General features: G+C 37.7%; 1 protein-coding gene and 1 pseudogene across 2 annotated transcripts; one reads left to right on the top strand and one right to left on the bottom strand.

Moving 5' to 3' along the window:
* Window positions 1-45,225: 45,225 nt before the first annotated feature.
* Window positions 45,226-212,273, bottom strand: DPH6 (diphthamine biosynthesis 6). Of its 2 annotated transcripts, XM_028147439.2 has the most exons (9): window positions 212,226-212,273; window positions 207,386-207,480; window positions 199,383-199,576; window positions 120,229-120,302; window positions 115,408-115,526; window positions 75,539-75,600; window positions 57,076-57,170; window positions 47,478-47,565; window positions 45,226-46,153 (listed from the first exon to the last, which is right to left on the bottom strand). In XM_028147439.2, exons 1-9 carry the CDS (start codon window positions 212,246-212,248, stop codon window positions 46,100-46,102), a joined length of 804 nt encoding a protein of 267 aa, XP_028003240.2. In that variant the 5' UTR covers window positions 212,249-212,273; the 3' UTR covers window positions 45,226-46,099. The 2 variants fall into 2 exon arrangements, with proteins under 2 accessions (XP_028003240.2, XP_008141194.2); XM_008142972.3 differs by lacking the exons at window positions 45,226-46,153; window positions 47,478-47,565; window positions 57,076-57,170; ... (1 more) ...; window positions 115,408-115,526; window positions 120,229-120,302 and adding an exon at window positions 179,057-179,242.
* Window positions 78,200-81,003, top strand: LOC103287290 (oxysterol-binding protein-related protein 8-like; annotated as a pseudogene).
* Window positions 212,274-288,358: the final 76,085 nt, after the last annotated feature.

The following is a 288,358-nucleotide window of genomic DNA, read 5'->3' as shown; positions in this document are numbered from 1 at the left end:
GAAACAATGAGTAAATTAGTATAAGTTACAAAGAGGCATATTTTAGCTCAACATAAGGATTTTTAAAATAGAGTTGTCCAACAGAATGGATTGTTTTAGGAAATGATGAGCTCCTTTGCTAAAGATATCCAAATTGGGACCGGATGAGCATATGCCAAGGATGCTGCAGGAAACATTTCTGCACTGTGTGGGAGGTTAGCCAACAGAAGATGATGTCTTAGGTTCCTTCCAGCACTAAGTTTTATAATCTTATGACGATTCCAAAGATGACTAACTACTTTAATGATACAAATTCTGAGGCCTTGGTAAGAAAATGAAAAAGAAGGAAAACACCAACAACAAACTCATTTTACTTGGTTTCTAGGGAAAGCAGACTATATAAAGACATTTTATTTTGAATGCTAAGATAAGGAAAGTTACAACATTCTAAAAGTATATGCTTTATGATGCATGCAATTATTTTATGAAATTTAGTATAAACAATAAAGTATGAGTTTCTAAAAGATAAATGAACTAGAGAATAAGAAATCATTTTCTGAATTACTAAATTACACAAAATGGAAGGATAAGAAGCTAAGCAGAAAGCTAATAAAGAATTGAGCATGGTTTTCATCAGTCTCACAGCCCTATAGAAACAAAAACTAGAGTTTAGAAACTTCCGAGAGAGAGATAGAAAGAGAGAGAGAGAGAGAGAGAGAGAGAGAGAGAGAGAGAGAGATAAAGCCCCAGGATCATAATTAGGAACCCAGGTGTCCACATTCTAGAAAAGAGGAGAAAGTGAGGTAGATTGAGCATTAACCAATCTGCAAGTGAGTCCCAGAATTAGAATAAAGTAATCTATAAATACTCTGTTGGCCAACAAGAGCCACAGAGAAAGATAACATTATCTAGTCACTACAGTTTAGCAAACATAATATTTGGCATTAATAAAAAAATACACAGGTATGACACAAAACAGGACAAGAGAGAAAACCAAATCAACATGTGACCTATTTATTGAAATTATCAGGTTGGACAAAATGAGCTATAATTAATAGGTTAAAAAAACACGAAATGAAGAATTTATTGGTTCTAGACAGCAAGGATATATAATAAAAAATCAAATAGAAATTCTTGGAGTAAAAAAATAATAATTTAAATTAAGAATGCAATAGGTAGGTTAAATAGAATATTAGAAGCTGAAGAGAGAATAAGTGATCGGGAAGAAATAACAGGAAGTATTTGAGTTGAAATTTGAGAAGTAAAAGAGATGAAAATAATAAAAATTGTAGCTATAATATGAGACTGATTTTTTTTTAAAGTATACTTAGTTGGTATCCAAAAAGCTGGAGAAGAGAAAAAAAATAGGACTGGAAAAAACTTAAAAAAAAAAAGACAATTGAAAAAATAAAGGCAAAAAATTTCCAAAGTGAAAGACATCAAGGTAAAAAACAACAACAAAGTTACATCACTGTAAAGCTGCTGAAAACTAAAGACAAAGGAGAGAAGAAAAGACAACCTTGAAAATAGCCAAAGAGAAAACTATATACCTTATCTCCAAAGGTACAGAAATAAAAACAGTAGTTGATTTCTCAATGGAAATAATGAAAGAAAGATAATGCAGCGATTTTCAACCTTTTTCATCTCATAGCACACATAAACTAATTACTAAAATTCTGTGGTACACCAAAAATATGTTATATTTTTTTATGATTTGACCAAAAAAATAGGTATAATTTTGATTCATTCACATTATGTTGGCTATTATAATTTTTTATTTGACAATTTAAGGGAAAAGCGTAAGTGCCCCTGACTAAATAGTCAGGTATTGCATGTTATAAAAATTCTTGCAGCACACCAGTGTGCCTGCCACAGCACACTGGTTGATAATTGCTGAGATGAATGATAATTGCTGAAAGAAAACTGTCATTCTAGGATTTTATACCTATACAAATTATTCTCTAAAAGTGAAGATGAAATAAAGATATTTGCAGAAAAATAAAGCAAGTGAAATTGTTGCTAGCATATCCTCACTAAAATAAATATACAAGTGAGTTCTGTGGGCAAAAGTAAAATGATTCTAAAAGGAAACAAAAATTCAATAGGAAGAGTAAAAAATGTGAACAAATACAAATAAATACTGACTGTACAGAAGAGTATAATATCTTCTGGGGGAATAAAACATATGTGGTACTAAAATGATAACAATAACAAACAGTGGTGAGATATGGACTTAAATAGTCTAAGGTCCCAGCATTAATTTTCTAAAAAGTTTTAAATGTATAAAATTATATTAAGTTGTAATCAGCCCAGGCTGTATTGTATATTCATAGGGCTATGTACTAAAATGTAGTAAAAGAATGTACAACTAGCAAGTCAATAAAGGGGAGAACAGATTAATGAAAGAAATTTGATTAACATTAAATAATATGAAGAAAAAAGGTACATGAAACGAGATAAGCAGGAAATAGATAAGTAGAATCACAAATACATGAGTAATTACATTAAAAGCAATTGTTCCGAGTAAAAGGTAATATTTTTAAACTGAATTTAAAACACAAACAAACACTATTTATAATTGATACTAGAGGCCTGGTGCACAAATTCGTGCATGGGTGGGTCCAATCAGGCCTGGCCAGGGGGAGGGACCAGGGGAGGTTGGCTGGCCAACCCTGTCCCTGATCGGGTCATTCCAGTTGTTCTGGTTGTTTGGCTTTTATATATATAGGTTCTCTAAGTGCAAGGATACACATAATAATCCCCAAACCAGAACAAATAGCTTAAAAAAAGAGAAAACAAAGAAAAAAGTATGGAATATCCAAACAAAAACAATAGAAACACAAAGGAAAAGAACCAATGGAGGCACAGAGCTACCAGAAAACAACAGATAAAATGGCTATAGGAAATGCTCATACATCAATAATTACCCTAAATGTAAGTGGTCTGAATTCACCAATAAAGAGACCCAGAGTAGCAGAATGGATCAAAAAACAAAACCCAATCATATGCTGCCTACGGAGACACATCTAAGCTGCAAAGACAAAGGCGATTCAAAGAAAAAGGGTGAAAAATGATTCTCCAAGCAAATAAGATCCACAGAAAAGCAGGTGTAGTCACACTTATATCTGACAAAAAGTTTCAAGATAACAAGTGACAAAGATGGACACTTTATAATGATAGAGGGGCCACTACATCAAGAGAACATAACACTTCTTAATATATAGGCACCCAACCAAGGAGCACCGAAATGTATAAAACAACTACTCACAGAACTAAAGGGAGAAACAGACAAAACATAATTGTAGCTGGGGACCTTAACACTCCATTGACAGCTCTAGACAGATCAGCCAAACAGAAAATCAATAAAGAAATATTGGCTTTATGGTTTCCAGTCTTATGTTTAAGTCCTTTATCCATTTTGAGTTTGTTTTTGTGTATAGTGTAAGTTAGTGATCTAGTTTCACTTTGTTGCATGTATCTGTCCAATTTTCCCAACATCATTTATTAAAAAGACTGTCTTGACTCCATTGTATGCTCTTACCTCCTTTGTCAAATATTAATTGAGCATAATGGCTTGGGTTGATTTCTGGGTTGTCTGTTCTGTTCCATTGGTTTATATGTCTGTTCTTGTGCCACTACCAGGCAGTTTTGAGAACAGTGGCTTTGTAATATAGTTTGATATCTGGTATTGTGATCGCTCCAACTTTGTTCTTCTTTCTCAGGGCTAAAATCTTAGAAGAATTCATAGGCAGCAAAATATCAGACATTTGTCATAGCAATATATTTACTGATACAGCTTCTAGGGCAATGGAAACTAAGGAGAAAATAAACAAATGGGACTACATCAAAATAAAAAGCTTCTGCACAGCAAAAGAAACCATCAGCAAAACAACAAGAGAGCCTACTGCATGGGAGAACATATTTGCCAATGAGACATCAAATAAGGGTTTAATCTCCAAAATTTATAGGGAATTCATATAACTTAACAAAAAAAGATAATCCATTCAAAACATGAGCAAAGGACCTAAATAGATACTTTTTGAAAGTGGACATACAGAAGGCCAAGAGACATGAAAAAATGCTCAAAGTCACTAATCATCGGAGAGATGCAAATCAAAACGACAATGAGGTACGATCTCACATCTGTCAGAATGGCTATCATCAACAAATCAAGAAATGACTAGTACTGGCGAGGATGTGGAGAAAAAGGAACCATTGTCCAGTGCTGGTGGGAATGCAGACTGTTGCAGCCACTGTGGAAAACAGTATGGAGTTTCCTCAAAAAATTAAAAATGGAATTCCCATTTGACCCAGTATTCCACTCCTAGGAATATATCCCAAGAAATCAGAAACACCAATCAGAAAAAACATATGCATTCTTATGTTCATAGCAGCACAATTTAAATAGCTACTATTTGGAAACAGCCTAAGTGCCCATCAGCAGATAAGTGGATTAAAAAATGGTGGTTCATCTACACAATGGAATACTATGCTGCTATGAAAAAGAAAGAACTCTTACTGGTTGCAACAGCATGGATGGACCTGGAGAGCATTATGCTAAGCAAAATAAGCCAGTTGGAGAAAGATAAATATGCCATGACTTCACTCATTTGTGGAATATAATGAACAAAAATAGATCCAGAGACCCAGAAGCATCCAACAGACTGTTAAACCTCAAAGGGAAGGCAGGGGAAGGTGGGGGTAAGAGATCGACCAAAGGACTTGTATGCATGCATATAACCAAAACCAATGGACACAGACAGTAGGTGGGAGTGGCCAGGAGAGGTCAATGGGGGAAAAAAGAGACATATGTAATACTTTAAACAATAAAGAATTTAAATTAAAAAATCCTATCTAATAATAGACAAATATGCAAATTGACCATACCTCCGACACACCCACCAGCCACGCCCATAAGCCACGCCCACCATCCAATCAGAGTGAGTATGCAAATTAACCCAAACCAAGATGGCTACAGCCACAGAGAGCAAGATTTTCTAGGTAACAGAGGAAGCCAAGCTTTCCGCCTGCCCTGGCCAGGCCTAAGCCTCCACTCAAGCTACAAAGTTTCAATTATAGAAGGTAAACAAATTCAAACAAATGGCAGCAGAATGGAGCTTGAGAGAGCAGGCCAGGGTTGCCGCCGGCAACAGGGGAAGCAAAGCTTTCTGCATACCCTGGCTGGGCCCACCCGCTTAAGGCAACAAAGTTTCAATTATAACCCCAACACAAATGGCTGCCAGCCTCAGAGGGAGCCCCAGGCTTGGCTCCGCTCCAGGCTACAAAGTTTCAATTGTAGAAGGAAAATAAATCCCAGATACCAGGGCCTCTGCTTGGGTTGCCAGGGGGCGTGGCTGGCCTGCAAACCACCACAGGCCCCTCGCTCAGGCCGCCCCACACCCCAAGGGAACTCCCACCTGATCCGGGACACCCTTCAGGGCAAACCAGCTGGCCCCCACCCCTGTACCAGGCCTCTATCCTATCTAATAAAAGAGTAATATGCAGATTGATCATCACTGCAACACACAATATAGCTGCCCCCATGTGGTCAAAGATCCTGCCCCCATGTGGACACAAGATGGCCACCACAAGATGGCCAGCAGGAGAGGGCAGTTGGGAGACACCCGGCCTGCAAGGGAGGGCAGTTGAGAGGGACCAAGCCTGCAAGGGAGGGCAGTTGGATGTGATCAACCCTGCAGGAGAGGGCAGTTAGGGGTGACCAGGCCGGCAGAGGAGGGAAGTTGGGGGCAAATAGGCTGGCAGCAGAGTGGTTAGGGTGTGATCAGGCTGGCAGGCAGAAGCAGTTAGGGGCAATCAGGAAGGCAGGCAGGCAAGCAGTTGGGAGCCAGCAGTCCTGGATTGTGAGAGGGATGTCTGACTGCCCATTTACGGGCAGTCGGACATTCCTCGAGTGGTCCCAGATTGGAGAGGGTACAGGCTGGGCTGAGGGACAACCCCCCTCCGTGCATGAATTTCATGCACTGGGCCTCTAGTAAAATAAATAAAAAACAAAATATCGCTTTTAAATGAAACACTAGACCAAATGGACATAAATGACACAGAACCTTTAATCCAAAAACATCAGGTTATACATTCTTCTCCAGCACACATGGGACATTCTCAAGGATAGACCATCATATGTTAAGTAACAAAACTAGCATCAACAAATTCAAGAAGATTGACATTATACCAAGCATATTCTCTGACCACGATGCCTTGAAATTAGAAATGAACTGTAAAAAAGAAAGTGAAGAAACACACAAATACGTGGCAGTTAAACAACATACTACTAAAAAATGACGGGGTTAAAGAAGAAATAAAAGATGAGATAAAAAAATATACAGAGACAAATGAGGATGACACTACAACATATCAAAATTTCTGGGATGCAGTGAAAGCAGTAATTAGAGGGAAGTTTATATCATTACAGGACTATCTCAAGAAACAAGAGAAATCCCAAGTAAACAACCTAACATCACATCTTAAAGAACTGAAGAAAGAAGAACAAAAGCAATCAAAGTCGGCAGAAGGAAAATAATAAAAATCAGAACAGAATTGAATGAAATAGAGTACAAAAGACTACACAAAAAATTAATAAAACAAAAAACTGGTTCTTTGAAGAGATTAATAAAATTGACAACCCCCTGGCTAGACTCACTAAGGAAAAAAGGGTAAAGACCCATATAAACAAAATCAGAAATGAGAGAGGAGAAGTTACCACAGACATCACATATATACAAAATGTCATACTAGAATATTATGAAGGACTGTATGCCACCAAATTCAATGCCCCAGAAGGAATGGATAAATTCCTAGAATTATATAACCTTCCTTGACTAAATCATGAAGAATTGGAAAATCTAAATAGACCAATCAGTAGTGAGGAAATTGAAACAAACATCAAAAACCTCCCAAAAGACCTGCCAGTGTGGCTTGGTGGTTGAGGATTGAACTATGAAAAAGGAGGTCACAGTTTGATTCCTGGTCAGGGTACTTGCCTGGGTTGTGGGCTCAATCCCCAGAGTGGGGCATGTGGGAGGCAGCCAATTAATGATTCTCTCTCATCATTGATGTTTCGATCTCTCTCTCCCTCTTCCTTCTTTTCTGAAGTCAATAAAAATCTCTATATATAAAAGCCTAAGCAACAACCTGACGGTAGCTATGACCCGCACTAACCACCAGGGAGCAGATTCTCAACACAGGAGCTGACTCCTGGTCATCAGTGCACTCCCACAGCCAACCTCCTATGGTCCCTCCCCTTGGCCAGCCAGCCCCAATTAGCCCTGATTGCCAGCCAGGCCAAGAAACCCCACCTGTGCATGAATTCGTGCACCGGACCTCTAGTATATATATAAAAAACAAAGAACAGATTACCATAATTTTGAAAAAATAAAAAAAGCTCAGAAAAAAGAAAAGTCCAGGACCAGATGGCTTCACTAGTGAATTCTACCAAACATTCAAAGATTTAAAACCTATCCTTCTCAAACTCTTGTAAGAAATTGAAGACGCAATATTCTATTGTCTAATACATTCTATGAGGCAAATATAACCCTGGTAACAAACCCTGGCAAAGATAACACAAAGAAAGAAAACTATAGACCAATATCTCTGATGAATATAGATGCAAAAATCCTAAACAAAACAATAGCAAATCAAATACAACAGTACATCAAAAAACTAATACATCATAATCAAGTGGGGTTCATTTCAGGGGCACAAGGATGGTTCAACATATTCATATCAATCAATGTAATCCATCACATTAACAAAAGAAAGGATAAAATCATATGACCATATCAATATATGCAGAAAAAGAATTTGATAAGATACAACATCCATTTATGATTAAAACATTCAATAAAATAGGAATAGAAGGAAAGTACCTCAACATAATAAAGGCAATATATGACAAACCCTCAGCTAATATACCCAATGGTGAAAAACTGAAAGTTTTGAGGAAATCCCATACTATTTTCCATAGTGGCTGTACCAGTCTGCCTTCTCACCAACTGAGTACTAGGGTTCCCTTTTCTCCACATCCTTGCCAGCACTTGTCATTTGTTGATTTGTTGATAGCAGTCATTCTGACAGGTGTGAGGTGATACCTTATTGTCATTTTAATTTTCATCTCTGATGATTAGTGACTGCCATTTTTTCATATGCCATCTGTATGTTCTTTTTGGAGAAGTATCTATTTAAGTCCTTTGCCCTTTTTTTAATTGGATTGTTTATCTTCCTTTTGTTAAGTTGTATGAATTCTTTATATATTTTGGAAATTAACCCCTTATCACTTGTATCATTGGCAAATATGTTCTCCCATGCAGTGGGATCCCTTTTCATTTTGTTGATGGTTTCTTTTGCTGTGCAGAAACTTATTTTGATGTAGTACCATTTGTTTATTTCTTCTTTGTTTCCCTTGCCCTGGGAAATGTATTGGTAAGCATATTGCTATGAGAAATGTCTGAGATTTTGCTGCCTATGATTTCCTCTAGGATTTTATGGTTTCATGACTTACATTTAAGTCTTTTATCCATTTTGAGTTTATTCTTGTATATGGTATAAGTTGGTGGTCTAGTTACAGCCCAAGTGCCCATCAGTAGATGTGTGGATAAAAAAGCTATGGTACATATACATAATGGAATACTATGCAGTTGTAAAAAAGAAGAATCTTTTATCCTTTGAGATAGCATGGAGGGAACTGGAGAGTATTATGCTAAGCAAAATAAGCCAGTCAGAGAAAGACAAGTATCACATACTCTCACTCATATGTGGAATCTAATGAACAAAATAAACGGAAATACAAAATAGATCAAGAGATACAGAAGCATGGAACAAACTGATGAATCTCAGAGGGAAGACAGGGGTAGGGGATGGGAAGAGATTAACCAAAGAATTTATATGCATATATGCATAACTCATGGATACAGGCAATAGTGTGGGGAAGGGTTGGAGGGGGTGGGGATGGGTCCAAGAGGGTCAGTGAAGAAAAAAGGGACATCTGTAATATTTTCAACAATAAATTTAAAAAAGGAAACAAAAGAAATACCAAAAAATAAAGTGGTTGTATAATAAAAGAAAATCCATCAGAAAGATAAAATAATTCTGACTTTGCTTTCACATATCTCCCAATGTCTAGAGCAAAATTTGAAAAAACTTAAAGGACAGGACAAATCTATATAACCACCTCTCTGAATTACTGATAAAGAAAAGAAAAAATCAGTAAAGACACAGAAGTTCTAAAGAATACTTTTAACAAACCTTCCTTAATTGCCAGATACACAGCACTGCACTCAACTTGATAAAATACACATTCTTTGTAAGTGTATATGGATCATTTACCCAAAAGGATTATGTGCTCGGCCATGAAGCAAGCCTCAACAAATTGCAAGAAACTAAAATCATCGAAAGTATATTCTTTGACCACTATTTAATTTAGCTAGAAACCAATAACTAAAAGGTAACAAATATCATTATTTTATATCCTAAACTAAGACTACAACAAATAAGAATCATTAGAGGTTTTCACTGAAGAAACCGACTGAGAAATTATTTTTAAACATTTAAAATGTATTATAAAATAAATTTATATTTATTCTCAGTTAATTACCAAAAATCTGCATAGTATGTTTTTTTATTAAGTTTTTAATGTGAAATAATGTATAAAACAAAAAAGCTGAAATCTACTAATCTTGATAGACTGACTATAAAATCCAATGCTAACAGATGTCCAATGAGAAATTCTGGGAACATGCAAAATCTCTTTGGGATGAGAGAATCCATTACCAACCTTTATGTCACTGTGATGGACAAGGCAATCTATGGAAAAAGTGCTTCTTCTGGCAACATAGTCTCTTCACATACAAATAAGCCAATTGAAAGGAACAAGGCAAAACAAACAAACCCTCCCCTCCCCCCCCCCCCCCCCCCACCAAAACAGGGTAATCATTACTATGGTTCAAGATAACTGAGGGAACCTAAACCATCAATCTCCTCCTCCAGGGTGACAGCAGAAATATAAATCTATAATTATATCTGTAGTCATGCTGCAAAGTTAGAGGGGTGCTACCAGCATACAAAAATAAGAATTTCTGAAGGGTATAAAGGAAGATTGAGAAAGAAAAAATGAGAAAGAATTGCAACAAAGTTGAGAATTTACAAGCCCAAAAAGTAAAAGAAAGGACATTGCATGTAAAAAATTTTCATACTTTTCACTTCTTTGCATTTTATATGGTGTTATGTAAAAATTACTCTATTTAACCTTCCAGTTCACAAAACTGATCTTTAGCCTGTTGCTTCTTCTATTCAGCCTGAGCGATTTTTTAAAAAAATCACTAATCTTTCATTTTCACAGCAATTAAAAAAAAAAAAGCTATTATCCACCTGAATGTCACTAAAGATCCTATCTAATAAAGAGGGAATATGCTAATTGACCCTCACATCATCACAAAGATGACAGCACCCACAGCCAATAAGGAGGGAATATGCTAATTGACTGCCATGCCCTCAAAGATGGTGGTGCCCACAGCCACAAGATGGCGGCGCCCAGTCCCCTCAGCCCCACTGAGGCGGCAGGCGCACGGCAAGGCCAGGCCTGCCCCCAGGCAGGCCCAGCCGCTCCACGCACCTGCCTCCAGAGTCCCCCAGTCCCCTCAGCCCCCTAGCTGCCTAGGGTCCACCCAAGGCACAGGCAAGCCTCAGATGGCAGTTGCCCAGCCACCCAGGGCTGCCCAAGGCGCAGGTAACCAGGGATGGCCGAGGCTTACGCTGTCAGCAGTGGCAGCAGCAGAGGTGTGATGGGGGCATCACCTTCCCCTGATTGCTGGGTGGTCCCCATCATGCCTCCCACCTCTGTGGGCTCCCAGACTATGAGAAGGGGCAGGCCAGGCTGAGGGACCTCCCTTCCAGTGCATGAATTTTCATGCACCGGGCCTCTAGTATTAAATAAAATAATTTTTAAGTTTTTTATTTCCCTAGTTAATTTTGTTTCCACAAAAGGTGACATTGTTTCATTTGTTGAGTTTGATGCCTCTTTATACTTGTGTTGGTTATTCTAGAATGTTTGGATCTTGGTTATCTATTTTTATATATAAGCAAGTATCTTGATTACTGAGTATAGTTACTGGAGTGTATTTCAAGTGACAGTGTTCACTTGGCTCTGAGAGGAACGATGATTATATGATTCTGGCCACAGTGTCAGGCTGGCTGTGTACACAGCATGTTTTTCGGGTGGGCACACATCCTTGTCTTTTGACTTATTTATCAGGGATACCATATGTCATCAAAATCTCCTTGAAGATCCTCCCAGATTATATTTGGATTTCCAAATTTGTGGTAGAGTCAGCTACTTGGAGAGCAGGGCACTGGTGTGATTGTTCTACCATACTGTAATTAACTAGCCATCCAGTCATACATAGCCTATTCCTCTCAATTCTCTGCAGCCTTTAATCTTGGGCTTAGCTATAGGTTCCTTTGTGTTGGAGGATCTTTTCTATCTCTGTGGCACTGCAGGCTTGTTTGGGATATGCCATCAATCTTAACCTATTTGCTTTGTAGCTCCCAGAAATTTGCACTTTCGATGGCACTCTTCCCTGCTTTCTAAAGTTGCTATGGATTTATTATTTACTACTGTTTTATAGCTCTTCTGTCATTTCCATGGAATTTTGGTAGGAAGGAAAGATAAAATCTGCCAATATATTCAGTCAGCTCTCTTGAACCAGTATATAAATTTCTATATAATTTCATTGGAATTATCTGAGTAACTAAACAAATGTAACCTGATAGCACCTCCTAGTTTACTGAAATGGGAACCATCCATCTTAATTCCAACTCTCCAGTAATGTTTTATTGAATTCATTCAGGTTCTGCTTTAACTTTGCTTCAGCATAAGAAGTGCCCCTCCCCCACTCTTTCCCTCATTCTTCTCCAATCTTTGTTCTGTGGGCTCTTCTCTTCTCCTACAACAGATAATAAATCATCTCTATCTCTAACATATCTCCTCCATTTCACCTCCTTCCCACCCTTCACAGCCATCTTATTAACTCCTACTCCCAGAGAGCAATTAACATTGCCAAACACTCTCTGCTAAGGAAGGCTTCCTTAGAGTTCCATGATCCTACTGTGTACATCTCTTCCATCTGGAGGTAGCGAGACAGTGGAGTGAGGAATACTAATGCCAAAGATAGAGAAGAGTCATAGAAATCGATCAGAAATGGGAAGAAAGGAATGGAAAACAAATGCTGGGGTCTTCCCAAGTCAAAACTTACACTGAGTGGCCAGATTATTATGATCTCTGAACGCATAATAATCTGGCCACTCAGTGTGTGTGTGTGTGTGTGTGTGTGTGTGTGTGTGTGTGTGTGTGTGTGTATATATATACATCTATCTATCTATCTATCTATCTATCTATCTATCTATCTATCTATCTATATGAATTCATGCATGGGTGGGGTCTGGCCAGCCTGGCCAGGGGGAGGGGACATGGGCAGTTGGCCGGCCTGTCTGCTGGTCGAACTCCTGGTCGAGGGGACAATTTGCATATTAGCCTTTTATTATATAGGATATACATTGAGTGGCCTGATTATTATGTGTTCAGAGATCATAATAATCTGGCCACTCAGTATATGTTCTTTTCTTAGTCTTCATCTGCAGCAATGAACACTACTGAACCTTGATTCACACTCTGAAGGTACCTGCTCTAGAATTCCATGGTCCTGTCTGAACTTTGTCCTTTTCATATGATTTGGCTGATTCCTTCCCTAGTCTGAGGGAGTCATATAGTGGGAGAGAATTCTAAAATGAGAGCATAATGTGTAAGGGTATCAAAGATATATATATAATGTTTTGTTTTAAAACAGAACAACTTTCCTAAACCAACTGGGCAGTATGGTGGGGGTGGGGAGAAGTCCTACAAAAGGGGGCTAAGAACCTCCCCTTGGGAACAAAGAACAGATAGAATTCAAAAAATAACTACCAATGCTCCCAAATGGGGCAGGGGTCTGCAGAGAACAGATTGTCCTCATCCTCAAACTGGCTTTTTATTTGGTCTTTTTTTAATTTCATTCTTTTGTTGTTGTTATTGTTTTAGCACCTGTGCAATAAAACTGTACCATCTCCAACCAGAGCCTGCCACAGCTAGGCGCATACTCCCTACAAGGATTGTTTGGAAACATAGTGATTGGTATTAAAATAAGAATAAGAGTGGGAAAGACAATTCCACACAGGGGGTGGGCACAGGGAAGCAATCCAAGCTCCCCTGGTCTCTCCCGTATCAAAGATTTTTGTAAGAGTTTATTGATATTCACCAGAACTTGGAAGAAAAGATGGAAAACAAGAGAAGGTCTGAGAAAACTGGGTGAAAGCAATACAAAGTGAAAAGTGGAGCTAGCCAGTCGTTGGGGAATAAGGCAGCAACAATGCCGGGTGTGAGAGGCACTGGTCTGTGAGGGAAGTTACAATCTTCGTGTTGCCTACACAGTGGAATGGCTGGCAGAAGTCAGGTGCTTGGACCCTTAAGTGTACAGCACTGGAAGAGCAATTCGGACCTCATCTGCCTAATGGGAAAAGCGCTTCTCATGTGCTGGGTCACTGTCGTCCACTAGTTCTGTAGGCAGAGGGGGCAGGCGGCTTATGGCTGGGTGCTGCTCACTGGCCACCTGGAATAGGGCAAGGCAGAGATCTTGGAGAAAGTACCAATTTCCCTGGTTAGTGCCACAGTATTCTGACTACCCCTTCATCTAATGCCTGTTAAGTATCAAAGCATTTTCTTATTACTAAATCATTTTCTGCTATCTACTTGTGATGGGCATTGGGCAGTTTTATAGAATTATTTTTATATCAAAATGAGTCAAGAAAAATGTATTTTTGTTTTGTTTCTTTTTAAAATTATTATCTCCCTAGTATAGTGTTCTGCATAAAGACTAAATAAATATCTATTTCTAGAAAACTTCCTATAAAATTTTTCTATTCTACTGAAATGTTCTTTAAGCAAATAAAACCGTTTTTCTGTTCTTTCACTCTTTATTTTTTTAAAAATTCTTTATTGTTGAAAGTATTACATATGTCCCTTTTCTCCCCATTGTCCTCTCCCAGCCTGCCCCCACCCCCAAGCCCAGGCCTTCACCCCCCTCCCACCATTGTCTGTGTTCATTGATTATGCTTATATACACACAAGTTCTTTGGTTGATCTCTTATCCCCCTGCCTCCCATCCTCCCCTGGCTTCCCTCTGAGGTTTGATGGTCTGTTTGATGATTCTGTGTCTCTGGCTCTGTTTTTATTGATCAATTTATGCTGTTCATTATATTCCACAAATGAATGAGATCATGTGATATTTATCTTTTTCTGAGTGGCTTATTTTGCTTAACATAATGCTGTTGCAAATGGTAAAAGTTCTTTCTTTTTTACAGCAGTGTAGTATTCCATTGTGTAGATGTACCACAGTTTTTTAACCCATCAGCTGATGGGTCCTTAGGCTGCTTGAAAATCTTAGAAGTTATAAATTGTGCTGCTATGAACATAGGAATGCATATGTTTTTTCTGATTGGTGTTTCTGATTTCTTGGGATATAATCCTTGGAGTGGGATACCGGGTCAAATGGAAGTTCCATTTTTAATTTTTTGAGGAAACTCTATACTGTCTTCCACAGTGGCTGCACCAGTCTGCATTCCCACCAGCAGTGCACGAGGGTTCCCTTTTCTCCACATCCTCTTCAGTACTTGTCCTTTGTTGATTTGTTGATGATAGCCATTCTGATAGTTGTGAGATGGTATCTCATTGTCATTTTGATTTGCATCTCTCAAAGGATTAGTGACTTTGAGCATGTTTTCATATGTCTCTTGGTCTTCTGTATTTCCACTTTCGAAAAGTGTCTATTTAGGTCCTTGAACCATTTTTTGATTGGATTGTTTATCTTCCTTTTGTTAAGTTGTATGAGTTCCCTATAAATTTTGGAAATTAAACCCTTATTTGATGTCTCATTAGCAAATATGTTCTCCCATGCAGTGGGATTTCTTGTTATTTTGTTGATGGTTTCTTTTGCTGTGCAGAAGCTTTTTATTTTGATATTTGTTCATTTTCTCCTTAGTTTCCATTGTCCTAGGAGCTGTGTCAGCAAACACTGCTACAAGCTATACCTGATATTTTGCTGCCTATGTATCCTTCTAAGATTTTTATGGTTTCCTGTCTTATGTTTAAGTCTTTTATCCATTTCGAATTTATTTTTGTGTATGGTGTAAGTTGGTGGTCAAGTTTCATTTTTTTGCTAGTATCTGTCCAATTTTCCCAACACCATTTATTGAAGAGGCTGTCTTGCCTCCATTGTATGCTCTTACCTCCTTTGTCAAATATCAATTGAGCATACTGGTTTGGGTCGATTTCTGGTATTTTCTGTCCTGTTCCATTGGTCTGTGTGTCTGTTTTTGCACCAGTAGCAAGGCAGTTTTGAGAACAGTGGCTTTGTAATACAGCTTGATATCTGGTATTGTGATCCTGTCAACTTTGTTCTTTTTTTCTTAGGATTGCTTTGGCTATTCAGCGTCTTTTTTATTCCATATAAATTTTTGGAGAGTTTGTTCTAGGTCTGTGAAATATGCCATTGGTATTTTAATGGAGACTTCATTGAATCTATAGATTGCTTTGGATAGTATGGACATTTTAATGATGTTATTTCTACCAATCCATGAACACGGTATATTCTTCCACTTGTTTATATCTTCCTCTCTCTCTTTTTTCAATGTCCTGTAGTTTTCTGAGTACAGGTCTTTTACTTCCTTAGTTAAGTTTATTCCTAGGTATCTTAATTTTTTGTTGTTGCAATGGTAATGGGATTTTTTTTAAGTTTCTCTTTCTGTGAGTTCATTATTGGTGTATTAAAATGCCATAGATTTCTGGGCATTAATTTTGTATCCTGCTATGTTGCTGAATTCATTTATTAAATCTTGTAGTTTTTTGATGGAGTCTTCAAGGTTTTCTATGTACAATATCATGTCATCAGCAGTTTTACTTCTTTTCTAATTTGGATGTTTTTTATTTCTTCTTGTTGTTGATTGCTATGGCTAGCACTTTCAGTACTATGTCGAACAGGAGTGGTGAAAGTGAGCATCCCTGTCTCATTCCTGTTCTTAGGAGAAATGGTTTTAGTTTTTTGCCCGTTGAGTATGATGTTGGCTGTAGGTATGTCATATAAGGCTTCTATTATGTTGAGGTGTGATCTCTCTATTCCCACTTTGCTGAGAGTTTTTATCAAAAAAGGGTGTTGGATTTTGTCAAATGCTTTTTCTGCATCAATTGATGTGATCATGTGATTTTTGTCTCTCAGTTTGTATATGTGATATATCACATTTATTGATTTGTGGATATTATACCAGCCTTGCATCTCCGGAATAAATTCCACTTGGTCATGGGATGTACTGTTGGATCTGATTTGCTAGAATTTTGTTGAGGGTTTTAGCATCTATGTTCATCAGGGATACTGGCCTGTAATTCTCTTTCATTGTGTTGTCTTTATCTGGTTTTGGTATTAGGGTAATGCTGGCCTCATAGAGCTTGGAAGTGCTCCTTCCTCTTGAATTTTTTGGAATAGTCTGAGGAGGGTAGGTTTTAGTTTTTCTTTGAATGTTTGGTAAAACTCCCCTCTAAAGCTGTCGACCCAGAGCTTTTGTTTGCTGCAAATTTTTTGATTACTGCTTCAATTTCCTCAGTAGTTATCAGCCTATTAAGATTATTTTATTTTTGCTGATTGAGTTTTGGAAGATCGTATTTTTCTAGGAATACTAGTATGTCCACTTCATCTAGGTTGTCCAGTTTGTTGGAATAGAGTTGTTCATAGTACTTTATTGCAATCCTTTGTAGTTCTGTGGGGTTGGTTGTTACTTCACCTCTTTCATTTCTGAATTTGTTTACTTGGGTCCTCTGTCTTTGCTTCTTGGTGAGCCTGGCTAGAAGCTCATCAATCTTGTTTATCCTTTCAAACAACCAGCTCTTGTTTCTATTGATTTTTGTTGTTGTTTCTGTGTCATTTATTTCCACTCTGATTTTATTATTATCTTCTTTCAGTTTTTAATTTGAAGATTATATATTTCACATTAATTGGAAAAGGATAATTAAATCCTAGCAAGTATTCTTGGTTAGTCTTGTATAAACAAAACAAAATATCTGGTGTTTGGTTAAGTGAGATTATGTGTGAAACGATTAGTTTAAGGACAAGGAAAACAAGGTCAAATTAGACCATGTGAAAACGACCACACACTGGAGGTTCAGAGGTGAGCTGAAGGAGTAAGACAAAGAATGCTCTTGTTCCACGAAGATTCCTTCTTCACCTCACTGCCACAGCCACTCTCCAATATTAATTTTCCCTTTAGATCCCAGAATCCCTTTACTTCTCAGACTTTTGCTTTCTCCAAACTCTAGAAAATAATGAGATAAATCTTCACGAAACCAAGAAACAAAGAGGATATAACATTATAATACTTTCAACAATAAAGATTTTTTAAAAATCATCATCAATATCAAACATGTCATCACAAAAAATTTTATTTAGAAAATGTAGTTGAAATGAAAATAAGAAAAACAAGAAGCCAGAACTGCATCTGACGAGGCTAAATATTAATAATAAAATAAAAAACAAACAAACAAAAAAGGGCAGTAAAGTTCTTGAACTTAATCCTGGGATGATCATTGACTTCATAGATCTTAATTGTTAGGAAACTTGAAATAAAGTATCTCCCTCTAAGGGTGTTCAAAATAGAATTAATAGTTTCAGACAAAGAATGCCTAGAAGATAACTAAGAAGCTAATTATGAATATAGAAGATAAAAGAAATAGAAAAAAATGTATGTACAAATGAGTGGAACAGCAAATCAATGTTTTCCTCTCTCTCTCTCACATCAATAAATAAAATTAATATTATTTTATTCTTACACATTGATATAATAACCGATTTGCCTAGTTCCACCAAAAGCCATTCTTGCGATGCCAGATTCATTTCTTTTGGGGGCCAATGAATTCACTTATTCAACTTTCTTAAAGTACTAAAAAAATGAATTAAAATTATTCTGAAGTGATATAGCTTGACATGCAAGTTAATACTTGAAAGATAACCAAAGATAAAAGGTTAAGGTGAAATCCCTAAGCAAATTTAAAGATTTAGTATTAAAATATTTTAAAAATCCATTTATAAAGAACTTTTTGCTTCAAGAATTATGAAACATTTGGCTATTGGAGAGATTTTGAGTTTCATTTTTGTATATTTCAAAGAAAAATAGACTGTTATTTTTCTGAATTCAAGTAAAATTCTGCTGAAGAGTATAGATTTATCCAGATGAGCTCTTGCCATTCCTTTGTGTTTGGTGATCCTTTGATAAATATGACACACAATAGCATTTACAGTAAGAGATGGAGGTTACTGCTAAGAGGCAAGGTGTTTAAATCTTCCATGTTAAAATCCTCCTAACAATTTCTCTTTGTCTAAAAGTAATAAAAGGAATTAGAATCTTTAATCACACCTATGATTTAAATAGTGTCTGATAGCTTAAGAGAGATCTTGAATTGGAATTCATGTGTTATACAAAATGTACCTACTTTTGGGACTTGGGGTTCTCAACCCAGAGCTACTTACTCCCTGAAGAGAATGGGCAGGTTATAAGGGTGTTCTGTCCCACTTGCAGGCAATGCTTGGCTGGTTTCCCTGCTACTAGCAAACACCTGGAGTAGAGCTGCTTCCACTCCTGATGCTCTGGGGCACTATGTCTTTGCATGCCATACTGGGATACTGCATGTCTTGCTTACCTGCAGCTACTCCCAAACAGTAGTAGATAAGAGATGGGCTGAAAGTTCCACTATCTTATATAATAAAAGCCTAATATGCTAAGTGTCTGGTCGTCTGGTCGGCCATTCAACCAATCAAAGTGTAATATGCTAATGATATGCTAAGGCCGCTCAACTGCTCACCATGATGTGCACTGACCACCAGGAGGCAGACAGTCGACTCTACCAGCCGCTATGACGTGCATTGACCACCAGGGGGCAGACACTCCGATCAGTAGGTTAGCTTGCTGTTGGGCTCTGGCCGACTGGGACTGAGAGAGACAGGCTGGACACTCCCTAGAGCCCTCCCACAGTCCCTCCCTGGCCCCGATCATGCACTGGTGGGGTCCCTTGGCCTGGCCTGCACCCTCTAGCAATCTGGGCTGAGGTACCCCCTCCCCCAAGTGCACAAATTTCATGCACCAGGCCTCTAGTAATCTATAACTTCCCAGAAGTTGAAGGACTTTCAACAATGAATGTTGAAAGAGCGAATTCAGTAGCCACTAAAAGAAATAGATGTGTGGCCAATCTTTTTTTTCCCGAGCAAGCCTATACTGGGTTATTGTGCTCTGGGACCATGAAGATATACTCTATTGCTTTTTCATTCTTTGGAGATTTTCCTTCACATTAATTTATTGGACCATCTAGGTTCATGATACTTTAATGCCAAAAGTTTTAAAGTGAGGGATTTCCACCTAGCAACATAGTTTTCATCCTAGAAATTAATTCATAGGAGAAATGTTATTTACTCGTGCATATGGAAACCTCTCATACCCAAAATGATTCAAGACAACCACTTGTGAACATTTACGGTACCTTGCCAGTAACTTTGTTAGAATCACACTAACTTTATAAACAAGATAATTAATTGACCATGATTCTCAAAGAGTTGAAAAGACTCTATTTCAACCTATACTTAAAAAGAAAAATCTGGGTTCTGGGTATTTGGGTGTGCTTTTTACTATATAATTTTTTTTTCATTTTTTATGTCTTGAATATTTCATAAATTTCAATAATAATAAAAAACTATACCTCACTATGTTGGTAAAAATAAAAAACATTAATAGTAGCCAGTTTGAGCAAAAGTTGGCAAATATATTAGGACGCCAGAATGCTTATACATACTTTAGTAGGTCTATAAATTGGTTCAAGCTTCCAAATTGGAATTTAAAAAGATGTCCATATTTGAAATGTGAAAGATAAAATAATACAGCTTTTGGAAGCTAACATGGTCTTCATGACCTTGAAATGGGGAAGATTTTTCTTAAATGAGACACAGAAAGCATTAATCTTAAAAGACAAGAAAAGGAACGAATTGTTCACCAAAGGACACCATTAAGAGAGTGAAAAGGGAAGCTATAGTATAAAAGATCATATTGCAACACACATATCTGATAAAGTGCTCACATCTTGAATAGCAAAAGAACTCTGACCAATTAGTTAAAAGCTTTGACGGGTAACCCTACAGGAGGACGTACAAGACAAACAGGCACTTTACAAAAGAGGATGTCCAAACGGCTAGAAAACATGCTCAGAGAACTGAAATACAAAGAGATACCACTGTATACTCAGTAGAACGGCAAATATTAAAAATACTGATAACACCGAGTGTTGGTGAGGCTAGGAAGCACTTGGAACTCTAATACACTGCTGGTGCGAGTGCATATTGATTCAACTGCTTTAAAAATACAATTCCACACAATAAAAATGCATACATATTTGAACCAAAGATCCTTATTGTTGCATGAAATGAAGTGAAAGAAATCAGGCAAAACAGAATACATAAGAACAAATTCCAAATATTTTTATAGAGAGAGAGCTAATTGGGTGAAGGGTGGTTGCCTTAGGAAAGCGGGAGGGAAAAGTGGCTGGGCAGGGCACAAAGCCGAGGGAGGACTTCTGCAATCTTCCCAATGTTTTCCGTCTGGACCTGGCCAGCAGTTACACAGGTGGGAACACTCTGTAAAAATTCATCAATCTGTATATTCTATTCGTGCTTTTTCCTATGTGCTAATTCTTCAACATGAAGGTAAGAAAAAGAGAAAGTATCCATGCCAATAGCTTGAAGTTCCTGAAAGAGATTCTCTCAATATGATTGTATTCACCCACAAGTGACACTTCTTCCTGCTTCTCAGTGTGCACTACCATCTAGTAAATTTGGCCATGTCACACCTGTGTTATTTAAGATGTTCTCTCACTACCATTTCTGCATTACTGAACTTCTCTTTTTCCTTCGAGTGGTGGAATATAACTCTGAGAGCATCAAAGCATCATTTTGCATGGGAATTTTAATCTGCATAATTTGTCTTTTTAAACCAAGGATAATTTCTTCTATTTTCAAAAATTATCTCTCTTCCATCACCTACAGTATTTCTGTTCTGTTTATTTGAAAGAGGAACCTATGGAATTTTCTTCCATGTCTTTCAATTTTTTCTCCCATATTTTCCAAACTGTCACATATTCTGGGACATACCCTGGACTGGTAGGAAATGATCATATTATTAACTTGTTCCTTTGTTTTGAACTGTATTATATACCTCTAAACATCATGTTAATCTCAGGTTACATATAGTTGATCAAAGGAATCCAAATAGTCTTCTGAATGAATTTATCAATGTCTTTGGAAACATCTGTATTTTCACTAAATTTTAAATTTTTTTTCACTCAAATAGTATTTAAGCATAGTGAAAGAATAAAGGAAAAATAATTTAGACAATGCTCTAAAGTGAGTCTGAGAAAAACTTTAAACTCTTCTTCAAATCTTACATAGTACACACATAAAGTAATTAAATTGGATTTTTAAAAAGTTAAGATCAAGTTCTGATTATGGCATTTAAAAATATTTTATTTAAGGATGATATTAGGGTTTAACATGCTTTAGATGTGTCATTTTCCTATGAATGCCTTTAAATCAGCTTTCTTAAAGAGGATTTTTTTTTAATGTCTGGCTTTAAACATTTTTTGGGTTTTGTTTCAATGAACATATTTATGGGAAAACAGCCAAGAAAATGTGCCATTTGGGAAGGAGGGGAAAACATTTTGTTTCCTTTTTTTCTTGGGATATTTCTGTTTACGAAGGGAATGTAGGTTGCCATCAAACTTCCAAATCTGAACAGTAGAGGTGACTTTGTCAGCATTACTTTGTTCCTAAAGTCAGTAACTTTCCAAAACAGTGCAATTGCCACATGACCTCTTTAGTTACTAGTACATTTAGACACTTTAACAAAAGCCTTAAGTTGTATCACTTCATTTTAATGTATTATTCGCCCAAGGTGAGTTTATTTATAAGTAAGGATTAATGGTGTAAAGTTAGTCCACTGTCGAGCTGCTTTAACAACACTGAGAAATTATTTTCATAGCCACTAATTAAAAACAAAATGCAGCACCAGAATCCATCTAGTATTTGCTTTGCTTCAGCACTGCAGAACCATAGTTGTGAGAATGTCATTGGAAATAATTTATTTCAATCCTCACCCCTGAGGATATGTTCTTACTGATTTTTTAGAGAGAGAGGTCTAGGGAGGGAGGGAGAGAGAGAGAGAGAGAGAGAGAGAGAGAGAGAGAGAGGGAGAGAGAGAGAGAAACATCAATTGGTCGCCTCCCACATGTGCACCCCCTCCCCCCCGGGCGGGGGGAATAAAACCAGCAATCTAGGTATGTGCCCAGAGCAGGAATCTAACCGGCAACCTGGCAACATTTTGGTGCATGGGGAGATGCTCCAACCAACTGACCCGGCCAGGGCAGAAATGATTTATTTCATAACATGACAAATTTTCACACTTATGCTTCTCACTTAAAATTTCATAGTTAAATAGCTAGAGAAAAGTACGTTTATTTTATCTAATCCTTCAGTAACAGACTTACAATATAGGTGAATCACTGACCTGTAGAGAGGCCATATAGCATAGAGGTTAAAAACAGAAACTTAAGATCCAGTGTGCTTATGGGCACCCCACCAACTGCCTACTCATGTAATCTTGGCCTAGTTCATTTCAAGGAGCCTCAGTTTCATTATGTGCGAAATGAGAATGACAACAGTACCTAACTCACAGGCTTATGGAGATAAATGAGTTAATACAGAGACTGCCATATAGTAAATATTAAATAAAATTTAGATAACTACTTACTCTTAATAGTGAGGAGACAATAGAGAACGTTTGAAGATGTTACATTAGTAGAGCTATAAGTGTATCACATAAAGTTATAAGTCATTTTCCAAAAGAACTATAAGTAGAAATTGCTAATCATAGCAGCAAGGAGAATAAGAGGAAAAAATACATCCCTATTTTTCCTTAAACCCAATAAAAATAGGATAAAGAATATAATAAAGATAGGTGCATACATTAGTTAAATACAGAACCATTCTGTATTCTCATTGCACTCTAGCAGTTCCCTTTATGAATTCGAACATTTCCTATGTCCTGTCTTCCAAAGACTGAACATACACACACCATCACATGAAGCTGAAGAATCTGTAAACCCCAAAAAGAAACATAAAGGGCACCAGATGAAACAAATTCCTATATTTTTCACATTGTTGTAAATTTGCATTGGGTTGTATAAAAATTCCTCAGCTTCAACTTCCAGTTCACTAAGCTGATACTTAGACCTGTTCTTTCTATTATTTATCCCAATACTAAGATTTTGTTTTATTTAACCTGATAATTGAGTCACTTTCCCAGCAGCCCTTCAGCTACATCTTCCCTCATTTATCAAATACTAATGATAATAGATTTCTTTTGCTTCTCATATGAACTCACATTCCCAAAAGGTTAAATCTTTGGGTGTTGAATGTGATGCCTGTCTCCTGAGCCTATGTTGATTTTCCTAAAATTCTTGGTTATCAGTTTGTGTTGGTGGATAAGAATCTAGATTCCTAGTTATTGCTAGCTGTACTATATGTCCTCAGTGCAAGTGACAACCTTTTCCTTCTTGGTTTGAGAAGAAACTCTGATTGAGCTCTGCATGTCCCCAGGCCAGTTCATGTAGGTAACTGATCTTTTGGATGCACTCACTCCTCTTGTAAGGCCACCCAAGCCCACTTCTCTGGCATCAGATCCACCTCTGAGACTCTCTCCATCAGAGTGAGAGCCCCAAACTTGTGGCTTCTGCCTGGGTTTAAACGGCAGATTAGGCTGCTTTGAGAGCAAGGTGCTGATGGCATTTTTCTACCACCTGGAATTAAATAACTGCCCCGCCAGACAGAGTCCATCTTTCCCAGTTTGCCACTGTCCCTAATCTTCAGTTTACAAATGTCATGCTTTATATATTGCTTAAATTCCAAGATAAATTAAATAAGCAAATAGAAACCCTTAATAAGAGGTATACACATTGTTCATGAATTAGATAGAAGTCTTAATATTGCAGAAGTCTTTATATACTTAATGTTTTTCTAATCTAAATTCAAGCATTATTTTTGGTTGGAATTGACATACTGATTCTAAAGTGTTCACAGAAATTGACATACTGATTCTAAAGTGTTCACAGGTCTAAGAAGAGCTGAGACCGTTTTGACCAACAAAGCTGGAGGATTTATTCTACTAGATATCAAGACAATACTTAGAAGCTAATATAATTTAGATAGCGTGGTTCTAGAAAAGAGATGGACAAATCAACCAACAGAAAAGAAAAAAAAAAAGAATTTGGAAACAAGGACACAGTTCCATAAATTCTTAATTTATGAGAAGGCAACACCGCAGAGCACTGAAACAACTGTCATTTCAATCAATGGTGATGGTTCAATGTTATATCCTTATGAAAAACATAAAATCGGAATCTTACATTACTCCATACACAAACATCAATTCTGGGGAGACTGTAGATCTAAATGTGAAAGGCAAACAATAAAGCTTCTAGAACATAACAAAAAATTTCTTTATGGCCTTGGGCTTGAGAATGTTCTCTTAAATAGGACATTGAATGTATTAACCATAAAGGAAAAAATGATAAGTTGAACTACACTAAATTAGCAAATTCTGTTCAAGAAAGACACCATTAAGGGAGTGATAAGGCAAGGTACAGAATGAGAGAAGATACTTGCAGCAGATATATTTGACAAAGGTCTCATGTAAAACAATAAAAAACTCATATAAATCAATAAAAAGAACAGATAGCTCAATACAAAACTAGACAAGACACTTAAACAGGCATTTTATAAAAAAGATTATCAAAATGGCCAATAAAATATAAGAAGACATTCAATCTCATTAGCAATTAGAGAAATGTAAATTAAAACCACCATAAGATACCACAACATACCCACTAGAATAGACAAAATGGAAAAGACGGACAATACCAAGTGTTGGCAATAATGTGGAGAAAAAACAATACATTGCCGGTGGAAGTGGAAACCAACACAGCTGTAGACAACTGTCGGTATCTTCTAAGATTAAACATGTATAAAGTTACTCTACCTTTCACTTTACTTTTTTTTTTTTTAAATATATTTTTTATTGATTTTTCACAGAGAGGAAGGGAGAGGGATAGAGAGCCAGAAACATCGATGAGAGAGAAACATCAACCAGCTGCCTTCTGCACACCCCCCACCAGGGGATGTGCCCGCAACCAAGGCACATGCCCTTGACCGGAATTGAACCAGGGACCCTCCAGTCCGCAGGCCGACGCTCTACCCACTGAGCCAAACCGGTTTCGGCTCACTTTACTTTTTTATTGTGTGTCCTCTGTAAACACTGATTTTTTCATATCTATGCATAAAAATGTAACATTATGTTTTAGGTAGTTAATTCAAATATTTAATAGCTTAAACATTTCATCCTTATTCTTGAAAACAGGCAAAAAACTGATTCCTATTGTCAAATACAAAGTATAACCATCTGTTGCAGCTAACAATAAAGCTTCCAGAAATTATATGCATGGTAATACTAAATTTTACACATAATTTCTAAATCGTGTTTAATTGCTTTTAAATGAGGAAAGTGATCTTATAAAATTTTTTCTGCATTCAATAAATACTTATTAAGTACCTTCAGAGTGCCAGAATCTTTACCACCCCCTCTCTAGCCTACACTCTAGCTGAGGACCATAGAGAGTGAGCAAAGCAAAAGAAGTAAAATATATCCATGTTAGATAGGGATGAGTGTTAACAAGACATTTAAGACAAGGCAGCAGTAGACGAAGTGTTAGAGTGGCTGCGTGGCATTTATAGATGAGTGGCCACGGCAGGCCTCCCTGAGAAGGTGACATGGCCCCAGGTGAAGCATGCCAATATCTGGGAGAAGAATGTTCTACGCAGGCTAAATTCCAAGTTGCAAAGGCCGGGTAAAATGTCCTTAATTTCTGTATAAGGAAGCTGCCTTAATCATTCGAATCTTGTCTTCTGGTTACCCACTTTTTTTTTTTTTTCCCTGTACTGCGATTCCAGATGTTGCAAGTTTTGAAGCATTATACATTTTAGTTCTTACTTAGCAGCTATGATCTAGTTACTTTGTAAAAGCTTTCTTAAACTGACTTACTGAAATCAAATATAATCTACCCCAAAAGTCCTGACTCAAGTCTCTAGAGAAGGCTCTATAAACAGTGCTGAGTCACTGAACTGAAAGTCAGGAGACGTGGGCTCCGGTCCCATCTCTTATGCTCACTTGGTGTGAGACTTTGGTCTCTATCTTTTTCAGACCTTAGTTTCCTCATTCATGAAATGAGACAGGTGCCTCGATTTGGAGATTGTAAGTCCATGTTTTGTTAGGTTAATAAGGTATTTTGAATAACTTTAGATTGAGGTGGATGCACTCTCTAGGTTAACTCTCTATTTTGCCACAGTTAATATCAAAACTTACTACCTTATACCCTTCTTAGTTATCTGCATGACTCCTGACCAAACGACTTTTATGGAGCCTCACAGCAATCAGGGCATGATGCAGAGACTCTGCCCTATTTATTTAAACTCTCTCACAACTTAGAAGATTGCCCTCATTCATTCATCTTCGCTGTAACACGAACCATCAAAATTTCCACTCACTGGGATGAAAATAGGGAAACGTACACGTGAAAAATAATAATGAGCTTCATATTTCCTCCTTGTGAAAAGGTAAAGACTGTCATATCTGGACAGAGATATACCTGGGACAGTTTGCAAGCAGCTGCCTTTTATGTAACTAAGACAGGTAAGGTGTCTGGAAGAGTCTTCATGGAATAAAAGCCTAATTCCTTGAACAGTCTACAGAGCTTATTTTTCCTGCCAAACAACAACAGCAACAACAAAACCCAAACCCTCCATCTTAATTCTTTAATACAAATTGAATACACAGTTGCCAGTAGATTATATGTAAGCTCTTTGAAGGTAGGACCTATTCCTTAGTTGTCTTTGTATCTCAATGACAATACCACACACGTAATACACACTCAACACATGCTTGTAGGTTGACTTACAGTAATAATTTTTTCTGCTACTATTTTTAAGTCCTCTGTGGCATCATACTCTCTCTTGCTTTTAGATCTCAAAGTGGTATTTATTGCCTCCAAAAGGCAGTAATTTTCTCCTTCTTTTTCATATCTCCACCTGGTAACTCCGTAGACACCTGGAATCCAAAAAACAAACAAACAAACAAAAAAAACAAAAAAAAACAACAACCAAAAAACCTAGGTTGGGTGCATTCCTCTCTCTCTTAAATCTATATTGCATAATTATGGTCATTATTTCCACTAGATTCTAAATCTTGTGAGTGCAGAAAATAAGCCTATTCCATCCCTTGCAGTAAACCCAGAATCCAGAACAGCCTTGATACAGAATAGGTACTAGAGTGTGTTTGCTAAATCCATGTTATAGAAAGAAGAAATCCTCGGATGCAGCTGGTCAGAGAGGAAAGCTGGCAAAGAGGTGATAAGAGGTAACAAAGACTCAACAGTATTTATCAAGAAAGATAAAAAAATCTTAAAAAAATCACTTGAAACTAGTTACAAAATAATTACTGAAAAATTAAACTGAAGAATCCACATGGGTCATAATCCTCAGCATTGGTGTTTTTGTTGTTGTTGTTTGTTTTTTTCTATGAATGGTTCCAAATAGGTAGGAACAAAATGCCCTTAGTTCAAGCAAGCATACTTCTTTCAGAGTCAGTAAAAGGCATTAGAAAATATAAATTAATGGTTATCGAGGAGCACTTACATATGGCAAATACAGCATCAGATGATGACAATATACAATGGTTATATTCACGTTCATAATGTATTGATTTCAAAGATTATAATGCACAAATGCTATCTGGTAATATTTGTTACTTTATAAAATATAAAGAAATAGAGTTGTGAAGGATGTCAGGAGGGTCAAATTCCAAAAATTAATACAAGGCATATGCAGTCTCCGTAAATGACTTACTACATTAAGAAGTGACTCAGACTTAATATTATTTAAACTGAGTTGCAAAAGTTTAAATTCCTAAAGTTAGATTTCTAAATTCCTCAGGCAAAATTTATCTTGCTGGGGGGTTATTAAATCAATTAACCTTGCAAAGGGAAGGTTAAAGGACTTCTGTAGGCTGCATTCTCACAGCAGAGAGAGAACAGGCAGCAGCCGAGTGAACTGCTGGGAGGGTTCAGGAAAGGCTCGCGCTAGCAGATGATCAGCTCTGCTCTTGCTAAAATTTGGCAAAGAAATACACTGTGGTTTCTTCAGATGACAGCATCATAATTCATTGAGCTCTCCCCTACCTTTTCACAAAAAGGCCAAAACCCCACAGGAAATGTGAGCACTGACATTTTCTACCCAGGATCACAAACTGACTCTTTTGCCAGAAATTGAAAACAATATAGCTAAAACAGTAAATACGCCGTGATGTGTTGAAAGAAATAGGCTGCTGGACTGGCCAGTGACACAATCCATCATTTCTCTTTTAACTTCTAATGGAGAGAAAGGTAAAAAATAAAATAAAATAAAATATATTTGGATTGGCAGACTTCCATGCAAGTACAATGAAAACCAAATAATGTTAAAGAATTCCTTTGCATTAATTTACAGATTATGCTCCCAAAGATTTACACTGAACCTTGTCCCTTTAATGGCGAGTTTGATTACACATTTCTAGCTGATTTCCAGGCAGTTAAAAGCTAGCTTAAGGGCCATCTAGGAGGCATGATTTCTTTTCTTTTCACAAAATGCTAAAGCTTCTTTATCATTCTGTATTCAGTCATGAACTCAGCTGCACAAGCCAAACGTAAAGATTTTATGGGGCCATCCATCACTGGAATTCGTGAACAGGAATACAAGTCTCCTCATGCAGACACAAAGGCACATTTCCATTTTTATGAATGAAAAGGAGCCTTGCATAAACATTCTTTATTTAAAGTTTTAAATGAAGGAAGCTGCAAAACAAAATGTGGGCATTTTGTTTTATATGTCAATATCTTGTAAGAGTGGCAAAGTAAGGAATCTGGCTCCCACGATTCCCAAGGCAGCAGTATCTCCTTTGCATTAAGTACATAAATGAGATTTATGGCCACTGACCTAATCTTAGATGCCAAAACGTACAGCAGGAACAGCTTTCTGAAAAACTTAATTTAAAATTATGGTGTTAACAAAAGCACTTTAGGAAGCAGATAAGACCCCCAGCGCACAGGCACACACGCATCTGAGAGCCATGGCTGCAGACAGGAGCCATGGCTATTTGCATAAAGCTTAGAAGGCATTTCAGAGATCATTCACATCTACAGGTTTTACTGTTTCTCCCTACCACCTTGAAGTTTATGAATTCCTAAATAAATACCTATTCTCAGAAGTTGATTTCCATCACTAATGGTCATTTAACACCAGATATTCAGAGATTTAGGTTTTGGGGAGGCTTAGAATAAAAACTTAAATAAACATGATAGTTCATTTTATGACATTTAAATCAGTTTCCTTACTAAGTACTAACTACATTAGCACTTCGGAGAGAAAAAAGGGTTGAGGAGCTGCACTTATAACACTTTCTTCTCTGAATGAGAGAAAGGAGCTAGGATGCCACTAATCCACTGGTAACCACTTGGAGAGAGTTTCCTGAGCACACTGAGTTTTGACCTTAAAAAGAAAGGAAGAGGGTGGGGGTGGGGGCAATGGGGGGGATAAGGACACATATGTAATACCTTAATCAATAAAGAAAAAAAATAAAAGTTTGGAAGGCTAAAAAAAAAAAAAAAGAAAAAGGAAGAAAAAAACAGAAAAGAAAGAAAACAGTACATGAAACCTATAATGACAGATGCCAAATCAACACTTTCCTTAAATAGTCCCATAAAACAGAGTTTCTGGAAAGAATAACATCCTGCAGAACAAAATGTCAAGTTAAAGAAACACATTATTTCCTTTCTTATTGGATTTTTAACAAGTGAACTATGCACAGTTAGAGGAGGTCAAGATATAGCAACAAATGTTTTTCAAATGATTTCAAAAGCTTTTGCTCTTAAGTACAGATTTGAAACACTAAAGTGTATATTGCAGGTATACGGAAATATAGAATCCCTGCAATGGGTAAGTCATGCAAATTTGTAACAAGTAACAAGACTAAAAATATTTTGATATTAAAATGCAGGATTAAAAAGAATACTAGGTTCTCTCAGTTATCTGATCATTCAATTCTAAATTCCCATTTTAGTTTAATTTAGGTTGACCCAAAATAAGGGTCTAGAATAAGAACTTGGATGTAGGTCATTTATCTGGAAGGAGAATCTCAGGAAGCAGAGTGAGGAGCCATGGGGAGTGAGACAGGAAGCAAAAGCCAGTTATGCTACTGAGTTGGTTAATGGTCTGGGCAACCAAGGATCAATTCTACTGGGGATTCTCAGAGGAGCTCTGTAGAATGTGCCTCAGAATTGCTCATCTGAAGGATGTCAGGATGGTGCATTTATTCACAGTATCCCGTCTCCTATTAGTTGAGGGTTGCTGCAGGTGGCAGTAACGCCCTCACCCTTGCAGGCTTCCCTGGCACAAGGCTGAGTAAGCTTCCTTGGCTTCAGAGAAAGCCCCGAGGCAGAAGAATGGAGCGATGCACAGCTGAGTTTGTTAGAACTTTGTCAGTGTGCCCAGAACGGTTGGGCAGGCACTGGTGCAGCTGGGATCAGAGGTGGGATGACAGCGGGGGATGAACGCACGGAAACCTCGTGCCTCAGAGGCCAGGCCACTACAAACATTACTGCTACATTACTTGGAATCAGTTCACAGCATGGAAATTACTAGTAGTACTAGTAAGACTCTTCAAAAATCTAAAGTTTTTACATTTTAAAATACATTATTATTCCTAAGTTTAAAAAATAACTGAATACAATCTAATTTATAAAAATAATGTGTTCACATAACCAATACAATTTTCTTTCCAATTAACATTTTTTTTTTGATATGTGAGTATGTGTGTACTTTCAGAAGAAATTAATGTTTAGATTAGGAAAACAAATACATTTAAAGTATAAAGAAAAAAGAGAAGCAGTCAATGATAAGAGAAAGAAAAACTATCATCTAAATAGGTATTCATGACAACTAATTCTCACACTGTTTCTGCACTACATTATACATTACTTAAATAAAAAATAATATAATTTGATCTGTTTTATTATTTTTTTCTGAATAAAGAACAATCTGGTTTGGATTAATTTCACATTTTTCAACTGGTTATTTTGTCATCATGAACAAACACATTGTCTTAATTGTATTTTTAAAAAGGCCATATATCATTGTGGTTACAATTGCTCAGGCCTTGGGGTCAGATGCCTATGTTTGAATTCCCACGCTAAAACTTCTCAGAGGTGCAAAATGGCGAAAATGACAGTACTTACTAACATATTCAGTAATTGATACTTTAGCTCAAATTATATAATATATATGAAGCCCTCAGAGAAGTATCAACCTCACAACTGCTCAGTAACATTAGTGATCATTATTAATGTTGTTAACATCCTGAAAAATTAGGTTAAAAAGTCATAATAGCAAGTTTGTAAATACGTGTGTACTCATATGCAATAATGCAGCAAAGCAATGAAGGAGAAAAAGAGTACATAACTGAGTAAAATAAAAATTCAGTTTTGTACAAGAGATTTCCAGATGGGAGGTGAAGTTTCATTTTGGTGTTGCTCCTCTGTTCCATCAAGGATGTTATCTTCATTACAGTTCACCTCACATGAGCAGCTACCCATAAACAGCTTGTCTGAGGATGCCAAATGCTAAGAAGAAAGATTAGTGAGCAGAATAAAAAATGATGAATCAGGAAGCTACAAAAAAAAAAAAAAAGAAAAGAAAAGAAAAGAAAAATCCCCAGCAGAAATTGGATAATAAGGGCAATTTACACTTACTCAAGATAATACTAAAAGGAAATGCAACAAGTTTATCCATCAATAGGAAAACTCAATATCTGAGAAAGGAAAACAAGATGATACTGGTGACACAATGTGATCAATGACCAAAAGTGTTACACTGTAATAGCAAAGAGTTAGGTCGTGAATTGATCAAAGAAAAGGAAAAAAATATCATGTAGCTATTAAATGCAGAAGAGACAAAGTGAAAAAGCATCAATTAAAATTTTTTTTTAATTAAAAATTCCAATAGGAAAATATACTGGTTATGTAGTAGCATAGAAAGTCATATATTAGCTCCATTAAAAATATAATAATACTTTGATACTAAAACTAATAAAATTATCTAATGAAGGACAATTTTATTATATATATTAGTATATCTATAATAATAAAAGGGTAATATGCTAATTAGACTGGACGTCATTCCGGACGTCCTTCTGGACGAAGCCGGGGCCAGAGGGAAGCCCGGATCCCGGGTGCCAGAGGGAAGCCAGTGCTGGGAGCCAGGGGAAGGAAGGCCTACTCTTGCACAAATTTCGTGTATCAGGCCTCTAGTGAATTAATAAACTTAAAGCACTGGGCATATCTGTAAGAAACCAAATATGTGTTCAATCTGGGTTATATTTGTTATTGCATACTAGAAGCCCGTTGCACGAAGTTTCGTGCAATAGACCTTCCTTCACCTGGCTGCTGGCACCAGTTTTCCGCCAGCAGCAGTTTTCCTCTGGCCACCGGGCAATCAGAGTGCCTTCTGCAAGCGCGATCGGCCACCCCAAGAGGAACTCCGATCGGGAGGCGCTCCGATCGTGGGTGGCCAGAGGAAAACTGCTGCTGGCGGAAAACTGGTGCTGGCAGCCACGCAATCGGCCACCCAGAGTTCCGCCACAGGCGCCTTCCGCCGGCTCCATCGGTCCTCCCGCAGTGCCGGCCGCTCATCCTGTCAGCCCAATTGGCCACCCCAAGTCCCGCCCCCAGCCTGCCGCCGGCCCAATCGTGGGCGTAGCGGAGTGATGGTTATTTGCATACTTCCCTTTTATTAAGTAGGATTAGTATAGTGGATCTAAATTACTGTAGGGATCTAATGAGCATCAAATAGGCCACAGATGCCCTTTTTTAATTTCTTAAAGTTCTCTAATTTTGAACTTAAAAGTGGAATGGAGGATACTTAGTTGAGATGCTATTTTTTAAAAGATGAAAATTGTCTAAGGTTATCATAAAGAACAATTTTCATCTATTAATCCTAATGAACTATTGAATTTGTGGTTTTATTTTAAATTTTTTATTTACTATTTTGTTTTTTATTGTTTTTAAAAAATTTTATTGTTGAAAGTAGTCCTCCTTTTTTCCCCATTAACCTCTTCCAGCCTGCTCCCATCCTTTCCCTCCCCCAGGCCCTCACCACCCCATTGTCAGTGTCCACGGGTCATGCACATATGCATACAAGTTCATTGGTTGATCTCTTCCCACCCACCCTCCTCTGCCTTCCCTCTGAGGTTCAACAGTCTGTTCATGCTTCTATGACTATGGGTCTATTTTTGATAATCAGTTTATTTGGTTCATTAGATTCCACATATGAGTGAGATCATGTGATACTTTCCTTTCTCTGACTGGCTTATTTCGCTCAGCATAATACTCTCCAGGTCCAACCATGCTGTTGCAAATGGTAAGAGTTCTTTCTTTTTTATTGCTGCATAGTATTCCATTGTGTAAATGTACCATCATTTTTTTAATTATTATTATTTTTTATTAAGGTATTATATGTGTATATATCTTACCATTGCCTCCCCCACCCCACTCCCATACATGCCCTCACCCCCCCAGAGTTTTGCGTCCATTGGTTATGTTTATATGCATGCATACAAGTCCTTCGGTTGATCTCTTATCTTCCCCACCTCTCCCTAACCTTCCTGCTGTAATTTGACAGACTGTTTGATGCTTTACTGCCTCTGTATCTATCTTTATGTTCAACAGTTTATAATGTTCTTTATTATCCATACTAGAGGCCCAGTGCACGATATTCGTGCAGGGGGTGTGTCCCTCAGCCCAGCCTGCACCCTCTCCAATCTGGGACCCCCTCGAGGGATGTTCGACTGCCCATTTAGGCCCAATCCCTAAACAGGCAGTCAGACATCCCTCTCACAATCCAGGACTGCTGGCTCCCAACCGCTCACCTGCCTGCCTGCCTGATTGCCCCTAACTGCTTCTGCCTGCCAGCCTGATCACCCCCTAATCACTCCCCTGCTAGCCTGATCGATGCCCACCTGCTCCCCTGCTGGCCTGATTGCCCCTAACTGCGCTCCCCTGCCAGGCTGGTCACCCCTAACTGTCCTCCCTTACAGGCCTGGTCACCCCTAACTGTCCTCCCCTGCTGGCCTGGTCACCCCTAACTGCCCTCCCTTGCCAGCCTGATCGCTCCTAACTGCCCTCCCCTGCTGGCCTGGTCCCTCCCAACTGCCCTCCCCTGCAGGCCTGGTTCTCCCCAAACTGCCCTCCCCTGCAGGCCTGGTTCCCCCCAACTTCCCTCCCCTGTAGGACTGGGTCCCCCCCCAACTGTCCTCCCCTGCAGGCCTGGTGACCCCCAACTGCCCTCCTCTGCCAGCCTGGTCACCCCTAACTGCCCTCTCCTGCCGGCCATCTTGTGGTGGCCATCTTGTGTCCACATGGGGGCAGCCATCTTTGACCACATGGGGCGGCCATCTTGTATGTTGGAGTGATGGTCAATTTGCATATTACTCTTTTATTAAGTAGGAAATGAGTGAGATCATGTGGTATTTTTCTTTCATTGACTGGCTTATTTCACTCAGCATAATGTTCTCCAATTCCATCTAGGTTGCTGCAAATGGTAAGAATTCCTTCTTTTATATGGCAGCATAGTATTCCATTGTGTAGATGTACCATAGTTTTCTGATCCAGACATCAGCTGATGGTCACCTCGGCTGTTTCAGATCTTAGCTATTATAAATTGTGCTGCTATGCACATAGGGGTGCATATATCCTTTCTTATTGGTGTTCCCAGTTTCTTAGGATATATTCCTAGGAGTGTGATTACTGGGTCAAATGGGAGTTCCATTTTCAGTTTTTTGAGGAAACTCCATACTCTTCTCCACAGTGGCTGCACCAGTCTGCATTCCCACCAGCAGTGCACGAGGGTTCCTTTTTCTCCGAATCCTCACCAACACTTGTTGTTTGTTGATTTGTTGATGATAGCCATTCTGACAGGTGTGAGATGGTACCGCATTGTTGTTTTGATTTGCATCTCTCGGATAATTAGTGACGTTGAGCATGTTTTCATGTGTCTCTTGGCCTTCCTTCTGTCTTCTTTTGAAAAGATTATATTTAGGTCCGTTGCCCATTTTTTTATTGGATCATTTATCTTCCTTTTATTAAGTTGTATAAGCTGCCTGTAGATGTTGGAGATTAAACCTTTATCAGTGATACCATTTGCAAATATGTTCTCCCATACAGTGGGCTTTCTTGTTGTTTTGTTGATAGTTTCTTTTGCTGTAAAAAAGCTTTTTATTTTGATGTAGTCCCATTTGTTTATTTTCTCTTTAGCTTCCATTGCCCTAGGGGCAGTATCGGTGAAGAAGTTCTTTTGGCATATGTCTGAGATTTTGCTGCCTGGGGATTCCTCTAGTATTTTTATGGTTTCCTGTCTTATGTTTAAGTCCTGTAACCATTTTGAGTTTATTTTTGTGTATGGTGTAAGTTGGTGATCTAGCTTCATTTTTTTGCATGTATCTGTCCAATTTTCCCAGCACCATTTATTGAAGAGACTGTCTTGACTCCATTGTATGTTCATGCCTCCTTTGTCAAATATTAATTGAGCATAGTGGTTTGGGTCAATATCTGGATTCTCTATTCTATTCCATTGATCTATATGTCTGTTCTTGTGCCAGTACCAGGCTGTTTTGAGAATAGTGGCTTTGTAATACAGCTTGAAATCTGGTATTGAGATCCCTCCTACTTTAGTCTTCTTTCTCAGGATTGCTGTGGCTATACGGGGTCTTTTTTTATTCCAGATGAATTTTTGGAGAGTTCTTTCAAGGTCTGTGAAATATGCCATTGGTATTTTAATGGGGAGTGCATTGAATCTATAGATTGCTTTGGGTAGTATGGACATTTTAATGATGTTGATTCTATCAATCCATGAACATGGTATGTTCTTCCATCTGTTTACGTCCTCCTCTATCTCTTTTTTCAGTGTCCTATAGTTTTCCACGTATAGGTCTTTAACCTCCTTAGTTAGGTTTATTCCTAGGTATCTTAATTTTTTTGGTGTGATGGTAAATGGGATTGCCTTTTTAGTCTCTCTTTCTGTAAGTTCACTATTGGTGTATAGAAAGGCCATAGATTTCTTGGCGTTAATTTTGTATCCTGCTACATTGCCGAATTCATTTATTAAGCCTATTAGTTTTTTGACGGAGTCTTTCGGATTTTTTATGTACAATATCATGTCGTCTGCAAATAAAGACAGCGTTACTTGTTCTTTTCCAATTTGGATGCCTTTTATTTCTTCTTCTTGTCTAATTGCAATGGCTAATACTTCCAGTACTATGTCAAACAGGAGTGGTGAGAGTGGGCATCCCTGTCTTGTTCTGTTCTTAGGGGAAATGTTTTTAGTTTTTGTCCATTGAGTATGATGTTTGCTGTGGGTTTATCATATATTGCTTTTATTATGTTGAGGTATGAGCCTTCTATTCCCACCTTGTTGAGAGTTCTTATCAAAAAAGGGTGTTGGATTTTCTGCATCAATTGATATGACTATGTAATTTTTATCTCTCAATTTGTTTATGTGATATATCATGTTTATTGATTTGCGGATATTGTACCATCGTTGCATTCCTGGGATAAATCCTACTTGGTCATGGTGTATGATCTTTCTGATGTACTGCTGGAGCCGATTTGCTAGAATTTTGTTGAGGATTTTGGCATCTATGTTCATGAGGGATATTGACCTGTAATTCTCTTTTATTGTGTTGTCTTTATCTGGTTTTGGTATTAGGGTGATGCTGGCTTCATAGAAGGAGCTTGGAAGTGTTCCTTCCTCTTGAGTTTTTTGGAATAGTCTGAGGAGGATAGGTTTTAGTTCTTCCTTGAATGTTTGGTAAAACTCTCCTGTGAAGCCGTCAGGCCCCGGGCTTTTGTTTGCCGGAAGCTTTTTGACTGACTGCTTCAATTTCGTCCATAGTTACTGGCCTATTGAGCTGTTTAGATTCTTCCTGATTGATTTTTGGAAGGTTATATTTTTCTAGGAATATGTCCATTTCCTCCAGGTTGTCCAGTTTGTTGGAATAGAGTTGTTTCGTAGTATTTTGTAACAATCCTTTGTATCTCAGTGGGTCTGTTGTTATCTCACCTCTTTCATTTCTGATTTGTTATTTGGGTCCTCTCTCTTTGCTTCTTGGTGAGCCTGGCTAGAGGTTCATCAATCTTGTTTATCTTTTCAAAGAGCCAGCTCTTGGTTTTGTTGATCTTTTGTATTGTTTCTTTGGTCTCTATGTCATTTATCTCCGCTCTGATCTTTGTTATTTCCTTCCTTCTGGTTACACTGGGCTTTTCTTGCTGCTCTTATTCTAACTCTTTGAGTTGTAGGGTTAGGTAATTTATTACCATTGTTTCTTGTTTTTTGCAATAGGCTTGTAGAGCTATGAACTTCCCTCTCAAGACTGCTTTTGCTGTGTCCCATAGATTTTGGATTGTTTTGTTTTCATTGTCATTTGTTGCCATGATGTTTTTTATTTCTTCCTTGATCTCTCTGGTGACCCAGGCCTTGTTTAATAGCATGCTGTTTAGTCTCCATGTGTTTGATTTCTTTGGATTGTATTTACTGTAGCTGATTTCCAGTTTTATGCCACTGTGATCTGAGAAGATGCTTGATATAATTTCTATCTTCTTGAATTTGAAGAGACTTTGCCTGTGACCCAGCATATGGTCTATCTTTGAAAATGACCCATGTGCACTTGAGAAGAATGTATATTCTGTGGCTTTGGGGTGAAATGTTCTGAAGATGTCAATTAATTCCATCTGGTCTAGTGAGTCATTTAGGATTGCTGTTTCTTTGCTGATTTTTTGTTTAGAGGATTTGTCCAATGGTGATAGTGGGGTATTAAAGTCTCCTACTATGATTGTATTGCTATTAATCTCTCCCTTGATATCCTCCAGGAGTTTTTTTATGTAGTTGGGTGCTCCTATATTGGGTGCATATATGTTTACCAGAATTATTTCTTCTTGTTGGATTCCTCCCTTTAGTATTATGAAGTGGCCTTCCTTATCTCTTGTTATGTCCTTCACTTTGAGATCTAACTTGTCAGATATAAGTATTGCTACCCCAGCTTTTTTTTCATTTCCATTTGCCTGAAAGATATTTTTCCATCCTTCAATTTCAATCTGTGTGAGTCTCTTGTTCTGAGGTGGGTCTCTTGTAGACAGCATATATATGGGTCATGTTTTTTTTATCTATTCAGCCACTCGATGTCTTTTGATTGGAGCATTTAGTCCGTTTACATTTAAAGTTATTACTGAAAGGTATTTGCTTGTAGTCATATCTATTTTTTGTGTCTGTATTCCTTCTTACCTGTTTATTTCTTCTTTTTACAGTATTCCCTTTAGTATTTCTTGCATTGCTGGTTTGGTGGTGATAAACTCCCTGAGCCTTTTTTTTGTCTTCGAAGCACCTGATTTCCCCTTCAATTTTGATTGATAGCCTTGCTGGATACAGTATTCTTGGATTCAGTCCTTTGCTTTGCAACACTTTGTATACCTCCTTCCATTCTCTTCTAGCTTGTTGTGTTTCTGTTGAGTAATCATTTGACAATCTGATGGGTGTTCCTTTGTAGGTAACTCTCTGTCTCTCTCTTGCCGCCTTTAAGATTCTCTCTTTATCATTTATATTTGCCATTGAAATTATGACATGTCTTGGTGTGGGTCTTTTGGGGTTGATCCTGCTTGGGACTCTCTGTACTTGTGTAACTTTTGTCTTTCCCATATCCGGGAAGTTTTCTGTCATTATTTCTTCAAATAGATTTTCTAATCCTTGCTGCTCTTCTTGTCCTTCTGGCAGCCCTATTATACCCATGTTACTTCGTTTCATGTTGCCCCGAAGCTCCCTTAGGCTTTCCTCCTGCTTTTTAATTTTTTTCTCCAATTGCTGTTCAGATTGAGCTTGTTTCTGTACCTGATCTTCTAACTCACTAATTCGGACCTCTGCTTCTTCTAGTCTACTGTTGAAACTTTCCATGGTGTTTTTGATTGTAGCTATATCACTTTTCATTTCTTCCTGATTCTTGCATAAGTTGTTGATTTTCTTGTCCATCCAATGTATAAATTCCATGACCATTACTCTGAACTCTTTTTCAGTCATGTTGCAAGCTTCAGTTTCACTAATTTCCTTTCTTGGCGACTCCTCATTTTCTTTCTTCTGTGAATTGTTTCGTCTCCCCATTCTATCACCAGAAAGCTCAAGCTTATGTACCATAATTTTTAATTCACTCATTTGCTGATGGGCACTTAGACTGTTTCCAATTCTTAGCTATTGTAAATTGTGCTGCTATGAACATAGGGGTGCATATATTCAATCTGATGAGTGTTTCAGGTTTCTTAGGATATATTTCTGGAAGTGGGATGATTAGGTCAAATGGGAATTCCATTTTTAATTTCTTGAGGAAAATCCATACTGTTTTCTACAGAGCTGCTCAAGTCTGCATTCCCACCAGCAGTGCACGAGGGTTCCCTTTTCTTCACAACCTCGCCAACAGTTGTCATTTGTTGATGATAGCCATTATGACAGGTGTGAAGTGATAGCTCATTATCATTTAACATCAAATCTTCTAAACTATGAACATGGGCTGTTTTTTCATTTGTGTCTTTAATTTTTTCAGCAATGTTTTGTAGTTCTCAGTGTATAAGTCTTGTATTTCCTTGGTTAAGTTTATTCCTAAATATTTGATTTTTTTCAAGGCTATTGTAAATGGGACTGTTTTCTTAATTTCCTTTTCAGATAGGTTTTTAAGTGTACAGAAATGCAGCTCAATTTTGTGCATTCATTTTGTATCTTGAAACTCTAAATTTGTTCATTAGTTCTAATATTTTGTGTGTGTGTGTGTTGTGTGTGTGTGTGTGTGTGTATAAGCCTTAAAGTTTTGGCATATAAGATCATGTCATGTCCAATAAAAAATTTACGTACTTCTTCCTTACTGATTTGAATGCCTTTTATTTCTTCTTCTTGTCTAATTGCTTTGACTAGGACTTCTAGTACTATGTTAAATAGAAGCAGTGAAATAGGGCCTCTTTCAATTGTTCCTAATCTTAGGGGGAAAGCTGTCAGTTTTTCACCATTGGGTATAATAATAGCTATGGGCTTTCACCTATGGTTTTTATTATGTTAAGTTCATTTCCTTCTATTCTTAGTTTGTTGAGTGTTTTCACCATGCAAGCATGTTGAATTTTGCCAAATACCTTTTCTACATCAATTGAGAAAAATCATGTGGTTTTTGTCCTTCGTTCTGTTATGTAGTGTGCTATGTTAATTTTCATATGCTGAACCATCATTGCATTCCATGAATAAATCTCAGTTGGTCCTAGTGTATAATTCTTTTAATGTATTGTTGAGTTTTGTTTGCTTATATTTTGAGAAGGTCTTTATTTCTCCTTCCTTTACCTTTTGCATGCTTAAAATTTACATAAATAAAATGCTGGTGTAAAAAACGATTTTAAGAAATTTTCAAATACTAAAAAAAAAAAAAAAAAAAAAAAAGAATAGTACTAGCAGACCCACATCAAAAGATAATAAAAGGATATTAAGTCTTAACATGAACACTATTAACTAGAGTTAAATAATTACTTATTTCTTGAGAACAAATATTACAGTGAAATGGACAAGCCAGAAATACACCATCAATGAGATTTGACAAATACATTATTATCATCCTAAAAGTTTCCTCATTTTTACTTTTGAAGGATATTTTTGTTAGGTACAGAATTCTAGGATGACAGTTATTTCCATAAAGCACTACCAAAGATGTGGTTCTGTTGTTCTGGCTTATTTTTTTTCTCTTGAAAAATTAGGTTTCATTCTAATAGTTGCTTCTTTGAAAATAGCCTCTTTCTAACACACTTTGGCTGTTTTGGGTTATCTTTGCCTTTTGTTTCCAGCAGTTTTATCAGCATATGCCTAAATATGGTTATCTTTTTACTTTGTGGTTTATAAGACTTCTTGACTCTGGTATCTTGGTGTGTTTCATCAATTTTGTAAAGTTCTCAGCTAATATCTTTTCAAATATTGCACTAAATATCCCAATATCCCTCTCCTCTCTTTTTGATACTCTAATTACATGTATTTTACTAGTAAGCCTTTTCTACTGTTTTTATTTCCTTTACTTCTAATGTATATTTTCTATCTTTGTTCCTCCCCATGTTTCATTCTGAATACTTTCTTTTGGCCTCTCTTCCAATTTACTGAATACCAATCTACGGGTTTCTGGCAAAAGCCTTACCCCTTCCACACCTTATTCCAAACACCACAGTTCACCACCACTATCTGCCATATGAACAAAAGGACTATTCTTACAACTCTCAATCTGGGTTTCTATCTATCACCACTAAAACCCAGGATTCTCAGTCCATCCTTACTCTATAAAATCCAAACCCATTTCTACGGCCAGGGAGGCAACTTTCCCACCTTCTCCTTTATTTTATATATTTGATTAATTTATCTGTCTCATTCCATAAAATAAAAGCCCTATGAAGGAAATAATTTTGGGATGTTTAATTCACTATTGAATCCCCATTGTGTGAGCAGTGTCAGGCATGTAAGATGTAAGCACTCAACAAATATGTTAAATGAATAAGTAGTATGCCACTTCTCTTTTATAAAAAAATCACCAAAGTAGAAGTTTATAAAAACACCAATCAGAAACTTAAGTTTTTTAAAACAACAATAACAACAACGATAGGCTGCATGGCGGAGCATAACAACCAAAATAAAATAAATATTAAAGAAAAAAAGGTAGATATTAGAGTTTGAAAGCAGTGAAGGAAATCAGTTAACTGGGCCATTTTATTATCCTCTCCCAAACTAATAAGTCTGTCACATATTTTGAGTTCAAAAACACTCTTCCACTATCCGGTTTGATTCCTGACTTGCTGACACAGTGGTACGTTGTTGCTACTACTGAATCCATGCATTTGGGATAGGAATTAGACAAGAAGCTATTTAAATTTAGGTGAATCTGATGCTTGGTTTATTAATCTGCTCCACTGACCATTTGTAGCAGCAGTAATTTAGTGCTACCGAAGGCCAAAATCCACCTGAACCCCAAGGTATATCATTGAGGTTTATGGAATTAGGTTGTAAAGCCTGCTAAATGCTTGCTCCCTCTTACCAAACCAGTGTTCTCTCTTTAGCCTGAGGGCAAACATGGGGAACAGGTGGGTGGGGTTAGGAAATTGTGCTAAACCAAGTGTTGGTAAATAAGTCATCTCTGTAAGAAAATACTGAGGTGGGCACAAGTAGGTTTATAGTTATTCATATGGAAAATAATACAAGTATTAATAAATAATAATACAAGAATAAACTGTGTTTCATGTACGAATGCCTATAAACCTACTTTCGCCCACCCCTGTATTTCTGAGGTGGCATGAAAACAGTGGCAGCGTATCTCCATGGAGGATATCTTCAAATTTAAACATGTTGCTAAGAGCGGTGAGAGAAAATTCCTGTGTACAACATATTTGAGACGTGCCATTCAAATACTTTTAGTCATTATATATATATATATATATATATATATATATATATATATATATATATTTCACTTACTTCTAAAGGTCCCTAGTATGTCTCCTTCTACCTAGACTGCTAAAATGTTGTAGAATAACATTTAAATAGTTATCACTGGAATTCACTACACCACCCCCTCACCTAGTTTTCTTAATCAAATATTTTAAAATTCAAAACTATCTGCCCATTGTATGAAGTCAAAAATTATAAAGACTTAAACTTTTCTGTATTTTCCCCCTTCATGCCCGCTTCCCCCAGAGAAACCAATGTTATCAGTCTGATTATTATATGCCCATCTCTTACTATGATCTTTCAAATATAACTAAATATATAAGCTCCCTGCCTCCACCAGTATTTTTTAGAAAAACAGGATCCTATTATACACATCACTTTTCACCTTGAATCAATATTATGGCCATAACTTCAGTCCAGATTAGCCAAGCCAGTGATATGTGTCACTGTAATCACAATGCTGGGAATAATGATTACCTGCAATAACTTTAATTATAGTTACACTGTTATTTGCCCATATTTATAGTGAATTACATGTAGGCCTAACAGTTCTTTTAAACAGTGTAGGTGCTCACAGGTATTTGTTGACAAGAAAAATAAAAGCACAGACATGGTATAATATTATAAATTCTTTCAGTATATTTGATATTTCTGAAATAAAGCAAAATAAAATGAAAGAGCCAAGAATGGGCTATGAGAATATGGTGCTTTTAAGTTATAACTTCTAAGAATGTGAGCTTTTATAAGTACACTAGCAGCCCATCGCACATGATAACGTGTGCAGTAGGATGCCTGCCACTTCCGCGGGAGCCGGCGGGAACTGCAGCGCGCTGCCGGGAGCCGTGTGGCTTCCACGGGAGCCAGGAGGGAGCCATGCTGATGCTGCAGGAGGTGAGAGGGACCTGTGCTGCTTCCGCGGGAGGCGGCCCGCTGTCTCCTCTCCGGGACTGCGCTTGGCCGCGGAGGCTGTGGGCCGGCCCCTGTCCCTGTCTGTGTCCGCTCCGGCTGGGGGGGGGAGGGGTTGGGGGGTTAGGAGGGCGGCCCGAGTCGCTGGCCCCCCTGTATCTGTCTCCGTCTCCACTCCAGGCCTCACTTGCCACGCAACCTCCTCCTGTCTGGTCGTGACCCGTTTCGGAGTCCTGGCCTAATTTGCATATTTCCTCTTTATATAGATAGATAACATATGTAATTGTCCCATATGATTATTTCAGTTAAAAACAAAATTAAGTGCTAAGTGATAGTAGGATACATTAGTAAAATTGGGGCTAAATTTCTGTGAACCTTGTCTCTTTATAAATGCAATGGCTATGCCAATAATTAATTTGAAATATTGTTTCCCATAAAGCTGTTTGAAAAATCTAAAACAACTACTATATAAAGAAGAAATAGCTTCTGAATAGTTAAAAGTAAGTCTTGATTCTTCTGTAAAGGTTATGCATTTTAATATGATCTTTTGGCTGATTTATGTAAAGCTTTGTATTTTTCATTTTCTCAAGCCTGTCATTGTAGTGATGTATGGTATATTTTAACATCAAGTTTGCCATGAGCAATAAAGTTAGGGCCTCAAAAGAAATTTTAATATATCTCCCCATTTTTAACCTGAAGCTTACCATTTTACAGTTATTTTGTTTGGGATACCATGTTTAGTTGATATTCTTGACACACTCACATAAATAATTTAAGATTTTAAGTTAAGGAAAAATTTAAATAGGTTAAAAATTTAAGAGTTATCATATACAAAGTGAAAATCCTAATTATAACAAATTTACACTAAAAATCCCTCTAAAGGTTGTATTTTACATTTCAGTGTGTTCATGACATTTTTATCCAACCACAAAGATAAAAGAAAAATAAAGAAAAAAATGACTTTCATTAAATGGTATGCAACATGAAATGAAAGCACATGTCCATAAAATTTTGTAGGAAGAAAAAAGGAAGTATGAAAATAATAATCAGTTAAATTCAAAAATTCTTATTGAAGAATGAATAGCTATTACAAAGAGTATGAAGATGAAAAAAGAATAATCCTCAATAAATTTATAACCTAGTAGACACAATAAGTCTTTAAACAACTATAACATAAAGCTGATTAAGCTATCAGTCACAAGCACAGAAGAAACAAAGTGTTAGGGCAGGCCTGCTGGTGTGGCTACATGTATAAGAATATTTGAATTCAATCCTGCATCCTGGGCAGGATGTAAACAGTTTAAAAATGGAAGAAGAAAGGAAGACAAAGAAGAAAGAATATGCTAAGGCAAGGCAGGAGAGAAGCAGAAGGCATTGTAAGAGAGTATCCAGTGGTTCTATATTATTGGAGAAAATGACACATGTAGGCGCGAGTCTTGAGAGCAAGACTGAAAAAAAGATGTTATGGCAACATATCAGATGGTTCTCCATTCATGGCTAAGCATCTTCTTTATTTAGAAAAAACATAACACTTTTATGGATTTTTATGCAGAAAGGAAAATAAATATGGCACTGGACTTTGGGTAATTATGATGTATCAACATAGGTTCATCAACTGTAACAAATGTACCGCTCTTGTGGGGGATGTTGATTATGGGGAGACTATGTTTGTGTGGGGGCAGGGTACATTCTGCTCAATTTTGCTGTGTATTCGAAACTGCTCTAAAAAATGAAGTCTATTTTTTAAAAATCTGCCTAAAATCAGCACAGGTAATACTGAAAAATTGCTTCTTTAAAATCAGTTATAAAATAACCAATAAGAGTTAATGATAGTCTTCCTAATTTTTCCAATAATGTTGAAACAATGAATATACTGAGAGGAAAAATGATACAGCACTCTGGTGACATCCAATAGATTAAATTTGATTGGCTAAGTGATTGCCTTTTCATCCTTTTTCAAATGCTTCTGCACCATGATATTACTGGCAGACATAAGAGCAGGAAAAAGACAAAGAGGAAAACAAACCATTGTGATAAAAGTAAAAAATGTCACAGAAGTGAGGGTGGTATATGAAGCAAAGGTTAAAAAAAAAAAGAAAAAGAAAGGCACATATCCTGTAGAGTATAGAGGACATGAATAGGACGTGTTAACAAAAAGTCAGGGTGAATCCTGAGTAACTTGACAATATAATGAACATGGCATCCATATTTCCCCAATTAATCAATGGTTCCATTAACTTTTTCTGATGATAAAAATGCAATGAGGAAAAGCAGGACATAATAATTGAGAAAATGCTATGTAATTTTTTTTCATATGGAATGGCAGCTTAGTAAACAGTATTCAAAAGTGCTTTTTAAGAATTGTGTATATAATTAGATGTTCTGTAGTTGTCAGGCACTGGGGACACCTAAAAGAAAAAAAGGGAAATGCACTATATTTATTCAGTGTCAGTAAAGATCCCACGTTAAAGAAGTAACATTCTTTTATGCAAGAGGGAAAATGGGACTGGGAAAGCCAATGAAATACCAACACAAGGTGAATAACTAGCTACTTAGGTAGAGCAGAACATGAAACAGCCAACATGTCTAAGCAAAGAATTCAGTGGTTTTGATTTTTCTGTGTGAGCACATGGCAGCCAACTTAACAGAGACCTAAAGTGAGGTGCTTCCTTCAGTGGGTCTGAAGGATGTTTTGATAGTATAGCTTCATTCTCTTGAGGGTTACTGGCTTTTTAGTAAAAGGTCACCAATAGTCATCTTCTGGCCCAATTCAATGATCTATTTCCAAACCTGTTTATCCTAACTTTTCTGGAAAAATGGCACCAATAACTATTCTCTACTTTTGGAAACTCTCTCATGCTGAGATTTCTGGGGTTACCATTTTCCCCGTCTTTTGCCAATTCCCATTACCCCTTTTGATTCTTCATATTCCTTATTATATAGATAATTGTGGGCATGTCTCAAGGCTTGGTGATAGAATGCTGAAGATGCAGAAGGCCTTTTCCAATCCTTTACATCTCAAGAAGCAGAACTTTTACAAAGGGTCTAATCCAGGTCTTTACCTTTTCTACTTCTTTAAATTGACATCCTTCTGTATCTTGACAATGTATTTAAAATAAAACTCCTACCCTGGCTGGTATGGCTCAGTTGGTTGGAGTGTCATCCCGTGTACCAAAAGGTGACGGGTTCAATTCCAGGTCAAGGTACATATCCAGATTGTGGGTTTGATCCAGGTCGGGGCATGTGTGGGAGACAACTCACTTTCCATCTTTTATTTGTACTTCTGTTCCCTTGGATGTTTTTGGAAAGCTTTTATTTCTCCTTTTCTTCTTTATTAAACTTTGCATGATAAAAATCCAATTCATCCTCCAACTTTTCCCCTAAGCATTATGCACAACTACCTAATTCTTCTTTTACTAGAAAATTTAATATTTGGTGATACACTGTCTTGTCTTCTTCTTGATTAATATATATGTGATTCTCTTTTCAAACTCAGAGGTGTAATATCTTACATTTAGGCCTTAATTATGCTTAATATAGAGCTCTTAAAACTATGAACAGTTGCAAAATTCTTAGTTATTGACAGGTCTAAAAAAGTCACTAATGATAAAATCATTTTTTATCTTTTCATCTGTTGTTATAGTATCATATATATATTCAAAAATTCTTATCGAGCCAATGAACATATCGTAATTGTCTCTTGAAATCACTGGGAATCTCAGGTTTACTTGCCTTGTCCTCCAAGTGCAATTCTAAAAAGCGTAGGTAAGCCACAGGTGCAAATGCATCAGCTGAATGTATGACTACTTCTGATGAATCTCTGAAATATAAAATTTTATAATGCATTTATTTACTACATAAATTGTGTCAAATCACTCCTGCTAATGACTAGAAGAGACCAAAAAAATCCTCATTTTGCATTTATTTCCACTAGTATACAATACTTAGTAATTAACATCTATTTTTAATAACCCAGCATTTAATTGAGAAAAGGGTCAAGAATACTAAACTTTGAAGAAAAATAAAAAAGCTTTTTATCTTTATGAGGACACACAGTTCAACTTTCAGGTTCACTCAATGCTCTCTGAACAATTTTGAGACTTAAAACTCTTATTCAATTTTATTTTTAAAAATTTGCTTGGTATGGGCTAACCATCAAATAATAGTGCTTTATATTCATTATTCTTTTCATTATCATGAGGTAATACATTCAGTGTTTCACACAACATCTCAATTATCCTTCACAAAAGCAGCACTGGTGATGATTTTAAGCTCTAGATGAACTCTTCACACTGCAATATCATTGCTATTAAAATTGATTGCCTGACATAGTAATTACCACATTCAGGTAAAATGGTATGAACTGCTTGCTGGCACCATATGGATACATGTAAATTAACTCAACTTTCATCAAAGATACCCTGTGAAGCACATATGAATAACTAAGATTATGCATGAAGTTCTAATAACTAATTATTTTTGTTGTTATTTATTAATAAAGAAATAGTGTTTTGCGTTTTAGCTAAAATTTAAAAATAGAAATTCTTCATATTTCTTAAATGCCTCAGGCACTAGTCCCACTGTTTATATTAATACATTGTTAGCATTTTACCAATTGTAGTAAAGCAAAATAAATTGTTACTTTATTTGACTCTGCAACTAATGTAAGATATTTTTTGAATCAACTTGTGAAAAGCAGTTATTTGGTGGCAATAGAAGAAACCTCAAAATATTTGGCTCCAAAATACTAAATTTTTGTGGGCAAAATCTATTTACTTTCCCCTTGAAAGATCAGAGATAGAGAAAAATAAATGTTTATGAAAATACAAAAGTCAACTACCATTCATAAACCTTTAGTATCAAATATGTATCTTGTTAGTGTTTAAGAAAATAAAAATGAAAAGGACTTCTATGATATTAAAAAGAAACTTCTAATAGAAACAGAATCAGTTAAGAGTCAGAATACTACCAGGACTTCAGGGTCTCCATCAACCAGAACTTGCCTCCAGGTATGATGTGCAGTAGGAGAAGGAGAAAATAAAGAGAAGGCCCTCTTGCTTTCTACCACCTGTTCTTCTGGGCCCACCCCTCTTGGTTTGTTAGCACTACTTGTGCTGTTTTTCCATTTACTCCTGAGTGGCTTGTGCTGGCCCTTCACTTGGCTCATCAATCAGATTTCAGTCCCTCTCTTCCTGATAGCAGCCTTGGAAACTGATCCTGAGCCTTAATTATGCCTAATCTAAGTGGCTTGGTTTTGATATCCTTGCTAACAGGATGCACCAAAACTATAATTAACCCAACCAATGCTGTTAGGAGAAAGAGTTTCAGCCCTTTCCTTCTCATGCAAGTTATCCCCACTGGAAATAGAAGGTTGATAGCAAATAGCTCAATTGATGCAACTACTCCATTCTGAATCAAGATTATCCACAGAAAATATATAACACTGTAATCATTAAACAAAGAGGAATATGATTTTTCTGTATTCCATAAAATCCATAATTTCCAATTGACTGAAATCATTTCACTCACTTATACAAAGCTAGAGTCAACTGGGAAGGAACTAGATCTCAAATGATCAGTTTTTAGTTCCAAACAGAATAATGCCACTATTGCTCTTTTCTCTTTCATAAACTATCATCTGAAACCCAGCTTTCCAGGATCTCTGATCTGCTTAATGGACTTCTCTGAAAAATAGCACAGAATCCGCTGGAATACCCTCAGAGTAACCCAGAAAATTAATACCACTTATGCCACAACAAAAATGTTTCCCAGTTGGCCTCCCACCTCCCCTTTCCCTATTAATAGAATTAAAACAAGTGTGCTCAATATCTTCTCTACAGCTGAAACTTCTCTGTAGCCACGAGCTGGCCATGTTCCCTATTACTGATGTGGGGCAGCAGAATGAGGTCTCAGCCTCTGTCCTCTGATGCCATGCTCCCAAGGTGTGAGGTCAGGCTCTACCCCTCACTTCAAAACAAACAAACAAACAAACAAACAATCAAACAAACACTGATATTATCCCTTGAGACTCAGCGTGGTCTTGATCCCTACCTCTCTTCTAAAAAGACAACTGCACACTGATATTCCCTGAGGACACACACCCTCACAGGCACTCAGTGTCATTTCTGTGTGGCCTGCCCTGGCATCCTCAGAGTGCTGTGTTCTCCTGCCCATCCTTTGCTAATGCATTGATAGCCCTTTCATAATACATCCACTACAATATAATCATGACTTAGTGTATTCGTCTTCCTTTTGTTCATCTTTGTCTGCCTGCCCTCCACCTCATCTCTTCCACTGGCTCAGTATACTGGTACTCATCAGACATTTGTTAAATTAAATGTACAGTTAAACTTTATTAAGTGTCTTCACACTTACATACTATCTATTGAAATTATCACAAACCTACTAGTACACTGGGTTTTCAAGTACTTGTCTTCACAAAAATACATACTTTGTGCTACATGCATACTGCATGTATAACATGTGAAACACATATATATCATAACACCATGTAATATCTCTAGCATAATAAAAATAAAGCTTCACAGATCTAAAAACTTACATACAAGAAAAACAGTTCATAAATTTAAATAAATTCCAGGTGATAAAGAATAGATGTGAGTAGGCAGTAAGGAAAATACTTGATGCATCATCACTGCTAAATGCCACATTATTATGCTCTGTGCTGAGCTGTGTCTTGAACGGGTAGAGAAGAGGAGTAGGTGGAGAGAATTTGGCCCTTCTTTTCTTCCTTCCTTCCTCTCTTCCTTTCTTCCAGTTATTCCATCCATCCGTCCATCCATCCATCCATCCCATATGTAGCATCTTTGTAGCAGTAGTATAGTAATATTGATAACTCAAATGGAAATATGTGGCTGTACGAAATACTGACATTAAAACCATGTGTTCATTAACAAAGGGAAGAAAATGATCATTTTAATTAATATTAGGATTTTAGTTCTGATATTGCTACACGTACATATTTGAAGTAAGAAGTAATAAGAGAGGAGGTTATTTATTTGAGTGCCTACAATTTTCCACTTCTCTTAAAGGCAAGGCTATAATTCTTTACATAAAGGCTCCTTAGAAACTCACATATTAATTGACATAAAAAGTGAATTGTAAAATGTTCTAGTTAGAATTTTTAAGATTGTTATACCAGTCTTTCCTATAAGATTTTAAAAACATTAACTGTAATTTGAAGCAAAATGCATCTGATAATAAACAGCCAGAACCACCTGATTTCTCTAAAATTCTCATTATACAAAAAAGAGTCAACCTGTGTTTAAAAAAAAAATCCCTGATTATAATCAAGTTATTTTTGCATGTAAAATTTTAATTTATCTTCTTATAGGTGATTTTTCCCCATTTTATAAAAAAAATTGAATCAGACATTTGAAATGGGATTAATAATCAATTAGTTGTATGCTAATTACATTACATCAAATATAATAGGAAAATTTGTTAAATTTGTCCCAAAAGTGAATTCTGAGTTACAGGATCAAATATTATTAATGGTCAATTGTTAACAAATAGTTACAGGACTAAACTTAAATCTTTTAATTATGTCATATAGAAAATTATCTCTAAATAAAATAAATTTCATTTACATATGGTTTTAGAGTGTGCAATGCATATTCACTTACAGCATCACATTTACCAGTAGCTATGATAGGACATTTTCTATTTTATAGAGGAGCAAAGGTTTTATATGTAGCAGATGACATTCTTTTTCTTTTGAAACTAGGATATGTCCCAACCTAAAACTCTAGTTATAACCTAAAACTGGAATACATAAAAGTAAATAAAATAGGATATATAAAAATAAACAACAGTAAATGACAATTTAATTCAATGATATTTTGCTAGTGCCAACTATGTGTTGCGAGAGTTCAGGTAGGAGAACAAGTACTGAAGCAATGGCAGCCAAAGTCTCGAAAAATGGAAGGATTAAGCAAAGTGAGGAGAAATGGGAAGGCAATCTAGGAAAAGGAATCAAGTAAGAGATTAAAAATGGTGGCAGAGTGAGTGGATGCTGTACAAACATGCTTCCAGGAACAACTAGAATTGCAACTAGGTAAAATACAGAAAAATTTCCTAAATAATCAACGAAAATTGCAGGAGAGAACCTGAGGACCAAAAGCTGAGAAAGCATAGAGCAGTGATGGGCAACCTTTTGAGTTTGGTGTGTCAAACTTCGCCAAAAAACTGAGCATAACTCAGGTAGTGTGTCACTTTGAGGAAAAAACATTATTTCACAAATGTTTCATCCTCAGGAGCAGCAAATGTTTCATCCTCGGCATGCGGCCGCCTCAGCAGCCGCGTGTCATCAGAAATGGCTACGCGTGTCAGTGCTGACACGCGTGTCATGGGTTCGCCATCACTGGCATAGAGACTGGTAGGAGGGGCAGAGGCATGAAAGGGCTGGCCAGGCACCCACAGACAGCACCTGAAGTCCCAGAGAGATATCTCAGCTGTGGGAGGGTGCCACTGAGAACTCTGGGATCTAATCCTCGAGCTGGGCCCCCAGCAGAAAGCACCAAAACTGAGAAGGGTAACCACATAACATCTAGCTGAGAAAAGCAGTGGGGTGCTGTCTTCCAGGGAGTGGCAGCTGAAAATTCAGGCACCTTCTTAAAGGGCCAATGCACAAATTCCCTGTGGAGCCACCCTCCTTGTGCTCCAGCAGAGGGAGGGTGAAGTAGACTGGTGCTGTGAGAGCAGAACCCAGGACTGGGGACTTGGGGGACAGAGCTCAGAAGGCAGACACCCCAAGTTTCCTGGGCTGAGTCATTCCCTCACACAGCAAAGGACATCTTTCCCATGTAGACATTTGCCTTGCCTGGGGGGAAGACAGTTGACACACATATCGGAAAACACCTTGCCCTGAGGCCACTTAAGAGATTAAAAGTAACTATTAGCCTCCAGGCAGAAGCAACTGTCCCACCCTATTGATAAAAACTTTTGCCACATCTGAGGACAATTGCCTGGGGGGGCAATTCTATCAGTCTGTAGGCAGAGGTGGTCTCTGGTGGTTTTGAGTCTTTGCCTGATGTTAGTCAGAAACAGTCTTTAACACTGTCCTGCACTAGAGATTGAGAGGTGTGGAGGATCTACCTAATACATAGTCACAAACACAGACAGCAAAAATGAGGAGACAAAGAAACAGCCCACAAATGAAAGAACTAGAGAATTCTCCAGAAGAAGAGCTAAATGAAGCAGAGATAAGAAACTTATCTGAAACAGAGTTCAGAGTAATGATGGTAAACATGCTCAACAGCATGAAAAAAGATATAGTAACTATGAATAAAGAACAGTCTGAAATAAAGAATGACATAACACAAATAAAGAACAAAATGGAAGTAATACACTGAAGATTAGGGGAAGCTGAGGATCAAATCAGTCAATTAGAAGACAGAGTTGAAAATATTACTCAATCAGAGAACCAAAAAGAAAAACAAAACAAAACAAACATACAAACAAAACGACAGCTTAAGGGAGCTGTGGGACAATGTGAAATGTAACAATATTAGAATAGCAGGTGTGCCAGAAAAGGGAGAGAGAGAGAAAGGAATAGAAAATGTGTTTGAAGAAATTATGGCAGACAACTCCCCTAAGTTGGTAAAGGAAAAAGTCACACAAGTTCAGGAGGCACAGAGAATCCCAAGCAAGAAGAACCCAAACAAGCCCACACCCAGACACATCATAATTAAAATGCCAAAAATTAAAGACAAAGAGAATCTTAAAGGCAGCAAGAGAAAAGAAAACTCACTTACAAGGAGTTCCCATACGGCTGACACCTGATTTCTCATCAGAAACTCTATATATTGGGTGCTCCTGCATTGGGTGCATATATGTTTACCAGAGTTATATCCTCTTGTATCGATCCCTTTAGTATTATGAAGAGGCCTTCCTTATCTCTTGCTATGGCCTTCACTTGGAGGTCTATTTTGTCAGATATTCATCAGAAACTCTACAGGCCAGAAGGGAATAGCATGAAGTACTCAAAGAAATGGAAAGCAAGGATCTAAGACCAAGATTACTATATCTATCATTCAAAATAGACAGTCAAATAAAGAGCTTTCCAGACAAAAAAAGGCTAAAGGAGTTCATTACCACCAAGCCAGCATTACAAGAAATGCTAAAGGGACTGCTGTAATGAGAAGAAACAGAGAGAGAAACCTAGCCATACAGAATTAAAATGGCAATAAATAAGTACCTATCAATAATAACCCTAAATGTAAAAGGAATCACGTAAGAAAGTGATGAAACTGAGGTGAGGCAGAGCCTATTAAGAGAAAAGCAAAGGAGATGCTTAAGCATTAGAATAAGATGACTAATTTCCTGATAAATAAGTAAGAATAAAAGGACAGCATTTGTGCTTGTGTTAAGGCACACAGCTGTTTGTTAGCTCTTATCAGGTATATCTTATCAGGAAGAACTCCCACAGAGCAACCCCCCCACAGAAGTCGCCTCCGTAACTGATCATTCAGGTGAACTGAATGCTTCATTCTGGCACTAGAGGTTTCTAAGACACCTCCCCTGTCATCTCTCTCTTTAATAGCATGACTAAGTCCCCTCATGCCAGTGTGTCAGCCAGGCTCAGGTTTCCTTGTCTACAAAAGGAGGCTGAGAAAAAGACGCATCTGTCAGGTCTAAAGCACTATGCCAAATGTAACTTCTGCTGATGTAGTACACAGAAGCACATGGCTTATAAGTCTAGGTTGACCATAAAGTCTTCTGGGTGTTATATAGGACCTCAACTTGCCAAGTAAACAGGAAAAGCACTATACTTTGGCATTTTTTCTCCTATCATGTTTTTTTCTTTTTCTTTTCTAATTTGGTTAGGACCATAATAAGTAAATATATTGCAAGTTTCCAATTATACTATATACTATAACTAGAGGCATGGTGCACGAAATTCGTGCACTGGGGGGGGGATTGTCCCTCAGTCCATCCTGCACCCTCTCCAATCTGGGACCCCTCAAGGGATGCCTGACTGCCCGTTTAGGCCCGATCCCAGGATCGGGCCTAAACGGGCAGTCGGACATCCCTCTCACAATCCAGGACTGCTGGCTCCCAACTGCTCGCCTGCCTGCCTTTCTGATTGCCCCTAACAGCTTCTGCCTGCCAGCCTGATCACCCCTAACCACTCCCATGCCAGCCTGATTAATGCCGAACTGCTCCCCTGCCAGCCTGATTGCCCCTACTGCCCTCCCCTTCAGGCCTGTTCACCCCTAACTGCCCTCCCCTCAGGCCTGGTCACCCCTAACTGCCCTCCCCTGCAGGCCTGGTCACCCCCACTGCCCTCCCCTGCAGGCCTGGTCACCCCTTCCCTCCCCTGCAGGCCTGGTCACCCCACTGCCCTCCCCTGAAGGCCTGGGTCCCCCCCCTGCCCTTCCCTGCAGGCCCGGTCGCCCCCAACTTCCCTCCTCTGCCAGCCTGGTCACCCCTAACTGCCCTCCCCTGCAGGCTTGATCGCCCCCAACTACCCTCCCTTGCAGGCCTGGTCCCTCCCAACTGCCCTCCCCTGCTGGCCTGATCGCCCACAACTGCCCTCCCTTGCTGGCCTGATCCCTCCCAACTGCCCTCCCCTGCAGGCCATCTTGTGGTGGCCATCTTGTGTCCACATGGGGGGCCATCTTTGACCACATGGGGGCAGCCATCTTGTGTGTTGGAGTAATGGTCAATTTGCATATTACTCATTTATTAGATAGAATTTCATCCTAGCATGCAAATTCTTTTCTTGAATAACCAAAATATTATTTCATAGAAATAACATCTAATGCACAGTTCATTCATGAATTGTTTTGTGACCATCATAGTCTGAGAAATATCTTCTATTTATGAACTTACTCTCATTACTTGTACCCTTTACCATCTTGTATAATAATATATACAGGCTAAAGGCACAGTGCATGGATTCAGGCACTGGTGGGGTCCCTTAGCCTGGCCTGTGCCCTCTCCCAATCCAGGACCCCTCAGGGGATGTCAGAGAGCTGGTTTCGGCCCAATCACCGAAGGCCAGGCTGAGGGACCCCACCGGTGCACGAATCAGAGCACTGGTCTCTAGTATGCATATAATATATTTGGTTAATCTCTTCCTGCCCTCCCTCTTCCCCCATTCCCTCTGAAATTCATCAGTCTCTTCCATGTTTCCATGCCTGTGCATTGAGCGTCTGGCCCCTGATGGTCAGTACAAGTCATAGCTACTGGTCGAACAGTCTAATGGTCGTTTAGGCTTTTATATATATATAGATGTGTCCTCCTCCCGCCTTTTCAGGCAGGAACTGTTTGAACATTAATGGTGCCCAGAAGAAAGTTTTGGACATAATAGGTACTTGATAAATATTTGCCAAATAAATTATTATGTTGATGATTATTAATGGAAAAAAGTTAGGAGAACATGAAAGCGGCAAGAGTGAGTGACTATTGCATACAGTAATAAAAGTGTCTTGGCCATGTTTCACGAGGTAAGTGTATTTTTTAGAAACTTCACCTAAAGTTGTCATGATTTTCTTAGATCATTCCTTCCCTCATTATTACTATGTACAAAGAAGTCACCTCTTACTGCTGAAAATATTGAAGCTGTCCATTCTATACAGAATTCTAATCTTTCATAAGATGAGGTTTCTGAAATCAAGCATAATTCTCACAATCTTTTCCAAGAAGCAGAGGAGCTTAGGAGAAGCAGATAAAGTGCTCTCTCAGCACATGAGAAGAGCGACATAAATTAGAGTATGGGTAATAATGTAACAAACTGGAGAAAGTTCCTGTTTTTCGTTACACTAATTTTAACAATTTATGGCAAAGAAATCACACTACTCACCATAAACTGAATTCACTTAAAAAACAAAGTTTATTTGTAAAAATAACCCCAAATAATTGAAGAGAGATGTTTAGTGTTACCATTCTATGTTGTTAAAGTCAGAAAAAAGGAGAAAGAGGATGGAGTTAATGGAACCCACAGGCTACTGATGTGGCAGTTTATCAAATGTAGCTGTAATGAAAGATAAATAATACAGGCAATTCACACTTCATGAAAGGATAAAAGTGTCAGTGTGTAGGTACCAGTTTTACTGCAGGCCATAATCAGCAAGTAAACGAAAGTGCGGTGTCTAAAAAGTTTATAGCCTTCTATGAAGGCCTCGTCTTGTCAGTATTGATTTAGGTATTCAGACGACTTCACTGGTATTAAACAAATTGAGTGTTTGTGAACTTAAAGGACATGTTCTATTTCTCCCAACAAAAGTTGCCTCGGGCTTAATGTTAAGTTCTCCCATCACTTAAATTTAAGGAAAGGGAAGAAAATGCTGAAATGATATCTTACACAATTATTTTCTTCTTAAATAGAGGGCAATCCAAAGTGAACGTTTCATACTCTCCACCTTCTCCACAAACATGGACTCCATATTTCTTAGAAAGCTGAAAATAAAAATAAGAAAAAGAAGCAATAAACTTAAAATTAGATAGCAGCAATGCTCACTTAACATATTATTTTATCCTAAAAAATATCCACGTAATAAACTTTAATTCCAAAATAGATTGTAAGCTACAGAAAAAATATTTTATATTTCTGCTTAAAACATGTATTTAAAGCCATTTGAAAAATGTTATCATAAGCATAGGATTTTTAATAATCCCCAAGCCCCTATAAAAGGTGAAAGCAACCTACATTATTATGTATAATGAGAAAACTTAAAGAATCCTATACATTTTAGGGATACACTTGCTTTAGGTTGAAAGGGAGGCTCAGAAAGACAGGCACTACATCATTATGTAGTAAATGAGAATATATGCAGCCAAACTGGTGCTTCCCCCCTGCCCTTTGACCTATACATGGAAGGGGAAAATATATTGTGTTTAGAGCATTTTTAGTGACAGACACAGAGAAGCAATCTAAGGCATTTCCTTGTGAACACAAGAAGTCACAAACATGGTTATTATGCTTAAGGTTGTTGGTAGCAGTAAAGTTCCAAGAGTACTGAGAGCTAAGAAGTTCTCAAGCTGCACACAAACTTTAGGAAGATCCATCTCCAAGAAAGGTTGGGATAGCTTACAATGTCACCTAATTAAACCCAAAATTAAAAACATAAACAAGTAAACAAAGAAAACACACACCTGTGATTTGTATTAAATATAAGCTATATTATTCAAATGATACTGACAGTAAAATAATCTGCTTGGCTGTCCATGGCTGGAATCAGAGCTGGAGCATGCTCACTAGCTGTGTCAGAATCTCCCTGTTCTTGTGTAGAGGCTTCATCACTAAGATTCCATCTCCTTCATTTTGAATTTCAGAGCTCTCCCTGCTTATTGCCTTTCCTAGGCCAAAGGAAGAGTGACAACACAGATGTTCTCTGTGACAGCCAGCATTGGGACCAAGGCCTAGCTTTAGTTTTACCTGCATACTTATGCACTTATTTATTTGGTTATTCTTGTGGTTGTGCTATCATTCTGAATCCATCACATTTCAACTACTGACTATGTGTCTTTAGGGACTTGACACATGAGTCTATGAAAATTCTACTGTTCCCTCCAAGGATCTGTAGCAATGTGAATGACACTGTAAAGCCAAATGCAAGCAAAGAGAGGGAAAGGAAACTTCTGAAGAACTCACAGGAGCAAAGTAGATAGATTTCACCATCGGCCATAAAGCAGAGAATCAGCACACAGAATTATGGAGGGTGGTTCTTATGGGAGCAGATAACAGGAACATTAATTTTCCATGTAACCGCTGTTAAGATAAGCTTTTTAAAAAACATTTTGAACAGATGTGAATGACTTGGGTCACTGCATGGTTTATAAGAATGTTTGGGAGTCTGAGCATGTAAAAAGTAAATTCCTAATAAATGAGAATTACTTATGTGGGTCTATTTTGTTCTGACACACTTATTTATATAGATAAATATTCCTATCTATAATAACTCAATTTGAGTGCTACTGATTATTGAACTGAAAGGTTAAGGGCATCATACTTTCCTTGTTTAATTTTCTATCACTTTAAAAGATTGTAATAATCCTGTGAGAATTTCTAATTACATCATTATTTTTTTTCCTTTTAAACCAGACTGATTTATCTGTTAGTCATTTTAAAATTGGAGAAAAAAAAAAAAGGCAAATGAAATTGTACTTCATCCTCATCCTGTTCCCCCCACCATCTAGAGAAAACTATGAGGTTCATAAAATCCACTACAAATAATATGCTTTACAAAATAATTTCATGCTGCATATATTCATCCTTAGCCCTTATTGAAGAGGCACTTATTGAATATCTCTAGGTTTGTCGTTGTTTTAAGTGCTGGGGATAACAACGGGAGCAGACATAAATTATACATATAACAGTTTACTGTCTGGAGGTATAGAAAGAATGTTAAATAAGCAATTACAATAGAGGGTAGTGGTAGCTTTGATGGATGCATGAGTGCTGTGGAGTGTACAGCAGGAGACCTAACTAGAAGGAACTCAAAGCGTTTTTCAAAGTAAATAAAACTTAAGCTGAAGTATAAGGAACCGGGAAATATTAGAGGGGGTGAGGGAGGGAGAGAGGGAAAAAGAGAGAAGACAGGAGAGAAGGAAAATGATTCCAGAAGGAACAGTGTGTGTTAAGGTCCAAAGCACAAAGTTTGGCAAAGTTGGAGCATAACTAGAAGAGTAATAGTGAGATGAGGCTGAAAAGCTAGAAAGAGGACCGAACTTATGGGGCTTCACAAGCCATGCTGAATCATTATCCTAAGGTCAATGAGAAGCCATGATAGGTTTGCAGCAGAAAACTGACCTGACTGCTGTTGTCTTGAGAAAGATTCTGTTTGCACAATGGAGATGGACTGGCGGGGAGTAAGTCAAGAAGCAGAGAGAAATGAGAAGCTGCTGGAGGAATCATGGCAGGAGGGTAAGATTTCCTGACCCTGGGAAGTAACAGTGAGGATGGAGAGGAGAGGGCAGATATTCTGAAAGACTTTTAGGAGGTCTAAAGAATGATTAATTGAACAGAGGAGTGAAAAAAGCTAAAAATAAATAAGGACAATTCCCAGCTTTCTGCACTGGGAAACTGGATGGATGGTGGCTCTGCTTACTGGTGTCTCAGCATGAGAAGCAGTTTGCTGGAAGAGTCCAATGACCTTACCCTTTCCAAATTTTATGTGGCAAGCGATACCACGGATGTCTCTAATCTCTGCAATTACTCTCCTCAGGCTTCCATGATACCACATTTTCTAAGCCATTGTTATACTTCCCTGATTCCTTTCCCTTCTTCTGCTCCTAACTTATAAATAACCCTCATAATTCTCTCTATAAGATGTTCTTCTCTCTTACTTCAGTCCCTCAGATGGTTTGTGCATTCCATGGCTTCAAGCATCACCTTTACACTACTTTGCTGCTGCTAATACTAACACTATCATTACTAATTAAAGCCTATTTGCTTTATACATTAAAGTTAAGAAAATAATCCTCAAAATTACTTTAAAAAATATTTTTTATTTATTTTTTTAATTTCAGAGAGGAAAGGAGAGGGAGAGAGAGAGACAGAAACATCAATGATGAGAGAATCATTGATCAGCTGCCTCTTGCACTGGGGATCAAGCCCGGAACCCAGGCATGTGCTCTGTCTGGGAATAGAATTGTGACCTCTTGGTTCATAGGTCGACACTCAACCACTGAGCCATGCCGATCAGGCCTCAAAATGACTTGTACCAGTAATAATAGATAAGCATATAGGTTCTGAAATCAGATAGATTTAAAGAATAAATTCAAGTTCTGCTACTTCCCAGCTATGTGACTTTGGAAAAGTAACTTATCCTCTAGTGATTTCTCATCTATAAAATGTAAACATCAATAAATCAACAAATAAGTGCTGGCGAGGATGTGGAGAAAAGGGAACCTTCATGCACTGTTACTGGAAATGCATATTGGTGCAGGCACTGTGGAAAACAGTATGGATTTTCCTGAAAAATTAAAAACAGAACTGCCTTTTGACCCAGCAACCTGAAACACCGAAACACGAATTCTGAAGAATATATGCACCCCTATGTTTATAGCAGCTTTATTTACAGTAGCTAAGATCCAGAAACCGTCAAAGTGCCCATCAGTAGATGAGTGGATAACAAAGCTGTGGTACATTTACACAATGAAATACTGATCAGTCATGAGAAAAAATAAAATCTTACCTTTTTGCTACAGCATGGATGGACTTAGAGATTATTATGCTAAGTGAAATAAGTCAGTCAGAGAAAAGCAACTACCATATGATCCCACTTATATGTGGAATCTAATTAACAAAATAAACTGATGAATACTGACAGCTGTCAGGGGGTTGGAAGGTTGGGACACTAGATGAAAGAATGTGAAGGTATTAAGCAACACACACACACACATATATATATTTATATATTATACATATAAAACACATATACACAGACAACAGTGTGGTGATAGCCAGCGGGAAAGTGGATGGGGGCTAGGTGGAGCTGGGCAAAGTGTGTGTGGCGGGGGGAATGGGGACAGAAAGAGACTTTGCTTGGGATGATGGGTGCACGATGCAGTGTGCAGATGATGTTTTGTTGAGTTGTACAATTGAAACCTGTATGATTTTGTGAACTAATGTTACCCCAATAAATTCAATAAAAAAATTATAGCAACCTCATAGATTTGTTTGGTAATTAAGTAAAAATAATGCATAAAACGCACTTAGCATAGAATATGGCCCTAGGTAAGCACTTCATAAATACACAACTGTAAAAGCAGGTGCGGCACATCTGTGTGAGGCACAGTGAAAGCAGCATTGCATAACTGGGTAAGAGCAGCACCTTTGGAAACAGTCGCTGGTTCAGATCCTAGCTGTCACTTTCTAGCTGTGCAATCTCAGGTCATACAATCTATCTGCGCATCAGATGCTGATCTGTGAAATAGAGATGACACAGGACCTAGCACATAGAAAAGCTTAATGTACTGTGCAGAGCATAAAAAATAACCAAATACCTACTAATTTTATTTTCCCTATTCCAGAGCGGAGAACTACATTGATTTGCAAAGGTTATGTAGCTTAGAACTGAACAAAAGCAGAATCTAAAGTTATGTCCTAACTCTTACAAAATGATGATAAATAACAAACCTTAAGTCTGTAGCCTGATCATCTCAATTGTGCTCCAAGCTGATAGTTTCAAAACATATTTCTTTGGTTTATATTACCATTTAAAACTCAGTATGTTAAAAACCAAGCTTATCATGTTCTTTCTCATCCTCTTCTTCTCTACAAAAATATGTGCTTCTAATCTCCCATCATTATGCGTGGACTAATATTTGATTCTTCATTTCCCAGCTATGGAAATTTGGTGCTAATTTCTTTTTCATTCTTCTGTCAAAATCTTTCTTTCAGTTGTGTTATCCATCCCTACTGTCAGGGACTTCACACTCTAAGCCCTCACACCTGTTTCCTAAATCAGCATCTTACACTCTTTTTCATTTCCAACTTCTTCTTCTTCCAAATCCATAAATACTGCTGCCAGACTAAATTTCCTGAGACATATTTTAATAATATGAATCATTGTTGATAAGCCTTCTAAATCTTGTTATTTCTTATGCCAAATAGGCTGGGCCATCTCTAAAGGCTAGTTATGGTTGGGCCCTAAATCCCCACCTTGTTTCTTATTAATCTACCATCACCAGCTCTTAGTTTCATTTAAACCAAATCCCTCATTGTCCCTGCATGTCTTCTTGCCAAGGTATCTTCATTCATCATATTGATTCACTTTGTTGCCACCATCCATGTGAATTTCACCCAATCCTTCAAACCAGTCTAGGTGCTAACCTTTCCATGACATCACCCTTGGCTACTCCAGGTCATATGGCCACCTTACACCTTCCCCCTACTTGTTAGACTCTATATTCCATAAAAAATTCAAAATAATTGGCTTATTTTTTTACTCCTCATAGCAATTACTGGGCACATAAGAAGCCCTTACAAATACTTATCATTCAATTCAGTTAGTACCACATGACATCGGCAATTAAGGGTTCATCCACAACACACACTAAGGAAAATGGGAGGGACACGTTCAAAGTTATATACTGGAACCGCCACTAACTATGGAGGACCTCCACGTCTTTCACAGCAGCAATCAATGGACACTACTAAAGGTCAAAATCCTTAAAGTACACCCGTACTCCTTTCCTCTAAAACCTTCCCGTTTTTTCATTGTTTAAATAATCAAATCCTCTCTTCATAGTCAAAATCTTTCACCATTCAGCTTTAACTTCCTTTTCAGCTTCCTCTGACAGTTCTCAAAATATCTTACAAACAATCAAGCCAGTTAAAAATCTACGTATCTTTTAAGTCCAGAATGGCTGTTAACTTATCTCTAAAATTACTCAGCATTCTCTCAACAACATGTGAGCTTTTCCTCTGAAATTCTATGGCACATATTTTTTTACTTTCTTAGTGTACCTTCTAATATACCTTGTAATTTATATTTATAATAGTTATTGGATATCTCAACTATAAAGTTTCATATATCCTTCCAACTCAGTTATGTTAAAAATTCAAAATTTCCTGTCAAAGATGTTCTGCCTCTTCTTGACTCTCAAGGTCAGTTAAGAGGATTCCTTTCCATAAATTCAGCACTGTAGAGAACAAGGCTTAAAATGCTTTATCTCTCACCCATAACATCAAATCAACTTTGGTGAAATTCTCTTTTGCTTTTTGTTTAAGTGATAGGTAGCTGGGATTGCAAATTGTGTTTTTGTCAAATCATAAGGAAGATAAGTTGATATATAGAATAGAGCTTGAAACAAAGCTTTACACTTGAAATCTGCATTGCACTTATTCTGGTTTAGCGCTTCTAGCACCCAAAAGAGTGGTATATATTCCTTAAGTAGTCAGTACACATCTGCTTACCAATGACTCAGGCTAGAAGTCAGATTTCCCAATTCTATGGGGATAATCCTGGAAAAGCAACCAAATCTATATATTCATAATTTTTAAATGTAATATGGTTTCACTCTTCATCTAGCAGACAACTTTTAGTTAGATAATCTTAAGAAAGTTCTTGAATAAAGAGCAGCTACTGCCCTAGCTGGTTTGGCTCAGTGGATAGAGCATCAGACAGTGGACTGAGGGGTCCCGGGTTCGATTCCAGTCAAGGGCACATGCTCAGGGCTGTGAGCTTGATCCCCAGTAGGGGGCGTGCAGGAGGCAGCCAATCAATGATTCTCTCTCATCATTGATGTTTCTATCTCTCTCTTCCTCTCCAAAATTAATAAAAATATTTTTAAAAAAGAGCAGCGGCTGCTGGTAAAGATGGTTGACTGAATCCATGTATCTACTCTCCCTACCTTCTAAAATCTTACTGGAACATATGTCTTAAAAAGGCGTAACTCACAAAGATGGAGAACAGAGGAGAGAAAGGATAGAATCAACCAGTTTAGCAGAACAAGGTACACTGAGTCCTAGGCCAACATTGGAGAATGCAGAGGATCAACCCAATTGACACAGCAAAATAATTCCTTCCTCTGAAACAACAGGGCGAGGAACTGTGGACACTGGATACCTGTAGAGGTGAAGGGAAATGAAAAGGGCACCAAAATAAGAAGGGTTGATTGGCAGTCTGTTTAACAAGCAGAGAACCCTAGATCCCTTCCCTCTTGACTGGCAACTGCCTCTCTTCCACCTAGCAGAACACTGGAGGTTTCTTCTCTATAGAGGAATTGGCCTGAGAAAAATGAGACACAGCTGAGGGCAGAGGCACCACATTATACAAAAAATAGAGGAATTCAGTTAATTTATGCACACAAGATTCTGAGAACTCTACCCATTTTCCCTGCTCAACTAATAAAACAAAACAAAACAAAACAAACAAACAAACAAACAAAAAACAAAAACCCACAAAACAAAAACAAGCAACAACATGCCTTCACTTCAAGACCAGAGACTAGAAAACCCTTTTTTGGGAACCTAACCAACATTACTTCCCTATAGTGAAAATCAAGTTACAAAGCCCCATCAACACACTTTGTGCTTGATATAAACATGTTAGGCCCTACTCTTAAATATGAGCAGAACACCAAAGCTTAGCAAAGACATCTCCAAATTGGAATCTAAGGACCAAAATAATGTAAAAAACAGACTATGCAGGGGAGAAGGAAACTAAAAAACAAAACAAAAAACCTCCCAGGAACAAAAAAAGGGGATTTCATTACAGTAAGGATAGAGTATTATAGATTAAAAAAATTTCAGAGAAAACTGAGCTTTTAGAAATTAAAGATATGATTTGAAAAAACTTAATTGAAAAGTTTGAAGGTAAAATTAAGAAATTCTCCCAGAAAGGGCAAAAATAAATTAGATAAAAGTAGGAGAGAAAAAGAGACATCTAACTAATAGGAATAACATGAAGCAAAAACAGAGGGGTGATAAATACCACTGAATCAATTCAAGAAAATTTCCCAGAACTGAAATTTTCAAACTGAAAATTCTACCTATCCAAGCACAATGGCTAAAAACGTAAGCACCCAAGTCACAGTGCATAAGACTTCACAATTCTAGGAGCAAAGAAATAGCTTACACACTCACATAGAGGAGATGGAGAGAGAAATAATTAAGGTCACATATGAACAGTCAGCAATGATAATAACTTTGAGCTTCTCAACAGCCTACCAAATCTGTCATAAGTACAATAATACTATCAAGATCCAGAGGAACATATTCAAAAATGGAATTTTATGACCTGCTAAAGAATAAATCAAATCTGAGAAAAGGACATAGACATTTATATAATTGCACAGTGTTTCAAAAATATATACCTCCTATGGACGCTTTCTTTAAAATTTTCTAGAGAATGTGCTTTACAAAAATAAGAATAAACATAGAAAAGAAATACATTGGATCCAGGAAACAAGAGCTCCAACACAGAAGGAAGGTAAAGGGACCTCCAGAACTATGGCTAGATGCTAGGGTGACAGCCTTGTTACAAGTATAGAAGGAAACCGGTCTAGATCACACCAAGTCAGAAGGCCCTGGAAAGGCTTCTACAAGAGGAGGAAACTGACAAAATACTTAATATGTTTGAACATCTGGATAAGAAATTAGAAAACTGGCAATGAATATAGTGTTGAATTAGTGACAAGTAACATAGAGTACTAAATAAATGAAGAAAACAAGACAATAATTAGTTCAAGGGGAAAAATAAAAAGTTGTATAGGAAAGGTTTATTATTATTATTAGTTTATTACCTTACTCAGCTGTAAATGGGCTTTCATAATTATGGTAATGTAAACACTGACTATTGACCCAACTAGAATTGCAATATAACCATATGGGAAGATGGAAGGAGAGAATAAGTGCACATATGTGATGAGGCAAAGGGAGTTCAGACAGCTAAATCTGCATATTCTAGAGTGGGATGTCAATAAATATGGCTAAAGTTGGGGGGGGAGGGCTGAGGGGAATCATGAAGCATTAATATAAACATGTAATTTAGAGATATGGAGGAAAATATCAAATGATCAACTTTAAGAGATAAAAAAAATCTGAATGGCTTAATGGGAGGAGGGGAAGACTAGGAAGGTTTTCTGCACCAAAATTTGAAGAACTATTTTAGAGTATGAACTTTGACAAACATTGTAAAATCTCACAAAAATAGCAATACTCTTAAACATTTAAAGACACAGTTCTTAACCATTAAAATTTGATGTAAGTTTTAAAATTTTATTTTATTTTTTAGACAGATGAAGAGGAGAAGAGAGAGAGACAGAGAGAAACATCAATGTGAGAGAAACATCAATCTGTTACCTTTTGAATGCGCCCCGACAGTAGATGGAACCCACAATCTGGGTATGTGCCATGACTGGAAATTAAACTTGCCACCTTTTGGTATATGGGATGACACTTCAACCAACTGAGCTGCACTGGCCAGGGTGATACAATCTTTTAAATAAAATTCATCTTTTTTTTTTGAACACGGAGAAAATAATCCAAGTTGGGGGGTGGGGAACACCAAATATAAACAGAATCCACTGTTCACTTATCAGGTGATTATTTTAGCAACCGGCAGAAATTAAAGACGTTTAACCTAGTTAACTTAGATTAATAAATGTACAAGCTTTAAAGTTGTATTTTTTGATATAGAAATTATATTCCTAGGAATTTATCTAAAGAAAATAATAATCAGGAATATACATAAAGGTTTATTAGGGCCCTGGCAAGTGTGGCTCAGTTGATTGGAGCACCATCCCTTATACCAAAAGGTGACAGGTTAGATTTCCAGTCAGGGCATATACCCAGGTTGCAGTTTTAATTCCCAGTTGGGGCATGTGCAGGAGGCAGCAGATCGATGTTTCTCTCTCACCTCAATGTTTCTCTCTCGCTCTAAAAAAAAAAAAAGATTCACTAGGAAAGATAATCATTGAGTCATGAAATTACAATAATTTTTTAATAAATAACATTATTTAAAATAATTTAGAAATAACAAATATTTCCAAGAAACAATTTGTTAAATTTGTGATGATATAGTCATACCAGAGGCCTGGTGCATGAAATTCATGCACAGGTGTGTGTGTGTGTGTGTGTGTGTGTGTGTGTGTGTATGTGTCCCTCAGCCCAGCCTGTACCCTCTCCAATCTGGGACATCCCTCTCACAATCCAGGACTGCTGGCTACCAACTGCTCACCTGCTTGCCTGCCTGACTGCCCCTAACCGCTTCTGCCTGCCAGCCTGATCACCCCTAACCATTCCCCTGTCAGCCTGATCAACACCTAACTGCTCCCATGCTGGCCCAATTGCCCCTAACTGCCCTCTCCTGCAGGCTTGGTCACCCCTAACGGCCCTCCCCCTAACTGCCCTCTTCTGCAGGCCTGGTCCCCCCAACTGCCCTCCCTTGCAGGCCTGATCCCACCCAAATGCCCTCCCCTGCTGGCCATCTTGTGTCCACATGGGGGCATCCATCTTTGACCACATGGGGGCGGCCATCTTGTGTGTTGGAGTGATGGTCAATTTGCATATTACTCTTTTGTTAGATAGGATGTAGAATATGAATATGATGGAATCTACACAGCCATTAATTAATATATTTTCAAAGTAGTTTTAATTATGTGGAAAAATAAGCATTGTTTAACATTAGGGAAAAAAGACAAATTGTATGTATAGTTGAACCTAGTTATATAAATAAAACATGTACAAGTATTTAACTCTGTGAACTAGAAGAACAAGAAGCTCTCAGGAAAGAATCCATTATGGAATATACCAACATGTTAGCAGTTCATCAGGCAAAAGAACTGTTTTTTTTATTTGCTTCCCTACACTTCATCATATCTCAAATTTTCAGCAATAGGCAAGTATTTCTATGTTATTTTTTAAAAACTGCCATTTATCTCTATTCCATATTCCATTTTTCTTTATCATAGGCAAACATTCAAAAATATTTAATGTTATCTTCTATTTATGCCCTTGTAAATGTATTATTATTTTGTGTGTCCATAGTTTTAATTTATTTCAATGTTGATTTTATTCATCCGGCATTTTGCTGTTGTATGCACACTGAATATATTTTCCTAACTGCTGACTTGTCTTTCATAATAGGAACCTACCACATTTTAACTACTGACTCTTCCAGAAATATACATTCATATTGCCTCCAACAATCCCAACACCATCAAAAATAACCCTGCAAAGACTATTCTCATGTATGTCCTCTTATGGACTGACAGAATTACTACTTCCAGGAGGATATGGATATTTAATCTAGGCATTGAAATATTGCCCTTCACAATAGTAATAACAATCTACATTCTTAGAGCGGTTGTATAAATCCCCACCTGCCAACAGCTGGCATTATCTATCTTTTTCATTTGTGCCAAACTAGTACAAAGTAACATCTCACTGTTGCTTTAACTTGTATTTCTCTGAATACTGAATCAGTTTGAGCATCTCTTCATATCCATATTAGGTTATGAGACATTCTTTATCTGTATAGTGGTTCTCCATAGCCTTTGTCACTTTTCTGGTAGAATTGCTATCTTACATCTTGATATATACCAGTTAATAATTCCTTGAGAGTTTTAAATATTACTCTAATTGTAGTGTCTAACATTTTTTTCTATATATTTTACAGAGATGAAATTTTCAGAATTATTCTTTAGTAATGGCAAATTTTACTTATAATAGTAAACATTGCTAACATTTATTGAACACTTAGAATGTGCCAGATACTGAGCTAAGCACCTTACATATCATTCCATTGTTGTTACTTCCATTTTACATGTGGGAAACTAACTAGATCAACATTTCAGGTAAGCAGTAGAATTGGTATTTGCACCTGGGCTCCTGGGTACAGAGGTAATTTACATCTGAACCCATGGGGTCTGAATGAACTATTAAAAGGACTCTTGGCCTAAAGGTATTGCCTTCCATTCACCTGCCACCAACTTCTGTGATTCTCACAATTAAATATTCATTTCTGCCATAGCAGCACAGTTTACAATAGCTAAGATTTGGAAACAGCCTAAATGCCCACCAGCAGATAAGTGGATTCAAAAACTGTGTTACATCTACACAATGGAATACTATGCTGCTGTAAAAAAGAAGGAACTCTTACCATTTGCAGCAGCATGGATGGACCTGGAGAGCATTATGCTAAGCGAAATAAGCAGGTCAGAGAAAGATAAATATCACATGATCTCACTCATTTGTGTAATATAATGAACAACATAAACTAATAAAAAAATAGATCCAGAGACATAGAAGCATTGAATAGACTGACCAACCACAGAGGGAAGGCAGGGGAGTTGGCCTGTATGCATGCATATAAGCATAACCCATGGACACAGACAGTAGGCGGGTGAGGGCACATGCTGGGGTGTGGGAATGGCTGGGAGAGGTGAATGGGAGAAAAAGGAGATATATGTAATACTTTAAACAATAAAGAATTAAAAATATATTCATTTTTGCAAGAAAAATCATTATAATATGCAAAATCCTCTTAACAAAAATATTAACTCTTATTCACACTATAGCAAAGGGGTAATATATTAGCTAACTTGATTTACTATATTAAAAAGTCATGTTGACCCACATTATACAAGAGATACATGAGAAGTGGCTCAGGAGATCTGAGGCAGGTGAACAAAATGGGTCCCTCACTAACCTTTCTCTGCCACACTGTATAAGTCTATAGATTGTCTGTTTTCTCCTGCCCTTCTTTTGGATTCCTTGACCTTTTTAGGAGTGTTGAATCAACAAATTGAAAAATAAATATGGATTTGATCTTTTATGTCACTTAATGAGGTTAATACCATTATTCACAAAGACAAGGAGATATAGGCATTCCTTAAAATCTGATTTATCTTAGGCAATAATACAGAAGACAGAATCTAAGACGATAAGTTAAAAAATACCCTCTATTTGCAGGAAGAAGATAGTGTTTGACTGATGATTCATTTGCTTTTATATTAGAATCATTGTTCTCTTAGTATATCAAGCAATTGATTTTCTTTTCTGAGTATGTGCAAAAATGAAGGGAAAAAAGAAGAGGACAAAAAACTTGGGTAGTCTGAATGAAAATCTTGGTTGAGTAAGATAACTGTTGTGAAAGAGGTGAGAAACAAATTGCTAACTAAAAATGTATTAAGCACTCACTTTATGGCGAGCTCGTGGACACACAGATTAGACTATGGAGAAGCCAGAGAAAAAGACACTTAGATAACTATTTTTGGAATGGGGGATTGGGGGAGAATCCTGTTTAAAATGTAAATTACCCATCAATATTCATTCATCTCTTTAGAGAAATTTTTACCATCCTGAAAAGATATTTGGAAAAATAAGCAAAAATAAGCTCAGCTAAGTTCTATAGTAATTTTTTTTCAAATATTACTTCCACTTTTCCTTCTCTCTTCTCCACTCCTGCAGTTCCAATTATATGTGTGATAAACTTCTCTCCCTTACGTCTGCTATAATCTTTTCTTGATTTTCCATCCTGTATTCTCTGTGCTTCAGTCTGGATACTTTATATCACCAATTCTTTCAGTTCTTAACTGTCTATACAACTGTATTAACTATACTGGTAAACCCATGTATTGTATTCTTAATTTCAGGCATTCTATTTTAAGTTCTAGAATTCAATTAGATTCTTTTATATAAATTCAAAATCTCCCCTAAAATAGTTCATAGGCACTTTAAAGTCTAAATCTGATAATTGGATTAAATAAATAGCCTCTGAGACTCTTTCTACTGAGTGTCTTTCTCTGTTTTGGTTATCTCATCGGGTCTCCTGATATGGTTGGTAATTTAAAAAGAATAAATTTACTGGCTTGGTAATTTTGACTGCCTTTAGAAACTGTATGTGAAATCTTTTAGAGATAATCTGAGGCTTTGAACCACCTTGTCGTTCTCAGGAAAGAAACAGGCAGTAAGAGTAGGATCAGATTTCTTTAATTCAGTCTAGGATTGATACAATTCAAAGTTGGATGTTAGTATTTGCCTTTTCCAGTTTGCCTTAATTTTTAGGGTACAGCCTATTTTAAAGTCCAACTGAAAACGTGCAGAGTTAGCCAGGTCCACTCTGCTTCGGTTTGCCCTGAATTCCGATTTTTGTCTCCACAGCATATTGAGCTAATGAAAGCCCTACTCAGCTTCTCAGCTGAAGTTTTCTGCTCAACTTCTTGGCATCCCTGCATTATTTTTTAATCCGAAAGTGCCTTAATGGGAAAGGAGACCATAGTCCGAGCTTTCATCCTCTCTGGAACTTTGATAATTCAAATTATCTCAGTTTTTATCATTCCTTAATGCCTTCCAATATTACTTGTGTTTTAATTTCATACAACTTTTCTAGTTGTTCGTATTGAGTTTGTCTGATGCAAGTTATCCCATCAAAGCTGAAAATATCTATTAAATATCTATTAAAACATATATACCCTCTGACCCAGGATTTCCATTCTAGGATCTTATTCTACAGAAAAACTCATACATGCCCCCAAAACATACGTATAATAATGTTCATCTAGCATTATTTGTAATAGCAAAAGACATAAAAGATACCAGTAAAGAATAAAGACCATCAATAAAAAACAGGTTCAATATATTATCCACGTAATAAAACACAATGATGTTGTGGAAACAAATGACCTGGATTTTTAATGTGTTAAAATGGAAGATGAAAAATAATGTGCATTTTATATTCCAATTTAGGTAAAAATGGATAAACACATGCATATATATTTACATATGCAAAAATGTTTTTGAAGAGATATATTAGAATACAAAAGAGTGATTGATCTGGAAAAGAACAGAAAACTGGGGTCTTTGATTAAGTGGAAGATTTTTCATTATTTTAGAGTGGTTGAATTCATTTTTTATATATTACATGCCTGAATTTTATAATAAACATGATTTAAGAGAAAAATAAAATACAAGGGAAGTGCTACACACTAGCAAAGAAAAAATGGCAGTTCAAAGGAGGCTTACTTAAGCAAAAAAAACCTCACAGTATTAATTGCTGGATTTAGTGAAGTGAAGGAGAGATAAAGCATGCAGAAAAGGGAAGTGGACCATGGAAGTAGATGGGGATACACACTCTAGGGAAACCATCAACAGCTCTAAATTGATGAAGGATAGGGTGGATGTAGGAGACTGGTTGTCTTACAAGTTTCATTTTCCCGAAAGACAGAATGTGCCATGTTAAGGAGTTTACATTTTGTTTTGAGGCAATGGGGAATGACTCACAGTTTATAAGGAAAGTAATATGATCAGATTTGTATTTCATATATATTATGATAGCAGTACTGTAAACAATGGGTTGACAAGGGGTAAGGCAGGTGGGAGATAGACTTAAGCTATAAGATTGCTGCAATATAGTACTTGTCTTTCTCTAAGTGGCTTATTTTACTTAGCATAATGCTCTCCAGGTCCATCCAGGCTGTGGCAAAGGGTAAGATATCCTTCCTTTTAAAGGCTGAGTAGTATTCCATTACATAAATGTACAACAGCTTTTTTATCCACTCATTTATACTGATGGACACTTGGGCTGCTTCCAAATTTTGGCTATCATAAATAACACTGCAAGTACCATATAATTTGACTCATATGTGGAATCTAATGAACAAAATAAACTAACAAAATAGCAACAGACTCATAAACAGAGAACAGACTGATAGTTTTCAGAGGGAAGAGGGGTTGTGGGCTGAGTGTAAAAGGTAAAGGGATTAATTAAAGAAAAAAAATCCATAGATACAACAGTAGGGTGATTACCCAAGGGAAAGGGGAGTACAGGGAGGTCCAAGAGGGAATAGGGGGGATAAGTGATGATAGAAAGAGACTTGACTTGAGGTGGTGAACACACAATACAATATACAGATTATGTATTGTAGAATTGTATACCTAAAATCTATATAATTTTATTAACCAATGTCACCTCAATACATTTGAAAAAAAAGCAAAAGAAAAAAGATTATTGCAATAACCTAGGGCAGACCCTAATGCAGTGACAATAAGGATTAAAAGAGACAGATAATAAGATAGTAAGATGATAGAATTAAAAGAATGTGGAGCCTTATCTATATATATAAAAGCCTAAGCAACCATTACGACTAGTCTCTATGACAATACACTGACCAGCAGGGGGTAGACACTCAATGCAGGAGCTGGCCCCTGGTGGTCAGTGCGCTCCCACAGCCAACCTCCCACTGCCAGCCAACCTCCTGTGGTCCCTTCCCCCGGCTATCCGACCTCGATCACCCCGATCGGTACTGGGAGAGATAGCCCTGATCAGCCCCAATCACCGGCCAGGCTGAGGGAACCCCACCAGTGCATGAATTCATGCACCAGGCCTTTAGTTCATAAATAATGGAATATGTGAAATCATTTATTACAATTCACTTTTTTTGGCTTAGACAACTGAGTAGACAATGGGACCCCTCACTGTTAGGAAAGAAATGTTCAGTTCTGCAGTCAATGTTGAGGTGCTTGAGGACATCTAAGATAGGAAGGTGCTAACATAAGCCTGGAGCATATGAAGAAATGGAAGAACAGACTTAATTGGCATAAGAATAAAATTGGCAGTTGAAGTCCAGGGGATATTTAATGTCACCACAGGAGGAAGGCTATAGATAGAACCACAACATATAAGAAGTGAAATATATACGGTAAGGCCCCAAAATAAGCTAAGGAAGTACTCAGAAAGTTTTAGGAGTGAATGGCATCATAGAAGCCAATGGATGACAGTTTCAAGAAGGCATACTCTCTTTCAGAGAAGTCTAGAAAGACAAGGCCTCAAGTGTGTTGTTGATATTGAGGAACCAGAAGGTGATATACTTGATCACTGTTTTAGAATTTCCTAGTGCTTGTTTAGAGATGTGAACATAGATACAATGCTGACCATAAAGCAAATCGCCTTAGGAAGAGTCTAATCAGAGGGGCATGGAAAGTAACCATGCCCATTAGGTAGACTTAAATAAATGAACACCAACTTGTTTAGAAATCAAATATAATATATCATAATTATATAATCATTTCATTTTTATTTTAATCTTTACTATTTGCCTAGAAGTGTGGTCGGCAAACGGTGGCTCACAAGCCACATGCGGCTCTTTGGCCCCTTGAGTGTGGCACTTCCACAAAATACCATGGCCTGGGCGAGTCTATTTTGAAGAAGTGGCGTTGAAGAAGTATAAGTTTAAAAATTTGGCTCTCAAAAGAAATTTCAATCGTTGTACTATTGATATTTGGCTCTGTTGACTAATGAGTTTGCCGACCACTGGCCTAGAACATATTAGGTCCTTAATAATGCTTAATGAAAGAAAGAATAAATTAACATCTTAGGAATTTCTAAGGATTTGGTACATATTGATAAACTACAAAATAATAAAATATAAATAACTAAAGAAAATGGGAAAGCCATAAAGTTAATGAAGAGTGTAACTGCCGACAGTTCACATCACAGCAATGGTATTAACAATGCTGATGAATTAAGAGTATGGGAGGGAAAATGATAACATTAAAGGGGATCATAAAAGTTCTTTCATAAAAATAGGGTGATTTTCTTTTTTTCCATCATGATTGCGAAATAAAAAACTCTAATAATTATACTATTCCAGTTCATGAAACACTACCATACTATTCATAACATTTGCCCCAAAACTCTAGTAAAATACAGGGTGAGGAAAAGTAGTTTTATAGTTGTAGCACAAATAAATAATACAATAATTAATAAATAATAATACAAAAATAAATTCTGTGTTTTGCATACTCACAACTAAAAACCTACTTTTACCCACCTCTGTATAACACAGTTAATAGAAAAGAGTGAAAATAACTGAATCTTTCTTTAATGTTTAGAACACATTTAGGATTTGACAACAACAAGGGCTAAGCAATTGTAACTTGAAATCTTGGGAAACTTCTTTACCACTCTGTAAATTAATTTTCTAATTGGTAAAAGAGGTTAAGTTAGGAAGTTTCTACTCACATTTCTGATGAAAAAACATCTAATCACAAAGATTATCAGATACTTTAGAAGTGTAGGACTTTTTGTATAGCCTAATGTCCATTTCAATAAAAGTAAACTTTCCAATAGAACAATTTCTTTTTCTATACAGCTTACTTTTTTTACTTAGGCCAGCAAGCTGGTAATAATTTCTACAATTTTAGACATTTTCATACCCATTAGAACTTTAAGGTTTTAATAAAAATGTATCATGAATATATCTGAGTTTTTCTAGATTAAATTTGATTTCATAATTATAACAGCACTATTTTTCCACCCTTTAGATGCCTACAGATGCCTACATTTTGAGAAACACGTAGTATAAATTCTTACCTCTAAGAGATGAGGCTCCATTTGATCCAGGGTTTTTCCAAGATGCTTATCTGGACTTAAACCTGCCAAGAAAGTTTTAATTTTTAAAATAAATGTCTGAGTAAAAGTTTAAAGACACATCCCCTTCCCTCAACCCCTCCTCACTTAGAAACCAGTATGTGTATATTTTAAATTGACCCTAAAATAAAATGTACTTTGCTAATATTTACTTTCTTATTCCCTTTTGATAACTGTTTTTCTTGTTCCTGAAAAATGTTTTATTTCAATTGCATTGTGTCAACTACCAGATGCAGTTTCAATTTTTTTTTCATTTTTTTTAGGAATTGTATGTAATTAGGACAGACAAAAACAAGTATCATTTCAAAGATATAAAATTTAAATCCTTGATATTTTAATTTTTATTCCTCTTCTTTACTATTATTTATATTTTAAATTGTATTTATTACATTGAGGTGACATTGGTCAACATGAACATATAAGTTTCACGTGTGGATTTCTGTTACAAGATCTGTATATTGCACCATGTGCCCACCACTCAGAGTCAAATCTTCTCTTGTCACCTCATATTAGGACCCCCTACTCTCCCCACCCCCTTCCCTCTGACAACCACCACTCTGCTGTTTGTGTTCATAAGTTTCAGTTTTATATCCCACATGAATGAAAACATGGTTCTTAGCTTTTTCTATCTGACTTATTTCACTTAGCATAATGTTCTCAAGGTCCATGAATATTGTTGCAAATGATGCTAATTCATCCTTTCTTATGACTGAGTAGTATTCTATTGTGTATATGTACCACATCCTTTTTATCCAGTCCTCTATCACAGGACACTTTGGTTGTTTCCACGTTTTGACCACCGTGAATAATGCTACAATGAATATAGGGGTGCATATAGCTTTGCAAATTCGTGATTTTGAGTTTTTCGGGTATCTACCCAGGAGAGGGATTGCTGAGTCACATGGTAGCTCTATTCTTAATTTTTTGAGGAATTGCCAGACTGCTTTCCATAGTGGTTGTACCAGTCTGCATTTTCCTTTTTTCCACAACTTCTCCAACACTTGTTATTGCTTGTTTTGTTGATAATAGCAACTCTAACAGGTGTAAGATGGTATCTCATTGTAACTTTGACTTGCATTTCCCTAATTGCCAGTGAGGTTGAATATTTTTTCATATATCTATTGGCTGTTTGTATATATTTTTGGGAGAGGTGTATATTCAGGTCCTTTGTCCACTTTTTGATTGGATTGTTTGTTTGGTGTTAAGTTTTACAAGTTGTCTACATATTTTTAATTTTATTTTTTAACTCATGGACAACTGAGAATTTTCTGATTCATACCTATTTTATCTGAACTGCAAACACCTTACTTAGAGGATAAATAGAAAATAGAAGAGTGGTAGACTGGTTGGCTTATCTAGTTAATTCACTTAATAATCTATATATATTTACTAAAAGGCTAAGTGACTGACCGTACGTCTGCCTGACCGGCTGGTACATATGACGCACACTGGCAATTTAAAAATAAATATTGACTCGCACATGCACGATACATATAAAACTCTTGCTGGCACCAATGGCATGCGTGTTTCTCGAAACTGAAGTATTAACAGGATCTGTGCAAGGTGAGGTAGTTCTGATTCCAAGAATTGATTTGTCCCCATCTGACACTGGCCTCCCATTTAAGTTAATTCAAAGACAGTTTCCTGTGATGCCAGCATTTGCGATGACTATTAATAAATCACAAGGACAAACTCTAGACAGAGTAGGAATATGTATTCCTACCCGAACCCGTTTTGGACATGGTCAGTTATATGTTGCTTTCTCCAGAGTTTGAAGAGCATACGATATTAAAGCTGTAAATACTTCATCACAAGGGAAATTAGTCAAGCACTCTGTGTTTTTACTCTTAATGTGGTATACAGGGAGATATTAGAATAAGTTTAATCAATTTATCAGTCATTGTTTTTATCACTGTTGTTTTTAAATCATGTTTTTGTTGCCTTCATATCATGTTTTTGTTATTTTTATATCATGTCTTTGTTATATCATGTTATTGTTTATATATTAATCAATTTATATATTATTTGCATATACATTTTACTAATTTTCTTCCATCTCTGACACTTCTATTATATAGAAAGGGTGAATAGCGATATCAAAATATTTCTTCTAATTTAATTTCCTTTCAATGTGCACGAATCCATGCACCAGGCCACTAGTAGCATATAAACACAAATAGTTGTACCATCAAATTAATATTTCACTTTGATGACCACTTCTGTAACAATGTATTTTACAAGTAAAGACAGAGACAACTCTGAAAAATCATTATGTAGCAATAGCACGTGCATAGTCTCTTAAAAATGTTGAACCAGTGGCTTTTGCAGCAGTAGCAGCCACCACTAATACAGGACAAACAGAGGGGAGGTGAAGGCTGGAATTCCCGCCCCGCCCCGCCCCGCCCCCCACTGGAGGTTGGAGCCTGCAGTCACTCTACAGTGGTGATACTGAGCCCTGGACCTGGGCTCTGACCAGACGCATGCAGGGCACCAGAAGAATAGACTCCCAAAGCCCAGCCAATCCCAGGGCTCCACACCGGATTTCCAGATTCACAGGATAGCTAACATTATGGAAAGAGAAGTATAATCTTATCTTCTTTCACTATGGGGGTAGGTTTGGCAGATGGAGAAGCTGACCAAACTTCGATCTTGCCACATTCATAAGTTGCTGAAAGAGATGCTTCTTGGTGATAGGAAAGATGTCGTTGGGCCACAACTGTGGTAGCAAACAGTGGAGAATCTTAACTTCTGACACCAGGAAAGATGAGTCAGTGCCAGGGGAAAGAAATTTATCCAACCCAACCAAAGATTTGTATGAGTAATTTTTTAAGTCCATCAAGTCCTCATAGCCAGGATTTTGAAAGAGGAAAGGAAGACATTTCTCAAAATAAAAATGCTTCTTCTCTTTCTATGTCAAAAGCAAGTCTGAATCTAAACTTCAAAATGACTTGGAGAAGGGCAGTTCAGCTTCAAGCAAGCTCACTGAACAAGAATATCTCAAGGTGGAAAAAAAAGTTCCCGAGAAGAAAAGATCTGTGAAGAAGTCACTCAGTACAATCACAGACCCTTCTGTTACTATTATGGCTGATTGGCTGAAGATTCGTGGTCCTTTAAAGAGCTGGACCAAGGTTGGTGTGTGTTGAAACCAGGGTGCTACTGATTTATAAAGCCCCCCAAAATGGTCAATAGGTAGGAATAGTCCTTCTGAATGTCTGTGAAGTCGTTGAGCACCCATCAAAAAGGGATGGCTTTTGTTTCAAATTTTTTCATCCTTTGGAGCAGTCTATTTGGGCGGTAAAGGGTCCAAAAGGTGAAGGAGTTGGATCCATAACTCAGCCCTTACCTAGCAGGATCATCTGAGCTACTTTGGAGTCAGATGGAAGGTGCTGAATGGATTTTTTTTTTTTTTCTTTTGAACGGATGTTTTGGAGTTGGCTTTGAAATGTCCTAGTCTTCTTAAACATCCAATGATCAGGGAAGGAAAGGAACATGAATTGAGCATTTCATCAGAGAGAGCACACATGTGACTTTGTATTGCTTATTACATACTAACAACTTCCACAGGGGCGACAACTTCTAGTTAAATGATAATGAAATTGAACAACAGCATTATTTTAAAATATATTTTATTGATATTTTACAGAGAGGAAGGGAGAGGGATAGAGAGTTAGAAACAACAATGAGAGAGAAACATCGATCAGCTGCCTGCTGTACACCCCTTACTGGGGATGTGCCTGCAACCAAGGTACATGCCCTTGACCGGAATCGAACCTGGGACCTTTCAGTCTGCAGGCCAATGCTTTATCCAATGAGCCAAACTGATTAGGGCTGAACAGCAGCATTTTGAGGACCAAGATATGTATTCTGATAAATCCAATAAAGAAAATGACCAAGAGCATGATGAGCCTGACAATGAGGCGATGGGGAAAAGCGAAGAAAGTGACACATACATCAGAAGGCAAGATGACACAAATATCGAACTTGAGCCTCTTGAGCCTTTAAAGGAGAGCACTGAGTAGAGCCATGAGAGACTGGGAGGGGAGGTGAGGTCTCTCAAATAGCAACTGTGTCTGAAGAAAACCAAAGCCTTATCTGGGCACTGCTGAGACAAGTCCGTCCTGGCATGAACCTGTCCTACATTTATTTTGTCCTACATTCTTTTCTGAATAAACTTTCATATGATTACTGTCATGCAGATTTCCTACTGAGGCTGCTCTGGAAGAAAATCCTTATTTCTGTTTGAAGAAGGTAGAGAAATGGTATTTGTCAGGATTCTATAAAAGGCCAAAGGGACTGAAGAAACCTTATAATCATATACTTGGTGAGATTTTCAGTCATTTGTGGATTCATTCAGAACAAACAGCAAAACATTTTATACTGCTGAACAGGTGTCCAACCTGCCTTTTATGTTAGTACTGCACTATTAGATGCAGAAGCACAATTAACTTTCTTGAATAGAGGTGAAGATTATGAAATAATAATGCCATCTGCTCACTGTAAAGGAATTATTTATGCACAGTGACACAGGAGCTTGGTGGAACAGTCAATATTACATGTCAAAAAACTAGATACTGTGCAATACTTGAATTTAAACTAAAGCCATTTCTAGTAGTAGTGGGTGCCTTTGCTAATCAGATATTAGGGAAACTTAAACTGGGAAAGGAAGTCTTAACTACCCTGGAAGGCAATTGTGATAGTGAAGTTTTTATGAATGACAAAAAGATTGATAATTCAGAGGTTTTCTGGCACCTAACACTAGATCTTAAGCAATGGAGATTAATAAGGCACATTGTAAAATTGGAAGAGCAGGGAGATTGAAGTAGTGAAACTCTGGCAGCAAGTCACTAGAGCCATAAATGCAAAAGACCAAACCGCAGCTACTCTACAGAAGTAAGTTTCAGAGGAAACTCAAAGACAATCTGCCAGAGATTGGAAAACAAAAATAAAGAGTGGATCTACAAGTTACTTGAACTTGATCAGCACATGGGAGAATGGCATTACAAGTTTTCAGATACTCGACCATGGGACTCACTTAATGGTATGATACAGCTAGAAAAAGATGGTACTAACCAGACCAAAGTTAAACATTGCACTCCAAAAATGAAAGATAAGCCAACCAGGCAACAGAAGAAAGTGGCAAAAGGCTATTCGTCCCTAGACCCTGATATACAGGATTCATCTAGAAGTAAAGCCCAATCAGTAAAACCAACTACAGGAAAGAAAGGGATTGAATTGGGAGATAGTAAAAATTCCACTAAATCTATAAACACAGGAAGAAATTATGGCTCTTCGAAATAATTTAGTTTCAAACACACCTGCCCATGGATTATTTTCTGCAACAAAAAGACTACTTCATCATTTTCCTCCCCATTTTGCTTCAAGTCATAATAAACTTCATGTTTAAATAGTTCTTTACAGTCAAATCAATTAATTTGAATAATCAGATTCATCCTGGGATCAATGTTCAAGTTGGCTTAATCTTTATTAAAACATCACATAGAGATGTTATCCTTTCCCTGCCTAAGTTCATAATGTTAGTCTTTTACATTTCCTTTTCAGTTTTAAAATGTTGCTATACACATTTCAATCTTTAATCCAAGTAGAATTTACTTTTAGCTATCATATATGGAGTATTATAACTGTCTCTCTTGTTTATGGATAATAACTACTGTTTATGGAATCCCTTCCCTACTGAGGTACTGATGTACATGCCGCCTCTGCCAAACAGAGTTGACATTCATATGTAAGTCTATGTCATGTCACCTACAATTTACTTTACACGATTTCAGTATTACCAGTGCAATATACAAGTGTCTGTTTAATCTACTAGATATGGTTAATTGGCCAGTAACAGACTTTTTTAACAACCCATAATTCTGGAGGCTACAACTTCTAGTTATCTTTATCTTAGACTAGAGGCCCAGTGCATGAAATTCATGCACGGGTACGGTCCCTAGGCCTGGCCTGCAATCAGGACCATCTTCCCCGGCTGCTGACAGCCAGCCCCACCCCTCACTGTCACCCACGCCTGGTTCCCCATTTGCCATGGGGCGATCAGAGCCTGCCGGTTGGGGGGCGGGGGGAGGAACTGAGAGATCAGCTGTTCCTGCCTGCTCGCCGGCCCCGTCCCTGCCACAGGTTGCCCTCTAGTGTGGGGCAGCCAGCGGGATGGGGGCCTTGGCCTGGTGCCACCCGCATCCCCCACCACCCAGCCCCGGTTCCCTGTTCACCATTGGGCAATGGGAGCCTGCCGGCCAGGGAAAGGGACCGAGAGGTGGTCAGTGCGCATCATAGTGACTGGCCGAGTGGTCGTTCTGGTCATTCTGCTGTTAGGGTCAATTTGCATATTATCCTTTTATTATATAGAAAAGGCAACATAAAAGTTTGCCAATTAACCTAAAGCCTGTTAGAAATTACTTTTCCTTGTGAAATTTATTTATTTAAGAAAACAAATTATATAGTACTTACTATGTACAAGGCACTGTTTTAAGTGCTCTATAAATATTAACTAATTGAATTCTCAAAACAACCCAATAAGTAGGTACTATTATGGTCTTCATTTAACATAGGAGAAAACTGAGGAATGGAGAATTTCAGTGACTCTCTGAAGTCATCCACTACCAAGAAATAAAATCAGGATTCAAACCCAGGCAGTCTGGCTGTGGAGTCCAAGCTTTTAATACCATACTATGCTGTTTTCCTATGCTGGGTTAAGGATATTTCCATCTGTACATCACTTGTTAAGATTTATTGTTTTTATGTTAAATATGCTTATTAGAGCATGAAAAAATTTTATAAATACTTTGTCCATATCTACTGAGATGCATTCCACAACATTTTTATCAATACCAAATCTTATTAAATTTAAAACTTTTGCCATTCTGATAAAAATATTGGTGTTTATCTCCATTAGTATTTTTATTTGTATATCTTTACTTTTGTATGATTGAGGTTGAACATGTTTTTCAGACATTTATGGCCAGATTTATAATCTTTTTTTACTGTAAATTTATTGTTCATATTCTTTGACCATTTTTCTAATTGACTATCCATTCTTTTTTAATAATATTGAAACACTTCTAAACCAAGGCCATTAGTCATGTGCTTATCAACAGTGTTTTTTTCTTCCTAGGGTTTGTCATTTGTTTTATGAATTTTCTTATTGCAGAATACTTTATTGGTGATTGCTCTTTTATTGATAGATCTTGTCAGGTATTTAACAGTTTCAGGGTCTCATCAAAGTGCCAGCTATTTGTATTGTTTGCAATGTTTACTCCCATTTTAATTTTAAAAATTGTATTCTTGCCGAAACCGGTTTGGCTCAGTGGATAGAGCGTCGGCCTGTGGACTGAAAGGTCCCAGGTTCGATTCCGGTCGAGGGCATGTACCTTGGTTGCGGGCACATCCCCAGTAGGGTTTGTGCAAGAGGCAACTGATGGATGTTTCTCTATCATCGATGTTTCTAACTCTCTATCCCTCTCTCTTCCTCTCTGTGAAAAATCAATAAAATATATTTAAAAAAAAATTGTATTCTTACTTTTATCATTTCCTTTCCTGTTTTGTGTTCACTCAATAGCTCCTTTATTTCTGGTTTCTTGAGTCATTTATATTTACACATTTCTTATTTTTAAATAGAAGAATTTAAATCCCAATTTAGCTGCAGCCCAGAAGATGTGAAAAGTGGCACATTTATTATCATTCAGTTTTCAATATTTTGTCATTATTACTGAGTCATGTAGGATTACTCTTGTGACAAAATATGTTTGTTTATTTTCACTATTTTGTGTTGTTTCCTAATTTGACTGCATTGTGATCAAGACTGTAGTCTTTATTGTGACAATTTTAAAAATTCAGTTAAGTTCCTTTGTGATTCAGAACATAGTAGAATTTTATGAATGTTCCATTTGTGCTTGAAAAAATGTGTTCTTTATCTGTTGAAAGCAAGATTCTGTACCCAAGCATACAAAACCATAATCACAATTTTTAATTCTGCATTTCAAACCTTCTATGGCCTTATTATAATTTGGTTTCCATAAGTCATCAGTTTCAAATAAAAGGTGGTAAAATCTTCCATTATGATTTTGGTTTTAATACTCTCTTGTAATTCTGTCAGTTTGGCTTTATTTAATTGACAGCTATATTGATATGTGTATACAAATTCATAATTTCTAATACTCTTGTTGGGACTATTCCTTTTATCAAGAAGGAGTGACTGACCTTTCATATGTGATTTTTATCTTATACTAGAGGCTCGGAGCACAGATTCGTGCACTGGTGGGGTCCCTCGGCCTGGCGTGTTCCCTCTCGCAATCTGGGACCCCTTAGGGGATGTTGTACTGACAGTTTTGGCCTGATCCCTGAAGGCCAGGCCAAGGGACCCACTGGTGCACGAATCCAGGCACCAGGCCTCTAGTATGCATATAAGATCTTTGGTTAATCTCTTCCTGTCCCCACCTCCCCTCTTCCCTCTGAGATTCATCAGTCTGTTCCATGCCTGTGTCTGTTCCCTGGTGGTCAGTGCACATCATAGCTACCGGTCGAATGGTCTAATAGTCGAGCGGTAGCTTAGGCTTTTATATATATAGATTCTATTTGTCAACATTACAACACCAGCTTTCCTTTGCTAATATTTTCCCATTATTTATTCTCAAATTTGTATTTGTTTTAGATTCTTATAAACTACATATAATTGGATTTTTTAAAATGTATCCTATTATAAACACTACTCTAAGGAACTGAGATGAATTATTTTACATTATATGTCTGGACCTGTTTCTATCATCTTATTGTAGATTTTCTGTTACATTAAGTTTTATATTTTTTTCTTTGCTAATTTTTGCCTCATATTGGATTAAAAAGGATTTTTGTCTATTTTCTCTGATTAGGAAGCATAGATTATATTTCTACTCTTTCAGTAAGCACTTGTAATTTTTAACATACATTCAAAGCTACAGTATTTTAGTCTAGATGTACTATCTAAAAATTTATGGTTCTTAGAATATAAATCTAAGAATTTATGTTTAGCATCCCTTTGACCAAGAGAAATGATTATGTTTTGACTAGACACTAAATAAGCTCCTCAATTTTAATTGTTATTATGTTAAATTTTAGTTCCATCATTTTGTGCAAGAAAAATTAAGGTTATCAACATATTTTACAATGTCTATGCTCTCCATTTTTATTAATTTCTCCTGGAATTGAGTCTATTTCTCATCTGAAGTCTATTCTTTAGTTTTCACTGAAAATCTGTGAGTGATAAACTCTCCTAGTTTTGTCATGTCTGATAATGTCCTATTTCACCCTCACCATTGTATAATAGTTTAGTTGTAAAATAATACACCTTCAAGCATTAGTTGTTCCTAATGAGATTTATGCTATTTTTATTGCACAGCACCTGATATGCACTTTCAATCACAAAACTTCTTTCTTTAAGCCTAGAATATTTTCAACTATTATATCTGCAAATACTATTTTTTTGCCCTTTCTTCTGATGCTGGAAGCTATCCATTGTCTACACCAGTGGTCGGCAAACTGCGGCTCGCGAGCCACATGCGGCTCTTTGGCCCCTTGAGTGTGGCTCTTCCACAAAATACCACGGCCCAGGCGAGTCTATTTTGAAGAAGTGGTGTTAGAAGAAGTTTAAGTTTAAAAATGTTGGCTCTCAAAAGAAATTTCAATCGTTGTACTGTTGATATTTGGCTCTGTTGACTAATGAGTTTGCCGACCACTGGTCTACACTATCATGAAAGTGCAAACAGGGAATCCAGAAGGCTGATGGATCTTGAGCTTTGGCAAGGGCTAAAGCTATGCACCGATTGTTCTGTCGAGACAATGGTGGCTCAAGCAATTTCCTGACCTAATAGTCTCAAAGTAAATCTTTACTAATATTTACTGACCTTTAAGGTAGTCTGTCTGCTACTGGATTGCCTGCCTATAGGCAAGATGTGTATCTAAAATTGAATAAAAAGCTAACAGGGCCTGGGCACCAGAGAGACCCTTCCACTAGAGAGAGGTTCTCCGCCTGGCCCCCCATGATTTCCAAATTCACATTTCTTGTCTCTTCTCTTCATTTGTGTACGGCTCTTCTCCAGGTCCTGAACCCTAGCTGTGCAGGTTGCGGCTTTCACATTCTTCAATTATTTTTTTCTGAAAAATCTAATATACAAATAATGTAATTTCCCAATATCCTCCATATTCTTAAACTGCTCTTTCATTTTGTCCCCCTCTGTCCCTCTTCCTTCTGGGTGAATTACTTTTTTCTGCTTCACTCATTCCCTCTGACTTAGCTCCTCTAGTTTATTCTTCCCACTGAGGTTTTTAAATGTTTCATTCCCCCAAATTTCTAGTTAGTTATTTGAACATCACACGGTTGCTGTTTCTTTCTGGGTGATTTATTTTTCTAATTGATTGCTTTTTCTTTAATGGGTGTTATGTTTTTCTTTATCTCTTTGAGGTTCTCCCACAAATGGGGCACTTTCAGTCTGTTTCCCCACAGGATTATGATCTCCCACCTGTTTGCTTCCTGAAGCTTTGTATTACATCCCACAGCTCCAGTCCTGCTTACTATCGAATGTGTCTTTTCTAGTTCACAGAATTGTTTATGTTTTCCACCTTAACTATGTCTTTCATACTCTTCCTTCAGATATTCATCTATTACTGTCATGGGTTTAGAGTAAGAATTTGGAAAACTCAAAGCATGAATATACAAGGCCAGTATAACTAGATGTCATCTTTTAGCCTCCCTTCCATTTAATTTCTTGATTCCCATATACATATGGGTCACACAACCCACACATATAACACTGAGCTTTCAGGCTCTAGGTTACACATCATTAAAATCATTTTAAAAGTCTTTCATGATTGAATCTAAGAATTTATGGTTTGCATTCTCTACAAGGATCAAAGAGTAAATAAATGGCTGTCTAAAAAGCATGAAAGGGAATTTAAGAGCATACACTGTCTACAGGTGGGCATGGGAAGATCAAACTGATGATCTTACAATTTTTCTTGCAGTCTTTTAATTCATTGTAGAGTCATCAAATCCCGGTTCTGAACTATTAAGGTAAGAAATAGCTGTTACATCTCATTTCAGAGATAGCTGCATTCCATGATGGATAAAGTAATTTGGCTTGCCTTTAGATAAGGGAGTCAATAAAATATGTAAACTTAAGCCACACTGGGCACAGTTTTTCCACATGAATCTGTGATCATCATACAAGTACACCTTTGTAAAAATGACAAGTCATTGGAGACCTCATGATCACTGCCCAAATGACATGCATTTCAGATGGAGATCCCTAGCAATTAAAGCTATTGTCCTTGAAAAATCAATGGCCTGAAGCCACCCTGATCTGAGATCTCTTCTAAATCAGTTGAAAAGATCATACATGGGATGATTATGGGATGACTTTAGTCAGGGATGTGGTATGAAGATTTTTATTATATACTAGAGGCCCGATGCATGAAATTCATGCAGGGGGGGAGGGTCCCTCAGCCCAATCTGCGCCCTCTCACAATCTGGGGACCCCTTGGTTCTAAACTGGCAGTCGGACATCCCTCTCACAATCTGGGACCCCTCACTCCTAACCGCCCGCCTGCTTGCTCCTTACCACTTGGCTCACTGCTCCTTAGTGCTGCTGTGAGCCTGACTTCTGGTTGAGCAGCGCTCCAGCTGTGGGAGCTCACTAACCACCAGAGGCAGCTCCTCTGTTGAGCGTATGCCCCCTGGTGGTCAGTGCGCATCATAGCTACCGGTTGTTCTGATCGTTCCGCTGTAAGGGTCACTGGGCTTTTATTATATAGACTAGAGGCACAGTGCATGAAAATTCATATACTGGAGGGGGTTCCCTCAGCCTGGCCTGCTCCCTCTCACAGGCAAGGAGACCTCAGGGGCAGGAGGCAATCCGGTAATCAGGGGAAGGTGATGCCCCCATCACACCTCTGCTGCTGCCACTGCTGGCAGCACAAACCTCAGCTGGCCCTGGTTACCTGAGCCTCAGGCGGCCCCAGGTGGCTGGGCAGCCGCCATCCGAGGCTTGCCTGCACCTCAGGTGTTGGCTGCGCAGCCACTATCTGAGGCTTGCCTGTGCCTCAGGCATCGGCTGGGCAGCCACCATCCTAGGTTTGCCTGCACCTCAGGCTGGCCCTGGGCAGCTGGGGGGCTGAGGGTGGGTTCGGCCGCACTGTGCGCCTGCCACCCCCCAATCCTCCCAGCTGGGCTGAAAGGACTGTGGGGCTCCGGCGGCAGGCGCAAGGAGCGGCCAGACCCGCCTGAGGGTGGGTCCAGCCGCACTGCGCACCTGCCACCCCCCCTCCCCCAGCAGGGCTGAAAGGACTGGGGGACTCCAGAGGGGCTGAGGGGACTGGGCGCCGCCATCTTGTGGCTATGGGCACTGCCATCTTTGTGACAGCATGATAGTCAATTTGCATATTCCCTATTTATTAGATAGGATAAGATTGTGTTTATATTAAAACCCTTTGAGAGACTGAAAAGTTTGTGAAAAAGCCACAATGGTCCATGGCCTTTTCCAATGCAACTCAACTTCAATTTATTCCTGTGCTTGAAAAAGATGGTTCATTTTTAGATTCATTCAACTTAGGTGCCTGGGTCATGAATGGACATAAACTGGGCTTCACCAAAACCTAATAGTCTGTTCACTTTACCTCCTGAATCAGTCAGCTATAGAATGTGAGAGTCTCAATGTATCTATCTTTCTTATGAAAATCTTTATAATTATTGAGGTAATTATATTTACTAATATTGACATAAATATACAGTAAATATAAAGAAATATAAATATTAATAAATATAATTACAATCCATAGGATCCAGGATGATGTTATATTCAGAGTACATTTTAATTCAAATAAATAAAAAAGTTACTTTAAGTTACCAACAAAATTTTCCCAAAAGTGCAGAAAAATTTTACTGTAAATCCTGACACCTAACCATTTAATCATATCTTATAGACATTCTTTGATGGAAATGGGGTGGGTGAATAAACCCAGAACAAGACCTAGGCATTGGGTAACTCTGTGTAGAATTAAGAAATTAATTAAAAGGAAGAACCATAATTTGCAGAGCTGACATCTATTTTACTTTACTTGCATGTATCAATGGGAAGCAATTACAATTCAATTAAAATATTCAATTTTATTACTTTACTGACTGACCTTGAAGTTAATGCCTGTTTTATTTAATTGCATCATCTATGAATAAATGTTAGCCCTATGATGTTATGCCCCATTATTTTCAATGCATTTTTCAACTTCTCAACTGAATTATATCAGTTAATTTATTATCTACTGTCATGAAACCAAGTGGAGGTTTATTTCTTCGGGACAGCCAAATATATGATATGAGAGAAACATCACAAAATGTTTGATAATGCTATTTTTAACAGTCAAGTAAAATGAATTGTGTTCACATCTCAACTTTTGTAGCCTAGACTTTTACTGTAAAATCAGTAGGTGATATTAGAAAAGGTATAATCACTCTGAGAGTAATTTCCAGTCTGCCTATAATTCCTGATAAATTCAATGGAGACAGGAATGGAATATCCCATGCATTTTGAAGTACACACACACACACACACACACACACACACACACACACACACGATCCCTTCTTATTTCTTCCAGGCTCACTGGCCACCAGAACAAGTAGATTCACTTTAAAAAGTTCTAATGGTTATGTTGGTAAATATAACTTTTTTTTTGTTCCCAGACTCTAGTTGAGCACACTACTATATTATAATTGAGCATTTAAGAAATACAATGACTAAATTTGTGCTTAAAAGAACAGATAAGAAACATTATGTAATCTTTAAAGTAAAAATGAGCTCACATTTTAAAATTTGACTATTGGGGGAAATTTCTTATTTCAGTTTCCAGATTTTTCATTTCTACAATTAGAATACTAAATGCTTATCTATCTTATAGGTTGTGTTAGGATTCATCTCAACATGTAATTGGTTTCTGAAATCTATGAATTAGCATTTCGCTTCAATGTAAGTAATAAAAGAGACAACAGTACTTCATGGATTCACTTTGAAAATGATAGCATCCATGAAATGAATGACCAATAAATCACATTAAGTATAATTATGCAGTTAATGATAACCAATACTTGCTGGTGATCGCCCAAAGGGCCCTTTTATTAAACCTTTAAAAATACCATATAGCTTAACATCTAAAAAATGAATAAAAAGATACGTTTCAAATAAAAAAATTTAAAGGGGAATTTGATATATTTATTTTAGAAATACCTTCCTAACCCTTATTAGTTTTTTCAACATGATGAGTATTGAAAATTGAAAGGACCTCGATATGAGTCTGGAGTGTCTGCAGGGGTGAAAGTTGATGTTAAAAAAGTGACAAAAACAGATCCTACAGAACCCTTTGTTTCATTTTAAAGAGTTTATACCTGAATGTAAGGTCACAGAGAAGACAGAAATTGTAAGCAGATGAATGACAATCCAATTTGACTTTTGGAAAAATCATTCCTTGCCAGTAAACAAGACTGAAGGTAAGAAGGCAAATAAAGGGGCTGCTGCAGTAGTTAGCAAGAGAGGATGTAATAGACAAGGCAATAGGTATGGAAGGAAGAGAACGGATTTGAGAGTAACATATAGTAGGTAGGATATATTGCACTTGCTGATGAACTGGGCATGGGGAATACAGAAAAGAGAAAAGGTAAGGATGATTCTCAGGTTTCTGATTCTGATAAAATGAAAAGATGGTGGAACCAAAAACTACTTCTTCCAGATATAGACAAAATAGAACAGAAGAAAACGTGGGAAGGAAAGTAAAGGGCAGATTCGATTTTAGACACGTTTGAGGTACCAGTGAATAACCTGAGAAGATATATCTAATTGACAATTAGGTATATGGAGTTAGAGCCCAGTATAGAGGTCCGGGCTGGAGATACTAATATTGAATAGAAGACATGAGATAAAATTACTCAAGAAGAGTATGTGAAGTGAGAAGAGAAAGCACAGGAAATAACTTTGATGAATATCAAACTTTAATGCACACTGTAATTAGAGAGCTGCCCAAAATGCAAATTTGATTGGGTCATTGGGCAAGAGAGTTACAAGAGCATGGCATCTAACTCTTTTTCTTTTCTTCCTGTGATGGTTAATTGTATGTATCACTAGAGTGGGCCATGGAGTGCCCAGATTAAACATTGTTTCTGTGTGTGTCTGTGAGGGTGTTTCTTGATGAGACTGGCATCTTAATTGGTGGTCTCTGATTACCCCTTCCCCCTGCAATGTGGATGGGCATCATCCAATCCAGTAAGGGTCTGAATAGAACAATAACAGAGGAAGGAGAAATTGCTTCCCCCCTTTCTTTTTCTGCCTCAGTACTTGAAATGAAACATCTCATCTCAACTTCTCTTGCGTTCAGACTGGGATTTACATCATTTGCTCCCCTGGTTCTCAGGCCTTCAAACTTGGACCAAATTATACCATTGGCTTCCCCGAGTCACCAAACTGCAAACAGCAGATTGTGGGACTCCTCAGCTGTCATAATCATGTGAGCCAATTCCTCAGAATACATCTCTTTTGTATCCTAATGGTTGTGTTTCTCTGAGGGTCCCTGGTTAATACATTTCCCCCTCCTTTCCAAACTCCATTGAAAAGATTGCTGAATAAAGGAAGAAGAAAATATCAGGAATGAAACTACCCAGAAATTGAACTAAAGTCTGCTTGAGTAAAGATAAAATCAAATTCAGAAGAAAGTCTGTCTTAAGACTTTTCCAGTAAAACAATACCTTCCTAGAAAAAAGAGTCAGGAGACTCTGGAGAATCCTGATTATAACACATACCACAAGATCTTGCACTGTGAGATGCAATAGCTCACCTGGTTCTTATGTACGTTTACACTGACTGTGACCTATATACATATCAAAAAATTGAGACATCAGCCAATACAATAGTACCTATCTGAAAGATAATTCATTAGAGCACAAACCCTACAAACTTTATAACATATCCTTGCTCTAAGGAGTTTTAATAAATAACTGTTAGCCCTCAGCTAAGATAAGAAGTCTCACTTTCCAACCATGGCAAATATGAAGTTACATTGGTAGTAAGGCACAAAACATAAATTTTTGTTTGGAGAGAATAAAAATTCTTACTACTAAATAGACAAATAGAAAAAAAAGACTTGTGGAGTTATCTTTTCAGAGGAGTTTTCAGTTAAATTGTTATATATCATTGGAAAGTTGTCTTAGTGTAAGCTGACACAGCCATGGATGTTACTACAGAGGACTTTTATAACAATATGTGTTAAAATAAGATCTTTATTAGTGAATGCTGCATTTTGTGTATTTTTAATTTTTTTTTAAATAGAGGCAATGGGAGCTATTTAGTTGATATGAAGGTAGAAAGACAGGTTTTAGAATAACAATATAGTATTTATTTCTTGGAAGGCAATATAGAATATTTTATACACACACAGACAGACACCCACACAAAAACCTTTGAAATACACAGACTCTTCATCTATTCAAAAATTCAGAGCACATATCCATACCAGCACCAAATAGTTATAGGCATAACTTATTTTTAACAGCCTGAGTTATCTAGTAAAGGAAAAGATATGTTAGCAATAAAATGAACAGAATCAGTACTTATTTCCTCTGCTGTTACAATCTGTTACTCCCCCTTTACAGCCTGAGCAAAAGGCACTGCACTCAGAGATGGGTTGCTGTGGGGCTCGTAGTATTTGTATTTAAATCTGAGGAAAAGATTATATCACATACTCGGAATTTGATATTTAAATCTTGATTCCCCTTCCCCCTCAATTTAAGATAGTAGGTAATTTACAACACACTTGGAATGTTAAAAGCCCAACTCTTGATGCTTTAATACTTGAGTTTGAAGTTTAAAAATCCTGTATTAAAGTACTTTGTATAAAGGTAGAAATATATTTCTCACAGCAATTAACTATACTTGAATGCACATTAAGTAACCTTTTATTAATGGAACATAGGCATTACCACAGGTGAGCGTGTGTAGGAGTGAACTCAGCTCCCGGGAAGGCTGCACAATTAAAGCTTATGTTCTAATTAGCATGGGCATCTCTTAGTGTTAATTCAAAGAGTAAGGCTTTAAAAATATATGTTAAAAATCTGAAGAAAAACAAAAATGGTTAGCAGCCCTTTAAACGACAATTAGGGACTCTAAAATACTATCCATGGTGCTTAGAAGAGAGATAAGGACGTTGACTATGAGAGACATATGTGCCATTATTTGAAAGGTCAAAAGAGAAATCTGTGGATAGTCTTTAAAAAAAAAAACACACAAAAACACACATGCAAACAATTCCACCCAGACATTAATGAACATGTTGAAAGTATTTAGAACATTTTTTAACACAACATTTTTTTCTGAATTAAACACCAAAAATATATTGTCAAGGAAAGGATAAATTTGAAAAATAAAAAGACAAAAGGTAACATGAGTTCTTCCCAACATTGAGGACTTGCAGGAAGGACAGCAAGTTGGAGAATGAGAAACAACACAGAGTTTAATGCAGTTTTACTTGGTGTTGACCTTTGCTGTAGAGGATACCCGGGAAACGACTATTCCAAGGTCACTTTCTGAGAAAATCAGTGGGGCACTAGCGGAGAGCAATCTCCTAGGAGGAAATAAGAGAGCAACTTGAAAAATTCCACAGCAATAAATCACCATGACCAGATGGTATTCAACTGAGAGTTTCTGAAGGAAATAAAGTGTGAAATGGCTGAGCTACAGATGAGGATATGCAATGTATCCGGAAAACTAGCAACTGTTTCCAAATATTGCGATTTTACTAATATGGTATCTTTTCTGAAGGAAAGAAAAACAAATTAAGATTTATAGAATTACAGAGCAGTGGCTCTCCTGGTGATAATGGAGAAAGTGATAGAGTCTAATTAAGAAGAGCTCCCCTGAACATCAGGATAAGGTTAACCTGCTAAGGTCAAATCACCACAGAGTCTATAAAGAGAACACTGTTTCTCTCCATCCTATTAAACTTATCTGGAAATGTCAATAAAATACCAGATAGAAGTAAACCAGTAAATGAGGCTTTTAACAAGGTCACATGAGACTACTGGGGAAAATAAATAAGCACAGTCTTTGGGCGGAGAGGCCACCAGAGAAACTTCTGTCATTAATTGTAAAACTTGCTAAGGAATGAAAATAAAGTTTCAGGGACAATTTCTCTTTCCTTTTCTAATATTGGATTACCTCTTCCAGAGGTAGAGAGCCTCTTCAAATTAAAAACAATCAAACAAATTTCACTATAGACAAGATGCAGAGTAACAGTAGGGAGGAAGATGTGCTCCTACATCGAGATGAAAACAAGAGAATAAAGGGCAATGGCAAGATAAGCACACAACAAAATTTAACTTACCAAATGGAATCTGAAAGCCAAAACTGAATTTAAGTTTCTTATTATTGTGCTTTGTGTAAGCATCAGATTTTAATGAAAACTAACAAGTAATAAAGTAATAAGACGGACTTTTATGTGTTCAAATAAGGGCTGTTGCCTTCAAAGTGGTCACCGAAAGTATATATTTGCCTTTAAGTCATTTCTAAAATGCCCTCTACAGAAATGCCTTCAGAGCCAGTGGCATATTCTCTGAAATTATCCAATGGTACAAGCCTCCATCCTTTAAGAACAGAGCCAGAAGCCATTATGGGAGGACGGACTTGCCCTTGAAAAGCAAAGTACCCTTATAGCTAGCTCAATTCTATAACTTCTGCTTACTCCTGTATCTCAGCACGAAGGAGGGTATTATAGAAAGAAGAGCCAGGGCCATGCAGTAGAAGCTTGAAGAAATTCACACAAGGGCCTGGGGTAACCTCCTATGCCACTATTTGAGCGATCCAAATGTTAGAAAGTTCCGATACCAAACGAAGGCCTGTTACACTATATAACTTCCACTGGCTCTTATACCTGTGTTCTGAAGCCACAGGAAGAACCAGCAGCCTTTGAAAGAGAGTAGATTGCTATAAAAACCCCTGTTCTCCTTGGTCCAGTAACCTGCTACCTTCACTTCAGGCTAAATATATAGTTCCTTTAAATAGTCCTCCTTGGCACTATTTCTTGTCTTTGTTCTGGTCACTCTCTGCTCACTGAATTATAGTTATTTCTGTGTCCCATTTTCACTCCATCTTTTCCCCTGTTTAAAAAAGCAATTTCTATTCATTGTAGGAAATACAGAAAACATAAAAGAGAAAATTTAAAATTTTCATATTAACACTTTCTGGAGATATCTGCTACCACTGCATTGCCATTTTTATTTGTGGGGTTTTTTTTCCCCCCTATGAATTTCTTTTTTGTAGACTTTTTCTTATATCACATATACACATTCTCATGTACACACAAGATCTGTTGCTTTTATATAAGAGTGTCTTTGAAAAACTACAAATAAATTAAATCACATTTTAAATATCAACAGAATTCACCATTGAAAAGATTATCTGCAATGAAAAAAATTCTATCCCTAATATGGACAATATTTTGGTAACATCAAACTAGATCCTAGGAGACTGTGGACAGGACAATTAGAATCAGTCTTTGGGGAAAAGAAGATGTACTTAGAGGAAAAATTAATTCGTTAATGTGGATCTAGGACTGGGACAAAGTCAACCTTGTAAATTTGTAAAGATTAAATTAAAAAAAGAAATAATCATAATATAATACTTGTTCAAATATATGTTAAATGAAACTTGAACTTTTTCAGTGAAAGAAAATAGAATAAAGGGAAGCAAAGAACATAAGTGGTTTGAAGAAATGGTAAGGCTAATGAATTAGACACAGATATAATAATTTCATCCTATCAGCTGCATTCACTTCGGACCGGAGTCCTTTATTTGTTAAAGCATTCAATACTGCTTGGTTTATAATGTACATATAGTTCTTTAACTAAAAGATAAATAGATAACCTGTACTTCAACTGCTTTGTCACCTGATATGTTAAGCAACCTTCATTCTTTAGAAAATATGCAATTACTGAAGCACAGTTGAATGGCCCCAGAGCACACAGGCTCCATTATGTCTAATTACTCCTGCTTGAGGCAGGTGAGAAATTTATTCTTATATGATCATTCTTTATCCAGTAGCCAAAAAATAAAATCAATAAAATGAAGTAAAATCTGAATCTAATTACTATCCAACAGTACTTTCACTATTTGCTCTTTAAGCCCTTAAAAACCTGGACTTTGTGCAAAAACATTGTGCATAATTATAATTATGTTTTTTTAACTGCTTAATACAAAGATTCCCTCCTAAAAAATTAGTGTAAGTCATCATCAATGTCAATATTCATTTCCTATCTTTCATATTAAACATTTTATGGTCATTTAAAAACACTGTTATTTAAAAATACTGCTCTAGTACACATGAAAACATGCTCAAAGTCACTTATTATCCGAGAGATGCAAATCAAAACAACAATGAGGTACCATCTCACACCTGTCAGAATGGCTATCATCAACAAATCAACAAACGACAAGTGTTGGCGAGGATGCGGAGAAAAAGGAACCCTCGTGCACTGCTGGTGGGAATGCAGACTGGTGCAGCCACTGTGGAGAACAGTATGGAGTTTCCTCAAAAAACTGAAAATGGAACTCCCATTTGACCTAGTAATCCCACTCCTGGGAATATATCTGAAGAAACTAGAAACACCAATCAGAAAGGATATATGCACCCCTATGTTCATAGCAGCACAATTTACAATAGCTAAGATCTGGAAACAGCCTAGGTGCCCATCAGCAGATGACTGGATCAGAAAACTGTGATACAACTACACAATGGAATACTATGCTGCCATAAAAAAGAAGGAATTCTCATCATTTGCAGCAACCTGGATGGAATTGGAGAACATTATGCTAAGTGAAATAAGCCAGTCAATGAAAGAAAAATACCACATGATCTCACTCATTTATGGATAATAAAGAACATTATAAACTGATGAACAAAAAGATAGATACAGAGACAGTAAAGCATCAAACAGACTTTCAAATTACAGGGGGAAGTTAGGGAGAGGTGGGGGAGATAAGAAATCAAATGAAGGACTTGTATGCATGCATATAAGCATAAACAATGGACGCAAAACTCTGGGGGGGTGAGGGCATGTATGGGTGGGGGGTGGGGGGGTAATGGTAAGATATGTACACATTTAATACCTCAATAAAAAAAATGTAAAAAAAATAAATAAAATACTGCTCTAGTTTCTCAAAATCTAACTATATCTGATCTGAAATACCATTAACAAAGGAAATAAATATGTGAGATTAACAAATATAGCATAGGAAGCCTAACAGCCTCAAGATTTAACTACCGTTTAGACACTGACTTTTCTGAACTTGTCAAAAAGAAAAAGACATCTTAGCTACCATTCCATTGAAAACCACAGGCTTAATTGTCTTGCCTATATTCCTTCTGTTGCATGGGAAGTTTCCAATGATTTTCAAAGGTGAAGACAAGAAGGAGAGGTGTACTGGATTTATGTTGCAGTACAAAAAAAGTTTCTTTTTTGCCGAACAGGAAAATAAAACAGCAAATAAAATCAATGAGAAAAGCATACCCACTAATTTTACTTGTTCACATATATTACAGAATATCAAAAGTTGCTCATAATTACCCCTATTCCTATCTAGCAGTAATAATAATGTGTATAAGATGTTAAACTATTCAGAAACTTTCACACATACTGTCCCATTTTAGTAGTAAATGTTTAGTAGAACAAATGCTAAAACATTGTTCAGTGGAGGCTGGGAAAATGAAGGTCTCCGTCAAGGTGAATTATCTGGGCTGCAAGGCTAAGAAGTGATAAAACCGGTATTGAAATGACATGTTTTAATTTTGAGTCCAGTACTCTTTCTTAAAAACCAAATTAAACCACAATTAAATACAAGGTGATCCTTAAACTAAGATGCAAAAACAGTAATGTGCCATAGGCTCCAAAAGCCCAATTAACAGGGCATATCTTCTTGGAACAACAAGTTTGTTACAAATATCCAAAACAATGAAATATAATGAGGATGAGCATTTTGATGTTAGGCATTGTGATATTGTGATTTATAGTAAGAAATAGTTGTTCTTTGTCCATTTCTGGCAAAGAGCACCTAAACCCCTTGGAATTTCTTAGTAATGAGAGCTATAAACATGTCTTTTGTTATGTTAATGAGGTGACTTTTGGACCCTGCTTAAGGATGGGGCTGGTTGCCAGGAGAACCAACTTTGTAATGTTCATCTGTATCTTTTCTCATATCTTTTTATAATAAACTGGTAAATGCAAGTGAATGTCTCCCTGAATTCTGTGACAGTCTAATTAATTGAATCCAAAGGGAGAGGTTGTCATAGCCAGTCAGTTAGAGGTACAGGTAACAACCTAAACTTTGGTCTGGCATATGAAGTGCCCTTGAAACCTGTTGGTCAGGAGCAGAGGTGTTAACCTGAGCTTGTGATTGGCTTCTGAAGTAGATCATGGTTTTATGGGACTGAGCCCTTTACCCAAGTTTAATGCTATCTTCAGATAGACAGTGTCAGAATTGAGTTGAATTATAGGTCACCAGGCTGGTGTCATGGAGGATTGTTTGGTGTTGGGAAAAACCTCCACACATCTGGTGACCAGACATGATATGTTTTGTATGAGGAGTAAGGAAGACACAGGAAAGAAACAAAGAGTAGGAAAGAAGGGATTTTCCCTACTCAGTAAGATTGAACTGAGTTTTTATAATGTGTATAAGATGTTAAACTATTCAGAAACTTTCACACATACTGTCCCATTTTAGTAGTAAATGTTTAGTAGAACAAATGCTAAAACATTGTTCAGTGGAGGCTGGGAAAATGAAGGTCTCCGTCAAGGTGAATTATCTGGGCTGCAAGGCTAAGAAGTGATAAAACCGGTATTGAAATGACATGATAAGCACAAAGGAATGATAAAGACAGAAGCAGAAATTAATAAAATAGAATACTAGCATATAATATAGAAAATCAACAAAATCCAAAGGTTAAAACCAATAGGCCTGTACAAGACCAATAAAGGCAAGGAAAAAAACAATCTCCAACTGGAATGAAGATGATGCCATCACTACCAATTCCACAGATGACAAAAACACAGTAAGAAGACATTAGTAACTTCATATCTATATATTCAAAATTTAGAATAAATTAATACATTCAGAGAAAAACACAACTTATTTAATTGAAATAAGAAATTAAATTCTGAACAGCCTTAATCTAACAAAGCAATTGAATTTCTAATTAAAAACTTTCCCCAAAAGAAATCTCCACATTCAGATGGCATAAGCAATAAGTACTTCAGCATACTAAAGAAAAAATACCATCTTAGAGAAAATCTTTCAGACATTGGGGAAAAAAAAAGGAAATACTGCAAAGTTTTATGAGGCCCAGGCAAACACTTATTACCCATATCTACCATTAATAGGAAAGAAAATTATAGGTCAATCCCTGTTGTGAACATAAATGCGAGTTCTAACAAAACAGAACTCTAACAAATTAAATCAAACAATATATATATAGGACAATTCATCATGGGATATTATATGGCGATAAAATAAGCCAAATACTGATCCATGCTATAATATAGAAGAAACTTAAAACTATTATTCCAAGTGAAAGCAGCCAGTCACAAAATACTACATATTGTAGAATTCTATTCATTTGAAATGTCCAGAATATGCAAATCTATGAAGATAAAAAGATGCAAAGTAGTTTCTTGGGCAAAGAACTGGGGGTAGGAGAAGAAGATTGGGGGAAAATGGAAAATGACTGCTAATGAATACAGTTTTCTCTCTGGGGCTACAAAATTGTTCTAAAATTTGATTGTGATGAATTGTACATTTTACATGGGTGAATTGCCCATTATGTTAATTACAACTATAAAATTGTTTAAAAATAGTATATAGCATATAATAGTTAAACGCTCAAACAAAACAGATATGGAACTCTTAAAAATGGAAGGGAAAATTTGGGAAGGCATATATAAAAATTATTTTTAACTCTTCTCAACAATCATATCAGTGTGGTGGTATTAGCATTGCTATTCTGAGACTGTTCCATATGTTGTTAAAATTTTAATATCTATTGATATGTTGAATGCTAAAATGAGTTTCCTGGAGCAGAGCATAATAGTACTACTACTTACATACAGTAAGTAGATAATTACATTCTGGTTCTTCTCCTTCTTCAAGAGCAATGTAATGAGAATGAAACATGATCTTTCAAGTAATTACATCTACTCCTTTTGTGAGGAGTCCTGAAAAAATACATCTGAATGCTCACTTAGAGAAAATGACAGTTATTCCCCCTCCCATTCTGAATGTCCTTGGAAAAGTAAAGGATTTGTGTCTTCATACTTTGGAATGTAAAAAAAAAAAAAAAATCTTGGGAGGAGGGATAAAACTAGTATCTCCAGCTTGACAACCCAGGAGGTGTATCCAAGGTCCTGGTCTCATTTTCCCACCCTAGAAATGTAAACACATACCTCCAGAGAAGTAAATTTCCCTGGAGTTCTCACTGTCTGTCCAGTTATACAGTAAATCCTAATGCTTGCTAGTATCCTAGGTCCCAAGTTTCTGCAAAATTTGCTCAGGAAGCCTTAACTTTGCAGAAATATATACATATTTTCTTCACAACTCTAAATGTGTAATGTGGTTCAAAACAAATGAGAAAGTGAGTTAAACCAAAAGACTGGATTGTCAAACCAAACTCACAAATCTGAGACCTTATCCAGTATCAACCTTAACTGATCATTAAAGGATAGAAGTAATCAAACAGCTCAGCAAATCAGGGAGAGGTCCAGGACCATCAGAACAGCCTTTCAGGTCTTTCCTTGTCACATTGGCTAGATCCCAGTTCAGGTTAGCATAGGAGGTCAATTGGAATTATTATTATAGTACCATATCTTGCCCAACAAAAATAACTTTTCTTATTGCACATTCATATTTATAGTAACTGGGATAGTGACCAGAGATTGGTCAGTAAATTCTGGGTTTGTTTGAAGATATAACTATATCCCAGATATCACAGTACAGGTTTTAATAGTCATTGCTTCCAGATGTCATTATGCAACTTACCCTCTTCAGGACAACACAGTGTTGTTCCTTTATCAGTCTAATCTAAACCAGTGCACCATGGGACAGATAAATCCCCTTTATATCTGTGGTTCTTGGTCCATTAGCAAACAAATATAAAGGCCTCACTGTCTAGTAATGGTCTATCATAATCTAGGCTAACCATGGTATCCCCATAAATTGGCATCCTTAGCTTGACTTGTGACAGACACTCCTGGTCATTCATCTTTAAAAACAACAACTTCCATAATGATTATAACATTCAATAGTCTTTCTTGGGTAAAGATACAGTCACTCTTCCTGCACTGTTGACTGATATGATGTTCTATTAGAAGAAATACTCTATTAGTCCAGTCATTTAAAGCTCTGTTGTTCCTCCTGGGCCAGCTCCAGATGCAGCCTGTCTACTAAAAGAGAGCTCCCTCTAGCGTCTCTATTTAGACTAGCAAGTCCTTTTCACCATAATGAGCTTTCAGGAATATTATTTTGGTCTGATGTAGTACTCCAAGACCAGCACCAAAAATCCCTACAGAACAACTAAAAAAACAGAGGCAATAGTAATTAAGCCAGAACATGGATTATTACCATGGTACATGAGTAATATTTGTGCAATTTAGGAAATTTGTTTTACACTAAAATAATATAGTCTCACGAGAGTGTCATTTAGTACACCAAATAGAGCTATGCCTGGTGTCATAGGTTTTCCATAAATAATTCCAGAGAGGAATTATCAGTAATGTCAATTCATTATACCTTTCCCAAATACATCTCCTTCAAAGGTGGTGTTTCAATTTACTGAAATGAATTCTATTTACATTAATATATTCTGTATTTGAAAAACTAAATCAAGCAATGGTAGGCAGTAGAAATGTTTTCCATTATACCTAGATTAATAACATTATAGAAATTTCAGGTGTACAACATTATCACTGAATATCTGTATACTCTATTATGCACTCACCACCAAAAGTCTAGTTTCTATCCATTTGACCTTCTTTACTATTTTGCCTTTTCCCCACCCCCATTGCCCTCTGGTAACTACCAATCTGTTGTCTGTATCTATGAGTTTGCTTTTCTTTTGTTAACTTTTTTGTTTTATATTCCACAGGAGCAAAATCATATGGTTTTTGTCCTTTTCCATCTGGCTTATTTCATTTAGCATAATACCCTCTAGGTCTATCCATGGTGTAACAAATGACAATACTTCATCTTTTTTTATGGCAGAGTAGCATTCCAGTGTGTGTGTGTGTGTGTGTGTGTGTGTGTGTGTGTGTATCAGTTCTTTACCCATTCATCCACTGATGGACACTTAGGTTGTTTCCATATCTTGGCTACTGTAAATAATACTGTAGGTACATATATCTTTTTGAATTAGTGTTTTATTTTTATTGTTTTCCATAGTGGCTGCACAAATTTGCATTCCCACCAACAATGTCTGAGGGTTCCCTTTTCTCCACACCCTCTCCAATACTTGTTATTTCTAGCTTTTTAGATAACAGCCATTCTAACATGTATGAGGAGATATTTCATTATGGTTTGGTTTACACTTCCCTAATAATGAGTGCGACTGAACATACTGTCATGTCTGTTGGCAATCTGTATATCTTTCTTAGAAAATTATCTATTCAGATTCTATGTCAATCATTTAATTGGGTTTTTTTTTTTTAGTTGAATGAGTTCTTTATATAATTTGGATATTAAACACTTATCAAAAAATATCATTTGTAAATATCTTTTCTCATTTGGTTGGTTGTCTTTTTGTTTTGTTGATGGTTTCCTTTGCTGTGAAAATGGTTTTTAGCTTGATGTAATCCCATTTTTCTATTTTTGTTATTGTTTCCCTTGCCTTTGGAGTCAAATTCACAATAAGTCCGAAGGCCAGAAATTTAGTGCCTAGGTTCTGTTTCATGTATTTTATTATTTCAGGTCTTACATTCAAGTCTTTAATCCATTTTGAATTAGTTTTTATGCATGGTGTAAAATAGTGGTCTAATTTAATTCTGAAGAGACTGCCCTTTTTCCATTTTCTAAGCTTGGCTTGTGTGACCTTTAGTTGCCAATATACATATGGAGTTATTTCTTGGATCTTAATTCTGTTCCACTGGTCTGCGTGTCTGTTTTTCTGTCAATACCATACTGTTTTGATTACTATGGCTTTGCACTAGAGTTTGAAATCCCAGAGTGTGATACCTCCGGCTTTGTTCTTTTTTTCTGAGGATTGCTTTCGCTATTCGGGGTCTTTTGGGGTTCCATTCAAATTTGAGATTTTTTTTTGTTCTATTTCTGTTAAAAATGTCATTGGGGTTTTGATAGGAATTACACTGAATCTGTGGATTATTTTAGGTAATATAAACATTTTAACTGCTAATTCTTCTATTCCAGAAACAAGGAATATCTGTCCATTTCTTTGTGTCTTCAGTTTCTTTCAACAATGCCATGTACTTTTCAGTGGAAAGATCTTTCATCTCCTTTGTGAAGTTCATTCCTAGGTATTTAATTCTTTTTGTTGTAATGATAACTGGGATTGTTTTCCTCATTTCTCTTTCTGATAGTTCCCTTCTGTTAGTATATAAAAATGCAACAGGGTGCCACTCTGTGTGGTCAGCTGGCCCTGGGTTCTCAGTTCCTCGGGAAGGAAAGGGAAGTCTGCTAATGGCAATGTCTTGTATTTCTGCACCTGTGTCAATGATGGTGGCTCCACAACACTACTAGCAGTCCCTGGCTTTGAAATGTGCTGTGGAGGAGATCAACAGGGACCCTGACCTTGGACAATTCCCTGAGGAGGTAGCCGTCATTGGAGGGGCCACCTCTTCACTGTCATTCCAGATGGGGGCACTTCCTGAACTCTGCAAGTTCCCCCAGGGGGGCAAATGTATCAGTATAAAATGGAAAATATGATACCTGTGAAGAAAAAAGATTAAGCTTCCACCACTTCTCAAAAAATGTAACAGGTTTTTATACTGATCTTGTATCCTACAACTTAGTACTGTAATTGTTTATTATTTCTAATATTTTTTTTTCAGCTGGAGTCTTTAGGGTTTTCTAAATATATAAAATCATGTCATCTGCATATAGTGAAGTTATACTTCCTTTCCAATTTGGATGTCTTTTATTTATTTTTCTTGTCTAACTGCTCTAGCTAATACTTCCAGGACTATGTTCAATAAACGTGGTGAGAATGGTCAACCTTGTCTTGTTCCTGATCTTAGGGGAAAAGCTTTCAGTTTTTAAGCATCAAATATGATGTTAGCTGTGGATTTGTAACATATGGCCTTTATTATGTGCAAGTACTTTCCTTCTATTGCCATGTTATTGAGAGTTTTTATCATAAATTAATGTTGTATCTTCTCAAGTACTTTTTCTGCATCCATTGAGATGATCAGGTAATTTTTATCCTTCATTTTGTTAATGTCTTCTAGCAAGCTGATTGGTTTGCAAATGTTGAACCTTCTTTGCAACCCTAGAATCAATTCCACTTAATAGTGGTATTATCCCTTTAATGTATTGTTGTGTTTGATTTGCTAATATTTTATTGAGGATTTTTGCATCAATATTCATCAGAGATAGTGACCTATTATTTTCTTTTGTGTTTTCTTGGTCTAGTTTTGGCAACAGGTAAATGTTGGCTTCATTAATTGAGTTAAAAAGCACTGCCTCCCTTCAATATTTTGGATGAATTTGAGAAGGCTAGGTATCAAATCTTTGAATGTTTGGTAGAAATCCCCAGTGAAGCCATCTGGTCCTGGACTTTTGTTTTTTTGGGGGAGGTTTTTGATTACTGTTCTATTTCCATACTAGTGATGATTCTTTACAGGTTTTCTATTTCTTCATGATTCAGTCTAAGAAGGTTGTATGATTATAAGTATTTATGCATTTCTTCTAGGTTATCCATTTGGTAGCACATAGCCTTACACAGTGCCACCAAATGGACAACCTTTGCATTTCTATGGTATCGTTTATTAAATGTCTTTTATCTCTGATTTTATTTATTTGAGTTTTTCTCCTTTCATGAGTCTAATTAGGGGTTTGTAAATTTTATTTATGTGTTCAAAGAATCAGCTCTCTGTTTCACTAATGTTCTTTTTATATATTATTGATTTCAGAGAGGGAGGAGAGACACACAGAAATATCAATGCTGAGAGAGAATCATTAACTGGCTGCCTCCTGCACGCCCCCTACTGGGAAATGAGCCTGGGCATGTGCCCTGACCAGAAATTGAACCATGATCTCCTGGTTTATAGGCTGACACTCAACCACTGAGCCACACCAGCTGGGCTCATTAATGTCATTTTAGTCTTTATTTAATTTCACTGTTTTTTCTCTTTCCTTCTACTGAAATTGGGCTTTGTTTGTTTTTCTAATTCTAGTTCCTTAAGGTGTGATGTTAGATCGTTTGAGATTTTTCTTGTTTCTTGAGGTAGGGTTATATATATATATACACTTCCCTTAGTACTGCTTTTGCTGCACCCCAAAGATTTTGGTATGCCATATTTTCATTTGTCTCTGTATCTTTTTATTTCTTCTTCTGTTTCTACATTGAAACAATAGTTATTCATGTTGTTTAATCTCCACATATTTGTGACTTTTCTACCTTTCCTCTTGTAATTAATTTCTAGTTTCATACAATTGTGGTTGAAAAAGATGCTTGGTATTTCAATCTTCTTAATTTACTGAGGCTTTTTTTCTGCCCCAACATGTGATCTATCCTTGAGAATGTTCCATGTACACTTAAGAATGTGTAATCTGTCACTTTGAAATGGTTAAGTTCTGAAAATACCTATTAAGTCCATATAGTCTAATGTGTTATTTAAGGCCAACGTTTCCTTGTTGACTTTCTGTCCAGATGATCTACACATTGTTGTGAGTGGGGTGTTGAAATCTTTTATTATTATGTTGCTGTCTATTTCTCCCTTTACCTCTATTGGTAACTGCTTTATATATTTTGGTGCTCCTACACTGAATACATATATATTAATAAAGGTAATCCATTCTTGATGGCTTATCCCCTTTATAATTATATGTCTATTTTTGCCTCTTCTTACTATATTGTCTGATATAAGTATGGTTACACCACTTTTCTCTGGATCCTATTTGCTAGGAGTATCATCTCCCATCCCTTCACGTTGAGCCTATGTTTGTCACTGGAGCTAAGGTAAGTCTACTGAAGGAAGCATATACAGTAGCTGGGTCTTTTTTGTTTTGTTTTGTTTTTTATCCAGCTACTCTGAGCCTTTTGGTTGATGAATCCAGTGCATTTACATTTAGGGTGATTATTGATGGGGATTTACTACTGCCATTTAATCTTTCATATTCTGATTGCTCTGTATCTCCATTGTTTCTTTTCCCTTGTGACCACCTGCTACTTTAGTTTGATGGGTTTACATGTTTTTTCCCCTCCATTTCCTCTTTATGATGTTCCATGTCTCAGCTCTGTATTTTTGTTTTGTGGTTATCATAAGGTTTGTTCAAAATGTCTCATATATAAAGTCATCCTTTATCTTCTGATAGCAACTTGTCTTCAGTTGCCTATTCAAGTTCTGTCCTTTCCATACTCCCCTTTTATGTTTTTGTTGTCACAAATTATTCCTTTTTATGTTGTATATTTGTTACCCAATTGAAGTAGCTATAATTATTTTTAATGTTTTTTTAAACCTTTATGTTATAATTAAATGTTTAGCATCCTATTCTGAAAAAGAGTGGCAATTTTCTGCTTGTTTGTCACCTTATTCAAAGTTTTGTATACTTTTTTTTTAATTTTAAGTTTTGTATACTTTTTTCTCTTTGTTTCAAGAGCACCTTAAAACATTTCTTATAATGCAGATTTTATGATGGTAAATCCCTCAGCTTTTGTTTGGGGAAGCTTTTATTTCTCCTTCATATCTGAAGGATAACTTTACTAAGTAGTGTAAACCTAATGTTGGTTACTATCTTTCAATACTTTGATGATATCATTCTACTCTCCGTTGGTTTACAGAATTTCTGCTGATAAACCTGATAATATTCTTATGGGGTTTCCTTTGTAGCTTACTGTCTTTTAATTTTTTTTTTCTGGCTGTCTTGAGAATTATTTTTTTTTTAAAAAAATCATTAACTTTTGACAGTTTTAATATATTGTATCTTGGAAAAGACTTTTTTTGTGTTGAGATAATTAGGTGTCTTGTTAGCTTCTTGCCCAGTTCCTTCCCTAGATTTGGAAGGTTCCCATCAACATTTCTTTGAATAGGCTATTTCCTTCTCCCTCTCCTCCTTCTGGGATACCCATTATCCTTATGTTGCCCTTTCTAATGGAGTCAGATAATTCTTGTAGAGATCTTTCATTTTTTTAAAAAAATTTAGTTTTCTTTTTCTACCTGAATCACTTCTAGATTTCTGTCTTTGAGCTTGCTGATTCTCTTTCCTTATCTGCTCTATTTCCAATGATTTCTAATGCATTCATCATCTCATTTATTCAGTAATTCTGATCCAGAATTTGTTCTTTTTTATAGTTTCAATCTCTTCTGTTCATTTTTGTTTTCAATCCTCACCCAAGGATATGGCATTTTTAAAAAATTGATTCCAGAGATAGGAAGGGAGGAGGAGGAGGAGGAAGAGGAGGAGGAGGGAGGGAGGGAGGGAGGGAGGGAGGGAGGGAGGAGGAGGAGGAGGAGGAGGAGGAGGAGGAGGACAAAGACAGAGACAGAGAGAGAAACATTGATGTGAGAGACAAACATCGATAGGTTGCCTCCCCTACACGCCCTAACTGCAACCTAAGTATGTGTCCTGACTTGGAATCAAACCTGCAACCTTTTGGTATATGAGATAACAATCCAACTTATTGAGCCCACCTGGACAGGGCCTATTCATTAACTTTAATAAGCTCATCGAACTGCCTTTCTGAGTTTTCTTTTAACTTACTGAGTTTCTTTATGACAGCTATTTTTGAATTATCTATCATAAAAGATCACAATCTTTTATGACTTTGAGTTTGGCTTCTGAAGAATTATCATTTTCTACATGCAAAAAAATGAAACTAGACCACCAACTTACACCATACACAAAAATAAACTCAAAATGGATAAAGGACTTAAACATAAGACAGGAATCCATAAAAATACTAGAGGAGTCCACAGGCAGCAAAATCTCAGACATATGCCGAAGCAATTTCTTCACTGATACTGCTCCTAGAGCAATGGAAACTAAAGAGAAAATAAACAAATGGGACTATATCAAAATAAAAAGTTTTTGCACAACAAAAGAAACCATCCAGGGGAACTCATACAACTTAACAAAAGGAAGATAAACAACCCAATCAAAAAATGGGCAATCGACCTAAATAGATACTTTTCGAAAGAAGACAGAAGGAAGGCCAAGAGACATATGAAAACATGCTCAGTCAATAATCATCCGAGAGATGCAAATCAAAACGACAATGCGGTACCATCTCACACCTGTCAGAGTGGTTATCATCAACAAATCAACAAACGACAAGTGCTGGAGAGGGTGCAGAGAAAAAGGAACCCTCGTTCACTGCTGGTGGGAATGCAGACAGGTGCAGCCACTGTGGAGAACAGTATGGAGTTTCCTCAAAAAACTAAAAATGGAACTCCCATTTGACCCAGTAATCCCACTTCTAGGAATATACCCCAAGAAACTGGAAACACCAATTAGAAAGGATATATGCACCCCTATGTTCATAGCAGCACAATTCACCATAGCTAAGATTTGGAAACAGCCTAAGTGCCCATCAGTAGATGAGTGGATTAAAAAACTGTGGTACATCTACACAATGGAATACTACGCTGCAGTAAAAAAGAAGGAGTTCTTACTATTTGCAACAGCATGGATGGAACTGGAGAGCATTATGCTAAGTGAAATAAGCCAGTCAAGATAAATATCACATGATCTCACTCATTTGTGGAATATAATGAACAACATGAACTGATGAACAAAAACAGATCCAGAGACAGAGAACATCAATCAGACCGTCAAACCTCAGTGGGAAGGTAGGGGAGGGGTAAGGAGGAGAGATCAACCAAAGGACTTGTATGCATGCATATAGGTCTAACCAATGGACACAGACACCAGGGGGGTGAGGGCATGAGTGGGGGGGATGTTGGGGTAATGGGGGGGGATAAGGACACATATGTAATAACTTAATCAATAAAGAAATTTTAAAAATTATCATTTTCTTTTTGTGATACCACGTGACCATGGTTGTTGGTGGTACTTGGTGGGTGGGTTGCTCTGCTGAGGCACTAGAAACAGAAGACACCTTTCTTATTTAGATATTGTTTTTATTTTAACAATTCAGCAGGCTGGTAATCAGAGACCTTGGTTTTGTCTTCCAATAGGTGACTCTACAGTGCAAGCTTGTGGTTTCTCCTAATGGTGTTGCCTGTGCCTCCTGGGTTGCCGGAGCCTTGCTGCTGCCACTGTTGTAGTGCTGGGTGTCACTGATCAGAGTATCTCTGCCGGGGTCCCTTACAAGGTGGGTTCCCTCTCCGTGTCCAGGTCACCTGAGTCTTAGGGCCCGCTGCCAGGGTGGGGAATAGGGAGAATGGGGGAAGAGCTAGCCTGAGAGCACCACTGCCATTCCTGCCTGGTTCCCTATGGCTGCTGGGACCACTGTGGCCAGGAGGCCAGAGTCACCTGTATCATCTCTGCTGCTGCTACCTGGATCTCTGCTGAGGGCACTGCTACAGCCAGGAGAGGGAGCCAGCGACCACTACTACCCTCCTTTTCCTTTGCTGGGGCTGTGGTGAGGGTCCAGAGTCGTGGACCCCACCTTGTTCACTGGCACTATATTCTCAGCCATGGGAGCCAAGGAACCAGGATCATGGGCACCATCCCTGTCATCCCCCCATTCAGCTTCCCCAATGCATTCCAATTCGTTCATCTTCAGATCTAGCTGTGTGAGTCTCCCAGGAATACTAGTGTGTTGAGCAGAGGAACCTTTGTTGGGTTATAGATGCCCCAATAGTTGTAGATTGAAGGGGAGAGACAAAGGGATCATGTCATTCTGCATGATGCTGATGTCACCCTCTCCTTAATTCTTAACCTTAATCCTACTTTGGTTTTCTGCACTACAGCATCTCTATACACTACAAGTTTCACCTTTGAGTCTTTTGGTGTTCAATGCCTAACTTCCTTAGGGATTACTGTTCATTGAGCCCAGTATCTAACAATCCTAAGAAGTTGTGTGTGTGTGTGTGTATGTGTGTGTGTGTGTGTGTGTGTGTGTGTGTGTGTGTGTGTATGCGCGCACGCGCGCGTGTGTTTTCAGATTCTTTGGCTTAACTCAGAGAATAAATTCAGCCCACTGTTTAATTATTTTCCATTCTCAATCATGATCCTCACAATTGGGCTGAACTCCTCCAGCTTAGGACAGATAGAGTGAATTTGCTAAAAAAGTTTTAAAAGGTGGTTCCAGAATGCCTCTCCCATCTCCTAAAACATCCATTTCCTATTTTTCTTTCCATTTTTCTAAGAAGCTATCTAAACAACACCCAGTTGAGCAAGTTATCTGTTTTCCTTCCACTTTTTATTTCTCTCCTTTGTGCCTTCTTTCTTTTGGATGGCTCAGAACTTTTCCCACCATACAGCCTTATGCACGGTGACTAAGACAGCAGATCTGTTACTGCCCCTGAGTATTCTTGTACCTTCCCAAGAGCAAGGTTCTCATGACCTACTCCCATCACGCCATCTTTTGTGCCAGCAACATTAAATTATGTCTCCCTCCATATAGGGTTACTTGCAATTGGATCATTCCTATTCTTATCTTTAAAAACTCCATTTGTAGTTTGGGGAAGGAGTAAGGAACTTACTCCTCTCAGGGTATAAGCACCAAATCAAAGCCTTTGCCCGCTATTGCAGGTCAGAAGCACAGAGAAAACTCTCATACCATTCATCTGCTCAACCCAAATAATCCTTTACACTCAGTGATGTCCAGAATAGTGATGTGGCCTCCTGATTGTTAATTCTAATAATCCATGACAATAATTATTCCCCAAGATTTTGTTATTTTCTACAAAGAGTCCTAATTGTTAAACAGAATACTCTTAGCATTCAGTAGCCACCTGATCTTCGTCTCCAACTACCTATATGGTTTTTGTAGTGATCAATTTAGTTATTTTGTAAGCAAATATGACATTCAAGAAGCAGGTTTCCCAGAGATGGGTAAATATGGTCTCCTGTTTTTCCCCTAACTACCATCTCTCTCTCTCTCTCTGTCTCTCTCCTTTTGTTGTTTTGTTATTTTAAAGAGTCCTGTTTTTACCAGGGCTGGAAACAATAGTTAAGTGCACATCACGATTTTCTGTCTTCTCTTTTTTCTTGCCAAAGGGTATATATCTGTGGGACTGAAAAAATATCTAATTGACTAGGCCAATTTACAATAACAAAGACTCTAACAAACCAGAGACCTTACCTAGTGTAAAGCTTTACTAATAATTTCAAGAATACAAGCAATCCAAGGGCCAGGTGAAGCAGAGAGGGGAGAGAACCATTGGTGTTTTCTAGACACATTGAACCTGCTCTGACCTAGGTTAAAATGTAAGGTCTCTAAGCAATGCATGTAGTTTGCATCACTTATGCAAAAGATAGCTACTTCAGTCATAAAACATCTCTATTCCATATTCAGATACTTATATACCTTACATAACATGTTCCAGGGAACCATGCCCCAAGCCCAAAGATTCCAGATTTATTTACCAAAATTAATCACAGTTACCAGATACATCCTGCCAAAAGCAATCCAAAGATAAGGACTCTTTCCAGATAGTAAATACCAATAATGACTTTTTGTTTGTTTGTTTTTGCCATAAGGTCTGTATTTGATGCTTATAAAATTATATGAGGTATTCTTCCTTTCTTTTCAGGGAATTTATACTAGTTACTAGAAAGAATATATTATAGATCTGCTATTTGTTTTTGTGGGTTTTTTTGTTCCCAATAATTATGGGACTTTCTAATAAATAATATATTCTGTGTCCTTGAGTCAGAGATTTTTCACTGTGAAAGAAAGGAAGTACAGATGGAATACCAAATTATTATTGTTCTTACATAGTCCTGAATTTGATTTCAAAATATTATGAGCTTATGAGGTAATATATATATATATTTTTTTCCCACTAAAAGAAATATGTGCACTCTGAAGAAATGAAAACTAGAAATCTAGATCTTGGGCAGAAAATGTACAAGATGACCTCATGTGTTCATAGCACTATTTATACAGTCATGTGCCACTTAATGATATGAATATGTTCTGAGAAATGCATCATTAGGTGATTTCATCGTTGTGCAAACATTACATAAACCTAAATGGCACAGCCTATACACACTTAGGCTACATGGTACAGCCTACCGTTCCTACGCTACAAGCCTGTACAGCCTGTTACTATATAAAACACCACCAGATTAAATCAAACAAAATAGAAAATTTGCAATCAAGAGATGTAGTAAGCATGGGATGTACAAGGCTACTGCTAAAAACAAACTTTTATTAATAAATAGAAAGTGTACACTCTAAAATAACAATAAAAAGTATAGTATGATAAATACATATAAATAGTATAATAAACACATAGTAAAATAAATATAGTAACATAGTCATTTATTATCATTATCAAGTATTATGTACTGTACATCATTGTATGTGCTATACTTTTATATGACTGGCAACACAGTGGGTTTGTTTACACCAGTATCTCACACACATGAGTAATGTATTGTGCTACATTATGATGGCTAGGCGTTACTAGGCAATAGGAATTTCTCAGCTCTGTTACAATCTTTTAGGCCCATCATTGCATATGTGGCCCGTTGTTGACCAAAATGTGACACAGGGCACCACTGTAATAGCACTAAACTAGAAACTACCTACATATCATCAGTGGTAAAATGGACAATTAAATTGTGGTACATTCCTACAATGGACCTCCATACCATAATGAGAAGTAAACAAATGATTGCTTTATTCAATAATGTGGATTAATCTCATAAACATAATGTTGAGCCAAAGAAGCCAGACACAATTGTATAGGGTTCAATCATATTAAATTAAACAACAGGAAAAAACTAACCTATAGCTTTAAGTGTCAGGAGAGCTGTTACCTTTGGCAAATACTGACTAGGAGGATATCAGAAATGCCACATATCTGGATTTGGGTGTTGATTACATAGTTATTTTCACTTTGTGAAAATGCATCAAATTCATCAATTCTTAGTTATTTACTAACAATTTGTTCAATTTTTTGCATTTATGCTATACTTCAATTAAAATATTACTTAAAAATAAAACATGAGGTAGATCTATATTTATTGACAGAAAAAATCTCCAAGATACGTTGAGTAAAAAAAGGCAAGTTCCCAATCAATACAGACTTAAGATATCATTCGCATAGTATTAGAAAATCTATAAAACAATAATAATATTTCTACACATGCATATACATGTGCCCAAAAAAAAGTGATCTAGGAAGGTGATCAGTCATCAACTCTGGTGTGTATCCTGGGAAATGAAGTACTTGGTGGGAGAGGAGAGACTAGAAAACACATGGAAGCTTTTCTTGATCTATGAAAATTTAACATTATATAGCAAGAATGTTTTCAATACTCATATAATTAAAAGTAAATATTTCTAAAAGGCAGGACTGTTCTTAAATCAAAGGTTCAAATGATTCTTTAAATAAGTCTAAAAACCAGAAACTTGTAAAATATTAAGTTGTTATGTAAAAATTTCATGAGTTCACTGAGCCCACAGACACCAAGGTTATGTAACACAATTATCAGAAATATATTTGTATAATTCATGTAGAATCAATCCTTTTCTAAGACCATTCCATAATGTCAAGGGCCACAAAACTTTGCTGAATCCCTCTCCCCATGGAGGGATCTACTGTCCCATTTTTGGCCTAAAACCTTTTCTGAAAACTTTAAAAGGACCAAAAAAAGATGGGAGCCTACAATGCATCTTTTATATTTTTCTGCCTCTATAGAAGATACGTACCATTCAACAAACCGTTAATACTGTTCTTCAGAATAACAATGATCTTTGCATACCTATAGGTAAGCAATAGAAACTATGTGCTATAAGTGTTAAAGTGTTAAAATTAAATCTATGCCCTTGCCGGGTTGGCTCAGTGAATACAGCATCAGCCCATGGACTGAAGGGTCTCAGGTTTGATTCCGGTCAAAGGGCACAGGTTTGATTCCGGTCAGAGTACCTCTATTGCAGGCTTGATCCCCGGCCCTGGTCAGGGCGTGTGTGGGAGGCAACCAATCAGTGGTGTCTCTCTCACATCTATGTTTCCTTCTGTCTTTCTCCCTTCCTTCCACCCTTTCTAAAAATCAAGGGGAAAATATCTTCAGGTGAGGATTAACAGGGAAAAAAAAATTTAAATCTATACTTTTGTCACTGAGAGGCCAAGAAAACATTAGCTCAGTTTTATACTTTACCCTAACGTTTAATACAATTTATCACCATCTCTGACCCCTACCTAGAGGTACACACACATCCACACATACAACTAAAAAGACATACAGTATCAGTTATATACTATAATCAAAGTAGCAAGGTCATATTCTTTGGCTCTGTCTTTCTAATGAGGCAGGTTCTCTGTGGGTTCTAATCCTATCCATTCTCTAGTAGAAAAAGGGATTGAGTGTGTACTGTCCAGTAAGATGTCACATAAAGATCATTAAAGAACTAGGCAATCTTAGAAAACCCAAGAGAGAGACCATACTCTAGATTCATATAGAAAATTATATTACAGATATACCTATAGTGAGAACTCCAATCATAAGAGTTGCTTAGCAACCTTTTCTCAAAAATAAGAACACAACACACTTCAATCTTTCTCTTTTTATCAACTGCAGATTCTCTAAATCAGGCTTTCTGCTAAAGACGAGACTTTGACTTCAACAAGAAGAGAGTAGCTTGGTATTTAACAAGGAGAAATATTATGGGATCTTTCTTTTAATGCTGTCTAAAATGTGAATTTATTTGTAAATATTCCACAGCTTGAAACCTCGTTATTTCAGAGATCACAAAAGTAAACACAAATGATTTCGGCTTTGAGAAGCCCAAGGCTCCAGGGCATTTCCTGTAATAGGTTCATGAAATAAATGTATTGGGCTCAAACCCTATGGTTTCTTGAAAATGAATTATAAAAATGCAAAACAACAAATTAATGTGTTCATGTGTAATATCCATATTTGAATCTGATTACCACCTGCCTATTACATTGTGTCTATGGTAACTGATCAAATGACATCCTCTCAAATATCATTTTCTCACCAACCCCAACAAAAACCCACTACTCTGTTTATTTCTGATATCACAAACAAAGCCAATAATTCTATTTTAACATTATTTAAAATGTTAACAAAATACAAGGAAAATATCATGTGTTGTGCCAAATATAGTTTTTGAAAAGTTAAAAATTCAACCTGTATTTCCTGTACCCTATGAACCCAAATTCCAAATCCTATAGAAAGAACTTAAAAGTCTATAATGCAATACCAGTTTTAGAGGCAGTTATATATTTAAAAATAAAATGATGAGGTTCACTATTAATTACTTTGGTAAATGGTCAAAAGCCCATTTTAAAAGTTACCCTTACTCAACTTCTTCTGATATTCTAAATCATTCTTCCTTGTTTGTTATGACTGCTTATTAGTGAACTCATTATCTGTGTGGTAACAGACAGCTCTCTTTTGAGTCTGGTTACATACCCAAAGCTGCTACTTTGATGATGATCGCCTGAATGTTAGATGCTATCATTTCTCGGAGCAAATCTTCTTGTTTTCTCTGCCAAAGGTAAGCTAAAGGCTGAAGATTAAGCCTCTTACACCTATAAAATAAAAAATAAAAAAAATCAGATGATATCTTAATGTTCTATACTTGTATATTTATTTTTTTTTTTTTTTTTAAATATATTTTAATTTTTTTAAAGGGAGAGGGATAGAGAGTTAAAACATCAATGAGAGAGAAACATGGATCAGCTGCCTCCTGCCCCCTACTGGGGATGTGCCTGCAACCAGGGTACATGCCCTTGACCGGAATCGAACCTGGGACCCTGAGTGCTCTATCCACTGAGCCAAATGTTCTATACTTGTATACATTTCTTTGATTTTAAACATAATGCATCTCTCAAGGATTTTAGCATTTAAAATGTTTTTAAAAACATGTTTTGTATAATGGAGGTTATATATATACAACAAAAATATTATTTAATTTCCACAGGCTATGCGTTAAACAGATAAAAATAAAATCTCCAGTCGGATTAGAAGTATTAATTTTAGTAAGACTCTCTGTAAGTTTAATAATCTATGCAAAAAAGCTTCCAAATGTCAATGGATAATTGTCTTTGTTTTTAGAACTTCTTGAGTATCAAAATTGTAAAGCATATGCAAAATAGGCAAATAAATTTAGCCTAATAAAATAATCATATGTTGATTAAATTTACAATACCTATGGTTACATGAACTATTTTTATCTACTAACTGAAATTTTTAAAAGAATTTGACTCCGTGAAAATAAAATAAAAAGAAAAAATGGTACAATATATTGAAGTACTGTACTACATATTTTACATTTTGGTGCAGTAAAAAGAATATGGGTTTTGGGGTCAGGACAAATCTGGGTTTGAAACCTACTTCTGCACTCACCAACTATGTGACTTTAGCAAGTAAAAACTAAGCTATAGGTCTTTAGTTTCCTAGTTCATAAATAGGAAAAAAGACATTTTCTTTCCAAGTTCTTGATACAATTAAGAGATTAGAAAGTATAGTCATCCTTTACTCCTCTCTTCTTCAGATTCCTCATGCAGTCTACCACAATGCAGAATATGATCACTTCTCACCAATGCCACCACTAATACCCGGACTGGGGCACCGTTATATCTCATGTCAATGCCTTCCTAACCTCATTCCCTGTTTCTATCCTTGCCCATTTAAAATCAGTTTTCCATACAGCAGCCAGTGTGATCCTTTTAAAACATAATGGATCATGAGATTCCTCTGCTCAAAACCCTCTTCATCACTCAGTAAAAGTTCTTGCACTGACCTACATGGACCTTAGCCTGGTTAGCTTTCACACCTTATTCCTACTACTCTCCCCTCACTCCAGCTGCCACCACTACCCTGCTCACTCTTGCCTAATACTAACTAGGCTCCCTACCTTCTTCTCTTGCTTAATACATCTATGTAAATATCACTTTCTCAAGGACTATAATTGGTTAAAAGTAATATAATGAATGTAGTACAATGCTCAGGTAAAATAGGTATTCAATAAATGGTAGTCAAAGCCAAGCGACTTGCCCATTTCACACAATAAGTGGCTGAGATTAGATTTCAAACAAGAAATTTAGCACTAAAACCCACCATCTCTAATGTCTGCAAGTTTCCCTGGCTGACTACTCTAGCCCACACTGATCTCTTTCTCTCCAAAAATTCCAAACTTAGTAAATGTACCACGTTTGGTCATTTACTCATCCATGGCCTTAAAAATATCACTACTTTTGCCCCAGCTGGTTTGGCTCATTGGGTAGCGCATCAGCCTGCGGACTGAAGGGTCCCAGGTTTGATTCCGGTCGCGGGCTCAGTCCCCAGTGAGGGGCATGCAGGAGGCAGCCGGTCAGTGATTCTCTCTCATCATTGATGTTTCTATTTCTCTCTCTCTCTCCCTTCCTCTCTGAAATCAATAAAAATAGATTTAAAAAAATATATCACTACTTTTTTCATGTACATATACCCTGACTTTCAAAGAAAAAAACAAAAAAACCTTCCTTACTGTAGAGACTGTTTTATATAATTTTCCTTTGTAAAATGTCCCAGAGCATATAGTGCTATGCTGAGGCAATTAATACAAACATGATGAAACTGAAACTAATGATGTAACACAAGCATTACATTTCTTGCTGTCCCCACCAATATTTAATGCCTACTAGTCAAACTAGTCTCTATCATTTTTAGCTGAGATTTATTTAATTGAAAAAAATTCATTCCTTTCTATCCTTATTGCAAAATTCTTGACTGTTGTTTTGATATTCACAATCTGTTGACTATTTGTAGACTTAAGTCAAAATTCTTTACCTAGTTAAATTTTTTAAACAATTTATCATGCCTCAAATACATTTCCTCTGTAAATCACTGTTGCATTTGAGCTAGTGACATTTTTTAAATGCATTATATCTTGAAAATAATGATGCAACACAAACTGTAGACTAATTCAAAACTGAGTTTGTAGACCAATGGACTCCCAATAGGCTACTTCAAACTGAGTCTGTAGACCAATGCTTTAAAAATTTCAAGAATAAAATTATTGCAGATATGCTTCATATTATAAAGTCTGGGCATTTTAATCATGTGTTTAAGTGTTCCTGAGACTGCATTTTGAGAAAAATATTTCCTCTATCCATTAGTATGCTATGGGCCCTTCTTTCATTTAGCCCCCTAATCATTAGCACATTTTCATTGAGCTTTTTGACTTTCATCAATAGATGTCAGCACTATCTAGTTTGTCTACCCATTAAACCATGTGGGTTTGAACTTATTAAAAAAACAAAGATTTTGTATTGGCTCAGTGGATAGAGTGTCCGCCTGCGGACTGAAGGGTTCCAGTTTGATTCCAGTCAAGGGCACATGCCAGGGTTGCGGGCTTTGATCCCCAAAGTCAAGTCTTCTCCTGTCACCCCATATTAGGACTCTCTTCTCCCAGCAACCCCCAGCAACCACCACACTGCTGTTTGTGTTCATAAGTTTCAGTTTTATATCTCACATATGAGTGAAATCATATGGTTCTTAGTTTTTCCTGTCTGACTTATTTCACTTAGCATAATGTTCTCAAGGTCCATCCATGTTGTTGTAAATGACGCTATTTCATCCTTTCTTATGGCTGAGTAATATTCCATTGTATATATGTACCACATCCTCTTTATCGAGTACTCTATCACAGGGCACTTTGGCTATTTCCATGTTTTGACCACCGTGAATAATACTGCAATGAAAATAGGGGAGCATATGTCTTTGCGTATAAATGATTTCGAGTTTTTCGGGTATATACCCAGGAGTGGGGTTGTTGGGTCGTATGGTAGCTCTATTCTTAATTTTTTGAGGAATCGCCAGACTGTTTTCCATAGTGGCTGTACCAGTCTACATTCCCACTAGCAGTGAATGAGGGTTCCCTTTTTTCCACAACCTCTCCAACACTTGTTATCCTTGTCTTGTTGGTAATAGCCACTCTAACAGGTATAAGGTGGTATCTCATTGTAGTTTTTAATTTGCATTTCCCTGATTATCAGTGAGGTTGAACATCTTTTCATATTATCTATTGAGTGCATGTATGTCTTCTTGGGAGAGGTGTATTTTCAGGTCCTCTGCTGCAGAGAATAATATTATTTCTATGTATGGCTTAAGGGATAGAGGATGCAGCTCCATCTATAAATCAGTTGTTCTTAAACATAGGCAGGCAGAAGGTAAGGAAAACTTTCAAATTACACCTTTGGCTATGCTTTGCCTTGCATTCCTGTAATTTATCTTTTAAAATCTGTATTTTTAACTGACTTAAATTCACTGTGGAATTAGAGAAAACAAATAAAATAAAAATTTAGACTTAAGTGTTCAAGTCCATTAATATGCAAGTTTTTAATTAGAGTCAATATGAAGATTTCTTTGTCAAGAATATGAAACCATTACATAAATACAGTCTTTATCTTATTTCTATTTACCCTTTTGAGTGTCAAAATTATTTATTTAGAGGTTAAGTTTTGCCCAAGATACTGGAGTCCACATTTTCTTTTTTGCTAATATAATTACACATAAAGCCTCTATATGATATTTTGATTATCCAAATAAATTAAAAATGAAAAATAAATTCATTTGTATTATTTTGCCAAACATTAAATAATCCATATTATCATTTGACCTTATATGTTTTTTTAATAGATTAATGAAATGAACTGTTTTGGTATTTGTACATACAGACAGTGATTTACTAGTACTACATTCCTTAGGAGTGGGGAAAGAGTGGGGAGCAACAACCTAAAAATTCCTTGAAAGTTGAATGACTTTATATAGAAGTATTTCAATCATGAATACTTTTGGCCAAGAACTGAATCCTAAGGACCAAAGAAGGGGAGAGTCCTTAATAAGCTTCTTCTTTTTTCTTTTTTTTGTCTTTAAGATATTATTGCATTCCTTCTATAAGCTCCTGATTTTTATTACAAATGATAAGGAGTTAAAAGAGATTAAAAGAGTGTACTGATTCAAATGACAAAAAACTGAAAATAATACTTTTTACTTTAAAAAGCTTTGCCTTAATTTTTTATTATAAATATTGTATTTTTTCCTTATGGTAAGTAAGTTAGAGTTTTATCCATGTGTGATATAAGAATAGAACAAAAATAAAAGTGCAACTTTTGTTACTCAAGTAAACAGTTCCATGGGCATATAGGATATCATATTTATTTATTATCTGGATACAATTATATGTTTTATTTATTCACATTCTTAAAATACATGCACATATAAATATAGGACAACTAAAGTTCTTACACATTTTCTACTCGAACACGCTGATAGTCAGAAAGTATAGCGCCTACTGATATCCCTTCCACTTCTTCTTTTTCCTAAAAATAAAGAAAAAAAAATAACATGAAAAATAAATAAACATGTGATTCTGCATCATGATCTGAAAATTATAAATGAAGTGTGTCTCATTTGGAAAACCACCTTGAAGGAGAATAATTTACTGAAAATGCAATCCACATTCAGGAAAAACAATACATACATTTAAGTCATCCTTTCAGCTGGGGAGAAATTAATTATTCTTTTTACTTAAAATCCAAATAACTACACACCATTTTCCATGGAAAAGGTAAAGACTAAGGCAGCTTTAATATGCAAAAGACTTCCAAAATGTTTTCTCACTTAACATACTTGTAAAGACTCACTGATGTTTGATGGAAGTTTTTTGAGAAATTTCTATTTAAGGAAAATATTTTCCCAGATTATCTTAAAAAACAAACAAACAATGGCATAAGTAGATAAGGGAACACAATGATCTGTATCTGTATCTTAGAAAAAGATGGTTGATAAAAAAGAGGAGCACCCGGGAAGCAGAGGGGGTACAGCTATTGCCTGGAGAACAGAATAGAACAGTGGATAAAAAAATATATGATGGGAAGGAAGCAATGAATTATGATCAACAGAGTTACAACTAAGGATATCCAGTAGTATATCCAGCAATGACCCACAGGGAAGAGGACTAGTCTATCCAACATGCTCATTAATGACCTGGAGGAGAATGTAAATTTAATACTATCCAACATGCTCATTAATGACCTGGAGGAGAATGTAAATTTAATACGATCAAGTTTGCAGATGATACAAACCTAGGATGGATGAAACAGAAAAGAAAGGAAGATCAATCAAGTACATGGATGGATATGGACAACTTGGGAATTTGGAAGGAGAGGTCTAAGATGAGATTTAATGTAAAAAAGTATAACACAATACACTTAGGGAAGAATAATACACAATACAGGTATAAACTAGGGAACTATTATCTAGAAAATAGATTTGAAGAAAGTGACTGGGGGGTAATTATTAGTAACAAACTAAATAGAAATTCTCTGAATAAGCATAAAATAAAATCCATCCTAGCATATTAGGTACAGAAGAAATTACTTCAGAGACATGACTTCATTATTAATACTCTCATCTTTCCAAACCTGGGAAACCTACAAAGAAAAATAATAGTGTTTCACATAAAAACAAATGTAGTATTTCAAGACATACTGAAACAAACCAGTGTGTCTAAAAGGGTGCTATAATAAATAAACGAAAATGCACAACAGGAATCTCTCATGTCTTTGGAGATAAAGCCAATTTAAAATTTCCCCTCCAAAATGATTGAGAAATATCTGTCAATCCTCCCCAAAATAAAATGACTCTATTAGATAAAGTGTCCAGGAAAAGAGCTATTTCCTTTACTTTCTTTTTTTTTTTTTTCCTTTACTTTCTTATTTCAGCAACTTTGTGAGAACATTTGCTTATAACCTTTCTCTAACCTTCCTAGCCATTTTCTTTTTATAAAAGTCATTGTATTCATTAGAAAAATTCAAGGCATAGTGCTCCTCATTAAATGTAAATATGGCATAAATCACAGAGTAGTGAACAGTGTTATTGAGAGATCTAAATTTCAATTCTGCCACAAAAAATATAAAGTACTAAGTATTTGTGTGTGTGTGTGTGTGTGTGTGTGTGTGTGTGTGTGTTGTATCTGTATAGATCATGGGAACATAGATAAGAGCCACTGTGTTTTTAACTAAGTCAAATAACTTTTAAAATAATAATTGGAATTTATTATGTTCTATGGTTCTCATTTAATGCTCACTACAACACTAAAATAATAATTATTTAATTCTTCTTAGTCTACATGCATTCTCCGAAATCCTCTTCCACTTCCATCTCTTTTATTTTCTATATGATAATACCTAACAAATCAGCTCTAGAATTATATACCCAGCTGAATTCTGACTGTTCTTCAAAAGTAGGTCTAAATAGAGATCATTATTTTTTTAATGTGAACATCTTTGAAAAATAAGAGCAGTATAAAAAAATTCTGACCTGAAAAGTTAAATAAAGCAACTAAAAATAAATATGTTTACAAAATATTGTAGCAATAATATAAAAGAGGGTTAAAATTCTCAATGAGGAAAAACCAAAATGTGTCCAACTGTTTATCCCTTAGATAGACTAGTCCTCTTCCCTGTTGGATACACTAATCCTCTTCCCTGTGGGACACTGCAAGAAACAGGGATAAAGCTAATGGTTTCGTTTGGTTTTGGTACTGAAAAATGTACAAAATAACTTAGAAAAACTAGTTACTATCAAATGTTGTGAGCCTTGTACTCTTCCTGTCTAATCTTAATCTGCAGATACTTGATAACCATGGTGCAAGGCAGAGCTGATGTTAGGGCAGCCAAGAGTTTATGGAAGAGCCCATCATTTAAATATAGGTTTAACTAATGACTTGTTCACCAATAATGGTTACTACAACCCATTAGAAATCTAACCCTACCACTGATAAGCTTTGTGATTTTAAATAAGTTATGTAATAAGTTATGTAATTTCTGTGTGTTTCATTTTCCTTATCCATAAAGTGAGGATAATAGTTCCCTTTTTCTAGGGTTATTGTGACGACTGAGTAAAATAATTCAGATAAATAAGTGTCCAGTACCTAGTAAACAATCAGTAAATATTTTCTTCTGTCATTACCATAACCTTCATTATTACAACTACTTCTATAATTATTTATGTTATTACTTCTACTGCTAACTACTATTGAGCACCACCACCACTAGCATTATGGATTAAAGGCCTAACTTGATAGGCTTGCTCATGATCACTTCTCAACACTAGCCTACTAAACTGTGATGGTTAATTTTACAGATCAACATGACTGGGCTAAGTGATGCCCAGATATCTGGTGAGATATTTCTGTGAGAATGTTTGGTGGCACAAATTAGGATAAGAACTGGTAAACTGAGTAAAGATAGCCCTAATCAGCCCTAGCTGGTTTGGCTCAGTGGATAGTGCGTCAGCCTGCGGACTAAAGGGTCCCAGGTTCGATTCTGGCTAAGGGCACATGCCCAGGTTGTGGGCTCGATCCCCAGTGTGGGGCATGCAGGAGGTAGTCAATCAATGATTCTCTCTCCTCATTGATGTTTCTATCTCTCTCTCCCTCTCCCTTCCTCTCTGAAATCAATAAAAATATTTTTAAAAAGATAGCTCTAATTAGTGTGAGGGATTATCATCCAAATGGTTGAGGCCTGAATAGAACAAAAAGGCAGAAGAAGGGCGAATATGCTCTCTGCTTGAGCTGGAAAACCCATCTTCTTTTGAGCTCTGACATTGGCACTCCTGGTTCTTAGGCATTTGGACTTGGATTGGGATTTACTTCACTGGCTTCCCTGTATCTCAGTCTTTTGGGTTTGGAACTACACCATCAGTATTCTTACCTTCAGCTCAGCTTGCAAATGGCAGATCATGGGATATAGTCTCTGTAATCAGAGGTGTTAATCCTTTATAAGAACTCTCCTTTAATATATTTTTTGTCCTATCAGTTCAGTTTCTCTAGAGAACCCTAATACAGTTCAGTAAGAGTGAAGAATATTCGCCAAAGCAGCAAAATAAGGGGCTTAGCGCACAGCAATGGTCAGCAGTTTAGGGTAGTTGAAAAGCACATATCAGAAGTGGAAGAGACAAAGGCTAGAAAAGTTGAGATCGAACTATTCTGAAGCATGCCCTACAACCTGAAGACAACTGAGAACCTCTCCCTATGAGATTTGTTAAAAACAAAACAAAACAAAAGCTAGACTGAGGTACAATTTACATAAAATTAACTGCATCCCTAATCTCTGTCAATGAAAACACACCTGCAAGTCTGATGAGACGGTGGGTCCAGCAGCTATCTGACTTATGTGGCCAAACCTAACAATAGAGAAGGTACTTGCAAAAGTAAACACATACTCACAGACTGGCACAAACACAGCTTCATTATTACCACTACTTCTACACCTACTTATATGCAAAGTGATAGTTATGCCAAGGATTTATTCAGAAAGAGCCAATATATCAACACTCTGCTTAAGAATCCAAGGGCTGAATACCGATAGTCAATCATGCTTATTAGAACACATTTTAATTGTTAATGTGGCAGAATCTCAGCAATCTATAAGTTTCTCCATTGAGATTGGACGCATTAGGTAGAAAACAGCTGATTTATTCAAAACTGGTAGTGTTGATAGGCAGGCACATGTATGCACATGCTAAACATGTATAAACAAAGCCAAACCTTTGGCCTTTTAAAGACAATGCAAGGAATTCAGCTCTCATGAACTTTTTCTTTCTTAGGGAAAGAAAGACCAACTCTTCTTCCTGAAATAATGCATGGTGCACTAAGTAATGACTTGCCTTACAAAGCTGGACTGAGTGAAGAATGAGAAACAGGAAAAGGAACTTATACTTTTTACTTTACATAACCTTATTTTTCTTGATTTTTGTTTTTTGCCAAGCATATACAACAGGAAATTTCTAAAAATTTACATTAAAAAAGAGGAACATAATATTCTTGAACAAATTATTCAGTTCTACATAGCTTTATTTCTTCACACAATTCCAGCATTTGAATACCCTAGATAAAACACTTTTGAATTCTAAGTTAGTTTACAGAGAAAAACAAGATATAAAAAAACTTTAGTTAATATGTTTCTGGAGAAGAGGACAGGGGCTATAAAGAAATTTCAGGCCTAGAAGCTTGATAATAGCCATTAAAAGTACCTATACCTGCCCCTGGACAGATGCTAGTGCCTGTTAAAACCAAAATTTATGCACAGCTCCACTACACCAATTTGGGTAAGCAGAAAAAAGCCCCACCCATTTGCCTCCCAAAAGCTGCTGTGTTGGCAGGGAGAGTGGGGAGAACAGAGGACTGATCATACAAGGTAAATAATTTTGGGGAAAAATTGTCACAAGAAAAACAGTGAAGTTTTAGAAACTATTGTGTGTACAAAATAGAATTTAAGAAACAAATGAAATAAAAGATGAAAAGAAAATGATCTGAAAAGGCAAGTAAAAATAACAAGAGAACTAGACTTTTAAAAAAGGTAAGTGAAATTAGCCAGTCAGAGAAAGATAAATACCACATGATCTCACTCATTTATGGAATATAAAGAACATTATAAACTATTGAACAAAAGTAGACAGAGGCAAAGAAGCATCGAACAGACTATCTAACTACAGGGGGAAGGTAGGGGAGGGTTGGAGGGTTAACCTTTTGCACTTGGATGTCGAGATTAAAATTACTCTTTGAATGTATCAATAATTTGAAATATAAAAAAATCCAAATAAATAAGTTTGTATGAAAAGAAACTCCAGTTTTTTATTCTACTGCCGCGCTTTGTAAAATCTGGGGTATTTAAAAAATTAAATCCCGAGTAGAATAAAGGAATCGAGAAAAAAGCAAGCGAGTGCAAAGAGTTAAGTGATCAACCGAAGGACTTGTATGCATGCATATAAGCACAACCAACAGACACAAGACACTGGGGTGTGGAATGAGGGCAAGTACCGAGGGGTAGGGGAGGCTGGGGGGAGGTTAATGGGGAGGAAAAAAAGGAAACATATGTACTACTAGTTGTAATACCTTAAAAAAATAAATTAAAAAAGATTGTAAAGAAAACACAATCAAAAAAATAATTTTGGCATGAAAAGTAGTAAGGATCCAGAATCTGTAACACAGAAGAACAAAATTGCAAGGTGGCAGATACAATGAAGACACTTGCTCAGATAACAGAAGAAACAATAAAAAAGATGAAATTTTGTAGCCAGATAAAATAAAGGATAAGGGAGAGAGAGCAGAAATCCAATAACTACAATTAATATTGTTAAAGAACAAAGAACAAATGAAATGCAATAAATAATCGAGCTATCCTAGGAGAAAATGTTGCTAGAAGGAGAGAGACTTGAATCTTATGGAGAACTAGCAAAATTAACAGAGAAGGACCAATCCCTGCCTAAGGTTGCATTTTAGAGATAAATAAAAACTAACTCTAGGAAATATAGGTATCTATGTTCACAAATCTTCCTTTTCTGAAACCAAGGGCATGAAGGGAAGAAATAAAAAACCTACAAAGAAAGAAGGTAAAAGGGTTCACAACGAACATATACGCACAACCCATAGACACAGACAACAATGTGGTGATGTCCAGAGGAAAGAGGGTGTGGGAGGAGGAATGGGGATATCTGTAATAATTTAAACAATAAAAATATTTTAAAAGAATAAATTTTTATTTACAATGAGGTTAGGGAGAAGCCTATCCTACAAATTATAAAGAAGAGTTGCCAAAACACAATATAGTTTGCATCAAAAGAAAGACATGCTGAGTTAAACCACAATCCTCTCTACCTGAAGAGCCCAGTGTAGATTTGTAACATACAAATGCAGAACATTCTAAGAAGCTCACTATTATCTCCCAACTTGAAAAGACAAGGATTAGACATGCACTAGCAGGTATTTAAACATATTTTGAAAATGCTATAGTTAAAACAGTGTGGTGCTGACCCAGGAATAGTCAAATCAATGAAATAGAATAGAAACCTAAGTGTGTATAGGAGAGTGGTACATGATAAAGTTGACAGTGAAAACTGGTGGAAAAGGATTCTCTATATAAAAATGATATTGAACAACTTGCTAACTATTTAGAATGACAGAAAATTTTTTATCTTTACTTCTAGGTTTCGAATACAAAAATCCTATATAATAAAAGCCTAATATGCAAATTGTCCCCTCGACTGGGAGTTCGACTGGGAGTTCAACCAGGGGGCGGGGTTGGCCTGCCAACTGCCTGTGGCCCCTCCCCACAACCAGCCCCACCCCCGATCGGCCACCCCCACCCAGATCGGGGGCGAGGCTGGCTGGCCAACCTCCTGCATCCCATCAGGGCAGGTTGGTTGGACCCCACCTGTGCACAAATTCGCGCACCGGGCCTCTAGTCTACAATAATAAAAGAGAAAGATGCAAATTGACCATTCCTTCGTGATGCCCACCAGCCAATCAGGAGTGAGTATGCAAATTAACCCAACAAAGTTGGTGGGCTAATTTGCACACACAGGCGCCGAGTGGCTGGGGGCGTTCTGCACCACCCTAGCTACTCCGGGCTTCTGGGCAGCATGGGAAGGCGGAAAGGCGGCTCCGGCCAGAGCGAAGGCGGCGCTGGCAGCCAGGGGAAGGAAGGCCCATATCGGGCCTCTAGTAAGTAAATAAAAGCATAATCATCCAGAATACATAGGCGAATTTTTCCTTTTGGGAAAACCATTACAAACATTTAGAAAAGAAAAACAAAAGCCTGAAAGATTTCACTAAGGCCTCTCAACTCTCAGTCAATCAACATCTGTATCACTAGATTTTACCCCTTTCTATGAAAATGGGTAAACTGATCTTGCATGAGTATCTCTTTATCAGGAACCCAATCCATCTGGACAGTTTAAGGACTAGATTTTTTTCTGCCCTGCACCATCGATTTTTACTCCTGCTTCATGTTCATCATTATAGAATACGCTGTGCTGTCATAGCTGCTGAAAACTTATGTCCTCTTCCAGGTACCACTATTTCTACCTATTAAAGTAGAACACTTCAAAAGAGTTTATATATTTTTCTCCATTTCCTCATAACCTATTCTCTTCTGAACCCATGTTTTAAAGTGCCCAGAGCTCAGTCTTCAGCTCTCTTCCTTTCTCTGGCTACAAAAATACACAATATTTCATCATGGTTCTAAATATTATCCATAAGTTAATAACTCCTGCTTCTCTCTGAGGGCCAGAATCCAAATATCAGCTCTAATGATCATGTCAGTGTCTACTAAGTATCTCAAACTTGAACAGATTCAAAACAAACTCTTGATTCAGGCACATACTCCCACCCACCCCATGATCCTTCCATATGGCTCTTCATCTTAGGAAATAGCATTGCAAATACATTATTGTTTATGCCCCAAATCTTATAATCATCCATGATTTCTCTTTCCCTTATAATTTAACATCTATTAAGTAATTGTTCTATTAGCCTCATCTTCCAAGAATATCCAGAATCCAATGACATCTCATCTCCCCCACCATCACCACTGTAGTCTTACCCACCATTACCTGTCAAATGGACTACTGCAATAGTTTCCTAACTGGCCTCCTGAGTTCAATCTTCTTTACTACAGTTTATCTCCACAGATTAACCACTGCTCTTTCAATATATAAACCAAAACATGAAACTCCCTGACTGAAAATCCTCCAATGTTTTTGCATACTACTTCTGAGTAATAACCAAGCTCCTTGTAGATAATATACAAGGTTCTATATGACCTGGACCCTGCCAACTTCTCTGATACCACCACCTGCTATTATACTCCCAGTTCACTCCAATAATCAACATTGGACTTCTTCTTGTTCCTCAAACATTTAAGCTTGTTTCCATCTCAGGTTCTAGGAAAAAAAAATTATATATATATATATATATAAATATATATATATATATATATATATATATATAATTTATTAGCTAACAAGTCCACACAATCCTAATCATCTATCTCCCTTTGGTATCTGATTGTGTGATTGAACCTTCCATATTAAACAACTAATAAATAAGGGCTATTAGTCCTATTCTTATCCCCAAAAGAAGTATGAACTAGAACTGTCTGAGTTTATAACCTAGTCCTAAAGCCTGCATAATGACTACTCTTAAAATTAGTACCTGAAAGTACCAGGAACATAGATACAAGAGGATAGAAATGGATTTCTACTATGAAATGTACCTAATTTATCATTCTCATTCAAATGCAAAGCTCTACCACATCACAGTTAAAAGGCTCCCAACACAGAGATTGGGATGATGAAAGCATTCAGCCATATGGTAATAGTAATCATTACAAGTTTAGAAGGAGGGTTTAAAGGTAGAAATCTAGACCCAAATTAGATTTGTACACTCAATATTTATTTGTTCACAAAGCCAACAAGATAAATTAAAAAGAAGCTGTCCTTTTTTACAAATGAAATCTAGGCCTACTTATTCTAAAGATGAGAAGATATGCTTGCATTTATTGGGGATATTATTTTCTTTGAAAAATGCTTCAGTTACCAGTATTATTCCATTAATGAGTTCTTGCCTATTGAGAAAAAAAATGATCTACTGAATTTAAAGTGTTTTTCATCTGAAAGGCATTCTAATATTTATAATATGAACCATTCATTAAAGAAGCACACTTGCATTATAAAGTTCTGAGTGGCAATATTTGGACTTCTGGCAACATGACATTATTAAATAAGAAACATTTGTGAATGCCTACGATGTTCTAGGGCCTGTATAACAAAACATGAAATTTATATGGCCAGTAAATCACTAAATGTTTTTCCCTATAAAATAAGGAGAAAACCCTTTTATTTGCAACAACATTGCTCGAAGACATTTTTCACTTTAGCAGAGTTATACAAATCCAGGTTCATAGAAATAACAGAAATGAATACTATTTTATATGAAATAATACTGAAAATGACACTTAGAATTTCTACATATTCAGGCATCTGACTAAAATTTTTTTGATTTGTTAAAAAGGCTTTTGTTTTTTCTAGCATCACTAAATATAAAACATTTTAAAATGGAAAATGATCACCATCTGGAGTTCTTCCATTAAACTGTGAACTCAAGACAGAGTTTTAGTAATTTGTAGCATTATTTTCTCCCTTTGTGAGCTCTCTCAGTTAAATAGAGAAAAAGTTGTTAAGGCTAAAAATTAAATGGCAAATAAATCGCAAAGAATCATAATCGTTTGTTATTTATTTCCATTTAAAATTAAGGATGTATTATTTTGAATCTCCATCTTAGTTGCCACAGTATTACACTCCCAGTTTTGAATAAATCAGCTGTTTGCTACATAGTGTGTTCCAACCTCAATGGAGAAATTTAAAAATTGTTAGTCATCCTAGATCAAATTTGACATGGAGAGTATCATGCTAAGTGAAATAAGCCAGTCAGAGGAAGACAAGTATCATACAATTTCACTTATATGTGGAATCTAATGAACAAAAACAAACTAACAAACAAAATAGAAATCGATTTATAGATAAAGAGAACAAACTGACAGCTATCAGAGGGGAGTGGAGTTGGGGGACTGGGTGAAAAGGTGAAGGGATGAAGCAAAAATAAATAAATAAATAAATAAATAAATAAATAAATAAATAAGGAAGAAAAAGTCATAGACATAGATAACAGTATAGAGATTACCAGCGGGAAAGGGAATGGGGGGAGGTAAAAGAGGATAAAGGGTGGATAAATGGTGATGGAAGAAGACTTGACTTGGGGTGGTGAACACACAACACAATATACAGATGATGCCTTAGTATGGTACACCTGAAACCTATACAATTTTATTAACCAATGTCACACCTATAAATTAAAAAAACACACACACACATGTCTAATTGAAAGTTGCTTTTTTCCCAAGTTTCCCAAAAATGTTCTTATAAATTTTTTTTTTAAAAAAAGGAGCAGTCTTTAAGATGTTTTGGTTTCAAACTATGTACACTAATTAGTAAATGCCACATAGATTACTAAACAAATAGGAGGCGTCTCATTTTTACATGAATTCTGGTAATAATCCTGGGTATGAAAAAACCATGGTTCCATTTTTAATGATGAAGCAAGGGCTGTGATTTTCATAAGTTCACCAAATAAATCAGAGGTATCACTATCAGGACAAGGACTCAGGTCTCTCAACATCCAGTTATGTATTCCTTTCATTAAGGAAATGAAAAGAAAAGCCTAAATCAGAAATAACTTAATCACTGTGTTAGGAAAAACCCAGCTCCTCCTGTGTTTCACCTTCACTCTCACACTACTACCACACTCACAACACTCTTGACACCAGACCTGTGAGGGGGTTTGCCCATACCAAGCAATACTGCAACATCAGCTAGTGTCCTACAATTTAATTCCGACAGTATCTACCTGGAGATAGCATCAGATCCCACAGGTTAATGGCTCAGTCCCATAAGACTGCCTATTGCAAGCAGTAGGTCCACAGGTCACTCCAACTTGTTGCTAAAAATAAGAGCTCCTCATGAATATTTAGAACATTTAAAATTTTAAAGCAGGTAAATGCATTGACTATTCAATCAGTAGATAAAATTAACAGCAACATCAATAGCAAACTCCCCTAAATCTTTGCCCTTAACAAATTAGGCAGGAAACTTATTTATGAACCAAGTTAATTTTTCCCCTCTCTCTAAGAGAGAAAAATTCAAAGGTAAAATTCCAATTAGTCCTGATCTACATCTTATCGCCTGAAGTGCTATTACAACTAGGTTTAAAACTCTAGCAAAATGTTACCACATAAACATATGGAATTGCACAAGGAGAAGCAAATACTGATGACCAATTACATTCTTAACTCTTCTTTGCTCTCGATAAACTAAAAATAAAATTAAAAAATACCCAGAGCCATAAAATAAAAGTTTCAAGGCAGAGAATTCTTTTAAGGTTAACCTGCTGATGGCCTGCACATGGTTAAGCTAATTAAGTCAAAACACAAATCTATTTGCCAATTTTTCTTGGTAGATCATCTTTTAGTTATTCATTTTAGCATTCCTGAGAAAAAAAGAATGCTTACCACCAGCCAAATATGTTTCAAACCATATTTGAATACTATGTAAATGTACAGAATTAAAATAAAGAAAAACTTAATATTAGTCATCAATAAGCCAGCATTATCTAATGAATATCAGTTCCATACTTGCATTGAAAAGTAGTAAATGCATGAAATGTCTTCATTCAGAAGATCTTTGATATCAAAAGTTGTGACATAAAGGCCCAGGTCTATGAAGGGACTAATTAGAATACTGCTCCTCATGCTACCTGCAAACCACCACATGTGGAAGAATTGAAAAAACAAAAACAAAACCTTAAACAGCTACCACCATCCTTGATTTTATCTCTCCTTCAGGCTTTATCCCCACATCTGAATAATGAAGCACAGAATCAGCAGAAATAGGAAAATATATTTAATCTAAATGCACAGTTATCCGGGTTCCAGCTGAGATGTTAAATATTATATAGAATAGAGATAGGATAGAGTGAGAGTTGGAAAAAACATGGAGATAGTCTTTAATAGGTCTTATTTCCATATATTAAACTGCACACACATCCAAGAGATCGCTGGTGTGATTTTGTAGTTTCAGGGCCACATATCAGCTCTAGGGCAGACCTAGAAATAAACCCAAAGATCAGTAATGATTTCAGAAGCTATAGACATGAATGTTTATTTAGTTTCTGTGAACTCTTTCTGCAATGGAAGATCTTCAGAAATCATAAAACTGGAGAAACGAATCGGAGCTAACATTCCAAACTTGCCAAGGTCTTTCCAGACTAAGCATTGACTAAGATAACATCCGGCTGGCTGCAATTAAAGAGACAGCAATGTTATTGGGGACACACTGATTAAGTTGAATTATATATTTCTTAGGAGAAGTCTTTGATATTGTGTGGTCAAATACAGAAAAGCAAACTTTACTGATGCCGTTGCTAAAGAAACACAGAATTGCAATGTTGCTTTAGAAGAATTTTGTATTTTGCTAGAGTTGTATTGTTAACATTTTACTTATTTATTTTCCTTTTTTCTTTCTTTTTAAACATTTTTTTAACTGAAGACTGTTAACTTTTTAACAACATTAATTTCTAGGCATAAAGCACAGAGTAACCTGAAGTTAATGTAAAAAAATACTGGATAAAAACAGTCAAGAAGAGGATGAAAGTGGCAGAGCAAAAATAATAATAACAGTAGTAACATAAACAAAAACAAAAAATGTGAAGAATATTAAGAGGCAATATAAGCCACAGTCTCTACACTCAAGAGGCTTTCATGTCACTGGATAAAAGATATATGAATAGAGAATTAATAATACAAAACAGTAAATAAAAAAACAAAATAAATTTTTATAAAAGAAAACATTGCTGTAAGTGGCTACAGACAGTACCTAGAGGAAATGAAAAGCAAAGATTTGGGACAAGAGAAGGCTTATTAATATTTTTTTAAAAGCTTAAAAATATATAGCTCTTTTAAATGATAAAAACTATTAAATGATTTATAAAGGTAGTAAATATTCCTAAGTGACTGAGTTCCCATGATAGAAATAGTATCTTAGAGGGTCTATATTTCTGATAATCACTAAGTATGGGTCTTTAGCCAAGATTTCTAACTTCTCTGGATCTCAGTTCCCTCATTGGTAAATAAGAGATTAGACTTCTTCTTGCGTCTATTCTGATACTGAGCTGTTGAGATTAATAAATATGGTCATGTCTAAAGTGAGTATGATGTAATAACAGATGATCTGAGAAGGTACACTGTGATTAAGTCCTGCTGGGTTAAATCAAATAAATGAAACACAGCCTCACTTTTTCTAAAGGAGATTATCAAAAAAATTAGTACATAAAAGAAACTAGGAATAATCTTTAATTCTGAAATAACAGAAAACTGTAACACTATCATTTAGATACAATCTAAAAATCTCAATTTTTCTGAAAGTCCACACAACACAAGATCCTGTTTTTTCAATTTGATTATTTTAACTTATTGTTACTACACTATATTTACTGTACAGAAGAAAAAATAAATTACATTAAACTTTGCAATTACAAAGTCTTCAAGATCCATCCTATGGTATTACTTAAAGGTGAAAAACGTCTTTAAAATAAGGTCCTATGATTAATCAGGTATAAGAGAGACTGACTTCAGATTGAATTACACTTGCCAGTAACAATGTGTATTACAGAGAAATCTCAATGCATTTACTTAGTGTTCAAAAAATTCATTATAGAACAGTCATAGAACACTAAGTGTTAAGAAAAATAACCTATGAAATATAGGTTGCAAAAGACTATCCACATTTCCAGTTATGAAAGCTTTTCAATTTTTTCTATTTTCCCTTCCATGGAAACTACTAAACTCTGTTCTAAGAATGAACACAACCTAAGACTTTCAAAAACCAAACAAAATAAAAAAAAATACATTGTGAATTGTGACAAAAGACATTTAAGTGGCATAATAGTTTATTATAACTACAAACATAAGACTTCTTAATTATAGGTTTTGTTTTTTATATAAGCTCAAATGATTATATTATTTTAGTTTTTATTATACCCTATGCATATCATTAATGAAAGTAAGAAAAAACCCCAGAGGCTTACTGCTAGATTAAAATTTACAATTATATAATAACTATATATCAAAGTATAACATTTATTGTCTGAATTACATAAAAATTTAAATAAATCCTTTTTAAGACTTTTGTTGTTAAAAGATCATGGCAGGGTTGGGAGTAGGTTTTCTCTTAAATATTAACCTGGAGTTATTGTGCTTTGTTACAGAGCATGAAATATTTTTTCCAAGAAAAAAAAGAATCACATTATGAAAATGTTAAGAGATATATAATAAACACAAGGTACTGCAAAGGCCCTATAGCTCAATGTGCTCCATCAACCCAGCATCTTCATTCATTAGAGTGGTGCCATCATACACATGGATGGTAGTGATACATTAGTTCCTGTAGATGTATTACTTTTACAGGTCAGACCAGTGTAATATTTTATAAAATTACAGTACATGGTGATTTCATTCATTTAGAACTTTCATTTCCTTGTCACAGCCTAAAATGAGTTTTTCTGAACATGCATAGTCGTTTCATTTTCTATCTCTAAAATGTTTTAACTGGCCAACTAACCAATTGTTTAAATTGGTGTGACTACATAGGTTTCCTTCAATTTCACATTCTCACTTCTTATCTAGCCATCTTAGGGTTCAGCAAAAAGAAAATTAGTGATAATGTTTTCAATTTAATTAGTATATTACATGTACTGTAATTATTAGTGGGAAATGTTATATTAATGAATCTAAAAGTTAGCAGTAAATTACCTTGTAGCTATTATCAATTTCCCAAGCTACTGCTCCTTAAGATAACCCTCTCCCTATGGTCCTTCCGGTAATTTTTCTTTGCCTGATAAACATGATGATTAAATAGCACACAGAGCAAACCTTTGATACTTTTTAAATTAAATCCATGCCCAGCCTAAGGGCTGTGTCTGATTTCAACTAAATGTGTCAGTTAATCAGATAAAAAATTATCAGTAACTCTAAGAAACAGCAGCCTTAGGCTTCATCAGTGCCAGGGAAAGCTGAACAAAATAAGACATTCAGACAATATCACATTATGTGTAAAGGTTACTGATAAGCCTATAACTAAACAGAACTGCTTACCACCGCTACAATGTCTGTCTAGAAAGAAATAGTGTATTCAACATTCAAATTACTCTAAAATTCTAAAGAAAAAAATGTTATTTAGAGAAAAGGGGTATTTTACCCATACACTCATACGAACATACACATGCATATATAAACAAACCTACATGAAGATAATAAAAATATGCAGTGGATTAGAGAAGTGGCATTCATAAAACTAGATGCTCACAGAAATTATATTGAAAAAGAGCTAATTATCATAACACTACATCTAAGATACCTAAAAATTATAACAAATAAACCAAGTATTTAATGATTTGATAAAGGAAGGTGAATATGAATTCAAGATCAATTGTCTACACAGTTCTATCTAGTGCCTAAAATGATTCAATTTCACCAATTTAAAAAATCTGGGATAGTCTAAAACAATAGCAAGATCCTAAATTAATTAAGCAGATCATTTTTAACCTATGACACTGAGCACCAACAGTCACTTGTAATATTACTATTAAAATAATACATAATATGAGGGCCTGTTTATTTTAGTAAGAGAATTTAAAAGCTCCTACCACTATAAGATAGAGGCTGGAAAACTCTTAAACTTTTTACAGCATATTATGATTTTCAAAGCATTCTTTGATTCCTAATTAAGATTGCTTTAACTATAGAAGAAGGCTATGTTATAAACTGGTGTATCAGTAACAACTGTAAGAAAGAAACCACATCTGAAAAGAATAGAAAATTATCTTTGAAATACAAAATGGGCAGTAGCTATGAAAAAATCCATTTATAAAGCAGAACAGGAGTCCCAAACCCTCTGACAAAGAAAATTTCAAATTAATACCCTGTCATCTTTATTCTTTCCTTCAAGTACTATGATCAGATAATGTATTCAACTGCTGCAAGATTCTCATTCCTATTTATCAACTGCAACTTTTCAGTAAGTACACCTGTGACAAGAGGAAAACTGGACCAATTCTACACATATATAAGCTGCTAAATATCAGAAACGCTCACAAATTAAAGTTTCCAACAGAATTTCAAATTTACTACCCACATAAGGATATAAGATCATTATATCTTAAAGTTTTCATTCTCAATACATTGAAAAGCTTAATACAGAACCTTGGAAGTCACTGCTCTGGTTAAGAATTATCTGAAGTGCAGAGGAAGTGGTTTTGCTTTCCTAACTGCTATAGGCAGCAATGTATACCTTTCAGGAAACCCTTTGACAATGGGAGTCGATCAGGGACTAACAGTGCTTAAAATACTGTGTTGAATCTTAGGTTAATGCTTCTCCAAGACTTCTACACATTTCAGAGTTCACCAAAGAGCAGCTAAAAAATTATCATAGGGTTACAAGATGAAATTCAAACTGGTTACCAAGAAAGAGGTGACTTAATTTAGCTGTTTCCAGCATTCCCCAGGGCTTTCTGCTCTCTCTCATACTACAGGGTTCCTTAATGCATGCTCCTTTTGACCTCTGCATGGCTCACATTAATGGTCATACACTGTCCCTTGGAAAGCTCCACAACTTCAAATCTATGCAAGAGTGCTAACAGCTTGTTTAAACAAAAAGCGTAACAATTTTAAGGCTTAAAATTCTAACTAAAAAGAAAATTATCGTTTTAGTTGGACTCTATAATTACAGTACTAGGTCCTTCCTCTAAAAGAAACTAAACAGCAAATAAGAATAATGTTATTTATGGAAATAATTTATTTATTATTGGATTATAAATGCAATTTAGTACATTTTTAGTACAAAATGTATTTTCCTGAGTAGTAAATATGTTACTATTTTTAAAAGTACTTTAATGGTACAACTTATTTTGGTATGTGATGATTGATGTAAACTGTATTAAACTTCGAAGAAAAGAAAATAAATTTAATCTTGAATAATTTTCTGATTTTACAGTAATAATCAGATTTTGCTCCTGGGTTGGGTTCAAGTCAACAAGAAAACCTTATATAACATTAGCTAAAAAAATCCAGTGTCAGGTAGATGATTATTTGCACCCACACATACATACATATTGCACTTTCTCACTTTATTTTTTTAAACTTTTTTTTTTTTTTGCTTTCTCACTTCAAAAGATCAAATATTTATGGAGCATTTGCCTTTAGGCAATTCCTTCAGGGAGTCCTATGTAAAGATGATCTTCATCAGAGACCTGATGATGACATATTTAAAACTAAATTAGGCATGGAGAAGCTTCCCAAGAGTTAATAATCTAATGTTATTCTGCAATGATGAAGTGCCAATGACCAACCACAATAATTAAACCTAAAGGCTATTTGGTTTCTATCCCATATAAACAATTAAATCTAAAGGTTATATAGGTTTGTATCCCATATAAACTAGCAAATATAGAGTGTCCCCAAAAATGTATACAACACACTTTGCATAATTATAAAGGCAATGTTTATTAAAATACATTTCATTTTCAAAACTGAGCTATTAGCTGTTAAAGTATGTATACATTTTTTGGGGACACCCTGTATATTTGTGGGATTTTTACATAGGATGCCTGTAAAACCTATAGTAGTTTAATATTTTATCCTTAAATGAAATGTTTGTTTTAAAAAAGCACTATCATATTTTACATATAGCAGCTAATAGCTAACTTAAGAATTTCATTAAAATAATCTAACAAGAGAATTTAAACTACCTTATATTTAAGATCATGCATTATCTTTAAGAAAATATTTTCAAATAGGTTAAGAATTAAGAATTTGTCCTATATGAAAGATATCACTGGGTAACAAAATAATAGGTAATGAAAAGTCTCTCTTTATAGAATATTCCAGCTAATAAATGAAGCAAGAAGGAGAGAATAATTAATGTCATCATTTTGCAACATCCTTCTAAATAATAAATTTAAGTAACAATCATTAATAGCTGCTAACATCACAAAAAAGATCATTAGACATTATATGTCTCCTCATGGAATAACATAAAACCATTTGTGAGTTAGTCGTAAAAATAAAAATAAAAAAATCAAACCCGAATTTGATAAAACTTCTAGAGTAGCACTTTCCAACAGAGCTTTTAGAATGATGGAAATCTGAACTTTCCAATATAGTAATTACTAGCCCCATGTCGCTACTGAAAAATTAACTCAAAATTAATCAAATACTTAAATGTAAGACCTGACACAATCAATTACAAAAAGAAAACATATGGACTTTGGTTTCAGAGATGATTTTACACCAAAGACAAGAGAAGTAAAGGCAAAAATAAACGAATGTGACTGTATCAAATTAAAAAGCGTCTGCACAGCAAAAGAAATCGCCAACCAAAAAAAGCAACCAACTGAATGGGAGAAGATATTTGCAAACAGCTCTGACAAGGGGTTAATATCCAAAATATATAAAGAACTCATACAACTCAATACCAAACAAATAATCCAATTAAAAAATGGGCAGAGGCTGCCCTGGCCGGTGTTGCTCAGTGGTTAGAGTGTCAATCTGCACAGTGAAGGGTCGCAGGTTCAATTTCTGGTCCAGGGTACGTACCTGGATTGCAGGTTCGATCCCCCAGCCCCAGTTGGGGCACGTGTGGGAGGCAACCAGTCGATGTGTCTCTCTCACATCATGTTTCTCTCTCTTCCTCTCCCCCGAGCCCTCCCACTCTCTCTAAAAATCAATGGAAAATATATCCACGGGTGAGGATTAACAAAAAAAATAAATAAATAAATAAATAAATAAATAATAAAAATGGGTCGAGGATGTGAACAAACACTTCTCCCGAGAAGACATACGAATGGCCAACAGATATATGAAAAGATGCTTAATTTCACTAGCTATTAGGGAAATGAAAATCAAAACTACAATGAGATACCGCCTCAAAAGTCATTTACTACTGTTGGGAATATAAACTGGCATGGCCACTGTGGAAAACAGCATGGGGGTTCCTCAAAAAATTAAGAACAGAGTTACCATATCACCCAGCAACCACTCTTCTGGGTATCTACCCAAAAACATTTATCCCCAAAGATATATGAACCCCTTTGTTCATTGCAGCATTATTCATGGTGGCCAAGACATGGAAACAACTGAAATGTCCTTCAATAGATGACTGGATAAAGAAAATGTGGTACATATATACAATGACATATATACAATGGAATACTACTCACCCATAAGAAAAAATGAAATTGGCAATTTGGACAATATAGATGAACCTTGAGAGTAGCATGCTAAGCAGAATAAGTCAGACAACAAAAGTTAAGAAGTATATGATTTCACTAATATGTGGCATATAAAATTGAAAGCAACAAATGAACAAACAAGAAAACAAACACACAAAAACGCATAGACACAGACAACAGTATTATGGTTACCAGAGGGAAGGGGGATTGGGGATAGTAAAAAGTAAAAGGTGTCAAATATATAGTAACAGAAGATGATTTGACTTTGGATGGTTGGCACACAATGCAATATACAGATCATGTATCATAGAAATGTACACCTGAAACCTATATAACCTTATTAACCAATGTCACCACAATAAATTAAAAAAGAAAGAAACGTGGCTAGTGAGACTGAGAGAGTAATCTTTAAATTTTACTTAGTTTTAATTAATTAAAACTTAAAGGTATATAATGACATGTGCTAATAGCTATCATTTGGACAGGGCAATTTTAGATCCAACTATCAATTCATAGGAAATCACAAATAACAAAGAAACAGTACACTACACTGTGGCGATTTTATAAGTGACCTAGTTTATTCAGCAAAGTTAAAAAAAGAAAGAGAAAACATATAGATTACAAGAGACTTAAAAGACATATCAATCAACTACAATACATAAAACTTATTTTTATCCTGATTTAAACAAAACAACTGAAAAAACTAAACAAACAAAAAATGTGAGACATTTAAAGAACAACTAGAAATTTGGAGACTGAGTGGCTATATAACAAGTTAAGAAAAAATTGTGAATTGTTTTAATGTGTGTTTATCGTATTTCCATTATATTTAAAAAGAAACCTTATCTCTTAAAGATAGTGAAATACTTATAAATAATATACAATATCTAGTATTAAATGAAACAAGATGGGATATGGCTTAATTTTCCCTGAAGCTGTTTAACAAATACAGGGAGTCATTATACTACTTTACCTTATTTTGTTTAACATTTTTTTAAAAGGGAAAATATATTATATTTTTCCCATCACCATTTATCCCTTCTAGGCCCTCTTCCACCTCTTTTCCCTCCCTCCCTCATCATCACACTGTTGTCCATAAAAGGTTAAAAAGAGAAAGTAAGGCAGGACTTCCAGTATGGTAGATTATTAACAAATATCCTCCCCACCAAAGCAATGATAAAACCTGGACAAACTGTCAAAAAACAACTATCTTATAGTTCTGAAAATTGAACAAAGGTATACATCCAATTAAGAAGTGGTTATATACGAAAAACTACTGAACTTCGAGAGTCTTCGCCATTCTTGCCGGGGGCTGCTCCCATACCAAGGCAGGGCAAGCTGTGAAAAATGGCAGTTTTATTGACAGAGGAAGCTGACTAGATTTGGAGAAGGACATAGAAAATCCCCCACACCCAGCAGCATTGTCAGTAACAACTGTGATCTCCCTGGCAAATGAAGTGAGAAGACCAGTGCCTCAGATAGCCTGAGGCTACAGTCCTAGCTGGGTTAAACAATGGAGTTTCAGACTAACCAGATATTTAACAAGGAGACCCCAAAATGAGACAGCATAGAACTAATTGATAAGCTCTGCACACATACATGCAGTAGACACCTGAAAGGGCCCAAGCTAGCTATACATTCCTGGCTGATGGTAAGGCTATGCAGACAGACACAAGAGACAGCACTATCTGATTATGAAACATTCTAAATTTTCTATAAAACCAAAATAATCAAGATAATAGTACTGGAATAACAAACAAGTACAGGTCAATGAAACAGAATTGAGAGTCTAGAAATAAACCTTTATATTTATAGTCAATTGATTTTTGTCAAACTTTTCAAGGCAATTCAATGGGGTAAAGGATGGTTTTTCAACAAATAGTACTGAGACAACTGGATATCCATATGCAAAATTATTAATTTGGACCCTTACCTCACACCACACACACACACACACACACACACACACACACACACACACACACATATATATATATTATATCACGAACTTAAAGTTATGAGCAAGACTATAAAACACTTAGAAAAAAACAAATGAGAAAATATGAATGGTCTTAGCTTAAAAATAACACCAGAAGCATAATTCATAATAGAAAAAAAAACTTACAAATTAGACTTCTTTATATTTAAAAATTTCACACTTCAAAAAACTGCATTAAGAAGACAAAAAGACGAGCCATGGACTGAGAGAAAAATTTGCTAATCATATGTCTGATAAAAGACATACTGTATACAGAATATATAAAGAATTCTTACAACTGAATAAGAACGTAAACAATTTAAATGTAAACAATTTAAAGCAAAAGATTTAAATACTCTACCAAATAAAACATATAAATGGGAAATAAGCATATAAAAAGATTATCAGCATCTTTAGTCATTAGGGAAATGCAAATTAAAACACAATGAGAATCCAATACACACTCACTAGCATGTCTACGATAAAAAAGATAGGCAATCATAAGTGCTGGCAAGAATGTGGAGAAAACAAAATCCTCATTTATTGCAGGTGGGAATTTAAAATAGTGTGGTCATGTTTGAAAACAGTTGGCAGTTTCTTATCAAGTTAAGCATCAATTTTCTACATGACCCAATAAGTTCATTCCTGGTGTTTATGAATGAGAAATAAAACCATACATATGCACATTTATATGTGAATGTTCATAACAAATTATATCTAGTAGACAACAATATACATATTACCAACATTATATATATATATATATATATATATATATATATATATATATATATACTAGGAAACATCAATTTTCTATTGATTGGTGAATGGATAAGCAAAATGTGACATATCTATATAATGCAATACTATTAGCAACAAAAAGGAACGTATTACTGATATATGTACAAAATTGATAAACCTAAAAAACATTATGCTAAGTGGAAGAAACCAGATATAGAAGATTACACATTGGATGATTTCATTTATAAGAAAAGTTCAGAAGAGGCAAATGCATAGAGACAGAAAATGGTGATCTGGGGTTGTGGTTTGGGCACAAGGAATGATTGCAAATGGTACAGGGAAACTAGTTGTGGTTGAAATTTTCTAAAGCTGGATTGCAGCAACAATTGCACCACTCTGTAAATGTACTAAAATCAGTGAATTAACACTAACAATGGATGAATTTTATAGCATGTTGCAAATTATGCCTCAATAAAGCTACAAAAAAACAACAATCAACAAGAAATAAGGGGTAGGAAGATATAGATGAAACAAGTTGGGCAATACCGTGAGTTTTCAAAGATGATTGGATTATGTATTGCTGTTTAAGAAAAACTTACTGGCTTAAAACTTATTACCCCAAAACATATTGGCTTTGAACAACAAAAAAAATTATTTCACAGATTTTGTGCTTTAGGAATCCAAGTGCAGCTTAGCCTGACACCTCTGGTATAAGGTCTCTTATGAAGTTGTGATTTCATCTGAAGACCCAACTGGGGCAAGATCATTTACATGGTTGTTGGAGGAATTGAGTTCCTTGTGGACCTTCGGACTGATGGTGTCAGTTGCTCACTATCTGTTAGCCAGAGGCCTTCCTCAGTTCCTTGCCACATGGGCCTCATGGGGCAGCTCACAACACGGCAGCTGACTAACGTCGTGGTAGTTGAGCAAGATAGCAGAAAAGAAAGCACACTAGATAAAAAACACAGTCGCTTTGTAACCTAATCTTGAAATGACAGCCCATCACTTTTGCTGTATTCTGTTAGTCAGAAGTCAGTAGGTCCAGCCCATAAGCAAGGGAAGAAGATTATAAAAGGCCATGAACCCTAGGAAGCAGAGATATTTGGAGGCCATCTTAGAGGTTGCTAAATGCAATAAGGAGTGGGTACTTGATTTACACTATTCCTTCTACTTTTATATATATTTAAAATTATTCATAATAAAAATTCAAAAAGAGAGAGAAAATACTATTTGCAGATATAAATGGAAGCATTTCTTACATTTAACAAAATTTCCTAAGTTTCTACAAAGTAACAAAATAATAAAAAATGTCATTAAATGAAAAAACAATGAAATGATAATGTTAAAATATATTGACCATATACAAGAGACTGTTCTAAAGACTTAACATGTATTACTATAATTTAATTTTCACAACAATCCCCTAAGGTAGGTATTAATATTATTCCAATTTTAAAGATGAGAAAACTGAGGCACAGAGGGGTTAAATAACTTTTCCGAGGTCACATAACTAGTAAGTAGTAGAGCCAAAAATTTCAATGGGTAGTGGAAGAAAGGGGGGATAGGATAGGATGGCACATAGGGAATATAAACAGTTTAGAATTAGGAATTCTTGGTAACAAGGATTGAGGTTATTTGTGTCATTTGTTATCTTACTAATATTTAAATCATTACTACACAATTCCTGTGTCTGGGTATGTTATTATGTTAAAATAACTAAATGGTCCTAATCTCCTTTGTCAACCCAATTATAAGATCAGGTCATTACAAAAACAAGTTTATTTTGTGGTTCACTCTCTGCTCAAAACATCATGGATTATCTTCAGATATAAGCAATCTTTCACAGCCAATATAATTTTTCATTTATAGATATAAATATGACCAGCTCTTTTTAAGTACTTTTTGCTCTTCCACCAAATCATATGCATTCATCAGTCTGATCAATTGACAAGGCAAGACTTCCTTTTCCCATGATTCATTCTCTGTGTCAAAGTCAAATGTCTAATAATAATAATGTCAAACTAATAACTGGCTTGAATAAAATACTTCTGAATTTATGAAGTAATTTCATATACATTATCTTACTTAATCCTTCTCACCATGAGGCTATGATAAACTTAACAGTTTACTGTAGTATTGCTATATGTAGATATAGCGAAATGATGAGTAAGTGTTGAATTCAAAACTTACCCCCAGACTCCTGCTTACTAATCCAGAAACCTTCCCATTTAGCACTGTTCTTCTCCAAATGGTTCTGGAGTTTAGGAGAGCATAAACTGCTTGCTTGGTTAAGTAATTAAAAACCCATTTGAAAAGAAAAAAGAAGGAATAAATTGGACATTATGTAAAGTAAAAGCTCTATCCTATCTAATAAAAGAGTAATATGCAAATTAACCACCACTCTGCTATACCCACAAGCCACGCCCACCAGCCAATCAGGAGCAAATATGCAAATAAAGCCAACCAAGATGGCTACAGCCACAGAGAGCAGGAGGGAGGCTTGGGTTTCCCCCGCAATGGAGGAAGCCAAGCTTTCCGCCTGCCCTTGCCAGCCTAGGACTCCACTCAAGGCTACAAAGTTTCAATGATAGAAGATACATAAATCCAAACAGAAATGGCGGCAGCCATGGAGCTGGAAAGAGCAGGCTAGGGTTGCCCACGGTGATGGAGGAAGCCAAGCTTTCCGCACACCCTGGCCAGCCCAGGCCTCCTCTTAAGGCTACAAAGTTTCAATTATAGAAGATACATAAATCCCGACAGAAATGGCTGCTGCCACAGAGCAAGCAGAAGGCTTGGCTCTGCTCCAGGCTACAAAGTTTCAATTGTAGAAGATAAATAAACCCCACATACCAGGGCCTCCGCTTGGGTCGCCAGGGGGCATGGCCGGCCTGCAAACCACCACAGGCCCCTCGCTCAGGCCGCCCCACGCCCCAAGGGAACCCCCACCCTGATCCGGGACATCCTTCAGGGAAAACCAGCCAGCCCCCACCCGTGCACCAGGCCTCTATCCTATCTAATAAAAGAGTAATATGCAAATTGACCATCACTCCAACACACAAGATGGCTGCCCCCATGTGGACACAAGATGACCAGCAGGGAAGGGCAGTTGGGAGGGACCAGGCCCGCAAGGGAGGGCAGTTGAGGGCGATCAAGCCTGCAGGGGAGGGACCCAGGCCTGCAGGGGAAAGCAGTTGGGGGGGACCAGGCCTGTAGGGGAGGGCAGTTGGGAGGGACCCAGGCCTGCAGGGGAGAGCAGTTGGGGAGGACCAGGCCTGCAGGTGAGGACATTAGGGGTGACCAGGCCTGCAGGGGAGGGCAGTTAGGGGCATATAGGCTGGCAGGGGAGCAGTTAGGCATCAATCAGGCTGGCAGGGGAGTGGTTAGGGGGTGATCAGGCTGGCAGGCAGAAGCAGTTAGGGGCAGTCAGGAAGGCAGGTAGGTGAGCATTTGGGAGCCAGCAGTCCTGGATTGTGAGAGGGATGTCCGACTGCCCGTTTAGGCCCGATCCCAGTAGGATCGGGCCTAAACGGGCAGTCGGACATCACTCGAGGGGTCCCAGATTGGAGAGGATGTAGGCTGGGCTGAGGGACACCTCCCCCGTGCATGAATTTTGTGCACCGGGCCTCTAGTGGGGCTATAAAAGAGAATAAAAAATAATGGGGGGAAAAACAAAAAAAAAGGGGAAAAAAAAGAAAAGAAAATTTAAAAATAAAGGAAAAGAGAAAATTATAATCAGAAAAATGGAATTAAGAAATCTGGTTGAGGGTCACTAACCCTGTAATTCAGAAATAATGAGACTTGGATTTTACTTAATTCCCTAAAAGTACAAAATTGATACTGCAACTTTGTGCATAGCAATTTATAAAATCACCTAGAAGCTTGTAATATCAGTCATTGAATGTAGTAAATACATACTTAGCTATCTGTCCAGCATATATTTTCTAAAAAATACCCACCCACCATATATGTGGCAATTACAGCTATTTTTTATAAGATTACAAGTGGTCCGGTGCATGAATTCGTGCACACAGAAAATAAATTATTAGAAGAAATATTTTAATATTGCTATTTGTCCTTTCTCTATAATGGAAATGTCAACCAAATTCACGATCGACAATGATAGATCAAACCACACGTGTGCGATTGGCGCCAGCAAGAGCTTTATATGTATCGAGCATGCACGAGTCAATTTAGCCTTTTATATATATAGATAAACTTGCTTAATTAGACCTGCTTTCTGATGAAGCTAAACTTTGTCCAGCCCATTGAAGCAACCCAGCTTCTCTTTCAGGTAATTGTCAGCAACACAGCAGTAAATATAAACATGAAGCAGATTATAGATCATGCAGGGAGAACAAAGGGTAGAATATTTAACTGCATCAGTGTTTGACTATATTCTGTGCAGTGAGAAAACCTGAAGTCATTTTCAAGTTCCACCATTTCTTACTTCTTTTCAGTTGGGTCAAGTTTCTAAGCTTTCTAAATCTCCATTCTGGCTAATGAAAAGAAAATAGGATTCCACAGAGTCACCTATCTATTTACTCCAGGACCTCGGTGAGAATCAAATGAGATGAGGCAAGGGAAAGAGTTTCACAGACATTTGGTTAAAGTCTGAAATGTTTCCACCTGACTATAAAGCAAGCCATGATCCTGGGCTGAAGAAACTCCAAGGAGGCTAGTTGCTAGGGAGAGGAAGCTGGACATTGCCACATGATGTCATTACCCAGCACCCACAGCCACTGTTTCTGGGCTGGGCTGTGGGCCACATTTTGCACCAGGGGGTCTCAGCAGTGTCGCCTGCGATTTGGTGGGCTGTTACTCTGGGGTGGTGGAAGGGCCTGTGTCCCACTTGGGGGAAGCCGAGTGTTGTTTTGTGGGCGGTCCGCGGTGCTTTTTCTCTGTAAATAGCCAGTGCACGTCATGGCAGCTCCTGCGTTGAGCATCTGCCCCCCTGGTGGTCAGTGCGCATCAAAACGACCGATCGGACTGTTGGTCATTTAGCATATCAGCCTTTTATATATATAGACTAGAGGCCCGCTGCACGAAATTCGTGTGGGAGGGGATGTCCCTCAGCCCAGCCTGTACCCTCTCCAATCTGGGACATCCCTCTCACAATCCAGGACTGCTGGCTCCCAACTGCTTCCCTGCCTGCCTTCCTGATTGCCCCTAACCGCTTCTGCCTGCCAGCCTGATCACCCCCTAACCACTCCCCTGCCAGCTTGATTGATGTCTAACTGCTCCCCTGCCAGCCTATATGCCCCTAACTGCCCTCCTCTTCAGGCCTGGTCCCCCCTAACTGCCCTTCCCTCCAGGCCTGGTCCCCCCTAACTGCCTTCCCCTGCAGGCCTGGTCACCCCTAACTGCCCTGTAGGCCTAGTCACCCCCAACTTCCCTCCTCTGCCAGCCTGGTCACCCCTAACTGCCCTCCCCTGCAGGCTTGATCGCCCCCAATTTCCCTTCCTTGCAGGCCTGGTCCCTCCCAACTGCCCTCTCCTGCTGGCCATCTTGTGGTGGCCATTTTGTGTCCACATGGGGGCAGGATCTTTGACCACATGGGGGCAGCCATATTGTGTGTTGTAGTGATGGTCAATCTTATTACTCTTTTATTAGATAGGATAGAGGCCTGGTGCATGGGTGGGGGCCAGCTGGTTTGCCCTGAAGGGTGTCTTGTATCAGGGTGGGGGTTCCCTTGGGACATGAGGTGGCCTGGCAAGGGGCCTGTGGTGGTTGCAGGCTGGCCACGCCCCCCGGTGACCCAAGCGGAGGCCCTGGTATCTGGGGTTTATTTATCTTCTACAATTGAACTTTGTAGCCTGGAGCAGAGCCAAACCTTCTGCTTGTTCCATGGAGGCAGCCATTTCTGTTGGAATTTATGTATCTTCTATAATTGAAACTTTGTAGCCCGGAGCGGAGGCCTAGGCCAGTTAGGGCTGCAGAAGCTTGGCTTCCTTTATCGCTGGGGACAACCCTAGCCTCCTGCTCTTCCAGCTCTGTGGCTGCAGCCATTTCTGTTGGAATTTATTTACCTTCTATAATTGAAACTTTGTAGCCTTGAGTGGAGGCCTAGGCTGGCAAGGGCAGGCGGAAAGCTTGGCTTCCTCCATTGCCGGGGAAATCCAAGCCTTCCTCCTGCTCTCTGTGGCCGCAGCCATCTTGGTTTGGTTTATTTGCATATTTGCTCCTGATTGGTTGGTGGGCATGGCTGGTGGGCGTGGCTTGTGGGTGTAACAGATGTATGGTCAATTTGCATATTACTCTTTTATTAGATAGGATTTCATCACCACAGCAATAACTAATTGGTTCAATAGTGGAAACTCCAAGCTGGACAATAGTTTATTTCTTAGAAATTTGAAATTGGAACTAAAAGATTTCAGTCTTAGGCTAAGACAGTAGTCAGCAAACTCATTAGTCAACAGAGCCAAATATCAACAGTACAACAATTGAAATTTCTTTTGAGAGCCAAATTTTTTAAACTGAAACTTCTTCTATCGCCACTTCTTCAAAATAGACTCGCCCAGGCCATGGTATTTTGTGGAAGAGCCACACTCAAGGGGCCAAAGAGCCACATGTGGCTCGCGGGCCGCAGTTTGCCAACCACAGGGCTAAGATGAACTCTTAAAAAGAGAGTTACAATCTTGAAAACTATGAGCAGCTGTGTTTTCTACCACATCTGAGAAAATCAGTCTACTCAGAGAAAATAGAGTGGATGAGCAAAGAGAAGCAGAATTGAGAACTAAGAGTTTGAATCTGCTATAATCTCTAGTCCTGGTTTTCGTGAGATTCACTTCTGTCCTTAAAAATGTTTCTTCTATCTTAAACGAGCTTAACTTGGTTTCTGTCATTTATAACCAGGGCCCTAACTAATACATTACATAAAAAGAATGTTATGCATATTAATAAATATGAACTAGAATTAAAACCAAAACTGATTGTCTAAACTCTTATTGAAAAGAACCTTTATCATTCCAATGTTTGCATTTCTCTGAATAGTCAGCAAAAATATCTACTCAAAAGCAAATATTTAAAAATATCTTCATATGTGATAAAGAAAATCCTGAAGTATACAACAGAGTACATAGAATAAAATCGTTTTTGTCTACATAATAAAATGTTAAATATAAAAACCAAAAAGGGAAAATATTAATTATTGTGTGTGTGTGAAACCACATAGAGCCACATCCTCATTTTCTTTAGGTCCAGTATTATACAAAGTAATATTTTCTCATAATAAATTCTTGTGTGCCTCTTCATTCATGCTACTTTATTTAGAATTTGTCTTTTCTGAGATACCCTCCTGGGACATGCGTCTCATTTTCATGAGGGTCCCTGAGAGAATTGAGCATACAGTATTTACTTCAGTACAATGTCAACAACATATTGCACAATGTTTCATCTAAAATAATAATATAAAATGTTGAGCCATCTTTCCATTTGAAAAAATATATCTGGAAGAATGTAATATCTGACAAAATCCACATTGCTAAACACACTATGCCATTTCAGTTTGCTTTGGGAATTTTATGATACATATATATTTAAAGAATGGAAGAATGGAGACAGATAAAAAGCTGTGCAATACCACAGAAGAGAAAATTAATGGATATCTACATAGTGTCTGGCAAAGAGTAAACAAGAACACCATAAGTTTAACTGACTACCTGGCTTGGCTAAAAGTGAAGTGACTGCATTTGTAGATAAAGAAAATTTTTCTGCAAAGTAGATTGTTACTGAAATTAGTCATCTGACCTGTCACGGTAACATCAAACATGAAGCAAATGAAGCAAGATAATTAATTCACCTATCATGTTATTCAAGCTTTTTTATTCAGACAGCTTGACAGCTAACAAATGAAAATTATTTCCCTGCCTTTTTATTAGTAATAGTAATCTATATAAATAAGATTTCCTAAGATTGGACATTTTACTTTCATAAAAGATCATTTCCACTGGCCACCAGTGACTGAGATTTTCAAGTATGAGAGCATTGCTAACAAATCACTGACTTGCTAAATTTAAGCGCATACTCTCTGCTAAGAATTTTACATGTGTTATTTTATTTAATCTTCACTAAAACTTCATAAGGTATGTGTGTTTTTTTACTTTTGATTTTATAAATAACAAAACTGAAGTACAGAGGAATTAAGTAAATTGCTCAAGAACATACAACTACTAATGCCCTATGGCACCAGGATCTAAACCAGGACAGGTTGGCTCCAGAGTCTGGGCTTATAACCACTACACTAAAACAAGACACAAGACAGAATTTTATAAGTACAGACCCACATGGGTAAACACCTGAAGGATCATTACAGGCATTTTTAAGAATCTTGAAGATTAGGTTTAGCAATTCCAGAATTTTAGAGATTAAATAATTCAACTCTGATTTATTCATATGGAAACCAAGGACCATAACTCTTCATTATATCTAATTTCACTTCAGGACAGCTTTTTTGCTATCAAGAGCATATGAAATGAGTTGGTAGGAAGGGGAGTGTTGGGACAAGGGTTAGACTGAGTGGTTTAGGAATAACAGGAGAAAGAGGAACTATGTACTTAACACATGTACAGGGGCAAATAGTGAAGTGATAATGTAGAGAACTCTTGTATTTCAAATGGTAGTATTTTAATAACATTTTTGTTTCTCTTGCTGTATTTTTGAGTCTGCGATTAAAATGTATTATTATACATCAATTTTTAGATTCTATTAACATTAAAGATTTCTATCCTAGCATAACATAACAGGTTTCTAGAGAAACTTCAGAGCCAACTGTCTGGGTTCAAATCACAGTTCCACCATTTATTAGCTGTGTGAGGCCTGGATGAAACAAGTTACTTATCCTTCTACACCTCAGCCTCCTTATCTGTAAAAAAGAAAGAATAAAATAGTATTGTGAGAGTTATTGTAATAACTATGTTAATACATGTAAATCCTTTAGAACAATGGCTATTCAAAAAATTTTTAGTTGCTCAAAAAATACTACTTTTAGTTATTATTACTCTTACTGCTATTATTAGTACTATCATTATGACTATTCTTGGTCATCTCAATGACCCAAAGTGAAGTCTGTGATGTACTATTTTATGATTTCTGGATAGCTCCAAATGATAACGATTTGTGCAATGCAGTTTGTTTGCATATATTCATTATTTTGGAGAACCAAACACCAAAATACCACAGCAATGGAACCACAGTACTTATTTCTATTGTCAACTGAAAATAAATTAACAACACTGGATACCTATTTGGCAAAAACTAAAGAAATAAAAACAGTGTGAAAATAGTTAAGGAGAATAAATATCTGGAGTTTTAGAAATACTAAGTAGCTGAGTTTTTAACTTTTTCAATGAAACCCACACTTCAATCTAATTTTCCCATTGTCCTCCAAAACATTCCTTTTAAATTTCACAGAAACTAGGAGACACCACAAAGCTCCAATTTCCAATGAACAACAACAAAAAAAATTCCATTCTTCCACTATTCTCCATACCAAAATTATCCATTAGTAAATCCTATCAACTTTCCTCCATTATAGCAGCAATTAACATTCAAATAGCCTATGAGCTTCAAAGTTAGTCCATGATTTTAAACACATTTTAACAAATGAGCAATAGAAAGAGATAATTTGATAAAACAACAACAAAGAGCCCACAGCAAATATTTTACCTAACAAATATTAAATGCTGTATTTGACTGTTAAGTAAAATATTGTATGTAGAAAATCCAAGATTATTAACAGAAACACCATTACAATAAATAAATTTAGCAAGGTCACTAAATATAAGGTCAATACTCAAAATTAAAATTGCATTTCTATATTACAGCAATAAATAATTTGATAGCATTGTTATAAGCTGAATTGTGTCTCTCCAAAATTCTTACAGTGAAATCTTAACTCCCAGTACCTCATAATGTGACTGTATTTGGAAATAGGTTCTTTAAAGAGATAATGAAAGTAAAACTAAGTCTAACCCAATATGGGTGAGCCCTAATCCAACATAACTGATGTCTTTATAAGAAGAGGAAATTAGAACACGGGCATACATACAGACAACAGAAGGAAAATCTTGTAAATACACAGGTTGAAGAGGGTCATCTATTTGCCTAGGAGAGAGGCCTCAGAATGAAACCGACTCTACTGACACCTTGATCTTGGACTTCTAGCCTCCAGAACTGTGAGGAAATATATTTCTGTTGTTTCTTTGTAATGGCAGTTCTAGCAAAATAATATATATTGGCACTAGCATCACAAAACACCCAGACATAAGTCTAAGTAAATATGTGCATGACATCTACCCAGAAAACTTCAAAACATTAATGAGAGGAATTAAAGAAGACCCACACCAAGAAAAATGGAGGGGTGTACTGCACTAATGGATTAAAGACTTAATAATGAAATGACATGAATTCTCCTCAAATTAATCTATAGCTTCAGTGTAATCCTAATAAAAATTCCAACAGATTATTTTTGTTGGAACTGGCAACTTGATTCTAAAATAGCTGAAAATAGCCATGGCACTCTTAAAGAACAAAGTTGGAGAAATTACACTACCAGATAGCAAACTTATTATAAAGCCACAATAATTTAAAAAGTAAACAATAGCTTCTAAAGGAGACAATAGGAGTATATCTTCATGACTTTGGGATGGGGGAAGATTCCTTAAACAAGGTATAAAAATGTCTCTCATTAAAAGAAAAAATTGATCATTCTAATTATTTTTCATCAAAAGTAGAAGATATTGTTCTACCACAGAATAAAAAGTATCTGTAATACATCTATCTCACAAAGGACTTGTATCAAAAATATAAAGAACTCCTAAATCAATATGGAACACAGAGAATCAAATATTAAAATGGACAAAAAAACTTGACTAGGCACTACGCCCCCCCCAAAAAAAAATCAAAATGGCAAAAAATCATGAAAAATTTTCAATTTCAGTAGAGAAATGCAATTTAAAACTATAATGCAGACCATTGTATACTGCCAGAATGACTAACACTTATTTATTGGTCAATGCCAATGCTGACAAGAATTAGAGCAACTGGAACTCTCATACTTTGCTGGTGGGGGTATAAATTGGTAAAACCATTTTGAAAAACCTACTAAAGCTGAACATATGCATACCCTATAATCTAGCAATTTGACTCCTACAAACATTCTAACAGAAATGGGTACATATGTACTCCAAAAGATATATACAGAAGTATTCATAGCAGCACTTTCTGTAAAGCCACAACTGAAAATAACCCAAATGGTAGAATGAATAAATAAAATATGGCATATTCATGTACTAGAATATTATCCTATATAATAAAACCCTAATGTAAATCGACCAAATGGCAGAACAACTGGTCGTTATGACATGCACTGACCACAAGGGGGAAGACGCTCAATGCAGGAGCTGCCCCCTGGTAGTCAGTGCGCTCCCACAGAGGGAGTGCTCTCAGCCAGAAGCCAGGCACACGGCTAGTGAGTGCAGTGGCAGTGGTGGGAGCCTCTCCTGCCTCCATGGCAGCGCTAAGGACCCCTCAGGGGATGTCCGTGGGGAGCGGGCCTAAGCCAGCAGGCAGACATCCCCCGAGGGGTCCTGGATTGGAGAGGGTGCAGGTCGGGCTGAGGGACACCCCCTCACCCCCGTGCATGAATTTCGTGCACTGGTCCTCTAGTTCATTGATGTGCATGCAAATATTTTTTAAGTAAATTTTTTAAATTGAAATGTAATATACATATAAAAAAGTGTATCAAATGGGATGGTTTGATGAATGCTTACAAATAAAACAACCTATGTAACTGGTGCCCAAATCTACCTACTTCTCCAGCCACTTCACATTCACTCTTAACTCATTCTGGGCACTATAGCCACACTGGCTTTCTCTCTGCCTAATACTATTCACCAGTTTGCTCTCCTGCCTGCTAGGGGCCTTGGCTGTCTCTGGGATGGCAACACTCTTCCTTTCTAGCACTTATTCAGATACCATCTGAATGGAGAAACTCTTACATTTTAAGCCTCAAGGAGCCTTTCCTAATCTTTGACCAGATTAAATTCCTTCTCATGGCCTCCTGTACTTTTCTCTGTAGTATCTGTCATAGCTGCAGTTTCATGTTTTAGATGGTTTATTTGATTAATGTCTGTAGACACTAATAACTAATTATGTAATTAATTAGTAATTAACATAGACATTAATTACTAGACTCTAAGCAGATGCTCACCATTATACTCCCAGCAGAGAGCATAGGGCCTGTCACACAATAAGTTCTCAATGAGTATTTGTTATATAAATGAAATTAAAGAGACATAAGAAAATCAAACTATAAAATAATATCATGAAAACAAGAAATTGATATTGGTGAGTTTTTCTTAATACTGAAATTTTAATTTTTGCTGTTGTTCACGAGTAAATTTCCAGCTATTTACACATTTTAGAAACCATCAAGATATAGTTAGAATCAACTCTGTTCTCTAAAAAGTTTTTTTTCTCATACAGCAAGTTTCCTTGCACTAGAGAGGGTACTCCTAAGTTTTTTATAACCTAATCCATATTCAGAAGTTAACAAGGCAGAGCTCCATAACAAGGTTAAATAGTTAAAAAACAAACAAGCAAACTATCAATGCTAAGTGCTGATAAGAATGTAGAGCAACTGGAACTCTCCATGGACACATTGCTGGTGGGGGTATAAACTGGTAAATGAGACTCTGGGTAGAAAATAAAACAAATACCAACAGAACCTCTACATTATTATTTTCAACCACTGTTGCCCTACCAACAAACAATCTCCCATTCAGAGTTTAGTTTTCTATTGATGAATCCAAAATTACAAGCACTCTATTTCTCAACAGTTAAAGAAAAGTAAGTAAGTGACATTAAGGTATTTATTAATCCTTTGTAATATAAATTAACTTAAACAAAGTGATAGTATTTTAAAAGTATTCTCAATTCTAAAAAAAGAAAACACACACACACAAAAAACCCACCACTGTTTTACAAATTAAATATAGGATAAAATTTAAAAAGGGATATTTGAAAATTTAAAAAGCTAATTGAAATAACTCCTAAAGTAAATTACGTAAAAAGAAAAAAATGTAACAATATGTTGTTACGCAGACATTTATTAAACTTACCCGTGGATATCTCATTTTGTTTTTAATTCATTTAAGTAAGCATGTAGGCATCTATTTCTAGTTGGCGTCATTACTGATTGTAGAGTGGAAGTGCTATTTGTTTGATCCTATGCTTTTGGCATGTGATTCTTTCATCAATGATATAGTTAAGTGACCATCATAAAGTGACTTCATTATATTTTGTTTGTTGCCCAGAAAGGTAGACCTTGAGCAGCTGTATTCATTTAAATTCATATTAATGTTGTATTTTCTCCTCTGAAGTATAAAAGGTTATTCTCATAGAAATTTTATTTAGCAATTATTGTCTGCAACAATTTTTGGAATGCTTTGTTTATATATTCCATAGTAAAAGATATTTACTACTTACCTTTGATGTAACTAAGTTACTTTCAAAACAGTGATCTTACTACCAAACACCCCTAATTTTCTTTTCAATTTAATTGCAGTTAAATTTTAAAAACTATCTTCTTTTAAATTTCTGATTTCCAACCACACATGGGCGCTGGGCAGCTCGGCAATCCCCAATCCCCCTTCCCTTTCTTCTAATAAATCATTCCAAATATTTAAAATTGTTCTCAAATCCTTTAATTACTTCCATCTTCTCCACCCATTTGAGGTAGATGGTCTTGTCTCTAAGATTTCAGAGAAAAATAGCAGCTGTCTCATTTCTAAATATATCTTTATTTTTCTGTCGAGAGCTAACCCAGCAACCTGTGCTCTTCACACCATCAGGTCGTTATCTTCCTGGATCTTATTCAATCACTTGTACCTTCAATAACTTGTACCTTCAATAACTTCTTTTCTATTGGCTACATTTTCTTAATTTATAAATACATACCAATCTCTCTCATTTCATAAAACTCTTTCCTTCTATTGATTAGCTATTTCTTAGTTGTTATCAAAACACTTCATGGGGGAAAAACAACCTGCTCTTAACTCTAAATAATAGCATAACAATAATAATTATTAACACTACATTAACCCATTCAATCCTCACTGAAACTCTGTTAAGGTAGGCAGTTTTTATCTCTGTGTTATGCAAGAAGAAACTGAGGCACAGAGAGGTAAAGTAACTTGCCTAAAGTCACATAGCTAGTAAGTGGAAAACCAGGTACCAGAGTCCAAGTTCTTTCCCACTATGCAACACTTCATTCACTGGGTGAGCATATTTACACACATGATTTTGATTATTAATTATATACTGATAATCACTATCATCAATTTATCCAGACTTGATTTCTCTGTATTTAGTTTCACTTCTTTCTATTTTGAGGTACATTACTCTCAGTATATTCGAAAGACCTAGGCTCCATCTCTCCTCTCCCTATGCTGCCTCTATGCTAACTACAAAATACAAATCTATCCATTTTGCTTCTCACTTCAAATCTTCAATGACTCTCCGTTACCTACAGAATGAGATCACCAGTCTTCAGCAAGGCGCACAAGACTCTTCACAACCTGGTCCAAATTACCTTCTCAGTCTTACTCCTGCCATTACTTACTCATACATATCATCTAATCACTAAACTTTGAAAAGTATGTTACACTTTGTCATATCCCTTGCTCCACACAGAATGTTCTCTGTTTGGGAAGTCATTCTTATCTTCTTTTGATAAATCATTCCTAATTTGTATTTTCCCAACATTTCTATATTCGTACAACATTTGTTTAAAAGAATAAAATAACTATCATCACAATATCATATAAGACTATCATTAGTAATCTAGAGCCGTGGTCAGCAAACTGTGGCTCGCGAGCCACATGCGGCTCTTTGGCCCCTTGAGTGTGGCTCTTCCACAAAATACCACGGCCTGGGCAAGTCTATTTTGAAGAAGTGGCGTTAGAAGATGTTTAAGTTTAAAAAATTTGGCTCTCAAATGAAATTTCAATCGTTGTACTGTTGATATTTGGCTCTGTTGACTAATGAGTTTGCCGACCACTGATCTAGAGGATGAGCTCTGAGAGAGCTGGGACATTCTCTTATTGATATTTGTATTCAGTACCAAGAGCAAAGCAGTCACTCAGAACACATTTGATGAATGAACAGATATAGCTCTTCATTAATATTCAAAATCAATGTGCCCTGGACATAGGAAGATAAATTAATAATCATAGAAGATATCATAATCTTAATTAATCATTATTTGCCTATGAAATGCCTAAAAACTTAGTAACACACAGAGGATATTTTTACAAGTATAGACTTTCTTGAAGTGCCAGTAATTAATACAAGTATAAACTCTCTTTCTTGAAGTGCCAGTAAACAAAGAACTCTAGCATCTACACAAGCAATCTTTGAGTAAATAATATACATTAAGACAAAAAGAAGTCATAAATGTAAAGCCTGTATCCAAGCCACAAGAGTTGATCATAAATAGCCATCAAATTATAAATATTACCAAACATTCCCCATGAAACAAACACTGAAGTGTTAGGCTGAATAGTTTTCCCTACTACACTAATTCCTAGGTATATAAAATATTTTGGCACTAGTATGACACAGCCATGGCATTTACCAAATGGTTTATTAAATTACATTTATAAATCACAAAGGCATCAGCTTACATGTACAACTGAATAAAAGTGGATTGAAGCTGTCTCACTGAGCCACAAGTGTGGGAAACTGCATTGCTCAGTTTTGCTATAACAGAAAAGGTAAATTGCATTAAGTAGATCTTAAAAAAATTCAACCAAAAAGCAATGTGATTTCCAGTATGTTTTAAATGGTTGTTTCCTCTGCAGTCATTTCCTCTTAATTCTATTGAGAAAATAAAAATGTAAAGGTTATAAAATAAGGTGATGATAGAAATGCAAGTAGCACAAACAGAGCAGAGTAATGATAAAATACCCAAGCAGTTTGGTTACTTAAATTACAATGAAGTCAATTAAATGTGGCTTATTTCTTTAAAAACTGTTGAGTATCTCAGTGAGAGCTTTTTTCTTAATTTATATAAATTCAAATATCAACAATGTTTGATTCTATTTAATACTGTAAGTGGTCTTTGGTGATTCTGATCCCGAAGTTACTGTCTTGTTTTTATATGCTAAGGTTCACACATGGGCTGGTCTAAAGTTCAGAGTTCAAAATAATTCAACTTTTAATATATATAATGAAAACTTACACCTAAGTCACTCACCAGAACAAAAAAGCAACATTAATATTGCTGTTGTAGACTAAACAAAAGCAGGAGTTGTCGTCAGTCTTTAAAACTTTTACTGTTTTTCTAGCCTCAAACAGGAAAAGCATTTTGGAAATACAGGGCTCATTAAAGAAGCCCTTTAAACTACTGTTGGAACTTAGGATTTTTGCCTCATAGGTGGAACTCTATGCAAAGATTTAATGACCATTCTTATTTATATTGGTCAGTATTTTAAAATTTTATACTCTACAGAGAACAGCTGATGTTTGGCATCACAAAGTTCATCATTAAAACTACAATATATCAAATTCAATTCACAAAAAGAGAAATAAAACTTGTATTTGTTAAGGAAAACCTTAAAGTGTATGGTTTACTTTACTTCCTGCATCACCAAATTTATATTTTTATCTTACTTAGGACATATGGCATAACAATAAAATTAATTTAAAATAATTCAATACAAATACTAAATCACCGAAGTACTAGAATAAAAACAAATCTCTAGGAATGCTTAAACAAAAATTCTGGAGCTTGAAAAATAGATACTTACATGCTTTCCTGCATTAACAAAGGGCAGGTAATAATGATGACTTGTATGACAATATTGTCTTTGTTAGGTTAGCCCCAACAGAACTAAAGATTTCCTGATTACAACTTTGTAATCTAAGTCAACTGAAAAGATTTCTGCAGAAGGGAAACAAAGAGGAGTCTGAGTACTAGCATTTAAGTGGACTACACTACCTAAGTTTACTCTTCAGTGAGGGGCACTATAAATAAGAGGAGCTCTTACTTCCACAGCCCATGCTAGGTCATGACCTGAACTCACTGTACTGGTGTACAAGAGAAAGCTGTGCAGGAGTCTCAGATTTGCATGCTTCTCCGCTTCACCTTCAGAGTCCTGTAATCGCATAGGGCCTTACCACGAAATGTTCACTCTATACTGTATTGCATTGTCAAGATTTTTAAACAGTTGCTTTTTTTATTATAATGAGCCAATTATGAGCCAGTCACTCAAGCAGTCATTAACAATAGATTTTTTTAATTGCATTTTTAATGAATTTTTATTTTGGATAAAAGCCCTTAAAAGAACCTATGGCAAAAGGAAATCATACATTGGATTAATAGCAAAATCTGTTTAATAATGACATCTTTTATTTACTACAACAAAATAAATTCCAGTGAGATTGCTAAAAAACTGACAGTGTCAGGGAAAAAAAGGCCGGGGGGCGGGAGTGGGGGGGGGAGTAGTGGATGGAGGAGGAAGTTGTACTCTACACTGCTAAAAAAATTAAAATGAAATCATGTTTCTTTTTGCATGCAGCTATCCCTTTTTCCTTTCCTAATTTGAAAGCCCAAATAATACATTATTTTATCAACATAGACTTTGCTCTCTATATAGAAATTTTCAGGATTAATATTTTATACATAAGTTAATAATGCTTAATGTAATTATAAAATAAGCTAAATCATAAAGAAAAAACAATTTTTTCTCATTTATAAAAGACATGTTAAAAGTTATTTATTAAAACTGTTGTTTAAACACTATAGTGTAAAAATCTTTATTCACCTCAATGGATGTATGAATAAAAATGCCCTTGCTGAAGATAAAAAGAAATCTTAAAAGAAATTTTTAATGAACATAGTTTGTGATCGGTCAGATACATAAATGTGGTTTTTTTTAGTTGATTCTGTTGAAACCTCTTAAGTCTTAATCATAATTAAGACCTTGCTACTCACGTGATTTAATAAATCATTAATTAGGACGTTTTTAGGACATACTCTGACATTAGAAAAACCCTCTCTTTGGGGGCTGTATATGTCGTACTCTATTTGGATTTTAAAGGTTTTTTTTTTTAAGTATATATATATATATATATATATATACATATATATATACATACACACACACACACACACACACATATACTTTTTTAAAAAGTATATAAATGTATATATATATACTTTTTAAAGTATATAAATATATATAAAAAGTATATATATATATGTGCATATACAAAACTGTTCCAGAAAGTGTCACAACACACTCTGATTTTTGTTTTTTAAAAAGATACACACTTTTTTTAATGTTCCAGGTTTTAAAAACCTTATATTTTCTGCCTCAAGAATAGGTTGACTGAAAGCAGGAGGTTCTGCAGCCTCTGGTTAATTAATCTGTCGGCTGAATGACAGTGCGCCTAGGGGCATGGCGCTGGCATCCCACACAGGGTCCCAATGTGCTTATAGCCTTGGATAGCTACATTCTGCACGCCAAGACTTTGCCCAACAAATAGCAGAGAGGCCTTCAGAGCTTTTATTCTTCTGTCTCAGACATTCCATTTAATTAATGTAATCCCTCTTTATCTTAAAGTTTTAATAAATTTAGAAAGTGAGGCAAAATCAACACATTTATGCCACTGATGCAGTAACTAGTTGCTCTAGCACTTTCCTTATGTATCCAAAAGGCATCTTTACAAGGCATAAAGAAAATGAACGCAAAAAAAAATGTATTAAGATTTTCAGATATTTTCAAACATGCTACTTGATCTATTAAAAAACATATTTGTATAACCCAATGTTTAAGAATTCAATGAAATGAGTCTGGCAATCCATTTCACTGGGCTTAAAGATTTTATGTTATAAAAATATAAATCATATGCCCACCTCAAAACACTTTGAAAATTACTAATACCTAATCTTTAGCAAGGTAAGGCAATTTTTTTAGCAACAGGATACAAAAGACATTTTCCTAATCCTTTTTACTGCCAGAACAAAACATCTTTCAAGTCAAGATAAAATCGCTACATCATGAATGTTAATATCATTCTGAGATAAATAATACCTTATGACTAGAAAAGACCATCCCTTTAAGGGAGAAATGTTGTGTTAAAGTGGATTATTCTTTTAGAAGTGTAATAAAATGGTTTCTACCTAGTCCCAGATGGAAAATCAAAATCTGCATTTAAATGGAAATATTTTAAAACAGGACAAAAGGCTAAAATCATAAGGAATACCTCCTTTCTTACATTTTAAAAATCCAAAATGCTTCATGAGAATTTTCCTGGAAAGTATGGTTTTAAGATTTTGTCTGTATGTTTGTTTCAATTTTCTTAAGAGTTTGCAGTGCAACATAATTAATTTCACAGATACTATTTGTGCCTATTATACCAAATTCACAAACTGGATCAAGAAGTTGGGCTGCAAAATTTGTACTATTACAAAAACAGATTTATGATTCAGGCGTATGCAAAGTTAAAATGAGTTCTCTATTTTCTTCCTTTTTTTAACCAAGATGTTTTATATGTAATTCTTAGAAGGCAATAGCAGTTTGATGAAATCAAATAAAATCTCAGTTTCTTCAGCATTGATTCAAATCACCATCATAGTTAGAGAAAAGAGAAAGCAAAATGCTAGGCATTATTATAACAATTGCTCTTTGCGACCTGAAAGATTAATTTTCAGTTCTTCGATAGTTGGGGCAATTTTCTTAAATCCTGAAGGAGCCTGACAGCACTGCACATTTCTTAATGCTTGCATTTACTTTTACATTATAAAACAATAAAACAGCAGGATAATGTTCATGCAGTTTAGAGACTTGTAACATTACCACAAATAATTCTACTGTATTATGGCAAAACATAAGCTTTTAAAATGTGGGCTTACTAAAGAAAGGACAATCTATATTCATTGAAAGTAGTACACAGACAAATAAGATTCCGAATATAATTTAAATGTGGTACCTAGTTATAAAATAACTAGTGGCCCGGTGCACAAATTCATGCACATAGAAAGGAAATTAATTAGAAGAAATATTTTAATATTGCTATTCACCCTTTATAATAGAAGTGTCAACCAAATTCACAATCGACAATGACAGATCGAAACACACGCGTGTGATTGGCACCAGCAAGAGTTTTATATGTATCGTGCATGCGCAAGTCAATTTAGCCTTTTATATATATAGAAAAACTCACTTAATTAGACCTGATTTCTGATGTAGCTAAACTTTTTCCAGCCCAGTGAAGCACTCCAACTTCTCTTTCAGGTAATTGTCAGCAATACATCAGTAAATATCAACACAAAGCAGATTATTATTGTAGATCACGCAGGGAGAACAAAAGGTAAAATATTTAACTGCAGCAGTGTTTGACTATATTCTGCAGTGAGAAAACCTGAAGTCATTTTCAAGGTCCACCATTTCTTACTTCTTTTCAGTCGGGTCAAGTTTCTAAGCTTTCTAAATCTCCATTTTCTGGCTAATGAAAAGAAAATAGGATTCCACCAAATCTCCTATCTACCTACTCCAGGACTTCTGTGAGGATCAAATGAGATGAGGCATGGGAAAATGCTTCACAAACATTTGGTTAAAGTGTAAAATGTTTCCACCTGGCTATAAAGCAAGTCGTGTTCCTGGGCTGAAAAACTCCAAGGAGGCTAGTCGCTAGGGAGAGAACGTCAGGCGTTGCTACATGATGTCATTACCCAGCACCCACAGCCACTGTTTCTGGGCTGGGCTGTGGGCCACATTTTGCGCCATGGGGTCTTGGCAGCGTCGGATGCGATTTGATGGGGTGTCACTCCGGGGGGGTGGCACAGGGCCTGTGTCCCATTTGGGGGAAGCTGAGTGTTGCTTTGTGGGTACCAGGTCCATGGTGCCATTTATTGTTAAATGGCCTGTCACTAGGGAGAGGAAGCTGGGCATTGCTACGTGAGGACATTACCCGGCACCCACAGTCACTGTTTCTGGGCTGGGCTGGGCTGTGGGCCGCATTTTATACCATGGGGACATTTATACCGTGAGGACATTACCCGGCACCCACAGTCACTGTTTCTGGGCTGGGCTGGGCTGTGGGCCGCATTTTATACCATGGGATCTCAGCTGCATCAGCTGCGATTTGGTGGGCTGTCGCTCCGGGTTTGGTAGCAGGGCCTGTGTCCCACTTGGGGGAAGCCGAGTGTTGCTTTGTGGGGCACCAGGTCCATGGTGCCGTTTTTCTGTAAATGGCCAGTGCACGTCACAGCAGCTCCTGCGTTGAGCATCTGCCCCCTGGTGGTCAGTGTGCGTTGTAGCGACCAGTAGAACGGGTACTTAGCATATTAGCCTTTTATATACATAAATAGTATTTTAAAAGGTTTAAAAAAGTAAAATCCATGCTAGATTGAATTTTCTTTGTCATAAATTAAAATACAATTAATTTTCAAGCACAATTCTTACTGATAAGGGAAAGGCTTCCCACCTTTCTTTGAATTTATAATAGAGTAAGTGGCTTCTACCATCTTAGGAACCAACCATCTATAATAATAAAAGTGTAATATGCTAATTAGACCGGATGTACTTCTGGACATCTTTCCAGACGAACTTCTGGACGAAGCCAGGGTTGTGAGGGAAGCCCAGGTCCCAGGTGCCTGCCGGCAGCTGGAGGGAAGCCGGGTCCTGGGTGCCAGAGGGAAGCTGGTGCTGGCAGCCAGGGGAAGGAAGGCCTACTCTTGCACAAATTTCGTGCATCGGGCCTCTAGTATTAGATAATTTGATTATTTTTCCTCAACAATGTTGTCAACCAAGATACTTTACAATGACATGTTTAAAGATTCAGGCGTTTTGACAATGGTCACATTTGACTGTTGCACTGCAAGTAATAGACCAACCTGCAGAACTAGGCAATACCATCTCTTTTCTAAAACCAGCTCATCTTCTAATAACTGCTGCAGGTTCTGATACATTCTTATGGCTAGAAGCTGCCTGTTTTTGTACAGCAAACCATGTGGCTCTCTTTATTTAAGGTACATAAAAGACATCTTATTAAAGGCATAATGGGAACAGTTCCTGCATATGTACTGGGTGATTTTCTCACTTTCAACAGGTAAAGCATTTCAACCCAGTTGCCTATGATGAGAAAGAGTAAAAGCATTTCTCTGCAGTAACCTAATTCTCATTTATACCACAGCATCCATTCCTGCTCCCAATTCCCCACCCCTCATCCTTCACTCTTAAAACTCGCAGCAGAAAAGTTTTTCTTTCTTTTTTTTTTTTCAATTTTTTTTATTAAGGTATTATATGTGTACATATCTTACCATTGCCACCCCCCCCACCCCACTCCCATATATGCCCTCACCCCCCAGAGTTTTGCATCCGTTGGTTATGCTTATATGCATGCATACAAGTCCTTTGATTGATCTCTTATCTCCCCCACCTCTCCCTAACTTTCCCCCTGTAATTTGACAGTCTGTTTGATGCTTTACTGTCTCTGTATCTATCTTTTTGTTCAAGTTTATAGTGTTCTTTATTATCCATAAATGAGTGAGATCATGTGGTATTTTTCTTTCATTGACTGGCTTATTTCACTTAACATAATGTTCTCCAATTCCATCCAGGTTGCTGCAAATGATGAGAATTCCTTCTTAGAAAACTGTGGTACATCTACACAATGGAATACCAGCAGAAAAGTTTTTCAACTATCAATGGGAGATGATATACAATAAAATCAAATCATCAAAAATAAACATTGATGAATGTCTCATTAATCTACACTAGTAGCAAACCAGATCAGGGTAGCTGTACATGGAACCATCACAGAAGATCTAAGACTCATGGATCTTTTAAATCAAAATGCGTTACCATTTCCTAAAATCGAGAACAACTGTAGAAACATGGTAAATTATGTTTTAAAAGAAAATGTAACCCCCTCATCCCTCTAGATATTAGACTCTTATAGTTAATTTACAAGAAAACTGGCATTAAATTAACATATCCCGGTTCTAAAATAAATGATGCTCTCAATAGGCAACCAGAATCTAAAAACTCACTACTTCAAGTGTGGCCTCAGACCAACAGAACTGGCTCCACCTGGGCACATGTTTAAAAAAATCTCAGGCTCCACCCAGAACAACTGAATCAGACCTTGAATCCTATATCATAAAAGCCTAATGCTAAGTGTCCAGCCATCCAGTCATTCGTTCAACCAATCAAAGCGTAATTCTATATAATAAAGAGGTAATATGCAAATTGACCATCACTCCAACACACAAGATGGCCACCACCATGTGGTCAAAGATGGCCACCCCCATGTGGACACAAGACGGCTGCCCCCATGTGGACACAAAACGGCTTCCCCCATGTGGACAAAGATGGCCACCCCATGTGGACACAAGATGGCTAGCAAGGAAGGGCAATTGTGGGCGATCAGGCCAGCAGGGGAGGGCAGTTGTAGACAATCAGGCCAGCAGGGCAGAATAGTTGGGAGGGACCAGGCCTGTAAGGAAGGGCAGTTGGGGGCAATCAGGCCTGCAGGGGAGGGCAGTTAGGGGTGACCGGGCCAGCAGAGGAGGGCAGTTGGTGGCGACCAGGCCTGCAGAGAAGGGCAGCTGGGGGCCACCAGGCCAGCAGTGGAGGCCTGCAGAGGAGGGCTGTTGGGGGCGACCAGGCCTGCAGGGGAGGACAGTTGGGGGGGGACCCAAGCCTGCAGGGGAGGGAAGTTGGGGGCGACCAGGCTGGCAGGGGAGGGCAGTTAGGGGCGACCAGGCCGACAGGGGAGGGCAGTTAGGGGCGACCGGGACGGCAGAGAAGGGCAGCTGGGGGCCACCAGGCCAGCAGGGGAGGCCTGCAGAGGAGGGCTGTTGGGGGCGACCAGGCCTGCAGGGGAGGACAGTTGGGGGGGGACCCAAGCCTGCAGGGGAGGGAAGTTGGGGGCGACCAGGCTGGCAGGGGAGGGCAGTTAGGGGCGACCAGGCCGACAGGGGAGGGCAGTTAGGGGCGACCGGGACGGCAGAGAAGGGCAGCTGGGGGCCACCAGGCCAGCAGTGGAGGCCTGCAGAGGAGGGCTGTTGGGGGCGACCAGGCCTGCAGGGGAGGACAGTTGGGGGGGGACCCAAGCCTGCAGGTGAGGGCAGTTGGGGGTGACCAAGCCTGCAGAGGAGGGCAGTTGGTGGCGACCAGGCCTGCAGAGAAGGGCAGCTGGGGGCCACCAGGCCAGCAGGGGAGGCCTGCAGAGGAGGGCAGTTGGGGGCGACCAAGCCTGCAGGGGAGGGCAGTTGGGAGGGACCCAGGCCTGCAGGTGAGGGCAGTTGGGGGCGACCAGGCTGGCAGGGGAGGGCAGTTAGGGGCGACCAGGCCGACAGGGGAGGGCAGTTAGGGGCGACCGGTCCGGCAGGGGAAGGCAGTTAAGGGCAACCAGGCCTGCAGGGGAGGGCAGTTGGGAGGGACCAGGCCTGCAGGTGAGGGCAGTTGGGGGCGACCAGGACTGCAGGGGAGGGCAGTTAGGGGTGACCAGGCCGGCAGGGGAGGGCAGTTAGGGGCAATCGGTCCGGCAGGGGAGCAGTTAGGCGTCGATCAGGCTGGCAGGGGCGTGGTTAGGGGGTGATCGGGCTGGAAGGCAGAAGCGGTTAGGGGCAATCAGGCAGGCAGGCAAGTGGTTGAGAGCCAGCAATCCTGGATTGTGAGAGGGATTTCTGACTGCCTGTTTAGGCCCGATCCCAACAGGATCGGGCCTAAATGGGCAGTTGAACATCCCTCGAGGTGTCCCAGATTGGAGAGGGTGCAGGCTGGGCTGAGGGACAACCCCCCCCCATGCACAAATTTTGTGCACTGGGCCTCTAGTATATTAATGAAATGCTAAGGCCACTCAACTGCTCGCTCTGATGTGCACTGACCACCAGGCAGCAGACTGTCAACCAGTCGCTATGACATGCATTGAGCACCAGGGGGCAGATGCTATGACTGGTAGGTTATCTTGCTGCTGGGGTCCGGCCGATCAGGACTGAGCGAGATGGGCCAGGCATGCCCTGGGGCCCTGCTGCCATCTCTCCCCTGCTGGACAACCTCCCGTGTCCCTCCCCGGCCCTGATCATGCACCAGTGGGGTCCCTCGGTCTGGCCTGAACACTCTCACAATCCGGAATCCCTCAGTGGATGTCGGAGAGCCAATTTCGGCATGATCCCGCAGGCTAGGCTGAGGGACCTCACTGGTGCATGAATTTGTGTACCAGACCTCTAGTTTCTAATAAGATGCCCTGATGACTCATGCATACTGAAGTTCAAGATGCTCTGATCTAAGAGTTTTTCTGGTTCCACCATTTAATCTTCAGTAAGAGACATAAAACAGTAAAGGACAGAACATTTTGTATTGATAAAAAAAACCCATAAATATTACAGATGAGCACAATTTAAATAATAAAAGAGAAAGGGAATAAATGTGAGTAAAACTTCAGCCATTAAATTAGGTCTAGGTCCTGCAATCTTTATTTTAACACCTGAAAATTCATGTAAATGTGTGTATGTGCAAGCACAGATGCATGTGAGAGATGAAAGAGGAAAAGTGAAGATAGAATGAGAATGAAGAAAAAGAATAGAGAGAATGTAACCATAAAAGTGTGCATGATATATATATATATATATATATATATATATATATATATATATGCTTAAAGCTGAAAAGCAGAAAAAACAAAGTGAGTTCTTAGGAGCTAAGAGAAGAACGGCAATACCCACTCTCAAAAGCACCCCCATACACTTCCTCTTACACACACATGCCCAAGCCAGTATGGTGGGAACGTTTTCATATCACTGATAAGAAACTACCAAAGATTAAAAAAGAGGATTAAAAATCAAATATGTTACAGAAACCATGATTTCCTAATTAGTTTGGAGAAAGTAAGGAAATCAACAACAAAAGGTAGTTATAATATTAAAAAGGTAATCTATTATTTTTCCAAATTCTAAATAAGAATTTAGTAAAAATTACCATAAAATAAGTATTACTTGTTTTATTCTTACAAATGAACTTACTATTATTATAGTACTATTAGTATTGTTATTATTTTACTAAATAGTTCACTAAATTCAAAACAGCAGTTGTTTCTTTTTAATGGCATAGTAAAAATAGCCAACACTAATAATACAAGGTAATAAAAAAAGGGAGAGAGAGAAGCATAAGGTATTTTCTATGAGGTAGTTAGTAGACATAAAATTGCAGCTTAAACCTAGAGTATTATTTGTAAAGTCTAAAATATTACATTTGATATTTAAAATATATACCCCAGCCCTAGCTGATTTGATTCAACGGATAGAGCATCAGCCTGTGGACTGAAGGGTCCCAGGTTCGATTCAGTTCAAGGGCACATGCCCAGGTTGCTGGCTCGATTCCCAGTAGGGAGCATGCAGGAGGCAGCGATCAATGATTCTCTCTCATCATTGATGTTTCTATCTCTCTCTCCCTCTCCCTTACTCTCTGAAATCAATAAAAATATATTAAATATATATATCCCCCAAATAATGACTCTACTATGATCTCCATCATCATTTATTTGATGAGAGAAAATTGGAAATAATTTCCTAATACTGCTAAACTTAATAATGCCAATATTAAATACATTAGTTGATATCAAGGAGGAGAACACGATATGGCTATTCAGAAAATAGAACCTATCCGAAAAACTGAATTGCAAATAACATTACATCTATAGCTGTTAAAAACAAACAAACATATGTATCTATAACTGCATCTGTGTTCATACACATGGCACATTAGCATACAGTATATTAAAATTCTGCCCTCTTTGCAGCTGGCTATCTATTGCAGGTAGCCCCATTAAATTACTGGAAACTGACTTCTCACAATAATAGGGGGGGAAATCACCCTATGTTTTGAGTTACATGTCTAAACTGCCCTAATACATATCTCTTTGGCATTTTTCCAAGAGTGAAATGCAGTCAAAGATGGGCAGAATGCTACTCCCAGCTTGTATTCACCAAATGCCAGGAACTATAAAAACAGAATTCCGAGTTGAGTTTCATATACATTAAACAGAGACTGAGAGTTTCACAATACAAATAATGCATGTTTAAACAGGTGTTATTTATGGAAATCAATTAGGTAATATGTATCAATGGCCTGAAAAATAATTATGTACTTTGATCCACTACTTCTAAGTCTACAAACCTATCCTAAGGAATTAATTTTCAAAAATGTAGATAATAATTGATGTACCCATATCAAAGTGCTATTATTTACAGTAAAAATTAGATTCAACCTAATTTACAAAAGTAAGAAATCATCAAGGAAATCATCATGTAGCCACATGATGGAGTATTAAGTAGCCATTAAATTATGTTCATAATGAAGTTTTCATGGCATGGGAAAATGCTCCTGATACTTAAAGTTAAAAAGCAGTATACAAAGTTATATACACAAATGATTACACACACACTCATACACGTGTATGTCTATGTATGTGTGTTAAATATATATGTGTGAAAAATGTCAAAATGTTAACACTGAATAATTGAATTTTAAGTAAGATCTTCATATATTTTATACTTTTATATATTTAAGTTAAAAACACAGTTGTTATAAGTATCAAAGAAAATTAAATAATAATTTAGATAAAAATAAGACAAGAAGAACAATATAAAAACCCTTCAAGTTTATGGTAATGGTTCTTCACGAAATAAAGAAATTGTGTTTGTCTGCAAGAGGAGTATGAGGAACTTAGTCTCAGAAGAAAAAAACTCTTTCTTAGGACTACATAAGAGATAACAGGCAGCTTTTAAAAAATCACGTAGTTAGGCATGAAAACAACAAATAATGAAATAAAAGTGCAGAAAAATCAGGTCTATTAGAATCTAATAACTAGATAAAGAAAACAATGCCAATGTTATTTTTACTGTGCAAAAGTATCAAATAATTGCAGCAAATAAGTTATTAAAATAAATTATAAGGATACTTAGTTTGAGGATGGCTACTCCAAGTCTTAGGTTAAATATAAAGAAACTAGTTACTATCAAATCATAACAGAACAAAATTTAAAGAACCTTATTTTGTTTTCTACAAAATTGATAGCTATAATGACTGCTTCTTTTCTTTGCTTTTGTTAAACCTAGTTAAAACACATTTTAAACTGTTCAGATAATGAACACTATGTACTTAAATCTACCTAATAAAAGAGTAACATGCTAATTGACCATACCTTTGCGACACCCACCAGCCAATCAGGAGTAAGCATGCAAATTAACCCAACAAAGATGGTGGGTTAATTTAAATACACAGGCACCGAGGGGCTGGGGGCGGGGCGGGACGCTTGCAACATCACCATGGCGACGATGCAGGTGTTCCACACCACCCCAGCCACTCAGGGCCTCTGGGCAGCGTGGGAAGGCGGAAAGGCAGCTCTGGCCAGAGCGAAGGCGCTGCAGGCAGCTAGGGGAAGGAAGGCCCATTCTTGCACGAATCTTCGTGCATTGGGCCTCTAGTATTTGTATAATTCACAAGCTATGTCTTTTATAAAACAAGCTACTATGTTACTAGTAATTAGTAATCATAAGTTGTAACTCACTATATTTTCCCTGAACTTTGCTTGATTGTAAATGCTTCATAATCATTTCCATTTCAGATTGCCTAACTGATCAATTGATTCCAAGTCAATAAAAACATGGGGCAGCCGAAACCGGTTTAGCTCAGTGGATAGAGCGTCGGCCTGCGGACTCAAGGGTCCCAGGTTCGATTCCGGTCAAGGGCATGTACCTTGGTTGAGGGCATATCCCCAGTGGGGGGTGTGCAGGAGGCAGCTGATCGATGTTTCTCTCTCATCGATGTTTCTATCTCTCTATCTCTCTCCCTTCCTCTCTGTAAAAAAATCAATAAAATATATTTTAAAAAAAAAAAAAAAAAAAACATGGGGCAAAGAGTAGTCACACTAAATCTGTCATACAAAATCAGGAATTCAGTGAATGCAGTGATTTACATGCAGTAGAAAATCAGTTATCAATTAATCATAAAGGAGAAATCATCAACGTAAGTTTGGCATCTTAAAACTTGTAAAATCTTCACAAACTAAATTAGTTTTACCTAATATATGAAACTGTATATAATAGCGTGCAGGAGAAACCAAGCTTCACTTTGTCAAACACCTTATAGTAGTACTGTGGTGAAACATTAAAAACTAAATAAATATAAAATGATCTGCACTTTATTGGGGAGGACCAGGATAGGGAAGAAACATACAAACTCTAAGACTAAATTGGTTAAAAGTAACTGATAAATTATTTAAAGGTATTAATCAAAATTATAAGCTAACTCAAGAATCATAAGTATAATTCCCAAACAGGCACAGCTAGAGTAATACTGAACCTTTAAAGACCACAGGATTCTTAGGAGAAACTCAGTGATAAAGGTCAGACAAGGAAGAATAAATGCCAAGTCAGAACAAAGAGGTACACTAAAAGAAATATGAAATATTTTTACAAGAGCTAAGCATTTATCAAAAATAATCATTTTGATGAATACATAGCAGTAACTTACTCCCTTAAAACTCAAATGCTAACTAAGTCCTTGAGACAGGCACTGTGCCTTAATTATTTACATCTCTAGCAACAACAACAACAAAAAGCCTGAAGCAAATTATGAGGAAATAAAATGTTATGTTAACATTCTTCAACTCACACTGCATGTGTACACTTTATGAATAATGGTTACATAGTGTGTGACTTATCTTTGTGCCTCTTGCATTTATCATTTCATTGAAGCTCTAAAAAAGCATATAGGATAAAATCATCTGAAGAAGTTTCTCTTCATATTACTTTCACATATAAATTTTTCAAATTCTTAATGATGTGTACATTTTCTGCCTATAAAGCTTTCATAGTTGAGAAGTTTTTAATAAGTGGGCACTTGAAAGACCCTTCAGAAAACTGAACCCTGGAAAATATTCAATTAAATCTGGTATCAAGTGAGGGTAGTCCAAAACATATATATTGAAATGCACAAACTTTGACATCACATTCACCAAAATGCCAAAGAAACTAGCACATGAAGCACTATGAGAAAAGACAATCAAAGACGAAATAGGGAGCAGTAGAATTTCTACCACACTAAGCCTTAAGACACAGAGGGCATGGTTAACTTATCTAGAACTATGTCAACGGATAAATCATGACAGAAAGCACTGATCTTACTAACTTGGTTAAGTATGAACAATGCCCTATTGCTCCAATGCAAGAGAAATGTTATATCTAGTGCCAAATAATAACAATAACAATAAAGTAATATTTAACATTTATTATGACTTCCTTTATTATCTATTTTACATGGATTTTGATCTTAAATGCTCAAGACTACCCTATTATGTAGGTACTAGAGGCCCGGTGCATAAAAATTCATGCACTGTCAGGGAGGTCCCTCAGCCCGGCCTGCCCCCTCTCACAGTCTGGGAGCTCTCAAGGGCAGGAGGCGACCCGGTGATCAGGGGAAGGCGACACCCCCATCACACCTCTGCTGCTGCCCCTGCCGGCAAAGCAAGCCTCGGCCAGCCCTGGGCAGCTAGGCAGCCGCCATCTGAGGCTTGCCTGCGCCTCAGGCCAGCCCTGAGCGGATGCGGGGCAGAGGGGACTGGGGGACTCAGGAGGCAGGCACGCGGAGCGGCTGGACCAGCCTGGGGGCGGGCCTGGCCATGCCACACGCCTGCTGCCCTGGCTGGGCTGAGGGGACTGGGTGCCGCCAGCTTGTGGCTGTGGGCACTGCCATCTTTGAGGGCGGGGCAGTCAATTAGCATATTCCCTCCTTATTGGCTGTGGGCGCTGCCATCTTTGCGAAAGCGTGAGGTTCAATTAACATATTCCCTCTTTATTAGATTATTAGATTATTAGATAGGATTACCACTAGCCCAATGTACAATTGTGAAAGCTAAAGTGAAGAGAAGTTGACTAAACCAAGGTCAAACAGCTATCCTGTGGCAGAGCCTGGAATGCAGACAAGTCTCACTCCAGAGTCCACACTTATCCTTTGGAGGCAAAACAAACAAAGAAACAAACAAACAACCACCAATATATCTTGCCACACACAATATTGTTTTTCTTAAATATACATAATTATGAAGATATCATTAGTCATCATTAAAGTAAAAAATTAAAATATACAGTGTAACTGGTTCCTCAACTTCTTTTTGGTCTCTAGACACTGACACTGGCAACATATTAGACCTCATCACAGTCCAGTGATGCAGTTGAGGAGAAAATACCACCCAGATAATCCTAATATACCCAGAGCTGTCTGCCCCACCTTGAGAATTCCACAGGATGCATATCTATATCTTTATTTGTATGTAATACTACTTAAAGCTCTACCCAAAAGATTTGTGACTCCAAGAGATTTTTAAATAAAATGTATATTCAAAGATTTTGCCCCATTTCTTTCATGCAAAACTCATGTAAAAATTAAATATCATCACATATTTAAATATCAACTCATAATAAAGAAAACTGAATTAATAAAAAATTAAAGCATACTATTTTTTCCTCAGGTTTAATCTGTTTCATTCAGCAATAGTAATGATCTCATCTTATATTCTACTACCTTGAAGAAATTTAAAGGATTTTTTTGAGGACTGCTATAAAACTATCATTGACATTTTAATTAAAAAAAGAAATGTATGTAGAATAAACAGAACATTTCCTCTAACAGTCTGCAGTGGCTGCTTCATTGCTTCTTTGTACAGTCTTGGTAAATTATGCAGGCTCTCACTAGACAGAGCAGCTGTATTTCACTATCTTCAGTAATGTAATCTACATTTATCATTATTTTAATTAAGCAGATTCTTAATTTGGTACTTTCACTGCAAAGAAAAAATATATTATTCTTTTTGTTTTGGTAGACAGCATCTTGTCAGTCTTGTAAACCAAAATTTAACTTTAAATATGTTGCTTACTGCAACTGGTCCTTATTTTAAAAAGAACTACCACATTCAGTTTATTACTAAGAGCCTATTCATTTATCAGCTTCAAACATTGGTTCCTTCTTTATAACGATAAAAAAAGACATTTTTGCAGTTCTCAATTTTAACCCAAGTGATATACTAAAAACAATATGTGGTTTATTATAATATTAAATTCAAGGTTATTCAAAATCAATATGAAGCACAAATAAGAACTCCGTGAGAAAAACGGTGCTTTACTGAATGTTGAGAAAATTCAATCCATAAGTTCTCTGTGCAAGATTATTTTTATCATCAGGTCATCTGAAGTGTCTAAATCTTTACCTAAATCCATTATTATATAATACAACATCTTTTAATTATCTTGAAAACAAGTTCTAAATTTTTTATTAATTTCCCATTATTATTTGTAGTTGTAACCATCTGGTTGACTTTTAAATAATAAATTGATGAATTAAACTGGAAGTGTGCTTGTTTTAAATGGTTCACAAAGAAACAATTACTGTAATATTGTACTGTCACATTAACTGTACATTTTAATACATATAGGATCTCAAATATTATATGTCATAAGAGAAAGCCTGATGTTCAAAAATATTTTATTTCAGCACACATTAATTAACTGAGCATTTATGTGCCAGGCATAGAATTAGGTGCTTTGAATCCAAACCAAAGAAGAACAAAGCCTTTGTACACACACATATATGGTATACTATTAACAGGTTTTTAAGCTTGCTCCTTTGAAGGGGAGGAACATTAGACCCCCACCTCCACTTCTATCAGAAAAGCTCCACTTCGGTCTATTTTTAATTATCATTCTTTTTGTAGCTGGGTGAAAAATAAGGCTTCTAAATTACTATTAAGAACACTAGTAAATGAAAAGCATCCTAAGTGTTCCCAGATACATTAAGAGAAAAAAATAAAAGACTCCTTTATTTTTGAGTTTCATTTATTATCAGTTTTTACATGTTGCCAAATATTGGTTTGTGGGTAAATGTCTTTCTACCAAAGTTAAGTTTATAAAGATGGCCTATTTCAGAAGTTTGGGAATGAGGTCTGTAAGGAATTGAAAGTTAATGTACATCTCACTTTGTCAGTCCACATCACCAAGAAATGCCATGCTGGCTTTCAGATTCATATACATCATCAAAAGTTATGATATAGTAATTTTTAGGAATCTAAAATGCATTAATGTGTTCTAGATTTATATTGAAACTTTCCCATTAAAAAACAACAACACCCCCCCCCAAAAAAAACAAAACACAACACACACACACACACACACACACACAAAAACCCTCCACTTACCTTCACATTGTGATTTTTGGCATAAAATTGCCATTTGAGCATGTATAATGACTTGGCCAATTTATATACATTATCTGTAATCTCTCACCAAAACCTCAAAAGATGAGCTATTTTTAGCTCCCATTTTGAGGATGAGAAAGCAGGCTCGGAGATTAAGAAATGTGTTCAATATTACATAGTGAGTACATGGAGAAGCTAAGATTTGGGTCCATGCTCTTTTTACTAAAATACTTTTAGAAGCAAAATAAACTTAGCTCAAGTAATTTTCTCTTCTAATCATAGCTAAATATGATGTCTGCTTTTATTATCACCTAATATCTTCATATAAAGTTGTGTTTTACAACAAAAAAAATTAGCTATCAACATATACAATATAAAAAAAGGTAACCAAAAAAGGGAGGAAGGAAAATCTAAAATTTAAATCAATGCTAATGAATGGCAAACATGCTAGTCATTGTGTGACTCCCTTGGTTTGAATTTAAATAATGTCATGTATAAAGCCTGGGCTACACAATTCAGGAACAAGTAAAAGTTAAGTTCTAGGCAGCCCACTCAGGCTCTAATTAAATAGAAGAAAGGAGTACAAAGGAACTAAATTATTTTTTAAAAAATACTCCTATTGGAACTCAACTTCAAAAAGATATTTCATGAAGAGACAGTACAGCTTGCAAGATTCCTCTATCTCAAATTACTCTGATGAATGTCTGATAAAACTTGAGATTTACCACTGGGTAACAACAAGAGGTAGCCAATAATTCTAAATGAAAACTCAGAATGGTCTTTTGTTCCCTTTGTTTAAAGTAAAGCCGCTAGTGAAAAACAAGAATGTCTACTTAGGAAAAAGGAGTCTCTTGTCTGGGCAAAAATTAAATTTAAACATCCTGCTCCTTACCTGAATATTCCAAATCCTCTACCTTAAACTACTGTTCTCTAAAAGACTATAGAGGGCACTGTTGCATCAGCTTTGAAGCTTTACAATAGAAGCTAGAAAAACTGTTGGTAATGTGTAATTTCTTTAAAGAGTCAAAAATGCATGGAAATCTACTAGTCTAATATAAGGGGGAAAAACAAAATGTATGTTTTTCTAAAATAGGCTGGACTTCAATGGGGCAAAAAAAAAAAAAAAGACTTAACAAAAACAACTGTCAAATTGAGAACACTGCACTGCACACATTTTGCATTTCCCTTTGTAGTGCTTTCACGAGAAAGGTAACTAATCATAGCACCTCCTTATCCAATAGAAACAGCACCCCAGTGCAGAATCCTCTTCACAATCAATAGCAAAATGAATGTGGCACCTCATGCAGTCCTTCCATAATTCTATCAGCAGAAAGAATGCAGTCTGTTTGCATACTTTTGTCTAAAAGGCCAATTCCATTTGTCCCCTGTTTGGGTAAAATAGCAGCTACAGATCAATCATTCTCACATGAAAGTAAACATACTACATAAAAACAAAACAAAACAAAAAAAACAAAAAAGGATCAAAACTGAAATCTTCACCTTTTTTAAATTTAATTTTATTACACATAAAAACTCAAACTCAAAGCAAAATAGAAAAAGGAGTTTTCCCTCTTAAGCATGCATTTTGTGATATTGTGCAATAGTACTGAGATATAAAATAAATAAGTTACAATACTCACAAATCTTATAAGTACATATTGAATAGCATTCAATTAAGCTTCCATATATTTTCTGTTCTCTCACAGAATTTCTGTTACAATTCTTTGAAACTAAATTCAATTAAGTAGAGCCAAAGAGTTTTTAATACAATGTATTATAATAAGACTAGTTTGCAATGTATTATAATAAGACTAGTATATAAAATATAAGGCTTCCTATTAAACAACTACCATTTAACTTTTTCCATTTATTTATTCACCAAAATTTTAAATTTCTGACACTACAAATAATACAAAACTAAAATGAAAATTAAATTATTTTGTTTTGGTAATTTAAAAATAATGTCCGAAACTGCTGAACTTCTGTAGAAACACTAATCTTCCCCATAAAAATTACAACATCATGACTAGGCAACTAGAGATAATATGTAAAATGAGAAAGCAGTCTACTCTATTGATGCACATCAAACCATAATACGACATCACATGTTAGATAAATCACCATCAATACAGGTATCATCAGAAAACTAAGGCCTCCAATAAAGAATCCCAAATTCCCTAAGAAAACTGTATGCAACTCATTTTGTCACTCTCAAACTTCCAGAGAGATTAACACCTTCTCTGAAATTAAAGTGCAGAATTGTGAGAGTGTTAAAAAAATTCTTCAATAATACATTAGCCTACTCATAAATCAAAAAGAGAAGGGGCTTCAGATGGCATGCAGATTTCATTTTATTATAAAAGCCCTAGTTTAAAAAGTTATTTTCAACCAATAAAAGGCAAAAGTAAAGCATTATTAAAGTGGCCACCACTGACTCTAAGGCTTTCACTTACTAATTTAATCAAAATGCTACTTGAGTATCAATTCCTTAAATTATTAATTTATGAGTTTTGCTTAGTCTCCTCCTGAGGCAAGGCAGGTTGTAGGTATGTTGAATGCATGTAAATAAACAGAAAGCTTTTATTATTAGACTATTATAGTCAAACTTAACAAAACAACCATTTTTAATGAACACTGAATACACAATCTTATGTACCAAGTTTATATAAACGGGCTATATAACTTAAAAAAACTGTAAGATTCTCTAGGAAGTAAAGGCACAAATTCAGAAAAATTAAACATAAGCCTATTGCTTTTCACTGATCTGATAAAATGCTTACAGCAGAATCAAAGTGCTGCTGTGACTATGAAGAGTATGTCACATGCAATTTCAAAGAAATCTAAGAGAAAATGTCTTGAACTGTGAGAAAATTTATTTGCAATACTGCTTTCCATCTTCCATAAGGATGTTTGCAAAAAAAACCCAAAAACAAAAAAAACAAAAATCAGGTAATGTCTTTTTAATATTCAGTATATTTAACTAGATATTTTAGTTTACTATTATAGAAAGAAACAGCATATTAAAATCAATTTTAGTTAACTCTAATTTATGCAAAGCTTGATTGTAAGCAATATCTGCTAAAAGGATTCAGCATTGTTGATTCATATACAAGCATTTTACTTAACTACATTGGATAATAGCAGTGCTCCTAAAGGAGTATAAAAAGCAAAGTGATTAGCAGTCATTACTGTTAATTAGTGCTCACATTACATTCCTTGGGATGAATCTCCTTTAAGTTGAGTACATGGAAAGTTTATTTTTGAAGAACTGCCAAACCTTGCTAGGTAGGTATTAGAATAAGCCGTCAACTACCACTAAGCAGAATAAAAAACAGGGGCAGATCAGAATCCAATTAGTATGTAGAAGTTTTTAAACAGGAAAAGAGTTGAGGGGAATGAGTAAAACTGGAAACTCATACTTCACATTCTGCAATCTCACTGATAAAAGGAGGAAATGTGTGTTTATCAAACTTGCTGTGAGTGCACAGTTCATTTGGAGTCCTGTAAACAATCGCTCGACCGCCCATTTCCAAATGCATGTGAAAATCTTGGAGAGTCAGAGCATCATATTCAGCAAACAAGGTCACTCTAGTGATGCCCTGGAAATGGGAAATTAGGAAAACGTGGCAATCAGAGGTTTAGGGCTGACCAGAAAAAGCCCTGAGGCTGGCTTACCATCTTTCACCACCAGTCAGGCTGTCTCTGCTTATTCAGTATTAACACAACAGGGCTGCAAGTGAATGAAAAGAACTCCACACACCTAACTGGGACATAGGCTTTCTTGTTTAGAAAATGATAGGCATTTGTCACAGAAAAAAAAGAAGAAGAAAAACTCAAACTCAGCTTTCAAGAACCAGCTCTGAAAGAAAAACAAGCTCCTGGTGAACCTTCAGAAAAGGACCTGGAGAATGGCGACATCCTGTTGATTATTGGGTTTCCTTTCTTCCTGTACCATTCTGTACATTTTAAAATGGAGTCCAAATATTCAACAAAGAGGTCTGAAAGCATGCTTGCTATAAGAAAGAAATTTAAAAATCCAAATGTGCAAAAATTATATAAACACTTTTAGTACTTTAATATATACATATATACCCTTCAGACATTTTATATTCCCTACACATATATTTGGACAAATATATTTACAAAAATGTAATTATACCATATAGAGTTTTGGTAATCTATTTCCTTCTCTTAATATATACAGATATATTTCTGCAACTTTCTTTTTGATGCTATACAGTATGCCACTGTTTTCTAAATCTAAGAGTGTATCCTTTGTTTTTTCCTTAGAATAAATTCCCCCAAGTGGAATGGCTTAGTAAAGAGACAGTGCATTTTTTTGTGTCTGATGAGTTCTGTGAAATTACCCTCAGAAAGGCTTAACCAATTTACAGGGCTACTAGCAGCACATGAGGATACCCCCTTTTCCAACCCAATAGCATCTCTACATCTGTGAAAATGGTATCTGCAATTTTGAATTAGTGAGGCTGAACATTTTTGGACTTTTAAATTTCTTTCTCTTTGGAATGCCTGTTCATGTCCTTATCCCATTTCTTTCTTTGGAAGCCAGCTTTTAAAAATACAAAAGATAGCTAGGGATTCCTTATCAAACAATACCTTAGAGGATCAGCAGAAAGATTATTTTAAAGAGGAGATAGTGATTGTATGATATTGAATAATCCTGTTAAGGTCTGTAACTTTGGATAAAACTACTTTAAAACATATTAGAGAAGGGGCTGTCACAACCCACCCAAAGAGAAAAATCAAAATTAAAAACTGATTTTAATTTTGCAAATATCACCTGAAGCTACCTTTGCTTTCCTTAAAAAGGAAAATCTGGCATCATCAGCAATGTTTTGTTGTTGCTGTTATCTTTTTACTTTCATATTATTCCAGGGAACAGTATGAATATTCAAAAAATTCAAATTGCCTTATTAGCTATTTTTATACATCAAGAAAATAGATCCTAACTATGGGTGATTGACAAGTTCCTCACACTATTATCTTGGATCAAGAACTTAATTAAAATGTGTCATTCTGGAGAAAAGTACCAAGTATAAGAAAAAAATAAAAAATTCCCTTGACCCCAAAAAGTCCATTCAATTTAGGACTTCTTCTCAAGGAACCAAGAAACTGACAAAGTAATAAAATATATGAATTCTTAATTCATATTCAGAAACAGGTACAAAATAGAATGTAATTCAAGCTGCAGATAATGTCTTCTCTTTTTTAGACAAACAATAGTTTAAAAACTTGAAAAGCTGTTCCTACAAAGTGCTTCCCAAACTATGTTAAGAACCACTTTTTAAAAAAATTTCTAAACCTTTAAAGACTGAAACTTCTGTAAAATACAATTAAAATGAGTTACCAAAAATTAAATTTTAAGAGGATATAAAATACAAGGCCAAATTTTAATTATTAAAGTCAACACATATAAAATTACTCTCAATGATTATAAAAGTTTCTCAATGCTTAGTTTCAATTTCTATAAATAGCTGACCTTGGACCAATAACAAACACTTCATGGACTAACACCAGCCCCTGACCACACTTTGAGTAGCAATGATCTAAAACTACTGAGCTCTGAAATGAAATGAGATCAAACACTGATACATCACTTTGATCTTAATGACCCACTCCCCTTTATCAAACCACATGCCTGCCCCTCTGTCTCACTGTTAGGTAACACATGCCTTACTGGTTTATATGTGTATTACATATGTATTGTAATATGGTAATATCTGTATGAATTAATATAAATATGATGCTGGGAGGCAGCAGAGCACTGTGATTAAAAGTACACATTCTACCACTTTTGAGCTGTGTAACCTTGAACAAGTTACTTAAGTTCTCCGATCTCAGTTTACCTATCTGCAAAAAGGTATACTAAACCAGGGTTGATATAAGGATAAATTAGAATACAATGTATAGAGCATATAACAGTGCCTGGCAGGTAGTACTACATAAACAACAGCAATTATCCTGTCTAATAAAGAGGGAATATGCTAATTGACCCTCACGCCATTGCAAAGATGGTGGTGGCCACAGCCAATAAGGAGGGAATATGCTAATTGACTTCCCACCCTCAAAGATGGCAGCACCCACAGCCAATAAGGAGGGAATATGGTAATTGTCACGCCCTCAAAGATGGCGGCACCCACAGCCACAATATGATGGCACCCAGTCCCCTCAGCCCTGCTACATGCCTGCCTCCAGAGTTCCCCAGTCCCCTCAGCCCCCCAGCCGCCCAGGGCCGGCCCAAGGTGCAGGCAAGCCTCGGATGGCGGCTGCCCAAGGCTCAGGTAACCAGGGCCGGACAAGGCTTGCACTACCGGCAATGGCAGCAGCAGAGGTGTGATTGGGGCATCGCCTTCCCCTGATCGCCGGGTCGCCTCCCGCCCCTGAGGGCTCCTGGACTGTGAGAGGGGTCAGGCCGGACTGAGGGACCTCCCCTCCAGTGCATGAATTTTCATGCACTGGGCCTCTAGTTATTACAATAAGACAAAAATAATTGAAAATTTCATATGGCTCTGGTTTTACTAACAATCAATATAAAGAGGAAACCAAATGAGCTGCATGATTTACAGTAAAAGTACAGCTCCATACAATAAAAACTGTCCAATATTTATAGTAAAGCTAACTATTATAAAGACTAAGTCCTGAGAGAAATTTCACCCTTGGATCACCATAAAGTTGAATGTGTGATATGGTGAAAATTCTTAACAGCTTCCCTAAAACAACATACAACAAAAAATTTTGAGCACCTCATATGGACAAGGTGCCATGATGGTCATTGCAGAGTATCCAAAGTTAAAAAACATAGTCTCTGCTTTCAAGAGGTTATAAACTAACAAGGAAGATATATTATACTAGAGGCCCAGTGCACAAAATTCGTGCACTGAGGGGTTGTCCCCTCAGCCTGGCCTATGCCCTCTCACAGTCTGAGACCCCTCAGGGGATGATCCCCCCGGAGCCTAAGCCAGCAGTTGGACATCCCTCTCCCAGTCTGGGATCCCTCTCGCAGTCCGGGACCCCTTGCTCCTTACCACCCACCTGCAAGCTGCTTCTTACCGCTCAGCTCGCTGCTCCTTAGTGCTGCCGCGGAGGCGGGAGAGGTTCCCGCCACCACCACTGCACTCGCCAGCCTTGAGCTTCTGGCTGAGCAGTGCTCCTCCTGTGTTGAGCGTCTGCCCCCTGGTGGTCAGTGCGCATCATAGCAACCTATCATTCCGCCGGTCGGTCAATTTGCATATTAGGGTTTTATTATATAGGACTAGAGGCCCAATGCATAAAATTCATGCAAGGGGTTTGGCCCTCGCAGCCATGGTGGCTTGCCTCGGCCCTTGCAGCCCCGGCTTTATCCGGAAAGTCATCCAGAAGGATGTTGGAAGGTTCTTTGGCTGTCCGGTCTAATTAGTATATTACACTTTTATTATTACAGATATACAAAAAATTGTGTAAAACAAGGCATAATGTAATAACTACCCAAAAGAGTAACTAAATGCTAGAGAAATTCAAAATAAGAAAGCTACACTTGAGGAAATCAGGAACAATGCCTTTTCTATGCTTATCATTCTCTCCTTCAACATAAAATCCAAAGGCCTATTAAGAACCTGCCAGAATACATAAGTGTCCACGTCTATTTTCCCTTTTTTGGTCCCCAACACTTCTTACCTGAAATTTTAAGATGCTGTTTTGCACTTTATTATCTGTGAGATCTTCATATCCTTGTAAGATGCACAGCATGCTGGGCTGTGCTCAGGTCCTACCTCCAGGCTACTCTCCTCTTCACTCTTTGGAAATCCCAGAAGCCCACTGACCTCACAGTGCACAGCACAGTATGTATTACAGGCTCAGAGGACAACTGATTCGTGACTTGAGTAGTCATGAATACCCTCAGGCTACAAAGCTTTCTGCAAGATGGTTAAAACAGTAGTTCTTAAACTTCTGAAGAGAACAGACCACTGTGAGATTATGATAAAATACAGGATCTCTCCCAGAAAATTTAAACAAAATTTTAGAGTTCAAAACACCTTTCCTCTCTAGTTAAGAAATACTGTCTTAAATTATCACATTATCCTGCATTGAAGTCCACTAGACTAATTCTTATTAGCATTGGGTGATCAAGTCTGGGTTATCTGACCACTCAAATCAGTAGGTGAGGGTTAAGGTAGTCAGAAAAATAACTATGAGACCAATAACTATTATTAACCCTTTGCACTAGCTTGCTTTTTTCGATTCCTTTATTCTACTGCTAACCGTGTCGAGTCACACTCAACATCCAAGTGCAAAGGGTTAAAGGATCCAAATTGTGAAAGGCTCAAAAGGAAAGACCAGGGGTTATTTACCAAATGATGATGATTCTCCTTCTCCTCCTCATCTTCCTGCAAAATCTATCTATCTATATATATAAAAGCCTAAGTGACCGGCTGACCAGCCAGTAGCTATGACGTGCACTGACCACAATGGGGCAGATTATCAATGCAGGAGCAGAAACCACATGCATGGAAACATGGAGTAGTCTGATGAATCTTAGAGGGAAGCAGGGAGGGCAGGAAGAGATAACCAAAGATCTTATATGCATACTAAAGGCCTGGTGCACGGATTCATGCACTGGTGGGGTCTCTCGGCCTGGCCTGCAGGGATCGCGCCAAAATTGGCTCTCTGACATCCCCCAAGGGGTCCCGGATTGTGAGAGGGCGCAGGCCAGGCCTCTACTTACTATATAAAAAAGAATCCATAAGAGAACCGGTCTTATGAATTCTTTGTAATGGCTCTAGAACCAATCTTATAGTAGGTAGCAAAGAATTCTGTACAAGGGAAATAATGAATGTCTAATAGATAGTTGTTTCCTCTTCTGATTTGTCAACTTCTTTTTACAGAAATACACAACGATCAATATTAGCTGAATTTTGTCAAGGTTAGATAGTCTTAATTTTGTTCAGTAAATTTAATTTAACAACAGCTCACTAAGTACCCAGTGTGTGCAAGTAAGTACACAAAGTACCCACAAAGCCCAGCACTGTAAATTCTATGAATAAGTGTGATACAATTCTGCTGACATTGAGAAGTAACTGTTCTTACATACAGGAGTACATATAATAGCCCAATCCACTACCTTTGGACATTCAAAAAGCCATTTTTTAAAATCTCTTAATTTTTCATATACTCCTTCAAAATTCTAAATTCCCTAAACTCAGTTCATATAACGTTCAATGGAATTTCCTGATTGAGACTTTTTACAAAACAGTTAATAGAAAACAGGCTGCTTTAATTTTGAAAACAAGCATAGAGCTAGATCCTAAAAGAACACACCAAAATAACTTTTAATAGAAAGAAAGCATCTACTAATAAGAACCTTTTTTAATCTCTGAGTTCACTTATTTATCTTCTTTCAAAACAAACCATGCTTCAGTTTATTCATGTAGGGAACTAGATAGGAAACATTAATTCTCTTGGAAGGCTGAGTTATTTGACTGAAAGAGTCTAAAAAAGACTCAGGAGGGACAAAAATTATAGGCAACAAATGTCAAAGGATAAATTCAATCCACTATATAATATAAATTTTCCCCCATTAAAATCTCTTTTACAATTTGAACAATTACCATTCTTTTTCTTCTCTGCATTAACATACTAATAAAGTCAAGAGGAATTACACTCATCTCAATGCCAACTTGCAGCTACTATTTAATAATAATATACTAATGGAACTTGGTATGCCATGAAAAAAATGACTTTATTCAGCTGCACTGGATTATTTTGGAAGCAAGGGACTAAAAAAAATGGGGGAGGGGAGGTAGAGGAAACCTAAGGCTAGCTGAAATTGGTAGGCAAAGAAAAAAGGAAAAAACTATCTTAAACAGCATCAATATTTCTAGAAACCTAAAGAGGCCCTCATATATTTTCTCATTTATCCTCAAAACAGAGAAATAAAACAACAAGGAAGATATATCCACATTTTACAAATGGAATAACTGAATTCCAGAGGAGAATAGTAGAACACAATGTCTTTAGACTCCAAGAGCTGTATGGAGTCCCATAAGAAATAAAAAAGAATGAAATACAGTACCTGCCCCTCAAGGTACTTATAATCTTTAAAGAAAAACCCACAATATAAAATAAAACAAAAACAAAAAACCAGTAGTTCTGTATGTAAAGATAGGTTAAGTACACAAAAGAGGTACAATGTTTTAAAAAGGTTCCAGGGAAGAAGATACTATACTCAGTGGGGGCACATCAAGAAAGATCAAAAAGGAGATGCCATGCAAAAGAAGGAATTGGAGAGGAAAGCTAATTCTCACTAAAATATAACACTATGCAGGAAAGACAGAAACTATGTGGGGGAATAACAGTTTAATTTAGTGTGGAACATACGTTCTATGTAGAGAAATACTGGATGGGAAAAGATAAAATGTAAGTTCAAGTCATATTGCAGAGCATCTAACGAATCGATGGTAAGCAACAAAAATTTATGATGAAGAGACTAATAGGACTGAATCTACACTTTAGGGAGATTGTAGGTAGGAGTTTGCAGGATAATACTGGAGAAAGATCCTAAGAAGAATACAAGAAGTCAATTAATTTACAGTCAATTAATTAAGCCAGGTTTAATCTGACATGGTGCCCAAAAGCCTACAGAATCTATTAAGACTCCATATTATGTAATTCTCTTTCTTTGGAGTGTCTTTATCTGGTTTTGAAATTAGTGTAATGCTAGCCTCATAAAAAGAGCCTGGAGTTGTTCCTTCTTGGATTTTTTGGAATAGTTTGAGGAGGATAGGTGCTAGTTCTTCGAACGTTTGGTAAAACTACCCTGTGAAGCCCTACAGACCAGGGCTATAACATCAATTATTATAGGCCTATTCAGGTTTTCTGATTCTTTCTCCGTTTTGGAAGACTGTATTTTTCTAGGAATTTGTCCAGGTTGTCCAGCTTGTTGGCATATAGTTGTTCATAGTATTTTCTTACAATCCTTTGTATTTCTGTGGTATCAGTTGCTACCTTCCCTCTTTCATTTCTGATTTTATTTATTTGGGTCTTCTCTCTTTGTTTCTTGATGAGTCTGGCTAGCAGTTCATCAATCTTATTTATTTTTTCAAAGAACCAACTCTTGGTTTCATTAATCTTTTGTATTATTATTTTAGTCTCAGCCAATATTCCTGATGAACACATGATAAAATCCTCAATAAAACTGGATCCAACAATATATTAAAAAGATCATACACCATGACCAAGTGGGATTTATTCCAGGGATGCTAGGCTGGTACAATATTCCCAAATCAATAAATGTGATACATCACATAAACAAATTGAAAGATAAAAATCATATGATCATATCAATAGATGCAGAAAAAACATTGGACAAAATCCAACATCCATTTTTGATAAAAACTCACAGCAAAGTGGGAATAGAGGAATCATACTTCAACATAATAAAGTCCATATATGATAAAGCTACAGCCAATATCATACTCAATGGGCAAAAACTAAAACTATTTCCCCTAAGAACAGGAACAAGACAGGGATGTTCACTTCACCACTTTCATTCAACATAGTAATGGAAATTCTAGCCACAGCAACCAGACAAGAAGAAAAAATAAAAGAATCCAAATTGAAAAGGAGGAGGAAACTGTCATTATTCACAGATGACATGTATATTGTATACACAAAAAAACACTAAAGACTCCACACAAAAAAAAATCTAGATTTAATAAATGAATTCAGCAATGTAGCAGGATACAAAATTAACATACAGAAATTTATGGCATTTTTATACACCAATAATGAACTCTCAGAAAGAGAAACTAAACAATGCCATTTACCACTGCAACAAAAAAAAGTAAGATACTTAGGAATAAACTTAACCAAGAAGTAAAAGACCTGTACTCAGAAAATTATAGGACATTGAAAAAAGATTGAAGAAGATATAAATAAGTGGAAGAATATACCGTGTTCATGGATTGGTAGAATTAACATCATTAAAATGTCCATACTGCCCAAAGCAATCTATACATTCAATATAATCCCTATTAAAATACTAATGGCATATTTCACAGATCTAGAATACTCCAAAAATGTTTATGGAACCAAAAAAGACCCTGAATAGCCACAGCAATCTGGTGAAAGAACAAAGATGGAAGGATCACAATACTGGATATCAATCTATACTATAAAACTACTGTAATCAAAACAGCCTGGCAAAGAACAGGCATATAGATCAATGGAACAAAACAGAGAACCCAGAAATTAACCCAAGCTATTATACTCAACTAGTGTCCCGGTGCACGAAATTCGTGCACATCAAAAGGGGGACCCAGAGTCAAGTCCCCGCCCACCCACATACACCTCAAAATCGCGTGAGACCCAGACCCGCCGCGCCCCCCCTCCTGCATTAGGCTAGATCCAGACTCAGCCAGTCCCACCCTTGTCAAGCCCCGCTGGGCAGGGGGCATAGCCTCAGGTCTCCTGGTCCGATGCCAGAATGGGGGGCGTGCGTTGAGGTCCCCCATCAAGCTCTACCAGGTGGGGGACATGGCCTGAGATCCCCTGTCAAGCCCCGCTGGGTGGGGGGCATGGCCTGAGGTCCCCCGGCCTGGTGCCAAGGCAGGAGGTGTGGCCTGAGGTCCCCCAGCCTGACGACAGGGCAGGGGGCACGGCCTGAGGTCCCGTCAAGTCCCACTGGCAGGGGGGTGCAGCCTCAGGTCCCCTGTCAAGCCCTGCCAGGTGTGGGGCACGGCCTAAGGTCCCCTGTCAAGCCCTGCAGGTGGGGGGTGTGGCCTGAGATCCCTGGTCAAGCCCTGCTGGGTGGGTGACAAGACCTGAGGTCCCCTGTCACGCTCCACAGGGGCGGGGGAGGGCGTAGCCTCAGGTCCCTGATGATTGCTCATTAAGGCTCCTTATGGGAACTTGGCCTCAGCTGTGGGTACAGCCATCTCTGTGATGGAATGATGGTCAATTAGCATATTCCCTCTTTATTAGATAGGACTAGAGGCCCAGTGCACAAAATTTGTGCATGGGGGGAGCGGGTGTTTGTGTCTCTCAGCCCAGCCCGCACCCTCTCCAATCTGGGACCCCTTGAGGGATGTCCGACTGCCCGTTTAGGCCCGATCCACCGGGCAGTCGGACATCCCTCTCACAATACAGGACTGCTGCCTCCCAACCACTCACCTGCCTGCCTGCCTGATTGCCCCTAATCACTTCTTCCTGCCAGCTTGATTATCCCCTAACCACTCCCCTGCCAGTCTGATCGATGCCTAACTGCTCCCCTGCCAGCCCAATTGCCCCTAACTGCCCTCCCCTGCCAGCCTAGTCCCTCCCAACTGCCCTCCCCTGCAGGCCTGGTCGCCCCCAACTTCCCCCCTCTGCTGGTCGGGTCGCCCCAACTGCCCCCCCTGCTGGCCTGGTCCTCCCTAATAGGCCCCCCCTGCTGGCCTGATTGCACCCAACTTCCCCCCCGCTGGCCTGGTTGCCCCTCACTGCCCCTCTCTGCCGGCCTGGTCACACTTCAGTTGGCTCCCGACAACCGGTGTGAAAGTCAGCAGGACAAATCCTGGTTCACTGCCCCCCCTACCAGCCTGGTTGCTGCCAACCTCCCCCCTGCCACCCTGGTCACCCCTCACTGCCCCCCTGTCAGCCTGGTTGCCCCACACAGCCTGCTGTTCAATCATTTGGTCATCCTCACTAACCCCCTGCCAGCCTGGTCACCCCACACAGCCTGCTGTTCAGTCGTTTGGTCGTCCCTCACTAACCCCCCTACTGGCCTTGTCACCCTGTGCAGCCTGCTGTTCAGTTGTTACTGTGAGGGTGTCCTGACCAATTTGCATATTACCCTTTTATTAGTACAGACTAGAGGCCAGGTGCACAAATTCATGCATGGTTGAGGTTCCAAGGGGGGGTGGGGCGGGACGTGATCAGCCCTCTGGGTGGGCGGTGGGATGCCCTTGCAGCCTGGGATCAGGATTTGTCCTGCTGACTTTCGCATCGGTTGTCGGGAGCCAACTGACAGCCACTTTTATATTGTTTCTTCCTTGCGGAGCATCTAGGAAGGGGATGTGGCAGCGGTCCCTGAGGCCGACTTTCAGGAGGCTGCTAGCACTGTTGGGATCGTGCCGGTGGCGCTGGTCCATTGGTGCCTGGCCCATTCCCCAGAGATTGGACCTGCAGGACTACTGAGGGAGGGAGTAAGTGGCTGCCCCTGGGCTGGTGGACCACTGGGACGGGTCTCAGCTGAGCGGTGCTCCCACTGTGGAAGCGCACTGATCACCAGGGGGAAGCTCCTGTGTTGAGCGTCTGCTCCATGATGGTCAGTGCGCATCATAGCAAGCAGTTGTTGCGGTCATTTGGTCACTTAGGCTTTTTATATATATATAGATCAGCATCAAGCCCCTTTAGTCTACCTTTTCAATGTCCCATCTTTATCTTGACAACTGCTATTCCTCTAGTTCACATCCTTCACAATCTTTCAGCTCGCCTACTATCTCAATTTTCTATTTGAACTCATTTCCAGAGTTCCACTTCTCTAATCTATCTTCTTCCACTATCATCGTTCAACCTAATGATTTTGAAGTTCCCTTCAAGCACACAATTCTATATAATTCCTTTTGCAAAATCCTTTCAAATTTATTTTACCAGTAAGAAATATATGTAACAGCCTAACATACACATTATATATACACACACACACACACACACACACACACGTTTCACAAAATAATTAACCTTACTACACACAATGCATTATGATATTTTCTATTTTATTCTACAAAAAGTTTCTTAAAAAATACATGGTAGCATAGTCAGGGAAAGAAACAAAAAACTTAATAGGACACAGGCACCAAAGACTAAAAAGCATAAAGAAAGTAATTTGAAAGACAAGTTAAATATACAGAGCATACTTTAAAATATATAGAGTAGATGATAAAATGGAAAAAAATCTATAGTTCGTAGAAGAGAGGAATACAAGGACATAAACATAAGTCAATTGTTTAATTTATAGACACACTGAATCAGGCAAAAGATAAAAAGAAAGAGTATATATATGTGTATGAATACACTCACATTCTTTGATACCAAATGGAAAAAATTCAAGGTTGAGGAAACAGAATGATAATTTTGCTAGAATGAGGGAATCACATTTTCTACACTTCAGGGGGGAATCTATAGATTAAGATTCTATACCTGTGATAAGTTTAAAAACTGTAATGAATAACAACATTTTTCCCCCCCAGACATATCTTCCTTGTGTATTTTCTCATGCATGCCTGGCTTTATCTTCTGCAAGGGCCAGGCATGGCATAGCCTTAACAAAGCCACACCTGGGAGTCAAAATGATGCTGGTCTGTGCTAATTCCAACTCCTCTGTTTAGAGCTCCCAGAATCAATACTAGCAAAGCACTTCTTGTGCCAAGGGACCAGGTTTAATGTCCAAAATCTTGGGAACAGACAGGGCTTGAGGCAAGCTGTGCAATTCTGAAGAGCCAGGAGCAATCTGTACCGGGCTATGTGCCTGTTTATTTAGCACTATATCTGGGTACTTTCTGCAAATATTAAGGCTATCTTATATGTCCCTCCCACTCCAAATCTTTTGGATATGCCTGAAGCCACCCAATGACTTAGAGTGTTCTCCCTTCCCCAAGATCCAAAGTGAAAAGATATCAACAAAGTAATTTTCCAACGTAAGTAGGTTTTCTAACATGCAGATACCAAAAATGATTTGAAAAGTATCTGATCAGCACTTTTATAAAATACTAGAGGCCCTGTGCATGAAATTCGTGCACTGGGGGAGAGGGGGACTGTCCCTAAGGCCAGCCTGGACCCTCTCCAATCTGGGACCCCTTGGAGGATGTCCGACAGGGATCGGACCTAAACCGGCAGTCGGACATCCCTCTCATAATCCGGAGCTGCTGGCTCCCAACCGCTCGCCTGCCTGCCTGCCTGATTGCCCCTAACCACTCCCCTGCCAGCCTGATCGACACCTAACTGCTCCACTGCTGGAACGATGGCCCCCAATTGCCCTCCCCTGCCGACCCAATTACCCCCAACTGCCCTTCCCTGCCGGCCCAGTCACCCCCAACTGCCCTCCCCTGCCGGCCCGGTCACCCCTAACTGCCCTCCCTTGCTGGCCTGGTTGCCCCTAACTGCCCTCCCCTGCTGGCCTGATCACCCACAACGGCCCTCCCCTGCCGGCCATCTTGTGGTGGCCATATTGTGACCACATAGGGGCAGCCATCTTGTGTGAGGGTGTGATGGTCAATTTGCGTATTACCTTTTTATTATATAGGATTATTATATAGGATTCTGCAGCTGGAAAATTTTCTTGGTACACTAAGTGGTTACACTGCCAAATCTGGATACCTTATTTTGAAAAGTTTCACTATAATGCCCAGTCCATTTAAGCTTCTAAATGGAAAAACAAAAATAAAATGAAGTTACCAATAATTTTATATCATATGTTGTAACAATGTTATGGCGCCTCTGCATTAGATAAATTATTACATTTAAAAAATTGATAAATTTTGGACTAATTTGTTCAACAATGCTTTAAAAGCCAGCCATATGCCAGGAATCCTGCTTGACAATAGAGATTTAAAATGAAGAACACTGAGCATATCTATGAGGGTCTCACAATCTAGCAAGAGATAGCCATATAAACAATCCTAGCAATGTCCTGAGAAGCACAGCAAGGTATAGACAAGCTGCCATGGAAGAGACAAGAGATGCTAAATTAGAGCTGGTTTCCTAGAAGGGTATGAAAGAAGAAGGGGTTCTTTAGAAAAACAAAAAGATAAGGATACAGAAAAGCATAGGCAGAAACTCAGATGTGAAGAACAATCTCCTAGAAATGTAGGTAGTTCAGTATAACTTGAACCCTGAAGCTTTTGTAGGATTGCAAGGACGAGTTCTTTTTTCTTTAAAACAAACAAACAAACAAATAAATATATAAACAAACAAACAAACAAACAGGGAATATGCTATTTAGCCAGGTGTCACGACCGCTCAGGAGGCTGCATCATGACCGCTCAGGAGGAGCTGCGCGCACAGATGGGCGGGAGGGGACTGCGTGCCACCCCCAGCCCCAGCGGCCGTTGGGAGGCTGGGGCTGGGCCGGAAGGGAGACACATCACACAGGAACGCCTGCCCCCACCCCAGCGGACACAACGCAGCGGCTGGGGGCATGTTCCTAGCACCCGCCGTGCACCTTGGAGCACGCCCCCACCCCAGCCGACACAATGCAGCGCTATGTGGGTCAGGTGCAGGTCCGGGCACCCCGCGGGGCGCCTCCTCGTGCAATTTAGAGAGAGAGAGAGAGGGAGAGAGGGAGAGAGGGAGAGAGGGAGAGAGAGAGAGAGAGAGAGAGAGAGAGAGAGAGAGGGAGAGAGAGAGAGAGAAAGAGAGAATTGATTTCAGAAAGGAAGGGAGAGGGAGAGAGCGGAAAACATCAATGATGAGAGAGAATCACTGATGGGCTGCCTCCTGCACGCCCCACACTGGGATTGAGCCCGCAACCCGGGCGTGTGCCCTGACCACCAGGAATAGAACCATGACCTCCTGGTTCATAGGTTGAAGCTCAACCACTGAGCCAGGTTACAGGACCTCTTCTTAAAGATTCTTGTGTTAGGCTAATGTTTGGTCTTTATCTTAATAGTGGGTCATTTAAATATTTATACAAATCAGCTGACAACAATATGGTAGAAGGGATAGATGGAGCACAGAATACAATACTGAGGGCAAGTTGACTAGTTAGGAGACTTGCACACTACAGATGAAAAACAGTAACAGTGGGAATAAAGTCACAGAAATGTCAACATGGCCTATAGATCTGATGGTGGTGGCTGGGGTAAGAGGGGACTGATAAAAATTGGAAGTCTAATAGTGAGGCTCATGTTAGACTTAGGTAGTGGGATACATCATGATGTTTTTAACTAAGAGGGGCAGACAGGAAATGAAGCAAGTTTTGTAAAAAAAAAAATTATGAATACATTTTGAACTTGTTAAGTTTATCATGCAAATATGCTATTAAGGGGAAGAAATCATAAGCAATTGAATATATAGGTCCTAGAGTATAAGCTTACAGTTGTGGCCCCAATGGTCAACTATTTTTGAAAGTAGTAAGATGAAAGAAAGGAAGACAAGCAAGAAAAGAGAAAGGAGGAGAGAAAGAGAGAGATATTGAAAGGAAAACCATCTAGGATGGTTCCGTAGTTTGTAAACAGTTGGAAGCTATTTATTTTCAGGAAAAGTCTTGCTCTCTGCTGCCCTGCCACAGTTCACCCTTGTACCAGCAATAGCCTGCTTTATATTTGCAGATTCACCCTTCTCACAATGGCTTCTGTTGTTTCTACAGAACCAAGCGACTCCATCTTTTGATCCAAGAATGTTATATGATCTAGACCTACCCAGTCAAATGAAATCATCTCCAAACAATGACTGGGCTCATGGATGATACAAGTCAGGACACAGAGTGACGATGAAACATAATTGGATGTTCCTTTGAACTATTTATGAAGAGGGGAGCTTTTCCTACTAGAATGTAACTGGGAGCCATCTTCAACCTACAAGGGTCCTGACTAAGAATAGAATCAACAGAAAGTAGAGGCAAGAAATAGAAACAGGGGCCCTGGCCAGTGTGGCTCAATGGTTCAATTCCAGGACATGTAGTACCTGGGTTGCAGGTTCGATCCCCGGTCTTGGTTGGGAAGTGTGTGGGAGGCAATCAATAGATGTGTCTCTCTCACATTGATGTTTCTATCTCTCTCTCTCTCCCCCTTCCTCCTTTCCACTCTCTCTAAAAATCAATGGAAAAAATATCCTTGGGTGAGGAGTAACCAAAAAACAGCAACAATACAGAAATAGAGAAATGGGCAGGGAGGGAAACTTTGATTATATAATGTGTCCTGCATCTAGTCTACTTGAAACCAAACTTATTAAAATTGTCAAGAAATCCTCATTTTTTTTAAACCAGCTTGAATATGACTTTCTGTTCCTGGTAATCAAAAGAATTCTAACCAAAGCAAAGAGTAAATGGCAATTGATATTTACTAAAAATATTAACTTAAAATCTGTTTTCAAAAGCCAGCCATTTATTTATAAACCTTTCTATCAATAGTAAATATTCCATTAAAAAAGGTAGTTATTCATTTATTGTTGTATTCAAATCACAAGCATCATTAAGTAATTCAAGGTTATCAATACCAAGATATCTAATGAGAAAAATAATATGAGAGAAGAAAAGTACCAAAGATTAAAACAGGAAAACTGAAATTAAATATTAAACCTAAGGAAGGACATTAAATTAATTACATTATAATAAAATTAACACATATTTCTGGATCAAAAGATTCCATTAAAGTTAAAACAAAGGTATAACCTCCAAAAAAACAAAGAGAACAGGGGGGAGACAACAATGGGGAAAAAATTCAATTCATTTCTTTAGTCAAAAAGCAGATGAAGAAGGGATGATGACTGGTAAATCAACAGAAGAAGCTATAATCTACTTTTTGCATGGAAAAGAAGAAAGCCAAGAAAGGATCCAAACTAGGCCACATTATCCTGAACTCTAGGTATAACAAATGTGAGATATGAGGCTAGAAAAATTCTAAAGTCAAAGTCAAAAGTGTTCACAGTCAGCAACCAAGACCTTTGAAAAAAGCCTACCATAACATACGAAAGAGAACAAAACGTAAGAAAAAAAGACCACAAAGAAAACATTAATATTTCAGGGAATAAGTGACAATATTTAAAATTTCTATCTGTATTTAAAGAAGAATGTAGGGATGCTATAACATAGAAAGAGAAATAGGTTGTTATATATATATATAAAGGAACAATCTAAAACAAGTAAAGTTCTTGGCTACTAAAAATATGATTGCTAAAATATATAAGAAAAGACAAGAGGCATGAAATTTCATTCTAAGCAGTCTAAAATTTCATCAGTGAGAGTACCAGAAACAGGGAATAGAGAAAGTCAGGGTACCAAACTATCAAATAAGAGCATTTCCCAGAGCTGTTCTCACATGGCAATTCCATTGGCTCTGCCATTTTTTGCATCAGATTTGACATCAGGTTTTCTTCCCTCATGGGGAAAGTAAAGACCATAGCAATTCTAGGTCTCACATCCACACATCCCTCTGTACAGCAGAAAGAGCTTATCTTCTGCCAACCATCCGTCATCCTAGACTTCATTCTATGTGGTACAATACAGGTTAACAAAACCATCCCTGATCCAATCACTACGCCCCTGAGAATGCAATATTGTGTCTGGCTTTCACTTGGATTAATGCCGTCTCTGAACTAACATTAAGGGGAAAAGGACAGGATATGCTGCTACTCAATAGGTAGATGCGGAAGAGATGCAGGGGAAGCAACCTTCAATGCCCAATACGTTTTTGTGACATTTCAGTACACCAAGCAGACACAATCATAAAAGTTAACAGAGAAAAAAACACACAAGTCAGCTAAAAAGGAACAAAAATCACATCAGCATCAAACTTCTCATCAGCAAAATGGTAGAGTACCATGAAGCAAAGCTTTCAGTGATTTGCGGAAGAATGACTTTCATCTAAAATTTTAAATTCAACCAATGTATCGATCAAATGTGAGGACAGAATAGGAACATTTTCAAAATGTAAGGATTTGAAAGTACCTTCTCTAAGGAAGTTTCTTAAAGATGGACTCCATTTAAGTAAGAGAATAAACCAAGAAAGAGAAAGATAGCAGATCTTTCTTAGAAGTGGCTCTAAACCAGTGGAGAAAGAAATAATATATTGATCCTTAAATATATAAGGATCTATAAACCTATCTCTTATAGAGAATATATTTAAGGATCAATATATTCTCTATAAGAGATAGGTTTATAGATATCTTTCAGTAACTACGACATCGCTTATGTAACCTAAAAATTTACACAGAATTTTAAAAATACTACATTTTCAGAAAATAATACAGGTTATCTATATGCCAAATTACTTCAGATGAGAACTAAAGTGACATTTTAATATTAAAGAAATTCTAAAGAATAAAAGACTAGCTATGTGAAAATCAGGTATTCTGCAAACAGCTTGGAATATCTATAATTATAAAAGCGTAATATGCTAATTAGACTGGACGTCCTTCCGTAAGAAGCCAGGCCTGCAAGGGAAGCCCGGGTCCTGGATGCCAGAGGGAAGCCAGTGCCCGCAGCCAGGGGAAGGAAGACCTACTCTTGCATGAAGTTCGTGCACTGGGCCTTTAGAGTGTGTGTGTGTGTGTGTGTGTGTGTGTGTGTGTGTGTGTGTGTGTGTATACACACATATTTATATGTCATAATCATCTGAGGCATGAGATATAAAGACTTATTATAGTTCTAATAGTTTTCATGACTTCTACAAAACTTAGGAAAATGTTAACTCTGTAAATTAGTCCAAATCTTTCCTACTTTTTTTCAATTAGCTCTAATATTTAGGGGAAAAAAGAACTACAAAAACAAAAATGACTTACATGTGAAAATCACAAAATTACAATCTGTTATAAATACATGTTTAAATTAAAGGGAATCTAAATGCTTTTAATGCTCCATTAATATTTAAAAGATTTAAAAAAGCAGTTCCATATTTTTCTTACAGGTGAAGACTAACTTGACAAATTACAGGTCTTCTAGATTCATTTTTTCCATAATTATTTAATTACTCATTAAAATATGTAAGACCTCTACTAGAATCTTTGTACCAGTGGCTCATAAATGGATATGACTATTCAAGTCTGGTTATACAATCTCTTACATAAAAACAATATATTTCTGATATCGATGTCCTTAAACTATCCCAAAGTAAAATTAATATTTTTACACAGAAAAAGAAGAAACTATTTGGTCCCAGACAACTTTGATAAGATCTCTTTCAACTATAGTTATAATTATCATGTACAAACTTTCAAAGCAGAAGTTGTCAAGATTTAACATTAGCATTAATATATGTCATAACTGATGGTTATAAAAGATAATGGGAAAGCATCCATTTCTCCAAAGACAGCATGGATAGAAAGATAAATTTCTCCTTAATTATTACTAATCTGACCATTTTTAATTAAATTGATTAGTAATTTATTATCTTTCCCTTTCTTAGAAGGCTGTTATTATCACAGAGCTTCTCCAAAGTTATCAGTTATCAGTGATTTTTAAGCAATCCAATTACTTCTTGTGTGAACCCCACCAATTTGTAATACTGGCTTATGCTGTAAGTTAATATTCAATTTCTTTATATGCTGAGAAAGAAATTTTGAAAATGCAAAATTTGCACTCAGTATCTCATACTGTCAAGATCCTAGTTGCCCTTATGGAGAGAAGACTATTAAAAGTGGAACTCTTATGTTTTCCCTCTTGTTTGATAATCAAAATAGTGTTCATTAGCATGTATCTTCCCTAAAGGAAGAAACCGGGTCCCTATGAGTTCCATTGAAAAGTATCTACTTCTTATGCTACCCAGAACTAAAGAGTAAATTATGAAATTATTCTAAATGTTTCCCCTATCAGTTTCTTTTTTAAGGAATAAATGAAAATGATATGATATACAAAATAAATACTTTAGTCAAGCAAACTTTAAAGGAATTTAACTACTTTATATATTTTTAATCAAAATCCTTAATTGATACTAAGCTTTGATCAGCATCAAATTAAAAGTTTAGACTGAAGTAGTTATTTGGGCTAGCAAATTTACATGACATGGGTTCATGACTAACTTCTGAAAAGCTGAGCTCTGAAGATTAAGAAAATGAAATGCAATATCCCTTTGTAGAAGAAGAGACAGAAATCTTCCTTTCCTTTGTAAAAAAATAAAATATCTAAGTCATCCAGGAAATATTGGTTTTAATTCTCTGTTTCATTCAATATGCTTATATGAATTGACTCTACTTGACCGGATAGAGTTCATACTTAAGAATACAGAACTGAATTCAAATACTTGACTATCGATGAGAATGAAAAGATAATCTCCATTAATTAACACTTACTGAATATAATGCCTACTAGATAAATAACCCTCCACCCCCACTTTCCCTCCTAAATTTTCTGTCTAGAGAAATTAACAAAGAATATGCAACAGCTGCCAAACTCTTATATATAGGGACTTAATTATTTAATTCATACCTCTTCTACTAGGTTTAAACTAGGCTCGGTTTCTCACTTTCTGTAGGTCTAGTTAAATTTTACCCTATCAGAAAGGTCTTGCTTGGCCACTCACTGCTGTCACTCTCATCACCCTGACTCTTTCATTCCTCTTCATAGCACCCTTCGCCACCAAACATATTGTTCATTTGTTTGTTTGTTTGTTTATTGTCTGTCTCCTTCCAGAGGAAAGTAAGCTCCAGCAGAAGAGGATTTTATCTGATTTGTGCAATGTCCCATTCCCCAGTTCCTAGAACTATATGTCAAGCACACAGTATGTATTTAAAAAGTATTTGTTACCAAAAAAGAAAAAAGTGATTGAAAGGTAATCAGTTTCAAAATCTTAAGGAAAAAAATCTTAGCTCAATATCATCTGACAATCCTGGGTGCCAAACTATACCAAAAGTTTTATTTTTAAAAAATATTTAATAGAAAGGTATAGTAACAATTTTCTTTTCTACTCAAAAAGACAAAAAAACAACAACCTTCCATAGAACAGTTGGGCTACTAGCAGTTACAAATTATTTATTACTAAATAAGTCAATAAATGTAATTTTGCAAATTATATATTAAATTCAGTAAATGTAATTGGTCACTCTGCATACCTTAACAAGTTTCAAAAGCTCATAGAGATCTTCAACCTCATCACCTTCACATTTGGTGTACACTCGTCCTGTATCCACACTGCTTCCTCTTATGGTTCTGCGATAGAGGGGAAGAGCCATGGCTTCTGCATACAAGTCAATGGCATGATGGCCCACTGTCTGATACATGTAGCTATCCAGTTCATCTGACCCCACTGTAACAAAGGGGAAATAATCAGTAAAACACGGTGGAACAAAAAAAGTGGATTTGAAAGTCTATCTAGTTTTACTGCTTAGAGAACAGTTAACACATAACTTAAAAGTTTTCTATACTATATATCTCTGTATTCTGAAGTGAAATAAAATAAGTTGCACATTTTTCCTTAGTTGTATCCAATTAACATCAGCTATAGTAATCTCTACTGCTGATTATAAATACAATCCTATATAACAAATAGCTAATATGCTAATTAGACCAGATGGTGGAATGACCTTCTGGAACGACCTTCCAGAACAACCAGTGGGTGGGGGGCGGAGCCACAGCCGAGGCAGCCTGGGCTGCGAAGTCCTACCCTTGCACGAATTTCGTGCACAGGACCTCTAATTATATATAAATTTTTAAAACTATGCAATTCTGTTATCAGAGAAAAAGTGTGGTCTTTCTCTGTTGCTAGTGGAAATAGTATTCTTGGGGTACTGATGGAATAAGCATTTCCAGAAGCCCCCCTGGGAGGATGAGATGTGGTAGAAAGGTTTATTTCCATGGAATTATATCCCTGGGTTTCAAAAGTCACACTTCCCTTAATCTGGTCCTGGAAAATGTGCAGCTGGGGATTCAGTAGAGCTAGAAGCAAAGCCAGTGTCCAGAGCTTCCATTCCATGTTGGAATTGGGTCTAGTATAGCAACGCACTAGTTGCAGTCCATTAGTCCATTGTGTGGGGTGCACATGGCTGTGGGCCATGCACGCCCCCTGCAACAAGAGAGCCAGGAGCCAAGAGTGCAAGAGAGCGAACTCCTTTGTTTAGGAGATTAAATATCTCAAACCTTCCAGCACCTGTAGTGGCCATGCCTACTCTACCCAATGACCTGTTCCTAAGTGTGACTGACAGACAAGTACCTTCCCTATTTCACCCAGATTTTACTGGGAGTAAGTCTATTCCCCCCCTGTCCAGGCCCTTCCCTCAGTGATCTGAGGGGAACAGACTGGTGGCTTCCTGGGGAGTGTTAAACTGCAGGTTCCTGGCAACGCTGCAAAAATGACATATAATATTTGGCCTTCCCTTTGCACCTTTCCTGTTGTTAATAAGTAGGTTAAATTATAACAGTATCACAATGAATGTTTAAAAAGAAATCTATCCAATAAATTTTATTTAATTTAAATTTTATTACATAAATGTTCTTTAAATTAATTCAAGGTTATTCACAAAGTCATTGAGTTATAGCAGAAAACTTTTCTTAATTAAACATCTACTTAGTTAATAAGCAACAAATATTTGTAAGAGAAAAACTTAGATGCTCTTGTTATGTTTTATATGCAGCGCCTCAACAAACCATCTATAATAATAAAATCGTAATATGCTAATTAGACCGGACATCCTTCCGGACGACCTTCCAGACAAAGCCAGGGCTGTGAGGGAAGCCTGAGTCCTGGGTACCTGCCAGCAGCTGGAGGGAAGCCTGGGTCCCGGATGTCTGCTGGGGGCTGGAGGGAAGTCCGGGTCTCAGGTGCCAGAGGGAAGCCAGAGCCAGCAGCTGGGTGAAGGAAGGCCTACTCTACACAAATTTCGTGCATCAGGCCTCAAGTCCTATATAATAAAAGCCTAATATTTAAGTATCTGACTGTTTGTTAGACTATTTGACCAGTCTCTATGACGTGCTCTGACCACCAGGGGCAGACACTACCACTGGTAGGTTAGCTTGCTGCTGGGGTCCAGCCGATCAGGACTGGGCAAGACGGGTGGGACACGCCCTGGAGCCCTCCTGCAGTCCCTCTCCGGCCCTGATCATGCACCAATAGGGTCCCTCGGCCTGGCCTGTGCCCTCTTGCAATCCAGGACCCCTTGGAGGATGTCAGAGAGCTGATTTTGGCCCGATCCCCACAGGCCAGGTGAGGGACCCCACCGGTGCACGAATCCGTGCACCAGGCCTCTAATATAAATACACTAGTATATAAGTTCAATATTTTTAAAGCAGTTACAAAGGTGTATAGAAACATAACTCAAGCTAATTAAGTTAACATCACAGGTTGTAACAAGATTCCACAAACATCTACTAGTATATGGGTAAAATATTTAAAACAGCTGAGTCATATCAAAACAAACTTAGAAATATATTGCAATAGACTCTGTGATCTCATAATTTTACTTTTCAGAAAAAAAAGAATTATGAATATACACAAAGGTTATTTACAAAGATATGTATCACAGCATCTATACTAATAAAAGGGTAATATGCTAATTAGACCAGGAGACCTTCTGGGAGACCTTCCGGACGTCCTTCTGGACAAAGCCATGGTGGTGGGGCCGAGGCAGTTGGGGCAATCAAGCCAGGAGGGGAGGGCAGTTGGGGGCAAGCAGGTCGGTGGGGGAGGGGACGTTGGGGGCGATTAGGCCAGCAGGGGGGGAAGTTGGGGGCAAGCAGGCCAGCAGGGGGGAGCAGTTGGGGGTGAGCAGGACAGTGGGGGGGCAGTTAGGGGCGAGCAGGCCAGCAGGGAGAGGCAGTTGGGGGCAATCTGGCTGGCAGGGGAGGGCAGTTTGGGGCAAGTAGGCTGGTGGGGGGGCAGTTGGGGGCAATCAGGCCAGTGGGGAGGGGGCGGTTTGGGGTGTGCAGGCTAGCATGGGGGGGCAGTTGGGGGCGATCAGGCTGGCAAGGGGGGACAGTTGGGGCCAAGAAGGCCGGCAGGCAGAGTTGTTTAGGGGTGATCAGGCAGGCAGGTGAGCAGTTAGGAGCCAGCGGTCCCGGGTTGTGAGGGGGATGTCCGACTGCCAGTTTAGGCCTGATCCCTGTCAGACATCCCCTGAGGGGTCCCAGATTGGAGAGGGTACAGGCCAGGCTGAGGGATACCACTACCCCCCCCCCCCCGTGCACAAATTTTGTGCACCGGGCCACTAGTCTATATATATAAAATCCTAAGTGACCAGCCAACTGGCTGGTAGCTATGACAGGCACTGACCACCAGGAGGCAGACGCTCAATGTAGGAACGGAAACCACAGGCATGAAAACACAGAACAGGCTGATGAATCTCAGAGGGAAGAGGGGAGGAGGGAGGGCAGGAAGAGATTAACCAAAGATATTATATGCATACTAGAAGCCCGGGGCTCCCTCGGCCTGGCCTGAGGGGATCAGGCCTAAACCAGCCCAGTGCACAGATTTGTGCACCGGTGGGGTCCCTCTGCCTGGCCTGCAGGGATCGGGCCAAAACCAGCTCTCCCATATCCCCCGAGGAGTCCTGAATTGCGAATCTGTTCACCAGGCCTCTAGTTATTTATAATAGACTAGAGGCCTGATGCACAAAATTCGTGCAAGGGGCTTGGCCCTTGCAGCCCCGGCTGCCTCAGCCAGCCCTCACAGCCACGACCAGCCCTCGCAGTCCCTCGCAGCCTCAGCTGGCCCTTGCAGCCCCGGTTTTGTCCAGAAGTCGTCTGGATGGTCGTTCTGCTGTTCGGTCTAGTTAGCATATTAGCTCTTTATCATATAGGATTAAAAACTATCCTATACCCATGAAATACTATGCAGCCATTAATTGAATTTGAAGAGCTTTCTCTAAGGTATTTGCAGAACAGAAATATCATAGATATTAATAGGTATTGATGAAAAAAGGATTCCCTGGTCAAATAAATTTTTTAAAAATGAAGCTAACCTCTGTTAAATAAGTGTCTTTGCTGCAATTCTTCCTAGGCTACTGTGTTTAAGTTGCTCCACTGAAGGGACAAAGTATGAACTCTCTCTCCTCTCTTTCAAATGTATCTATTCATAGAACACTTAGATTTCATATGGTACTTGTATTCCAAAGAGGATATCTAGAAAATGCTATGATAAAATAATACTTAATGACATAGAAGATATTCACAAGATGTTAAGTTAAAAAAAATTACAAAACAATTTGTTTGGCATACATGTTTGTGTGTGTGTGTGTGTGTGTGTGTGTGTGTGTGTGTGTGTATGTCACGAGGTCCAGGCTTTCCACTGAATGTTAAAGTATCCCATCAAAAGGCATGAAAATAATATTGTAAGGAATAGCCCCTTCAGTAATCAAAACTATCAACCATCTGCTATCACATTTTGGCTCACCAATCTTCTGAGCCCATACATTAGACTGGGACCCACACTCACAATATTATAAATCTGTCTACTCCCGGTCACATTAGGAATAAGAGATACAGCCAAAGTTACCTAAAAAATCTCCAGCCTACCTTCATCTCAAACTTACACTTTAAATGTATTAGTTTTAAAAAATACTGATACAGTCAAATTAATATATTTAAAGAACTTTGAGTTACTTAGCAAGAAACTTCTTAATGTTAGCACAATCATTAAAATATTTTACTGACACCAAAAACCTAGAAAACTATTTTCCGTTAAGGCTCCATTCAGTCCTAACCACACTGTAACTTTTATTAATGCAAGCTACATAGTAACAATGATATGAAATCAAGTAAAACCAAAAGGCTCCACTGTTGCCTAAAGCACCTCAATTAACATGCCACAGAAGTTCCTACTACAAATTTAAAGAGATGGTTTTATGAATTCTATGACAACTTCAAATTCTTCCATTGATGAGGATAAATTCCTTTCCAGACAACCTATTAAAACCCAGTACTATGAATTCACTCTAACCAACTTTACATTGGAGTCATCTCCACCAGTCATTCTTCATTAAGGTTCCTTTTGCAACATGTTGGGGCGGAAAAGAAGTCAATCAATGAATAATAATTCAATAATCACCAACTTCCTGCTAACTTTAAATAAAGATTAGCTAAACCCTCTCCATCTCCAAACCCACAGTCATCTATTCTCTTCCACTATAATTACTATAGTTTCAGCTGTTTCCAACTTTTACTTCATAATATTCCAATTTACTAATGAGTTTTTATTTCATAATATTACATTTACTAATGAATTTTTTCTAACATATTATAAATAAATGTCTTCATTCCACTGTGAAATATAAAGATGTACTTTGCTTGTAATCTTACCCACCCTGCCAGTGAACCATTAAAACATGGATTATATAGTAACTAGAGACCCGGTGCACAAAATTCATGCACTCAGGAGGAGAGGGGTTCTGCAGCCCAGCCCGCACCCTCTTGCAGTCTGGGAGCCCTCGGGGGATGTCCGACTGTCTGACTGCAGGATCAGACCTAAACTGGCAGTCAGACATCCCTCTCACAATCCGGGATTGCTGGCTCCTAACTGCTTGCCTGCCTGCCTGCCTGCCTGCCTGCCTGATCGCCCCTAACCACCTCTGCCTGCTGGCCTGATGCCCCTAACTGCTCCCCTGCCTGCCAGATTGCCCCTAACCGCCTCTGCCTGCCAGCCTGATGCCCCCTAACTGCCCCCCTGCCGGCCTGGTTGCACCCTAACTGCCCCCCTGCTGGCCTGGTCACCCCTAATCGCCTCTGCCTCGGCCCCCGCCACCATGGCTTTGTCCAGAAGGATGTCCAGTCTAATTAGCATATTACACTTTTATTGGTATAGACTAGAGGCCCAGTGCACAAATTCATGCATGGGTGGGGTCCCTCACCATTTTGCCCAGTCCCGATCGGGGCCAATTGGGGCCAGCCAGCTGGAGGAGGGACCGTGGGAGGTTGGCCGGTCGCAGGAGGTTGGTTGTGGGAGTGCACTGACCACCCGGCCAGCCAGGGAGGAGGGAGCGCAGGAGGTTGGCCAGCCACGGGAGGTTGGCTGTGGGAGCGCGCGTCATAGCAACCAATCAACCGGTCATTTGGTGAATAGTCATAATGGTCGCTTAGGCTTTTACTTAGATAGATTATGTCAAGTATGTATTATATGTTATATAAATATATGCTTTTTAAATACCAAGACCTCTCAAGATAGAAAGTTTTAAAAAACCCACATGCCTAACTAACCAATGATAAAGAAGTCTCTTTCCTTTTGGTAACAGAACATAGCCTTAAAAATAAATTCTGCTTCTTCTTTTATAATACAGAAGTTACTATACAGTTCTCACTTATCCTTAGTCAAGAGTTGTCTCTTTATTATTTAAAATACAGAAATAGGAGGTTTTCAAAACAGCTCACTTCTAAAAAGCTGTTATCCATCAGACTCCCAGTACAAAATCCTAGAGTATATGTTTACCCCAACCTTCTACAGAACTTGTTCTATTTCTTCCGGTAAAATATCTTTAATCTCCCTCTTCCCACTTCACTTTCAGCTTTACTTGGGTCTTAATCACAGAAGGAAAGAACATCTGACAAATAACTGCTGGCTATTCTACGGCTAATCCTAGTTAGTTTATTATTCATCTGTCCACCAATAAACTGAGTGAATGCCTACCAGATGCACAGAGCTGTCCCTAGTGCTGAGGAACAATGAAAGGAACATGGAAGATATGACCTTTCCTCTGTAGAAGCTTACAAGCAATCTATTTGGGGATAAAATGCAAAGACAAAATAAACAGAAAATAGTAAAATGATATAAAATTAAAAATTCAATAGACTGACAACTTTGAAGAAGGAAGGAAGGATGGAAGGAAGAAATGAAGGAGGGAAGGAAGGAAAGAAGGAAGAACTGATTGATTGATTTAGAGCTAGCTTCAGATTCAACTACATTTACTGGATGCCTACTTCATGCCAGGAATAATGATTAGTGTTTTCATATATACTACTCATTTAAGTCATCCTAAAATAACAGTAGAGCACAAGCATAGAGTCTTGAAAGAAGATGAGTAAAGTGAATGATAAAAATATTTTACTACAAGTATGAGGAAAATTATTAACAAACTTAGACAAGTGTTAATCTCTCTCTACGGCACTTTAGCAGTTAATATTTATAATATTATGGGTATAATACAAGAGTATAAAAATCAGTGAATATTTTCCTTTTTTTAAAGGTCTAATTGGGAAAAGTAATTATAACCATGTGGTGATGGATGTAAACTAAACTTGTGGTAATCATTTCACAATATATACATATGCCAGATCATTATGCTATTCACCTTAAACTACTACAATGTAATACATCAATTATATCCCAGTTAACAAAAGATATATTATTGAGGTTGACTGTATCCCTCCCAAATTCTTATTTTGAAGTCCTAACATCCATTACCTCAAAATGTGACCTTATTTGGACATAGTGTCCTTGCGGATGTAATTAGTTAAGATGAGGTCATTAGGGTACACCCTTAATCCAATATAACTGGTGCATTAAAAGAGGAAATTCAGGCACACATGGACACAGAGGAGGAAAAAGTTCTAATTGAGAAAATGTCATTATTGAGTAATTTGAAAAAAGTAGCTAAAACGAGGTCTGTGGATTATTTATGGATGTCCTTGTTACTACAGACAAAAAGTGAAAATATATTACTTTATACGTCTATCAAGTCTCATACATTTAGCTTATATCTAAGGTAGCTAAATTAAATTTTTTATAATAAAATTCATACATTATCATCTATCAATACATGTCTTATTTCCCAAGCTCCTAGTGGCTCTATCTTATTTACCTGTATAGTCCCTGCAACACTTGGAAATGTGTTCTGGTAGAAAGACAGTGTGAAGTAAGAGGGTTCAAGGCTCAGTTCTGCAAGTTTGTCTAGCTCTTTTACCTCGGACAAAGTTATAAAACTGAGCCTCAGTATTCTGTTGAATAAAACTCTCTAGGAGTTGTTATGAGGATTAAAGAATATGTAGTTGAAAACACTTAGCATTGAACTTAGCATCTAACAGGTGCTAAAGATGTCCTAATTCTTTTTATGTTTTTGTAGACTGTATACAACAGACTATAATAAAGTTGGAGTTTCAGTCACTTAGAAAATTTCCAATAAAAGTATACACTGACCTTGGTTTTCAGGTGGTCTCAGATTTGCTAAAGCAACGATCTGATGCCCAGCAGCAATGCACTGCATCATATTGTAACAGCTGTCCTTCCCACCACTAAAACATAAATAAAGAGATATATATAAGGTTACTGATCATTATTCAATATAGAATCATTAGGTATCAAATAGAACACATTTATTTCGCTCTTCAAAATTTGGGGGCCTACCTTAATGTAGAATGCAAAACACCACATGTAATTCCTGTACCATAAGCAAAATGAGTGAACGAATCTGAATGTCTAAAGTAGATATTCACAAGAGCTTATGAGATTATATGCCACTATAACAAAGACCATTCTAAACAAAATATGACAACTCTTTGGTTTGTGACAGTAGCTTTACTCAATATACAAAGTGCTTACAAATAAAATTATTTAAGTTTACATTCCAGCCCTAGCTGGTTTGGCTCAGTGGATAGAGTGTTGGCCTGAGGACTGAAGGATCCCGGGTTCGATTCTGGTCAAGGGCACATGCCTGGGTTCCGGGCTTGGTCCCAAGTGTGAGGCATGCAGGAGGCAGCCAATCAATGATTCTCTCTCATTACTGACGTTTCTATCTCTCTCTCCCATCTCCATTCCTCTCTGAAATCAATTAAAAATATATTTAAATAAGTTTACATTCCAGCTAAATACTTATTATATATACTTTAGATGAAATTCTCTACGAAAAAGTAGAAAAACATCTGTTCCACTGTAAGAAATCTAACAACTGGCCTCCATCACCATTAAAGGATCAAATTAAAAATCTGAGATCTACCTGGCTGGCATGGCTCAGTGGTTGAGTATTGACCTGTGAACCAGGAGGTCACACTTTGATTCCCGGTCAGGACTCGATCCCCAGTGGAGAGCATGCAGGAGGCAGCCAATCAAGGATTCTCTCTCATCATTGATGTTTCTCTCTCTCTCTCAAATATGTTTTTTAAAAATCTGAGATCCACTCCAGTGAGAAAGTATGACATACTTTGTGGGTTCAAATTCTGTAGAGATAGAAAGTGAAATGCCAAATTATACCAATAAAGTTAAACATCAGTACTGTCAGTACTTCAACTTTCTTTTTTTAAAAAAAATATATTTTTTATTGATTTCAGAGAGGAAGGGAGAGGGAGAGATAGAAACATCAATGATGAGAGAGAATCATTGATAGGCTGCCTCCTGCAAGCCTCCCCACTGGGGATCGAGCCCGCAACCCAGGTATGTGTCCTGACTGGGAATTGAATCGTAACCTTCTGGTTTGTAGGTCAATGCTCAACCACTGCTACGACAGACGGGCAGTACTTCAACTTTCAGCCATCACTAAATGATGGCAGAATAAGGCTTGAACACAAATATAATTAACAGATTAAAAAGAGCTAAATCTGGTACCAAATTTACCTAAGGTAGAGGCAAATCACTTAGTCAAGAGAAGTGGTACTTCATCTGTAACAAGGTTGAATGGCAAACTCTATGCTATTTGGGTTTCATACTGTACTGCTTCTCACTATACATGCTTCTTCCTTTCTTTTAACATTGCCTCTCTTCCCTTTTCTTGCTCCTCCTGTTTCCCCTTTCCAATTTTGGCTTAAGATCTGCAAATGTACCCCCAGGCAATGTTTAGACCTATTCAGCCCAAAAAAGCTAAGAGACTTTTTATTCTATAAGCTGGACTTTTTGCCTTTTTAGTTCCCAACATTTGTCTGCCTCTACCATATTCTGATCAGTAACAGCTATCATTCCAGAACTTCTCAAGGGGAGAGATTGTAAGGGACAAAACGAAGTTACACATCACACTCCCTTTTCTCAGATTCTGATATTCCCATAAATCCGTATTCCACAACTTCCCCTACTGAACTTCACTGCTCTATTTCCATAGGACAAAATGATGTAATTCTTTAGACTATCTATATATGTAAAAGCCTACTATGTAAATTGTCCCCGCAGGAGTTCAACCAGGAGACCGATCGCTCGCTATGACATGCACTGACCACCAGGGGGCAACGTGGAACGAAGGAAGGCCCTGGCCAGCAGCCGGGGAAGTGAGACCCCAGCCGGCAGCCAGAAGGCCCCAATTGGCCCTGATCGCTGGCCAGGCCTAGGGACCCTACCCATGCACAAATTTCGTGCACTGGGCCTTTAGTGTAGCATAGTTAAGATGAAAGGTTGTATCTCCAGAATTCTAATTCCTTACAATATTAAAGATTAAAAGATATACATCTGCAATCAGAACTTAGCTTTATAATTTATTTAAAAATGCTAAGCTTTCAAATATGGTTTTAAAATAGTATTTCCTGACCAGCTGGTGTGGCCCAGAGGATTGAGCACTGCCCCATGCACCAAGAGGTTCAATTCCTGGTCAGGACACATGCCTGGGTTGCAGGTTCAATCTCCACTAGGGGGTGTGTAAAAAGCAGTTGATTGATGCTTCTCTCTCCCTGTCACCTCTCTATGTAAAATCAATTAAAACATACCAAAAAATAGTATTTCCTAAATTGTGTTCTACGGAACACTACTATCCAACAAGTACTCTAAGGACAATGGTTTTCAAGGTCAAATAAGTTTGGGAAATACAGATCATCTTATCCCCTGAAAAGTCACAAAATACATTAGACTGTGTTATGTAAGAAGTTCCACAGAAAAGATCCGAATTTTAGTTTCCAACTTTTGGATACTAAACTACATTACTCAGTGTTTGTGTTCATATACTTTATTATAAAATTAGAGAATGACCTAGCTAATCCTCAAAGTGTCACTCAACTGTAAAATTCAATGATTCTCTCTTTGGTGTATTAGGAAAATGATGTTCTTTATGGTCTAAGGCAGGGGTGGGGAATGTCCTGCTCTAGGGCCTGAGGGTCATATAAGGCCTGTGAAGCATTTGGTCTGGCCCTGCCAAGGCATTAGAGGTGAGTTAATTAAATGTTTGACAGAATATAGCACATTAATTTTTAAGTTGATAATTTTGTATGGCCCATGGATTATGTTATAAATATCTAAATGGCCCTTGGCAGAAAAAAGGTTGCCCTCCCCTGTCTAAAGGTATGTAAGGATCTTGATTTCACTTACTCTCTAAAACACATACATATCTCTCTCTCATTTTAGTGCACACACACACAGGCTACATAGAAAATAGAGTAGATTCATTGTATTTAATTAACTCCATACATAATCAAGCATACTAGTATATACACATAAATTATTATATGGATACTATATATGTATTCATACTTATATGTTGTTATGCATTCATACCTACAGTATGTCTCCTAGCATTTATACAGATCTTCTAGTTTATCAAGAATTTTCCAACAATGCATTTTGTAATTTTTATTATGAAAGTAATGTATGCACATTACAGAATATTTAGTGTAATGGATTACACCAATCTTCTCTCCTTCCTCCCAGATTCCAGAGTCTTCATTTGGTGTCTCTTTAATGGTTAAACTTCTGGCAAAGTGCATATAAATGTAAATTACTCATTTCCTGGACTACTTTTTAATCTTATCTATCTAGATCAAATGAAGACCACAATGGTCAAAGCTTAAACATTCACTTTAGAAAAGAAATACACTGAATAACAATACTTCTTGACACTACAGTCTCCTAAAAGTGGTAATGAAATAAAAGAAACTGGAGTATTCGAGAAGGGGTTAGTGTTATGCCAAGACCTTAATAAGTCAGTAGCAACTACCTAGGGCATTGAACAATATTATGAAATTTTCAATGGGTTTACAAAGAACATGCATGGCTGCAATGTGGATCAGACACTCTATAATAGAGATCCAAATCTCATCAAACAAAATTCAAGTAGACTAAATCCCCTTTTAATGTTGTTATTGTGTTCCCCTTTGCTTCAATCTTCAGATTGAGTATGGAACCATTTTAACTGGCCTGTCTTTGGTTGTTGTAGGTCTAAATATTATGGGTTACCATAAATCTCAAACTCCTTTTGGAATATGAAGTATTACCATAAGGTTATTCTAAAAGCAACCAATGTGTATCTGAAGCAACAGCAACCAGATCTAGGGTATGGGGGATGGAAAAGAACTTATTACGAATATATGTATAACCCATGGACCCAGACAATAGCGTGAAGTCCTGGGCTGAGGCGGGACTGGGTGGAGGAAATGGGGGATATCTGTAACACTGTTAACAACAATTAATTTATTAATTACTGTAAAAAAAAAAACCTGGTACAATTCCATCTCTGTCCTTGAGCGCCCAGGTAAAACACATCCATGTCACAAGCAATCCAGACACACCTAGAGGACAGGTGAGGGAGAGGTGGGTTTATGCAGGAAGGGTCAGAGATACACACAGCCTCGGGTGGCTGGACCCAGAAGACCGGATGTAAAGACTGAAGGTTAATACACAAGAGGAGGAAGAAAGCCGGAAGAAAAGGGCGGAGGTGGCTAAGCAGAGTCAAGGTGTGGCTCTCAAACTTCCCATCAATTACAACTTTCAGGAATCCGACCCTGGGCCGTGTCAGGCTAATCAAACCAGCGCTCTGGCCATGAGACCTAAGCATCGGTAGTTTCTACAGTTCCCAAGGTAAATCCAAGTTTGAGGGACATAAAACAAAGGGCGCGGCGAAAGGCGGAGAGGAGGGGCGCGAGCCCGAGACCGCGGGACCCGCCGGGCTGGGCGCCAGCCCGAAGGCTCCGCCTCTTCCTGTGGCCAGAGGGGCCGTCGGAACCACCGCGCGCTCCGCCACGGACAGCCTCTTTCACGGCCACGGGCGGCGGCGGCGGCGGCACTTCACGCCCATCAACAGAAAGGGACTGCAGGCTGCCCGGGGAGGAAGAAGGTGGCACCAGCGCCACGTTACCTGATCAGAGCCGCGACCCTCATGCTGGTCGCAGTGCGCGTGCGTACGGCGGGCGGGCCCGTGACGTCATCGCAGCCGCGCCCGGGTGGAAGCGCGGCGGGGCCTCACCCAGGTGTTCACTCCGCTGCCTGTCCGCCTGTCCGCCTGTCCGCCTGTCCCTGCAGCTGCCGCGGGTTGCCTCACCAGGGAGCATAGGCCACATTGGCACCTTGTCCCTGGGGGAGGGACATCCCGACCCAGGAAACGTGGGTTTAGGCACGGCCTGACCACCTAAGTGAGGGCACTGAAGTTGCCAGGAAAAGGGCAAAGTCCGGTAGCAGGGTCCAAGCACCGTGGCGCTGGATTTGTACAAAGTCACATGCTGTAAGTTGAAGCACTTGTGGATGTGCAGAGGAGAGGAAGTTTGCCTTTGCTTCCTCAGCCACCCCAAGAAATAATTGCACCCTTCAGTTTTTTTTAGTTTATATTTCCTCTGTTCTCCAAACGTAAATCTGTAACTAGCCCAGAGACCTCTAGGCTCCATGTGGTTTTGACCCTTTAGTAATGTAAAAGCTAGCTGAGAAGCCAATTAAGGCTCATCAGCAAAGCGCAGAGGCCTTGCAGAAAGAAAATGCTAGGCTCAATTCTAAGTTCATTCACCAAATACTTACGTATTGCCTTTCAGGTACCAGCCACTGTTTTAGTTTCTTGGGATACATTCGTGAAAAACACAAGGCTCACTTCCCTCATGGAGTTTATATGGAGATGGAGAGAGCAGACAATATACAGCTAAAAATTATATTGTGTGTTAAAAAGTGGTTAGAGCTCTACAAAAAAATAGAGATTATGAGGTATCAGGAAGGAGAAGGAAGGGCAAGTTGCAGAATTAAATAGAGCATCAAGGTGGGACTTAATAAGGTAAGAGTTGAACCAACTAAAAGGAGGAGAGTTATCTGTAAAACGGAATGTGCTCTACACAGAAGAAAAAAACTAGAGCCAAGACCCTAAGTACTGTGAGGAAGGAAGAAACTTTACCCTCCTTAATTTTTTTCAGGGTTTAATAATTAAATCTATGTGAGACGTTAACAAGAGAAAATAAATTTAATTACATACCTACATATGGGGACACCACATACATTGAGCGAGTTGGAGACTCCACATACATAAGAGGTTCAGAGACAGAAAAATGAAGTAAATGTGGCATTCTTGGCTAAGGATGAGGTCACGCACCTTGGGGTTTCCGAGGATCATTATAGGATAATAAGAACAGTATGTGTTCAGTAATTAGTAGTTTACCTTCACATATAGATAGGTCAGAAAAGGTTATCTTTGACAATAGCATTATGTGAAAGGTCCCTCATTCTAATTCTTCTGGTAGGTAAAGGGGTCTGGGCCCACAGGATCTCCATTGCCTTTAGCTCAAAATACTAGTAATCATACCACAGAGCACATCTGAGGGTGACATTCTGAACCCCTACTGTGCCTGTGTTTTTATGGAAGAACAAGGCTGGTCAGTGTGGCTTCAGCAGAGTGAGCAAGGCCAAGAGTAGTGGGAGGTGAGGGTCCAGTGATGGAGTGAGAAAAAAGATCTTATTGGGTCTTATAAGCCATAAAAGACTATCTTTTACTTTGAGGGAAGTGTATGGCCATTGAAGGGTTTTGAACAGAAGTATGAGACTTAAAACTAAAAGGATTATACTGTGCTATCTTGAGAGTATAATACTAAGAGGCTATTCCAATAATCAGGAGAGAAATGAGACCTGGAACCAGAAGGATATTAGTGAATTTGATGGGAGGATTTCAGCTCTATTATGAAAGTAGAGCCAATAAAATTAGATGGATTAGATAAGGGACTTGAGAAAAAGAAAGCCAGGAAGTTTGATGCAAATGCCATGAATTAAATCAATTAAAATATGTAAAGAACTTAGAATTAAGCCTAGTATATAGTAAGCATTCCATTTTATTATCCTATATAATAAAAGCATAGTATGCAAATTGTCCCCTCAACCAGGATAACCAGGGTCCAGCCGGGGGAAGGGACTAGGGACCCTACCAGTGCACAAATTTTGTGCACTGGGCCTCTAGTATTCTAATGTTCTTATTACCTTCAATACTTTTGGTATGGGGTGACTAGAGCAGAGACTGACAGTCTGCATACCAGTTTTAGCATCTAAAATGATGCAGTTTTAAAATTATGCAATTATGCATATTTACTAAGTGAGTCAAGTATTTAAGGAGTTTGCAGTCTACTTGGGAAGATAAGACAAATATATTTAATAAAACTTTACAATACCTGAGGGCATATTTTGAAAGTAAGAAGTATGTAATGCATATAGAAATAAGCCCATGAGGTGAATCTATAGGGTAAATGCTAGAATAAGGACAGAATGTGGGAGGTTGGCAGAAATGAATAGGAGGAACAGGGGGACCTTATAAATAAAGGTAACAGGTGGAGGAGTTCACAGCATGTCACCTCAAAATCTGCTGCTTTGGCATATTGATTATTTTAACTTACAGTCACTTGAGAAATAGCAGATGCAAGAAGAAAATATGACCCTCCTTTTTATTTCTGAAAGCAGGAGATAAAATTCCCATGTATGGTGCCCTCTCTGTCCATGGAGGAAAGAAGACATTGTTATCACCAGTGACAGATAATCAGGGAACTGAGGTGGAAAGGAAATAAATCTGTACAAATAGAACTTGTTAAAATCACTCTTTTAGCTTCTTCACATAGTTAGTTACTTTTTCACAAATGCCTTTCTTTGTTCAGCCTACTATAAACGCATTTACATTTTACCATGTTTTTGGAGGGAGGGGGTGGTATTCTCTTGGGAAGGCTCCTATGGACATGTAAAAATTTTTAAATAAAATGTGTATGTTTTTGCCTGTTAATCTGTCTTATATCAGTGTAATTCTTATACCCAGCTAGATACCCTCAGAGGGTAACAGAGAATTTTTTTCCTCCCCTTCACAGAAATGAGTGTGGCATGCTGAGCCCCAGTGAGGAAAACAGTCTGATTAATGGTGAGGATATATTGAAAAGAGAGGAAGATAGATTGGGTGGATAGGATGATGCTAGATTATTCAGAGTCATAGAAAACCAAAATGAGGCATTTCAACACCAGGAAGGTTACTCTGGCTATGTTTGCCATCATTTTTCAGGAGATTGTGTGAATTAGAAATAATTAACATGGTGAGTGATTTTTATGAAATAGGTTTAGAACACCCCCAAACCCTCTACATTTTCTACCAAGGGATATCTTTTTCTTACCATTTGCCACTGAAGAATAGTAATCCCTCCTTTGGAAAACTGCTGTTTGAAACTGCTATTTGAACTACTCTATTATTTTTAGATAGTCCCTTATTCTGTAAAATAACTGTTTTAGTTTGAATAATAGAAAAAGATAAAAACTTAACTGTCTGACCTTGCAAGCTAGCCATCTAAAGTAATTGACTAATGCCCCGGCCAGCGGGGTCTTCTAACGGGGGTACCGAGGCGGCGCACCTAAGAGAATGAGAGACAGACAAGGGACGCAAAGAATGGAGGCAAGACAAAGGGGTTTCTGATCAAGCCTCGAAATTTCATTTTTACACCGTTCCTTATATGTGATTTCTAGAAGGGTGGATGCCTAGGAGGGGTGGGGGCTGACCTAGATAATCGGCTAAAGTCGTAACTATAGATAAAGGGTGTGGCAGTTGAAGGGCGGCTACAGAAGAAATGCTTTGTCCTCAGGCAAGAGGAAGTGGGCCTAGTTTCAGTAACTTACTGAAGGTCAGAGTTAATCCTTTGACCAACTCTTGGCTCCTGACAGACTAATACTGATAATATTCCCATATTCTCATGCCAAGTGTTTGTTCATTTTGTATCCTAGGTCACAAATTGTCTGCAAAAATAACTTACACAGAGCTCTTTGTAAAATCTGCAGACAAAGAGCTCAAAGGGGTATAAATAGGGAAAACTTCCTCTATGTGTTTGCTCAGAATTTGACAGAGATATTCTGCTCTAAGCCCATGCATAATAAATACTCCTAACTAATTGGCTCATTAAGGCGTCTTGTATCTAGCTCGCTGATTTATGATACAACACCACAAGGGAATGGGGAGAGAAAATACTGAGTCTCTTCCTAAAACTACATCCTTAAGATTATGATGATTTTTGTTTCTCTCTGGCAACTAGGATTTATAAGCTTTAAGACATTCTCAACAAATAAATACATTATAGTGTGTATATACTGGAGTTAAACATGTTGAGACAATTATCCAAGGGTGCCCACTCTCTGGCTTGATGCTGTTGTTCTCCTCTGGACCCATCCTAGGGCCTTGGTATTAAGTAAGTGCCTTTTTATTAAGCATCTCTTCTCTGATCCCCTTCACCCTCTTAAAATATTGTTTCTCTCACCATCTCTCCCTTTTTGAAGATTTCTATCTGAATTCTGTCACCTAATAAATTTTTTTCTGGTTGCCTAATGTAACACTACTACATGTGTGTGTCTTCTTCAAAAACTTTATAGTTCCCCACATTAAGGCCTTCCTCTCAGAGCTGCCATACAAGGCTCTGAGCTTGAATGGACCCTCAGGGCCAAAGTATAAGTAGTGGGTTCAATCTATTCCAGTTTAATATTTATTTGAAGTTCTGAAATAGACCAGACCAGTGGGGAATCCTGACCTAAAGTTGTCCATTAGAGGAATCCAAATTTGGTCAGGAACAGCCCAGTTCTAGTACTTCTGCCATACTTAGTCATTGCCTGAGAGCAGTGCAGGAAAAGCTTGGCCTGGTGCAAAGTTGGCAGTGGATTCCAAAGTGCTTCAGCTGGAAACTCAATCAGTTCATCATAAAGCTTTTCGCTGATTTCTATGAACCCCTCTTGCTAAGGGTAAACTTAGAAAGGGTTTGTTTAGGGCTATTCTGGTACTTACTCTGTTCTCCACTATGCATCCACATCCCCCTTTCTCTCAGCTATGGCCCCCACAGATCTTGTTGACTTACCTGGTCCTGCCACCTAAACATTCATTCCTAAGGGGTCTTAGACTTTGGTCATCACACTCTTCTTACCTTGAGGTTTCTGCATGTGTTCATTCACAGTTACCATTAGGCAAGGAAATATACATGTATTTCTCCTTGTCTCCACGGTGTAAAAGCAGCCCCATCTCTTTCTGCTAACCAGAGTCAATTCTCCCTGCTTGCTGGCCCCTGGATACAAAGAGTTAAATGTGTCCTACTACTAGTGGTTTAATGGATCACTGCTGTCACCCCTGGAAAAAGAGAGAAACTTTGAATAATAGGATCTCTGACTCCGCTCAGCCCAGAGTTAGGAGGTGAAGCACAAAGTTCCCCCATGGGTCATTCAGGAGGGACTATAAATGAGGCCATCCTTGCTCTCACCCCCTGGCTCTCAGATCCATGTATCCTTTGTATTGGAGACAGTGCCATATAGAGATCTCTGACTTAGTGCCTGTACGATATCCTGAGGAATGGTGTGGTTATCATTTCAAATGATTGTCTCTCAGCTGTCCAGTTAGCTCTTCCTTCAGTAAGCCTTTCAAGTACTCTATGAGGGCAGCTTCATGTCAACGCTACAGTATATGATATGATAGATCCCATGGACAAGGGCTCACTCCCATACCTCCTTCCCTGTAAAGTGATCTTTTCTTATTAAATTCTCTTCTGGATGGGATTCTGTGCCTGTAGAGTTATTGTGGCCAGCTGAAGCTGTGCTTCTAGGAAAGGTCAGGTTAATGCTCCTACTGTGCTCAAAGACTGGGAACAGCCCAGGGGAAAGAAGCATGGCCTGCCATGAACTTCCCCCGTTGAAAGGTGTCAGGCATCTATGCTCACTGCAGCAGGTATGTTTGAAAGGAGATCTGAGTGGGTTACCTCCATGGCTGCCCACTAAGACAGAATGACTCACAAAATAACATAATGCGGAGAAGAAACATTTATGCTATTTGTTTGACATTACACACCATTGGAGTAAGAAATGTAGAATAAAGAGTTCATTCAAACTAATAGTATTTGAAGGGAAGTCCATCTGTACTTATGAAAGTCTAAGTTATAAACAACAGTATTTTTTAAGGGAATAGTTTAATTTACTTTCAAACAAATATGCTAATCCTGCCCAGCCAGCATGACTCAGCAGTTGAGCATTGATCTATGAACCAGAAGGTCACAGTTCTATTCCAGGTCAGGGCACATGCCCGGGTTGTGGGCTCAATCCCCAGTGTGGGGTATGCAGGAGCCAGCCAATCAATCATTCTCTCTCATCATTGATGTTTCTATCTCTCCCTCTCTTTTCCTCTCTTATATCAATAAAATATATTTAAATATCTATATATCTATATATATCTATAATCTATATCTATAATCTATATCTATCTATATCTATCTATCTATCTATCTATCTATCTATCTATCTATCTATCATCTATCTATCTATATATTAATCCTGACCATAGTAACATACTAATATTGAGTCCTGGCAAGGTGTTTTTAAGAAGACTCATGTTAATGGGGAAAACTGATTTTTAATTAGTAATGTCCATTTGCCTATGAGTAATTTTCCTAAATTTCAAGAAAACATGGCTTAGCAAGACCCTTGCATGCATAGTGTTCTGCATGGATAGTGTAAAGGTAACTACAGCTCAATCACTATCAACAAGTAGAGTTTATAAAGTAATTCCTCTGATAAGATAGCAAAATGGTTGCCCAAGATTCACCTTTCAAAGGCATTTTGTGAGATCACATCCCAAAGTTTCAAACTGTTACATATAAATGACTCTATGTATTAGTTTGTAGAGCCAACAAAATAGGTGAATAGAAAGTCAGCCTCAAAAATATCTCAATCCCTTGCCAGTTTACTTAAAGGGAACTCTCCATAGCCAAACACTGTTGCTGGTAATAAAAGAGCTGCAGGCTGTCACTGAATTCCGCTCCCTTGGCAGCACCTTTCAATGAGGTACTGATTGGTAAAGACTCAGATAATCAAATAAAAAATGTGACAGAGACATTGAAAGGATTTAAATCTTAAGTCAGGGCACATCCCTGATGCCATGGTATATAGGAAGCCATCAGAGGGTTGCCTGGTGAGGATTTAGGAAAAAAGAAATGAAGTTATTATCTAGAGCATAAATGTAAGGACATCATAGTATGAGTGTCTGATGCATCTATAGTAATAATAATTGCAGTTCATATGGGGCAGGCACTGTTGATTTTTTTTAATCCTTTCTGGCAAAGGTAATATTTTATTTTTTTAATTAAATTTATTGGGATGACATTGGTCAACATAATAATATATGCTTTAGTTGTGGGTTTTTATGTTACAAGATCTGTATATTGCACCATGTGCCCACCACCCAAAGTCAAATCTTCTCCTGTTGCCATATATTAGGACCCCCTTCTACTGCCACCCCCTTCCCTCTGGCAACCACCACACTGATGTTTGTGTTCACAAGTTTCAGTTTTATATCCCACATATGAGTGAACTCATATGGTTCTTAGCTTTTCCTGACTGACTTATTTCACTTAGCATAATATTCTCAAGGTCCATCCATGTTGTTGCAAATGGCCCTATTTCATCCTTTCTTATGGCCGAGTAGTATTCCATTGTGTATGTGTACCACATCTTCTTTATCCAGTCCTCTATCGCAGGACACTTTGGTCGTTTCCATGACTTGGCCACTGTGACTAATGCTGCAGTGAACATAGGGGTGCATATATCTTTGGGAATACATGATTTCGAGTTTTTTGGGTATACCCAAGAGAGGGATTTCTGGGTTGTATGGTAGCTCTATTCTTAACTTTTTGAGGAATCACTAGACTGCTTTCCATAGTGGTTGTACCTGTCTCTCCAACACTTGTTATTGCTTGTCTTGAAGGGTTTTATGTATAGTGTCTTTTTTAAACATTGCTGCAAACCTGTGAATTAGGGTACATTGTTATTCCAATTTGTAGGTGAGGGCACTGAGCACAAGGAAGTTAAATAACCTTACTGTCTTAGTTTGAGCTGCTTTAACAAAATGCAATAGTCTGTGGTGGCTCACACAACAGACTTTTTTTTTTTTACAGTTCTGGAGGCTGGGATATCAAAGATCAGAATGCCAGCATCATCATGTTCTAGTGAGAGTTCTCTTCCTGGTTTGCAGGTAGACACCTTCTTGCTATATCCTCACATGGCAGGGAGAGTCTTGTCTTATAAGAGTACTAGTCTCATTCACAAGTGTACAACCTCCTAACCTTCTCCAGGGTCGCAACTCCAAATAACATCATATTATGGAATAGAGCTTCAAATTATGAATTTCAAGTGACACAAACATTCAATCCATAGCATCTTCCAAAGTTCTAGAACTAAAAAGTGGCAGAGTCAGGATTCAAACCCAGGCAGTCTAGTTCTAAAGTTTCTGATGCTCTTAACCTCTATACTATGTCTGCCACTGAAATGGCCAGATAATTATTTTGACTAAAATACCCTATATCCAATATATATCCGGAAGGACATTGCCATCATTTACCTCCTGAATCTCCTTTGTCTATGCTTCAGCACTGATCAACCCTTTTTCTGAAAGACACAAATTGTTGTATTATATTAATTGTATGAAATCATTGTTAAAAATTGTATGCTTGAGATTCATTCTATCTCTTTTAGGTATGCTTTTTCTGTACTCCATCATGGAAAACAACAAATTCAAAAGTTAGCTAAATGTCCTTTTATGGACTTCTGGCTATATTAAAGGTTGAAAAGCTATTCCATTATTTTCCTAATATTACAAAGTATGTTTTGGAGTGAGGTAAACATGGGTTTGAATTCTGGTTCTGAGACATTAATTTGTAATTTCAGCAAAATGTTTTTCCTTCACTTGTAAACAGGAATATTTATACTTACATTATGAGGTGGAGATTAAAAATATATATAAATGCACTTGTCACAGTATTTGCCATATGTAAACCTTGAAACAAACGCTAAAATTTATGGGTCAAAGATTTATAGCTAATAAGCCAAAATGGAGTTTATATGGAATAATATACAAATGTTCATTTATTCCAAAAGAAGGCAGAAAAAAAGGGAAAAGGAAGAAGAAAAGATGAGACAGAATACAAATATCAAGATGATAGATTTAAATAAAAATATATCAATAACATATTAAATGCCGATGTCTAAACTCCTAAAATGTACATTGAAAGACTGGTCAAGAAAGATTCAACTATACCCTGTCTACAAGAAATTCACTTTAAATATGAAGGCACAGACGGGTTAGAAGTAAAAGAGATGGATAAAAAATAAACTACGTGAACACTATTCAAAAGAAAGCTGGAGTGACTATTTACATGTCACAAAATGTAAATTTCAGAGCCAGGCATAAAATTAATTCTCTCTCTCTTCTCAGACTTCCAGTCCCCCAGATCCCTTCCTGTGAGACAACAAATTACCAATTTTTCCATATCTTTCCAGAATGAGTTTATGAATACATAAGCATATATCACTTTTATTTTTCACCAAGGGGAGCATACTATATTCACTGTTGTGTACTTTGTTTTTTCAAGTACATCTACGACATTATTCTATATCAGTGCATATAGATTTATCTCGTTCTTTTTAACTACTGTATATTAAAGAATAAAGATATTTTTAAAGATTTCTATCAAGAACACCAGGGTCTTCAAATTCTAGTAAACATGACTAGGTGAAACCTCTGCAAAACATAATAGGAATATAATTAATTTAAAGAATGCTGGGCACCTGCATCTCCAACACATTGAAAACTAAGGTTAATATCTTGAAATGCCACACTCCTACTCCCATTACTCCAACTCACAACTTATTGTTTTTTTGGGATATGATCCACTATTTAGTCTCCAATATAATTCTTTTAAAAATATATTTTTATTGACTTTTTACAGAGAGGAAGGGAGAGGGATAGAGAGAAACATCGATGAGAGAGAAACATTGATCAGCTGCCTCCTGCATGCCCCCTACTGGGGATTGAGCCTGCAACCAAGGTACATGCCCTCAACCAGAATCAAACCTTTCAGTCCACGGCCCAACGCTCTAGCCACTGCGTCAAACCAGTCAGGGCTCCAATGTAATTCTTAACTTCCCCTCTCCCTTATCTTTCCCCAATTAGTAAGCAAGTCTTTTAGCTTCTACTCTCAAGCTGTCTCAGCAAGTTGGAGACCGTTGGTGACATTCTTTTTTGAAGTTTATTGTTACCTATTCAATGCATTGGAAGTAAGACTAATATTTGCACTCAATTCCATCTCTATTGCCAAATGTTTTGTTTATAAAATTACACCATAGAACTTTAGAGGTTTTTAAACTGATAAATTGATATATTTAATAATCTTCTTCAAAAAGTTTATTCCCAGTTTTTTTCTTAATAAATTTATTCATTATATTTCTTATTTAAGAAGATATTTCTGGTGGGATGTATAGTGTTGCATAATTATTAAATGTATTTATGGATCATCTTCCTTTTGATAAGCTCTGAGTACTTCAACAAGTTCTGTTTCATATCCTGTATAATAAAAGGCTATTATGCAAATTGTCCCCTCAGGAGTTCTACCAACTGGAAGTTCAACCACTCACTATGACATGTGCTGACCACCAGGGGGTGGTGCAGAAAGAAGGAAGGCCCCAGCCGGTGGCTGGCAGTCTGAGGAAGGGAGGCCCCAGCTGGCAGCCAGAAGGCCCCCATCGGCCCTGACCACCAGCCAGGCCTAGGGACCCTACCCATGCATGAATTTCATGCACCGGGCCTCTAGTATTCTAATAAAATCCCTGTGAAATAGATTGAAGAAAATATTTCCTTTTTAATTTACAACTGAAAGAACAGAAACACAGATATACCAGGTAATTAGTGCTTGGCTACACAGTGTGTTGGTGACAGAACCTGGGACAAGAACCCAGGTGTTTTGACTTTCAAGCCAGATTATAAATTTCAGAATCATAAAACTGATTGCAATTTTGAAATGTAATGGTACATATACATTCTGAATTTCTAGTGCTGTAATAATAATCCATTATAGAAGAAAAAAGTCTTTAAGAATATAATTGGAAAAGAACATTTCTCAAGAAATGTAGAGAATGCATGTTTAACCACTGATTCTCTTCATTGAGAACTTCTCTGTAAAATGAGCTTAAAAACTGATGACAACAGGCTCAATGTTACACCTATTTTTCCCCCTCTGAAATGTTGTTCAAATATATAAATGCCCTAGATTCTAAATCAATCATTTTAAAGTGGCCTACTACAGCTTTGAAAATATTGGGCACATCATAAATGGTATGCCCATCTGTCATTTCTTTTTCCTCATGGACCATGCATAGCCTACAATCATTCAAAATACTAGTACTATCCCATGGCTCTGGTAAAAGCATATGAATAACCTTTTATGTCCAGCTGTGTGTTTCTGAGTAATTAGATGAATGCAAAAGTCCAACAAACTAAATTTGAAACGGTGACTCAATAGCAACAGCAATATTTAAGTGAACTAGTTTATTTAAATGGAAAACATATTTCTCTGAAGTAGAGCAACTTGATGGATAAACTGGGAAAACTAGCCTACAAAAAGAGAATTTAAAGCTGGTAAATTTTCTCATTGAAATTATAATAATATGTTAGAATTTGATTGAATAACATTTTTTAAAATATATTTTATTGATTTTTTACAGAGAGGAAGGGAGAGGGATAGAGTTAGAAACATCAATGAGAGAGAAACATCGATCAGCTGCCTCCTGCACACTCCCTACTGGGTATGTGCCTGCAACCAAGGTACATGCCCTTGACCAGAATCAAACTTGGGACCCCTGAGTCCACAGGCTGATGCTCTGTCCACTGAGCCAAACTGGTCAGGGCTGAATAACATTTTAATTATGGTCATTTTCAATTTGAGCTTTCATTTTACCAATAAGATTTCTATACATTGGCTTTGCTTTTTTTGTAGAACCCAATAGACTAAAATTTAATTGTGATTAGCAATTCTGTATTTTGGATTATGTCAATACATAATTCTAATGTTTTTCATTTCTCATCTATGTGTCTGAGCATGTGCAAATACACAGAGAATTACTGATGTTTGAAAACCATTAAGGTATGATGAGGGAGAACATATATTTGATATGATTTAATTTATCCACAATAAAAAACATGACAGAAATGAAACAGGCAAGGTTTTTAAGCAAGCAAAATTTACTATGTAAGCATTGATGAAATCAAAATAATGGGGAGGTATTTGATATATTTGATAAATAATCCTACTTAATAATAGACAAATATGCAAATTGACTATACCTCCGACACACCACAAGCCACACCCACAAGCCACTCCCACATCCAATCAGAACAAGTATGCAAATTAACCCAACCAAGATGGCTACAGCCAGAGAGAGAAAGGTTTCCTAGGTAACAGAGGAAGCCAAGCTTTCCGCCTGCCCTGGCCAGGCCTAAGCCTCCACTCAAGCTACAAAGTTTCAATTATAGAAGGTAAACAAATTCAAACAGAAATGGCGGCAGAATGGAGCTTGAGAGAGCAGGCCAGGGTTGCCCCTGGCAACAAGGGAAGCAACGCTTTCAGCACACCCTGGCCGGGCCCACCTGCTTAAGGCAACAAAGTTTCAATTATAACCCCAACAGAAATGGCTGCTGGCCCAGAGGGAGCCCCAGGCTTGGCTCCAATCCAGGCTACAAAGTTTTAATTGTAGAAGGAAAATAAATTCCAGATACCAGGGCCTCCGCTTGGGTTGCCAGGGGGCATGGCCGGCCTGCAAACCACCACAGGCCCCTCGCTCAGGCCACCCCATGCCCCAAGGGAACCCCACCCTGATCAGGGACACCCTTCAGGGCAAACCAGCTGGCCCCCACCCCTGTACCAGGCCTCAATCCTATCTAATAAAAGAGTAATATGCAGATTGATCATCACTGCAACACACAATATAGCTGCCCCCATATGGTCAAAGATCCTGCCCCCATGTGGACACAGGATGGCCACCACAAGATGGCTAGCAGGAGAGGGGAGTTGGGAGGCACCCGGCCTGCAAGGGAGGACAATTGAGAGGGACCAGGCCTGCAAGGGAGGGCAGTTGAGAGGGACCAGGCTTGCAAGGGAGGGCAGTTGGAGGTCATCAACCCTGCAGGAGAGGGCAGTTAGGGGTGACCAGGCCAGCAGAGGAGGGAAGTTGGGGGCAAATAGGCTGGCAGCGGAGTGATTAGGGGGTGATCAGGCTGGCAGGTAGAAGCAGTTAGGGGCAATCAGGAAGGCAGGCAGGCGAGCAGTTTGGAGCCAGCAGTCCTGGATTGTGAGAGGGATGTCCAACTGCCCATTTAGGCCCGATCCTGGGTGGGATCGGGCCTAAACGGGCAGTTGGACATCCCTCAAGGGGTCCCCAGATTGGAGAGGGTACAGGCTGGGCTGAGGGACAACCCCCCTCCGTGCATGAATTTCGTGCACTGGGCCTCTAGTCTATATATATAAAAGCCTAAGTGACTGACCATTTGACCGTCTGACTGGTAGCTGTGATGCACAATGACCACCAGGGGGCAGACACTCAACACAGGAGCTGCTGAGCTGTGGTGACTTGGCAGCTGTGGTTCTCCAGCGATGCACCTGGAACCAGAGAGGAGGGAGCCTGATTCCGGGGTGCGTCACTCAAGAACTGTCCTCTCACAATCTGGAACTCTCAGGGGATGTCAAAGAGCCAGTTTCAGCTCTATCCCTGCAGGCCAGGCTGAGGGACCCCACTGGTGCATGAATCTGTGCACCAGGCCTCTACTGGACAATAAATGCTTAATATTATTCACCACATAATTGTTATAATAGTTTCAGAAGTTAAACAAAAGAACATTCTTCTGTATTTCCTTACAAACATTGATTTTAATTTTTCCACATTTAATTTTTGTTAGTACCTATATATACACATAATTTTAACATTTTTATTTTTAGTGCATGTAATTTTATATTCTGACTTAGAAAAGTGAACACTTTTTACAGATAAGTAATTCTTTTGAAAATTGTAGTGGATATTAATTTGACTTGATATTTCAGGATATTGATACTGAAAATAATTAGAAAGGATTGTTCTTTTAAATCCCCTCAGATATTTTCAAAAAATAAAAGGTGGAGATATAAGTTAATAAATAACAAATAAATAATCTACCAGATTTGTTTGTAGGATTTTCTTTCTTCTTCTTCACCACTGACTCCTTTTCCCTCTTAGGCAAAAGTAAATTTAATTTATATGTCCTTAATTCTGCTCTCTTTGAAATGTAGAATAATTGTCAATCAGTTGAAATATTTTAATACTATAAATGCAGAATACTAATGTGTGGATGGAAAGGAACATTTGGTCTTATCAGTTAGATCTAGTTAAAAACTCAACATTAAATTTGTATCTCATGGAAAAGACTTTTGCTTCCCAAGACTTTTCAAGACTAAATGATTTTTATCTCTTGGCAAGATCTGATCTGGTAGATGTAGTAGCTTTTGTTACTATCACCAATTTTTAAAAATATTTTTAATTGATTTCAGAGAGGAAGGGATTGGGAGAGAGAGATAGAAACATCAATGATGAGAGGAGATAATTGATCAGCTGCCTCCTGCACATCCTCTACTGAGGATGGAGCCTGCAAACTGGGCATGTGCACTGACTAGGAACCTAACGGTGACCTCCTGGTTCATGGGTTGAGGCTCAACTACTGAGCCACACCAGCTGGGCCAGATTTTCTATTTTCCTTCCCTATGGAGGATTCCCTTGCTGAGAGACCATCCTTCTCTGCCTTCTGATCATGTTATTTGTTTTGGCCAATGAAATGAACATTGGTAACAGAAGTCACTTTCAAGAAGAACCTTTAAGAGCCAGCACACGGTTCTCAGGTTCTCTTTCCCCTCTGCCAAGAGACTGGCAATCATTCAACCATTACTCTACCATCCTATGACCTGAAACAGAACCCCCAGCTGAGAGATAAGCCTTTGTTAGTGCCAACCACTGAGATTTTAAAGGTCATTGGAATTTAGAGGCCTCTGAACTCTCTCAGGGAGGAGATAATTTTCCCAATTTGCATGGACAGTGACATGGCAAGCATGCTTAGGAAGGTTTCTAAGGGTTTTAAGGGTAAAAGAAAATGAACTGTGAAATTGAATTAGGCAAAATTTACCTTATTCTAACAAATATAAATCTAGCAAAATGTTTTCTGTAGGGTCAATTTTCAAGATTCTCAAACAGCTTTAGTTTACAGACCTCTGATACAAAAACAGAGGGCTCTGTTTGCCAAAACATAAATACACGTGCACTTGCCTCTCTAGTCTTAGTTAAATGATTTCACAAGACAAACCTTTCTGGATATCTCAGGCTAGGCAAGATACTCCTCTATTTGGTCCCATAGCACTTCATGCTTTCCAGTCATAATATATTAAATGTCTATATTGTCAGTTTCATGAAGGCAAAGAATGTCCTATACTATTGTACCAGTCAAGCTAATGGCAGGAAGTTGGGATTTGAAAGAAGTTGAATGAAAAAAATTTAGAGTTGTGGGCAAAATTAAGCAAAAACTAGCAACATCAGGGAGATAATAGTACCTCTAATTCTGATAGCCAAAGGAAGAAAATGGTATCATTGGACCTTTTTAGAGGCTAGAGCAATGGAAGAGAAATCACTCAATAGGAGCATAGTAACTAGAGGGATACAGACGCTGTCACAATAGTGGATCAAGAAAGGGAAATCACAGAGGAAGAAATGGCCCTATCTCCTTCTCCATCTGCCCTGCCATTCCCTACCAATGCCTCCCACTGGCTGAATCTCACAGAAAGTCAGAGAGTAAGTAAGCCTGTCCATGCAGTTCACAGGGATTAGCATCTTGGGGCACAGAGAAAGGCAGAGAAGGATGAAGCATGGGTCTTGGGAGGGCAAACAGAAGAACCTGCCCACCTCCTTATTGCTGTACTGTATTTCAATGGTCCACATTTTGAATTCATATAGTTTGTTTGTTTTCCTGGTGCATAGGAATTGCTTAAAGGTATTTATTCATTGGGTGAAAGAAAGAATAACAGGCATTAAATGCAAAGTAATTTCTTTGGATGCTAAATTCCAGCTCCATTTATTTTCTTAGAAAATTATTTTATTTCAAAAGTTGTTTTGTCACTGAATATTGTTATAGGAGACTTTTAGCTGTCTATATTAAATACTTCTGAACCACATTTTGGACTCATATGAAGAACACCAAGATGTAAAGTAATTGGGGAAGCAATTGTGAGAGAGATCATATTGGTATGAAAAATGAGGTGACTCAATTTGAACAAGTTTATTGAGACGGTAATTAAGTGAAGAAAGTGAGTCATAAATTGTAATTCATGACATGCAGTTACAACGCAATTACTTAGATTATAACTGATATTGATATTGGGTGGAGTATCAGCTGGGCAAGGCATTAGATCACACGTGGCTGTGGCATTTGATCACTATGGCGACAGTGATGATTAAAAGATTGTGGGATGGGTTGACTAGCTCTACAATGTAAAGCTTATAAAAGGAAAATGATAAGCTTGGTGCTTGAACTCTTACAACAAAGCATGAAGGGATTATCAAGGAAGTTTGTGTGGAAGTTTTAAGCAAGATTTTCTAACCTATGGTCCACATTTTGAATTCATATATTTTTTATGCTAACATAGAGGCACTTGTTGGGAACAGGTGAACACTAAGATTTGTGATGGGGACATTTGGGCAGACATAAATGAGAATGAGCACTTAGAATCTCCAAATCCTCTTGAACCTCTCTTAGATGAAGCAGCTCTCTCCCATTGTCTAAGGCCTAGTCTTCCTTGTGGAGAAACTGTTCGATAACTTCATTTGGGACAGTTGCCTCTCAAGGTGGTATATGTTCTCCTCAAGATACACCTGCCCCATTCATCACCACCCCTTATTGCCTCCAGGGCCATAATGAGAATTAAGTCTCAGCATAACTCTGAGAGAAAATTGGAAGGTCTGCTCTGGGAGGAAATCCTCTTGCTAATTTGTAAAAGCAAAAATCTGGCATGCATGAATTAGATTGAATTCTAAAGAGATTGGGTCAAGGCAAATGAACTGTAAGACTGAATTAAACTAGTGGTTCTCAAAGTGTGGTCATTGGATCAGCCAGCATCAACATCACCAGAGAACTTGTTAGAAATGCAAATTCCCAAGACCCTTCCTGTTATGAGTGAGAAATTCTAGGACAGGGGCCTGGAAATTTGTTTTAACAAGTACATCAGGTGATTCTGGTTGATGTTAAAGTTTGAGAACATCTGTATATCACACATACACACACACACACACACACACACACACACAGTGGGGCAAAGGTAGGTTTACAATTGTTTATATAGAAAACAATACAATAATTAATAAATAATACAAGAATAAACTGTTTTGTGTACTCACAACTGTATACTTACTTTTGCCTTACCTATACATGATATATGTACATGTATACCTCTACTTGGATTTGAGATTTAGTATTTTACTTAGAACAGTTGAGAGTGAGTCTAATGGTTGATTACTAGAAGCCTGGATTCAACAGTTGGCTGTGGTCAATGAGATTGTGACTTCATAATTTCCTTGATATAATGTAGAAAAGGAAGCTTGATGGCATAGAGAAATGCGAATGTTAGAACAGATTTAAATGTGCAATTTGCTCCATCATTCTCTTACCTTCCTTCCCTAAGATCATCCTGGAGGACACCTTCTTCATCAGAACATACTGAAATGCATTGGTGAGGGGACTAGCAGCATCCTTCAGAACTTCTGTGGTGGCTGTCCGTAATAGCTGATGAAGGACATGGGAGATCTTGCCATGAAAATGAACTCTCTGACTTGTATAGAACAAATAAAAATGGATCATAGAGTATTAGAGCCAAGTATCAGAGAAAAGGTGAGCACAATTATCCTAATAAGACATATTTACAGGGTGGTAATCAAAGTGTTTTGACCAGCATGGATATGTGCCAATCACTAAATAATCGTAACTTCACTGGGGATTAAATAGATGGCAGCCATCTAGGATGTTTTTTAATTTATACAAAATAAAAACTGACTTAAGTTGTAATGAGAATTCTTAGACTCATACCCAGTTCCCAGATGTAAGCCCATTCACAGACCTGAAGCCCTTTAATTAAGGAGCAGGCCAGAGCCCTTTGAGGATGAATGTGCCCTGCAATATGGCCACAAATGGCCTCCATGGCTCTTCTCCATGAACCTGTGGTCACTTACCAGGATGATTTTTACTGGGGAAGGGAAATCCCTAGTACTGGAAGTTATTAGGCAGCGACTCAGATAATGCTAGTCCTTAGGATACAAAACACTACCACGGTTCAGTGGTCAGATAGGGACTTGTGGAGTTCAGGTGATGAGTAGTCTTGATTCAATTCTGACAGCAGCTGCAATAAGTCAATAGACGCATCCTGTGGCTATTCTACAGCTTCTTGAATATATTAAAAAACATACATTTTTATCAGCTGAGGCTGATACAACAGCTGGTGAATTCAGGTTGCTCTACTATCGAATGTACTATGCCTTAAACTAACAGTAGATAAATAGTGCCATTTCCCCATGGCCAGAGTATAGACATTCAGGTGGGAGTTACCACTCTCATTATTATATCTTGTATTTCACTTAAGGGTCTAGAAGTTTTAGAGTTCTAATTCTCAAGGTAGGACAATTTTTTTTGCTAGGAAACATAGTAATTGTTCCATTCAATTAGAAGCTGAGACAGTCCTTTGGCTATTTGGGGCTTCTCATTTTCCTCACCCAAAGGTTTGATTAGTGAAGGATCTACTTCCAAGCTCATTCACATGGATATTGGCAGGATTCACTTCCTCATGGGTTCTTGGACTAAAGGCCTCAGTTCCTTGCTAGGCTGGAGACTTTTCTCATTTTCCTGCCAGGAGACTCATAGGGCAGTTCATAACATGGCAGCTGGCTTCCCACAGAGTGGGCAAATGTGAGGGCAAGAGAGAGTACTCAATGTGGAAACCCCAGATGGAAGCCAGAATGAAGCCATGTCATGGAAGTTACATTCCAACACTGCTATCATATTCTGTTCATCAGAAGTGTGTGACTATGTCCATCCCACCTTCAAGGGGAGGATATTACACAAGCGAATGAATACCAGGAGGGAGGGCTCATTGAGAGCCACCTTAGAGGCTGCGTCTCAGACCCCCAATTTACTCTCTGTCTTATTCTGCCCCAATGTGGATCCAGTTGGATTGCATCACTCAGACTCTTGCCCTCTGGCATTCTGTTGGGTTTGGCCAATGGGAGGCCCACACAGGAGAATAAAAAAGACAATTTGGAATATTTCTTTCTCTGCGTTCTTTCTGCCTTCCTGCTGTGTTTATGGCAGTGGCCAAACTCTTCTGCCTCGTGGCCCTGCTTCCCTAGCTGTAGCTCTGGACAAGTACTAGTAACACCATTTCCTCACCTTCCCCCTTCAGGACTAGGAATAGTTTAGTCTTCCCACAACTGCCGGTCTCTGGTCTCTGGCTACCTCAACATCCCTTTTGGATTCTTCAATTCTGCACACACCTCTATATATGGTCCTTTTATTAAATTATTTTGTTTCCCTGCTAGCACTTTAAATGATACACTCAAGAGAAGAGATTACATCTACTAGTATAATAATAAAAGCGTAATATGCTAATTAGACAGGACATCCTTCCGGACGTCCTTCGGGACAAAGCCAGGGCTGCGAGGGAAGCCCGGGTCCGGGGTGCCAGAGGGAAGCTGGTGCCAGCAGCCGGGAGAAGGAAGGCCTACTCTTGCACTAATTTCATGCATCGGGCCTCTAGTATATTTATATTTGTCCTAGTGCCTAACCCAGTAGGCATTTACTCAGTATTGAATGATTAAGTGGATGGGTGAACTTAGTTTGAGTAATATGAAAGAAAGGAAAAGTAAAATATTTTAAATTATATGAAAATTCTTACTAACACAGAGATATTAGGCCTCTTATTGTTTTGTGTGAGATTGTAAAGAAGAAAAGAGTTAAATGACCTCTAAATAAAAATGACAATTTTAAAGAAGTAATTTTTTTCTTCTAATAGAGAAGAAAAAAAAAAAAAAAGGTTACATCAAGCTACCGGTATTGTAAGGGGAGTTTTTCAGAGTATTACCAAGTTTATGGAGGCAAAATGCATACTGAATTGGCTTAATGTTAAATAACCATAACCAAAGGGTATGGTTATTTTTATACCATTCCTAAACAATTACGATGATTCTAAACATGTGGGTCATGAAAAAAATGTACTGATGATTTTTAAACTTATGTTAATAACCAGGGACAATTTAGCTGCTGTTTGAAAGTATTTAAGAATTTTAGACATACAATACTTCACAACAAACCATACTGTGTTTGAAATATTAATGTACAGTAAGTGAGGAATGACCTACTGAAGAAAGACAACTAAAAGGATTTACTGTGCTAGATGACTTCTTTCTGTAAGATGGAATGGTATGTCAATCTGGCATTTTCACAATTTACTTTGTCAGGGAAAAGTGCCATTATTCTCTGAGAGGCTGGCTTGTATCTTTTTGCCACCATAGCAAAAAATGGCTTTAGTGTTCCCTATCATATAATGCAAATCCTAAAGACCTTCTGTTTTCATCTGTAAAGTGTGTTATATCAGTCTTGAAAATAATTTTCAAAATTTGGTTTCCTCTCTATTTTCCCCACCTGCCCTCACCTCAGGAGACATCTATAAGAACAGCAAACTCATAGTCTTTATTACTCCCAAGGCCCACGTGGTTACTTGCAGTGGACAAGTGAATAAGGGGTTATTTGCAAGGCTGGTATAGAGACTACAAGGAAGAGCAAAATTTATAGGTAGAATTCAGTTGACTCAAAAGCATTTTATTAGCAGGGAATTTACTCTTTTAAATGTTTTTTATATAACCCAATTACCTAGCAAATTTATGTTTAAAAAATCTCTAGGAGTACCTTTTCTTGTCTTAATTGGCAGTTTTATTGGCATAGTGTTGACAACAGCCCTCATTAATACAACATTCATCGCACTTAAAGAAACCTAAGATGGTGTGCTGCAGGGTGTAAAAATAGCTCAAACAACTCTGCACCTTCTTGCCAACATTTGAAATCAGTAAAATAAAAAAGTTGAGAAAGAAATTAATAAAGTGACAGAAACCAATGATGTTCAAAAAGAAATTCTAACACTAAAAACCTCAACTTTTTAATTAGGTCCTCTCTTCCATTTCAAACACACACATGCACAAGCCTACATCTATCATACTATCAGCATATTCCAGGATATACTCACTTTCGCAGATTTGAACTATCTTACAAGATCCCCAAAAAAGGCAAAGGTGTAGGAAACTGTTCAGTTAACATAGAACTAATAATTCTTTTAATGAAAAATATTTGTAATCAACCTCCCAAGTGGGTAATAAAATATGTGCTGAATGTGGAGCAGGCAAAAGAAAAGTCACAAATCCATGTATTTCTCAAAAATCAAAATACCATATCGAGAAATCTGTTACTCACCTGCCAAGTTCTAAGATTAGAAATCTTTGTTTTCACTCCAACAGTTGATGCTACTGAAAACTGCTAAGTCACTTGAGGAACCTGCTCCCTATTCTATTTCAGATGTTTCTTCTTCAATAACATTGTAATTACCAACTTTTACAGGTCACCCTAAACTTAGACATAAGAACAATGCTTTCAGATTTTCTCTAGGTCTATTAAAATAAGTGTTGAGACTGATATAAAGCTACAAGTATGATGTCTGTCTCAGCTTTTTAATTAGCTCATGCATTCCCACCCCTGTATTAATTAACTTCTAACTTCATGGCTCTTGACTGTACAGGGCCTTCTCTCAGGAACATCTGCTCTCAGTGCTGTTCATGGTTAGAAAAATTATATCAACCTTTTCCTATAGGTTTCATTTCAACACAGCTTGACCAATCACTGCAGCCAATTAGGCACCATTTCATTAAGATGCCACTTCTTTTTGCATAATATTACCATGGTATATTTATGTCTTTGTTGGGGATAGAGAGAAATGTAACAAATCACTAATTATGTCATGGGCTAAGAGGTGTTAAAAGGCCAGAGTCTGCTGAAAACCAGTCTCCCTCCTCCATGGTGTAGTGTATGAAACTCTCACCATCAGGGTTACTCCACTTAATTAAGTTGAAGAGACCAGGAAGTTATATAATCTGATAATGTTACAAGGGAAATAATCCAATAACATAGAAAATCTTGCATGTTTGGGGTAACTCTAAGCCTAAACAAAACAGCTCAATAATTGTTTCCAATGAGTTTAGGGCCAAGCAACTTTCACTGTCTCCAAATTCTAAACTTTCTACTATTTAATATGCATTCTTTGAAAATCCAGAAAGAAGTTTAAAAAAGAAAGACTTTTCTTTGTCCCCACATAGAATCATATAGCTGAGGTTTAAGAAAGCTTCAAAAGTTAAGGAATGGATGTAAAGATCTTAAATGACAGCTGTTTTTTGTTTTTTTTGTTTTTGTTAATCTCCCCTCCCCTGCTACAAAGAAAAATAAGAACATGGGTGACCTATAAGGATAAGGGAAACAGATTTCCATGTGTAAGCCTATAAGGGGCCATTGAAAACAAGGGTATGAAAAGAAGTTTCAAAAGTTACGAGAAACACATCCAGAGAGAACTTTCAAAAAGGGGAACAAGAGAAATGGAGGATAAGCCAAGACCTGCCACGGCCTGCTGTTATCACATGCCTCTTCCGTGAGAGAAATTGTTTTCTTTTACTACGTAACCCTATCCTAAACTATGTGACCTTTGGAGGAAAGAGAGGTGCTCAGGAAATAAAATTAGGATTATCATTACTGGTAGCAGAATAAGAGATTAGCAGGTTTATCGTTTAGACGTTATTCCAAGTAAGAATACCAAAGCAAGGAAATGAAAGTTCATCTGAAAAAACCTTCGAAACAAAGGACACATTGTAGCTGTAAGTCTATAAAGTACTGTGCAATGTACTGGAATAACTGCATGGGCAATAGGAAAGGACATTTCAAGGAGCTTGCTTATAAATGCAAATACTTAATCTGGATAATTTGAAGAAGTAGTTGTGACCTTGGGCATGTTTGGTAATCTCACTTTACATGCCTCAGTTTCCCCATCCTTAAAATAGAAATAACAAAAAAAACCCCATCTGATCATTTGTTTTGTTGCTATTAACCTGTACAATATCTAGAGCTGTGCCTGGCACAAAGGAAGCACTCGATAAATATTATTACCACACCCTTCATAACATATAGAAGTTAGCTTAAAATACCTAAATATGATCTTCAATTCTCCAGTATACCTCAATAAATAAAATTTGTATATGAATGCCTGTAATTGGCTGAATTCTATCCCCCCAAAATATCTGGGTAGGTCCTCACCCCCGCCTGTGAATGTTACTTTAAATGCCAAAAGGATCTCTGCAGTTGTGATTAGATCAAGCATCTTGAGATAATGAGATTTTCCTGAATTACTGGGTGAGCTTTGTAATCACAAGGGTCCTTATAAGAGAGAGGACAGAGGATGAGAGGTACCGGAGACCCTGTGATGACTAGAGCAAGATGATACTTTGCTGACACTGAAGAGGAGGGAAGGAGCCATGAGCTAAGGAAAGCAAGGAATGCTGCTCTGGAAGGGGGCCAAGGCAAGGAAACAGGTGCCCCCTAGAGCCCCTGGAGGGAGTGCAGCCCCCTGACACCTTGATTTTGGTCAGATGAAAGTGATTTTGGGCATCTGCTCTCTAAAATGATAAAAGAACACATTTATGTTGTTTTAAGCCACTAAGTTTGGGGTAATTTTTACAGTAGCGATAAGAAACTAATAAAATGTTGTGCCATCTTTTCTTCAATTAATTAATTACTTGTAGTTATTCAACATGTATTAGGGAGTAAAATGGGTATGGGGAAGTATGATTCTCTGGTTTACACAGTCAAAATATGGAACTATTTGCTTGAATTTTATAAACTGATAGGCTTTCTCCACTCCCGCACCCCATCCCTGTCTCCACAACTATTTTATTTCAACTGTTTAAACAGAGCTATGTGCATTTAGTGGGAGGCCCTTTCTGTGCTCAATTTACCACCTCAAGCATGCACTCTTTAATTTACTTACCTGAGGAATGATGATTTTATTTTTTAGGTAGTTGCATTAAACATAGGCATGGAGACCTGCCAAATTTTACCAAACAAGAAGTGAGGAAACACTTGGTGTTATGGCAAAGCACCAGCTTCAGAGCCAGGTAAATCCAGGTTTGAGTCCTGGGTCTACTATGAACTTTGAGAACATTATCATCTTTGGGCTGTGGTTTCTTCCTGTGTAAAATAGGAATTTATAACAAGTGCCTTATGTGGTAAAAATTGTCTCATTTATATTTATAACCAGAGTACAATGCTCCAAGTTCGAATTGCCTTTAGTAGCAGGAATTCTAATTCCTTTTGCAGAAGTTTCTCTTATCAAATGTTTCTGAGAATATGTCTCCACTCACTGTGTGAGACGGGAGCAACAAATCAGATGATGCCTCTCTAGCTAGAGTTCAAAACTGCTGGCCCCTTGAAAGACCTTGTCATCTAGTTGTCCCAGAGGCCTAGGTGCTAACTCTGCTGCTTGCTTCACCTCTGGGAGAGGCTACAACCTGCTTTGGTGCCCTCTGAGCAGATCTACACCAGGTATCCAGTAGAAAAAAGAAGGCAAGAATGGATTCATGAGGTGAGGGGGTAGGCAGAGATGAAAGATGTCCTTTCTTCTATGTCACTCTTAGGGTGTGATCCATAGCAGACAGCTGGGTCACAGAGCAGCAGCATGGAAGTTTTATATTTCATCTTTTTGGATTCTCTCATTCATGACGGTTTTTCCCAGGGCCTAATCCCTTGTACTGAATTTGATGAAGCCAGAAGGATGGTGGCAAGAAGAATTTATATAAACCCACAGTCAACAAATTCAACAACCGTTACTTGGGAGATGTTAGCTTTGTTTAGGAGAACTTTTTAACCTGGTGCAGATGATGTCAAGGGAGAACTGTGACCTTCTAGGAACTATCCCACAGTGTCACTGACTTAGACACAGCACTTGGCCCAGGTTAGACATTTAATCTCAGGCTCTTCTCTGCACAGAACAGAATTCACTAAATGTGCAGATATTTTCCTTAGAACCTACCATATTGCAAATTCTTCAGAATTTATGTGATCCTTATGAGTGTGGAAGCTACACGCCAGTAAACTGTCTTAGAAAACATTTGGTTACCAGAAAAAATACGATTTATCTGATCCTCTGACAAAATTTTCAAGTCTTATGACTTTCTTCACTAAGTCAAACACCTCACTGGGCTAGCCAGCTCATTCATTTATTATCCCATTGTCTATCTAATCTGTTCATTAAAATACATAGCATTCGCCCTGGCTGGTATGGCTCAATTGGTTGAGTGTCATCCCATGCACTGAGAGCTCACCAGTTCTGTTTCCAGTCAAGGTACATGTCCGAGTTTCAGGCTTCATCCCCAGTAGGGAGCGTGCAGGAGGCAGACAATCGATGTTTCTCTCATCGATGTTTCTCTCTCTCTCTCTCTCTCTCTCTCTCTCTCTCTCTCTCTCTCTCTCTCCATCCCTCCCTTACTCTCCCTCCTTTCTCTGTCTCTAAAATCAATAAAAACATATTTCAGAAAACAAATAAATACAAAATAATAAAATACATACCATTAGATTTTATTTCTATCAGGGAACAACAATCTCTATTGCCATTGGTCAAATAGAAACAGTATCCCAAGATTTAAGTGGTTCTTAACTTTTGTGATAATACACTTCTCCCCATTACAATGAATATATGCAAAGCTCACAAAATGTGGTCTATAATAAATATCAAGAGGCTTTTGTGATCTGTGGACCCTAAGTTAAGAGCTCATGAAATACAGAATTTCAAATATGAAGCAAAAATTTCAGACTACATCTGTATAACAACACAGAATTTAGGGGTCAGGTTGGATTCTTGTCCTACGGGGAGACTGAGTTGCTAACAGTCAGTTGGATTGTGTGTTTTTTATGCATTGGGTGGTAGAGTTGGCCAAAATCAATATCATATTTGATTTGGTGTAACAAGTAGAATTTTAAAACATTCCTATTTATAATGCATAGTGTATTAGTTTGCTAGAGCTGCCATAAGAAAATACTACAGACCGGATGACTTAAGAAACAGACTTTTGTTTTCTTATAGTTCTGGAGGCTAGAGGTCCATCAAGGTGCTGGTTGAGTTAGTTCCCTCAAGGTCTCTTTCTTTGGTTTGCAGACATTTCCCCTCTTGTTACTTCTTCATATGCTGTCCGTACGTTGGTGTGCACCTCTGGTTTCTCTTCATGTCTCCAATTTTCTCCTCTTAGAAGGACACCAGTCAGAGTGGATTAGGACCCACCCATATGACCTTATTTAACCTCAATGATTGTATAAAGGCCTTATTTCCAAATACAGTTACATACTGAGGTACTAGGACACTAGGGCTTCAACATATGAATTTATTTTTGGGGGTGTGTCACAATTCAGGCCATAACACACAGTGTCTGAATTTAATTGCCTTTGTTTACCTCTAAAGGTATTATTTCATATGTTCAAATTTTCATAGTTGAATTACCCCTCAGGTTAATTACATAGACTAGAAATTGCAACTAATTTTCTTAGGTTAACCTGACGCTAATAAAATTGGCAATGGTTAATTTGTGGCTCAAAGCAAACAACCACAGACAAAAGGCTTTGTAAAGTAAAAATAGTAATAACGAGTTTGAAGAGCTTTTCTTGATTTTAAATTTCATTGTGGAACAAGTAACGTAAATACTTAATATGTAATTTTGAAAAGATTTCTAATATTTGCTTAATTGTCATGTTTACTTTTTATGTGGAAGAACTGGTGCACAAGTTGTTCTTGGCAATATAAGGACCATCATACAAATAATATCTTAATCCTCACCATGCTACTGATTTTGCTGTGTTACAAACATATCAATAATATATTTACAAATCTGCCATCTAAGAATGGAAATTGCTAGGGGAAAAGATTAGGTGAGTTTATATTACAGTAGGCTAAAAGATCAAACATTAGACATTTATTTAGAAATAATACATTTATTGTTATCTTCCACTGTTAAACTAACCTCAAATAAAACGTTTTATATTGTGTGCATGCAGAAATGACAAAAGGTGAATACAAAGAGGGGAGACATTACACAACCGAAGCATGGACACAAATCCAAAGCAAATAAAATTAATATGGGATATTAAAATGGTAAACATTTAGGCAATAAATCTTAGAATATCAAGGTTATTAGTAGGTCAACTTCTACATTTTTGAAATAGATATAAAAAAGAGACCAGTGTAGTTAGTCCTTTTTCCTCACCAAAAATCTTTTTTACAAAGTGGAAATTAGTATTTTGTGAGAATTAGACCTTTCTTTATTTTACAACGTGCAACCAGTTTTGAGCAATATTAAAAGCATTTAAACCCAGAAAATATGCAAAATATCAAAAAATGTTAACCCTATTGCACAGTACGTCAGACGAACAACAGAAATAACTGCTGTCAGTTTGTACTTTTTTGACCAATAATTTTCTATATTTCCTGCAAGTAACTTGAGTGATGCAAATGACCTTATTTTTACAGCATGCTTTTATTAAATAGTTTATTATTTTGGCAGACTAATAAAGATTTTGGTATTTGCTTTTATTTGCAATAATATTACCACCACATAAAAAAGGATTTTATGTTCTTTTTGAGGAACAAGGAGGATAAAAGTGGTGATGGATAGCGCAACTGAGGCATCAGCAATGAGCTGGAAATGAGACACATAAATATGAAAGCAGAGCTAAGAAAATAGAACTGCACCCTTGGCCTTTCTTAAAAGAACATGCACACTTCATGGTTCAGTCACACTGTGACAGAAACTTCTTTTGTTTCCAATGAACCAGGGGATGCACGGAAAGTCTGAAACACTGTTCTTACTCAGAGCTGACTGACTCCTTCTATTTAATTAGACTCATTCCAGGAAAATATTTTCAAGCTTTCTGAAGATGTTTGGATTTGAGAGTAAATATAATCAATTGACTGAAAAGTTCCTGGATGGAGGAGCTGAAGGGGAATCAAAACAGATTTACTATTTTCACCATTATTTAGCACAGAGCACAGAAAGGAAAGTGTTCCAGACTATGTATAGCATCTTTAGAGTTGATTGAGCCATTGTGTAGTATTTAAGGACATTCAATGTAGGCGGCTAGGCAATTGAATGTGTCTTTAAGGACAAATAATATTCAACATATATATAGAAACATTGAATAGACTTCATTAGATGGAAGCTTTGGGGCTTATAACATTATATTTTGCCAGTGATAGTATGTGCTTATTCAAAAATTATAATTGTGTGTTTTCTAACTTATTGTCAGTATGTAAATTTTACGTGTTGAATATTATATGTTTATTGTCAGCAGAGTGTATCTAGCATTAATTTGATCTTTTATTAATAACTTATTTCCTCATAGCAACATTTAATTGCTACTACTAGTATTAATGAAAGCAAATAGTGATGAGGAAACCAAAGGGAAGGTAAATCTCTTATTTAAGGCCAGAACAGGAATTGGCACACAGTAACACTTAGCTCAGTAATATTCAAATGAGGAACTATTTTTCTTTGCACATGAAAGTGCAGCCAATAAATGAAAGTAGGAAGAAGTAAAATGTTGTGAGCTGAGAAATCCACTACTTCATTATCGACATGATTCTTAGGGAGAGAGCTCTACCATTTGGAGTCTTGTCGCAGAGGCTTACAATAGACATGATTCTGACAAGAGGTTGGTGGTAGCAGCACAGACTTAACAATTAATGGTATGCCAAGGCTGAGTTCAGAGAATTGCTTTACCCAGTGCCAATCATTCATTCCTGGCAGTAGCACTTCACATCTTTCCTGGGATGCCATCCAACCTACAGTGGCATCTAAAATATATCAAGCAGTGTTGTTACAGTTGGAGGTGAAATTGAAATTTGCGCCAAACAGAAGTGACAAATTCACATGGCTGAGTGTTGCCTAGCAATCGAGTCCAAGGGGGACATGGCAATTCTGCCTTTACCCGTGGGGCTGCATAAAGGGGGAGAGAAACATTTACATTAGAGCCTGGGTGGTCTCACAAGCAGAGCCAGGTCTGTGAGAAACTCCCCTTCCTTTCCAGGTGTGAAGAGGTAAGCTATAGAGTGCGCAGGGAAAGGAGGGCAGCAGCTGAAGCTGGTAGACTAAGCAGCTTCCAAGGCAGAGGTTCTCAAGCAATTAACCTGGGGGAGGGGCAGAGCAGCAAGATGCCAAGATGCCAGACTTGCTGCAGAAATTCATGGCAATTGGCCATCCTGCTGCCTTTTGACTGCAGGCCTCTGATGCACCTCTGTTCAGCTGACAGGTGGCAGCTGGGTAGCCCCAGGGTAAAGTGAGCAAATGGTGGCCTTCTCTTCCCAGAAATCCACTTAGGTGTAAAGCTCCCAAAGGGCTACCAGATTCAAGAGATTAGGGGAAGGAATGGAACACGCCTTGCGCCCTCATTTACTCTTTCTTTTTGGGGTACCCCATTCCACCTAGTTCATTTTGATCTTTTCTCTATCTTGGGGAATACTACCTATACTCCCCTCACTATATCCTCTAAGGTGTGAAGCCACTATAAAATTAATGATTAACATATGGGGCAGCAAGTGGGTATATTAAAATACCAACTCTGAGGAAAGAGGCACCGTGCTTGGCCTATAACTTGTTCTCATTTACAACCCGAGAAATTTTGCGGAAATAATTTTGTGTTTTCCACCACTCCGTATTTGGAAGAGCATAAATCTGGACATTTGCATAGTGGATTTAACTCTTCGATGGGAGGAACTCATGGCGGTATTACAGCCACACCTTACATAGATGGTTTTCTCCTTTGGCTACTTTTTCTCTTAGACTATTGGGGCCTTGTTAACTTGCCGAGTCTAGTCTTCACAGCCCTGTACGAAAGAAGAACCCCATATTTTTGAGATGGTGGGACATTCCCTGGTGTGTTGTTCCCCTCTCCATAGGCCCACCCTTAATGAGTCTCAGGCCTGAGTGTCCATTCTCAATGTTGTAAAACTCCAACACCATGTCTATGGTGTTGGGCTGGATTTGGATGCAAACTGTTGGTTTCTCAAAGAGACTTTAAGTTCCAAAGGGCAGAGACCATTTCTTCTAAATGGGTTTAGATGAGATAAACATGTAAAAATGAATTGCTATACAATTATAAGGTATTTTAGTTATTCCTACTATGTGTAAATGCTGTTCATTTTCAAATACTTGTTCAATAAATATTGGTGTATCAATGGATGGACTGAATAAATGGATGAGTTGATAATGACTGATGACTATATAAAAACACATGTAAATTTAACAGATTTGATAGATCATAAAGCTACCTGATAATAATAAATAATTTATGGACAGCTCATTTTGTGTCATCCTAAACTTTTTCTATGAATTAACTCATTTAATTCTTACAACAATATGAGGTATATATTATGATTCTCATTAAAGTGAGGGGATTGTTACACAGAAAGGTCAATCAAGTTCCCAAATGGTTAGCAACTGCTGAAAAGTGAGAACTGATTTCTAACTGGACTTCAGAAGTAATCCCTAAATAATGCTAATTAATTACCATATATGAAGATATAAAATTTGGATTTCTTCTATTTGAGTTCTGTAAGCATGAAGAGCTAAAGCAGAATGTAATCAGTATACTCTTGTGGTGGACAGAATAGTGGCCCTCCAAAAATTACCATATCCTCGTCCTTGAAACCTCTGAAATATGTTAGGTTACATGGCTAAGGGGAATTAAGGTTGCAAGCGGAATTATGGTTGCTAATCAGCTGACCTTGATCTGGGGCAAGAGTATTGTGGTTTATCCAGGTGAGCCCAATGTAATCACAGGGATCCTTAAAATACGGAAGAAGGTTGGCAGGAGAATCAGTGTTAGAGAGATGCAACGTGAGGTGGACTTGACTGTCTATTACTGGCTTTGAAAGGAACCAGGAGCCAAGAAATGCATATAGTCTCTAGAAGCTGAAAAAGGTAAGTGAATGGATTTCCCCCTAGTCCCTGCTGATACCTTGATTTTTAACCCAGTGTGGGATACTATAAATATATGTATTAGTCTCTGCCCTGGTACCTGGGTAAAGCTTTTAAAACCCTTGTAATTTCCTAAATGATAAGAGCACTGAAAGCATCTTTAGTTCTAATGAGGTGCCCTTGGGTGGGCTCCTGGATGGCTCCTGGTTGGGGGCTGGTCAACAGAAAAACCAAGCCATGATGAGGAGCTTGGAATTGTCAGCTTTACCCCTCATCTTGCGGAGAGGGGAGAGGAGCTGGAAGTGGAGTTAATAATTAATCATGCTCCTTGAAGAAGCCTGAAAAAATCCCAATAGTCTGGGGTATGGAGACCTTCTAGGTTGGTAAACACATTCACATAGGGAGGGTGATGGACCCCAACTCAGCAGGGACAGGAGCTCCTGCACTCAGGACCTTCCCCAGACTTCGCTCTATGTATCTCTTTGTGTTCATCTGTACCCTTTATCATATTTTAATAAGCTGTAAATTTAAGCAAGTGTTTCCCTGAGTTCTGTAATTGGCTCTAGCAAATTAGTCAAACCCAAGGATTGGTTTCTTGGACCCTCCCACCTACAGCTGGTTGGTCAGAAGCACACATGATAACCTGGGCTTGTGACAGGCTTCTGAAATGTGTGTTGTGGGGAGGGGGTAGGGGGAGTGGTGTAAAAGGGGCAGTCTTGTGAATCTGAGCCTCTGACCTACAAGATATGACCCTATCTCCAGGTAGATAGTGTCAGCATTGAGTTGACACCCAGTTAGTGTTGCAGAGAGTTGCTTGGTGTGGGGGAAAACCTCTACACATGTGGTGACCAGAAGTGTCAGAGTGAAGTGTTCTTTGTAAGTAGTAAAGGGACACTCAGGTGGGGCGAGAGTATCATGGGTTATCCAGGTGGGCCCAATGTAATCACAGGGATATGACCTTAACCCCACACTCTGCTTCCTTCTCGTTTGTTCTCCCGAGAGCAGCTGCTAGGCCGCCTTCTAGGTGGAAAGTACCTGAATTATGCTCAGTGCTTAGGATAGGAGAAGATAACAGCACTCAAGGCTCTGTCCTGAGAAGAGCCCTAGGTGTTTTTTTTGTTTGTTATTTGTTTTAGGCTAACTGATCTACTGACTATATTGACAAGATATAGGTTGGTTACATGTTGAAGAAAACACAATATGAAATACATAAAAGTTGGTTCCATTCCTTCCCTCTTCTCTCCTTACCCAACCACCCCCAAATACTCATCATCATGATTTGGTCAGAACAGAGCTCAGAGCCAATCTGGGGGTGGGATGGGGGTAGGGTTGAGGGGGGAGAGGGGAGGGCAGTGGGCTCCTGGCTATCACAAAAATGCTGTGATAACACAGCTGTGACCCTGATAACAAACATCTGAGGGAACTACCTTTCCCTTCCCTAGCAACCCCTAGGGCAGTGGTCAGCAAACTCATTAGTAGAGCCAAATATCAATAGTACAACGATTGAAATTTCTTTTGAGAGCCAAATTTTTTAAACTTAAACTTCTTCTAATGCCACTTCTTCAAAATAGACTCGCCCAGGCCGTGGTATTTTGTGGAAGAGCCACACTCAAGGGGCCAAAGAGCCGCATGTGGCTCTCGAGCCGCAGTTTGCCGACCACGGCCCTAGGGGATTCCCTGGCTCCTATACCCAAGCCCACTCTAAACAGGGTCAGGTGCTGAGTCTGCTAATCAACAAGAGGAAAACCACTCCTATCTCTCCCTCCCTAAGGGTGGGGGAACAGGGGCATGTGACTACTGCCAGCAAAGGAAGAGTGGCAGAGCAATAGAAAGGGCAATAGAAAGATAAACATTGGGGAGGTGAGAAATCCAGGCAGGTGTTGTGTACTCAAAAGGCAAGGTTATCCATATAAGAAAAGACAACCTGAGCCGCTGATTTACTTAGTTTTATATTTTGAGCACTAAGCACCGAGCTCAGTGTATAGTGAGTGTTCAACCACTGATTCCAAATCTGGGCTTACTCTATTTTTCAGTCAATATTCCGAAATGTCAAAGGAAATTATCCATTTACAGTGATAAGGCTGCACAGGCTGTTTAAAAAGATAATTTTTTTTTGGCTGGAAATCTACCAGTTTAGTAAAAGTACATACTGGTTACTTCCTGATAAACTGGAAATTTTGATTAATAGATATAGATGTGTATGTGCAATAAAATAAGAAACCAAGTATTGCTTAAAATAAATTTTGTTTGATATTTCAAACATGGTGGCCTGGGAGTATAATGAATTATAAAAGCTTTACCTAATGGTAAAAAAGTTTGAGAACTGCAATGTGTACTCAAGAGTTTATTAAAAGTTGAATGAATATATTCAAGTCTTGTTTTTCCAAATATACCCAGTTATAACCTAACTAGAGGCCTGGTACACGAAATTGTGCACTGGGGTATGGGGGTTCCCTCAGCCCGGCCTGCAACCTCTTGCAGTCTGGGACCCTTTGGGGGATGTCCGACTGCCGGCTTAGGTCATATCAGGCCTAAGCCGGCAGTCGGACATCCCTTTTGCAGTCTGGGACCCCTTGCTCTTACCACCCACCTGCTGGCTCCTTACCACTGGGCTCACTGCTCCTTAGCGCTGCCCTGGAGGCGGGAGAGGCTCCCGCCACTGCTGCTGTGCTCGCCAGCCATGAGCCCGGCTTCTGGCTGAGCAGTGCTCCTCCTGTGGGAGCACACAGACCACCAGGGGGCAGCTCTTGCGTTGAGTGTCTGCCCCCTGGTGGTCAGTACTCATCATAGTGACCGGTCGTTCCAGTTCCGCCATAACAGTTGCTTAGGCTTTTATTATATAGATGCTTCCATTAACAGATTAATGAATTACAACTTCTAGTCATACTCTTGTGCTAATTAGTTCATCAGCTCAACTTCTGTGACAGGTGACTTATAGCTGAGGTCAGGTTGAAGAAGAAATTTGGGTTTTAATCTGAGGGAAGTCTCATTTTCTAGAAAGGACAATAAAATTTATCAAGTAGCAAGGGGCTAGTTCCTTTGGGGCTGTTTAGGCATAGAAGAGGGTTAACAAAGATAAAAAGTTGAAAGAGGGAAGAAAATACAGCTAGAGACACACATTATCTATTGTGCAATTTGCCTAATCCTGGCACTTTCAAGCAAAACAAGAGTAATTAATACCTAATTTCTGAGCCTCTAAAGAAATGTGTTATACAAAATAATGGTTCTTGATCTTTATCCTCAAGAGGAAATGAGACTTAAACACAGGCTGGCACTAGGGTGAGGAGAATGAAGTACTTCATCTAAGCATATGAAAATGTAAGGAGTGACAAAATAAATCATAATTTCCTTCAATACAGTAGATATCATGAAGTAGTACCAAAAGAATTAAGCAAAGATAGGAAATGATACAAAATTTGGAGGCGGGAGTCATTATTACGACCTGGAATTGAGACGTTCTGAGCCAGGATCCTGGGGTATGGGGGGCATATTCATCTGACTTATCCTGTCTGTATTCCTAGACATGTACCCCACTGGCTTTCTCTTACTAAAATATTTTTTTCACTCTATTTCAATAAATAGAAGAGAGCAGCTGAAGCTCAAGGGGCCCCTTTTCTTCCCATGACATTTCTAAGAGCCTCAACCTACCTGGCAAATGCTGTAGCATTAATCAGAGTACTGGGCCCCTGGATCTACTCAATAAATTCCTGCTATTTGTATGATAAAGCATAAAAATAACTTAACTTACATAAGATCTCACTAAATGGCCACTCCACAACTTCTCAGCAATGTGAGCATGGGCTAGTTATATATTAATTTTAGTTTCCTTATCTGTGTAATGTGACATCTAGCTTGTTAACAACAAAAGGTTCACCAAACCACAAGCATAATTGAAATAACATGTAAATATATCTGATCTTTATTAGACACCCCAATGTTGACTATAAATTTGAAAGGTGGCCATATGGCTATAGACAGATGGAAGCTGACACCTGTAAGTTGAGGGAAGTTATGCGATATTTAGAAATTGGGTCCCACTGGGCCTTGGTTTTCTTATCCACAAAATGTAGGCCTTGAACAAGTGAATCTGGAGGGTCACTGAAATTTTAATGGTTTCTATTTCTGAGAAGCAAGATGTTGGTGAATGATTCTAATCAAATTCTTTCTAGGCCCCAAGATACTGGTACAGTTTTGAATACAAAAAGAATAATAGAAAACTCACCACTAACTGAAAAGACAGCATCTCTCCACTCATTGGGCATATACTTATATATTTGATATATATCAGTTGGTGCTTACTGGTGATATTATTGAGCTGGCTAAAACAAAAAGGTAGTGAGCATTTTATTAAGCCAAATTTATCCAATTCAGTAAGAAACTATATCCTATTCAGGGTTCTTCCTATTATTTCAGTATCAAATTGATACGAAGGTGATAAAAGATAGTAATTGTTTATTCAAATTACCTTTCATGGGAAAATGAAAAGTTGGCAACTCTATATCAATTTGTCAAATTTTTTATTGTGTTTAATTTTCGGGTTCATAAAATTTGAAAGTCTAGAAATCACTGACCTATAGTACCAGCTAATAAATAGTTTTTATTTTTATCATTAGCATTGCCATTATCACTAACAATGTTGAGGCTGAACTTTCTAAAAGGATTATCTGTTGAAAAGTACCAAGTTTTTAAAGCCTCTCTTGCCTTTCTCAGCATCAAAGCCTACAAAAAACCCCTCCCCTCCTCCCTACTTGGAGGAAGAAAAGATGTGAGAAGGAAAGGGTAAGAGTCAGACTTTTTTTCTCTGCCCCTGTGGGATCCTACTGACTGAAATATTTACAAGTGTGGAAATGGACAGAGGAAGCCCACTTACTGCTGGAGAAGGAAGGTCTGAATCTGGCTGGCAGCACTCTCCGTGGGCTGGCTTAGAGGCTTCTGCCCTGACCTAGCTCCAGGCAAGTAGCTCTGAGGCCTGCTTGGGGTAACTGATAACAAAGATAAAACACAAACAACAGTTTTAATGTCAGAGCAGCTGTTTGACTTGCCACACTCCCAGCAGAAAAATACAGTCACATTTTGGAGGGTTTTCATGAGATGAAATTTTAAGAAGAATATTTAAAAAACTGAGGGAAATAACTCTATAAAAGTTTAAAGTCCATGCATAGTAGTACACTTAAAATCCATAGTAAAGGCTTGGTTTTGACCACCTTTGAACTAACTTTTGAAGCCAGTTATACTGTAAATTAATAAACAAACATGTATAATAAATGGAGATATTTTCTGACAACTCAGCCATGAAATTATTAATCTATAAATCATCTGTGAAATGTAAAAAAAAAAACTGTTATTGTTGCTATTATTTTTATTTTATTTTTTATTTTTATTGATTTCAGAGAGGGCGAGGGAGAGGGAGGTTGAAACATCAATGATGAGAGAAAATCATTGATTGGCTGCCTCCTATACACTCCCTAATGGGGATTAAGCCAGCAACCCGGGCATGTGCCCTTCAGTCCACTGGCTGAGGCTCTATCCACTGAGTCAAACGAGCAAAGGCTATTATTTTTAAACTAGAGGCCCGGTGCATGAAATTCATGCACTATGGGGGTCCCTCAGCCCAGCATGCACCCCTCTCGCAGTCTGGGAGCCCTCGGGGGATGTCCTACTGATGGGCCTAAGCCGTCAGTTGGACATCCTTAGCGTTGCGCTCGCCAGCCATGAGCCCGGCTTCTGGCTGAGCAGTGCTCCCCCTGTGGGAGTGCACTGACCACCAGGGGACAGCTCCTGTGATGAGCATCTTCCCCCTGGTGGTCAGTGCATGTCATAGCAACTGGTCATTTCGCCATTTGGTCGATTTGCATATTAGCTTTTTATTACATAGGATTGCATTATCTTTTATTATTCTCTTTATGGAATTTGTCTTAAAAATATTGTTTACTTGTATATTTCACCTTGAGTGTTATGGTGAGGTACATCACACCTGTTGTTCAGGCGTGTTGACATTAAGTAAAGAGAAACAAAGGAAACCTAGGAACTGACTCTGGGAGCTCATCATGCTCATTTGCTCAGAATCAAGAACATATATTTAAAAATTTTGTTTGTTCAAGCTGTGTCAGGCCCCATTAATAGTCCTAGATATTTTATCTATTTAGTTTGAACATAGATTCATATGAGGGAACTTGCCAAACAACTTCATGTCAATCAATGACAGGAATGGTTGAAGTAATGTGGACAGCCTCAGCAATGACAATTATAATATCATAGAAATGTCTATTTCCGCCCTAGCCGGTTTGGCTCAGTGGATAGAGCGTTGGCCTGCAGACTGTAGGGTCCCGGGTTTGATTCTGGTCAAGGGCACATGCCTGGGTTGCGGGCTTGATTCCCAGTGGGGGGCATGCAGGAGGCAGCCAATCAATGATTCTCTTTCATCATTGATATTTCGATCTCTCTCTCCCTCTCCCTTCCTTTCTGAAATCAATAAAAAATATAAAAAAAGAAATGTCTATTTCCTAGAGAAAGAACATACTCTCCACCTGTTCTCCAGTTAGGGTTTGATATTCCATGGCTCACGAGAGTGTCCCATCCTTTGATCTCTTCTGAGTTGAGAATTATTAATTGATCATGTTGTGATTCTCTTTATCTGTTAGAGAAGACAGGAAGGAATTTTACCTCTTTCCCATTTGTATGCATCATTTGTGACTGGATAATATATATTAAAGTGGTTAATTTGCATGTAAACACTATGAATGCATGTACCTGTCTTCAGGTTTAGTTTGACTCTGTGTGTGTGTGTGTGTGTGTGTGTGTGTGTGTGTGTGTGTTTGGTAGTATTGGAAGAAAAGGTCATAAGTACAGCCAGGTACATTTTGGCAAAACACTTAATGTCATAAAGCAAAACTTATTGTCTTAAAAGAGAAAAATACTAAGACCATACATTTAATCTATTACCAGCTGAATTGACTTGAAAAATATTTTTTCTTTAATTTTTTTAGCTTTGAAAATTATTTCTAAATTCTTCTCCCCTCCTCATAGTCCTGTACTTTTTAAAGATACCCTTGCCAGTAACAGTGGGTCTCCATGTACCTGCTGTATGAAGGGTGAAGAAAGGTGGCACACATAACCTTAACACCTCTCCTGCTTTTAAACTTCCTGTAAAATCCTTTAAAGGACAAAATATTATGTTTTACTCATGTCAACAAAATTTAAAAATTGAATTTTTTTTTTTTTTAGAATTGGTTCAAAACTAAAACAGTATGTTCTAAAGGATACGTCTGACCTTATGCTCTCCCTCAAGAACACAGGACAGGGATGATTATTCAGGTGTGGTTTCCTGACCATGTCATGCAGGATGGGGTTTTTACTCCTAGACTTTTAGAGAAGTTATAGAGAATGAACACATAGTTCACCACTAAATCAATTTTCCTTGTAATCAATGTGTCCTTCTTGGAAAATAGAGAAACATATAGACTTCATTAATATGCAGAATTTGAAGGGAACACTCTAAAAACAAATTATATATTTATGTACTAGAGGCCTGGTACATGAACATTCATGCACTGGAGTGGGGGTCCCTCAGCCCAGCCTGCCCCCCTCTCACAGTCCGGGAGCCCTCAGGGGCAGGAGGCGACCCGGTGATCAGGGGAAGGTGATGCCCCCATCACACCTCTGCTGCTGCCACTGCTGGCAGTGCAAGCCTTGGCCAGCCCTGGTTACCTGAGCCTTGGGCCGGCCCTGGGTGGCTGGGCAGCCACCATCTGAGTCTTGCCTGCACCTTGGGCCGGCCCTGGGCAGCTGGGGGGCTGAAGGAACGGGGGACTCCAGAGGCAGGTGGGTAGAGTGGCTGGCAGGGCTGAGGGGACTGGGTGCTGCCATCTTGTGGCTCTGGGCACCACCATCTTTGAGGGCATGGCATTCAATTAGCATATTCCCTCCTTATTGGCTGTGGGCACTGCCATCTTTGCAATGGTGTGAGGGTCAATTAGCATATTTCCTTCTTATTAGATAGGATAGGCATATGTGTATACACATGTTTAATAGTGTAGTATAAAAGAACCCATAGGCCTGTATTCAAACGTAAGTGCACATATTCATATTTTGTGCTCAAACACAATTCTGACATCATTGACACTTTGCATTAAAATAGGACAAGCTGGTGTTACCAAACAGGAAAATTAATACACTCAATCCTTAGCATGTGTATGGAAGCCATACAATTCAATATAAGTGTATTGCCAATACAAAGACAAACAAATAGCATGTGTATCCTATTAGATCTGAATCATAGCAGGGAGTCAAGCTAGTGGAAAATACAGTGCATCCAGCTTTGAGCATTGTCAGTTGTACTCATGAATGACTTATTGTATGTCTGGTTCCACTCTAGTTCCTTATAATTTATACAGGGTTTTTGTATGTTCTGCTTCTTCCCAAATCAGCTATCTCCGTAAGAGGCTCATGCATTATGGAGCCCAGGGAACACTTGGGACCAGTCTAAGAATTCTGTGTCCATAGGAGAAAAGCAAAGTAAGAATCAGTGTCTACCTAAATGCACAAAAAGTGCTGGACCCTAAACATCAGAGGCTCCTCAAATACCACTTATGAAATGTGTAATGGCTGGTTTTAAAAAGTATGTGACTGACAATTTGGAATAGATAAAAGCTGTCAGGAAGCTGAGAAGCCTGGCTGGTTAAATCTTTGTAGGTTTGCTGCTTCTCCAAACACTCCTTACTATGTCTGACATTTTACTGATCATCAGGAAGGACTGTCTTCCGCCCACCCCCACTATGTTATTCAGAAAAATATAAGAAACAAAGCAAATGAAAAGTAAAAAATTAAAACCCTAGGTGTCTACAAGTTCTTTACTCAGACAAGATTAAAAAAAAAAAAGATATTGCAGACCTTTGTGGATTCCCTCCTTTTATTTTTTTAATTTAAAATAAGCCTTATATATGTATATATAAGCCTAAGTGACCTTTACAACTGAGCCACCTGAACAAATGGACTGACCAGCCGACCAGTAGCTATGACACGCACTGACCACCAGGGGGCAGATGCTCAATGCAGGAGCTTCCCCCTAGTGGTCAGTGCATTCCCACAGCCAACCTCCTGCGGCCAGCCAACCTCCCAAAGCCCTGCCCCCGGCCAACCAGCCCCCACATCGGCCTTGATCGGGGGGGGGGGGGCGGAGAGGGGGCAGCCAGCCAAACTCCTGCAGTCCCTTCCCCCTGCCGGCCAGCTCCCCAATAGGCCCCAATTGGGGAGCCAGTGGGCCAACCTTCTAGGGTCCCTGCCCCCGGCCAGCCAGTCTCCCAATAGGCCTCGATCACCAGCCAGGCTGAGGGACCCCCATCTGCGCAAGAATTCATGCACCGGGCCTCTAGTGTGTATATATATATATAAAAAGCCTGTGGTCATCATGCCATCATGCCGTAACAACCGATTGGCAGGATGCTGCGTGTGCGGGGTGGGCGGGGCTGCGTGCACGGCAAGGTGCATGCGGATGGGTGGGGACTTGACTCTGGAGGACTTGACTGGAGGTGCGGGTGGGTTTCTGGGTTATGCTTCCTGCGGCAGTGGTGGCGGTGGCCACGGGACTCTTTCTGGGTCCCACCAAGCCGCAGGACTCTGGGTCCTGGGTCTCACGCGATTTTGTGCGCTGGGCCCCTAGTGTGTGTGTGTGTGTGTGTGTGTGTGTGTGTGTGTGTGTGTGTGTGTGTGTGTGTTTATTTCAGAGAGGAAGGAAGAGAGGGAGAGAGAGATAGAAACATCAATGATGAGAGAGAATTGTTGAATGGCTGCCTCCTGCATGCCCCCTACTGAAGATCAAGCCTGCAACCTGGGCATGTGCCCTGGCTGGGAATCCAATGTGGGACCCTTCTGTTCACAGGCCAAAGCTCTAGCCGCTGAGTCAAACTGGCTAGGGCTGGATTCCCTGCTTTTAAACTTCAGTTTTAAACTTCAGTATGATTTTAGTGAGATTTTTCCACTTTAGAAACTATATTTTTGAACCTATGTAGAATGGATGTTTTGCGTTCTATACGATACTAGGCTAACCAGTTAAAAACTTAAATATTCAGTCAATGCCACTTCAATCAATGAATACGTTCCTGAGAGAACAGTACATTTTTTATGAAAACTAGACATAAGCTCTAATAACAGACAGATTTGATATATTTTGTTCACCATGTATCACCAGTAACCAGACTATAGTAGGCATTCCATACATATTTGTTGAATGGGGCAAATAAATGAATGCTTTGTGACATGTCAGAAATAGAACACAGCTCTGGACAGGTGATCTGTTTATCACAGTGGAGGTGATTTCTCTCTGTGTATGCTCAGAAATCCAGAGGAGAAATCTTGAGGCAAGTTTTAATAAAGGATATGCTGCTATCTGATCTGATGTTGTGTATGGTCAGAACAGGTCAAAGCGGGGCTGTTGGGGATGTTTTTGGCTGCACATAACAGAAAACTGCTAGTGGCCCTACCTGACAGTGCTCTTTCTCCTGCAACAAGAACTCTGGGAATAGGTAGTATAGCGTAGCTGTGGCAGCTCAAAAATGCCACTAGGTACCTCAGTTCTTTCTGCCAGGCATAGTTTGCAGGCTTTTGGCCTCAAGCCTGGCATCTTATGATTGCAAAAAAGATGCTTGCTGCCATATCTCACGCCAATATTTTATTAGACAAAAGAATGATAAAGGAGTGAGGAGGTATTTAGGAATGGGTGGTGACTGCATCAGGAAAGCGACACCTTTCTGTGTACATTCCAGAGAGAAGGGCTATGTGACATGATTTAAGGGGTCATAGAATGTGGGAAGACAAGTGTTTTCAGCTGGACAGTTTGCTATATCTCCAAGAAGTCGATCTTATGACAAAGGGAAGTGAGAAAGGATGTTGGGTAGGCAGCCAGCCATCTCTGCCCCAGAGGTGAAGTGAGAAATTAGTTTACTTGTCAGCATATAGAATCTGAACAGGTCTCCTCTGATTTTACCCACTGATGGGAGTTTTTTCCCTAAGCCACAAATGCAGGATTTTCATCCTGCATTTTCATCCTGCGTTAGTGGCTTAGGGAAAAATAAACAAAAAAAAATGAAACAAACAAAAAAATACCCCACCACCACCACGTTATTGCCTTTGTAGTGCCCTGAACTTAGGGTCTTCTCTTTTCTGGCTCAACTTCTTCCTTATTTCTCTTTTCAAAACCACTCTCTCTAAACAGCTCTCTGAGAAGGAGTGTCATAAAGAAGTTTGTAGGGAAATGTGAATGGTTGACAGTATTGTTTTATGTTGTTCCATTTGAAGGCTATTTGAAGTTAATGGGATAATTGCCCAAAATCAATCTCTTATTTCAGAAATCACTGAAATGGTGCCCAAGGGGGAGATTTTTGAATAGGGGAATTTTAACCTGAGTTATGTAATCACTCATGTGGGCAGTTGTCTTTCTTATCTAAGTGTGGGACCTTGTTTTTATTTACCAAGAATGGTATAAAAGTAAGAATAATCTTATCTTTAATACTTGACAATGTGCCAATGAAATGATGATTCCTTTAGCAGCTGACCTCTGTGAATCATGTTATTCCATGGTTCTTTGTTCACAAAAATATAAACAACTTAATAATAGTCAGGAGTTGGAAGCGCTCAAATCTTTAATAATGTTCTGGCCCTTTCCTTATGTTCAGTATTTTTTCATCAGAACAAACCTTTCACTAACATAATGTAGAGAGACGTTTGGCAGAAAGGTATAGTGTAAACTGACCCTTTGTAAATTAAAAAAAAAAAAAAGAAAAACCAACCCAGAGAGGATAGAATAGATTGTTCACGAATAAAACAATGGAGACTGTTGTTGTAGGTGTTCATGAAATGTTGTATGTGCACTGAGAAAGTTTTTATAGTCTTCAGACAATTTGTCTTCACCTAGAAACTACACAGCTTTATCGTGTACTTACTGCTTACCACCTCACTTGCTCCTATAATTTTCCTTCTCTGCCTGCAGGCTTAACATTCTTGGCAAAGAAGAAGGCTTATGGGAAATATTCAGTGACTTCTCATTGAAGCAATTTTGTTTCTGCATGAGAACCAGGCTCAAAGAATATAGCTACAGACCCCAGAACAACTTCCTTGGTTTTACAAGGGCTCTGAGGGACCCTTATACCTCAATAATATGAGCAGAAACTCTCCTTCTTAGGTTTCACTGAAATGCACCCCTCCCCCTTTACTCACATTGCTGGAAGACCCTGCCTTTAGAGAATTAGAACCTGGGCTCTAGGCATATCTGCACAAGATATATCTGAGGGGGCATTGTCTCTACTGTTACTTGTTCTAGAATACCCACTCAGCCCTATCCTACTATCTCCCATTCAGGCCTTCTTGTAAGGCTGTATAAGGCCTTTCTTTCTTTTGGACTATATAACATCTCCAAATTTTTTTGCTCCCAGACAGGAGTGCGGGATGAGGATGTGTAGAATAAATGTAAATGAATCTTTTTAAGGAATTGTAAAGGGACAAGAAATGTTAGAGAAAGAGGTCTTTGCTCACACATGGAGCACATTGTTCCTGACAGTCCACAATAACCCTCTCAATCTCAGACAAACCTGTCCCTCAGGAATGCCATAAAAATAGCCCCAATTAGCAGAATACAATTACTTGAGTGGAAATCATATACTTGATGATGGACCTTTCCTCCAAAATAGCATGAGCTCTTGAATAATTTAGAAGGCAAAGGCAATTCAATATAAGAGGACCCTCCTTAGAGTTGGGGGACATTGGTGTCTGTGCTCATGCTGGTGGTGCTGTGAGGGGGAATTAGAATTGGAGAGGTTTAACTAGCTTTAAAGAAGAACAGAGTTGATATTTTCAACCTATAAAAACCTCATTTAAAAACATAGAATGTTTTAAGATCCCAGATAGAACAATGCACAAAGGCTATGAAGAGACAACTTAATGTGGGAGAAAGTAAAGACCAGTAAAAAAGGAAAATGTTCACTTCGGGAGGAATCCAAGACATGCAGAGTAGAGCAGGAATATGTACTCTGATGGTCATGGCTTCTTTTCTTATATGTTTCCCTCCAACATGGCTATCCTCCTTCTAATGTTGACTGCCCATTATCCTCCTTTGGTTTCATGGAGGCCCTGGAATGCACCCCCCTCCCCAAGATCCAGGTGTGCTTTAATCTTTTCCTTCTAGCTTCAACCTTTTCACAAGCCATCCACCTTACAGCTTCTTACTGCTGGGGTACTCTTAGTAGACAGTCTTTTGGGGGATGGGTTATACCACCAAGACAGCTCAAGCCCAGCCATCCTACTCAAGATCTACCTAGAAAATTGAGGATCATGGTCAATAGTGGTATGCAGGCTTTCCCTGACCTCTCTCATACCATCTTCCTCTAGTCCTTTATCTATACTCAGCATCAGACATTCTCCTGGTGTAGTAGCCTGGAAACTTTTAAATAAATTATCAGCAGTTGCCAAATTAGTGGGAGACAGGGCTGTTTAGATAGTCATTGATCATAATTCCAGAGCTTTCCTCTATTTTGGTGAGAAGTATGCCATCTCGGTTGCTGTTGCTCTTCTTGTAAAGCAGTAGCCTAAATTTTCAGCTTTATAAACTTTGCACTCTCAAAAAAAAAAAATGACACCCCCCCTATTTGTCATACCCAGTCTTTTTCTTATATTGATCAGGTTGGTGGTGGTCTTTGTGGTTATGTTGAAATAATGTCTCTTATAAGCCTAGAGGAAAGATGCTGTCTCCAATTGCAGTCATGCCTCACTTAACGAGGATATGCTCTGAGAAATATGTCTTCAGGCAACACCCCAAAGATATTGTTCCTGTCAGAGAAAACCAACTTTTCTTCTGAACCACATATCCCTCCATTTCTTACAGAAAATTCAACTCTATTATAATCTTGCTAGAGGCCCGATGCACAAAGATTCGTGCAAGAGTAGGCCTTCCTTCCCCCAGATGCTGGCACCGGCTTCCCTCTGGCACCCAGAACTGGGGCTGCTTTGCTCCAGCCACGGCCAGGCACTTGGGACCTGGGCTGCTTCACTTTGGCTACTGCTGCCACCCACCCGGTTCCCTGTGGTTCCCCTGTCCAGGTGTTGGTCGTTACAGCCACAGGCCTTTTCTAATATAGACTAGTGGCCTGGTGCATGAAATCATGCACATTAAAAGGGAATTAATTAGAGGAAATATTTTAATATTCCTATTTGCCCTTTCTCTATAATATAAGTGTCAGAGATGAAAGAAAATTAGTAAAATGTATATGAAAATCTTCCTCCTGTCAGAGTCTGGGATGCGCCCCAGGACCTAGAGTCAAGTCCCCACCCACCACCCACATGCACTTTGAAAATGCAGGAGACCCAGACCCGGCCGGCCCCACCCCCATTGGATGAGACCCAGACCCGGCTGGCCCCACCCCTGTCAAGCCCCGCCAGGCGAGGGGCGCAGCCTGAGGTCCCTGTCAAGCCACGCTGGGCGGGGGGCGCTGCCTGAGGTCCCTCACCCCGGCCAGGAGCCATGCAGCCTCAGGTCCCTGCTGTTTGGTCATGATGTTATGGCATCCCAGCTAATTTGCATATTCCTCTATTATATAGATAGATGGGACCACCATCATGTATGTGGTAAGCCATTGACTGAAACGTTGGTAAGCGAAGCATGAGTATACTGGCATTTCTTTGAACTTAGAATGTGGAATATTTAGATGCCAGTTCTGACACTCAGCATCTAACGCCTTTTAAAAACAGAATTATTGCTAAATGATATTTTGAGTGTAATTAATTTATAGAAACAGAAATAAACAAGATACTAAATAGATTTGGTGTTGTTGACATTTGTTGTCTGAATAATTAAATGCTTTTTGAAAAAAATCAGGACAATTCAAAATGTTTTAGAAAGCACCCTTAAAGTTACATAGATGTTTTATTTTCAGAGCTACTACTATTAAGTCCTTTGTGTTGGAAATCCTTTTTTTCCCACAAAATACTTACGTTGTGCACATCTTCTTCTTCCTGGGTTGAAATTGTCACTATTATGGGTAGAGAAGGGAGGTTGAGGTGAAGAGAACAGGAGTGATAGAGCCAATGGGGAGATAGGAATTCCAAAGCAAACGTGACACACTCTACATTTTACCAGGGTTAGCACTCACTCCCATGATAATAAGGAATTTTGTGTTTCTTTTTCATATCCATTTTATGAGTACTTATGAACTCATAAGCAATTAAAGGACCTGAGGTCACAAAAACCTCGATTTTGTCAGTAAAATGCCCAAGTATGGCCTAACAATAAATAATGTGGATACTAGTATTTTGAGTCATTCCTTGAATTAGAAGACTTCAGATCAATCAATTTTTAATTGCTAAAAATGGAAATACCAATTAGAGTTGATGTGGGGGGGGGAAGAGGGATTATTTTATTGTTAATGAACTTTTACAAGTTAGAAAATTTTCATCTAAACCTAAATGTTTGGGATGCTTTTGAATTTTTGAATTTAACCCAAAATATTATTTTAGTGGGGTTATTTATCTAGGTCCAACAAACACTATCCATTTTTTTTGGTATGGATTTTGCTTAAGATGTATATTGTGGATATTTTAAATTTGATCAATTTGACATAGTAGTCTAAAATACATGTCCCTTAAGACCCAATGACTTTGAAAATGGGAAGCTTGAGGTTGAAATAGCTTAAGGCAGAGTTGGAAAAAAATGGCCTATATTAATTTCAGTAAGCTTGTTTTGCTTTTGATCACACAACAGAAAATCTCTGTCTCAGAGGTGAAATTGTTCTGTATTATCAACATGCCTCTCCATTATTCTTACATTCTGCAGTGAAAGCTGCTAATGATGATTTTCTTTTATTTAGAAATATTTGCTCAATTTTACTAGACTATCTTCAAAATAACATATAATTGAATATAATAGACTCAGTAAAATACAAAAAAAATATGTTGTAGACAAATCTATAGTAGCTATAATGGTAAATTAACTCTGGAAATACAAGAGCTAAGTGGTCTGTTGACTGTAATTTTGGTCTATACTACATGATGCCTATCTCTCAAGAAACAATAGCCAAACAGCATAATTCAATTTAAGCTTCACATGGGGCATGTGAACAAATATTTTACCTTTCTTGAAAATTATACAGGCTCAGGTCATATACTAGTATGTTATCACCATTCATTTAGCTACAAACAGTCTTGTTTTCTAACTTTATATGTATGTAAAATTGTATATTTCTTTTCTTTTTCTACCCTGTGATCAATTTTTTATATCTGGAAGATAAAGAACATGGAAGACAACACCCTAAACTAGATGATCTGTCTCTCCTTGTATTGTTCTGCTTATTTGTGTTGTACCTTGAACTTGGCACAATACTTGGATTCCTGACTTTTTCTTCCTGCAAACTTGTGATATCTTATTGCAACTTTGATGGCCTTCTGGTACTCAGACATGGCTTCTCTCCCAGTTTCAGTCTCACTTGTGTTCTTTTGTTCACCTTATACCTTGGGGCAATAAATAACAAAGTAGTAGGTTATTGATTAGGGACAAACACTGATAGTCTCCCTCATGCTTCTTTTACTGGGAGTCAGGAGGCTAAAGGCTACAAGTAGCTCTATTTTGTCTAAATGATTAAGAGTTAATTCATGGTAAGTAAAATCGGATATTTTCCCACTTCCCTCTTGGTTAGGAATTTTGGTTTTCAGAAAGTATTGAATTTAAATAGTGAGAACTAATGGAAGCCACATCTATGTCTCAGAGAACAATGATTAATTATATAGGTTCTAAAAAATCCAGTTTATAATTTTTTTTCTACGTCAAGAAATCAGTCCAGAAATTTCAAACTTATGTAAGTCATGGTTTTTGAAACCACATTTTCCATATGTTTTACATTGTCACTGCATGAATTCTCTGTTCCTTTAATGTTCTTAATAATTTATTACTTTCTGCATTTTTCTTGTGACACAGATGAGAGCTATAAGAAACTGATCATTTCATATGAGTTAGGTTTAAGATATGATAGGAAAAAAAGTAAAAATAGTCACTGTATCCAAGTACATTACACAAGGTGTTCTGTATAACAAAGCTTATTTCATTCAATGAGCTTCTCTATAAAGCAATGCTCTTGTTATAACAACTTTTATATAATGAATACTGTTTCTGCAATAAAATTCTTCTGCTTGTCTCTGTCTTGTAATCACTATTACTAAATAACAGACTTATTTGCTGCTTATAATAATGATATATACATGAATTTATTACATGCTTTATCCCATCATCAAACACCAATTATACACTAACTAGAGACCCGGTGCACGAAATTCATGCATGGGTGGGGTCCCTAGGCCTGGCTGGCGATCAGGGCTGATGCGGGCCTGTCAGCCAGGGGGAGGGATGGGGTGTGGGATGTTGGCCGCTGGCCCCAAGGAGGGAGCCAGCCCTTGGCCCCCCTGGGAAAGGGGCCGCATCTGCTGCCACCTACCCCCCAGTTCCCCGTCCCAGCTCAGGGCCCGGCCCCAATCGGGCAATCAGGGCCTGCCGGCTGGGGGGAGGGGACATGGGAGGTTGGCCAGCCAAGGGAGGTTGGCTGTGGGAGTGCACTGACCATTAGGGGGCAGCTCCTGGGTTGAGCATCTGCCCCCTGGTGGTCAGTGTGTGTCATAGCGACCGGTCATTCTGGTCATTCTGGTCGTAACAGTTGCTTAGGCTTTTATATATATAAATTTTCATGCACCAGACTAGAGGCCTGGTGCATGAAAATTCATGCACTGGAGTGGGGGATCCCTCAGCCCGGCCTGCCCCCTCTAACAGTCCGGGAGCCCTCAGGGGTGGGTGGTGACCCAGCGATCAGGGGAAGGTGATGCGCCATCACACCTCTGCTGCTGCCGCTGCTGGCAGCGCAAGCCTTGTCCAGCCCTGGTTACCTGAGCCTAGGGCGGCCCTGGGCGGCTGGGCAGCCGCTATCTGAAGCTTGCCTGTGCCTCGGGCCGGCCCTGGGCAGCTGTGGGGCTGAGGGGATTGGGGGACTCCAGAGGCAGGGACGCAGAGTGGCCGGGCCTGCCGGGAGGCAGGCCTGGCTGTGCTGTGCACCTGCCACCCCAGCGGGGCTGAGGGGACTGGGTGCCACCATCTTGTGGCTGTGGGCGCTGCCATCTTTGAGGGCATGGCAGTCAATTAGCATATTCCCTCTTTATTAGATAGGATTCCCTTGAAGTTTTCACTCTTTTTTCAGCAAAACCAGTTCAGCCAGAGAAAAGGAACCCAATACCTAAAATTTGATAGCATTATCCCAGATAACAATCATAATAATTAAAGCTCAATATGGTAGATATTGCATAGCATCTCCCACTTTTCCTGACCATAGAATATTACCCTCCCCCTTAAACTAATTCAGACTAGTTAACTCATATTCTTTTCTACCTGCAGATGGTAAATTGAATCTCAAGTATGATGCTATTATGAAGCAATTGGAATGCTTCATATAGTTTATTAATAATGTGTTTGAGCTGTAGCAACCTAGTAACCAGGAAAAGCCCATTATAATTCTGTGTGTGTGTGTGTGTGTGTGTGTGTGTGTGTGTGTGTGTGTGTGTGTTTGTGTGTGTGTGTGTGAGAGAGAGTGATTTTGTCCATGGAGAAAACTGAGTAAAAATACTATATTCTCTCTACCAAAAGTCAGAAATATAATCTTATTCGTACTGTCTGTGAATAGTTAAGATACAATTACTCACCTGGACTAATAGAAAACATTTTAAAAGATTCTAAAATTGGAAACCAGATCAGACCTTTGTTATTTTTCAACCTTTAAAATTAATGGGAGGGAGATAATATGCCAACGCACAAAAAATTGTATTTTATCAAAATCAACCACAGCTACCTATTTGGAGATAGGCATGAATATATCACCCCTAAGCCTTTTCCCCCTTCCTAATATTTTCTAATATTGAAATCCCAAGCAATACAAGGCAACGAAGACAAAGGTCTTAGCATCCTACAACTACTCTTGAACATTTGTTCTCTCCCATTTATTATGGCATTTAACAATTTTATTTTTGCCTTTTAAATACATTATTAGTTATTGTTACTTTTCTATGACCTATAGTTATTTTTCTTTACCAAAATCATGTTGGTTTTTGTCCTCACACATTTTATAGCACATATGTTCCTTTGGGGATCACTTTCCTTTTTGCTGAAGTGCATTCCTTACTCATGTCTATGGTGAGGGTCTGTGTGTGGCAAACTATGTCTTGGTAGGATGGATAATGTGTTTACTTTGCCTTTTTTCTGAAGTAATAGTTTAAACAGTTATACAATTCTAAGCTGACATCTTTTTTTAAAAAAATTTGAAGCTATTCCATTGTTTTCTGGTTTCTATTGTTTTAGATAAAATATCTTTGTCAACCGATTTTCATTTCTTCGTATGTAAAATCTTCTCTATAGTAGTTTTAAGATGACCTTTTTTTTTTTTTTCCCTCCTCGATATTTTACAGTTTACCATGGATTTTGGTGTGAGCTTATTTTTCTTTTCTTGTTATTTGGGATATAGTCTCTATTTTATGTTTCTTCAATTCTGGAAAATTCCCAGCAAATATATCTTTAACTATATCTTCTCTATTTTATTCTTCTGAGATTTTTATTAGATGAATGTGAGTCACTCAGTTTGTTTTATATTCTCAAAAGTTCTCTGACCATTTAAAAAATCTCATTGTCTCTCTCATACTGTTGGTTTCTTCACTCCTTTTCCTACTGTAACTAATTATTTTAATTATATATAATTTAATCTACCTATTGTAGTGGCTATATTTCTAATATTACTAATTGGTTGTTTTTGATATAAATTATTTTTTACTTTTATAATTTCTAAATGGAAGTTATTAGCTCACTTATCTCTATAAGCATACAAAATATACTTATTCTGAAGTCTGTCAATCTTTTCTATGAAATAAATTTCCTATGAAGCAAATTTATGTTCTGATTATTGTTTTATGGTTTCTTTCTTATTGGTAGATTTCTTCATATGTTTGGAAACACTAATGTGCAGTTTATTTTTAATGAAAAGTTTTGTTCTTTTTCAGACTCGGCTTACTCCCTTCTTCTCTAGAAATTTTGAGGGCTCATCCATGTATTCTCCTACATTTTAGAGCCTTCCTTCAATTTACTTTAGGGTTATGTAACTACTTCTGGCCAATGGGCTGTGAGTGCAAGTAAAATGTATCACACTTAATCAAAACATAGTGAAGGAAAAATACGGGATAGTCACATTTCCTATCTGATCATGGTATAAAGAACACTGAATTGGCAGAGATGTGGATGGAATAATCTCAGATCCCCAAGTTACTGCTGGAGGACAGCTGCTAAGGAGAATCACCTGACCCACAAGAAAAAAAACACAAAAAACAATGTTGTCTTAACCTGTTGATATTTTGGTTCACTTGTTTCTGCAAAATAATTTAGCCCTAACTGATATACCACATGCCATCCTACCTCCTGCCAAGCCTCGAATCCAGAACCTGGTCATAAAATGACAGCTCAAAGTTCCTGCCCTATTATGATATTTGAGATATTGAGGGTTAATTCACCAAGCCAGCAGTCAGGTTTCAGTTATTACTACAAAGCTGGTGTCTTTATTTCCGATTCCCTAGGCCTGAGACAGCCATCAGCAGAAGTTCCCCTAACCTGTGGCTACAAGTTGTGAAACTGACTCTGGTTCTTCATCTGGAGCACTTTAGTCTTCCGACTGAACTGCCTGCTGCCAGTCTGCTTCTCGGTCTGATGCCCAGCAAGGCAGGACCTTCAGTCTCACTTACCACTATGGTCCAAGGGATATATATTTCTGGTCCACAGAATTATATTTAGATATGGCCTGGTATCTTTTTCCCTTTCATACTATATGTTTGGAGTAGAGGAGTATGTCAAATCATGAACTTATTTCACAAGCTTAATTAAGAAGATTTTTGGAGCATAATTCTCCAACCTAGAGTTTAAAATTGGCATAACTGTTCGTGTAGGCCTTCTCAGACCCTGTTGAGGTGGGAGAATGTACAATTGCTTTTATCCATGGTTTCTGGAGTCATAATGAATTTTATGAAGTTCTTAGCTTTCACTATGCATTCACTATCAATTGTCTATTTCACACTCTGACAATTTTTATGATGCTTTTCAGAGATGTTTTGGAAGCTGTGTTGGAAGAAATAAGCTAGGTTAGTGATACTCAAATTTCAATGGTACATGGCCTTCTTTTGAAGGAGAAAAGAGTTTAAGAATCTCCTTAATGTTGATTGACACGATTATTATTATTTATTAGTTTATTTAAATATGTGAAAACATAAAACAAGTATATGCTTCTTATGATTAGAGCTCAGATATAACTATAAACAAAAAAAATTAATAAATTTACTACAAATGAAACTTAAAGCCAATACAAATCAGAGTAACACATTTATTTTAATGTGACAGATGATGTTACTTTGCTGGAACCAAATTGATGCATATAATACAAACAGAGTCATGGCCATTGAAATTCATTGTGTCAGATGGATCAAGGCAGAAAATGAAAGGCATTTATGTCAAAAGTATTTGAAGAGGGTTTAATACACAAAATTCAGGGTTGGGCAAAAGTAGGTTTCCAGTTGTGAGTACATGAAAAACAGAATTTATTACTTATTATTATTATTGATTGATTATTGCATTTATTTGTATAACTAGAAGCCTACTTTTGCCTAATCCATATATGCAAATATGCATATATGTAGACAGGCTTCAAAGAAACTAAAGAGGTTTGAATATAGCAATAGTAAAGAGCCATTATTAGCCATGACACTGTAGAGGCCAATGAAGGAGTAATAGAGCCTTGAGAGTGTGGCTGCAGTTACTGAACAATAAAGCATGACTTAGAGAAGTTGTGCTTTTTGTTAGAGGGATACAGTCAACTTGTAGGAACCTAGCTGAGATGAAGCCATCATAATAAATACCCGACCTTTCTCTTCTCACACTTCAACCTCCTGCTATCAGCTCCCATTTGCTGAACTCAATCAGAAAAGCCAGCGGGCAAGGAAGCCCCTTGATGAAGGTTATGGGCATAGAACAGAGTGGAGAAGGGCACAGAGAGTAGCCTAGAGAGGCAAAGGAAAACATCCATTCAAATCCTTGGAGTTCAATGTGTACTATCAGGTACTTTGTGATAACATAGCTCTCCCATAACTTTTGTTTTTTAATTAAAATGAGTGAAAAAAACTTTTGCCTTTCCCTTGGAGTGAATACTAACTTACATTTGAAGTCCTCCTTATTTTCCTCTTTAGTCCGTGACCATGTAAATTGTAATTAGTGCCAACAAGATACACAGAAGGAAATCATAAGCACTGACATTTGTGGCAATGTTCAGTTATAATGTGGTCATACAGCTGATCCTGAATTGTATTTAAAGTTTATCATCAAATTTAATATACACTACTTTTAAATCAAAAGAAGAATACAAACAGACAAATGACAACAACAAAAGCCTCAAAAAGAACCTCAGGTTGTGCCAGTAGATCCAGCCGAGTTCATGGACCTTGTCTGAGAAACACTGAGCTGAGCCATTTCATGATTCAATCTGGATACTTTCTTTCAGCTCCAAAACAACCTGCACAGAGTTGCTGGAATAATCTCTAAGGTTCTGCTGTGATTCTATAATTCTCTTCATATAGAACCTCTCATTACTCCTCATGTCCCAAAGAATTAAGTATAAAGTACTCACCGGAATTCAAAGCTCTCAACTTACTTTTTAACCTTTATTGTCCATGACTGTTCCCTTTGACATATTACATGTTCTAGCCAAACTAGGATGTGTATTACGGTCTGAATTTTTTACCTTTCTTATTTCTACTTTTTCACCTTTTTTTTTTTTTTTTACCCCCCCCCCGCCGCCCTGTATCTGTTTTTTCTCTGCTTGGAATATCAGCTGCCTCATTTCTGCCTTTAAACACCCTAAACAATTCTCAAAGCTCATTTCAAATTCCACCTCCACCATGAAGACTAAGCTAACTCTAAGGATCAGAGAGCCAAATCAGATATAACTATATCCCATGTATCAGGGATAAAAGTTTCCAACTACTTTCCAGAATATAAACACTCAGAAGACTAGGCAGGGCAGAGAGAAGACTAGAACATCCCACAAGATTTCTCACTCTTGTTTTTATAGATACACGCCTTCCAGTCCAGAATTATAGATGAGGTCTCTAATGAGGTTTACCTCACACAGTGGGGTTCATTTAAGTTAGAACAAATCTCCATTTCATGCTCCAGAGGATAGAGCAGGCTTGAGCTATAGGGTTCTCATGCTCTTCCCCATATACAATTTTATTCTCAATATATGAAAATGATTGATAATAATTTAAAATGCCTTCCTTCCAAGGAACATATACATATGCCTAGGACCCAAAGTCTTAGGCTAAAATGCTGAAGGGCATAGTTCTGTTATTGGGTTGAGGAGAATTAAGGACATGGGAACTTTCCTAATACTACTTAAATTACCTGGTTGGATGTCATGATGTGACAGGCCTCTAATTTGGCTCCCTAACATTGAGAATTTATAGACATTTCTGTGCCTACCCTCTCTAATTGGTAATAAAACAACAAGTTTTATGCTATTTCTTTTTCCCTGCAGAGAGAGTAAAAAGGTCCACAGCCATTCTTACTTAATTCATGTTTTTGTAGTTGATATAACTGTATGTTTTTCCTTATCTGCTTTAAACAGTGTACTTCTAGGAGGTTATATTATTTTTTGATTACTGCATAATAAATCACCACAAACTTAATAGTTTTAAGCCACACATATTATCTCCCACAGTTTCTGTGGGGTGAGAGTCTGAACATAGTTTATCAGGGTCTTCTGTTTAGGTTCGCATGAGGCTGTAATCAGGTGTTGTATGGGGCTGGGTTCTCACTGGAGGGTCATATGGGGAAGGATCTATTTCCATGATCCCTTGGTTGCTAGTGGATTCATTTCCTATCAGCTGTAGAATTCCATGGCAGCTTATTTCTTTAAAGCCAGCAACAGAGAGATGCCAGCAAATTGGGTGCTATTCTAGTATGTAATCACATAATATAACCATGTATATCCCATCGCTTTTGCCATATCCCATTGGTCAGAAGGAAGTCCACACTCTAGGGGAGATTACACAAAGATGTGAATACCAGAAGGCAGGGATCATTGAGGGCCAGCTAAGGTCTGTCTGCCATAAAGGTTATAATGCTGTTCATATAAATTCAAGGTGCAAATCAGTCTATACTTTACATATATTTTTCATAACTGTGTAGTAACAATGGCTGTAATGATGATGAAGATCACGAGATGCAGGGTCAAGTGTCAAAGGTTTGTGTAAGGGCTATAAGGGAGAAAGAGAAGCTTAAGCTTAAAGACCTTCTCTGGCAACATTCAACTTGATGTGTTCCATGTATGCTGATGAAATATGTTCTAAGCAGGAGCTAAATCTCATAAACTTGCATACTTTACATTCCCTTCACAATGTTTTATGGTACCTAAGGTGTCTATGTCCTCCACTGTGTCTTACATATATGAAGTAGATGGTTAAATTATCATGGCCTATTTACATTGTGAAATAATAGAAAGGAGAATAATCACTCTGGTAACTTGTAGCTGTTTTGGGTTTTGTAACTAACAAAGCTCCAATAAGGAGGGCCATGCTGCTTGCCAATGTTTACGAATTTTATACCCAGCAAAGGACCTGTGGGGGCAGACAAACCTCTTGTTTCTTCACTGCATCAAGAGCTTTTCATAATTAACTGGTTGTTTTTTATTTTGTTTGTTTGTACTCAAGATAAAAAAAAAAGGAATATGGGTAGGAAAGGCATAGAAATAACTTTAAATTTAGATACTGACTGTGGGAATCATTTCAAAGATCTGCATTTCAGACCTGTTGCAAAGAATGTGCTCCTTACTGTTTATCGCCAAGAGGAAATGTGCCCTTTAGGAAGAGAGAGCAGTGCCTGTCTTTCTAAACTATGGGGGACTGATGGTGTTTCCCCCCCCCCCCAATACTTTCATCTATCCTATGACTGCGAATAGGGCAGTCAGCTGCTCTCTGAACATGACCTAGATTTTATTGCCCTTTCTTGCCTGATTGGAAGTGTTCTCTCTGCTTCCACTGATAGTCTTCCAATTATATCTATCTTTGCATTTTAAATTTTAGCCAGTCCTTAAAGTTCAGCTATATTCTGTGTAAGAAGTGGATAGGAGAAATCAAGAAGTAGAATAACAGAAATACATTGAACAACTTCCTTTATAATCCCTAGGGAGATTTTCACCATGATAACTAAGATGCTGCAGATTCAGGAAGTTACCCTTAGCTGTAGTATTTGTTTAGGGGCCTGAAGGGAAAGTTTTACTTCTGAGTTGATGGTCTGGGGCAGCATGTTGTTATCCTAACCGAGGATATTTTTTCCATTTATTTTTAGAGAGAGCAGAAGGGAGAAAGAGAAAGGGAGGCAGGGAGGAGAGAAATATTGATGTGAGAGAGTCACATGCCCTTGATGGGGAATAGAACCTGTCACCCTTTGGTCTGAGGGCTGATGCTCTAACCACTGAGCATGCTGGCCAGGGCAAGGGACAGCATGTTTTTGAATAATATTCTCCAACCAGAAGAAGAGAGCAGAGTTTATTTTCAATAATTGTTAGAAGGTTTCCAGGTATCCTTCATAGCTTTTGGAGCATTTTATAGACACGTAGAATTTTTGTACTGGGAGGAACTAAGATTATAAAGTCTTCTTCAATTTTGAGTTGATTAGGTAACTAAGTTGTTAGTAGCACAACTGTCCCTGGAACAGGGTCCCCACTTTTTCCTATCCGGTGTCCTTTCCTTTACCTGATACCCAATCTTACCCTTTCTTTGTTGATAATTTTCTTTGAAACTTCCTTTGAAGAAATAGAACAAAACCAGTTTAGAATGACTGCTTGCCAAGTATTTCCTCACTTAAAATCCATTTTTATTCTTTCACAACAGTAAGTTTCTCTGATTAAAAAAAATAGATTATTAGAACTGGAAAGCATATTGGTGGATTCTAAGTTCCTTACTTTACAAACATAAAAACCAAGGCCTGGGGAGTCAACTTGTCTGAGGCCACACTGGGATATGAACTCCAGGTTCCTGAGTTTAGTGACTTGTAGAGACTTCACTACCTTGGAAGAGCCATCTCTTTTTCCAAGTCATATAAATTCTGATTGAACACATTATGGCTACTAATTAAAATTTAAAAATAGGAAGACTTAGGACTCTGAATTCCATGAGATACAGTTGCTGTAGTATACCAGGTGTCTTATAGAATAAGTGAGGGAAAAAAATAGCAAAATTTTAAAGAAACAAGTTGTAAGTAAAATCAATATTTAAAAGGGAGCTTAAAATAAAACTCCAGGGATAATAAAGAATGATTTGTGCTTTTAACAATTATGGGTTAATTAATTAGTAGCTTTCCTGATGTTAAAGACTGGTGTCCAATATTTTTTTGTCTAGAAAATACAAAGATACCAGCTTGTTCTAAGACTCCAAGCCATTCCCTGTGGACGGTTCCTGGCCTCTGCTGTCACAGACTATAACTAGAAAAAGAAAATTGACAGACAGAAAGAAACACCCTTAGCAGCTGGAGCTTTAATTTACCTACATGGGGGAAAACATTTCAGTTTCTGAGATTTCTCCTTGGTTGCCTGATTTGGAGCTAGAAAGAGAAGCCAGAGGAAAAGTCACCAGAAAAACCTTTTAAAAGAATTACTATGAAAAGAGCAAATCCTGAGAATTGTGTTTAATAACAGCTATGATGAATTTCCTGGCAGTCTGTACTGAGCAGCTAAAGACCAACCAGCATGTGAAGGAGGCTGAATTCGTTAGAATGGTCTAGAGCAGCCCAATAAAGAGTGCCAGAAGATTTACCCGCTTATATGTATAATTTTGAGAGATGAATAATTCTATATTTAACAAATGTGTTATAACCATCAGATTAATTTTTACGAAGAGCTTCCAGTTGGACTCAAAGCAGGATCTGAAAAAAAATGGAAGAACAATGCTTTGAGCCACCAAGTTAGTGCCCCACAGAATATTTTAAAATTATTTAACACACATCAACTCAATGTCAACAACTCATCACAGATAAACTATCTAATTAACAGAACCCTTCATAGTATTTGATAACTTGAGTCTTGGCTCTGTTTTTATACCAGAAGGGCAATCCTTGATAAGCAGAAATTATAAAAGCAGATTTTAAAAGCATTAATTCAGAAAAAAATCAGTCTTCAATTAACCCCCTATGGGCATTTAAACTTATTCAAAACCACTTGGCTTATACATAAAACTCAGAGAGGCTGCCTTTGACCAGAGTGATGCTTTGTGTGGACTGTCAGCAAGGGTATTTTTATTCCCTTTGTTGTGCACCAGTCTCCACATGCCCACAGTAATTGATATGTGTCCTGTGCTAGGGACAGATGAGTTTATCCTGTCATTGAGCCCTTTACAAGATGCCTTAATTATTAGAGCTAATTTGAGGATTTGTGCTCAGTCTTCTACTTAGGAAGCTTGATTGTTTTCTCCTTCCAATTCCACGTTGGCAACATTTCCAATGACAAATCCAATAATTAGCAATTTGGCTCCCTGTAGTCATGGAAAAAGGACAGCAAGAATGAGCAACAATAATAGTTGTTGTATAGTATTTTTTTTAAAATACAAGAATGTTATTATTGCTACAGTTTAGGGACAAAAACTTATGAAAAAGTAGTAAAAGAATCTGAAAAATTTCTGTAAGACCCGTTAATTTTAATTTCTTGCTCTCTGCTGATACTATCCATTTTGCAACTAAATGGGAAATTGTGGTTTCCAATGAAGATAATTGGGGATAAAGCAAAAGTAAGACATTTCCATTAAAAATGGTGTCCCGTAAATACAAGGTGGCAATCCAGAGGAGGCACAATTCAATTGTGGTTGTTGCAATTAGGTAAATCAGATTACCAAGTACTCACCAGAAACGTTTGGTAGAAGTGAACACTTTTTTTGGCTGGGAATATTTCTTTGGGACCACATGTTTAATTAAGGTGCTGAATCTCATCTTACATAATAGCTGGAATAGCAGATACATTCAAATAGTAGCAAAGGAATGTACTTCTCAAGATCCCCAAATATGTACTGCTTGCTTCCATTTTGATGTATATATATGTGCCAGTGAATAGATGGTTGATACCCTACTATTCATTGTAATTACCTCTGGGTGGTGGAAACTATGAATCATTTTTATTTTCTTTTTGTGTGTTTAACTCTATTTTCTGAAATGAGCATGCATTAATTTTGGAAAATAAAATAGTCATTTTAAAATGTCTGATTTGTGATAGTTTTTCAGATGCATACATCCTGATTTCCAACATTCAGTTGGGGGAAATCAGAATATACGATATAAACAAAACTTCAGCTAGTATTTCCTTCTTGCTATTACACTGGTTTCTGGAGATGATTATTATCTAGATTTTTATCCTATGTCTGAAACCCACTATTCAGACATAGAACAGACAGACATGGAACACTACTCTTAGGACCTGGAGGAGTCTTGTTTCTGAAACACACAAATTCAAACAGTTTAAAAACGTTTCCTCATCTTCCTTCTTACTCGCCACTCTTTGCTTATAGGTAGACTGACAAAGAGGACACTATAGCATTGGGGTTTCTCAATATTACATTAACATAGTACAACTGAGCTAGGGGACAAAAGTATATGCATTGGTTTGTGTAGGGATTTTCTTGACACACAGCTCATAAATGGGCACTTCTTGGAAAGTGGACTTTGATGTCACTATTGTCAGCTTCTCAGAGTGGTCTAATCCCCTAGGAGAGAATTTAAGTTCCCTAAAGTTTCTTCTCTGGTTAGGATCATTTTACCTACTGAGTAACGACCTATCTTAATGAACATTGAGAAGATTCTAAAAATTTATTTGGAAGCTGAATATCACGAACTAGTTTTAATTTTTAGCCTATATTTCTTCTATTGTATTCATTTTTAAAAAATTTTCTGCATCTGGGCCCAGGTAACTGCATAGAGAGCATTTATGCACTTACAGGCCAATATTAATCAATCCCTTAACCTTCTCTTTTCTGGGTCTAATTTCCTTCTTTCTTTTAGAAAACACATTATTTTCTATTTTTCTACATGAGAAAAATGGGTGAAGGTCACCTATATGGAGACCACCATTGTGGTATAATGAAATTCTCATTTTTATTTTTGAGACCTGAAGGCAGTGGTTCTCATTAGTCATGGTTCAAGATGACATGGGACCCCCATCCCTGGAGATACTGATTTTGTAGGTTTAGAGTAAGACATAAGCTTGTTCTTAACATTCTTTAACACTATCATTTGGAGAAAAAAATGATATAGATATATTAAAGTAAAAGATTACCAAAGATACCAAGAAATCACTAGTCAAAAGAAAGCAGAAGGGACTATTATAATATTAGACAAAGTAGACTTCAGTTCAATAAATATTACCAGGGATAGAGAAAGTGCTAGTATATAAAGATAATGGGGTCAACTTATCAAGAGGCATTAGTTATCTTAAAAGTGTTTATGCTTAATATCAGAGATTCAAAGTACATGACACAGAACCTGATAAACTAAATGCAGAATTAGACAAATCTATAATTAGAGATTTTAATATCCCCCTCTGAATGACTGATAAACAAATTAAAGAAAATATCAGTATGTATATATAAGATTTGAATAACACTATCAACCAACTTGATCAAATATATTATTTATAGAATACTCTTAAGCAATATTAAAATGCATATTCTTTTCAAGTGCACATTAATCATTTAGGAAGATAGATTATTTTGTGCCTTAACAGAAGACTCAATAAATATATATATCTTTATGTGTCAAGAGGTTTCTTTCATAGAGTATAGAGTTTGGCATATTTTTCATGTAATTTAACAATGTAAGCCTTTTATTTGGAATATTTGTAAATTTATTTCTAAGTACTTCATATATTTGAGCTGATTTTAAACTGTGTTCTTTTTCTATCTTATTTAGTTATCTGTTTTATAATTTTTTCTATCTTTGGTTAGCTATTTTACAGTAAACTTTATATATTTAAATTATACAATTTGATCATTTTTTGACTTGTATATGTACCAGCAAAACCATCACCACAGTCAAATAGTGAACATTTCCATCATGGAACCATTATATTATACTAGTGTCCCGCTGCACAGATTCATGCACATTGAAAGGAAATTAATTAGAAGAAATATTTTAATATCGCTATTTGGGTATTGCTAATGAAAAGAAAATAGGATTCTACTGAGTCTCCTATCTACCTACTCCATGACTTCTGTGAGGATCAAATGAGATGAGGCATGGGAAAACGCTTCACAACCATTTGGTTAAACTGTAAAATGTTTGCATCTGGCTATAAAGCAAGTCAGGTTCCTGGGCTGAAGAAACTGCAAGGAGGCTAGTCACTGGGGAGAGGAACCTGGGCATTGCTATGTGATGTCATTACCCGGTGCCCACAGTGACCGTTTCCGGGCTGGGCTGGGCTGGGCTGTGGGCCGCATTTTGTGCCATGGGGTTTTGGCAACATTAGCCGCGATTTGGTGGGGTGTTGCTCTGGGGTGGTGGTGGAGCCTGTGTCCCACTTGGGGGAAGCCGAGGGTTGCTTTGTGGGCGCCAGGTCCGTGGTGCCATTTATTTTTAAATGGCTAGTGTGCATCCTGGCAGCTCCTGTGTTGAGCGTCTGCCCCCTGGTGGTCAGTGCGTGTCATAGCTATGAGTCAGAAGGACGGACACAGCCTTTTTACATAAAATGAGTGTTGATATGGTCAGCTTTAAACTTGCTATCTTGCTATTCAGGCTTTATTTGTTCTATCTGTTCTTTGTTCTCTCCCCTCGCCCCCCCATTTCCTTTTCCTGTCAGATTAGTTCTTTTTAAAAATAATTCTATTTTATCTTCATTATTAGTATGTTAACTATATTTAGTTCATTTTCTATATGGTTGGTGTAGAGTTTATATACTTTTATCTTCAAATAATATAATACTTTCCATATGGTGTAAGAAACATAAGCATGTATTTCCATTTTTTCCTCCCAGCTTTTGTGCTATTTTTGTAAAAAATTATACTTCCAAATCTACAAGCCACACAATATATGATTATTACTTTTGCTTTATAAATATAAACAATAAAAAATGCCTCTTATGTTTTGTCATTTACTTACCTTTCTTACTACCTTCATTTTTTTTTTTTTTTGGTCTTTTAAAAACATAGATTATTTATTCTGGTGAAATACACATAAAATAGCATTTACCATCTTAACCATTTTAAGTGTACAGTTCAGTGGTACTAAATACATTTATAATGTTGTGCAACCATCACCACCATCCATTTCCATCACTTTTCATCTTGTAAAACTAAAATTCTGTCCTCATTAAACAATGATTTCCAATTCTCCCCTCCCCTGGCCCCAGCAAGCACAATTCTACTTTGTTTCTATTAATTTGATTACTATAAATGCCTCAGATGAGTGGAATCATACAATACTTGTCTTTTTTTAAATTTTTTAAAAATTTTCTTTATTGCTTAAGGTATTACATATGTGTTCTTATCCCTAACTTTATTTTCCTTCTCCCCGAGGAACTTCCTTTAGTTTTTTTTATAGTTCTATTCTGCATGGGATTAATTGTTTCATTTTAAAATAAGCCTAACTAAATCTTTATGTCACCCTCATTTTAAAGTGTATTTTTGCTGGGTATAGAATTTTAGGTTTTTCTTATTGCACATTAAAGATTTTGTTCCACTGTTTTCTGCCTTGCATGGTTTCTTATGAGAATTCTACTACATTCTTTTTTTCCCATTTGTACATATATTTTCCCCCCTCTGCTTGCTTTTAAGATCCCCCCCCCCCCGCCATTCCCAGGTCACATTAATTCTATTATGATATGCCTTTGTATAGTTTTCTTTCTGTTTCTGCCTGAGGTTCCCCCCAGCCCAATTTATTTTAGAGGGAGAGAGGAAGGGGGAGAGAGAGAGAGAGAGAGAGAGAGAGAGAGAGAGAGAGAGAGAGAGAAAGAGAGAGAGAGAGAGAGAGAGAGAGAGAGAGAGAGAGAGAGAGAGAACACCTGGTGTTTCTTATTCTACTTATTTATGCATTCATTGGTTGATTCTTGTATGTGCCCTGATTGGGGATCAAACCTGCAACATTGGTGTATGTGACAACGCTCTAACCAACTGTGCTGCCCAGTCAGGGCTCTTCTGCTTGAGTTTTAGTGAGCTTCTTGGATTTGTGGATTTATAGTTTTTATCACATTTGGAATCTTTTCAGTGATTATTATTTTAATTTTTTGTCACCCTTGTCTTTCTGGAACTTCAGCTATCCTTATGCTAGGTTTGTTATTGTCTCAAAATCTATTGATGCTCTCTTTATTTTTATTTCACTCTATTTTTCTTTGTGTTTTATTTTGTACTGACCTTTTTCCTCTGTAAATTTTCTTCTTTGCATGTTTCATAACTTTTTAGTGTGTGAGCAATATGAATTTTAGGGAGTTGTTTTCTGTATTTTTTTTTTTTTTGGCAGTAATACTTAGAATATGTGGGAGCCGGTTTTGAGATAAAGTTATTTGGATCCAATTTTATGCTTTAGGGTTTCATTTCAAGAACTGTTTCAAGAATTAGCCTAAACTAAAATATCCAGACATCTTTTAGTTTAGGCTAATCTGCTGTCATTACAGAGGTAATGCACTTACTAAGGACTCCACTCCATGTCCAATGTTTTGGTAGTCTTTCTACTCTGGCTGGTGAGAATAGAAGCTATTTATCAACCAATTTATCTCTCAAGGATTGATCTGCCTGTTCCTTTCTCATCATTCCTTTCCTGGCCTCACACTTCTGTGCAGATTAGTATTCATCCAAGGACTCAAGTGGAATCTTTCTTCAGCTTTCCTGTTTTTATCAGCTTTCTCTTAGTAACAATCTCAACTCTCCTCTTGGATACTGTGGTCTTAAAATTGAGGCCACTTGGGCTTTTCCAAACTCTGAAATCTGTCTCTTAAACTCAGCATCCTGCAATCTCTTTTTTGTGCTATGGACTGGAAAATCCCTTCAAGCAGTGAGCTCAGGCACTTACAGGGATCAAATCATTTGTTTTTACTCTCTCAGGGATCATTGTTCAGTCAGTACTTCCTATGTCCAGTGTCCATTCCATTTCTTTTGTCTAGTTTTCTAGTTGTTTAAGGATGTAAGGAAAGTCCAGTAGCTTCATCATAGCATAATATGTTTTAAATGGAAAACAGGGAATTTATTATAAAGCTAGAAGGGCATATCACAAAACTCAAGGAGGGCAAGAATACAAAGAAGATTTAAGAATAAGGAATTTACAACCTTTAGCAACCCAGACAATACTTTATTTCCATCTCTCATCTTTGCATCACTCTGTCAGTCTCTGTGAACTGGACTGGCTCTCTCTATTTCTCTAGGCTGTATGGATAAATGTGGCTACTCCACGGCTGCCAGCTTTACATATTGTTCCAAACGCTTGCAGAAACTTCTTTTTGGAGTATTTTCCTTTACATAATGAATTGATTTACAAAACAGTTTGAGATTACTAGAAAATATATTATTAAATATTTTCACATTATTTACCTATTTTCAATAATATGCTTAATGTTATTAAAGCTTGATAATCATAGGTAGTGCTTGGTAGGTGACAATAGTAATTTGAATTCGATATTTAATATAGTAATATCAAAATATTCCCCCCTCTTGTTTTACTCTTGTATAATCTAAAGTTTTCATTTAAAAAAATACTTGTGGTTTTGTTGATATATTCATAATGATGTCTCTATTTGCTCTTGACTTAATGGAACTGATTTAGAACCCACATATGTAGACAAATAATTTAAAATTTCCTGCCAATATGTATTACTTTATGTTCATCTGTACTCAATTTTGTTGCATTCCATTGTCTGATTAGCATTATTAAGGCCTTTCTGGAAGCCATCATATCTTCTCAACTTTGTCTCAACTAAATTGTTTTGTGCTGTCAATAATTTCTACATTTAAACACGTCATTAAATACATAGCATATGAATGTTCGGTCTAGTAAATTATTCTATCATTTGACACCCACCACTGAACTTTTTCCGCTGCAAATGAGATATTACCTCTTTATCTTTAATAAATTATGAACTGATCTGGAATAAAACTGAAAGCTTATAACTTTACTAGTACATCTCTGGGAACCTACAGTGCAATGCAAAATAAATACCACTGGCTTAAGAATCAGTCTGTTCTTTAATGAAAGTAAGTGACAGGTTATGGCAAGCATGCAGTATTTGTTCAAAATAATACTTGAACAAACATATGAATAAATTAAATGCAACATGAACTAACCCCTTTCATAAGTTTGGCATGAATCTTATTAAACTGAAAAGAAAAAGCTATCTGCAAATATTCTCTAACAAAATATTTGATTATAGTGACTGTTATAAAACCTGTTTGTCTTTCCTAATTTTTCCCCCAGTTTGTAAAGCTTGTTGCTGTTTGATTTAAAAAACAATTTGTAGATGATCTTTGAAAACACATGCATTACTGATTTTGTACCCTCCTACACTGTTAGACAATGTGCACATATTTCTTCTTAGAAATAAAATTCATATTAAAAATTTAAAATGAAAAAGTCATAATAAAAATGGCTACTCAGACTTGACACCAAAAGCACAATTTGTAAAAGGAAAAATTGATAAGTTGGACTTTTTCATAATTTAAAACTGTTGCTCTGCCAAAGACTCTGTTAAGAGGATGAAAAGACAAACTACAGACTAGGAGAAAATATTCACAAATCATATATTTTGACAAAGAACTTGTATCTAGAATTTATAAAGAACTTTCAAAACCGTACTGCAATAAAGCAAACAATTCCATTAGAAAATGGGCAAAAGGCATAAGCAGACATTTCACTGAGGAGGATAAACAGATGGGCAAATAAGCATGTGAAAAGATGTTCAACATGATTAGCTGTTAAGGGAAGGGTAAATTAAAACCACAGTGAGATATCAAGCACGCCTATCAGAAGGGTTAAAATAAAAAAGAACAACACCAAATTCTGGTGACAGTGTAGAGGAACTAGTTCATGCATACATTGCTGGTGCAAATTTAAAATGGTACAGTTACTCTGGTAAAGTGTGTGGCTTTTCTTTTTTTTTTTTTTTTTTTTTTTTACAAATCTAAACATGTGCTTACCATATGACCCAGCAAATGCATTCTTGGGCATTTATCCCAGAAATAGGAAAATGTACATTCACACAAGCTATGCATGAATATTCAAAACAGCTTTATCATAGTAACCCCAAACTGGAAATAACCCAAATGTCCTTCAATGGATGAATGGTTAAACAAACTGTGGTACATGCTTCCTATGGAACACTACTCAGCAATAAAAAGGGGAGAACTCAATATATCCCTTGGATGGATTTCAAGAGAATTATACTGAGTGAAAAAAGCTACTCTCAAAAGCTTATATGCGGCATGATTTCATTTATATAACAGTCTTGAAATGACAGAATTATAGAAATGGAGGACAGATTAGTGGTTTCCAGGGGTTAGGAGGGAAATGGGAGGGAGGCTGCTGTGGTTGTGAAGGGTTGCACCAGGAATCCCTGCGAGGGAACTGTTCGGTATCTTGGCTGTGTGGTGGTCACATCTATCTACAGATGTAATAAAATTGTATACAATTACAAGCACACACAGACACAAATGAATTCATGTAAAACTAGTGAGATCTGAAGAAGATCAGGGATTGTATCTGTTAATTTCCTGGCTGTGATATTGTATTATAGTTATGCAAGATGTTACCATTGGTTGAAACTATCTGAAGGGTATTTGGTCTCTCTGTATTATTTTCAAAACTGTATGCGAGTCTACAATGAATTCAACTATCAAGTGACTGATTGCATCAGGTCAGACAGCCTTGGGGGCTGTCCTAAAAGGAGCAATTAACTGTGAATCCTAAAGGGGATGCCGAGGAAAGAGGCTGAGGTGTCTGATTCAATCGGAGGGTATTATATAAGTGCTGGCATTTATGCCATAGATCCAGGTTGATAGAAGCGTGACTGCAGACTGGGTTTTTTGGAAGTAGGTGATAAGATGGAATTTAGGGTGTTTATTGGGGATTAATATCTATGAAGCAGAGGATGGAGCAAAATGGAGCCCTAGAGGCAGAACTGCCTTTCAGAGTCATCCTGAGTGGTACCCATGGCCTTGCTCAGTCATCAGATGTGGACCACACCCAGTGGGCGTGACCTCAGGTAAAATGGCTGTCTGCAGCTGATGCAGATCCTAAAATGCTGCCAGCTGGAGGCTGTCTGCTGACTGCACACCTCACAGCTGGGCAGCATGTCTTCCCTGGAAAGGGAGCCCAAGCAGTGTGTCTCTGTGTCTACCATAGTTGGCATATCTAGACCCATGTCAGTGACTGGGTTAATACTGAACTCAAATAAATAAACAAACATGCAGGTCTCCTTAACAACACAAAGGGATGGAACTTTATCTAAGAATAGGAGTGATGCTAGGAGGCGCTGTCTTCTCCCTTCAACTGATAAGGACATGAAGATATGCAGTGAACCTGGTATACAATTTGCTCTTTTAGGTCTTGCCTTTTTTTTTTTTTTAATATCCCATTCTAGAGAGTGTTTGCAATTGTTGGATTATTAGGAAATACCAGTTGAAATGGTGCAAGGGCTTTTATTATGATTGACTTAGCAGAGTAGAAGTTTCAACCCACCACTTCCTGACCCAAGGGGCAGCCTGCTACCTAGCTGTCAGTTGCAAAAACTGTTGACAGAATCTCACTTACTGAACTGATTTCACCCTCCATTTGAGCAACGTGTTATTTTATAGATATGAGAAGTTGCTGTTAGGTTCCACTTAGGACTCTCCCAATGCATTCATAAAGAGATGGTTAGAACTGGCATGTAACACGGGAAAGCTCTTCAAAGGAGCCTGTGAGCATTTCCTTATTCCTGCCGTATGGAACCTGAAGAAAATCTATTGTTACATTTCTTATGGAGTTCCCCAACGCCTCTTATAAATGAGCCATATTTAGTTTTAAACAAATTTCCTGAAGTAAACATATATTTCCCTGATTTTCAGCTCTTTTGGTGAGTTTCCAAAAAACTTGGAAGTGAATTAGTGTGCAATTTGCATCCAAATCTTAGCCAAGGGGATGTGGTTTATTATAATACATGGTCCTCCTAATTATTGAACAGCTCAAGAGAACTTGGCCCAGTGTGCATCTGTTCTTGCTTGACCACACTGCCAAACATAATTTGGCAAGCACAGAAATGTACATTGAGCAGACCTACAGTCTCATTTGCATTAGGGTTTGTGGTAATTATATGAAAGCTATAACTGAATGAGCTTGTCCTCCCTTTTTAGATCACTTCACTTCTAAAAAATAAACAAGAAGCACCCCCTTTACCCAAGACTTTCTCTTTTCATGTGTTTTTGAGGTTTCTTGATGTGATTTAGTCATTGCCCAAGTGTTAGTTCTGCTTATATGTGAAGAGAAAACCTCTTTCCCACATATTTATGCAGACTTTCTTCTATTATCCTTGATGTCTATGGGTCGCTGTGCAGGTTTCAATTTATATTTGATATCATTGCTCCTGAATTAGGCTACTGCTTACCAGATGTCTGCGTTATTTGGGAATTTGCATCCAAGAATCAATAAGTGGGTTCATCCTCTAATTGTTTTAAGGAGTAATAAGGAATCATAGAGCTTTAAACTAGAAATCATAAAGTTCCCATTGAATTATCTTTGCTGGGCAACCTTAAATAAATCACTAAATTTATCTGAGTTTCCATTTTCTTACTTATGAAATGGGGCTTTTGATGACTGCTTTAGTTACCTTGCATAATTGATTTGGGCCAACTGGAAGAAAAGATATGAAAGTGTTTTGATAAAAATGGTATGGATGACTAAGTTGTTTCAAATGACATTATTGCTATGTGCATACCAATGCATACACAGTATTTCTAGTGAATAATGTGGAACACTGCACAAATCACTCTCAAAGGAAGCTCCAGTCAGCATAGGGGTTCTAGGATTTGGGGTGATTATGGCTCTAGAGCTGCCCTGTCCAATATGGTAGCCACTAGCCACATGTAGCCATTGAGCACTTGAAATGTAGCTAGTCCATCATGAGATATGCTGTAAGTGTAAAACACACCCAACATTTCAGGCAGTATGAAACAGAGTGTAAACAATTTCATTAATATCTTATGATGATTGCTTCTAGCATATTGAATTAAATACAGTGTATTGTGAAATTGTTTCTGTTACTCTTTTTAAATGCTGCCAACTAGAAAATTTGAAATTACATACATGGCTCACATTATATTTCTCTTAGTGCTATTCTAGGACATAAAGCTATTGGGATATCTGAATTATATCCAAAGCCAAAGCCAGAATTGGGAACTAAAGAGCAATTGAAGCACAAAGTACAAAGCAACAGAGTAGTGACTGGGGATACCAAGCTAGAAATGGTGGATTTGGAAGGCTGGGTAAGAAATGGAGCTTAGAGAGAGTTTTTGGAGCATGTATTAGAATTGTATTTCTAGAAAGCCCTCAGCTTTGCTTTGTGGGTCAAGAAGGAGCTGTTAAGGGTTCAACCAGTTCAGATATACCAGTATTATTCTTCAAGAACAATTATATTGAATAAAACCACAACAGTATAGAGCCTTCAGGAATGTATACTTTGTTGTGTGTGTGTTTGAGTACTCTGGTTATTTTACTCTGGTTATTTAAATATCAAAGCTAAGGCAAAATTTGAAGCATTTCATATGGACATATTTCTTAAAATAGTATATGAGGAACTTTTTGCCTTTTTATACAGAACATACTGAATATAACTTTTGTGAAATCCTACTTACGCAAGATAATCATCATAGATGAAAAGTATAGTTTTATATAATACATTAATGACCCAAGTAATATCACGAGTGGCCTCTTGCTCCAACACTAAATGGCCCCAGTTGGCTCGAGTTATGTCTCTATATTTTTTCCACATTTCCTCTTGCTATCAGACTACCAATCAGCACATTCTTGTACTCTCAATGTGTTTGCAAATAGCAATATTCAACCATTAATTTGTTGCTTCTAATCTGCTATAGGACTTGAAATTTTAGAAAAAAAGGCTCTTTGAACTATAGAAAAAGCACGTGTACATATGTTCTGAGGATTCTCCCCAATAACTTTTGATGGTTATATTTGTGACATTAGTTTAATCACGGGCATTTTTGCTGTTTCAAAGTTATCTGTGATCTAAGCTTATTTGCCTAAGAGCTAAAGTTTCAAATAGTTGAGCTTTGAATATGATAAATTTCACTGTGTCACAGAGTCAGAAATAACAGACCTGCTCTGCATTGCCAAGCAGGACGCATCTCTTCCTGTTAGGAAGGGGCATAATGCTTCCAGCTTGTTGAGATCCACCACTAAGCTATCTGTTCTGGAGCACCAAACTCAAGCATCAGCTTAGAACTCAGGAATTTTCTGATTATTTTACATGTGATTTCTTCACATTCTCTGCAAAGTAATTGAGAAGGAGATGGGAGAAGAGATAATAGGTTTTCCAAATGCTTGGTAATATTACTTATAAACTTATTATTTAGATAATACTCTGTTAAAAATAATCATGTGAACTAAATGAAATAACCACATAAATATATATAGATTTCTGGTTAGGTTGGCCATCTTTTTATTTTTTCTTTCAAATATTTTTACTGATTTTAGAGAGGAAGGAAGAGGGAGAGAGATAGAAACATCAATGATGACAGAGAATCACTGATTGGCTGCCTCCTGCACTCGAAACACTGGGGATTGAGCCCACAACCCCAGCATGTGCCCTGACTAGGAATTGAACTGTGACCTTCTGGTTCATAGGTTGATGCTCAACCACTGAGCCACATCAGCTGGACAAGTTGGCAGTCTTCAATGGATATTTTTATCTATTCAATCTTCTTTTTAAACCATTAATTATATGTTTTATGAGCATAAAGGTGTTTCATCTAAACTTTATGATAGCCAAAAATATGGTTTCGACCATTGTATATTAACTGAAAAAGGTACAAGAAAATGTTTCACTGCTCTTTCTGTCTGTGAGACTTGAACTTGGAGATGCACAAACTGTAATCACTAATTGCGCAGTCTGAAAGAGCAAACAGTGTGTTATTGCTAGGAGATGCCCACTGACTGTTTAGTCACTCAGGACTGTGGTCCTTGTGAGATGACAGTACAATACAATCCCAGAATGCAGTGCAATTGGTGTTACAGGCATGAGAGATTGGAGCTAATCTTGTCTCTGCCCTGTAATAGCTGCGTGGTCCTTCCTTTCTGTTCTAAACTCCTCCCTACTCATCTGTGACCTAGTGATAGTGATAGTACCTAGTCCTGGCACCTAGTTAGAGTAATTAGCTATTATTGTTGCATTTAGGCCCAGTGACAGTTTTTAAACAAAGTTGAGGAAAGAGTTATGAATTTTTCTCTATAGTTTTTGCTTCTGAAACAATCAGAGCAGGATATGTTTATTTGACATTGAGTTTTAGAATGATTCAACCAAGGATAAGGTGACCAACTTTACAGAAAGACAGGCTGTGAGGAAAAGCAGTAACAGTATCCATAATGAGAAACGCCACAAAGAGCTGATCAAATTGCATGCCACTATCGACTTGACCAAGTCAAACAGACTATCGACTTGACCAATATGGAGAGCTACATAGTCATGTGTCAACAAAGGCACATGGAGAAGAATATCACATAAGTACAAGCAATCCAGCACTTTAAAAAGGAATATTATTGAATTATCAGAAATGATCAGTAAACTTCTGCCACCATTCTCTATCTTTCCCTAACTAATTTTACCACCAACACTAAAGAAACAGAGGTTCCAAAACTGAAAAAGAAATATTTCACCACAAATCTAGTAAAACAATTATTGATGTGTTCTAAATATGTTGTTGGAATTATTCTTTAAGTTGAAACTTACTGTCATCATTTTCATTGTTAGTTTAATGTGTTGAGTGCTTTCTACAAGTGTTTATTCTTTAATTTTTACAGCACCTCCTTTATTAGTCCCATTTTACAAATGAAAAACTTGAGTTACAGAAACACTAATTAAATTGTGGTAAGTTATATAGCTAGTAGGAGGCAATATTTGAACCCACGTAGTTTCTTTTAATTATCAAGTGAGGGCAGAATGATTGACAGTTGTTTAGCTTAAACAACAAGTAAGAATCAGTTTATATAATAAAGACTCAGAAGTGATAACATATTAATTATTCTTCTCTATAGAACACACAGACTGATCAGTTTGACCCAAACTATCTTTTTTTAAAAATTTCTTTATTGATTAAGGTATCACATATTTGTCCTCATCCCCCCATTCCCATCCCACACCCCTCCCCACACATGCCCCCAACCCCCTATTGTCCTTAACAGCCGGTTAGGCTCATATGCTTGCACACAAGTCCTTTGGTTGATCTCTCCCCTTTACCCCCACCCTTCCGTACCCTCCCTCTGAGGCCCGACAGTCTGATCCATGCCTGCTTGTTTCTGGGTCTGTTCTTGTTCATCAGTCTATGTTGTTCATTATTTCCCCTAGATGAGTGAGATCATGTGCTATTAGAAATACACTTATAAGAACCAAAAATGAGACAAGCAATAATGGTTATGGTGACAGGCAAATGAATCTGACCCAAACTATCTTAAAATGTTTCTCAGTGCCATTGAATACTTAATATAAAATAATTCATTTTTGTATCATTATTGATATTCATAGAGATTACATCCCAAAATGTAAATAAGCACAAATTCTACCCAAAGAGCCAGGGTACTTTCTGAAGCTCATTATCTTGTTTATGAGTTCTATTGTGGGTTCCACACTAATTATGTCAGATCTTTCTCTTAGGTTGATGTCTTAGCTACCATCGACCCAGTGGCCTTCAAACAGTAGGAATTTGTTTCTCACAGTTCTGGAGGTTGGAAGTCTGAGGTTAGGTGCCCTAGGGTTGGGCTCTGGTGAGGGCCCTCTTCCAGGCTGCCGACTGCTGACAGCTCATTGCATCCTCACATGCAGAGAGAAGAGAGAGTGAAAGCAAGCCTTCTGGTGACTCTTATAAGAACATTGACATTCACGAGGAGGATCCACCCTTCTGGCCTCCTCTCAGCCTAATTACCCCCCAAAGGCACCACATCCTATTGGCATCACATTGGACAGTATGTACGTTTCAAAATATAAATGTTGGGGAACATTTAGTCCATGACCGTTGAGTAGAACTATAATTCATCCATCAGATCTAAACTCTAGCTATTGCATGAAATAACTAAATCCTTTGACATTTTCAGAGTAAACCACCTATGTGAAAGCATTTTGAAAAGTACCACTATACAATTAATTATAACATTATTTTGAATCCCTATTTTCTTTGGCCACATAATCCATAGGCAAAAGTGGCTGAGTTTTAAATTGTTTTCCATTTCTGCTCACTTTGACTCTCTGAAACTCTGGGTCCATCAAATCTCTAGTAGAAAATGTTTATTTCTCTGTTCAATGCAGCATACACTGTGCCACCAGATAGCATAAGCTCTGATGGTGTTGTGAGGGCCTGAGATCTGGACAGAGTAAGAGTTAACCTTGCTGCATACAACTCTGTAAATTATGCTAAGCTTCTTAAGAGTCAGTACTAGGGTCTTATTTAACTACTAGAGACCCAGTGCATAAAATTTGTGCATGAGGGGGAGGGGGTGTCTCTCAACCTGGCCTGCACCCTCTCCAATCTGGGACCCCTTGCCAGGACTGCTGGCTCCTAACCTCGCCTGCCTGCCTGCCTGATTGCCCCTAACCAATTCTGCCTGCCAGCCTGATTACCCCCAACTGCCCTCCCCTGCTGTGACCCGCCTCCTCTGCTGGGACCCGCCTCCTCTGCGCAAGGTGGCTGAGATGCCAGGACCGGCCTCTGCTGTGCGTGTGGCCATCTTGTGGTGATATCGCGCGCGAGGACCAACTAGGCCAGTGGTTGGCAAACTGCGGCTCGCGAGCCACATGCGGCTCTTTGACCCCTTGAGTGTGGCTCTTCCACAAAATACCACGGCCTGGGCGAGTCTATTTTGAAGAAGTGGCATTAGAAGTTTAAGTTGAAAAAATTTGGCTCTCAAAAGAAACTTCAATCGTTGTACTGTTGATACTTGGCTCTGTTGACTAATGAGTTTGCCGACCACTGACCTAGGCTTTTATTAGTATAGATTCCTCCCCAGCACCAAGCCTTAGTAGACACAATAAATGTTTGTAGATTTTAATTCCTTATGGTAATCCATTGGTGTGGTGGTGGCAGGGAGGAAGAGAAATTGTGTCAGATGCTGTATCCCAACCTGGCGCTGGCCTAGCTTTCTTCCATTTTTTCTGCGCAGGGTACAGATGAGGAAGTCTGTTTTGATCTAGATTAAGTTGTTTATGCTCCATAATGGTGCTATAAAAAGCCTATAACCCACTGTCTGAATGCAGGTAACTCAGGGGCAGAGAGCTTGGTAAACAATTCCAGTTGTTCATCAATTATAATTCCTTAGGCCCCCCTGACCAGAATCCTTGACTGTTAGCAATATGGGGCAAAGAAGCATCAAGGCCCCTAAAGTCCCAAGGAATGTCAAGTAAGGATCTCATAGCTGTATGAGATAAACATGAATAATATAATTCCAATTTGCACTATTATGATTTCTATTAATAGTGATACTTTACATTCTCTTTTGAATTTACGATTAAAATATATATTTTTAATTAATAGGAGTTATGGTTATTCATGATATATAAATATGTCCCCTGTGATACCATCTTACTTACTCTTTGTCTCATATATACAGTTTTTTATGGTGTTATAAAATCTAAGCTGGAGAGACATAGTACAGTCTAGAATACTTAAGGTCAAATTTCATTCTTAGCCCTATAAGTGTTTAGAGCAGCACAATTTACCATAGCTAAGATTTGGATACAGCCTAAGTGCCCATCAGCAGATGAGTGGATTAGAAAACTGTGGTGCGTCTGCACAATGGAATACTATGCAGAGGTAAAAAAGAAGGCACTTTTACCATTTGCAACAGCATGGATGGAACTGGAGAGCATTATGCTAAGCGAAATAAGCCAGTCAGAGAAAGATAAATATCACACGATCTCACTCATTTGTGGAATATAATGGACAACATAAAAAGATGAACAAAAACAGATCCAGAGACAGAGAAGGATCGATCAGACCATCAAACCTCAAAGGGAAGATAGAGGAGGGTGGGTGTAAGGGGGAGAGATCAACCAAAGGACTTGTATGCATGCATATAAGCCTAACCAATGGACACAGACACCAGGGCGGGTGAGGGCATGAGTGGGGAAGGGTTGGGGGGCAATGGGGCGATAAGGACAAATATGTAATACCTTAATCAATAAAGAAAAAAAATAAATTAAACAGCTAAAAAACAAGTGTTTAGAAAATTGAGATGAAAGTAGCTGAAGTTTTGGATTTGCTCAGCAATACCCTGCAATGAAATCAGTTTTCCTTTGTGAAATCCAAAAGTAAACACTAATATCTGAATCTTATACTGAATCTTATACCAAAGTCGTGCTTAGACTGGGCTTGAAGCTGGAAAGGATGGAGGAGGAGAAACTCTTCTTCCTACACAGACTGTAACACTCTAGCCTTTTATACATTTACTTATTTAATCTACCTTGTCATGTGCTGACATTTAATAAACACCTCATTCCTCTTCAGCTATTTTTAACAGTGGGCTACAGAATGGTAAATCCCTGGCCGGTTAACAATATTTAAATGACCAAACAGCTTCTCTCTTGAAAAATAAGGTTAAGGGAAAGAATTTCTATTTTACTGTGATTTTCTCCATTCCGTCAACTGTATACATGTGCACACCTGCAGTGTCTAGTGCTCACTATCAGGAAACCATACTTTTTTTTTTTTTTTGCGATGGTAATGATGCTTCTATAATATTATGCACATGGTTCCCTTTGAATG

The sequence above is a fragment of the Eptesicus fuscus genome, chromosome 5 (assembly GCF_027574615.1).
Source record: "Eptesicus fuscus isolate TK198812 chromosome 5, DD_ASM_mEF_20220401, whole genome shotgun sequence".
NCBI lineage: Eukaryota > Metazoa > Chordata > Mammalia > Chiroptera > Vespertilionidae > Eptesicus > Eptesicus fuscus.
This window is presented reverse-complemented; position numbering and strand designations above follow the sequence as displayed.

Bases quoted from the DNA above. Each gene is read 5' to 3' on its own strand.
- DPH6 (XM_028147439.2), bottom strand. From the start codon at position 212,248: ATGAGGGTCGCGGCTCTGATCAG. The intron at 199,577-207,385 runs GTCAGTGTATAC...CCTTTGTTACAG, and splicing joins GAGACCACCTGAAAACCAAG to TGGGGTCAGATGAACTGGAT. The intron at 46,154-47,477 runs GCAAGTAAACCT...TTTTTCTTTTAG, and splicing joins AATTGCACTTGGAGGACAAG to GTGTCCCCAGTGCCTGACAA.